The following is a 288,358-nucleotide window of genomic DNA, read 5'->3' as shown; positions in this document are numbered from 1 at the left end:
CCTGCATTAGCACTACTAATGTATAAAATACTTCTGTCCCAAACCCTGCATTTCGGCAGAGAGGCTATCAGTACTGGGTCTGCATTTCTCTGCCAGCGAATCATGAAGGGTACAGAAGGATATCTACAGTGACAGCAGAATCTCAAGCCTTTTGTACTTGTGCTGCTTCTGTATGTCCACTGCTCTGCCTACCTCTCAGCACCCCATATTTTTAACTTGTCCTCACTGCTATGTTGGTCTGACTACACTAAGGACTGGTGGCTTTTTGCAGTTACCAAAATAGTGACATTCTCATTAAGTATACCTGTTACATAAATAGTTCTCTGATGTCCTTTGCATCTGATGCTACTGCCACTGTGTTTATAGTTCACACTTCGATGATGTTTTTCAGAATTCAAGTATTTCCACAGTATTAGAATGTCCAAACACAAATGCCATCTCAATCTCATCTCTCATTTTTATTCAAGTTTTCCTCAAGACTATTCAAAACCAATCACAAGCACTTCAGAAAGGACTGTCTCATCTAAGTGAGCAGCAGGTCATCTGCACACTAACAGCAGCTACCACAGTGGAAGCAAACCAAAATCACAGAATGCTCTGCTCAACCCAAAATGTGAACTAGACCGGAACCAAATAACAGCTGACATGACCACCCAGAAATAAAATGAGAACAGACTCACCGCCAGACCTTCATCTGTACAGTCTCTGAATACTAAAAGAATGTTTGCATTTGGGTTCTAGTGGAGGATTTTTTAAATGTATCAACAGGGCTATGTACTTTTTCAGTCAGCCATGTGACAGGATCACAAAAATGATATAACATCAGAGATCGTTCTCTTTACCCCAGAAAAGCTATACAGCCTTCCTTAGAAAAAAAAGGCAGGTGGGTAGGGAAAAAAGCCTGTGTTTGCAGCAGAAGGAAGCAAAGAATGCAGCATTCTCAATTCTTCCCTGTAAATTAATTTTATTGCACCTAAACCAAAATGTCAGCATGGACTTTATTTTCAGTTACATTTATATACTGTATATTATACAGCTGTGATTTCATGTTGCATTTCAAAAATACATTCCCACAAAGTGTATTTCTAAATAGCAGAAAATGTCACAATTCTTACACCTGAAGACACAGGCAACATCTATGGCCTAATATCTTTCTGAACCATTCTAGGATACAAATTGCAGCAATTGTACTTGCTGTAATGGTGTAATTCCCCTGGATTTTGTCCATAACAGCAAGCAGTAACAGAAATTTCAGAAAAAGATCCAAGAAAGCCTGAAATTCTTTCTGGTAGACTAAGAAGAGTTTCTTCCTTCTCATCAGGTACATATGTCCTAAAATATGAAAAGAACCTTTTTTTGATATATCCTATTTATATAAATGTTACTTTTAAAAACAGCTCTTGCCTGTTGCATTGTTGCTGCTGTTTTTTTAGAAAGGTCTTGGAGGCCTTGATCTCTTGTGGCTATGAATTTCCATGAGTCTACCATGCTTTATCATATACCAGACATCACACATGCACATGGCGTTTTTGTGAAAGAAGTGATAGGTGTGAGATGCTATGGGATTTCATTGGCATTGTATTTTAAAAACCCACATAACTTAATCTATTTCCTCAATAGTTACAAGTATATGAGGGCATTAAGCCTATATATCATACTATTAGAATAAGCAATCATATTAGTTTTACATTTTTGCAGTATAAAACATGAAAACAGTGTATATACATGCAATTATAGGCATATAGAGGCTTGCTATTTACATCTGAAGTTCAGTAGCTTGTAGATACACAGTATTTTTATTATTGAAGTACCAGAGAATGTTGGTCTATGTGACTGACTGACAGGTCACTAAATTTATATTTACACTACAGAATGTAGCATGTTTGGGTAATTACGGTATCACATCAGATACCACTCTTTTTAAAAGTACTATAATATGTATTTTCATGGCAAGGTCATCGATTTGCATTTAGAGAGCTTCTAAGTTAGGCATTACTGAGGTTTTCCTTTTAACTGCTTGGGTGCTGCTGGACACTGCAGGTGCTTTACAACCCGATCTCACCCTTCCACGGAACTACCAAGCATTGCAGGGCAGAATGACATTCCACTGGCTCCAGAGGAATCATTCAGAGAACAAAGGCAGATGCAATGTGGGAAGCACTAAAGGAGCTTATACAGTGCCTACTTTAAAACCTCCATTGAGGTAAGAGATTATGACGTGAGGGCACAAAGGTATTTAAAAACCTGGCTGACTTTGTGTTTAAAAAAAAAAGTAAATAATACATAGCTAACTGAGAAAATGGACCTTAACAATTCAGACAAATTCTGAAACGATCACTACCTGCAGATCAACATGCACCATTACATCTGAAAGCAGAAAAAGGCTCTCCATCCTAAACTCATTCCCTAATCCTGTAAAAATGTGTTTCTGTAACATCTCAGCACAAAATGGGCAGTATTTAAGTTCTGTAGCCAGTTTCAAAGATTCTTACTTTTACCTATGCCAAAGGTAACATTTCTAGAAGTCAAAAGTTGTGACAGAGATATATCTAATGTAATGTTTATATTATGCAATGGCTAGATAAAGTTTATTGAAACTACCTCTCATGCTCCAAAAGAATGCCACTGCATTATGTAGCTACCTTAATGTTCATCCTGTTATATCTCTGGTTGCCATGGCAATATCCTCCTAGGTATTTGTAAGGTCACAAAAAGAAGAGCTAACCCTCTTACTCCCAGAATAACTAATGCAGCTCTGTTACTGGCTTGATGTAAATAGTCTCAGGTGACAGCAAACTGTACATATAGTCAATTACAACTGCTCAAAGGAAATGATTTGTTGTAAGAGCCACTGTTCAACCTCGGTGACATCAATGTTTCTATGGCAACAGTTGCCTCTTGCACTGCTTAGAATTGAGTATTGATCAAACTAGGGCCAGCACTATTTCAGAGACTTGCTACTTTTCTGTGTGGCAATTTACAATAGGAACTCATAACATCACTGTATATTTCAAGCCCCAAGGAACCAATTTAGCAGACAGTTACAGTAGAATATTAGCAGAGGTCAATAATGGAAGTCTGATTATAGTCCTAGGACAATTATTCAATGCTTTTGTTGTCTGCCCTTTCAGCATTCCACCAGCTATTAAAATTTTCAAATAATAATATTCATCCCTGAAGGAAGTGCTGAATTCATTCATCTTCTATTTTAAACTTTATTTTTCATTGTTATGTTATCTATCAATAAAATTATTCAGCTATATTAGCCAAGCTCTGACCTCTCAGAAGTAAATAACTATTGATCAAGAAGTGGAGCTCTGATGGCATACTACAGGGTTTCCATTAATGGTCTCATTGGTCCAGCAGATAAGGTGATTCTTGCAGGAGAGCAGACAGTGTAGAAGCAGCAAACAGTATGGGGCCATTCCTGGTGGTGAGCAGGAAGACACACCACTGTTCTGTGAAGCGGCACGATGGACTCCTCTCCCAGCTTTGTCAGCAGTGAAACAGAAAAGCCTCCGTAAAATGGGTGTGTTCCAGAAGTGGCACTAAGAGCTGTTTTACACACCTTACATGCAATCCCTGCATCAGGGCACTCTCTCATTTCAGAGAGGATGAGGAAAGTTTTTATGTCACCCTGCTTCCTTTATGAAAACAGATAAGGCATGATTTTTTTTGTGTGTTAAATGGCAAAAATGGCCAATCTCAGGATTCATTAAGAATTTGTGACGAGTAATAGTGCTGAGAATGTCAAGAAAATGATGTTACTTTAAGAATGTTTCTTCATTTCTTTTGAAGGATTGCAGACTGAAGAGATTACTTGCTTCTTAATTTTAAAAACTTCACATACAATAGCCTGTGATTTGTCACTACTTTTGCTCCTACAGTAATTTTCCTTTATGCTTGAAATCAGGAAATGAAAGAAAACTCTTTGTGTTGTTTACAATAATGAAGAATTTACTCTATTATTTGACTTGTCTAACTGCACCAGTTCATGGGTATTCGCAGAATTAGTCTATCTGTTACCATGATGCACTTTAAAAAATACTTACTTTCCTGTACTTCGCAGCTATTTGCAAAACAAGATCTTTATGGGAAGCAAAGTTTGTCTCCTGTTCTTCCACCTAATTTAGTAGGTCAACCCAGAGATTTTAGTTCAGGGCCTTCTCTTTGTAAATTGTGCCTCAGATGCACATACATTTTCATTCAAATCAATAGGAGTCAGACATATCAAAGGAGGAAATTATCCCCTTATTGAGTCGTCTTCTCCCAAGTAGATTTATGTAACTCCTACACAGAGATAATGCAGTTAATTACATTCCTCTTCTAGTGCATCAGTGGGAAAATAGGATCCAACCATCAGGGATGTTAAGTAGACAAATTCACCAGGAATAGAGAAAATTCCTTTTGTCACCTCCAAAAAGACAGCAAGAAAATTCCAAGCTCAGCAAGACCTAAATGAAAAAGCTAGAGTGAATGAAAAGAAAATGAACAGACCGTTTAGGAGGATAATAAGATTCTTAGTTTGTCACCGTTCTCATTTAACTTGTTTGTCATTGTTTTCCCAAAGAGGGTCAAAAAGATCAGGGTGTGATGTCACCAGGATATCCCTGGCAGCATCCCCATCTTTTTTTCATTATGTTCAGGCTGCACTGTTTCCTGTCTATCTCAATGTCTAGCCAAGATTAGGGCCTGAATGAAACTGGTTGGCTGATATACAATCCAGAGCAGGCAGATGTTATACTGGAACCGGAAAACTGAAAGGAGGAGGACCACATGCAACTATCTTCTCAGTGGAGGACCAGTTGTAGCAACCTAAAAGCTTTTAGGGAATCCTCTCTTTTTTCTTCTCAAAGAGAAGAGGAGAATAAAAAAAGAAGTCATAAGTGCCTTTCAAGTCTAGTATTGATCAAGGGTAATGGGAACTTTCCATTGCAGCTGCAGAAGTCATTCAGGTTCCTGTTTGATGGAACAGTTGTTTGAGTTGTATGAAAGTGTCTACAGAGAGTCTTGAAAAAATGTGGTTGATAAAATGCAGAAATGGTTTGTTACTGAACGTACTGCAGAAAGTGTAGTGCAGTGACTGCCCCACTGTTTTCTACAAAAGCAGTGTAAATCAAAACTTTGTGTTTGATTTGTAAAACAGTTAGCTTTCCTATAGTTTGGGGGTTTTTTTGTTTGGTTTGTTTTGGGGTTTTTTTGTATGAATGGCCTATGGCAGCTAAAAACTGCCACGGTGTTCAAGTATGTTGACCATTACATGGTGGAAACAAAGTGCATTAAGCAGACACATCAACACAGCACAGTTGCTATTTATTATTTTTGAGGCCTTCTGTGGGGTTACACTTTCTACAATATTTTCTACTGCAAATTTGAAGTGTGTAGGTTATACCATTCACTACATGGTGTTAAAGTGGCTAAAATTACAATGGCTCCATACTTTAAATAGAAAATGGGATAGTGTGAAAGAATCAAGAAAAAAAAAATCACAAATTCTAACACTATTATAGGGTTAACGCCAGCTGTTTCCTACTGGAAGTAACAACTATATCAAAGCTGAGCTTTTAGGTTATTATTCCATTTAGGCACAGTCCTTTTTGATGTCCTGAATTGGACCTTGAAATGATCAAGGAAGAAATTGACTTCAGTGAATGCAGGGACAGACTTTTAAAGGAGTTCTGTATGGTTCTGATCAATAAGTACATGGTTTATGCTCTTGACTACAGCATCTTGATTTAGAGAGCTCCCTTGTAGCCTAAGACATAGTATTGCTATATTGGGATGAGCTACAGTGAAACAACATGGAGACCATGAGCTCACCTATCTATCATTTCTCACCACAGTCTGCAGGTAAAAATATAACACCTGATCCTTTTTATCTTTCTGTATATCACTGTAAAATCAGCAGTACTTTCTTTTCACCAAAACCTACCTGACAAAAACTGTAAAATGTAAAAAAGTGGTAAGTCTTTCATGTTGCAGAAATAAAATCCATGTCAAGCCCAGCCCTTAAGTGAGCCAATCATCCAACTGGAAGATACAAGCTGTCAGAAGTGCTTTAGACAGACTGCTTTTCAATGTCTTTGAATTTCATTGTGAGCTGACATTACACAATAGCCATCAGTATCAGCGTCAGAAACTGGCACCAGAGGTGCACCAAGGGATACCACTTCTGGATAAGTTAAACTACCCACATGCTAGCAGTTTTATATTTGCTGTATTCAGTCCTGTTCACCAACTAGAAAGAAATGGTTATACACTGAAAATGAATTCTGAATTCATATTAGAAAGAGAGAAACCCTGACAACTCACAGTAGTTACAGTTGAGGAAGGATACACTTTCCACTTGAACAGCCATGCAAGGAGACCAGTCAATCCTCTACTGTTTTACAGTAAAGATTATTCTTTACTCTGCATTTCAAACCAGCATAACAGAGATGGACTTTTACACTTTCAGTCTGTGCAACACCAGTGCTATTCTTCTCACCTCTGAGTAGTTTAGAGAAAAAGCAGTTAAAAGCCTGAGAAAGAAACAAGGATGTGAATGGCTCTCTTATACCTTTGCTTGATGAGGTATCAGAAAGGCAATATCCTCAAAACCAATAAATCACAACAGCCAACAGAATCAGAAGTTACCTTTGAAACATATCCCTAAACTTCAGCTTACAGAAAACAAATAAACAACATAACAAGGGAGCTTACATATGCAACTATCAAGAAATATGAAATGGGATCTTACATGCATAGTTGTCAATATCAGACTTGATATATAGCTATATCTTGAATTTCTATTGGAAGCTCAACAGATGTCAATTCCCTTGCAGTTAAATGCTTATCACAATAAAAGGGAGCAAAAGAAACTGTTGTACCAGATGTTTATTTTTAAGCATTGTGCTCTAAAATGCTTGTGTATCAAAAATAAAAATTGAAAACCACATTTTGCCACTGCATCTCAGGAAAATGGAGAGAATCCTGTTGAAGCCTGCCCAGCGAGCACTCCAGAATAAGCCTTCTCATAGCAAAAGCAATATAAAACCTCTCCTTTGAAATAACACTATTACAGAATTGTTTTAACAGAAAAAAAGAGCTCAGTTTCTCCATCTATAACTAGAAACAGTAATAAACTAAAGATGGAAAATCCTAGGGATATTCCACATGTTTGATTTCAAACATACCGTGTTTGTTACAACAAGCCCTTCAGAAGTAAGACCATGCAGGTTCTGTAACATTAGGAGCCCCTAAAGGATTGGCAATATGGAGACTTGGAGAAAATCTCAGAAAGGCAGTTAGAAAAATCCCCCTGATTAACTGATACTTTTTTTTTCTTAACACTGAACAGGGCAAGTGATTAAGTACTGTCAAGTAGGTTTTTAGGGCTTCCAGACAACTTGTTTCTTTCAATTAGGGGATCTGTTGAAAGTAAAATTAAAAACTGAACAAGCTTTCATATCCTAAACCCCCACATTCCTGTGTTCCTCACTCTGGCTTTGCTAACATAGGTTAACACCCAATCCACATATTTCAAGGTCAGAAGGGACCACTGTGATCATCTAGTCTGAAGTGCTGCAAAACACAGACCATAGAATTTCACCCAGCAATTCCAGTGTCTAGCCAAGTAATTTGTGGCTGAACTAGAGCATATCTTTCAAAAAGTTATCCAGCAAGCTCTCAAGCATTTGTGGAACCTCATGGCTTGGATAAGTGTACTCTTCGCTGGGTGAAAAACTGGCTGGATGGACGAGCCCAGAGGGTTGTGGTGAATGGGGTGAAATCCAGTTGGCAGCGGGTCACAAGTGGTGTTCCCCAGGGCTCGGTGTTGGGCCCTGTTCTGTTTAATATCTTTATTGATTATTTGGATGAGGGGATTGAGGGCACCCTCCGCAAGTTTGCAGATGACACCAAGTTGGGAGGCAGGGTCAATCTGCTCGAGGGTAGGGAGGCTCTACAGAGAGATCTGGACAGGCTGGATCGATGGGCTTGAGTATGTTTGTTTAGCTCACTTGAGTAGATGTAAGAGTGTTCAGAGTCAAAACGTCAAGCAAACAAACCTCAGCTGCCAAAGCCCCAAAAGTTTTCCATTATTAGTGAGAGAAGGCATTGTTTTGATTCACAAAGCTCTGGGTCATTCTTGCAAGATATAAGTTTTCTTGAATTTGATAGGATGTGGAATATTTAGAGCTCAAAAAAATCCGTCTCAGCAATGGCAAAATCCTTTGGCTGACCTCACAGGCAAAGGCACGCACACAGATCATAATTTCCACAGATTTTGGAAAGAGCAAACACTTGACAGCCTCTAAAAAGTAATCCTGAAAGTGAAAAAAAAAGAAAAGGGGCAGGGGGAGGAATACTCAACACATGTTTTATCTTTGGATATACACATACAGCTTCTCCACAAATGAAGGGAAATCTCATCTACCTGTTTAAATCATCATCCAACCCATTTGCACAGACTGAAACAACTTTATTTTATTCTGATTGTTTAACTGTGTTCTCAAACTCCTACTAAAGAGGAAGGATCAAGCTACAAAATAGGTTACATTTCAGACAAACACTTCATAATTTGAGTACAGTCCCAACTAGGTCTTTGGTATAGGCTCAGCTCTGAGTTTAATGGAGCTTCATTTCAGTAAGTCAAACCCTTGCTTTTGTAGAAGAGGTTTCACAATAAACATGTCATCTTTTCCTGAAAGGCAAAATGAGGCCAATTTCTTTATGGAAAGAATAGAAGCAAAAGAAGTACCAGTAGAATGACAAAGTACTGTAATAAGTCAAAAAATATAGGTAGGTTCTATTTCCAACCCTACTACCAATGTGGAAAATCTCTTCCTTTTCTCCCTGTCCATTTCCAAGGTTTGTTCTGGAAATCTAATTAAAATTGCAAGCCTAATTAAAGCTGTAAGCTTTCCAGAGCAAAGCCTATACTTGCTGTGGTTGTGCTTGTATGACATACTAGTAAGTAGTAGCACAAATATTTTAATTTTGCTTGCTGTTATGTGTTATAGAACCAAGTCAGATGAGAACAAAAGTGAGGAGGAAGGTGATGAAACTTTCTGAAATAAGGTAATTTGGAATACCTGAGGGAGTAGAAAGCTAAGATGCTAAGAACAACAGAAAAGTGTGAAGGTGAAAAAGATGGGGAAAATGGGAATGGTGTTGAAGAGACAATTACTGAGTCGAGATTTTTAAAAAATCAAAGAAATCTCAGCTAGAACTAAATCTGGCCACTATTGTAAGGGACAACAAAAAATGTTTTTACAAATATGTTAACAGTAAAAAGAATCCCAAGGAGAATATCTATCCTTTAATGGATACAGAAGGGAATGTAGCAACCAGAGATGAGGAAAAGGCTGAGGTACTTAATGCCTTCTTTGCCTTAGTCTTTAATAGTGAGTCCAATTATCCTCAGGGTACTCCACCCCTTGAGCTGGAAGGTAAGGATGAAGAGCAGAACATACCCCCCTTAATCCAGGAGGAAATAGTTAGGGACCTACTACGCCATCTGGACACTCACAAATCTATGGGACCTGATGGGATCCATCCAAGAGTACTGAGGGAGCTGGTGGAGGTCCTTGCCAAGCCACTCTCTATCATCTATCAGCGATCCTGGTCAACAGGGGAGGTCCCAGAGGACTGGAGGCTTGCCGGTGTGACTTCCATTTATAAGAAGGGTCAGAGGGAGGATCTGGGGAACTACAGGCCTGTCAGCCTGACCTCGGTACTGGGGAAGATTATGGAATGGTTTGTCTTGAGAGCACTCACATTGGCAAGTCCAGGATAAGAAGGGGATCAGGCCCAGTCAGCATGGGTTTACGAAAGGCAGGTCCTGCCTGACCAACCTGATCTCCTTCTATGACCAGGTGACCCGCCCAGTGGATGAGGGAAAGGCTGTGGATGTTATCTACCTTGACTTCAGCAAGGCCTTTGACACTGTCTCTCATGGCATACTCCTTGAGAAACTCATGTCTCATGGCTTGGATAAGTGTACTCTTCGCTGGGTGAAAAACTGGCTGGATGGACGAGCCCAGAGGGTTGTGGTGAATGGGGTGAAATCCAGTTGGCAGCGGGTCACAAGTGGTGTTCCCCAGGGCTCGGTGTTGGGCCCTGTTCTGTTTAATATCTTTATTGATTATTTGGATGAGGGGATTGAGGGCACCCTCCGCAAGTTTGCAGATGACACCAAGTTGGGAGGCAGGGTCAATCTGCTCGAGGGTAGGGAGGCTCTACAGAGAGATCTGGACAGGCTGGATCGATGGGCTGAGACCAATCGTATGAGGTTCAACAAGGCCAAGTGTGGGCTCCTGCACTTCGGTCACGGCAACCCCATGCAGCGCTCCAGGCTTGGGGAAGAGTGGCTGGAAAGCTGCCTGGCAGAGAAGGACCTGGGGGTGCTGGTTGACAGCCGGCTGGATATGAGCCAGCAGTGTGCCCAGGTGGCCAAGAAGGCCAACGGCATCCTGGCCTGTGTCAGAAATAGTGTGGCCAGCAGGAGCAGGGAGGTGATTGTTCCCCTGTACTCGGCACTGGTGAGGCTGCACCTTGAGTGTTGTGTTCAGTTTTGGGCCCCTTGCTATAGGAAAGACACTGAGGTGCTGGAGCGTGTCCAGAGAAGGGCAACCAAGTTGGTGAGGGGCCTGGAGCGCAAGTCTTATGAGGAGCAGCTGAGGGAACTGGGGTTGTTTAGTCTGGAGAAGAGGAGGCTGAGGGGAGACCTTATCGCTCTCTACAACTACCTGAAGGGGGGTTGTAGTGAGGTGGGTGCTGGTCTCTTCTGTCAGGTGGCTGGAGATAGGACAAGAGGAAATGGCCTCAAGTTGAGGCAAGGGAGATTTAGGTTGGATATTAGGAAATTTTTTTTTACTGAGAGGGTTGTCAGACATTGGAATAGGCTGCCCAGGGAAGTGGTTGAGTCACCATCCCTGGAGGTATTCAAAAAGCGAGCAGACGGGGTACTTCAGGACATGGTTTAGTGGGCATGGTTGATGGTTGGAGTAATGATCTTGAAGGTCTTTTCCAACCTAAATGATTCTATGATTCTAAATCTAAGCTTTAAGTCAAATACTAGAATGGTATTTTTTGACAGGGGTCATTTGCAATGCTTTGCATCACTTTGCCACAGTAGTAAGACGGATGTTGCATAGCTAAAGCTTTGAAGACAGTGCTTGGCTTGCCAGTATGGAGCCTGCCTTCACCTTTATTACTGAAGGAGGATGTTTTTATTTGCCTAGTGCAATGGATTATACCCATAAATTCCATCCACTCAGCAAGTCAAATTAATGCTAACCTACAAGATACATTAGGTATGGGTTTATATCAGTCACTTTTTAAGATATACTGCAACCTAGTTTCTATCCAGGTTTGCAATATATTCACCATTCAAAATACCCTGCAAACATTCTTCAAGATGCATTGTTTGTTGAGGTGTCTCACCATTGCCAGCAATGTAAAGAATACAAGATCTAATTTGTGTTGTTCCATGATCACTGCTAATGAAACTGCAGGCTGCCAAAATGTTCCAGTGCCATGGGAAAATGCACCCAGCTGAAACACATTAGTTAGTCACATAATAGTAAAATCTACTACTTTCCATCATGAGTAGTTTGCACTAGGATTATGTGACAATGTGAAATCTTTTCAGGTGATAGCAGAAAGAGAAAAGCTGATTAATTATGCGCGAATCTTTAATGGTGTATGGCAAAATTAAGGTCTACAATGGTGATGCGCAAATTTTCTCCACTTATCAAACTGTCCTATTTTACATAATATTAAGCATTTGTGTGCTTAATCAATTATGCGCTATAATGTGTATGTATCAGTTACCAAAAATAATTTCAAAGCTAACAAACTGATTCATGTAGTTGCAGAGCTACACCTACTGCAATCATTTTAGATGAGAAAGGGGTAGGAAAGACAAAAGGAAAAAAAAAAGTAGTAGGGAAAATTCAGAATACAGAATTTTCCCTAGAGGAAAAGCAGGATGTAGATACATTTCTACAGCACGTACCACTCCTTTGTCAATATTTACCCAGCAAGTGAAATGATAATGTGCAGTCATTATTAAACTCAGCCATCTAAAAGAATAGTTTCTGGCTCTTGATACAGTTGCTCTGTGTAAATTATGCCAGGGATTATGCTTGGATTGTGCCACTGGCATATTTATTTCAGATCTATGTCTTGTTTCCAGATGGTTCATCTGTTTGTTTCTTTAATATATTCAAGATTCGTTGTGTTTGCCACAAATTTACACATTTTTAATGTTGGTTAGTCAGATAAATCAGATCTTAGACAAAGGATAAAGAGCTAACATCTGTAGGTTTTCATGCTAATGCTAACTTAAAAATTTCCCTAAACATTGAAAGCACAACAAAGTTTTTGAAAGATTAGCCAAACATTAGAGGTTTTCTTGCTCATCAAATATTGTAGGAAGCAAAACAGATCTGCTCATTTTTACCAAATGATTTCTTTTAGTGCGGGAAGCCAAGACATGCATGAAGTTAGACATGCCCATATTTTTCCTGCCAAGTTTCAGACTTTTGTTCCTACTCTTGAAACAAACATTATTCATACAACAAGGCAGATTCATATAGTCATCCCTTCTAAGCACATCATGGCATTTATTACTCCTTTTCTGCAAAAACAGCTACTGCTTTCATGGATAGGGTAAAAGGTAAAAAAATCAGTAGGTCTCAACTCCAAGCTGTGTTTTCAAGCTTTCATAGTGGAACTCCATAGTACCACCATATTTTCCCCTTGTATCTTCCATACATTTCTTATGAGACTCTTCGCAAAGACAGAAGAGGATCCATCATTTCCACAAGAGCTTTACATTTTTATTACAAATTTTTAGGTACAGGAGATGTTAAAAGTGTCTACTAAAATAAGGATACTATTGTACTGGCTACTGTCTACATACAGCTTAGATTCCCAAGGCTCATGGTCTAGTTAGGCAATTGAGGCAAATAATTACTAACCGCAACTTAGAGGTAAGAAGTAGGCATAGGAGAGTGACTTTCCCAGGACAAAAAAGACTGTGGGAGACATTCAAACGGAGCAAAAGTCTCCTGAGTTCCAGTCCAATGCATCTTAGTTTTTTTCCTAGATTATACTTGCAAAGGAAGGGGGAGAAGTGTGAAATGTTAAGAGTTTTCTCTGACAGACAGGAATATGCTTAGTAAAAATGTAGAGGAAACAACATACTCTGAATGCTAACTTTTGTGTTTCACAAACAAATCCTGTTGTATTGCTGAAACTCAAGAAACAGATCTGCATGGCATAGCTTTTTGTAGAAAATACTGATTATCAAGTCCCCCAAGTTTTGTCAGCAGTGTGAAATGACATTTATCCCCAAGCTGTAGCATTCCCACTCCTGTTTCATTACTAACTAGCACTAAATGCTGATAGAGAAGCAGAAACCAAGCTCAATGTCCTGCCCCACAAGTCAGAGAAAGGATTATATTGCAGCACAGACCACAGGTTAATAAGAGGTCATTTCAGAGGGAACTCCTTACGTACTTCTGCATTTTCATATTCAGCTCCAATGCAGCCTTTGCTTATCAAGGCAGTGTCTCCAAATTTTAGCAATCTTCATGTCTTTGTGCAATATATATTACTTTATGGAACATACACTAGCTATGGACTTCTACTCCTCAGCTACCTAGTAGTTTTGCCTTCCAAATACCAGGTCTCATAGTTCCCTCTCCAACCCCTGTCACCTTCACAGGCCTCACATCTACCTGACTACCTCTTTCCCCCTAGAGAAATGCTACTCAGCAAACTATTCTGACAGACGTATTCTCTCATAACTTTCCTAAACTCATTACTAACTAGTTAGCTGGTATTGAACAACTCAACCTCCTGTTTGAAAGCAACTGCCACTCTTCATCACCAGCTATGTACCTTAGCAGCAACCCCCAATGGAGAAAATCTAGACTTCTCCTTATTGCTTTTAGCAGCATTTGAATGCACTTCCACAGTTGGAAAGTCCGGTCAGGTGTGGGAGCAATCGAAGAGGCTGGATGATTGCTCAGCCATTATCCAAGAGTTTATATGCAAGTTGCAAAATGATTATAGTAAAAGTTACAAAACCTGCTAGGAAAAGTTTCCTGGAGTAAACATTCTCTGGAAGATAAGCCTTGCTCGTCTGGTTAGAATCCACTAGTTTTAGAGGTCTATTTTAATTGTTTGGGGAGGGGCTTGCTGTTTTTTGTGCTTATATGCAAAATAAGAGGATTTTGAAGTGGAGCTTCAGAATGATATAGTTCTCAACTATTCTTTTCAGGTCAAATGTTAAAGCCTACCCCCAACTGAAGAACAACTGGAAAACAATGCATAGGACAAATTCTGCTATTAATCCAAAAGTATAAACAACTTCGTCCAGCTGATCAAGAACCTATGGTTAGATAGCATATAAAGCCAGGTAGCTTTTCCTGTAATTCCTATATTTTCCCAAGTTATTACATTTCAACCCTTCTGTTGAAAACACTTTAGAAAATAAGAAATAACTTCGCTTCTAGGAATCTCCATCTCCCAAGTCATACAAATAGTAGCAAATGTTGGACAGAGTTGTCAAAATTTCTTTCATACTCCTATAAACCCCTTATGTTTAATTGGCAGAACCATGTCTTCAATCTTTTGATGTGGAGTGGTCCTGGAATTTCATAATCCTGACAGGTTTGTCAGATGTAATGAAGTCAAAAGCCACAGCCCAGCTGCAGAGGAGTGAACAGCTATACAAACAAGATTGAGCAAAGCTGTTCCTCCCTGCTTTAGTACTAGAAACACTGTATTAAGCAAGGAGGCCATACCCTTGGGGTTCTGTCATCTACAAAGCTTCGATCACCCATACTGAAAATAAAATGCCACACATTTGCAGAATACTTGTAGAATCTGTGCAAACATCAGTGAACATACTTTTTTTTCCCAAGAGTATTTTCAGGTCTATTTTTGAGATAAAGAAAAGAGGCAGAAAACTTTCTTCAGCCTTTTAAAACTGCTAAATTTCCTAGAGCTTATTTGTACATGCATATTATTAATCAGTGACATCATTAAAGGTTGCATATAAAGTTACACTTGCAATTATATTGATAAAGTTTTGGGTCAGTGAATGGGAGGTTAAGTCAAGTGCTTAGTAAAATAATTCAAGTCACAAAGAAAGCTTTGGAACCAAAACAATGAAAATGAAGCTCTCCCATTCCCCTGTCCTGGGCCTCAACCCCAGGTATCTTTGCTCTGTACTTGACAGGGTTTTTTTTAGAGCTTAAAAAAAGAACAAGAACAATTTTTGCAGCCACAGAAGCATGTCCACTCTTCTCTAAACAGTACATTTGCAATTCATCATTTAACATTCTGTGTTAGATAATGAACCATTAACACTGTTCACCTGCACTGTGTTGAAAATTATATCTCCACTTGCCATTTGAATAAGGCAACAAAAGAAACAGAGCCCACGTATGGTTTTAAATATCTATCTATCAGCTCACAGTGGCATGTCACAGCAAGAAGGCTGAACAAATATGCAAAAAAATGTTGCTTAATGGGGAGAAATACAGTAAAATTGTTTACAGTGGGGCAGTAAGTTCTTACATGCAAAGTAAATTACAAACAGATTTTTCAATGACATTTTAAGACTTCATATTAGATTCTTATATACTGTTCAAGAATCAATTTTGCATGGAATTTCTGTGAGCATTCCATTATTAATAAAGCGGCAGTAGGCAACCCTGGTTGCACTCTCACAGCAGCAACACCTGACAGGGAAGAATGCTGCCACACATAATCCTTGCTTTAAAGGACTCAGCCCTGCATTCCTTGCACAGAGAATTTCAACCTGGGACTGGGCCCTTATGCCATCTGTAATCAAAAGAATGTAAAAGGCGGGGGGGTGGGGTGGGGTGTGAATTATTAGTACATCTCTGCAGGTCTTCACTTTACCTGACTCAAAATAATTTAACTTCTATGGGCATTAAATTCATCCACAACCTTGTACAATTAAATTCAAATTGACATTCTCATAGAAACCAATTAGAAAAATGTATGAGAATTTTTAAAAAAATGTTTACATAGATACAGAATGCATCAAAATTATTTCCTATTGTTTATATCATGCAAGGAGACGGTCACTTTTTTTTACTGAACAAGTCACCTTTTTATATAACTCACTCTGGCTGCTGCACCTTTCCATATCATTTATGTAGATGGCATAGTTTTGATTTCATGAGTAATGGTCAGAACTGGAATATTTTTATACTAGTAATGTTAACTAATCCACATCTATCTTGAATTACAATTCCCACTATACATCTCATCTTCAATTTCTATATACCCGAAAGTAGTGCAGATCTCACTTTAATTTAGGACACACTGAAGCATATGTTTGACTTTAAGCACATGTTTAAGTGCTTTCACAAACAGACCTGGAATGAGGCTTTCACAATGAGGAGATGAATTGCAGAGCTAGATCTAAAATACAGAAGATTAAAGTGCTTCAGGGAAGTTAGCAGACACTGCTGTTGCCCTCAAAACCAACACTGCTTAATTGCCCAAGGTTTATGTGACCTGAGGTTTACTTACCTTCTAAATGAAGAGTTAAATGCTCTTTCCTACATTTGGTGAATTAACATCTGTAAAAGGAAACAGTATTTCCATACCGACCCTTATGTTTACAAATTAAGAATGAAAATTTTCTGATAAAGTCCATCTGAATAAGAAATTCCACATACTAAAGAGAAATCTCATAGCCCAACATTATTATATAGTATATTAAATAATAGAGAAGTCTGTGTACCTTGATTGCTTAACAGATGAAATCTGAATAGTGCCTAATACAACCTAATTCATTGTTCAGAATTTATGAGACTCATCATCATTTAATTAACAATATAAATATTAAAAAACATTTTCTAATAAAATTTTATAATTGTAATAAGACACTCCACTATATGAATTATGGAGCATTAATTCACACCCAGTTGTGTTGAAACTGGGTATGAATGAATAGATTATAATTCACAACTTGTCATGTCCTAGTGCTGAAAATAAAAATGCAGACAAAATAAAATGGAATAATACCTTACAGAGACAAATTATCTAAAATTCAAGTTATTAATATAATTTATTGTTCCAGCTCTTTATTAACCAGCTTCTCACATATTACATGATGCCTAATCTTGTAGTCCTTACACATGGAAAACATCTGCTTCAGCAGTGATGTGATGGTGATGACTTCAGAGATCTTGCCAGGAACACTAGTAGAGATGCTCAGATTTGCACCAGCCAAGAACTTGGCTGATTAGCTTAATGAGCAATTTTTTCTAGTGAAAGGACTTCAAAACAATGGATCTTAACAAGTAATTAGGCTGAGTGACATGTTTTCATAAATTGAAATCATAAATTGATCTGTCAAAACTACAATTTAACCAGAAGGCTTCAAGAATCTTAGTTGAACCAGACTAATACCTATGGTCAAAAAAAAAGAGCAAAAAGAACAGAAAACTCAAAACATCATTACAGTCTCTAACTGGAATTTTTTGATTTTTCATTTCAAACAGATGTTTATTTTTAATTTGTGAACACTTTTTAAAGTGTGTACATGTTAAATAAAATATTTTCATTTGTTCGGTGAGCCAGAATGTCAGTTATTTCTTAGCTCTACTAAGAAAAGGGAAGTTTTGCTTATACATGTTTAAAACACTCACTATGGAAAAAGCTTCCAGAGGCTCAACTTGTGTGAATTTTGGGGTGCTTGAATTTGAATCAAGGTCAGTCTTGGAAATCAGCTATCCACTTCTGGAATGGCTGATACTAAGCTCCATCTAACTCAAGATGAAATACAGTGATCCAGCCAGTTTCACTAAAGTTCCTCTCAAAGTGCATGGCTTGTCTATGTGCAAGACGGAGTGTTGGAGTACTGTAAATCCAACACAGAAATTAAGAAGAATTCGAGCTTTATTCTGGTTCTCTCTGAGTGCAACCACAGTACAAGGATTCTATTGCTGCTCCATATGGACCACAAGAGATATATTCTTTCAAATAACATAGACTGTTTGCACAATGCTCATCATGTGACCCAAGCATTTGTACTGATGACAAACGACTGGACACGCATTCATCCCACAGTGGACTGCATTTTAGCCACATGAGGAGGGCATTTCCTGTCACATTATAGAGAAGTGTGTTAGGGCCCCTGGGAATGAAATCAGATTGCAAGAACAATTCAGCTGCCTGTAATCCACTTTCTACACATCTGAATAGTTCCAGAAAGGGCCACATAGAACAAGCAATGGGTCAAACAGAATTTTCTGTTGGGCCAGATCCAGTCATGACCCATAGATTGTGACAAAGGATGCCACAGACCCAGCTTCCCTAAGACATGCTTCTTCCTGCTGGAAAGCTCCATATTGCCCTTCTTCTCCAGTGCACACTAGTCCTTATGTCAATTCCCTGTGATCTCCTCCACGTCATTCTGCAAAGTCTCTGAAGTAGCTGGCACTGATTACATTTACAGGCAACTGTGTGGCTACTATAACTGTTAATCTGTATCCTTCTCAGCCCAAGCAAAGAACTTGATGCAAGCAAGAATAATCAGAGGAATGGATTACATTAATTCAGCAATAACTCAGTTCTTGCTCAAACTTACCTGATGTATGAGAAGAGAGAACAAGAGGACAGGATGCTATTTCTCAACATTGGCTCTTTGTATTATTAGGGTGGCTGAACATCAAGGGTGAAATCTGGGCCCTTGCAAAATTAGTGGGAAATTTGCCATTGACTTCAATGCAGCCAGGATTTTACCCTGGGTGAGCACAGTTCCCATATGTGCTTCCATAATGAAAATTAGGAATGATTTGTCTGGTAGCATATGGAATCCATTTATGCATTATGAATAAGATTATTATTTAAAATGGAAGATAAATGTAAATTAACTACTATATTCATGCATGCCTTGCACATAACAAATACAGAATGTGGGAAGGACAATCCATCACGTTCTCTTCTTTTTTCCCGTATTAGGTAAGAGTTTAAAAAGTTTGTTGGGGAAGAGACTTACAGGACAGGGGAAAGGTAACCATCAACCTATCAAAATCTTTGTGAAGTTTTATAATGATACAAGCCAGGTTGCCTGGGTTCTGGATTTCCTGCTGCCTGTCAGTTTACATGGATCTTGAACATTGCTTTAATGGCAGGGTTTCTGTTTGTGAATTAAATTTTACTGTTAAAAGAAATATATTTGAAGGAATGAGAATGGAGAAAAAGCTGAAAAAGGGAATCTCACCCCTCATGGCTCTGTACTGCCTGACCTTTCCCACCAGAAAAATTATTCTGCTTCTTTGGAAACATGGCTCAGTGCCATCCCCACTGCAGACATGGTTTCAAACTGCCTTGGAGTTGTGCCACGAGGAACCTCTGGCTTATTGTACAGGACGAATGCCAGACAAACTGGCTGAGGTGTGGTTGGGTTTTATGGACTTCCAATTTGAAAGTTATGCTATACATAATGTGATTAGATCTGACTGGAATGTTACTCCTTATTTGCTTTTATTGAAGTTTAATTGTTTCCTTATTCCACTGTCATCTCTCCATTTGACTAACACTTGTGTATCAATGGTAAGATGTAATACTCAGCCTTGCTTTGTCTTTATATACCACTGCTCTGTGGACCCTTTTATGTTCACTCAAAGAAAGAAAGAGAGAAAGAAATTATTCAAAAAGAAAATTCTTTTTTAAGGCTCAGTCCTGAAGTTTTTGCAGAAATTCTGCCTGCAGCAAATGTTTTACTTGAAGGAGGATAACAAACATAAGCCATCAATCATACAAACATACCTCATCCTCACTAAAAGTCATAAGTAGTTTACATGGCCATCGCATTCATTTTTTAGTCCCCAGTTGTGCATTCTGATCTGCACAAGCAGATTGCTGCACACATCTCATAGAGCTCTGTTTCCTCTGAATAGGTACAGTGACCACACACTTTGATCAAAATAAAAGATAAGGACCTTCATTCACACAGTTTTTATGTTGGGATCATAATTACTATCATTTAAATACTTTATATTTGCCATATTCCAATCTAGCAAATTAGTTTGGCTAAACAAGTTTCTGAGGTGAATTAATTATTTCTGTGCGGTTTGGTGCCAGGAACATGTTATGAAAACAAAATATATAAGGTTTACAGATATTCACAATTTCTAAGGCCAGAATGAGTGACTAATTATAATGTCTTTGCCTAACTCAAGTGCCAAATTACCTCATGTGCTCTTTCTACTAGTAGTGATCAGTTGGACACGCCATCACATGGCATGGTTTCTTTTAAGGTGCACCAGAGCCCTCTGCCTCTCGTAAGCTCAGGCCTGCATCTGCCATTAATATTTTACCTTTATATATGTCCTGTTCCATTCCACCATAAGATAATAGCTTGCAAGGATTATTGATAGATGATAGTCAATGGAAAACTTTATGGTTTGGTCTAGTACATACTGTCCACACTTCCAAAACCTTCAAATAATGAGAGAATCCCACAGGCTTTGTGGTTACACAACTAATCCTCAGCTCTAAAGTTTATTCAAGTACATCTAAACTTGGAAGCTTTTTTCCCAAGGAAACTAGAGAAACTCATAATGATGATGTACACTTTTATGCCTCCCAGCCCATTGTGTCTCATAGGGCATACATGTACTTCTTGATTATTTTTTGGTAGCGGTAGGAGCTAACTGGCTCAATAGCTGTAAATAAGGCAGACTGTCCTTAAGTGGAGAAAAAGAAAGTTGATCAGATGCTATAGCAGTAGTATTTAGCATTAATAAAAAAATCTCAAAGATGCAATTTTCTTTTATAAGAAGACAATAACTTTAAAAAGGCAATATATGACTAAACAGCTTCATACAAATGCCAGGTTACAGTGGCACTGGCAGAAGTCATAGAATTAAGTTGGGCTGTCCTGAACTATGTTTCCTCAGGAAGCTAGTGCTGAGTTGGGGGTGGGGGCAGAGATGACACAATTTTAGTTCTATTCATTTTTTTGTTTGTGTCAACTCAAAGATTTTCCTCTTCTGTAGCACTATAGAGGAAAAATGTAGGTATTTTAAATTCAAGTTGTATGCTTATGTCATAATTTAACCTACTTAGTTACGTATCATATAGAAAAAACACTGTATTAGAGGTTTTTTTACAGAAGACTGCAAAGCCTTGTTTTGAACACCCAGTGTCAGCACTAGCAAAACATGGGCTAATATGCAGTCCTTGCCATTGTTCAGTTCAATTCCTAATAATATTGTTCCTTGCCTATAATGTCCATGATTCTCATATCACTGCTTTTCTTTTTTCCCTAGTGCTCTGTGACCTTGCTTTACTATCCAACAAAGTAAGAGAGCCAGCAGGATGCTTTATCAGCAACAATCATTTCAAATGTTAACATACCTATTTCCTGCCTGTCCTGCCCTCTTCCCCCCCTCCCTTTGGCTATGATTTATTAAAATGATTTTGATTGAGTGCACATGAACCCCTGCCTTCTGCTGGAAAGTATCAGATGGGTTCAGCCGTGTGTCGTAAACCTCATTCCTTCAGCAAACACAAGAAATACTCTAGTCTTTCTTGAGGAACCAGTTATGGTTAGGAAGTAGAAATGTCTTTGCTGGGGCTATGAAGTTCCAAGTAGCCATGGTATGCAGCAGAACGCCAACAGCAAAATTGCTACGAGGTCATGGATTTGTTAAAATAAATGTTGTTTTCTATCCAAACCTCAAGTGACATTATAACAAGGTTTTATTGTTCTTGCTGTCACTTTGTATTAAAAGTCTTAGACCAGTGAAGAAAGGCAGAGCTGAGGACTACAGGACAAGTAGGGAGGTGCAGAGACACTGTGTAAGTTCATTTTTGGTGGCAGAGAAAAAAAAGATTTCAATGGCTGGACAAAGCAGGAGAAATGCAGACTGAACTGTAAACTATGAAGTTCTGTCTCAGCCTTGAGTTCACTGATAGACCTTAATTGCCCCACCTGGGGCCTCCACACACCCCTGCCCGCGGGCTCAGGAGCCTCATTTAAGCTCAGGCCTCGGCACCCACTCCTTGCCTGACGTACACTCTAGGTGTACTTTTTCCCAGACCTGCATCTGAATTGTTGCTTGACTTTCCCAGACTGACTTTCAACTTGACCTGTTACTTTGCTTTTGCCTTGGTCATCACTGGTCTATCAATAGGACCTGTTACTGTCACCACCCTGCTGTGCTTTCCTGGCTCAGGTGCTGTATGACTTTGCCCTGTCGGTGAAGTCATTGCCTGGCCTCTGTTCCAACCATCCTTGGCTTCCTCCTCCCTGAGGGAGCAGCTCACCCTTGCTGCTTAATAGAGAAGGGGGAGTTCTCGGGGAATGCATCCTGGAGGAGAACCAATAAAGAAGAGCTACATATCTGAGAAGAGGAAGGAAGGGGACTGTGCTTCCCCCTCTATTTCACCTCCTCCAATCCCCGTTTAGAGACAGAAAGATCTTCCCTGCAAGGATGTGAAATGTGTTTAATGAATTTCTGAAAGGAAGGCAAAGGCGATTGTAGACTTTTGCAGTCTCCATATTGCTGGCAGTCATGCAAAAAAGTTGCTGACAAATTGCATGGGAAAGCAAGCAGTAAATACATGCCAAGAAGTAAAAATGAAAATAATGACAGTTCAGACTTATTCAGTTTCCATAGTATCAGATATTTTAGCTAAAAATACATCATTACTTACCTGATGTAGGATCTCCAGTAGCATATCAGCCTTTTTACCAAGCCCCTGTCAGATATTACCATAAAATAATTACCTACATCTAAAAAAATCCCCCCCAAAAACCCCTCCAACCCACAATAAAAAAAACACACACACCATGATTTGAGGCTCATTACTCTTGTAGAGGGAAGTGAATAGTCAGGAAAATGTCAGAAACTGAAGCTGTATAAAGAACATATTCTTAACTAAAATCTATATAGGACACCACATACAAACTGGGAAGGAGTCTTGAACTTGGCGGTACTGATAGTTCTGCAGTTATATTGTTATGCTGACCACAAGTGAGCATAAGGAGATCCTCATAGCTTATTACAGTTGAGTAAAAATAAGACCCAGAGGATGGAAGTGATGAGAGAGCTCCACTTCTTTCAGCTCAAGCAAAGAGGCTTTGCTTTTCTAACTGATGGTGGAATAGAAACAGAAAAACATTCAGAACACCTCTTAAGACAAAAAAAAAAAAAAAAGTATTGCTTGTGTCTTTTGGCACAGGTTGGGTCAGTAGAATTCTCTTCCCATGAGATGTGAAACTGCTGCACGACTACTCTGAAATAGTTTTTATAGCACCTGGGAGCTGTTCTGAGGCTTACTCGCCTGAGGGTTGATGTTTGGTCTGTGGATCTCCACTGGCATGGAAATAGTGGTCATGTCTCTCCTGGCCTGTCCTCATTCCAAACATTTGATTCTATACATTCAAGTGACAGTTTGTTCCATTTCATTTATTTTGTAAAAGCCAAAAGCTTTGACCAGGATGTGGGAGGACTCTGTATTTTTATCCTTCTCAGATCTTAGCACACAGCCCACAGGAAAGAAAAAGCTGAAATTACTTGTTTGCTTCTTTTATTAAAAATAAAAAAAATTCACAGCTGTTGATCTGTCAGTCATTTTCCCTGTTAAATGTCAACATACATCTGATGTTACTAAAAATGCAATATCCAAGTAAGATTCAAAACAAAAAATAAAAATATGTGAGTGTTTAACAGACAGTCCTGATTTATTTCCAGCCTCCTTAAAGTAGCCTTTTTCCCGTCTCCTCAGATTATTTTCCTCTGTTGTTGTTCTCACTATCACCTGTCACTACAAACACAAACCCCGTTTCCTTTTTCACAGAAACTAAAGAAGCTTGGTTAAAAAGATAGAGTTTCTAAAAATAGTATTTCCAAGGTGTATGTAGTCTCTGTGTTAAGAGTACATGTATCCAAAGCAAGGACTAATGTAAATGGCAGTGACAGGGAGACCCTTCTGCTCCTGGCTAGGGCCTGCTTCTCCTACAAGGATAAATAATCCAAAATTTATTTGCCTCTTTATAAATGTTCTGATTGATATTTATTGCAAGAGAATGTTGTACTGAGCATACACTGTTTAACAATACAGCTTAGACTGTAAAATAGAAAATAAACAATTAAATAGCTGAGATGCTCACCTTTCAAACAAGCATACTGGAAAGATGTTCTAGAACATTTTGTCCTCTGCAGCCAAATTAACTGGTGTTTTGAAATAACGAAGATGCCTGGTAATTCTTGTGTAAATTCTTAACTTATTCTACAAAACTTCTAAAATATATATCAACTATAAAGGTGTTGCACTGAGGTGTCCATTCATGTTCACATACTGGGAATATAAACAGCTCTGCATACCTTTTTTCTTAGACTCACAGTAGATTTGTCACTCTGTTCGGTTTGCCTCAAACCAAGAAACCTTGTCCAAGCAGTTTCTTATGAGCTGAGGTCATTGTGAGGTTTAGGACAGCCACGTAATATGTTTGGGTTTGTGCTTTCAATTTACTTTATAGTGATTTTAGTACTTAAATACCAGACTTTCTCAATATAGTTGTATGCATTCCTACTCTAATAATTTAAATCAATCAGCATATATTACTGTTTCTATTTCTCCTAAAATGACTACATTTACATGCTACCAGTTCATTAACAGAACTCACAATAGCAAGAGATTAGGGGGAGAAATTGATACAACTAATGAAATAAAGAAAAATGAAATCATTCCCTCAAAGCACTGCATTTTTAGCAAAGTTTTGTTCTATGGTGAAACAAAACTACAGCTGTCAAGAATATGGCATCCTGACCCCTTAACAAATTTTAAAAATACCATCTGCAGGCAATGCAGTCCAGATAAACAGATGTTGCAGAAGTACAAAGCCCAAAGAAGAGAAAATAGTTTGACAGTTCTAAGGTTAAGATGTCTGAAAAAAGATAACATATGTTTCTCTGATGAAGAGAAAGAGAGACTGCGAAATGTAACAATTGCTAATGTTTATAAATAGCTATTGAATGACTAACACACAGTTAATACCTGCATTCATTGTTGTTTTGAGTTTCCTTAAGAACAGTAAGTAGATCAATTAGAGAGGACTACAAGTTCAGCATCTTTCTGTGTAGCATTAGTTGTTTAGTTTAACTGGAGAAGGTCCCTACACTATCTTTAATCTGCTTGTGGGGTTTTTCTTCCCCTGTCCAAGAACTCCTCTCATTAAAGCAAACTCTTTTGAAATATGCAAGACTGGCTAGCTTAGTCCCATTTACTAATGGTCCTGAATTGATTCTTAATTAGTTGCAGTTTTGGTCAGAATCCCATTAAAATAGCTGAGTGCTCCAACAGGAAAAAAGGAACTGGCTCGTGTTCTGCTGTGAGCTGCAGAGACTGGGGGTGAGCTCGCACCCACAATGGCAACTATGCAAAATGCAGTGAGATTCAAATCATGCTCTGTGTCCTGGTTTGAACACAAACCTTCGTATGGTAATTTATCCTCCACCTATAAAATATGATGAAGAAAGGCATCCAGATGCTGTTAGAAAAATTGCATTCTTCCAATACTCTTCCAGTCTCTTCTTAAGGAAAAGAAAGGATACTAATTCAGAAGAGTATGAAACCTTTTCAATAAATCACTGATTTTTTTCTGTAAAATTTTATTTGCTATATATTTTCTAACCTTCTGTTTATATTCTAGAAAGCCTCTGGGAAGCTAAAGATTACATTTTTGTGTTTTTCTTCCAAATGACTGAGTATTTGCTATGAACTGAAGCATATTTTTGTTTATGAAGGGAATCAGTGGTCATTGTACAGCTATTGCTTTATGATTTGAGTTTAATTATAGAAAACTGAGGTATCAAGAAAACATGCTCCTCTAAAGCGCTGTCTGGAGCAAGTGTCCCTGTTGTTAGGGGACAGTGATATCACGTGAGCAGCTTTTGTATTCAGCAGTAATAATTCACTGCCTACATGGGGGGGATTGATCCCAGCTATGGTATCCCCAAAGGAGCCTCCACTAGGAATGGGCTCACATACTTTGATCTGTAGATTAACATGAGCAGGATCACAAGCCTTTGTCTCTTGTAAACATCATATGTCCCTAAATTTGTATCCAGCAAAAGGCTGAGTCTTGTGTTTATTTGGGTAATGAATTGCAGTAATTAATGCATGCATTGATTCTTCTACTGACTCTCCCCTAAAGGCCATTTCCATTTTTAATTTATAGAAAACGCATACGATTCCTTTAATCAGGGCACAGTCTTGGAATCTAAAAGAAACACACAAAAAAATATACTAAATAGAAGTGAGATTACTGAGCAGAATTAAGGTATGAATTTAGATAGACAGAAGTCATATTTAACATTGTATTAAGAGACAGCTACATAGCAATGAGTATAAGAACATGCATTTGGAATTTTCAGGGGCAGATCCAACCCTATTATCAGAGAAGCACAAATCCTACTATTTCATTGAACAGATTTCCACTTACTTCAGGGCTCAATTTGGTCCCTAACATATGAATGCATATTTATGTCACATATTTCTATTACAAGGATGTTTTGATGCTGTCTTTCTTTCAGTCTTTTATGGCTTTTGCATTAAAAAAGACCCTACCATTTACTAAATATTCTTGAGGGGGGAAGATTCAAAGGAGCAACGTGTGCTTCCTTTATTAATTATGAATATTTCTTATTTGCTAAGTGCCAAAACTGTATTCAGCATTGTACAAGATGCAAAATACAGACAACCTTTCCCTCACAGTCCTTCAGCCCAAAAGCAGTTTCTAGCGTTCCAAACATTACCCTGATCTTAAACTGGACCATTCACAAACAACATGGCTGCAGAACAAAGCAAAAATCAAGTGCAAACCAAAAAACACAGTTTAGAAAACACAAATTATATCAGAATTTTTTTTAATTCCTGCAGTATTTTCAGACACAAAGATTATCTTTTTCCTTACTTGGGAAATGCCTGCCTCATATCATACAGTTCTTTGTATATACAAAATTTCCATATACGTATTGAAATGTAGGTAAAATACGCCTGTGGAAGCATGAAAATACAGCATTATAAATACACAGCAAGGCAGATGATGCTGTGCTGAGGAATGCAATCTAATATTTTTCTGAAAGTACAGGTAATATAAATTACAAAATAGCCCATGGTATGTATGCAGCATAAAGGACACAAAAAAGAAAGACTGATTTGGAAGCACACACAAACTAAAGGAATACCTGATTAACCTTTCACTGACTCCTGGGCCACGTGATGCAAAGCTTGCCTTCCTCCTAGAGTGATGGGTTTAGAAGAAGATGTTAAATTTAACCTCTGGCGCAATGATAAATTGACAATAAAAAATTCAATGGCTTGGTAATTACCAATCACTTTGGACATCGGCAACATTTTTCAGTTCTGTCAGTGCTCATTGGCACAAAAGCTTCAGCTGAAATTCTCTCGATCTCCCTCTTTTTAACTTTGTTTTCATGATGCAGATTAAATCTGCCACCCTATTACTGATTCATTTTCCTAATTTTTCATGTCTGCACCATGCCCCAGCTGCACTAGGCTGATAATTGTGGAGCCCAGCCCTGATGATTAACATCAGAAGAATTAATTATGCCTGCCATTAAAATTCCAGGTTGCACATGGTGATCAAGAAAAATTAAGTTTCTCTAGGCCTCTAAATCATTTCACCTTTGAGGAGAATGATAGTGCCTCGACAGCTAAACTGCAGCCTGCGTTCCAGAAAAGGTCTAAACCACACACCCTTTGTGTAATTCACTAAATGCCTTCCTAGTTATTCTCACTGGTTTATTCCACTTGCTAAAAGGATTTACTGCTCTCCAAATAAAGACAACTGAAGTATCTAGCTGACTGCTTGATTCCAATAAAAACCACCTTATTTTCCTCCTTTCTGAGACTCTTTGAGAAGTATCTGTTACAATAATTTCCAGATTAAAGCATCACACAGAGAATGAAAGATCCAGGCACAGAAGTAGTTTCACAGAATTGGTAGATAATTTACTTTTGTCCCAGTTGCAAACTGAAGGGAAATTATGATTTTAGTACTAGGTAAAGACAATGATATTTCTCAGAAATAAATTGATAATGAAACAAAAACAGATTCCTAAGATCTTTAGGCTAAGTAGTAATGAGTAAGGAAAAGCCTGTTGACTGACTCATTTTGAAAATGATTTTTGCATGGGAAACTCAAAATGTATTCTGTCTAGCCTAAGGTATGACATTTACTAGAGCCATAAAGAGTAAGATGATATGCATTTATCATGTTCTTTTTCTACACTATGTTTCATTTTTAAATTACCATAATCATGTATATTACTGGCTTAGCTTTAGAAGACTGTGGTGAGGAGTCATATTTTGATGAACAGATGTAAATATCTTATGTCAAATGGTAAAGGTCACAAAGAGTATGCATAAACTATGCATCGTATCTGCTTCCCTTGTTATGTTTAGGCAGTACCACCATAACAAAACTATTTAGATGTGGATATTCTTGTTAGCTTTTATAGATGACAGATTTCTAGAATAAACTTAACAGAATCAGACCAAAGAGCAGCACAAGAGCAATTATCTTCTCCTATAAAATATGTTATAAAATAGGAGGACTCAGTGCATTTAGAGATTAACTTCTACGGGAAGTCATGTGCACAGTGAAATAAGAGAAAGACCCTTCAATTTAAAACTTAAATCCTTGAGTTTAACGTGAACATCACTGCTATAGCTCAAGGATATTGTATTCTATATAAAATAGGCCATTTAGAACTTGTGAGGACTTTATTGCACTGTCTCACGAATGACAACTAGCATAGTATTCGTGATTAAACGAACATTTATTGTATTTGTAACAGTATTCCAGGAATGCCATAAAGTGAAGCATGAAGTCATCCATTTAAACATTTTTAAAACATGTCTTAACTGAAAGCATTGAAAGTATCTCCTTACAAGGCTTTCAGCTAAATCCAAAACCTTCTTTCTCCCCCAGGACACAAGGGATAACTCAAAGGTACCAAGATTTTCAGCAAATCACAGATGTCTCCCCAGAGAGTCAAGAAAACAGTCAAACACATTGTCAAAAGCCTATGCAATAAGGTGAGAGAAGTCTGAATAAACCTACTGGTCTTGTCCATTTCTAACATCTGTGAAGAGAGAGCAAATGAAGTCCTAAAAGGGGAAGACATGACAATCAACACAATGAAATGGGATTAAAACACTGGTGTAAGATTATGTCAAACATTTTCTGAATTAGACCAGTATTCAAAACCATAAATTCCATTTTTAGCAACCATGGCTATCAGTCAAAATACTTAGGTGATAAAAGGTTAATCACAGATTTAACTTTAAGACTTCAAAAAACCCAAATCTCACAGTAACAGGATGAAAATTAACTGTACTGATTTTTGATACATTTAAAACTTAATGCAAATAGATTTACTATGTAAATACACAAATGCTGTATCAGAATCACAATCACCACAGTATGAGCTTTAGGAGAAGATTATCTTCACTGACTCCAGTCTTGAGAATGCCAAAAAAGAATTCATCTTGAAAGTAGCTTGAAAGATTATTCTGGGATTGAGCTTTAGGCCAGGGAAGACAGGGATTAATATGTTCCGTTTCCCCTAAAACAACCAACAGCCTTTTACTAGTTGTCCTGGTTTCAGCTTGGGATAGAGTTAATTGTCTTCCTAGTAGCTGGTACAGTGCTATGTTTTGAGTTCAGTATCTGAAGAATGTTGATAACACACTGATGTTTTCAGTTGTTGCTAAGTAATGTTTAGTCTAAAGTCAAGGATTTTTCAGCTTCTCATGCCCAGCCAGCGAGAAAGCTGGAGGGGCACAAGAAGTTGGCACAGGACCCAGCCAGGGCACCTGACCCAAACTGGCCAACAGAGTATTCCATACCATGTGATATCCCATCCAGTATAGGAACTGGGGGGAGTGGGGGCGGGGAATCGCCGCTCAGGGACTAGCTGGGTGTCGGTCGGCGGGTGGTGAGCAATTGCCCTGCACATCATTTGTACATTCCAATCCTTTTATTATTGCTGTTGTCATTTTATTAGTGTTATCATTATCATTATTAGTTTCTTCTTTTCTGTTCTATTAAATCGTTCTTATCTCAACCCAAGGGTTTTGCTTCTTTTCCCAATTTTCTCCCTCATCCCACTGGGTGGGTGGGGGAGTGAGTGAGCGGCTGTGTGGTGCTTAGTTGCTGGCTGGGGTTAAACCACGACACTAGTTCACAGATTACTCTTGCTCTTACATATGTGTATGTAGCACTTTATCTATCAGTCAACTGAAATACAACAGATATTAAAGAGTACAACAGCACTAGCATAATCTCAAGTCACAGAGTTAATACCCAGTCCAAATCCAGGCTTCCTCATTTATGGGAACTTGAATATAATATTTGACTAATTATTGTAGTGAACAGACAGAAAACTTCAATCGGGATCTTACATAAACTATTTTGGTTGCAAGAGATTTCAGTTCTGAATCTCTAAGTTTTGGCTAATGCTCATTTCTACTCAAAACTTGACACATTAGCACAAGGAGGTTAAAAGTACTGTGGGAAGGGAAGGGAAGGGAAGGGAAGGGAAGGGAAGGGAAGGGAAGGGAAGGGAAGGGAAGGGAAGGGAAGGGAAGGGAAGGGAAGGGAAGGGAAGGGAAGGGAAGGGAAGGGAAGGGAAGGGAAGGGAAGGGAAGGGAAGGGAAGAATAGCAGAAAATCCGCTTGCAGAAAGAATTTTACGTAAGTACAGAACCATTTATGTTGTCATCTGAAATCAGAGAAAACTCTGTCAGAGCATTGTCAGGATTTGAATTCTTTCAGCCTACCGGAGGGCAGCTACAAGAAGTGGCACTGCTTCTTGTCAAAGGTGATATTCACAACCTGGCTTGCAAAACCCCTGTAATACTTTGATGGTTGGGGTGATCAGCTCTAAATAACAGAAATAAGCCATACCCCATTTCCAGATGACTTTAGGCAAATTTAAATTGACATTTAGTTACCAAAGATCAGTGGCTCTGTATGAAATGTATTAGATAAAGAGGTCTCTGCTGGTTTAAGTGATACAATTCCAGTTTTTAGCTGCTCAGCATTTTTTTTTCCTAAATAAATTATCCCATCCCTCCTAGGTAAACACCATCTACCATCAAAAAAAACATTTTCCATTGTCATGGATGGTCACCTGCCTTTCTTTATCCTGATTTACTTTGCCTGTTCATTCCAATTGCATGGTTGGTGAAATAAGTTACTACTGGACATGAGTAGAATTTGGCCTTTAATCTTTTTCTTGGTACTTCCCAGCACCACAGCTGATTGAAAGCCTCTGCATCTGCCATCCAAATTTTTGCTAATGTGGTTTTCTACAATATCATATTACAAACTTGTATTAGATATTCAATGTGCTCACCTTTGGCATGAAAATAATTCCAACAGCTATCATGTGTACAACATCTGCCTGAAGGACAATGAGGCCTTCAGCCTAATCTCTTGTGCACTTTCTTTTTGTGCTCTTTTTTGGCATGGCTACTATTCATTGGTTTGAGTATCCACTTGAATATTGTCTTTTAACAGATTTTAAATTTATTTATTATATATTTGCACTAATGTGACCACAAACTTGAACCCACTGTGACAAGTGCTGTAAAACACAGGGGGTCTTTACTTAAAGAGTTCAGTTTCCAAGACAAGATGACTGACAATGACAGACCAACAGAGGAATGCAAGTAAGGAAATGAGACTGAATTTTTTGGCATGTTGTTATAAAGTTTTTGTAGACATTACAAAAAAAAAAAAAAAAAGAAGAAAGTTTTGAGGAGAATAATGTATAAGCATTCCTTTCAAGCAGAATGAGAATCACATCTGTTATTTTTTGTTATACAAACGTGGATACAGCAAGAGGTGGTTTTAGTGGTGATATTTCTTCTGTGATATATTCCTCCCTTCCACGTTATTTAGGTATTTCTTAATCTCCCAAATCTATACCTATTCTTCTCATGCTGTCAATGTGAGACTCGTGTCATCTCCTACTCTTTAGAAACAGTGCTAACAACACATGAAGGTGTGAGAACACATACAGCACAGCAAATAGTTAATTTTGAGTTGGTGCCTGGTGCATGAATTCCTGAAGCCAAGCACAGGCTGCCATGTTTCGCTGCAACTGGTACTGTGCCTACCAGTTAGGCCATACTAGCCAAAGAGTTCCAGAGGAAAGCACATATCATCATCAGCTTTGCCCCACAGCTTCACCTGTCAAACAGACTGGAAGCAAACTGGTAATGCTAGACATGTCTGCATCAGTCATTTATCTCAAGGAAGTTGATGTCCCTCTGTCCCCACACACAAATCAGGTGTACCTCTCATGCACTAAAGTGAAGTAGATTAGCAGGTCTGATTTCAGTTTTTTTCCTGTCATTTGCCATACTTTCAGAGCTGTATCAACTCACTAAAGATCACAGACAACATTCCAGTGTCATGTGAGTATCATGGAGGGAAAAAAAGGAGAAATAATACACTTTGAAGTGTAACAGGCTTACAATTATATAGAGATGTTGCACCAATGCAGCTTGACCTATCGGTCTTCTATATGAAATAAAAATCGCTTCATAAATACAGGCAAAGGAGAGAAAAGTCCTTTTTCCTTAATTGTTGTTGAATAAGATATCAGTTCAAGAACTCTAGTCTTGCTCACATGAGTAACCGCTGACTCCAAGAAGATAACTTGTGTTTTTAAGGAGAAGTTGTATGAGCAAGATTTGTAGAATCAGCCTCCAAATTTGCAGACTATCACAGTAAAAGCAATTACCAGTGAGGAATGTGAGAATCCAGGAAGCATTATACAGCTTAAAGTCATAAGTGATAAAATGTTCCTGTACTGTAACACTGTTTTCTGTGTTGCTGGGCTGGGACACTGCAACAGACTGTTTTGCTTCCTTCTTTCTCTACCCGCTACTGGCAAAGGAACCGCTGGCAAGCCCTCATGCTGTGATCTGCATGTTGCTTCATCACAGGCTGTAGCATCTCTGTCTCTAAGCTGATACAGATGGTACTATATCCGCTGTCTTCTGTGCATGCTATTTCTCTCTGAGTAGCCATGCACTGGACTACTGTTCTGTAATGTACATATAAGCAAAGACACAGCCAAATGCAGTGTATGCAGTTGTGTTTATTCTACTTAACACTATTGTATATTGTCTCTTTTTCTAATGAATTAATAGTCCTGACTTTTGAACACTTAATTGTTATTAAAGTTACTAATAGTGCTATGGAGACCCATTTAATATTGGAAAGCTAAAAAGAACAACTAATATTTTATGCACAAGAATTCTGGACTTATTTACCCTACTGATTTCAATGAAGTGTACCAGTTTAAATAATTCCAGACTTGTTTCCAGGTAACTCTTAAACAAAGAAAATAGGATGATTTATGTATACACCTTCAGTTCTACACTAATCAGACCTGGGCTCAATCTCCCTTTCTCTCTGTCACTGTAATGTGCCTTGCACCCTATCTGCCTAAAATATAATACAATGCATTCAGCATATATTTATCTATATGTAAATCCAGAAGCACATACATACTCAAACACATATCAACAAAGTTTTGCCACATGTTTATGGGGCATTTCCTATTACAATTCCCTGAGCATGCTCAGGTTTCAGGTCCTTTCCCAATTACGCTGCGGCAGGCCAGGGAGCTTGCCTGTCTGATGTTAGTCACTAGAAGACACTTCTTCCACACCAGTCTTGTGGTGTGGAAACTGGCCCATGCAGTTTATGGTGCAGCAGCCTGTTACCATTCGAGTATCATGGGCTAGTCACTGCAAGAATGTTCTAGCTCTACAGCTGTCATCCTACACATTCCAGCTGTTAAACTGTCAGATACATGTAGGCTTTCATATTACACATCTCTTCCCAACTCTGTGTTCAGAGAAGAGCATCTAAATTTGGAACATACATATTCTTTCATTACTCAAATCCATACTTATAACCTATTCAAATTCAACCCTTTCTCAAGGATTTGTCTGTCCTGAAACAGAAAGAAGTTTAAGTCTTCCTGCTGTCAGGTCCTTGTCTGTTTCCACCATCTTTCACCTTGCATGTCCAGGAGAACTCCTAACTGACTCAGGTGGCAACCAGAGCTAGCTTATACCACTCCAATGTTTGCTAAAGTCCAAGCAGACTGTTAATTCTTTGGAAGGCAGATGCTCGTCTCTGCAAGGCAGGGCAATGTTCACGTCCCAGAATAAAGGTTTTACCACACAGAGTTAATCTGGTATTCCAGATGATACACATATAACTTGCTAATCACATTTTGTACAATCATATTCAGGTTCATGAAATTGCATATAATTGGTCAGAGGCTGGGTCCTGGTGCTCTAGGTTTGACAGCTATAAATTCTATTTAAGAATATGATTTTTCTTCCAGCAATAAGTTTTACTAATTTACTGCCACCACCTGCATAAGGGTCTCATTCAAAATATAAAAAGTAAAATGGTGTTTATTTAGGTCAGCCCATTTTGTCAGCACGATCTGGTGGGATGATTCACACAAATAAAGATTGGGCAAAGTATTCCCATGACAGTTTCAGTTTCAGATCTCCAGGGAAGATTTTGGAAATAGCAAAATACAATGAATTTTTTTTTTTTTTAGCAATAATCAGAATAAGGATACTGAATTGGCAAAAAATTCACAATCATTTTTACAGAACTATACTTACAATATTACATTTCCCAATTAATGATATTGCTCAGGCAAGAAAAAAAAAATAAATCAAAGCACACATGAGAAGTAGTGATTAATAACATTCTAGTTTGTTACACTTTCATTTGATGAGGACCTGCTAGCTTGGTCAATATTTCATCCCTGGTGACTTCCCTTTTCACATGCTACTAATCCATGCTCCAGGTTTGCAGAACAGACCACTAGTTTTAAACAGTCTCTAATTCCTTCCATTTTACATGGTCAGCTATGTTTCATTTTAAAATATCTCAATATTGAAAAATTAGTAACCATCCTCCATATGCTGTAAAATAACTAGCAAACTGATGGCAATTTAATATTTTCTGGTTTAAAACAGTAATTTACAAAAAGCTGACATTCACTGTCAATGCGTTTTTCTGCTGTGAAGAAATCTGCATGACTTCTGTACTAATATACCCTTACCTGACCTTCCAGAAAATACAATGACAATAACTTTTTCCTAATAATAGTTTTTAATATTCTTTGCAGTGACAGTAATTGTTAAAAACATAATTTTGAATGCAAATAAATCTAGAAACTTACATAACATCCTCACATTTTCTGCAGTGACTAGGCTGAATTCCTCAAGGGATTGATGGAGAAAAAAAGACACCTTTCTCATGGCAGCTTCCCCTCCTTATTCTATACTCAACATAACCAGTAGCAGTCAAAGGTCAGGGGACAAATGAGAGCTACTCAGCTAAGTGAGGCTCTGCAAGAGACAAAGATAAATTGATATGGATGTGGGAAACTGGAATGAATGAAGAATTAAAAAGATGTTCCCATTGGTCTGGCACCTGTAACAGAAGACAGAAAACACCACATACTCTACTATCTATGTCAAAACTGTTTACAACATTTCAGCTAAGACTGGATGGGAAAAATAGTGTGATATCTCTTCAAAATCAGAGTCAAACATTTAGGTGTTTACACAGGTTGTACTCAGACACATAAATTCCAGAATGTAGGATACAAATTGAAAAATAGGTAATATACTTGAAATATCACTCTCACATCAGGTTGTCTGTTGAAGAACTGGATCTTTACATGCAGGCATGCTTTAGCAATCTTTCTGCAAGCAAACTCAACTGAAGACCAAAATTAGAAATCTCATCTAGTCAATCATTTGACGAAATTCGCAGCACTTCATGATTTTAATAAGGTCAAAATTTCCACAATTTCTTTGAAACTCAAAAAAGTTTGCCTGAGAGACAAAACCTTGTGGGTTCAACAGTGTTCAAGTTTTGATTCTGTTTTGATTTAATTCAAATAGCTCTGCTCGTCACTAAGCTGATGTCTTATTGGAGCAAAGCTTTATACTCCTTTTTAAGAATTGCCTCTTCCTGTGAGAGGATTTGGCTTCAGTAACATGGGGAGGACTCCAAATGATAAATAACCTGAATACTGAACAAATGGCAATGTTTCATTCATGCAGAGCGGGAAAATTTAGCCCCCATGGGTTATGTTACCGGGAACTCCTTAAATCAAACTGTGGAAACTCAATATTGAGGTACATAAACTATAAACCTTATTGATCATGTCTCTTGTGACTGGGCATTCCTACCATGCTGGAGACATAGTTCTGCATGGGGCTGATTTCCTTCAACTCTGACTTAAGGGTGCTCAGCATCTAAAAAAAAAATCATAAAATCTTGTTTCTGCACACATGTACCTCAGAATAGAACATGGAGGAATTCTCGAGGGTATTCTTTTTCTTCAGCTTTTCTGAAATTCTGGTCAGGCACCTAAGAATCCTGAAGGAAATTAATGTATCTGCTTTTCCAACCAGTGGAGGAGGTTGCCTCTTTGGCATAAACTGCAGTAACAGTATGAAATGCCTTCTGATAAGAGGACAATGTAATTTTGTTTTCTGATCTAGTGCAACGCTAGTAATCTATTCTTACATATTTGCATAACTTTGCTTTATATCAATTTGAGTGACTATTTACCTGTCATGTATGGTGTGATACGGAGTAGATGCAGAAAAGGACAGCCAGCAGAGGGTGAAGGAAGATGCCAAGGTTATAAACCAGTGCTCATATTTACAATCAAGCTTTATTTTCATGAGAAGCTTCTCCAGCACAGACATAGGTGCAAGTGGAGAATATCAGAGCTCTCTATCAGGCAACACCCTCCCTGGCCCATTCCTGTAAATTCTCCTCAGTGGCATGTTTTACTGCCCTGGAGACACCACATGATGGCTATTTATTTAATTGCTTGGAAAGCCCAGCCAAAGAAGGGTGTCTCAAGTTTGGCATGTTAGTTTCCTGCTTGCAGATTTACAATTTAGCACCGTTTGGCTTTTCAGAGTCTCCTTGTTAAAAGTGCGAGGGGCCCATTTCACCAGAATAAGTACAACTGCTTTGTCCACCTCCAAACAGTCGAAATCCCCCAAAAGGCACAGAGCAGAAGTGCAGTCTGCTTGAAAACTGGTGTGTGCCGCCCCTCCAACCACTGATTAATATTCAACATATTCTCCAAGCAGAGCTCTATATCAAGTTCAGTGTTTTCTCTGTCCTGTCCTTTCCTTCCCTCCTCCCGCCTAATTTTGTAGACAGACAGCCATAATACGCAATAGAAGCATAACTCTTTAAACTGAAAATGTCATCACTTAAGAATACAAGAGAGTGGTATGTGTCATGTATGTCTGCAAAATGCAGTTGCTGTCTGTTACAGTCTGTAGCAACTTTTAAATCTGTCATCACGGCATGAATTTCATATTAAGCTCCTTCCCAGTGCTTTAGCCAGGAAGTAAAGGGGGGAACATACTGTATCATTTATGGGCATGCTGGTGCTGGGTCAACCATGACATCACTCTCCACTCCGCTGAGCTGTAATGAGGTGAAAAGGCAGCTTTAGAACAACATAGCACTTTATTTATTAGGAAAATTTAAGTGTGCGTGTATTTCAATTTATGATAAAACTGAAAACAAAGGTTACGGACTATAGCTCTCCTGCAACACAAAGTAAGGGGGGAGAGAAGGCATTTTGTAGATGGCGAGATATTTAACGCACATAAAGCACAGAAGATTGAAAGTTCTCGGCAGGCTAAAATCCTGTACTGACAGCTCAACCAATTAGAGATGGTACACAGCGCATTTTGCTGAGTTAAATTGTACTATATACTTTGATCAGAGCGTGTCACTGAAGCAAGAGTCTAGTTGAGGCTAGCTAAAATCTTCAAATTTGAAAGGACATAGGCATATAAATTGAGCACAGAAGAAAAAAATTTGTTGAGGGTTGGAGGCTATAAGAGCCCTTGATTGCAGAAGTTTCCCTAGAAACCTGCAGTGCTTTATTAATAACATTGAGAAGCTGGGCAGTTCATAGCATCTCTCCAAATTAATGCTTAAATATAAGATGGACTTTACAGTAAGGATTTTATTTGCTCACAGCTGGAGATGGGACAAAAGAGGTACAAAAAAAGTAGAAAAGGACAATGCAGAACAGGTCCAATCAGACTTGCAATTAACTGCTCTTGTTCCTTTTTTCTCAACTACTTCTTCTAGTGTTCTGTTTTGGTTTTTAGGTTGGCAGAATTATTTTTCATGCTTAAGTGAAACAGTAAGGAACCTATTTTTACTGCAGGCACAGTACCAGCAGTTGACTTTTTCTGGAAAGCACTGCAAAAGCATCACTGCTGCTTACTTCTCTATTTTGAATCTTGCCTTGCTTCTAAAAAGGGCATCCCACTGCCAGCTGATCACTAGCCTGGTAATCCCGTCTTCCTTGGCATGCACAGTAAACCCCACACCCACAGTGTTAAAAAAAAATTTTTGAAAAACTACATGCAAGCTGGAGCTTTTCTGTCTGTAAGATCTGAACACAGTAAGTACCAAGTCTATGACATGAATTTCTAGGTATTACTGTCATACAAATAATAAATAATAATTTACATAAATACACTGCTACATATTAGATACAGAATTATATCTAGGTTTAACTAAGAAATGTAAAGTTTGATATTAAGATTTTTTCCCTATTACAAGATGTTACTTTAACAGCTCTGGTCCCAAGAAACAGATAGCCTGAAATTGGTCTGTAGCCAGAATATCTAGGGTTCTAACCTTCCTAAATCTCACAAACTTCTAATACCTAGCAAATGCCTTAACAGTATTCGGCAGAAAATACCCCACGAAAAACCCATCTGGAAGAGTCAGTGTCAGGCCCTGAAAAGGGGGTATTCTTTTTTTCAAATTAGTGGTAAGCCGATGTCTCAGCATGGTGCTAACACACAATGTACTGCTGGAGTTGTACTTTTTCAGATGAAATGTAAAGCTACATTCCTCAGTGTTCACAGAGGTTTAAGAAGCCATTATAAGCTTCTCAAAGCAACTGTATAATTACTGGCCAAAGTCTCACATGGGGGAATTAATTCTGCATAGTATATTTATCCCAAGAAGGCAAAATTGTTTCTTTTTTTATTTCATACATGTGTCAGGCAAATATCTCAAACATTTTTAAGATTGTGTTTCAAAAGCTAGTATCAGCCTTCCAGAAAAAAAAAGGATGAAGTAGGCAGAACAGATAATTTTGTATATGCTCTTATTTCTGCCAAAAATATCCACTAGACAGCACCAAAGATTTCATAAGTTGCAAAGGCTACATTTCCAATTATGTTCTGCAATGTATATGTAAAAGAAAAAGCTGAGTACATGGGGGAACTCATGCATTAGGCTACTCCTTAATCCAAATGCAAGCAAAACCTAGACATCTTTCACTCTTTCTCCCTTTCTTGATTTTTTGAGTGAGGTTACCCCCTATATTGTCTTTTTCTGTTTTCTCCCCATTCTAATTAGGTTTGATCTATCTACAGATTTCCTTGCTTGGAAGAAAGGTCTAAAGAAATGCCATGAATATAAAGTCTTTTAGTCCACCACTCACTCTTAAAATACCTTTGTCTGCCTTCTCAGTGGACATTTTAAAAACAGTTCTGGAAAACTATCCGAGGAACCTATTAGTTAAAATATTTTTATTTAAATTTGACTTGTAAAACATTCGCTCTACTTCCCCTCACATGTGTTACTTGTTTCAAGTACAGCATGAACCAACAGTAAACATTGTTTTCCATCTCTAGCTATGATGGAAAGCACCTGGAAGACAAAAGATGACTGAGAGAATCAAAACCAAGATTATACAGCATGAACCAAATTCATTCTTCATATGTTTCCTCAAATGTTGACCTAAATTGAATTATACTGTGCGTGAGTCTGGCTCTCTATCCGTATTTCTTATTAAATTGCTCACTGTTAGCATCTGCCTTTTCATTATACCTTGTGGCCTTTTCTTTCCCGTTAATAACCTCACCATATGCCCCAAGTTCAGTACTTCCTCCACTGAATTTATTTTATCATCTACAGATTCTTTAAACTGTTTCCTTTTTCAGTGTGTGAAACATCTTAGTAGAAGACAAGAAGCATAGTCTCTAAACTATCCACTACTTGCATGATGCTCTTTTCAACCCGTAGCCCTCCGTACCTTTGTATATTTAGTAGTCCTGTTTCTGTCGCCCCCAGTCATACTGAATAGCATGGTACTCCCTATGAATCTACAGTCTTCAGAAAGGAACAGAGAAAAAAGCAGAAAACTTCATTATGTCACTGTATGAATCCAGAACGAGCTACTCTTGAGTACTCAATTCAGCTTTGGTTTCTCTAGCTCAAAAAATTGTAGCAGATTTTGAAAACAGAAAGAAAAGGCCAGCAAAGACAATTGGGACTTGGAGTGAATTCTACACAGAAATTATTAAATAGAATGGGACTCTTTAGTTTAAAGGCCTGCCTCAAAGAAGACATGATCCTAACTAAAAATCAGAAGTTGCATGAAGAAGCTGAAAGGTCTTCTCTAATACAAGAATTAGACAGTATCAAAATAAAATAGTTCAACCAATGAACAATTATACTAACGAAATGAGGCAAGGATGCCGGGAATGCTGAAGATTCAGCATTCAAATTCAGTGTGATTTTTAAAAGCTGTCAGATATCATCATGAAAGAAAAATCCACCCAGGGCTATTATACACAAAGATGTCACGTTTGCTTCATGAAATCCTAGAGCCATGTATCAATGAGGACTAGAAGAACAGAGAGGGGATTATCACTATATATTTGACCTAATCTCATGCCCTTCCATAGGCAGCTATTAGTGGCCACTGTTGGAGGAAGAAATCTTGGCTAGCTAGGTTGATAGAGGAACTCCAGTAATGCTAGCTGAAAAATTTTAAAATCTCATTGTCTGACACAGCTTACTGCCTATGCAACAAGAGTTAGTATGAAAGAGTGTGTACTCCTGCCCCAGCTGCTCCAGTTCACGGTTTCAGTTAAAGCACTAAACTGAGGTCTGGAATGTAACACAGATCTTGGTCAACTTTCTCCTGTGACAGCAGTAACATTCAGTTAGTGAGGAAGCAGCAGAGAGCTACTCAGCAGTGCCTTATGCTGCTGAAGTAAGATTCACAAATGCTCTTCTGATAATGTCTGTATCATCTGCATGTTATACTGCATACAATTTGGCTCTAAAATATGATGTTCGCCTTGCTTTCAGCCTGCTTGCTAGCTGACACTACAGACCTTCTATAAATACTTCACCTACATTTTTCTATGTTCACAAATCAGAGGTTTTTTTCCATTTTAATTCTCTAATATTTCTCCTAGTACCTTATAATCTGTACAGAAAAAGCTGAACGGGAAGAAACAGACAATGAAACACAACACAGGAAGATGCCAAATCAGCCAGAAACCCCCACCCTATCCACACACAATCAGTGCCAGCTGTAGTCCAATTAAACTTAATCTAGTCACATGCTCATGTGTTCCTCAGAAATTAGAGGAAATCAATTCAAATGCTAATGAGAAAACCCATAATTTATTATCTGCTGAGGAATGCATGTTACATTAATTTTAACTGTAAACAATTATTTTTATTGCAAGATTAATTACACCATCTTACACAACTTCCTTTTTTCATATTTTTTGAAGGAATTAGTTTTCTGCTACTGTTTTGTTGATCTGTCACAGTATTTTAAGCCTGGAAAAGTATAATTAATTTAGGAATACTACAAACATGGTTTTCTATTCTTCTGTCAAAGGAAAGTGGGACAAATGCCTGGGGCAAAATACAGAAAGATCTGGCTGAAGCTCTTGGCCTAAACAAAAGTACAACAGCCAGAAAACAGAGCATTCCTTATTGGGAGTTTGGAGCTAAAAACGTAAGGTGAGAAAAGAGAGAAAGTCCAGGTAAAAGCAAAAGGAAATTTTCATGGGTATTGGCCAAAAAAGAATGAAAAATAGAATTTTGAGTTTACACAGCTAGCTGAATGATGTTTTGGATTGTTTGCTTTATTTTTAGTTGATCCCTTTTTATGTGATGCTTTCTTTTCCTCTGTACATCAATTTTAAAAAAAAAAAATCAGCTTCATTACACAGTCAGGAAGTTGCAAAATACTTTATCAATAAAACACAAGGAAGCATTGGAAAAGGAGAAGCATTTCAGGAAAGCTTATCTTGTTTGCTGACCAGAAGTCTTACCATTTTTCTATGAAGTATGTGTACAGAATGAAACATCTACATTACAGCTGAAGTTTATTGCAATGATACAGAGGCAGAGAACAACAGAAATAATCCAAACTGTATTTATTTTTTCAGTTTCTAGACTTTCTTTTTGTTTGAAAAGCCTGTTCTAACCTTAGAAAATGTCAGTGATAAAATGCCTTATCCTAAGCAGCCCATTATTCTTTTTATGTGTTTGATTTTCAACACCAATAAGAATTCAGACATCCTTACCAAAACAAAAATCAAAACCAGAAATGCATTTAAAGAGTTAATTTAATGGCTGGACAAGCAAGAAAGACCATCCAATGTAGTAGTTTCATTTCACAGTAATTATTAGGAGTTTCCTCAATACAACTAAATCTGGGCCTTGGGATTTTGGGATGACGGTGGGGCTCAGGTTTCGGGGCTACAACTAAATAGATTTTTCTTGACAAGTGTTTTAATGTTACCATTGGTCACATTACTGTATAGGAAACATGACAAATGTAACTCTTTTCCTCCTTGCAAATCCTTTGCAAAACTTTTTTTCACTTTCTGATTTCACCAACTGATTTATTAACTACTCATGATGTATTCAAAGAAGATTTTAAACATATCTGACTGTATCATTTAAAAAAAAATTTGTGCTACTTTTTATTTTTGTCATGTGTCTAGTAAATGCAATCACATGTTTCTGTTTATAATAAATGGTTAGCACACTTTTTAGCTGAGAAAAAGTGTAACATTGCAAATAACAAAACTCAAAGAATAACATAACACTGTTCTGCACAAATATGTTTACATGCATATAGTGAAGAAGATGAGATTATATTCAATGTACAAACTGTAGTGCAAACAGAATACATTACAGTAAATATTCACCAAAAGCATCTGAAGATGAGTTTCAGAAGGTTAGGCAGAATGAACTGTTTGTCCCCAAACTGTGTTTTTAGTATTAAATCAGATCAGTATATGATAGAGAAACAAGAAACCAGTTTATAACAGCTGGCCAATTTCATACCTGAAGGTAATAGCTTAGCGAAAAATGGCTGAATTTCTTAGTGTTTCTTTCACTGTCTTTACCTTTCTAACAAACACGGAAACTGTACTGCACACAATGCTAACTCTTTTCCTCCATCTTTGTGTTACAAAAAAAGCATCTGTTTTAAAAATCTGTCACAGAGGTTTACCATTAGCTGTTGTGAAGTCTTGTTCATAATGCGAAGTTGAAAGGAACCAAAGGGTAAGGGAACTTCAAATGTCATCTGTGTTTGAATATTGCTGGACCCTATACTTCAGCAGACCAAATGGTTCAGCAATCACCAGAATTACACTTTGTCTGCTCTAAAACATCTTTGGTTTTCTAAGGTAAGCAGAATGTGACCATGTCATTTGTTGCATTTGTTAAAGGAACTCAATGCATTGTAGTTCCAGGTTCATCACTAATACTGGTTAAACTGTAAACCTCTCTACAAAGTAATAAAGTAAATGGAGCATACTAGCATATATCACATGTATTAGGAACCAGTGCTGCCATGAAGCTCTCATTAAGCAGTACAATCTTCATTCAGTCTTCATGCTTCAAACCCATACATTTTGACCTCCTTCCCAATAAAACTAAAGAATGTGATGAAGCTACTCTGGACCCCTTTGTACTTCACATACTGATGACATACAATGACGAAAGGAATTTTTCCTTGGCACAGGGTATTATGTTGCCATCTTGTGTGTGTACTAACACCCCTTCCTCCCAGTTTGCTTGAGCACAATCTGCATTTCATTCTGACTAGCAGAAGCTTTGACATCTGTCTTTACTGACACTTCTCACCAAGTAAAAACAGTGCTGACAGTTTCCAGGGGGAGGATGAAGGATTTTTCAGAGGTATTTAGTGGAACAATAATAATCACTAGAGTTATAAGCGTGTCTTTAAAGACAACTTAAGAAGAAAATGGAACCACAACTCTAATCCTGTTAAGCAAAGAGCCCTCAACAAAAGTCATTAAATAGTATATTTCAAAATTTTATAGTTCAAGGTCAGAAAGAATTATTAGATGCTTCCAGCCGGCCATCTGTTAATCAGAAACCATTAAGTTTCATTCAGATGGCCCACATCAATTCCCAAAATTTCTAGTTAAACCAAAATATTTGTCCCCCTTGGGGTATTAAACTACTTGGTGAGGCAGAAGGTAGAGGAGCACAAATAAGCGTCCAACAGGCAAAACTTCAACACAAGCAGGAAAATGATGAGGTGAGATATGCCCAAGTGATCTCAGCAAATGAACTCTAGCCTCCACTACTGAGGGCCTTCCCCATCTGGGTTGCAGGTGTATTCCCTCCCAGACAGCAGTCAGTCTAACACAAGTACACGAGCAAGACAAGTCAGCTGCATCTAAGAGGTTTTCCTGTACAACTCAGAATACTGGCTCACATTACCTGGTATCCCACGTCTAGTTATGGTCAGCCTCTCCTCCTTTAGAGGAAGCTGCAAACAAACAAAATCCTTGGATCTATATACTTAATTGGATGTCTGGGGAAATTCCTTCTTGACTAGCTGAAGGTCTGAAGCTTGAGAAATCTTTATAACCATGGTTTTAATGCAGAGCTGGCTGTGTCAGAAAACAATGCAAAAGCATTTCAGAGAGAGAAATGCAAGCATTTCAGTTCTTCCTACAACCCACAAAAGAAAGGAGGAACTCAGATTTACAAACTCCAAAGGCAGAAAAGATAACTGGAAACCTCCAGCAATCCACTTTCACTGCCATCCCCACATTCCTGTCCCTATAAACACATAGGTATTAGAATTTCTGACTGAAGCTGGATTACTTTTTTTTTTTTTTAAGAAGCTCTAATCTCCCTTTCTTAAAAATCTGAGTAATTTTGAGTCCTCCACCTCACCTGGCAAGCAGTTCCTGCATCTAATTACTCTCACAGCTTCCAGCCATTCGATCTCGTTATGCTTTGTCAGCAGGACAGAAAAGCCCAATTATCACATCTTTTTTTCCATGGAAGGGTATCTGTGTGCTGCTTGACTTTATCTTTAGGAAGCTGTATAAGTAGAACTCCTTGCTTCTTTTTTGGAAGAATAAGGCTTGTTTTCTAGTATGTGCATAATTTTCATGACTTGAATTTGAAGTGTCTTACTTCCACACCTACCTCTTGAAGGGTAGTCTCCAGAAAACAACACAATCTTATTAGTGATCTTGCCATCATTGTTTGTACTTCTTTACTTCTACAGATACTTTTCTTCTCATACAGCCAAGGAACCCTTTGCCTCTTCTAGCTACAACATTGACAGCTCATATTGAACTGAATATTCATAAGGCACTACATTCTTCTAAGACAGAATTACTGCTTACATTCTTAACTTTTAGGTATAGCATATCTTGCTATATTACAGCAAGTATCTATAGTATCTATAGTGATTCTAACACACAATTGGAAATAACGTGGTAATTGTTCTGTGACCATGACACTAGGTCACTGAGATCCATTTAACAATTGTGCTTTTTCTTTATTGTTACGAACTTGCTAATGTTTGTCTCATCTACAGACTTCAGCAACTAATGCTTTTCAGCATTGTCTAGTTTTTTTGACAAAAATATTAGTATCGAAACAAGCCTAGACCCCTGGGGAGCTCCACTGGAAATAAATCTACCAAATTAATCTCTCCCTATACACAAATATATTTTGATATCTGTCATTAGCCTATTTTTAATCTTTTTAATAAGTGTTCTGTTAACATAATACATTTTTTTTCTAATCAAAATGGTTTAAGATGAAAGATATGTGCAGACAACTGCAAATAATAGAGTCAGCTTATCACTTGTTTATAAACTGGACACATATATGCTACTTGCCTGTTCCACTTGAGAAGTAAACCAGGTTAACTAAAGCAAAAGTGGTTTAGCCAGGATATTACAGCATAATTAAGAGTCACTTAATGCAACACACCTGACATGTATCTCAACTCAGATTGCTGCTGCACTTTACCAACCACATATAGCTGCACTGAAGACTGCAAGATTCTGTACGGCTTAGATGGTGCTGGTGATGGAAACATCATGTAGAGCTACATGGTACGCTTGTACAAGCTACTGATGAACCTCCCCACTAATGAACTGCAGCCTCCAACTTTTCAGAATCTCCTTCCTCAGTCAAATTTCAGTGGGCTGGCATAACTTCTTGTGTACAATGCTGTGCTTTCTAAATATTGTACAGACCAGTTTTCACAGTAAACTGATACATACCTAATAAAAAAAGTGTTCTTTTTGGAAGCTGTTTTAATTGCACATGATGAGTCTGGTAGATTTAGTCTTGTTCCTGGTCTACATGTCTCAATTGCAAAACTTCTGTCAAAATCTCAGCTGACAAATTTTTATATACTTATTGAATGGCCTTCAAATATGAAAGTTGCAGGTAAACCTAAAAGATAGTAGCTGATAACACACCGAGATTTCATTGCTCTCTTTCCTGTAAAAGACTTCCTAGTTTGGAATCTCACCTTTTGGGTAAATGTGTGAACAGAAAGCCTGAATCTTTGAGGGTCATTTACTGCTTATCAGAAGCCATGATGAATATTTGAGTAGCTGCAGAGCCTTAGATGTGACAGTTACCTGTGTACTGCCGTTGCTTCATCACAGATAATGTTGTAAGCATTCCCAATACAAACTCAAACGTTATCCTATGTCCAGGCTGATATCAGACCATCTGTGAGTATAAACATTTGTGCAGATGAATTCCTGCTGCATGAACATATCAGCTGATGAACATATAGATGAGTTTCCTCTCTGTAAAACAAACACTTTCTGACTAATCAACCTTTGCATCTTGACAGTTCAGTGGTATAGTATATACATCCTTTCAGCTCTGCCATCAGAATGTAATAAATCTTCCTGCTAGTGTCATAATACTCTTCTCAATATTTATAGTTACAAAAATTTAACTCTTGACTGCATGTTAAAAAACGCAGAGGATTGATTGTTAAAGTAAAAATCAATCTGAGGGTTTTGATGATTTAACAAGCTGCAAAAGCATATAAATTTATCACAAAAACTTTGATTGATTTATAAGTTTGTAATCCATCCCTCCTCATCTATTATCCTGTATGTACTATATTAGCACTCATAAGTAGCAAGACGAGATAGTACACTGACATCTTCCTGACACAATATGACCATAACTGGAATCTTCTGATACACAAATGCTTCTACCTGGCTATTAATAGTGCCCTTCACTAAAGATGGACCAGTATTGCCAGTGATATTGAACGACTGAAGTTTGCTATCAATCCTGGAAGTGTCTGCTCCGGATGGTTGTACCTACTGGAACAATAGTGGAATGCCAGCTGGACTACTGTATTACTGTTCTTACCAGTACTTTCATTTATCTCTGTAGAAAGACAATAATTTAAAACTAAATCCATAGTAGTAAGGGAGAGGTGGATCTTTTTCAAGATCTTAGAATCAGAATCTGACTCTGATCTCCATGAAAAAATGTTTTCATTTTTCCACAAGCTTACAATTCTCCCATGTGCATGAGACTTCAAGATTATGGGCACAGGCTAGGACCAGCAGTGATGGCAAATAAAGATCAAGAGCTTACTACGTATACCGTCACTACGATAGCACTTTTTCTAAGGTTTTATATTGTCTCTAAAGAATTTTATACAGGATGAAAGACCACAAAGTCTCCACCAAAAATGAATACCAAGGAAGATTGCCATTAACTTAATTTTAAACAAATTATAAGCAAAAAGAACTCTTTGTCACTTGTACACTAAAAAGACAATTTTTTTTCTACAGATTCTATAGATTATATACACCATAGATTGATGTTAGTGGTTTAAGCAATATAGTGGACAGCTTGGGCTGCTATACATTTTGTTTCTTCCTCCCCTTGGCAAATTGTTGATAGGTGACACTTGTGTTTGAGATTTTAAAATTCTTTACAGAAACAGGTGTTGTGAAAGCCAGCCTAGACAGCAAACTCTCCCAGGTCGATTCGTGGCCCTGCCAGATGGAATCCCCCTAGCTTACTCATATCTCTTACTGCTGTACATTTTCACCCCATAAATGGATGCATTTTATTGCTAAAGTGCCTACCCTGGGCCAGTTTCTTAACTTCTTTATGCTACTGTAAATCTAGCACAATTCCTTTAATGATAGCGGGGTCATTTTGCATTTATGCTTGTGTAAATCAAATGAAACTTTGTCATTTCTGACTGCACTTTTAACACAAAATATTCCCATTAACTTCAGTCTTGTTTTCAGCTGTGTAAGAAATTCATAACAATGGCAATAGCCTGTCTCATGTTTAAGATATTTAGAAATACATGGCATTATATATTTAACCCCAGCCAGCAACTAAGCACCACGCAACTGCATGCTCACTCCCCCCCACCCTGTGGGATGGGGGACAGAATTAGAACAAAAAAAAAAGTAAAACTCGTGGGTTGAGATAAGAACAGTTTAGTAGAACAGAAAGGAAGAAACTAATAATGATAATAATAACAATAATAAAATGACAATAATAATAAAAAGGATTGGAATATACAAAACAAGTGATGCATGATGCAATTGCTCACCACTTGCCAACCAATGCCCAGTTAGTTCCCGAGCAGCAATCCCTCCCAGGCCAACTCCCCCAAGTTTATATACTGGGCATGACATCACATAGTATGGAATATGCCTTTGGCCAGTTTGGCTCAGCTGTCCTGGCTGTGTCCCCTCCCAACTTCTTGTGCCCCTCCAGCTTTCTTGCTGGCTGGGCATGAGAAGCTGAAAAATCCTTGATTTAGTCTAAACACTACTTAGCAACAACTGAAAACATCAGTGTGTTATCAACATTCTTCTCATACTGAATCCAAGACATAACACTATACCAGCTATTAGGAAGAAAATTAACTCTATCCCAGCTGAAACCAGGACATGTGGTCAATTTCATAATACTGCATTTATTGTTTTTATGTAAGTAATTCCTAAAGAAATTCCTGCTGTACCCTGTTGAGAGCCCAGCTGTGGATAATTTTATGTCAAATGACAAGCTCCAAAATTTCTCCAGCAGGATTTTGCCTACAGGAGCAGGATTGCGAACTGGATCTTCATGCAGGTGTCTAGGCCAACTTTTTGGTGACAATGAGCCATTCCAGGTTCAAATCTTTTGTTAAACAGTTGTCTTACGCTTTCATATATGGCCTTGGGGCACACCTGGTACACTGCAACACATTTAAAACATAATTGTATTGGGTTTGCATGGCAAGGTTTTGGTAGTGGGGGGGGCTGGAGGGGTGGCTTCTGTGAGAAGCTGCTAGAAGCTTTCCCCATGTACTATAGAGCCAGTGCCAGCCGGCTCCAGGATGGACCCGCCACTGGCTCAAGGCAGAGCCCATCAGCGACAGTGGTAGCACCTCTGGGATAACAGATTTAAGACGGGAAACCTCCTCCCCCGCCCGCACAGAACAATAGCAGCAGAGAGAGGGGAGTGAGAATGTGCAAGACAAACAACCCTGCAGACCCCCAGGGCAGTGAAGAAGGAGGGGGAGGAGGTGCTCCAGGCACCAGGGCAGAGATTCCCCTGCAGCCCATGGAGGCCCACAGTGGAGCAGGTGGATGCCCAAAGGAGGCTGTGACCCCATGGGCAGCCCGAGCTGGAGCAGGCTTCTGGCAGGACTGGTGGCCCCATGGAGAGAGGAGCCCACACTGGAGCAGGTTTTCTGGCAGGATTTGTGACCCCATGGGGGACCCATGCTGGAGCAGTCTGTGCCTGAAGGACTGTAGCCCGTGGAAGGGACCCACACTGGAGCAGTTCGTGAAGAACTGCAGCCTGTCGGAAGGACTCATGTTGGAGAAGTCTGTGGAGAACTGTCTCCCGTGGGAGGGACCCCACGGTGGAGCAGGGGAAGAGTGCGGAGTGTGATGGACTGACTGCAACCCCCATTCCCCGTCCCCCTGTGCCACTTGGGGAGAGGAGGTAGAGAAAATTGGGAGTGGAGTTGAACCTGGGAAGAAGGGAGGGGTGGGGGGAAGGTATTTTAAGATTTGGGTTTTATTTCTTGTTACCCTACTCTGATTTGATTGGTAATAAATTAAATTAATTTCCCCAAGTTGAGTCTGTTTTGCCCATGACAGTAATTGGTGAGTGATCTTTCCCTGTCCTTATCTCAACCCATGAGCCTTTCATTATATTTTCTCCCCGCTGTCCAGATGAGGAGGAGGGGGTTGATAGAGTGGCTTTGGTGGGCACCTGGCATCCAGCCAGGGTCAACCCACCACAATAATATTCAAATACTAGTAATTAAGTGTTCGTATTAATCCCAATCATGAGACAGTCTTTCTGCATTAGAGTGATTCCCCTTGAACCCTGCATGCAGTCACCTTCCATGGGCATATCATATCCTTCACTCACAGAAGAAAAAAAAGATCTCTGGGAACTCTAAAATACTGACTTTTCCGCTTGCTTCCAGTGGGCCAAGGAATTCTTATGGGGAAATGAAAACTGGAAATGGCTGATGGGAACAAATAGTAGCTCCTGTTGTATGTATACTCATTTTCTGAAGATCAAAACAGCTTCAGGCTAGATTATAATTTTTAAGATCATCCTTCATTTCCCTAATAATATAGGGGAAGTTGGAAATGTCACTGCAGAAAACTAGTATGCAGCTTGTCAGTGCCACCCTACCAGGCAGTAAGAGGGGGAGTATAGACGCCTATAATCCCATTGAAACTGGCAGTAGAGCTTCCATAGATGCCTGGGGTTAATTAAAAGAATGACAGAAAATAAATCAAATAGGAATTTGGGACAAGAAAGAACAAATAGATGGATGAGACCTCCTTGGATATTTGCAAGAAGCTCATACACCTTCCAGTGTGAATACATGACAGAACAGGATTGGTCAAGAAAACAGCAAATACATATAAAATTACATAAGTACTTTGCCCTGCAAAGGAAGAGGGTGTAAATCTCCTCAGTGAGTCAACATGCCTCAAAGGTTGCCATTTTTAAATCCAGCATCTCCATATACCTCTTGTTCTCATGTCCTCCTCATTCAGGCCCAGTCAAGGAACATTTCTGGATTTGGCCCAATCTGACTATTTATTTTTTATTTCAGAGAAATCAAAATCAGACAAGCAAAATAGCATAAGGCACACAGTCATGCTGAGCACCAATTTCAAATGTGTCATATTCATACTTGCATGTCAGCACACATTGTCTACTGGGTGACAATATAAATACAATATAAAGGGTCTTAAGACGACTCTGGGTCTGTAACATTTTCACCAATGAGCAGTTCATAGATTTCACATTAGCCCTTTAGCAATCAAACCAGCAGCTGAAAACTGCACACTTGAATATTTATGCAAGATCTTACTAAGTCGCTTCTATAGATGTGTTTTCCTTCCATTGTGCTTGCTTTCTCCCAAAGAGCACAATGAAATAAACACTTATAAGAGTACTTTTTAAACATTGATTGGTTTAAACATTAACCTGTCACAAGCCTAAAATAAAATTTTATTAAATTACCACTATATTGAAGACCATGGCCCAAACCTGAATGAAGACAACTAAGTATGTCAGTAGCATTACTGCATGATTAGTGCTAGCAGATTTACGAGACTGTCTTAAGCATCTGCAGGAGCATTTCACCATTCACAAGTGCACATTAATTAGTTAATAGCTCATATTATACATTAATATCTATGCAAGAATTCCTTAAAAATTATTCAAACTCTTGTCTTACTCATGTAAGTAGCCCCATTAACATCCATAAAGCTACTCCTATGAACAAAATACAGTTCATGGGTGTTTCTAGGATCAAAGGTTTGGGCATCTGTGGAAATTTTTGAATTAATGGCCATAGAAAGAATCAGTGAGCTGCCGGTATGTTCACAGTTCTTTACTCCTGCAAGTGCTTGCAGAATCACGAGCCTTTATACATAATAGTATAACACATTTCCATTTCATTCTTAGTCCAGATGTTCTTTGCATTTTGAAATTCCTTAGAAAATATTACTTTTGTAAACATTATCAAGTTTTAATTTATATAGTGGGTGAACCGTACTAATATTTTAGTACTCAATTTCCACTCCACAATAAATGATTTTTGGTTAAAATCCCATTTGCATTATGTTATGAAGTTGAAGATATATACATACAGATAGATACATAGTCCGTTCTTGGCAGTTATTTCTGGTTTTCTTTCTCGCTTTCGGATGGCTATTAAGTGCTTATCTATCTAACACACCAAGAATAATTTTGGAGGGAAAGAGTTCACTGTTTCCAAATGGGCTATTTTATGTGCAGCAGATTCTGTCACCCTCAAACAAGCAGTACATAAATGCTCTTATTTAGCCGACGGAGACACTGTATAGATTGAAGAATCTTTAATTAGCACAAGGACAGTGCATTCCACTCCTTTGTTTATGATACTCACAAGGAAAAGACTCTGTAAAATTTAAATTTACTAAAAATATTTTACACATAGTTAAATAAAAGCAGTACTCTTACTGTAGTCATTATAGACCTGATCTTGTAATCATGCAAGTGCCAAAAATTCTTTCCTTCTGACTTCAAATCTTTCCAGAAACTGCCTCTATGTGAGCACACTTTCTGGATCTTCCACTAATTATGGACCTGATCTGCAAATACCAACTCACCAAAGACTTGTTATAACAACTTATCACCACTTATGAGTCATCCTACAATAACTTACAAGGTTGGATTGCAATTTTACAGACATAATTACCACAAGTACAGTAATGCACTCTTCAGTGTTATTTCCCATCATGCTGCAAAACTTTTCATTCTTTAACACCACACTACAACAGACAGGAATAGTGAGAACAGTATCAACAGACAACTACAAGTACTTAGGAATACAAACCAAAATATTTTGTGTATTTATGTATAAAATTCTCTCCTCTTCTGGCCATGAAAATTGTCCCTTCTGTGTGACTGTTAGGCCAAGAGCTGGCCAGGAATGAAGCATCACATTCTGACTGTGATACTTTCAAGCTTTGTGCGTGCATATGGCTATCTGCAGGCCCAGATACCACATAGCCAAAGGTCACAAAGGAAGTCTGTAACAGAATTCCCTCAGCTTAATTTAAGTACAAGCATACCAAAGATGTTTTCTGTTTTAAACTGAATTTCAAATCATGTTCAGAAGTTCTCTTTGTTCCAAAGGCTCCAAGGTAGCTCATTCAGAGCCATCTCAAGCATGACCACACACTGTATTTTAACATGTACTCATTTCCTCAACACTCGGGACCCAGACAGTATAAGAAAAACACCTCAAGCTCTAAGTGGAAGGCTGTTAACTGTTACACTCCTCTAAAACAGCAGAACTCTCAACAACATATGATTGTTTGCCTACAGAACACAGACCTTCCTCAGCTCATCCAAATGCATGGAGCGAACTCCCACAAAGAATAAGGATGGCCACAAAGCTTATGTCACTCCATTCTCAGTGCAAGGCACATTTCTTTGACATTGCTGTCCCTAAAATAAGCCCATACCAACTTGTGAATTTTAAAATAAAAACTTAAATCTCTAGCAAACCAAGACATTCCATTGCACATGCTTCTTCCCTGGGGAGAGGATGAGAGAATGACCAACATGTGACAGATATTAGTCGCATTCCTTCATGAGCTGCTGAGCCCAGAACCACGATGACAAACATCATTTAAGACCCTAAATATAATAGAATCTTGGAAATAAACCTATGTTTCCTGAGGAACCCAAATGCAGAGCTTTAATAACAAGACAGCGTCTCAATATGAAAATGTATAGAGGCAGAAAACACTCAGCTGTGTGATGTCTGTTGCATGTAACTGCAATTCACCAAACAAAATACATTTTAGATATTTTTATACATGCAAACCAGTGGTCTGCATTTCCTACTAAAATTAATAGAATGTAAATGGGTATTTCCTGGCTTCATATTCATAACCATCTCTCTAGAACCATTTGTTCTGATCACATGTTGTTTAGACCTATATGCAGGAAGATTTATGCCTAACAACAGTAAAGATGGAGATCTAACTTATTAGTCTGAAGCAATTTATTTTTCCTTGATCTGCACATGTTTTATGCAGTCATGTTTAAGGAATGCACCCAGTGAATCTTTCCTGGAATATAATACCCAGAAGAGAACAGGCCACTCCACAAAGAAAAGGTACTTTAGTCTATTCAGAATCACTTTCAAACTGACAAAACGTAGGAAGAAGTCAAAATATCAATTCTTCCTTAAACTAACAACTACCCATACTCTCTCTGTCTTGTTATGAAAGACTGACATATTGTGGTCTCTTAAATCTAACAATTCCTGTCCCTGGAGTTATGCTACATCCAAATAAAATTAAATCTCATATTTAAAATAAAAGGTATTGAAGTACTACAGTATGATTTTTATTAGTAGCAGTGCCACTGGCCTCCAGAAAACACTTTCCCCCTTTTATTTCCACGTCCTTACACTTTTTTCCAATGTTCTCCATTTAGTCGCCCTATCTTTGAGCATAGTCTCCCTATGAAGACACACCACACTTTGTGGTATGCATACCTGATGAGACATATGCTTATAATAACTGTCACTGCATGGGTGATATATGTTAAAATACATTACAGGTATTATTCTTTTTTTTAAAACACAAATATATAAAAGAGAATATCACCTGAAAAAGACAATTTTATGACATCTAAGCAGAGGGTGTAATTCTTTCACCAACTCTAAACAAACTGAATTCATGGATCTGGGTAAAGTTTCAGTCTATTGCCATTAAAATTAATCTTACAATTGAAATAAGTGATACTTGCTTTAGTCCGTTCTTGCCATACTAAGAAGTTAAGAGTAAGGTTGATGGTATCATGGACAACAGAAATCATGGCATCAGAAACACATTTGTTACAGTAGCAATAATAAACAAAGTAAATTTAAGAATAGCAGTGGACCAGAATTAAACTTCTAGTTCCAAATATCACAGAGCTTTAAACACCAGTGAAGTCCACATTTAAATTCTGTGGATAACTCTCCTCTCTGGCCAAGCCAAAATCCCAAGGATAAACACCAGTGAATTTTAACTGAATGTGACTCCAGATACAGTGGAAAACAAGGAATGTGTGGCTTGCTACCATGCAACATATTTAAATACAAATTTAAACAAGCAATAGACCAACAAATGCCAACAATAATACTAAGAATAATACTAAGGACATGCTTATCATAAGGTACCCATCCAGTTGATAAATGAAAAATGGTGCTTTTAATTGTATGCCTCAGTTTTTCTGAAAAAAAAAAAAAATGAAAAAAAGGAAAAAAAAAGAAAAATGCAAACAAAGCTGAAACCAACTTTATTAAGTAGAATTTCTAGGCTAAGAAGGAATCACAAGCATTTGGGGAAAATAAACACAAGAACCAGCAAAAGGCAGCCCTAATATTTGTTTAGGGGAAGGGAGGAAAGAAGGAGTTCTACCATTTTGTCATTTTCTGTTTTGAGTTATTTCACAAATGCTGGGATTACTGCAAAGAAATCAGCTGGATGCAATTATATAAGGACACCATGCCAGCCTCAGTAATGTTAGAGCTCTAAAATAAGTTCAGAGCTCCCTCTCAGCCTAAACAGTGTTATTACATGCTGTTAAAAATATTTTCCCACAAACTTCATGACTTAATATTGATGTTACCTAACTGTTGAAAGGTCCCAAAGGTATTTCTATCTATTCACATCTTCTGATCATTATAGTAAGGCTTTTAGACTTCTTCCATTTGGTTGTTTATACATACTTTGCATTTTTTTCAAGTCACTATTTCACTATTGTCATGTCTTCATTTCAATATCTTTGGAGCAGTATCTGGATTCTTATATGAACAGAACAGATTTTTATCTGTGGCCTATTCAGAATACATTAATGAGATTTTATGACACTTATGAAACATAATTCAGATTATGAAAGTTGACATAAAGCTGCCACTATGAACTCAGCATCTATGTGTGCTAGTAGAGTGCACAAGAAGAGCTAACAGAACAAGTGTTCCAGATAAACAGTTAAAATAACTTACTGACATTCAGAAAATTCCCTTTACCCATATTTCTTATGCAGCTAATAAAATGTGCAAATATATATGTATATTTGTACAATGTCTGCTATCTAAGAAGACTCACTTAGAAGTACTCGTGTTCATAGTGCATAGGAGATCAGACTATGTTTGGATATGACAGCATATGGAAGAGAGAATAAAAGAGAAATGCAACTTAGGACATTATGCACGTAGTAAATAGTACTATAATTGTTTAATGGAGATTTTCCAAATATTGTATTGCTTGTAATAGAATAAAACTAAAATATATCACATAGGGAAAAATGCTTTTGACTTCAATGCAAGCAGAAATGAGGCTGATACATGAGATACAAATAATGTTTCTGGAGGTTGTTCATTCCCAAAAGGGGTCTTTTTGCTTGCAAGAATGCTGTGTATTACCGCCATCTCAGCTAATGAAAGAAAGACTATGATTTACTCAAATTTGACAGAGAAACAAGCATACTAATGGATAAGCTCATAATTGCCTTGTTTCAGACTGGTTTTGATACTAAATGGAATGTGCATTCAATGAAGAACAGACTACAAAAAATTCCCCCAAATCTCAAGGAATAATCAGCTAGCAGCTATAAAATAAAAAGAAAGTACTTTTTTTTATGGAGTGCATAATTAAACTGTAGAATTCACAAATACCTATGCATCCAACATTAATTCAATAAATTAATGGCAGATAGTTGCACTGATGGCTAATAAACAGTGCTGTACAACAGTACTAAAAGGGTTCAGGTTTATTAGTTTGGACTTCACATCAGCTCACTAAGGAGGGGGGTGGACAGCAAAAAGAAGGACTCGGCAGAAGGCCGGAATATAGATAAGGGAGATGCTAGGATACAGAAGGACAGCTCAAGTGGATTGGCAATAAGGAATCAGCAGAAGTCTTGTGGCAGAAGGTGTTAAAACAACGACTCACATTCATGAGAATGCAGAATTTTTTAAAAGCTGTCCCTTCACTAAGTATTTTACATAAAGATAGCAGTTGAAGCATGGAACAATGAGAAGACAGAAAGTAAGGGTCTTTGAGAGCAGATCTTTAATGTCAAGCTCAATGAAAGTTAGATTGAGTTTTGTATGGCATTTGTTAATTCTTTTCTTACCCCTTTAGTTCATATTTGCACTCACCCCTTTACCCTCTTTCATTATGAAAGCAGTTGAGAATGAGGGATAACTGTGGATTAAGGTACCTTTAACAAATAAAGAAACAGTCAAAACATAGAAAACTCTAAATTACAAAGCACGTATTTCTTAATATCTCTCTCATTCATTCTAAAAATCAAAAAGTGCTTCTGTGGAGATCTTTTAATCCAGTCAGGCATTACTTCATTTGTTGGTGTGACTTACCTGAGCATGTTCAGGGGCCAGATAAGCCAGTTAAATCTGTAGCTCTCTAAACTGCCGCTATACAAAGACCTTTAAGGAAGTGACTGGCTCTTTTGCAGCATTCTGGGAAGCAGCTGATGGATGATATTATATCACGGTGCTGATGTTCAAATTATGATTTGCCTCTGTGGTGATGAAAAATTTTGTAAAAGTTCCCTCTCATTATGTTGGGTTATGCTATCTAAATATATTAATTCCTGTGAAATAGTACAAAAATAGTGTATCATAATTTAATCATAATTTTGCTTGTTGTTAAAATGAATAATAAATAGGTAGTCAGGTGTTATTTTTATTCTTAAGAGATAAGCACACTGTGATTCAGAATGCAGAGGAATAAGTCACTTAACATTTCTCAAAGAAATTACTGAAAGTACGTACACAAGCCTATGGAAATGTAAGAAAATGAACTAATTAAGGCCTTCACCTTCATTCCTTCAGATATGTGTGAAGAAAGGCATGACCTTACCTGTGAAACAAGTAATGAGATGAAACCTGCACATCTCAAACCCAACCAAACAAAACCCCAACTGTATAGTAAAAAAATACATCTCCTTGTGCAGCTACAGTTATCAATCATTCTTCACTCTCTAGCTTTCTTTCTCCCTTACTGTGGACTCAAGTGTCCATTCGTCCTCTAGGGAATATTTGCTGGCTTGGGGTAAAGTCCTGCTGGAATTCCTCTCAGAAACTGGCATGTGAAACAATAGAAAGGACTCTAGTGTCCAGAATCAGGAGCTGAGGCAGTATGGGGAGCTCTTGCAACCAGCAGCTGCAGCTCATATTAGCAACTCATCTTTGGTTTTTACTTACTATTAAAAGTATAATCCTATTTCTTTCCCTCCTTGCAAAGGCGTAAAATAATTGCTAGACTTGAAAACCCATGAGCTTCCCTAGGTATCTGAGGGACAAACAGAGTTGCAGACAACATACTCCCTGGCGTGCCCAGTGGTTAGGCCTGGGCCAATCATTGTAATAGAATGGATGTAAGCATGCACATTTCTTCTGCTGCTATCTGTATCAATCAAGGAAGGAGGGGGGAGGCAAGAGGCAAATACTGGAGAGTTCATCACACAGCCATGCTGCAGACCACAACCTTCAGCCATCTTATTTCACAGAGATAAGGCGGTTAGGATCCCTCTGCTAGGCTGGCTAGCATGTCTTTCTCCCACCAGCTGACATTTGCCCAGAGTCTGTGTTTATAAAAAGGCACTGGACATGCAAAACCTATTGTGCACCTTTAAATATAACATGCTTTGTCAGTCACAAAGCATTGCTGCTACCTCTTTTGCAGCAGCCCAACCTTTCTACTCAAAACCATAATGAAAAAAACATAAAAAGAATGATCTCACTTTAAATGCATGATCTAATTAGCTGGTACCTGAGCATAAGATTTGAACATTAACAGAAAACTCTGACTCAGTGAATCCTTACAGCTGTGTGAAGGACTGTCATTTTCAGGTGTGAAAAGCACCAGGGAAATTTGATTACAATGTAATTAATACTAGCAACTAATATCATGATAAAAACACATCTATTTATACAACAAAACATCCATTCAGACAAAGAAATTCCCACTGGTAACCTTTTCCCAACTGTGTCAGCCGTTCATTTTCATTTTGCTGATGTTTCTCTTCTCTCTTTGGTTAACACATTCCTGGTTATGCACTTTATCTCATTTTCCAAGAAGGCCTCTATTTATGAAGAGTCACAGCCATTTTCTTCTGGATGGAAATGCTGCCCTCAAGCTGCCATTGTAACCTGAAACAAGGATGCTTCATTGCTTCAGAAAAGACCCCGGGGATTCTTCTTCATACATATATTTATCTTCTTCATGATGTACACACAGATTTCCATTGTGAAGAAAAGCTGTGTGATTCCAAAAGGCTGTGCCTTTCATGAAACAAAGGTTTGTTCAGGATTAAGATTAAACTGCAGCATTTGGGGGAAGAGAGAAGGAATCTTACCAGAAAAGCACTTCAGCTACCGTAAGGAACTGGACAGAATCAGTTCACGATTTTTGCTGTATACCTTTCTCCTCATTTCATTTCCTTTCAGGTGTCTGTTCCCTCCCAGTCCCCCGCCTCTGTCCTCTAAAATCTGTTGGTTTTCAGATTGATTCTTGACCTTCAGTCATCATACTATTATTTTCCTGCACGCTACCCAGAATGTTCATCTACATCCACGTTTTTAATAGCATTGTTAATGATTTGAGGGGAGTAAATCACAGTCAAGATAATGGCTGCAAAAAATTAATAGACATGATTTTTATGATATAATATACTAGTATACTAATCGTCCGAACAGTTAATTGAAAAGCACTAAATATTTTATTACTCATTTGGTATTCCTTCTCCTTTTACCATTCATGCCTCTATTTATTTTTCTTTCTTTAGAACTTTTTAACCTACAGTTCCATCCTAATTTATCTTTAATAGAAATTGTACCCTACTGGCATCTAATCGTAGTACTTTGAAAAAATATTTAAGAAATTGAGAATTTTTTTGGACACTGCTGCAGATGAGATGGGGAACACAGATTCCATTTCAGTATCTAGAAATATTGCTGTAGAGGGAATTCCTATTTTTTCAATCATTTTTTAAAAATCAGACTTAAACTATTGTCACTCTGAAGCATGCAGACTACCATGACAATCAAGCTTAGACTCTTAAAGAGACAGAACACTTGCCAGTCCAGCGGTATCTCAAGGCCTCTATTTGTCTCCAACACTGTGCAACAGCTCAGAGAACAATTAAAAAAAAAAACAAAAAAAACCTGCAATGGGATCTGTCATAAGTCAAGGGTTTCTTCCAAAAAGGTCATCATAGTTAAAGGTTGTCTTATGTGTGAAATTATGAAAATGAGCTTTTTTTTTTTTTTTTTCTGGCAGAGGGTTTTGGGGTTTGTTTGTTAGAGATTTTGCCTCTAATGTTTCTCTTATAGCATTCAAAAAATGCAGGGCATATCCTTTACACAGCCAATGGCTAGCAGTGTAATACACCAAAAATGATTAATTGTGTTGTTTGGTATTTGTAAACACACCCAGGGGCTTGCTTAAGTAACAGACTTGCTTCTTTCATAAATAAATGCATTGACTGAAACAAAATCTGTGTTAATTCTGTTTAGGTTTGGGGAGGGAAGGGTTGTTTTTAAATTTTGAGTGAGCTTAGCACTTATGAAAATATTGCATATATGATTTAGAAGGCAAAGAAAGGGCTGTTACTATATTAAGCAACATTGTCTATAATACCACAACCCTGTGGTATCCATGCTGTTACAGTCTTCCTGCAAGGACAGTCCCACTAAGCTCTGTGATGATCCTGTGATGGTTAATATAGTTACACACTTACACAGCTACATAAAACTGATGCTAAATTAGCAAACCAGATACTCAAAGTTTAGTAGAAAGCTCCACATAGTCTGTGATGAAGCTTTTAATGAGATGACTGCATGCAGTATTTTTCCACAGATCCCTGCCTCATTTGGCAAATGAATACTTAATGCAGTTTTTTCTCTCTATGCTCCACAGAACATGTGACCTCAAATACAGAATTTTTCAGTTCTACATGGGCCTCTCTCTAGAGTTCCTCAGTAGAATATAAATGCATTTTTCTTAAAAGGCAAAAACAAAGCCCAAATCTATGAAATAAGGCAGTATTATTCTTTTGTGCGGTACTATTTTCTCATTTTCCTGAAAGGAGAATAAAGAAATGGGAAATAGCTACCAGTTACCAAAAATATCACCAGTAATTTTGGATGCTCATAAAAAGCTAACACCTGACTCACATCACCATCCATAGCACTTTATAAATTTTTACATTCAAAACACAATTCCCTTTGATGTCCTTTGCAAGTGCTGAAATCTCAGACCCGTATGTCTCTATTGTCAGTATAAACTTCACTCCCTCAAGGAGGACTACGTCAACCAGTGCCTGAGCACACAATGAGGCTCTCCACATTGCAGGGATCTGTCCCCAGGACACGAGCTACAGGTTTACATGGGCTAGCTCTCTGTAAACCTCCAGATCTATTCTGATTCATGTTCAATATATTGGAAGTAACTGCAAATGATATGAAGGATTTTATTTTCACTCTGACATTCTAAAAGATTTATCTCAAGTGTACATATGAAAACATAATGAAAACATTATTGTTCTTCATTTGCATGTGAGTGCATGCTTTGGCTTTTTTAATACCTTTCCCCAAGTACACATACAGCCACACTTAAGACAGATCTCTGATAAAAAACTGAGCCCTGAATTTTCAATGTGCAGAGCACCTGCAATTCGTGTTGACATCAGCTGGAGCTGCTAGGCTCTCAGCACTTCTAAAACTCTGGCCTAAGTTTATAGACTGCCACAGGCATACTCATTCTTTAATGAGCAGCTAGCATTTTGATACACTTCTTTAATGTGATAAAGGCGCAGATGAGGGAAGCAGAAAAGAGGTGGAGAGAGTTAAAGTAAAACTATTCAGAAAACCTATTAATTCTGCTGTTGCCATATGCCTAATCAACCCTGTGTTTGACATTGCTCAGCTTAGCTGATACATTTCAAGGGTAGGTATACACTGCCCATAAAATGTATCCATAACCACCTCTTCCTTTCACATAAAACACCTTGTTTGCCTGTGCGGAAGTGCAGCTTCTTGTAGAGCAAGTCCATATGTTCAATGTCACAGTATGACTCTTGTGCTCAATGTAAGCATAACAAAGGCTGGAAGTCACTGAAAAAGCAGGTCTCCTGGGGAGCTGTGGGACCTACACATGACCTGCAGATACAGAGACAAATGCATTCCTGGAAACAGCTAACTAGATGATTCCATCACTGTAGCCCCTGCTCTCTGCTCTGGAAGAAGCTGATGGCCAGTGGATTACAAAGGAAGAGCAATCCTACCCTCTCTGGGAAGATTTCTCTGTGCTCAGCTGTATGACTGTGCTCATTTTCCAACCCATCAGTTAAATCCTTCTTTTTTGATATGCATCTTGGGATATTTTATGACCTTATGACCACACAAAATGGCCTTCCATTTGCCCAAAGCTATTGTGTACATTCAACGCTACCATAGCCAGCCAATCCTCACCTTTCATTGTCAATACATCCATTTGTATTCATTTGTATTCACTTGACTCTCACAAAACAAAAAATGTTGAACTACATTGTCTTATAATATTAATTTACTAATATTTAGTAACAAAAGGCAATCAGTTCTGTTTCAGACTGTATTATATGTTCTGTGTGAAAAGGATGGTCTTCTGCTTTTCTGAGGAAAAGAGCCTGTCTCATTATTATTATTACAGCACAGGTTGTGCACTTCTCTGAAGCTGTTGTAGCAGTGTTTCACAGAAAAGGCAAGAAATAGAAATCTCAGCAGTTCCTCCAGAAACAGCACCAAAGGTGTCACATAGGACTACTCCCAAGGTGAAATTCACTCTAGTTCTAAAGACAAAACCATTCTGATGGTATTCTTGAATATTTTGGCATTTTAGGAAAGACCTGGAAGGACTGGGTGCTACATCTACTATCTTATGGAAGAGCAGGCCAAGAGATGAGTTAACAATTCCATTGTGGTGGAACAGAACAAAGCAAATATTAACAGAAAGGGTAGGATAGTTGGTTTTGTGCACTGAGTTTGGAAAGCACTTGTATAGTGAACTGATTTTTGTTGATTTGTATCTGGATAATGCAAACCTATATTTGATAGATTCAATTTTGAACCTACGTTAAAGCTTAAGAAAATCATGTCAAGTTGTGCTGATGATATCAGCTAATTGGTTTAATTAGTTACAACTGCTGAATGTAATCCTTACAAGGGGAAGAGCTCCCATTCCTTCTCAAGAACGAACCTCCCAGACACACTCGTTTCAGCAGTCCAGACAGCAACCTGATAGACATAATGCAAGCCTTGGATGTACCTAGTCAATGTTATGACTTGAATGTCTCTTTCCAATGACTACATTCTCACCATGTTCTCCCAGTATTAAGACTAAGCTCTTACCCATTTACACTGGGTAGAAGGGCTGCTTTGCATCTTTTGAAGCCACAGAGCTCTCATGACAACAACTCTACCAGCACAAGAACTGAAAGCCCATAGGGAAGGACTAATAGGACTCACAGGGCTATCATACAGGCCTGTCTCCTGTCTCTAGATCTGGATTGGGCCAGAGTGCAATACTAGCACTGTATGCTTTCTACCCATAGGTCTGTAAGCTGGGATCATTTCAGAGTCACAGCTTAGATTTCTCTTTCAAACAGCAATCCATTTAGATTTCTTTCTGGCTTCTGTGTATCTAACAATGTTTTTATTTTTGTCATGTTCTGAGGATGACTGTGTTCCAGCATACACACAAAGACAGCAGACTTACTTGTTTTAGGAAAGTTACCACTGCTACAGATAAAGTCTTACGTATGATAACTATTTAAAGAACAGAAGGCTCCCATTCAACTAGGTACTGAAAAGATACCATGCATGCACAATTAGGCTGCTCAAACTGCTTCACCAATGAGTTCAAAACAAAGACTGCCTGAAATAAAAGGGCTGTGAGTGTTGTCACCACCTTTCAGAGCTTCTAATGCAGCAATATCCATCTTGTCAGATGTCCACAGGTATACTCTTCTCTTGAGAAGAACCCAAAAATACAAGAAACTTCATATTTTGATTCATGATTGCCCTGAAGAAAGACAATGTCATCTGCTGAGATGACTAAAAGTCATGAAGATTTGATAAATAATTTATGTATCACTGTCTTGATTCCATATGATTAAGGGCATGTCAACATAATTCTATAATGCATAATGATAGTTAGGTTAATGCCATACAACTGTTTTTGCTTGAAAGGCTTTTCAGATGCTAATTATACTTTCCTCACATTTACAGCTTATAACTGAAGTTTCCCTTGCAAACATGCTTTTTTTTCCCTCCAGATAGATGTTTTGCCAGTATGTATCACTCTTCTTCATCATTGTTTTTGCACAACACTTACACTTCGTGAAATAAATGCAAATGTGAAAATTAAAATTAAGGAGCACAATGATAAATAAAAATCATTAAGTAGAGCAGTTTCAGTATAAATTGACTTATTTTAATCTCACCAAGAATCTTAACACTCAGCTAATGAAAACTCAAAAATAGTTTCTTAAGTTAGGTAAACAGAGGCACACAAGCTGAAGAATTCCCTCAAGTCACATAAGAAGGCAATAACAGAAATAAGAGTAATGCCCATAAATACTGACTATTGTGATTCTTAGCTTTAACTGCGAAGACTGATGTCCTTGATATTAGCGCAAAGAGACTAACAACTGTAAGAAGAATTACTCTGTGACAAAGGACTAGTGCTGTCAAAGTAATGATATTACAGCAGTGCATCAACAGAAGAACAGCCATACCAAAATCTACCTAATCCCCCACCCTATCTTTTGTCATGGCCAATAAAGATGCTTCAGAAGAATTATATATCATATATGGGTATTTCTCCAGAATAGTCTTTCACCTCCTAGCAATCTATACTTTCTGAGCCAAAGCAGTAAATTGTATTTAATATGTTTCTCTCAGAAATTTGTCTAATAGTTTTTTGAATCATAATTAACTTTTTTGCATGTTCAACACTAAACCTAAACATTAAGGTCAGAAATTCCACTGCTTACTTTTTTTGTGTGTGAAAAAGGATCCCTTCTGTTTGTTTCAAACTGAACCAGTACCTTTTTTTAGATTCCTGTTCATCTTAGAATAATACTATTTGTAATCTAATTAGTATATAAGTTCCTGGTACTTTAGAACATATTAGCATAAGGGTAGGTGGTATGTTTGTTTGTAGTGAAGAATTTATTTTGGCTTTTACAAAAATTTAATGCTTCAAATAGATTTAGTGGGTGGAGCTGAATGGGCTCAGGACTCTGTTTTTTCATAGTTTTAGCCACGAATTCTTATCCTGAAATTAAAACCTTTTTTTATTCTGGGAAATCTCTGTGCATTTACCAGAGCTGAGAGCTTTTTGCTGAACTTAAAGCTTAACACTGAACACTTAAAACTCTTTTCAGTGGCTTCAGAGTGAATGTCCTATGATAACTTTCTATCTCAGACTGACTTAGGAGGAAAAAAAATTAGAAAACACAACAAAATAATTCAAAGTTCTTTCAAAGCATGAAGTTGTTTACATTCATCTTCTAGTATTGAAAGCTGTTACACTGGAGTAATGCTTTCAGATTTGAAAACTGGGTCATGTGAAATCAGAAAGGCTTTATAGAAGTGGGACCAGAATCATAGAATCATAAAATCATTTAGGTTGGAAAAGACCTTCAAGATCATCAAGTCCAACCATCAACCATGCCCACTAAACCATGTCCTGAAGTACCCCGTCTGCTCGCTTTTTGAATACCTCCAGGGATGGTGACTCAACCACTTCCCTGGGCAGCCTATTCCAATGTCTGACAACCCTCTCAGTAAAAAAAAATTTCCTAATATCCAACCTAAATCTCCCTTGCCTCAACTTGAGGCCATTTCCTCTTGTCCTATCTCCAGCCACCTGACAGAAGAGACCAGCACCCACCTCACTACAACCCCCCTTCAGGTAGTTGTAGAGAGCGATAAGGTCTCCCCTCAGCCTCCTCTTCTCCAGACTAACAACCCCAGTTCCCTCAGCTGCTCCTCATAAGACTTGTGCTCCAGGCCCCTCACCAACTTGGTTGCCCTTCTCTGGACACGCTCCAGCACCTCAGTGTCTTTCCTATAGCAAGGGGCCCAAAACTGAACACAGCACTCAAGGTGCAGCCTCACCAGTGCCGAGTACAGGGGAACAATCACCTCCCTGCTCCTGCTGGCCACGCTATTTCTGACACAGGCCAGGATGCCGTTGGCCTTCTTGGCCACCTGGGCACACTGCTGGCTCATATCCAGCCGGCTGTCAACCAGCACCCCCAGGTCCTTCTCTGCCAGGCAGCTTTCCAGCCACTCTTCCCCAAGCCTGGAGCGCTGCATGGGGTTGTTGTGACCCAAGTGCAGGACCCGGCACTTGGCCTTGTTGAACTTCATACGATTGGCCTCGGCCCATCGATCCAGCCTGTCCAGATCTCTCTGTAGAGCCTCCCTACCCTCGAGCAGATCGACCTGCCTCCCAACTTGGTGTCATCTGCAAACTTGCGGAGGGTGCCCTCAATCCCCTCATCCAAATAATCAATAAAGATATTAAACAGAACAGGGCCCAACACCGAGCCCTGGGGAACACCACTTGTGACCCGCTGCCAACTGGATTTCACCCCATTCACCACAACCCTCTGGGCTCGTCCATCCAGCCAGTTTTTCACCCAGCGAAGAGTACACTTGGATCCCACATCTCCAGAACAGAGAATAAAACATTGCATTCCTTTGCCGTAATACACATTAACAAAATGCTTTTCTCCCCCCAAGTTATGGCAGGGTCTCTGAGAAAATAGTAACCTCTAATGGTTACTTCTAGTTTCTCAATTAACTTAAGCTACAGAGATCTGTGCTGCAGAGTCGCCATCCTATCAGAAAGATTTCTGGAGACAGTCTATGCAATGGAATTTCCATTTTTATCACTGTGCTTTTTAAAAGCTTTCTGGCAAATTAAGCACCTGTAAAGCCCGTGTGTCATTTTATAATTAAATATTTTTCCAGTATTCATTTACACAACCAGGTAGTGCTTTTTTCATAGACTCTCCACCTTAACACAATTGTACATGGTATTTTAGAAATAAATCAGAGTGCATGTCTATATTACAGTTTAAAAGTAGGTTTTCAATTCACATAGGTATATCTGAGCTTGCTTTGAACTATCTAACAAGACTACTGATAGTCCCACAGCAACACAGCAGCCACAGCAACATGGGAGTTACCACAGGCAAACTACCACGTATTTACTTATGTCCTAGGAAGGTTTCGTAACCCAGATTGAACTTTTTTCCCATGTAACTACACAAAGATTGTCTTCCAAGGAATGCTACAGGGATTAAAACTGAATCAACCCTATGGTACTACAGATAACCAGATTAGGAAATAAATGAAATATCTTCAGGCATTTTGCGAAAATGACAATAGACTCCATCGCTGAGAACTTAACAATCTCTAGAAGCTATCAGTTTCTTTCTAAATAAAATATTTAATAAAAGGTAATGTTTTGGGGAAAAAGAAGCTGTTTGCCAGAGACAAGTAATGGTTTTAGATTAGGTTTTCCTTTTCAATCTTTACTTTTAACAGTGTGACATTTGCACCAAAGACAGTGCTCTAGTTTGTGTTACTATCCCTGGGAACTATGTGCCCCAGAGAGCAGTTGTTTAATGAAAAAGTTTTTATAATATAGTCATGGTAGTTAATGTGAACAAATGTTATGTCCTAATAAAATATATCCTTATCATTGCCACACAAGCCATTCATCACTCCGCTATAAGGGAGTTTCCCAAGAAGTCACTCCAGCAACATCAGTAGAAAATAAATACGCACAAACGTCCATAAGAAGTTTGGGGGTTTTTAAAGCCTTATCACTGAATGTGGTTTTTAATGGAACTTGCTGCTAAATTAAAGTCTACTCCCTCAAGGACTCTTATGTCTCTTTCAAAATGTTTTGAAAGCATTTTACTCTTCAGTAGATCACTACAACGCCATGTAAATAAAACTGATTAATAAGAATTCAGTGAGGAGAGAGAGACATTTACCATAAAACCAGGAATGCTTTGAGCTCTGCAGAGATTCCTTTCTGCCACACACAGCTCGGCTGGAAACATTCCACTGGTCCCACAATGCACATGTTTTCAATTACAAACTACAGATTTTATCAGAGTTTAAGTTAATTATTTTATACCTCTGAGATGAAAGTAATTAATGTTTAAAAACAAAAGTACATATCTTCCTATTTTAAAGCAAAAATATTTGTGCTTCCCAAGAATGGGCTGTGAACCTTTTGGAATGATTTTTTACTTTTAACATCATCGTGATAGGGAATCTATTCCTCTCTGGTGGTTTACCTCTCTTGAGTTATCAAGCCTCCACAGAATAATGAGATCAAAATTACATCTCGTGGCAGTCTATTATGCTCTTGTTATTTACAGGCTTTTTAGGAAAAAAACAGCCCCTGCACTAGTTTTTGGAAAAAAAGGTCCAGTATGCATTTTCTACCCAATTCTGTTTTCAATGTCCAAACTGTATCAAAGTAAAACAACCCAAAGGAAATGAAGCAGTTTCTGTCAACATCCCCAGTGTGCCATATGAAGTATACACCCAGTATAATACTTGAGATTTATATGTTAATAATATCAGCTTGTATTTAATAAGTAAATCATATATATTGTTTTATAAAATGAAAAGAATCATCAGTTAGCACAGATAAATCTCTAAAATATATTACTAAACTTTATGCCCAAACCAAAATTATAACAGCGTGGAATTGTTGTTTTTTTGAAATTCAGTATTAATACAAATAATACCCTGTCCAACAAATCAATATTTTTTGGTCTCTCTTCTCTGAGAGGGGAGTACACACACCATGATATCACACTGTTTAAAACAAGTCAAGGGAAAATTTGTCCAGCATTGTTTTTAGAAACTGCACAAATGCCAGAAAAGAAGGTGAGTAAGAATTAATGAGGACTCCATTTCCATTGCCGAAAGCTTATGTTCTTTAAGGGCATTTGGAAAATAAAATCTTCATGTTTTTGAAGTAGAAGATACTTGAGCTCTGTAAGACAGGGAAAAAACCCAGAGACTGGGGTTCTCTTTTCCTCTCTTGTCATGGAATTGCCACACAGCTGCAGGCAAGTCCACACTGCACACCACCACCTATCAGTTTATCAGTCTTTGAAATAGGAAGAATAATGTTTGCTGATCTAATTTAGTAAGGCACTGTGAGATTTACCCCCAAAAAGTGTTATGTATGAGTGTAAAACAGACAGTAAATATCCTAAAGCAAAGGAATGACTCATCAGCAATGAGATAATTTGAGGCAAACACTCATTACTTTAGCTAATTTGTTGCAGAAAAGAATAAAACCATAACAAATATTTTCTGGCCGAAATAAAACTGAACACAAAGGACATCCTGGAAATAATTTCTGCCCTTCCAGTTTCATGCTAATTGTCATGTAAATTAGGAGAGCTAAAATTACACCAGCTGGGAAAGCAAAAGGTTTCTTTTGTTTCTTGAGTGACCCTCAGAAAAGTCTTCCCCACCTGATTAACTAACATTGTGTTTGTTTTGTGGACAATAAAATGTAAAAAGTTTTCCTTTTCCTGTCAGCAAATGATGAATACATGTGGAACAGATTATTTAATACCACTAGACCACCAGGGAAGAAGATTTAGGTGAGCAGCAGCAGAGCTGTACCATTTATTTTTATTACCATGCATTAAAAATTACGTTTACAGATAATTGTTTTTCTCCCTCCAATAAACCAAGATAAAAAAAATCAAGGAGAATATTTAATAATACCAGACCACCAGGGAGGAATTTTAAAAGTTGATTTTTTTTATTGACAAATTAGATTCTCTTTTTCTTTCTTTCTTTTCTTCTAAATTTCCAATTATTTTTAACTGCAATTTGTGGAGAGAAAATTTGAAAATAGAATGACGAAATGAGTTTTCAGCTGGGGGAGTTTCACACAGATTAAGTTGTCCCTTTATAAGGGTAATTAGCTAATCAAATAGTCCCTCAACACCAGCAGTTTTATAACACCTGTGTAACTGCCCACATGCTATATAATGTTTTGCAGATGTAAGTCCCCAAAGGTCTGGTCACACAGTCCTGTATCCTAGTAATTTTTGTCATTCCTGCTCCTACTGCTGTCTGTTTTTGTGGGAGCATTACTGGGTATAAATTTGTTGAACCTACTTCACTTTCCTGCCAGGAAAATTGATTTTTTAATATAAATTTCTATTTTAAATTTCCAATCCCAATTTGAAAGTGAAGGATTGTGGGAAAGGTCATTCACTTCTGTGATGCTCCTGATGCTAGGAAACCCCTAAAATACTGAAAACATAAGTAGTCAGTTTGCTTATGTGAGAGCTCCAGATGATTTATCTATAAAAGGAACTTGGGGCCAAATTCTCAAGTCAATGCTCATTAGCTAAACAAAGCTGATATGGGCTTCAAAGTCAGTAGTGATTTTGCCTAAGTAAAAACAGCAAGCCCGTCAGGATCTGATAAGCATCTGAATGCCTCAGATTTACAAAAAGAAAAAGAAATCAAGCCACTGAATGTTTAGCTGTTTGTCTATTACAGTATGAAAGGAACCAGATGTTAGAAGAGGAGTCTATGCTATTATGTAGCACTGGTCAGGTTCACACTATTTTCTATTTGAAGAAAACAAACAATTCTGCATGCACAGCAGGGCCATAAAAACATGCAGTGACACATGAATGTGCAGTGAACTTTTTCGAATGTGCACTGACTTTTTGAAATATAAATGTTGGCTACTCAGCAACCAACTACAGCTCCTACGGCCACTGCTTGGATCTGTGTTTGCTAGTTCACAAAGGGCTACAGAGGGTTTTTTCACATATACAACTGTAAAAAGAAATATATATGCCTGGAAGTCAACATTTTCTACATACATTTTCAATTCTATCCTGATTGCTTTACCATCAATACACATACCAACCAACCACTAGCTTCAATGAAAACTACACGTTCTCTAGGAAGAGCTTACAAACTTTCCTATGTTGCTCACACATGACCAGAAGACTCAAGCAACAAAGAAGGAACAGCCTGCAGTGACTTATTCTTACCTTATTTGTGTCTAACGAGACAAGAGACCTAGTCTGAACTGCTTCTGCCAGTGCTGTCCAGGAGAGTGTATGGCATAGTGTTTATCACTGCCTGTTCCTCTCAGTACCAGTAAGTGTTCCCAGAATTAGAAGAAAGCCCTGCTCTAATGAGTACAGTTCATTTCTCAATTCTTACAGCATTCTTTCCCAGACCTGGTTCTGGTCTTCACCTCCCCCACACAGGAAAGTCTTCGGACCTGGCTTTCTTCCTCTGCCCCTTCGTTCCCCTTCCAGGAGACTCCAAAAGTTGGATAGCAGCTTCTGCTTGGAAGTAAAAAAAGGGTCCCCAGAAAGGCTGAAAGGGACAAACAGAACCATATACCTACCCAAACACCAACCACAGACTCAGCAAAGATGCATACTCTGAAACCTATTGAGTATTTCTAGTCCCTTTTCCCTAACTCCTTCAGAGCACTCATTGCTCTTACATGACTAAGCTCTCCCCGAAAGCTCACCTTCATACCATGGAGGTGATTTCCTATGATTTCTCAGACTCCAAATTCTCCAGAGCTCTACTGACTCCATAAATCTTCATCCTCACCTACAAGTTTCTAAAATTCTCCCTCTGAAGACCTCCCTACTGACCAATCTGAACATTGGTCAGAATCTTGCAGAACCCAGCAACTTCCCCTTCTAACATCCTTAGCCTCCTCAAATCCCAGCCTTCATTCTGTTCCTCCCCCAGAAGCCTGTACCACATTAAAATTGAATTTTGCTTTCATTGAGGAGTCAATCTAAAGCTCACTGAAATCACTTGAAACTCACCCAGAAAGTTTAGGGGGGGTATTTTTTTATTAGGCCTTTAGTTTGGATTCTAACCTACCTGTACTGGGGAAAGGTCAGTAATTTTGTGCATTTTTTCTGTGCTGTTTTCAAAACCTAGAAGATGAATTTGTTGGGAAAATATCTAAATCTAAAAGGGATTAATAAATTTTGATAAGATTCATGAAACTTCACAGATTTAATTTGCAGGCACATCAGAATACTACTTCTAAAAATGTATGCTTTCTCTTAATTTTTTTTCAGCTGTAGCTAAGAGGACAAAGCAGCAAAACCACGCATGTTCACAAGCCATTCAGTATTATTCTATGTGTTTGTCAATAAATATGTTTAGTAACTAAGTAATGGAGTTAAGTAACAAACAATAGGAGAGAGAAAATATGTTTCAAATGAGGTTTGAAATGAGAGGGAGTCAATGAAGCAGAGAAATGGGAGTTACATATGCATATCAATCACAGAAAATGCTTAGTTATGAACATGACCAAGGAGGAAAATATGAATTTCTCTTCCCTCTCTGGATATGATTTGATCACAAGCAGCATTCAAAAATTATTCAAGTTCTCTAACAGCAGCAACAAACTGATTTTTAAAGGGATAAATGCTTTTGCAAAATCAGGTTCAGGTACTACAGCCACTGGAAGTTGTTGTCACCTACAATGTTAAAAATTAAAAATCAGCCGAATCAAAAGCCTGTGCTCCTCCCAAACAACTACAAATCCTAGGGCACAGAGTCATGAGGCTTTCTGGCTCTTCAGGTGTTGTGAGGGCTGTTTCAGATTCCTCACAGAGCAGCAGTCTCCTTTTCCTTACTGCTCACAGCAAGTACAAGAAACAAACAAAAGAAATGCAAATCTTTCTGGCCAAAAAACAAACTAAAACCAGGAAAGGCAAATAGCATACCAGTTGCCCAGAGCTATTTCTAGCTGATGAATGAAATAACAATGATGGACAACAAACTCATCCCTATTCCCAAGGTAAATCCTCATTCACTAAGTAAGTTAGTAAAATCATCAATATTGTTATTACATTTACCTTACACAGCAGCTGCACTGTCCCTGCTGTTATATTTTATTTTTACTACTTTAGTAAACAGTAGTTATTCAGAAGTGTAGGCATAAATATAAAGGGAGAAAAAGCAAGGTGAGATATGGCAAGTGGGCTTAAAAGATAATTTTATCCAGCAGTTGTACAAAGTGGATAGTGAAAATGTTTACAATGTTGACTCTACTTCCTTTGCCCCTTGCCTTGAAATGCAGTGTCTTTCTTCGCACAGGAATGGTGTTGCTAGTACTTTAATTTTGCCTGTTGAGTGACTGAACATAAGAATAAGTTCTGGCACTGGAAATAATTTGTTTCTGAATTTTTAATGTTAATGAACATACATTTATATAATATTCATGATGCCTTGCACTTAGCACTTAAAATTCCTTAAGATTCCTTAAGCACTTTACAAACAAACATAAAAATTATACATAAGGGTCACTCACATCATTCTCCTTAGAATATCTGCTTCCTGTATCACATCACAGAAGACTTTTTGAACAAGCAAAAATAACGTGAGTGAAGCATTATTGTTCGAACTGGATTTGGACATAAGACACCCAGATGAATGTATCTTTCCTTACAGAAAATGTTGTCGGTGGTCAAAGCCTTATGTTAAATATTTCCCAGAATAACAACACATACTGACTTGTTCCTGAGCAGCACAGTTCAATACTAGGGAATAGTACCAATGACTCACAACTTGCTTCACATATTTCCTTCAGTATTGTCCCATTTTCCTCCTTTGGCAATATTTGTACCCTGACAGACTTAATTAATGCACAAGCACAAGACCTCTTTTCATAGTTTTGAACTTAGTTAGATACAGGTAGATGAAGTTCAAGGCAACTTTTAATTACATGAATAAGCAGCATCTCTCTGCCAGTTTTTGACTATATTCCAGCTGAAATTAAAAGTATTTCTTTTCCTGTTAAGGCAAAAAAGTATAGCTTAAATCTCAATCGCCAGTGTTTTCTTTACCTGCTACTGTGTTCCATGCAGTTTAGAAGCATCTATTGCATTGCTTTCTCTGGGAAGATATTAAGTTTCATCTGTAATTTCTGTAATGCAGTATGTGTAGAGGAGTTTGATTTATGCATGCTGCATGAAGAATTCCAGCCAGTCCAATGATTTGTTTTCACTGACATAGAAAGGAAACCATATTTGGTAAATTCAGCCTCTTTCCCTTGTTTCGCTGTTTTAACTTTATAATTGTCAGGAACAGCTGTGTACATTGCCAATCACCTTCCTAAAAACTAACAGGCCTCCAACGGACAAAACTTCTATTCTCCTGCTAAATTTGTTTTTAATTATATTACAAGTAAGAAAAAAAAAGATGCCCCAGCTGTTAACACTGACTCAGAAAGTCCAACAGGAGATGTAGAGCAGACATTAGGAAATACTTAAAAAAATTCTTGTAGTTCATCGTGCTTTAGTAACAGATATTTCTGGCTTTGAATGAATTCTGAAATATTCTGAGATGACAGATTAAACAATAGACTCTGACTATTATTTTCAGATTTTAATGCCTCAAATTCTGCTTCAAAACCACAGTGTATTGACTCTGTATTTGCAGGTAAATACTAAGTTATTTGTCATAATAACTTTACAACTTTGTGTTTCACCTTGTCTTGCCTTGATTGCTGAAGGTAATAGGGCCTGCTTTATTATGCCCATAAATTGAGTCAATTGACTTATCCTTATATCCTGTTTCCTGAACTTAATGAGAGATTCTGCATCATTAGGAAAACACATCATCCTACAACAGGATCAAAAGCAAAGGAAGCCTGATAATAAGTCATGTGGATTTCAGAGAATGTTCACAGGCAAACTTTCAGTGTTTTGACCTGAGCTAGGACAAACAAGTGGCTTTGTAAGTAAGTTTGCCGATTCCTGTGCTTACTTTACAGATGGCCCAGAAAACACAAGCAAAAAAGATTTTTCTGAAGGTAAGTTGCATTCAGCTGAGTATAAACTCCATGTGCTTTGTATGAAAAGATAAGAAAGTTCAGAAGTTCAAACAATCAAAAGAAGAAATCAAAGCAACAAATTAAACGAGCTGCTTCCAATAAAGTCATAGAAATTATTTTTCAACTTTAATATATTTTCACTACCAACACAAAATGTCTATAATGTATTACATTACTATCATGACATTTGAATGTAAAGGCTCCCATTTTGTAATCAAAATAGGAGGACAAATGTCTTAAATCCCAGAAGACTGAGTTCGTTGGGCATCTGGGCACATGAATAGAGCACCAGTACTACACGTGGGTAAAAGGATTCACCGGCACTGAGCAGGTCACAGGAGAATGCAGTCCCCCTGCTAGATTCATCACTGATGTGTCACATGGCATGTGCCACTGTTTTGCCCATGTTAGTACACAGTACATTCTGCATTCCTAGCACCATTACAGGTTTTCTGTGGTTTAAATACAAAACACTACCGTCCTTATCATCTTGCCCCTGCTCAGAAAATACAAGAAAATAAGGACTGAACTACAGTTTTGCAACCAATGCTCAGACATTCTCCATGTACAGGAATGCATAGGAAGTTGCTCAAAAGAACTTTCAGTTGCTGATTTTCCACTTGTTGCCATAAAGAAGTTTTTATTCACACACAAATAAAGTCAAAACTTAAAATGGGAGTAAGACCTAGAAAGAGAGAAGACTGTGTTTAACAGACAATGTTTTCATCAAAGGTGAAAAGCAAACAGAAGTATTACAAATAAAGCTGTTTTCATGCCCTTTTTCAGCTCATGTCTGTTTTTTCTGAATGGGAAATTTTTGAAATTTCTAGTGCAGACATTAAACTAAACCAAACTGCAGTCTTGTTTCTGCAATACATTTTGAATATGCATCTGTTGTCCCTTGAATCCCTGTCCTTGGGAGTTCATACATTACTAACAGGTATTTTTCATTTACTGTTATCTTTAAAAGATAAGGAATAATTTCCAGACAAAATCATATACAATTCACATAATACCTTAATTAAAATTATAAATTATCTATAAATTTAAGGTTCTGACAAACGCATTGAACTAGAGAGCTTGAAGTTAACAATAAATGCCATTTTGTCAAAGTAGTAAGGAGTGACTGCAACATACTGTATGGTACACCATACCTGAAAATCCAGTAATACTTTTGCCTGTTAATGATAAATTTTCAACATTAATTCTGTCTTTGCACTTGTGGATATATATGAACCCATTATTACAACTTATCTTTTCTTGAAAGGTGATTATTTCTTTTGAAAAAGATTATTTCTATTTTGATTTAATTCAGTTATGAAATAAAATGCTTTGTATATTGTCTTGAATTAATCTAAAATCATGAGTAGGAAGGTGTTCCTGCAGTATGGAGTTTTATTGTCAAATGGAAGTTCCAAGAGAATACTTCTGAGACTCAGTGATCCATATTATTTTTCCACTGCAAAGCACTTACTTACAGAAGAATTTTATATGCATGTTATCAATATGTGGTAGCAACAGAGAATGTAGAGTTGGATGTGTCACAGAGTGGTGCAGGAGACTCCAATCTGCAGACTAATGGCTTCTCTTCTGTATGCATATTATTGACAGAGTAGACCACAATGGTCAATTGTGTCAAGGTCTACTTAGTCTCTCTTTAGTGCACAGATACTTCACACTAAAGCTCATAAAACCTCCTGTAGAGTTGTGTTGTTGCAGTCTCTCAATAAAGACTTTGTTTCAGATCAGCCACTGTCCTGCAAAGTTAGCATGTTCCAGTGGTCCAGACATATTTAGCATCTATTTAGGTGTTCTATAACACCGCTCAACTGTGACAATCTCTATTCTCTAAGGATTATGCATTAAAAATAGATCCCTGCAAGTATATTTTTGCTGTTGTTCTTTTAGGCACTACATAAGAGAGACAGAAGATCCAAACCAGTGTAAGTGCTCCCTTGGCCACAAATACCTTCAGTAAAAGATAACAGCTGAGAGATATGTTGTTCCTAGGTAAATAAAGATTAGTAAATATATTAATTTTATGCCCAAATGTTTTTGGTTTTGTGACCAGTTTAATGGTGCTGTGGTTAAGGCTAATGACAATTTTACATCATGCAGCACATCCATCACACAGATGGCTTCGTTTCACTATACAGTTTTATAATAGCAAAGAATACGTCCCCTTTTAGGAATGGCCTCAGATCCTGACTGAATCCACACAGATCATTCAGATAAAAGGTGAATTCTTTTTTTTAAGTGTTTAGTCTCAAATTAAATAAATACAAATGCCAACAAGCAGGTAAAAGTTAATCTTTCTTTGGAGAGGCTAAGAGCTTCATATGTATTGGCTGCATCAATGAAACATTGAAATTAATACTGAGAAAAATAGCTGTAAAACTCTGTTGCAGTAATTTACACACAACAAAATCTGAAAGTTAGGCTCAGAAATTTACTCATGGCCCTTACAAAATAGTTGTGCAGAAGTACTCTCTGCTAAACTGCAGAAACAAACTTTTACCTAGAAACTCCAAAGACCTGTCTGGGATGTCACATATGCCCCATCGCTCTTCTGATTAATTTCACTAACTGCAAGACAGGGGAACCTCAGCTCCAGCCTCATGCTGCTTCCAGGATCTATTAAGAGGATGCAAACCCTGGCATCCTCTGGAAAAATGGAGAGCATCAGCTTTCCCTAGGGGTGGTTAGTGTACCTCTTCTGTGCTTACATATTTGTATGTGGATTGAACGCAAGCCAGTTCTTTCTGCAATCATCATGCCAGGAACCTTCAAGGAAAATAAATGTGCCCTCTGTTTGTCATGATAGAATACTATGTAAGTTGTGTAAGCCAAATTCACCTGTCTTCATGAACCCTACTCTTTGTTTATGAGAAGGAAAATGCATGTGCAAGGAAAAAAGGGGGTTAAGCCTATGAACTGTGAACATGAGTGGTGTGGTGGTGTGCAAAAGGTTCATAAGTCAGGCCTTGCTTTATCAGAAATGCCAAACATACTGTGTTATCTTTACATTTGTCTCTTTTCTTGGAAATACTTTACGGATGTTTAAAGGGTGCGGAAAGGAAGAAACTCTTTCGCTAAAACACTAACATTGGCAGGCATTCAAATTGCTATGTAAACTTACTGTAACCAGTTCTGAAAGTCTCTTAGTTAATATTATGTAGCATTTTATATAATACCTCCCAAAGGGTTCAGAGGGGAAATTTTGAAGTAGAAAAACTAAATGACAGGTTTGATTTTTGTACTGAACTCTGAAATAATAAAGTCTGGGATAATTCCTCCTCAAATAGAACTGTTTTATCAAATCAATATCCAGCTTTTGTGAAATTCTTTTTCATGTGCTAACATATTTCTAAGTCGTCCCACATTGCCTGACACTTTCTTTGGCTTTATAAATGGCCATGGATGAGGTAGTGCTGGTGAAGATGTAACTTTTTCAGACTGCTATGGTCAGGCCTAGAGACAGCCTGAATATTGGAACTGAGCTCAAATCCATAGGGAGCTAAAACACAGAATAACTGGGTTAAGTGTTGACAGTGTTACTAGCCAGACTAACTGTTAGAGTTGAATTAGATGAAGCTTTTTTCAGGGTCTGTCATTTCACTGCTAGGTATAGTATGTAATAATACTTGCCTGATACCATAAAAATCTGATGATTTATTAATGAATAATAAACCTCATGAACAGTGTATATTTACATAATGACAAATATTACTAGCTAAATTAGCAAGAACCACTCAGCTGAGGAGAACTTCCAGGTCTGTTTGATAAATGCATGATTCTTTCTCTTCTTCTAGAAGCAGGAAACATTTCCCCCTATACTATTTGCAAATTACATCCTCTTCTCTCTTCCTATATTGTATATATAAAAGCATATAACTTTCAACTATTTCCTAGAATATAAAGGTTGCTATAAGCATCACAGTTCACAGAGATACTCCAAAAAACTACTAATTGTAGTACTCCTTTCAGAAAAACTAGTCCTTATTCACAGTCAGATCCAGAACTTTCAGCAAAGCCAATCTAATTGCTTTGTTTTTATAGATTACTTCTAGCCATTTGCACAGCTCTGTTTTCACCTTTTTTTCCAATCTAAATGATGCCAAAGAACAGGTTGAGAGTTTCTAATCACACAGTACGAAGATTTCACATTAATTACAAGGTACACAAATGTTGCTTTGGCTTGACTTAGGTGTTTTTCTTAGCCAGAGACATATTTAAATCTCTGCAATAAATTATGGATACCTTCCTTTGGCCTGACTGCCTCCAGGAAGTAGCTCTTAAATACCAAGAGTGCACTGTAGCTGTCCAAGCTTCAAACAAGGATATGAGATTTGTAACAGTTTTTATCATCTTCTAACATGTGCCAAAGAGGAACACATTGAATAGCTTGAAGCATTGGGAAAGGAAAGAGAATGTGAATCAGTGCCTGCATTAGGTCCTGAAGCTATGGGTGAATACTGGCTTTGAAGAACGGTCATTTACTGAAGATTTATATCTTGTTAAATAAACATTCAAAACAACTGTACAAAGGACTTCTCTCTCATCACCTTAAACTGTATCCTCTTAGTTACGCAGAGGTATATCTTTCTGTGTCAATTTCCTCTGCTTCATTCAGTACTCCTTCTTCTTATGGAAAGACCATGTACGTATCTATAGCAGCAGTGCAAACAAAACAGCTTTCCACTCAACAGGAAACAGACAGAAAGGGAGCTGGCTCAGGAGGTCACTAGAAGTCCATTCCTGATGCTCTGTTACTATTTCATCTCTCATTAGAGGACGGAACTAATACTCCAGAATACTGAAGTATTGACAGAAGATTGGTTGCAGATATTTTATTGCTTCAATGGATAGAATGAAGTCTCACCATCATCATTATCATAAATACTGCAGTAGTATTAAGTATGACCAGCACATCTTTTATCTCCCCTAATGGAAACTACAAAAGAATATTACCTCATTTTTCAAACTGTTGAGAGCATTTGAGAAAAGCAAGTTACCTGCTCTTTAAGATCCTTACCAATTGTGTGAGGTTACCTTTTTTCATAAATTTTTTCATGTGTTTCCAATTTCTGTGGGTTACTGAAACTTCAGATTGTGAAAAGAATAAAGCACCATCTGTCAGCAGAAGAGATGATCAGAATGCCTAGCTGTGGCCAGAATAAAGTACCACCTACTCCATGCAGCAAGGACACCTACTAGGACATTATCAGTGGTATTAATTTCAGACAGTAGGGTGTTGAACCAAGTAACTGGAAAAGAATGGTAGTTTCTTTTTTTCCTTTTTTTTTTTTTTAAAGAAAGCTTACCATTTTAAATAATCCAATCAGAAACTTGCAGTCTTGATTTTGGTGGCTGACTTGTGCATCAGATGCTCAAGTTTGCCATACTTGGGAGGTGGCGTAAGAAAAGTAAGAGCAAGCAAAATATAAGAAAAAGACAGGAATAAAGAATAGCCTCTGAACCAGAAAGGACTTCAAGGAATAGAAAATAGGGGAAATTCAAAATCAAAACTTTCTAAATAGTGATGTCCTAAGGGGGCCTTATGATGTTCCTAAGTAATAGTTTTGCCTCTGCCTCCACAGGCCAGACATAGTGAGATAACATTTTTTTAAATGTTGCTAAATAATATTCTTAGTTGTAAGACATATTAAGAGAAATTCCATTATCTTAAATATCATTTTGAAGTATTTACATTGCTTTTATTTTTAGCACATTTTTTGATAAAACTTATAAATAACAGAAGAGCATTTTTTCAAGGTAAACATTTGTTTAATTGGTATATAGCGTGTTATTCCTGAAAAGTTAGTCACCTTCTCTGATTCATGTGTCTTTCTAGAAACTCATAGGAGGACAAAAGAGGACAAAACACATCAGTTAGCAAAAAAGGAGAGATGCAATATCTTTTTTTTTTTTTTTTTAGTTTTTTAAATTTACAATGTTCCTTTAAAAAACTTCCTGCTCACTGAAGAACATAGGTAGCCAAAGTGTTAGGATTTTTCTGTGAAAACTGTGCAAGTATTTATTTAAAGAATTATAATATTTAATCATTATATAAAGTTAAAAAAACCTGCCTGTTTTGTGGTAGGAAAATCCCCCAAAAGTCCAGAGAACACCATGACCAGACCATCAGCAGAAACCAACTGCCTGCAATAGCAAGCCTTACAGAGAATCCATACAGCAGCTAAACAGACAACCAGCTAGGAAGCAACTTCTGGACAGCAAGCCAGCTGGATTTCTGATGCTTAACCATCCACCAGGGAGCCAGCTAGACGGACAATAAGCCAGTCACAGTAACCGCACCTCAAAAGCCAAGGAGATGGGGAATGAGGCAGTCTGTGGAAATGGCATATGAGGACCTAAATAGAAGAAGGGAAGAAAGCCAGTTAGCAAGACACTTAGAAGCTTAGGTGAGCCAGGAGCAAGCCACTCTCTGATCCATACAAGCAGCCAGAGAAAGAGCTGGCTGCTCATCAAGTGATGAACTGGAATACTGAGGAGCTTGAGCGCTTGCCAGGTCAAGAGTCTAGAGACCCCAGAAAAGAGGTCACACAGCTGTTGACAAGCTGGTTGATTGGTACAAAACCTGGCAAGAAAATAAAAGCTCACCTTCCCACCCATTTTCTGTTGATAGCTGTGACAGAATAAACATTCCTGTGGAACATTTGTGTTCCATCAAACAGGCATCATTCTATTGGAAAAATTTCTGCAAGCTCTATTGAAGGAACATTCTGTCTTCTAAAAATACCTATTGGTCATAGAAGATGTTACCCTCCTGGGTAACTAACCAGTCTGTAGGACTACTTCCCAATAATGGAAGAAATGCCTCAGCCAAAATTGAGGCATTGACACAAAAATGAAGTTCTGGATTTCAGCTCTATTGACCCTAAAAACTGAGGGACTTTTAAGTCATAGATATATGAGAGCAGATAACAAAATGATGCATTACTACTGGAAAAATAGCCAAGAACAAATGAGAAAGAGCCAAGATACAGGAGTTCGCTACAAACATGTAAGTCTCTACAGCTTGTATTTTCTCATTTCTAGAATATTATCTGTAAAGAGGCCTAGATTGCATTTTGTTGCAGAGCAGTGAAGATTGAGTTAAAATAAAAAGCTGTTTTCTGCCAACTCTTCACTTCAGCAAAAACAATAGGAACTTTCTGGCCAAAGTCCAAGGTTTTCATGCTTTCCTGAACCAAACAAGTATACAATGTTAGCAAGGGTGAGAAAACTATTATTATTATTTCACTAGAAACAGCTTTTTAAGTTGCAGAGAGTAGCTCAATTAGGTGGTAATACTTCAATACCATATAGGCTTCATTGAACTCAGCATCACAACCTGCAATAGGTGAGAAAGGAGTCTGGTGAATAAAGACAGCATTATCAAAGATTGCTGAACAGATCGACCGTTACAAAGACACTCCTGTATTCTTAAGGTAGATATATTTTCCATGCCCTTAGCCAAAAAAATCAGTGGCACTGGGGAGGAGAAAGAAAGAAATATGCTTATCCTTACCTTGGCAAGAGAGGGTGAGCTGTGTTCCAAGCTCATATTTTTTATTCTCATTCTGACAATCACAAACACTTACTTAAGCTGAAATATTGGACCATAGTGCAGATTTTAAAATATGATTTTTGAAACTTGAACTCTTGACTCATATTTACATGAGAATTATGACATTCTATCCCTTAATGCTAAGGCTTGCCCATTACACTAATACTATACTTGTGTTTTTCAGCTGACCAATCCCAGCATAGAAAGTCCCACCACACAATGTAAAATGAGTAATAAATTACTTACTTACCTCTCAACACCATTATAAGCCATAGCAACAAATAACAGATCTCAAGCTATCCAGTTCCTTATTTTCATGAAGCTATATCAACCTTATAATTCTTAATATGAATTTATTTTACAGTTCATCAGTTTAATTCGTGTTTTGTCCATCAGTCACTGAGCCCAAATTCTCTTCTTTTTCTTTTTTTTTTTTCCCTCAGCTTCTTGCAGTCTTGAGCCAAAACTTTTAAACTTTCTATCCACAGCAACCATTGCAGCCTGGATTACATCCAGCCTTTTACTAACATCTGTCAAGTTCATATTTGTGGTTGCAATGGAGTGGAATAGAAAATAAAGATGGATGGCAATGGATTAACCCTAACACTTCTTTATTACACTGTAGCTATTTTATATGTCTCTACTGCACTGAGTCTTACTAAAGTTTCCATACGTTATCTTCCCTTACATTCTTTACTACCTAGTAACAGAAGATAAAAATAATTCTTTTCATTTAATGAGGCAAGTGTTAGATCAACATTATCAGTGACAAAACTAAGATTCTTAAGTCTGAAACACAACCTTTTGTCTATTCCACATTATTGTGCATGATCTGTTTCAAACACGTTGAAGCTCATAAAAGTACCTGAGGAAAATATTTTTGTGAAGAGTAAGAATAAAATCTATATATAAAGATTTTATTTTCAAGATTCCAAAAGGTAGTACTGATAATTTTCACTTCTACTATGAATTCCACCCAAAAATCTCACTTACTTTTATAAAAATTAATTAACCCCTATGAGGCAATTATTATAGACAGAAACTAAAGAAGATGATACTAAACAACCCACGCAAGCCAAGTGGAAGGCAGATCTCCTGACATTTTGCTTGTTTGTCAAACTCAAAGCAAGGAAAGAAAAGTGTAGTTCTTTGATGGGCTAATGAAAACTATTTATTGCAACAGCCTGGTTTTTATTATTATTTTAATGTCTGTGTCTGTAGAGTTCCAAGTGCAGCTTTTCTTCAGGGAAACTCAGTGGTCGCTGAATTCAATAGGTGTTTGTATGCAGCCCTTTTACTTAATAAGAAAGAAACCCTTCTTTGAGCACGTGATGTATATAACGGGTTTTTACCTGAAGGAGTCATAAATGTGGAATGTTTGAAAACTTGAAAATTCATTAGCCCCTATTAATTTCCAGTAGAGTCTCTAAGCTTTACTTTTCACAAAAGCTTTGTAAGAGGAGAGCATTTGCTAAACTTGTGCACGTATGGCATGTAAGATGGATATGACAATGAATTACGGCTGAGCTGTTTACTGACACTGGAAAGAAATGAGCTTAGAATTAAGGGGTTTTTATTGATTATACTCCATTCTGAGCATAAAGGTAGGAAGTAAGATAACAACCCAGATCACAGAGTATAACACATGATAAAAAAGTCCCAAGAGGATTGTTAAAAAGTACTTTGGTGTTTAAAATTGTTGGGTTTCTTCCAAGCTCAGTAAGACACTCTGTCTATTACCTTCATGAAGCAGTTACAGAAATGCAGCTTGGCCTAATGCTCTAAGTCAATGTATGTGAAAGATAGAAATTTTACAAGTACTCAAAGTTGTTTTCTTATATAAGTGCCTAGAGGACACGAAGAACCTGATTAGTCAACATGCATGCTAGATTTTTCATCTAGAACCAGCTGATAGGAAGGCAAATTCCTCCTTGAATTTGTTCTTATTTTGTGATTACTGTGTTTGAAACACGAGCTGCAACGGTGTCCAAAATCTGCCGACATACAATGGCAAAAGAAGACACTGAAGATTGTCTAATTATCATTCGAAAAAAATAGGATAGTAACCAAACACTATGAAGCCAATAAGGAAGAAAAAGAACATAAAAGAACATGAAAAAGCTGAACTGTTTTAATTTAATTAATTCTGATAGAAAGATAAAGCAGCCCTGCATCTCTAGGTTAAAAGCCACGGAAGTAGTTAATAAATTCTGTTCTGATTTGGGCCACATGCTACTTCCCTCATTTCTTGCCAGGAAGTAAATGTCATGGACTTAAAGGACTCCGTAAATGAAATGTAGATCCTAGTGAAGTCATTGACTTTTTTTTTCAAGCATTTGTCCCTGTGATAAATATACCAAATGGAGAGCTGTTTTTCCTAGTGTGGGTCAAGCTGATCTTGTTGATGTATTTTTGAAAATACCAGATAGACAGGCACATCAGTAGAATTTGCAAGATTAGTAGGAAGCTACAAGTAGGACTCTCCAGGTAGGACAAGAGATCTGAAGCCTACATTGACAGTCTGCCTTCACAGAAAACTAAGTAGAATGCTCCCCCCAACCCAGCAAGTCATGAACACATTAAAGCAGTTTGTGGTCTCTCAGCTTACCCACAACACTTCAGACGAGTGCCTCCCCATTGCATTGATGGCCCTCTGCAGGAGTAAAAAGTGAAAAATTTCAGTCACTGGCTACGCCAGCTAGCCACCATTGCCCGTGCAACTCCTACTGCCATCAGTATCTAATGAAGCTGTTCTTTGCCTGAATTTTAGGAACAACAAACATGAGAGAGCAAAGTTCCTGAAGAAAACAATGCAGAAGAACTGGCAACACATTTTAAAAAAAAAATGATTGCTTATTTTGTGAGATGGAAGCATTCTTCCCCTATCAGCATCTGAATGTACACATAGACTGTGTATGCACGCATATGCTTGAGGGAACAATATCATGGCTCCCAAAGCTGTACCTTCTGACAAGTTTAAAAGATTCTATTTTAAGTTGCAAAAATCAAAGCTTCTCAGCAGTCTGTTCTACCTAAGCCTTTGTGAGTTCTGTGTGAGGCTATGTTAAGGAAGGGAGCAAGGAAAATAATTGCCAATGCAACAGCAGTGAGATTTGGAGAAACTCAAGTTGTGGGCCATAAAGAAAACTATATAGCCTCTGCACTTCTCAGAAACTTTACTAGATTGATTTTACCACATATACTAAGTGATCTATCTTTGTAAATTATATCAGAGCAGAACTGATAGTTGTGTCCTTCACCAGTTACATAAGGACCACTGTTATAACACTAAGTAACTTTTTAGGGTCTTAGATTAAAGGGAGTAAGTTGCTCCTTCAAAGTTCTGACATGGGACTAAAAAAGAAAACAACTTTTTCTTGCATCAATTTCATCATTTGTTTTGACATCTTCTATACTAATTTGAAGGTTAGAAGATTTATTCATAGCTAGTTATGAGTTCAGTTTGATTACTGAATTATTCATTATAATATGTTTGCCTGTTTGCCTAGTATTATTTTAATAACATCCATGTAAAAGTGTGATAAACTAGATTTTTCTTGCAAATTTTCATCCTGGCGATAAATGTGAAAGAAAAGATATCTGAGAATGATGTGCAATAGTTGTAAAATCATAAATTTTTCCTGGCAAATGCCTCAAAATAATGAAACTATTCCATCTATTTTTGTGCTTATATAAATTGATGCTTTCTACATTTTCATTTAATTTAAAAGCTCTTCAGTTTATTTCATGTGCCATAGCTAAACTGGTTTTTTTTCCCCTGAAAGCTTAAGGTAGTAGTGACAAAAATGGAGAGATTTAGTCACATCTAACCATCAGAACTAGTATATTTCCACCTCTACCACCTCTCAAGAGTGTAGTACCAGTTCTAGTGACCTCTTGTCCTCAGAAGCATGACTCACTCTAATGGAATGATAGATCTTCATAATTATAAAGCAAGACAAGTTATTAAAGAGGACCCCTTACTGGCTTTCATATCAATGAGTCAGCTAATATCTAGCAGCACCTAACTCCCTACATGTTCCTCCTTCAAACTGCAGACTTGTTATTCTTTCGGTTATTCGCTATTTAGAATAAGAATATCTCAGCTGCCCATTATAATCTATTTCATTTGCTATAATAGATGTATATGATAACTACCACTGGTCGTGCTTTGGTTGTAAATTGATGAAATTATTCCAAACTTTGGAAAGCCAGCTCTTCATCATTCTCTGCAGCGCATCTTTCTTTTTTACAAAGTTGGATTATTGCCAGGAAGTCTATCCTCCCTGCAGCATCTGGCCTCCAGGTTCTCTAAACCCAGAACCAGCCAGGCAGATTTAAAATAAGGCGGCTGATATTTATGAAGTTCTCTGCATGTAAGTATAACTTCTTCAGTACATCTCTGCCAGTTTCCAAATATGACAGAAAAGAGAACACAGAAATGTTGGAAATACTTTTCTTCACTGTATTTTTTTTAACCAGAATGGGTGTGGCTGGCTGTCTTCAAGCAGTTCAAACAGCAGTAGACAGAAGTTTAACCACGGTCATGAGCCAGACCAAGGGTACACATGGGTTTAGGCTGGTATTATTCATAGTTTGCAGTAATGCTCTGTAAATATTTATCTTGCTAAAAATGCTTCCTGATGCTCTTAGCACCAAATCCTCAGCTGAGGGAGACTGCTATCACAGTGATGAAACCCTACCAACTGAGGTGTAATTTCTAGCTCTGTTGTCTGTAATTCCTCTGCTGACTTTCCTATTGCTGCTAGGCAGTGTCATGCCAGTAAGAAAAAAAAAAACCAGGCACAGGATGAGAAATTAAAGTCAATGAATATTCAGAACACATCCTTCCATTCCCCACTATTCTGCAAAAACACTTGGTGAAGCAACATGATAATTATTCATCAGTTACACCGTATTTTTGGCAGTGAGGGTTTTTATTTTATTTAGTTATTTTAATTGAATAATTTTAACTTTAAGACATACTTAACTTCATACACAGAATGATTGAAGTTGGAAGGGACCTCTGGAGATCATCTTGTCCAATCCCCCTGCTCAAGCAGGGTCACCTACAGCAGGTTGCCTAGGACCATGTCCAGACAGCTTTTGAGTATCTCTAAGGAGGGAGACTCCACAACCTCCCTGAGCATCCTATGCCAGTGCTCAATCACCTACACATTCAAACAAAACCTGGGCTCCTGTTTGTGCCCATTGTTTCTCTCAGCTAAACAGTCCCTGTTTTCTCAGCCTTTAGTCCAGTCCCATAATCATCTTAGTGGCCCTCTGCTAGACTTTCCAGTATATCCACATCTCTCTTGTACTGGGGACCCTAGAACTGTACAAAGTACTCCAGGTGTGACCTCATCAGTGCTGATTAGAGGAGAAGGATCAACTCCTTTGACCTGCGGTTAACACACCTTCTAATGCAGCCCAGGATACCCTTAGCCTTCTCTGCTGCAAGGGCATGTTGCTGGCTCATGTTCAACCTGGTGTCCACCAGATCCCCAGGACCTTTTCTGCAAAGCTGTTTTCCAGCTGGTCGGTCTCCAGCATGTACTGGTGTGGGGGGTTATTCCTACCCAGGTGCAGGACTTCGCACTTCCCTATCTTGAACTTCATGAAGTTCCTGTTAGCCCATTTCTCTCCGGCCTGTTGAGGTCCCTCTGGATAGCACACAACTCTTTGCTGTATCAGACATTTCTCTCAGTTTGGTGTCATCAGCAAACTTGCCAAGGGCATACTCTGCCTCAGTCCAAACCATTAATGACAACATTCAACACTATTGGGTCCACTATTGACCCCTGGGATACATTGCTAGTTATTGGCCTCCAGCTAGACTTAGTACTGCTGATCAACACCCTCTGAGCTCAGCCTTAAGTTCCTGTTTACATATGAACTAGTTCCTGTTGCTAAAGACATGATCTAAATAACATTGGAGGTAGGCAGGATCTTTCTTCTGCAGAATCATGCAAAAAATAGCAACAGTCATAAATCACTGAAAAATAAAATTTACTAAACCCTCTGAGTAGTGCACAAGTTTGCCTATTAGCGTTATGCGATATGATGACGAAGGTATAAAAGACAATGATGCATCACCAGTGATGCATTTTTAGTCTGAGAAAGTGATTTGTCTTTCTTGCATGAATTTTTAAATTTGCTACAGATCATTTCACTAAAATGCAAATAGCACTTTGGGAATAAATCTAATAGACACTTTTTTGCAACCATAAACACTGGTTAAAATCTATTTTCAGTGACAAGCAAGTAACCTGGGGGCTTTTGAATTTCAAACTAACACTTAAAAAGCATGTTATTAGGAGTCACAAATTCTTAAAGTTTCTTATTAAAGAGAAATTATTATTATTATTATTATTTATTAAAATAAAATTATTGATATTATTAAAATTTTAAAAATATATATTAAAATTAAACTGATCTCAATTTAGTTGCTTAAATACTTCCCAAAATGGTATTTGTATCTTGTCAGTAGAAGAGGACTTTTACGTTCATTGAGATTCTACCTCCACAAATGACATCTGGTAATCAGTTCTTCAGTACCGAAAGAATGAGTTAGCATGCAGTGGTAATGTAACATGTAAACTACTTCATTCTGCAGTGTAATTGAACTTAAACTGACCCAGTGGTGCTGAAATGAAAATTTACGGCTTCCAATCAGAGTGGGATTAGCACACACTGTGTGCTAAGCTCTGTTGCTGAGTTTACAGTTAAGACCTGAAGCATTCACAGTTTTAAGATTTAACTTTGGATTGAGTTGAATTTCACATATAACTGACATGCCAATAAATATTTATAGAAAGTTTAGTTAATTAGCTGCCTGGTCAAAAGAAAGCAAATGGCAATCATTATGAGCAGCCAAACCACCAGAAAGTAATCTGGTGATAAACAATTAAACCATGCATCTCCTTCCCTTTCATACCAGTAGAAAATGTGCCAGGATTTCTGCATTCATTAACTTAAAATTACTACAGAAGGAAATACAATCTGCAGTACGCTCTGCTTCAAGCAATAAATAACAGAAACATTTCACAGCTCAGTATACATCTACAGCACTAAGATCAGGAGGCTATACAAAAAGCATTACTTAGTGAAATTTCTCTTTTCACTGCTTGTGGTGGAAGGGAAGGGAATTACTTCTGTTGCATCACAACAGTTAATGATTCCTTAGTGAAGCAGAAATGGTAAATTCATTTTTGAAGATGCAAGTAACATTCTCCCTCCTCAGTGTTGTGGCTTACTGTCTAACTAGTAATGGTCATTTTGTATAGGGCTTTCCCTACTAAATTAATGTAACTTATTTTTTGCAGATGTATTGTTCTGTAAATCTTTTACACCCAAACACATGGACACACACCTGAAAAACATCTGAGACTGCAATCATTATCTTTCAGGTCAAGGAATACAGGCCTGAACTTAGGAAAGCAGACTTTTACTGTCCCTTGTAGAGGCAGGTTCCTTATCTTTAAGCCAGACATCAAAGGACAATGTGACTCCAACATATATGTTAATATTCTCCTCCTGAGTTGAACAGAACTTATCTTTGACTTCTGACCTTCCTAAGAGTCCAAAAGCAATGTCAAAACCAAAAATGAGCACAAAATTGTTTGTCACGACGGTTGCTTTCAAGTATCTCCATAGTACTAGGAACTTCATTCATAAAACTGAATGTATTCATTCATGTTGCATGTTAATAGACAGTTACATATGAAACTGATGGCATTAGATATTACTAGTAATACTAATAAGTTTTTTGTGGGTTGATACATATACAAAACAACAACACCCCCACCCCCACCCCCAATTATCAGTGACTCGAGTATAAAATCAAATTCATGCATGACATGGTACTGTCAATTATTAGTTTTGATGCCACATGAAATTTTACTTCTTCTTAGTTACATAAAGAGCAATAACAGGTTCTCATGACTGTGATTCTTTCTTAAAACTCCATCCTTAAAGAGAATACCACTTTCCACAACTGTTATATCTTCTCTTCACTGTAAGTAGTATTTCATTAATTTGAGCAGTAAAATTTTAATTAAATGCTTTCCCACCAAAATCTTGCCAAATGGAATTCCATTTTTGTCATTTCCTGTATCTTTGACAAAGAAAACTGTACTCATTTCTAAGGCCTCTTAATTGATATCTTCAGCACAAAACCACCAAAAGTGTAAGACACTGTACTTGGTTTCAAACACTGCTGGATAAATTGCTGCTACACAATTATCAACACAAGTAAGTTCAGTTTATGTTTGGCTATGACATTCATTCCTTTTCTTGCTATCCCTAAAAGCCCACAGGTGTCTATATCATATCCTCTTTAATATGAGTAAGGTATGTTTATTTTTCATATTATGCTATTTTAACAGAGATTTCCTTTCAGGTAGTTTGTTGATTCCTTCAAATCTCATAAAAGGTGTTGGAAAACACACCACCCATCTAAATACTTTAATGGAGGCAGTATTTTGAGGACAGTGAATGGGTGGGACCAGAATCAACATACATGAAGGGGTTTTGTTACCAATTTTGTCATAGATCTGTTTCTGTTTGAGCATGTAATTTACTACTCTGTGCAAAGAACTGCAACATCTGTAAACAAAACAATGAATTATGAAGGAAGCCTTGAACCCACATGTGTATTCAAATATTGAGCAGTAGACACAATGGAAATATTCAGGCATGTGAAAACCATACAAGGTGCTTAAAAATTATCATATGAAATATAAAATGTGCAAATTAATCATATTCTGTTACGACTATCTTTCTATAAAATTTACTGTAGTTCAGCCACAGGTCATCAGAGTCAATGAGGAATCACCAGGGGAAATGGTCTATGGTCAAACTAGATAATCATAACCATTTCTTTTAGCCTTAAAACTCTATGAATCCATTTTAAAGCTATTATAAATCTGGAGAGTTACATTAAAACCTCATGACTAATAAACACATATACATCCATTTAATTCTCTTTTAATACACTGTAAGTTGTTATGTACTAAAGAAACCCAAAATGAATAGTGAAATAAACAGAGCTAGAAATATAAGATTTAGATATTTTACCATGTTTTCAAAGCAATTTCTTCCCATATGAAATGTATCTCGCATAGCAATACTCAGCACTCTTAAACTGTATGTGCATTTTCTTCTGTTCTCAAAGTTTTTTGCTTTACTTTTATGTCGTGATCATTTTACAGAGTGGAATGAACAGGGTTCAATTACTGACTCCTATGGGAAGTGGCTTCTATTCAACTGTGAACAAGTAATAACTCTGGTGAGCCTCATTTCTGCTGAGTGTCTCTGCCTTTTCTTTTTTAACCAATTATTTATGCACAGCATTTACATAGTGGGCCCTTACCAGACCTGTACAGATACTTTAACATGGGTACCTTGAATTCTTGTTGTTGCAAGTTTAATCGACACCTTGTCATGTGAAATGCAATTCATTTTAAAAGGATCTAAATAAACATCACCATTTAATTGTTCATATTATCAGACAAGCAACTCTGCTCATCTAATAAGAAGTGTATATCTGTGTTCCTACCCTCTTCATTGGGTTAATGGTGATTCAATATATTTAGAGCTGGAAGCTACTTCTCTAAGCTTGAACATTTGAATGAAAAATGGGCAATTCAGATACATTTCCCTTGGCAAAACAATCCATTTAATCAGTGTTATAGTTTGTATCTAGACAGTAGGTTTTAATCGGAGTATCTATCTACTAATTCTAAATAGGAGGAAGTAGCAGGAGTAGAGAAAGGAATGAGATTCATTGTATCATTGCTGAGCCAGTTTATTTCCTGTAACTATCCATCATAGCAGGAGAAGCAGCAGGCAGATGCACACTTACTTCAGAGGAGATTACTTTTTTTCCCTGGGGATTCTACTGTTGGATCCAGACAACATCTGTTCCACCACTCCAAAAAAGGTTTAGTACCTTCTTTTGTTTCTCTCTGCATAAATGTCCAACTATTTTAGTCTATCATGTGGCTATATCCTCTAAAAGATGTTATGGGCTTGGCACTGAAATTATGGGTTTCAGTGACAGGTGGAATAAAAGTTGCATGACTTACACAGGCAGTTTAGTTAAATGAATATGATGGTTATCTTCTTGTTTAACTATAGAGTAGGCTTGTGAATAAGGGCTTTCAGGATTGGTATTTTCTTTTGGAAGTCTTTCTACTATATCCACCATCTCTGATCCACCATTGGATCAGAGTATGCTATGCAATGACACAAATATCAGCAAATATACAGCTGCACACACATACATTCATGCATCACATTATTACCCAACTGTCTGATATTGTAAAAAAAAATGTAAGGAAACCTAAAAGCAACAATTTTAAAGTGACTTGCTTCATCCAGACAGCTTTAGATCTAAAGCTTAGTTTCATTCAGTAATCAACCCATGGAAGTGCTTGTCTCTTCCCATTATGTCTGAAGGGATAGTATAAGTATTATACTTTTACAAAAGTGCCTAAAGTGAGACACTATGAATCCTGTCCAAACAGAACAAAAAGGCTAAGATTTGGCCTTCTAGCTGTTAACTAAAGAAATGCAAATCTATTACTTAATAAAACATTTCTAGGACAATAAACTGTTGTTAAGTGGAAGAATTCAGCTGAATTTAATGGAAGATGCTTCCTAAAGCTTTGTATTCTAAGATGTTTTAAAATAAAGTTTCTTAAAATACATTCCTGACTTCGCATATTTCATATGTTTTTTCTGTTGCGTGTTGCAGTGAAGCTGATGTTATAAATTCAGAATAATTTTTTGGTCTGCAACGTGTGAAATTCAACAAATAAACAGGAGCAACAAAAAAGTACAAAAGAACAAAAGGCAGTAGTTTTGTGTGGTTTTCCTCTTTGTTTTCATACTGCCATTTTGTCCCAGAGATAGCAAATAATTTAACTTAATTTAAAAATGCTGAAACTATATTTTGAAATGATCCTTTCAAACAGATTCTACTCATTGCAGAACACTCCTCTAAATACTCCTTGACAGCTTTTCTTCAATGTCAGGACCATTGTTACCAGAAGTCCTCATCTGTATGTGATCTCACAGCAGCAACATATGCAGTCTATACCTGCACATGAATGATTGGATTTTATCGAAGAAGTGGTTAGTCAGCTGTGACACAGGGACACTTAGGGCCTTGTTCTCCAAACTTTCACTGAATGAGCAGCTAAGTCAATGAAGAACATTAAAAGAGTAAGAGTTTGCTGTATCAGATTATAAAATTGGCCTTGGAGCTAAAGAAAACCACAGAGACTATATAGGCCAAAAATCATGGTTATTCAGAAATGTTTGAAAAATTCCAACTGAAAATTAATTTGATACCTTTTTTCTTCTAAGAAAAAGAATTAAGCATAGTAAGAAGATATGGAAACAGTGACTAAGAGTGGGTCACTTTACCTTTAGTAATACTAATGCCCAATGTACACACTCATACCCTACTTCAGCAAAATATGAAAGCTTATTTGAAGTCAATGGAACTATTCAAGTTGAAATTTTAAGCACATCTTTGTGAATGCTGTTAAAGAAGCACAAATGTTTAAGATCATATCATCATAGATGAAATGACAACAATGTTATATATGTAAGTATGTTTGTATGTATACGCACATACGTGTGTGTAAACACACCCATATATTTTTATATGTAAGCATACACAAACTTTTAATTATAGGACATAAAAGCACTTGGCAGATAGTATTTAGAACTATGATATCTCTGTGGACTAAGTGGTATCCCCATTGGGAATATGTTGATTTTTAAGTTTCGCTGGAAACAACTCGGTAGGAATGCTTGCTATTTTCAGGGCAGATCATAAGAATAGCCACGGCAGGTCAAAACAAAGGTAGCCTGGTATCCTGTTTCCAGCAAAAGGCAATAGTAAGTGCCTAGGGAAGAGTATTAAAACAGAGCAATTATATAGCAATACTTTCCCTGGACATTCTTCCAGATCCTAGCAATTTGTGGGAGAGACTTCCTGAACTAGAGGTAATATCTGTGTTTAATAGCCCTTGATGGTTTTTTCTTCCACATATTTATCTAATTGCTGTCTAAACCAAGGTAAAATTTAGCTTCCACAACATCCAGTGACAAAAAATTTCACAGCCAAATTAAACACAGCCAATTGAAAATGTATTGGCTTTGATTTAAGCCTGTCACCTTGTACCTTAATTTCATGCCCCCTTATTTTTGCATTAGAAGAAACAATCAACACTTATTCCTCTTCTCTCTGCCTCTCAGGATTTTACAGGCATCTATCATATTTCCCTTCATTACCTGTTTTCCTAGCTGGAGAACCCTAATCTATTTAGTTATTTCTTTTATTGTCATTGTTGTCTTATTTTACTATTTTTCTGGTTCTACTGTGTGAATTTTAGCTGAAGGGGTCAGAAGTGCAAACAAATATTGAAGGTATAACTGCATGATGGTTTTAACAATGGTTGATTCTTGTTCCTTTCCTAATAATTCCTAATATTTTATTCAATTTTACCATTACCCAGCACTCAACAGATGTCCTCACAGAGCTAGCAATCATCAGTCTAGTATGATGGAGTTATCTCTCTCTTGAATGGTAATGATCAATTCAGAGATCATCCCTGCATCTATAAAGCTGGAAATGCTTTTTACCCATGTTAGCTGCTTCACTTCTATCAGCATTTAACTTCATCTGCCATTGTATGGCCCAGTCTTTCAATATCATGTAACCTTTTACTCAGAGATTTCATTTTTAGTAACATGAATAGCAAACTTCTAATTATATATACCACCACAGATAAGCAGGGGCAATAGATGAAGAATTTTCATGTTCTTGGAGAGATCAGGCATATGAAAATGAATAACCAAGTCTAAGTTAGATACAGGTATCAAGATTTGAGTATGCCAATTCTGGAATCTCAGATTATTCTCAAAAAAACCTTGATTATATTTCTCAAGACCAAGCCCTTTATTGATTTTTGACAGCCAAGGAAACTGCTTCAGTCAGTGCCTGCTTTAGCTGATCAGCATAATGTAACATAAGCCTTTGTAAAACCTAATTGATTTATTTTAGCAGAAAGACATCCTGATACAGACAGGGCTCCCAAATTCTCTTTTCCTCATGAACACATAACATTCAGTATTAAAACAATTCACAGTTTTAAATATTTATAGCCAATTTCTAACTAAGTTATCAAAATGTTTAATCAGTGTCTGAGGATCTGTTACACAGTCCACATCTCATTTGAGATCAGACAAGTATTTTTTAATAAATGGATATAATATAGTTCTGGACTTTCTTCCACAGAATTTATTTTAAATTTTCTAGAGACTATAGCCTCAAATGGGGTAAAGAAAATCCTGATGTTTACTTGTTCCTTGTTGTTAAGTTGTTTCCTGGTTTGGGTTTTTTTTGTGTTTGGTTTGTTTTGTTTTGTTTTTCAGAAAAAAAGGAAACATTCAATATTTTAAGGCAATATTCAGGAAGGGTACATTTCAGATTCACAGTTATATATCTGATACAAACACTCATATCATAAATCTGACCTTATAAGCACAACGGGGAAAAAAAAATCAGATGAAACTTCAGTAGTATTTTCCTTGTTTTCTTAGATTTCCTAAAGAAAGATAAATTACTTTTGCTTAACAGTATTTAAATCAAAGCCTATTATTGTCAGACTTCCCCCAGCCAAAGGCTGCTGAGCCTATTGTTTTCAATATCCTATGACTATTTTCTTTTTCCCGTAAAATTAAAAATGTTCAGGAAGTAGTCTCACTGATTCAGTAAGTGGTTTCTTTCTCCTACAAATCAGTGTTGAAACAATGTTTCAGCAATGCTAGGAAAGCATTTGGCTGATGATGATACAGTGATTTGAATGAGACTTAAAACTGAAGTTGCTACTGATCTGAAGCACTTCAAAATCAAAGAAAAGAAACTATTGATTTCAAAGGCTTTCTATCAGGTTCCAAAATAATTCCAACTTTCATAACACTTTAGTGTCCATACTGCAACACAAATAACTTATTGTTCTGTATATTGCTGGTTTTACATCTGCTTAAAATGTGTCCCTAGGCCTTTACTATTGGCTTTTGCTGGTCACGAGGTGTACCTACGGACTGCTCTACACTACTCTGTCAATCTAAAGACTTCAAAGGTGAATACAAATGTAAGCTGTTCTCTGCTTAAGTTTTCTATATACTGTCCAGCACTATTTAAACAGGTATAAAAATAAAATGAGAATCTGACCTACTGTGTTGGTGTCCAGACGTGCTCCTTTTTTTCTCAAACATATGTTCCTGAGAATCTGAGAACAGTTAATTAAGGGTTCTGATTCTCCATTGTTATTTTTCTCAGAAAAGCAATAGAAATGTAAAATAAATATTACCTCTTCACATAACATGAAATTTATCATTTATGTTACAGGAAAAAAAAAAAGGACTACTTTGCTTTTTAGTAAATGCTGTACTATAACCATTAAAAAAGAAAGTGGGGGGAGGGGAAGACTGCTAGAGCACTGGTGTTAGAAACATGCCATTAAGGCAAATGAATGCATTTTGCAACTATATGCTATTGGCTCTCCCTTTAAAAAAAAAAATCAATACAGCAATCCAGATGAATATTTCCTAACATAACTACATTTTGACCTTGTATTTTTCATTTTATAAAGGTTAAGTCAGAGTGTAAAGCGCCGCATTCATAACACGAAGTGTTTATTTTTCTCCTTTGCTTCCTGAAAGGAATAAGTGTGCACAGCATTTATAGAAAAGGTACCATTTAAGTGACAATACAAAAGGACTTTTACTGTACTTTGACAATAGCATTATAAGTGAACAGGAGGAAAAAATGAACCTTGCCACTTGATGACGTCCAATGTCCAATAATTGTATGTTTAATCACTTAAGTTTGCTTTGATATCATCAGAATCAGATGATGTGGTCAAAGGGGAAATAATTAGCATCTTAACTGATAAGGGTACAATACTCGGACAGTAGAAAGCTATGAAATTGGATTGGATTCAAGCTGAGAATTGTTTTACTGTGGAATTGTAGTGATCTCTAGAGACTACTCTTCAATTGAAAATGATTTTCCTGTTTATAAATATACATCACTTGAGATTGGGTTGTTGGGGTTTTTTTGTTCAAAGTTATTATCTTTTGAAAATTATCTTGGCTCCCAGGAGTTATTTGACTTATTTAAGATGACAGCTTTCTCTTTAAATTTAAATCCAAACCCATTTGCAATTATGTAGTTTTATTCCCTTTCTGACTTCAACAATTAAAAATGGAAAGAGGCATTTCATTGAGATGATTTAGAATTTTAATCCTACAGTACCAAGGCATCAGTTTGCTAGGAAAACAAATCTTATTATGGGAAACTTGAGTGTTAACTGCCAGGAAATAACCAATTCTACATCACAGCTGTCAAAAAATTGCTTTAAAAATACAACAAAAGAAAAACCATTATTACTTATCTGTAAAGATGTTCTCTGTCCTTTCATTAAAAATAGTGCAGTAATCATTGAAAAAAAAAATTCTTGGATACTATTAGACAGATTCTGAACCTAGTTAGAGAGTACTGACTGTATAGGCATACACTTAAATACAACATAGTAGTTTTGCTCAAATAAAAGCAAGAATAAAAGTTGTGCAGTCATTTGCTCCCAACATTTCTACCATTTCCCCCAAAATACTCCATCTTAGGGAATTATCAATCCAATTAACTACAAGTGCATAAGCTTGTAGACAGAATAAATGAAAGACTGTTCTGTGATTTAGACAGAATGAAGAAGTGGGGCTTCTGATCTTAAACTTGTATATATAAATACATTTGCTGCACATATACCTTGTGCCTGACAAAAATGTTCTCTTATAAATTATAATAAGGTGCTGAAGTAGTATAATCTGGATCCACAATGTGTATCAGAGGCAGGGCTGGTCCAAGTCATCTGTATACTCAGCAAACTTAGAAGTCTACCCTCATTCAAACTCCCAGGAGGAGAACACGAGCCTTAAAGTCAGACAGAATTTTTAGTGTCTTATAAAGAGCTGAAAGGATTCTGTTTTCACAAACATTCAAAACCCTGACAAAAAAGAGTGCACGTGCTGCATTCAGAGAATTAATTGCATATTATTAACGCTTCATAGAACACCTACTGGAGAAATGCCCAATGGAAATACTGCTTTTGATTTTTAGCTGTTAATATTTTTTCCACAAGACTCTATTTTCTTCATATTCACACACCTAATAACCGCAGTGAATCAAATTCAACACCAATTTACATCCTGCACTAATCTACTGAATTGAATGGCCCAGTTCCAGGCCTGTTATAACTGAATGTGGCCAGCAGAGTTGCATATATTTCCATCAGGACTGGATTCAGCCATTAGTCTATAAACAGCTCCTGCAAGACACATTCACATAACATTTAGTCACTATAAATAGCCAGATAAAAATAACTGTTTGACCCAAGTGTCCTTTGTGGATTAAGTTTTGGATAGAAACATTTCCTCCTATTCTGTTTGTGATTGCTTGAAATAAATAGATTTTTATAGTTTGTGTATGCATGCAGAAAACCAATTAAACAGAAGCCAAATAGAAATAAAATCTACAGGCTGTTCCAAGCCACCACCATCATCAATTTCATCAACAATGAACCGTTCTCATGAGGGAGTCTACAGGTAGCAGTCAAGTTGATAAAACTTGGTACACAAAGAACAGATCCAGCTGACTGTTATTCACTGAAAAATATCATTCTTCAACAGCCAAACAAGACTTTGGACTTGCAAGTTCTCCATAAACCTAACTAAAGCAAAGACCATTGTAATACCTAGATGCATCCTGATATGCAGACAGAATGAGAATTTCAAGTGGGAACAAGAGAGGACAATGAGGACTGAAAGTAAAAGAACTTCAGATAAATCGTTCCACAGGTTCCCTATCTGACTGCACAGTTTGGAGCTGTTCTGTGCTGGAGTTTTTATAGAAGACTTTTTAGACTCCACTGCTTCATATGCTGCAGAAGGCAGAAGGGTGCATGTGTATTCTTAATGTGGAGTTACAGTGAAAATTCATGTGCAGTGCAACTTTGGCACTTAGGACTCCAGCCACTATGATTGTCACTATCCTTCATTTTAGTGAGTCAGGCTGAATGTGACAGAATTCAGTCTGATATTTCCAGAAATACCTTCAGGATCTCACAAGTCTCCTCAAATCAGAGTCTCTACTTAGTATGCTTGCAGTCAGCCATGAAACAAATAACCACTTTAATGATGCCTGGGTTGTGGTTTCATAAAGCTTTCCTATAATGTTTGGCATCTCTCACTTCAGATCTTTTTATCTTCTTTGCCACAACCAGAAATATTTGTTACATTATGTGAGCTAAGCTATGTAATTAAAAGAATTAAAAGTTAGTAGAAACTGAATGGATGATTTCTTGAATAAGGCAGTTGAAACCTGCCCTAAAGAATTAGATGCTATCACTGATTTACACAGTCCTTATATGCTGGGCAAGTCACTCAAAGCAAATTTTTTGTAAGCGATCACCAAATGTGTGTTCTTCATGCATGACAGGAGTAATTGAAATCAATGGAAACTGTGCTTTTAATGTGCGACTATATTACTAGTGCTATTATATAATACAGTGCTATTACAATACCAGATACTCAGAAAAAACAAGCCAGTATTGTCAAGCTGTGCTCATAGAATTAGTAGATTCTTTTGATTCTTGTTTCTACGTGCCTCAGTTTTGCATCTGTAAAATTGAGATAATGGTGCTTTATCTCCCAAAAGTTTGGTTAAAATAAATTAATTATTATGAAGAACACCAGTGTGATAGCAAAGAGCACTGTGTAAAGCTCAGGAGGGAATCGATGTTCATATAAAAAACTCTAGTAATGTGCTGCAAATAAGTGTGCCTACTGAACAACAAGAAGAAATTAAAATTGCTTATCAGCTGAGTGTAAATGAACTGTAACTTAGAGTAGGCTGTTAAAAGGGCAATAAAAGGTCCAGGAGCTGGCATGATAGTACAAAACCACCCTGTGAGGATAAAAGGACATACCTCAGGAATGTAAGGATCACAGACTGCAGCCTTTCTGCTTTTCTTTTCAAAGGCAGCCACTTAAAACTCAGGTGAAAACTGAAAGATGTATACACATGTAAAGTTTTCATATTTCCAAAGAAACCACCATATACAAGACCACTTTGCCTGTCAGCAGAGGAACTTTTTAGAGATGCAACTTCCAGCTGTGCCTTTTTCAAGCTAGTCTCTTTTCCCTATTTTCTACACATGTATTTCTATAAAATATTGGCTACTGACCAAATCTGACACTTGGATAAGATTTCTACTTATTCTTGAAAACTTGCCAGAAAAACTGAAACTAGGGGAAAATTTACTTCAGAACTGAATATGGCCTGTACAATTTGGTGTTAGGCAACTAAGGATTTTCTCATGCATAACTCCAACAGTTTTAAGTACCTTTTGCATCAACTTGCTAAAAAAATAATTAACTTCTATATAACCTCTTATGTGACAGTGAAATTGAGGTTTTATATAGGAAAATCTAGAACGTTGTACTATATCTAGTACAAAAAAGGGAAATGTTGTCCCCCCTCTCCTCCCTTCAACCTTGCACATCTCCCCGCTTCCTTCCCTCAGCTCTTGCATCTGGCCGCATGGTCCTGCCTCCTCCTGCCTATCAGCTCTGGCGCTTGCTTACTTGATGCCTCAGCAAGGCCATCTAACTCAGTATCAGCAATACACAATTCCTCACCCCAAACTATCCTTAGTTATAAAGAGACGTGGAATGAGCATTTCAACTGCCACAAAGTAAGCGGTAGAAAAGCACATTGAAGCAGGGAGAGAAGAAGCTGACATGGGGCACAGGAGAACCTCTTTTGACAGTGGTGAACTGCTACATCAGGCCTGCTCCACCTCACTTTGTTTCACTGGTATTAATAGCAGGGTAGGCTGATAATATCAGTCTCCCCTACTGTTAGGGATGTGGTCATCCCTTACCATTTTGTCTGCACAGGTGAAATTTAATAATATGTGTATGCAAATTTAATTAAATGTATTAATAATTCCAATAAAAACTAAAGGAAGCTTAAAACTAAGCTCCAAGAGAAAGAAAACATTATGGAGCAATGTTTGGCTTTCGGTTTTTGTGGTGGGTTTTTTTCGAGGAAAGTCCATGGCAAAAATCCTGTTTCTTGGAAAGGGTTATGGCTTTGTTTGTACCAGCAGCTGTGTTACAGTCTTTACTAATAAGCAGATAAAAGTCCTCCCACAACTCTAGGATAAGCCATTTCCTGTTCACCTGCAGCAGAGGACCCAGTAAGAAAGCGGGGGGGGTGGGGGGGGGTGGGTGCAAAGTGCTTTAACATCAGTATTAACCCTGTTGCTCATCTCATCCAAAAGTGTTCTCTCTAAGACATCATAGCAATGGGTATTTTGCTTTTTTTTGTATCTGAATTTCTAGAAATCATTCTATTTTGTATAAAGATTGTATCCAACTTCCATTAGCCTACGCACCTTTCAAAAACTATCATAATGGTTTACAAACTATTTGTACCTATATATTTATATATTAAAAAGTTAATATTTTATGCATATATTTTTATATATTATATACATATATACACAAACCTAAGCCAACAAATACTTAAGATTATTTCTCAAATCTAAACACTCATTTAGGACAATAATGAGCTGCATTGCTTACAAAGGCTCCTACAATACAACAGACAACAGTTTCATTAAATCTTGCCTCCAGTGACTAAACAATCTGTGGACAAGTCTAGCCATTTCATAGCTCTTGATTTTGGAGCTATGAGCAGACCTTCCTTGTCATGCAGAGCCTTATGGGTTTTTTTACCAAATACAGTGTGAAAATGGATGTTGCAAAACATTACTGAATGAATCAGCAAATTCCTGTACTCCAGTAACAGAGTTAGAATGGTAAAACAGGCAGCATAAATACAAAAATGTGTTGCTGTCTACATGATCAGTGGGAGAAAGCACAGAAAAATAATTTAGCTTAATATAACTCTTTTGAAAACCACAGGAAATTGCACATTGCAAATTACTAATGGATTTAAATTCTTAGGGTTTTCTCCTCACTGCTAAAAAGACATTCTGCCATTGTTTGAATGGGGGCTGCTTTGGGCAATTAATACATGTTAACTATACTAAATATATATATTACGTAGGTAAAGTGCTTCATTTTTTTTTTTTAATCAAGAAAACTAGGTACAGACAGCAAAAAACATCTGACATCACTTAATTTACATGGTGCCTTGTTTGCTTCGTGTGTCTCAGGGTCTTTCACACCTTTTCTAAGCAGCAGATACAAGACAAAACGTGTATGATGTTCAATGAACAAATCAGATGTGTTTCAGTTGCTAAAGCTCCTGAGTGAATGAGTCAACACACAAAATGGAAAACAAATGCCAAACGGCATAGAGAAGCATACAAGCAAAATGTCATCTGCACCTGAAGCAGCTGGTGCACTTGCCATACTGCATGATTCAAATGCTGCTGGAAAAAAATTACTAGAAATGACCATGTCGCAAACAGAAGTAAGCACAAGGGACTGAATGGAGCTGGATCATCATTGTATCAAGGGGACTTTTGAATATTCTTCAGTTATGTTTTCCTGTCTTTCAATATGTAGTGATAGGACAAGGGCTAATGGCTTTAAATTGAAAAAGGATAGATTTAGAACAGATGTAAGGGAGCAGTTCTTTACTGTGAAGATGGTGAGGCAGTGGAACAGGCTGCCCAGAGAGGCTGTGGATGCCCCATCCCTGGAAGTGTTCAAGGCCAGGTTGGATGGGGCTTTGAGCAGCCTGGTCTAGTGGAAGGTGTCCCTGCCCATGGCAGGGGGGTTGGAACTAGATGATCTTTAAGGTCCCCTCCAACCCAAACCGTTCTATGATTCTATGCTGGTTACTCAATGTGATACATCGTAAAGCCACAGGGCATAATGGCTACAACAGCAACTAGTCATTTTGAAAGTCTATTCACAAATTCTTTAAGAGGAAGATCTCTGTGTCAGTGCTACTGTTTGCATAATAACATGTAGCATAAGAACATAGTGCTGTGGAACCCTGACTAATTAAGCAAAATAACAAGTAAAATGAAATCTTTTAACCTGGCTAAAAATGTAAGAAATATTTTCTTTTAAAATGTACTCTTTATCTCAAGGTGCAGATTCTAAACTATATAAATGCCAAGTAAAAAAAACTGCTTTACAAAGGTAACCGTGATAAACTAGAGAACATGGACACTGGACTAAATGCACTGTAGAGCAAAGATGAAAAGAATTATAAATAACAGATACTTATGGTTAGATGAGAGTCACATTCTTAGGTTTGCCAGTTTCAGAACCTCACAAGAATTTTTCAGAATTTTAAATTCTATATAACTAGAGATTCAGATAATTTAAATGCTCTTGAACACCACCGTTGCTAATTTGCTATTGCATTGTTTGTGATCACTATTTAAATCAAATTCTCTCTATATAAGAGCAATAGGAGATATTAGGATAGGTGATCCTCATTGTAAAACTTTTTGTTTTCTGCTTGGGAGCTTTTAACCAACAGTGGTTCATTCTTAGTATTTATTGCACAGATGATTGTTCTCTTTTTTGTCAGCTTTTTATTGTTTTATCAAATATTCCTCAACCACAAGAATTTTTAGGGCTACTGCTACTAAAATTCTGAACTTCTCTAGAAGCAAAGGCTTTTCTTAAAACATCTTGTGTTGGAAGTAAAACTAAATTATCTTTTATAATGAATAAAACAAGATTAAAAAGGTATATCTTCAAAATATGAGGGGACAAAACACTAAAAGGAGACATAAAAATTTTATTCTCTCTTGACAATAGTATTTATTGAAACGGTAGTCACTAACAGTTGTCAATGATAACTTCTGCTGAATATTGTTAACTTCTCTTACCTGAAAATTGCATTCATTAAAACTGCTGTATTTCTTGAAATCTGTAACTATCATTTACTAAAATATTATAGCTTCCATTAATATCTCATATTATTTACACATAAATAAATTTATTTCTAAAATAAAAGGTTGGGTTCTTCTTCAGAAGTCCTAAGTCACATTATATTCACATACCTAATAACAAGGCTACTTACAGCAAATAGGATATACTGAAGGCGTGTTGATTCCATATTGATCTTTGAAATTTTCTTAAAATATCACAACTTTAATAAATGGGTAATATGTTATTTTTAATGTTTGATGTTCAAGTATAAATTCAGAACTCTTATGGTTGATAACTTCCTTGCAACTATATGTGTCTTCCAGATTAAGAACTCACAGTACTTTAATTAAATTTAACTAGAGCCCTTCAAGGCAAAGTGTCATTACTTCAGCCTTCACTGATGACATGGAAATTATGTACAGATCAATGGGGCACCTAAAATATTTCATACATACAAACTCAAGTCTTCCAGTTGGAGTCTCTGGGCTGGACCAGAGTTCATTCAACATAGGCCCGTTCACTTCAAAAGAAGGGCAGTGATTAACACTGCCAAAGGGTTTGGCCATCGTGTTCTACAACAATGACATTGATGCATTCATTAAAATATGTGAGCAGGATAAATCTCCCATTTAGGCATCAAATTTGGCTGGTTATTCTGTGGGACATCCTAATTATCCATGCTTGTGATTTTAATAACAATTTGTTTAGAAGTGAATGTAATCTGACACATCCAATTTGAACAGAGATGAAAGCTGAGCTAGATACAGATCTACTGCAAAAGTACTGCAAAATACAGTACTTCATTTGTTTTGAGCTAGTGTTCTGATTCTATTTTTACTCACTGTGATTTACCACCAGTATCCTCTGGGTGATAGTTAAGGAAACAGATGCTGGGAATCTCTGTCCCTTCAGTTCCTGAGAGGAGAGCTCTGACTCACATTTGTGCCTAGTCTCTCTTTTGTACTCACACATGCAAAGGGTGGTTGTGTGAAACTTAAATTACTGCTTGATTTCCAGTTTCTCATTGCCAGTTTCCTCAAAGTTTCCACTTACGTATTTTACAGCTTTACCAGTTTCATTTAAGCAGCGTTTTATTACATGTTTCTCCTTCCAAAACGTGAACTGCATGTTCCCAGGATAAAGTTAAATTCTTTTATTTTGAAGTGCTCTATTTATTTGGGATTTTCCAATGAAACTAGATAGAAAAAATGTACAAATCTGGGTCAAAGTTGAAATTAATTTTTAACAGATGATTTAGTCTGAGTTTTTCCTCTACTACTTTGAACAAATGCATATATAGAACACATATAGAACTATTGAACAGAAATAAATAGAGCCCATGCCTGTTTATAAGGCTATCATGGAACTTTCCATTGCCTGTGTGCAGGTATGAAAAGGCTTACTGCCTTTCATTGACAGACTGCGGTACTTAGCACGGTGCAGGAAGAACACTTCTAGATTGAAGGTATGTGCAAGACAGCAGCAGTGCTCCTCCCTGGGTGAGAAAAGGTACATATCACTATGACCTAAAATGCAATTGTTATTTTGAAAATGTTGCCCAAAACACAGCCTTATAGTAATGAAGGAGTTAAATGACACACTTGATTTCATTCATAGAAGATTTCCATTTGACTAGAATTAAAATCCTAGTACAGTTCAGAGAAGAGGTCTAGTGTTTTAGACTCATTTAGCAATGAGTTGCCCTGGCTGAGTTTCTAGGAGAAAGTCACAATATAATTAATCTGGTGGAACAGCTGGATACACAGACTGCAATTAATTTTGCCCTGAATATTAACAGTTCCACAGCAGCTGAAAAGAAATTATATCAGTCAATAGATTTTTGAATTAAGTAGGTTGTGGGCAATAAAGCAAATTATTGTTGATATTGTAAAACTTTTTTAAATCAACTGAATGATTACAGTAAATCCGGGTACTTAATAAATCTGTACTAGTACTCATTTATACAGGAAAAAAAAAAAGATTTGCATTTCAACTTCTAACTAAAGAGGCAAGAAAAGTTTTAAATAAACCATCAGACTACTTCACTCATTAAACTGAACAAATGTGGACTGTTTACTGTTTCCTTTTTCAGTATGTAATTATCATATCAGCACAATGCATAACTAATATCCATACATCAGAAACTTGTTTCTTGATTATCCAGAGATATAGGCAGTATCTCTTTAACAGTTTCTTTCAGGGAATATTTCTCCAATAAGAGCTGGACTTCTAAGCAGATGGTCACTGCACAAGAAACAGTTGAACAGTGGCACCCAGAGGTGAAAAGTGTACTGCTCCTAAAGAGTTCCATTTGTTGTAACATATTTCTCATTTTTTCCTTCTGTCATTCCCATCTTCTTTTCCAAGTAACATATGCCAGAAAAAAAATGCTGAAATTTGAAGAACATACTCTAGAGTTTAAAAAAGAAAGCCCCTGCTTTGTAACAACTATTATAGTTGGGAACACATTTTAGAAACACATTTTTCCTACATATTTTCTGTAACAAAGAACAGGATAAAAATAACCATGGAAAAGAGAATATTTTCAGATGCATCTCCTCAGATGGAATTCTGAAGCCACAAAGCCTTGTATTCTCCCTAAATTCACTAGCTGAATTTATTTTGCAGGATTATAACAGGAACTTGAAGATCCAAACCCAAAAGTTGGTGGATTTTAGGAAGAAGGTTTGGGATCATAGTACAAATAGAATTATAGTTGAAAAACCATCCATACTGTCTCAGATGCCTTGACTTCAGACATTTGGTAAGACCTATTGTATCATTGTCCTAAAAGCACCAGGCTGAGAGCACCCACCCCTCTGTGATAACCTACCTAGGCTCCTTGGCCAATATCTATTTTTGTATATGCATAAATGCATATATACTTTATATGCATGCCAGTTATTTATTTCACAAAAAGTTTAATTAAATACAAAGAAATGGTGTGGCTACCCAGCATCAATCTCAGGAAGGCCCAATAAAATGAGGCCCATTGATTTTTAATTAAAAAGGCCATACTTTCGCAATTTGCAATGAATGCCTGCATCTTTCAGTTACAGTGGGATCCTGTACCTGGGCTGACCTGTAGCAAACCACACACACACTCTCTAAGGATCCTCCAAACAACCTTCCACTTAAGGGACCATAATAGGAAGGGCTTTTGGCAAGCATCTGCTCAAAAGAGAAGTGAAAAAACCCCAGGCATTTGCTTTGCTAGAATTTTAAAGAAAAAATTTATTTCTGTGGGTTAAATGGATTGGGTGAGGTGTCCAGAATGTTCCTGATGACTTTCCCCAGTAGCAAGTCCTTTTGTCTGCTCTGGTCTTCACGCTGGTTGTTATTAGTATTGTTATTATTATCATCATCATTGTTATTATAACTATCATTATTTATTATCATCTAAGGAGCAGTGGTAATGTGGTGCGCAAAAAAGTGAATTTCACCTTTTTATATCTGCATCTCCAGCTGAAGCATGAGGAAGGACTTTCCATAAACTTCAGACAGAGGCAAATGTTCCTAAACTCATCTCTATATCCAGCGTGTTCAGGATTGCACTTAAACTACCGTCCATACAAAACCCATCAGCTGAGGTCAATTTCCAGCAGTTTATAGGGTAGGACATTTCTCCGCATCTGCCTTTCAATTGGGATTTTAAACAAATATGTGAAAGCAAATGAGGAAAGGAATTATGGCTATATGCAAATCTATATGCTTCCTCCCTCCCATCACACCTTTATTTTCCTACCTCTTTATTAAGATCGCAACTATTTGCAGAAAAGTGTTGTTGCAAAGGCTGCAAGGCAGTGACACGCTGCAAGGATCTAACATGACTAGCATGTGGCCATTGCACTGAGAATGCGGGTGCTGTGCGGAACTGGACAGACAGCAATACCGCTTTCAGCACAGCGATCCCATAATGATGGCCAGCAAATGATCACAGTATAAGAACCGTACCGAGTAACGTTAAGTTTGTTGCACATTTTATCTTAGCGTGAAGACGACCCATCAGTCACACCAGTCGGCGCAGCTTCCCCCAGTACAGAGGGGCGGGGCGGGGCGGGGGCGGCGGCGCCCCCTTGCGGCTGTGGCGGAGCGCGGCTGTGGCGCGGAGGGAAGGGCCCGGGCCCGCCCACCCCTGGCCGCCGCCGCCGGCCCGCGCCCTTCCCTGCGGCCACGGCAGCGCGCAGGGACGGGTTTTTTTCGCGAGTGATAGCTCTAAAGCTGGCAGGTATCGCCAGACAAGTTCAGTTTCCGCGTATAATTTGCCGCTTGCAAGAAGGCCAAAATAAAGGCACCCTTCGAATTCCTAACGAACATTAGCCACAGAACAGCTCAACTCTTTCAAACGCTTCATACAGAATGTATTATACTTATTGTTATGTGTTATTGCACCTATTTTTGCCTCAGATGTCCAGCAAATATTTTAATGATCCCAATTACGGTCATGTTTGACTGTTTCTTGTGTTCAATTTACACTCTTCTCGTACATGCGGGCAGGGATTTGGCTACGTTGGTTTTGAATTTTTGGTTCTAGTTCCCAGAAAATGTCACCTTAAAAGTGATCTATTCCTTTTGAAACAAAAGTTACTTAAATGCATGGCTGGAAATATAAAATTTAACAACAATGTTTAGACCACAGTTCCTCTTCCAGGATTGTGCTGTAAAGAAGGCAGCATAAAAATAAATAATATTTATCGCCAGGCAATAAATAAAGGCAACACCTTTTAATTCCATAAAAATACATTGAAAGAGGAGAAGCATTTTGTGGAGGGGCAGAATAGAAAATCGGTACATATTTCCTTCTACAAAAAGTAGAGAATTTTCTGTGTTATTTAAAAGCACAAGTGTGCTATATGGGTGGGAAAAAACCCAAAACAAAACAAAACAAAAAGACCAAAAGAAATCAAAATATCAGTCCTAGCCCTACCAATAAAAGACACTTGGAGAAAAGTTGAAACAGCAGCAAATATTCTTGTTTCAACATCTGCATGGAGGTAAGTACAGTGCAAGAGATGGGGAGGGGGATTCAGCCTTCCCCCATTTAATCTTTTAATTTATAGACATCCCTTTAAAAGGGACTGCTTTTTCAAAATCTCTCAAAGGAAAAGACCTTGCCTTAACCCTTCGTGCCTTACTTGCAGCACCCAGGCGGATGAGGCATTCTCACTCATTCCTCCCCCTGGCCCTCACACTGTTAACTAAAGAGATCTCCTCATATTTAATTGCACATGTTATGCCTCACAGCCCAAACATACATTTTTCTGTTTTGCAAGCACTGCAGCTTACTCTGCTTGGCTGTGAAGATACAAGGAGAAAACAGATATATGGCTTTGCATTGGGGGGTTAAACACTAAAAATTACTCTTGCGAATTTTCCTTTATAATCGTATCTGCTGCTTACGTGTGCAGCTAGAAATAAAACATTCTGCGTATCTTTTACATACACCCCAAATGCCTTATCCAGAGAGCTAGTGAGCAGCCCAAACTTCTACCATTGTCTGTGAAAGATGGAAAGCATTAACTGTCTGCATATATCACTGATATTAATACATGGTACAGATTTTCAGCATTTCTGGCAAACTAAACTACCAAACAATCTGATCGATGGTCTATTTATCTAACCTAATCTTCCACTGCTCTGGGAGCATATAGAGGAGCTTTCCATGAAGTACAATTCTAGAATAAGATACCCAGTGTGATGCAGCAGTTGGCAAATTTCCCCCAAAGTATGATGGATTATATCCCCATTTAAAACACCAGATCTAACGTGAATGTCATTATTCCTATTGTTGGCTAATACCTTGTTTAAAGCTTGATACAGGAAGACATTTAGTTTTCCATTAGAAACTAAATACTCTTCTGAGAAAACAGTTGATAAAATGGAATTCTGCAAGAGGACTAGCCCAGATAAAATATCTCACATTGCATATGTAGGGTACAGACCTGAGCTGCCTGTGCCCTGCACATGAGAGGAGATAATTTCCATTTCTAACTTCAGTGACTCTGTGATTAAAAGGTTACAGAATACTTGAACAAAGTTATTTGACATAATTAAACTATGCCAGCAACATATAAGCAAATTAAATAGTATGTCTGGACATATATGAGTTTTATAGTAAATAAGACAATTTTACAGGTTTTGTTACTAATTTAAAAACATATTAAGTAAAGATCATTATATAAAGCCTAAAATTTGAATTTGAATCTACATTGGTAGATCCTCAGCCTATGCATTATGTAAATGTATACAAGTGAATTTATTTAGTAAAATCAAATGATAGTAGATAGTCTGCTGACCATCTGATTTTAACTAACCAATACACTTATCAAAATGACAGTATTATTTTCATAGCTGCCTGAATGTAAAAATAAGTTCCTTTTGATATATAATGTTTATATTAATCCTTTTAAACATTTGCTGCCTTTCACCCCATAGGTGATCCCCGCAAAATGTGTCGAGTGATTTATTAAGGTCTGACCCAGCAAAGTGCAGAGAAGGCTCACATCCCAGTGGCTTCAGGAGCAATTAAGGGCTTCTCCATGCACCTTCCAGGATCAAGCTCTGAGGATTTGGCAATCCTTCTGGGCTATGGTTTTGTTCAGATTTTTATATGCTAACTTTCTTTATCATGCTTTCATATTGTACTGAGGACAAATAACAGCTGTATCCAAAACCCTCTTACTGAGCAAAATCTTCAGTTAAGTCAATATGAGTTTGAGCAAGAAAGGAATGCAGGCACAAGTAAAAAGTTTGTCACAGCTAGCTGTTACATGGCAAAGATTACTTAAGAATTTCATACTACAAAGATTTCACAATCTAGACCTGAAAAACATATAGCTATCATAGTTAATAAATAAAATATAGCAAAAATATTTCCACTATAATGAATAGTTCATAGACTTAAAACTAACATTCACCAATCCTATCTGTGTTTTTCTTAAGAATTTCACTCTACTACAAAACAACATGTAAATCAATGGAAAATATTGGAAAATGTAAATCAATAGTAGTTATTTTACTACTAAAAAGAAAATCCATTATTCTAATACATCTTGTTCACTGTTTGCCGTTATACTCCAGAATTTTCTCTTTTTTCTTTGATATTTTAAAACCTGGTTTTAGGCAGTCTGTTAAGTAACAGTGTTCATGAAAATCCACAAGGCATTTGGAAGGATCCAAAGGATTTATCTGCATCTGACTGACCAAGTAAAATAATAACTCTTTTTGAAAAATCTATTCTGCTTTTTAGAACACAATGTAGGAGCATTCAGTATTATAACAGGTAGTCTAATTTGAACACTAGTAAAAAGACAGCACAGCATTCTTAAATTCCGGAAAAAAATGTGTTGTTCTTTCAGTTGTGTCTTTGCTAACAATTTGGAAGCATCCATTGTATTACTACTGCAGTGTTATTGAGCCAGTTTTATTAAGGCAAATTTATAGCAATGTTAGAAATTAATACCACTCTTATTTCCTCCACTGCCTGGCTTTATTGAATGCCATGGGGCATATTAATCAGTAAAGCCAAGTAGTGCATGAAATAAAAGTATAAATTAACCTGTAACATGAATGTAAAAAGGGGCTTAATAAAATAGAAATAAATAACACTTTAATGATAATCAACCCCGCCTGGCTTAACCAAGCACATAGTGTAATAATGCTAAATACAAAAAAAAAAAAGTATTTAAATAAAGTTTAAATCATGATGCAAACAACATAATTTACAAAGTAATACTTAATTCACTGTATTGTTTAAACACACATAAGATTGTACAAAAAAACCACCCTTCTGGCCTGACGCTTCTTTATGTAAAATTCCTGTCAACTTTGGGAGCAGGCCCAGGGCACAATGGCTATAACTGTGAGAATTATTTCAAAGCAGTTTCACATTCTAAGAGTCTATGCATATAGATGTAACCAAAAAAGAAGTCTTTGTATAGTATATTTTGCATACACCAAAAATGTATCTCAAAATATCAGCTGACACCAGACCAGTCTCCTCAAGCCTATTTCACACAGGTGAACTGCACACAATGCATATAGTGATTTATTAAGGGCTTGACCTTGCAAGTGTGTGAAGTCATTTTAACCTGTCCTTAAATTTATATTGTGGTTTTTCTAAAGACAGCGTATTCTGTGGTATAATAGAAGGGGTTTTGGGGGAGAAAGTCTCTTCTCCCCAGGGTCAAAAAAACCTCCATCCAGAGAATTACTCCCAGTACACGAATTGATACATGCAAGTCTTTGCAAAATCAAAGCTAATTTTGTAATCATAAAACAACAGACAGCTCAGCTTTTCTCCACAGTTGTTGCACTTCCAGAGCACAAACATTTGGCTACATTGTCATATATAATAACCACATATATGAAAATACATGTATTTGCAAAAACAGGAAAAACAATTGGCCAAATTCTGTATCATAAAACACCAATGTGTATGCTCCCTCTGCTGGCTCTGCTGCAGAAGTTAACTATGAAACACACCTGCAGTAATTGCTCCTGCTACTAACACCACTGACATAAACAAGTAACAACTTTGCTAGAAACACCAAGTAACAAGGAGAAAGGTAAGATGAGAAATTCTGCATGAGTGACTGCACACATAACAATATAAACATGATACTAAACCAAAGGTTTTACAAATTCAAATGTATAATATATTAGAAATGCATGAGAGTTCATTGCATCACAGTTGTGATATCATTATGGAGACATACTAATATCAGATATAGCCAAAATTTGAAAGATACTGTGAGCTATGCTTGAGACACTATTTGGGTGGACCTGTAATGTTGCAACCAGTATTAATTTAATTTTTTTATTTTTGCAAACTGTATAAAGCAAGGTTCCAGACTGGTTACACTCAAGTGTATCCAGGGTCTAATAGAAATGGTTAAGGATCTTATTTTGCAGAAAACATAATGGCACTGAACAGGAGGCAAGCTTAACATTTAGTCCAACTGAGGTCCCCATACTCTTGGATGATGTTTGCTAGGAGTTCTGTCAGCTAATGAGTTGAACCATCTGTAGCAGTTTCCTGACAGATGTGGCCAACTCCCGTACTGGGCCGCTACATCTTCTGGCACAGAAATCTGTGGAGGGCTCCAGTGACAGTATTCCAAGGGAAGGGCAGAAAACGCTGCCACCAGGTACTCAAATGTGGTAGCTCTTTGTAAATAATAAAGCAGCAGTGGTTTTTTTTGCCAAACAGCCTTCCAAACACATTCCTTTTGAGTTCAAAACTATTGTGAATCTTTTTTTCCCCTTCATCAGCCATGGTATCAAATTCAGCCCCAACACAATATCAGTGGATGTAAAGAGATTACATGACAACTCAATCTAGGTAGGTTTTTTTCTTTTTTTAAAGTCAAGGTTTATGCTTAAAATCTGGATTCTTCTAAGTCCACTGAGCTTAATCTATTATACAGATTTTTGAACACATGAATTTCAGAGAGTTTTATGAGATGCACAAGGGTATCCAGTTTAGAATACACTAAGTGTATATTATCTCAGTGCTATTATAAGACATGTTCTACAGTAGTAAAGAAAGCAAACTTAAATCTATACCTTATCCAGTAAACATATGAAAAATAAACTTTAAAATACCTTTAAAAATGGTTTTTTAAAGAATCTTTTTGCATCACTTCTGTCTTTTGCATGAAGCATTCATTTTGAACAAGAAATACATTTGGAGTATAATACCATGATAGATAAAGGACTGCCAATCCAAATGGATATTTCAACATAATAAATATTGGTCACTGTGTTTAAATTGTTGAACTCCACAGTATTTTTTTGGAAGTCAAATACTTTGGGAATTTAACCTCAGTGCTGACAGCATTATAGTCATTAATCTGACAGCATTATAGTCATTAATCTGAATAAGTGACTTTTTTTTAATGACTGTGGAGTTCCAATAAAATAAAATAAAATAAAATAAAACAAGACATTATAGCATGAATATGGTGGTTTAGTTACATATTGATACAACATTTATGGACAGTTGTTTAATTTTAAGCACAAAAAGAGAAAACTGAAGCTGGAGAATGCCATTTGTTGGTCTCAAATTCGAAGCATGCACCTAATTTTCTACAACTGTCATGACTCGGCAACACATGACAAGTTCTTTGAAAAACTAAAACCTTATTGAATCAACAGTTATGTAAATGTCAAGAGACTACCAATTTGCAGAATATCCCAAATCATTTAAGTAATAAATTAGGAAAGAGCATGAAAGACATATTATAAAACTCACAGTTAAAAGAAATCAGTTAAGATTCATACTTGCATTTTAAGAGATATGGGGGTTTTAATTTAAATATTCCCTGTAGTATTAAAGTAACGGTGTTGTAACAGCATGTGAAAAAAACCAGAAAGTGCACATCTTTCACAAATACACTGTCTATGGAAAGTGGACCAAAGGGAAGTGTATAATGAAAATATGACAGTATATTTCAAGTAGTTACATGCAAAGAAACAAACATGCACCATGGGCTCCTGACATTCTTTCACACCTACTAGAATACAATTTATTCTAATAACAGAAGACTATTTCTTGCATAGGTTAATATTTCAAGCATCTTTTTAAAATAAATTGCTCATGTATCTAAATCAGTTGATTAAATCTTATAAAAAAATAATTCCATTTTCTTTATTCCCTTGGATTAGAAGCATCCCCGTATTTTTCCACCAGTCTAGTCATATGCATTAGACTGGAAGTAAGACTGTGACAGCTCTGCTTACTGCCTGCAGCTGTCACTAACACTAGATCTATCTTCACAAATATTATTACAAGTGTGTTCATCTGAGGTGTCCTTATTCACAATAGCTGACCTTCATGGCTATGTCTGACATTTAAAAAGAAAAGTTCTGCTTTACAACCTTCAGTGTGCATTCAGTTATAAATTACTTGTAGAGTATTAGTAATAATAATTGATTTTACCAGTAAGTAATAGAGTTATAAACAGCTCCTACTATTTAATGAAAGAAATGCTTCATCTTCTGGTTTTATTTATTAGTATTCAAGAGCCTTCCACAACCTCACTGAGATCAGTTATTGCTTAATTAAACTAGAAAAGATGGCCTGTCAATGACTCTTCGTTCAAAAAAACCACATTAAAAAAATTTAATTATTTTTTACATTTCTTTACAAGTGTTCTTAAGGTTTGCTTGTTTTTCTTTTCTGTTGTGAGCTTATTTGAATACAGATAGGGCATACGAATAATGAATTGTTTGAATTTTCCTTACATGTTAATAAAATACAGGATTCTCATCTTAGTGTGGTGCATCAGTTACAAGTAAATATAATCAATTAAGAGTTTTACCCTGTATTGTCCACACTAGAGCTCTCCTCAGTGTTTACTTCACATGTGAATCAATTGCAGAAACCATCTAAGCATTTTTTGCTGCTCACAACTAAACTCTACTGCATTTTTCAAGAAATTGAGTTTTCTAGCAAAGTAAAAGAGCACCTACAGGTTCATAACGCATAAGAACTGATGTTCACACATGCGAAACTAAGGCCTAAAAGACTTCACTGGCAAATGGCCTGATGAATGATAGAATTGCTCCATCAATAATGGCAGGAAGGTTTCAAATAAACAATAACCAATTAAAATCCGACTGGAAAATTATAGCAGCTGCTGATTTTATTTTGCCTTTTTTGTCACAAGGTAGTGATAACTGACAAATAAAACTTAATATCACCTTATCATGATGCAAATAAAAGTATACTGTACACTTACAGAAATGTCAAGCTTGAGACGCTGTCTATCATCTCTCACCACTAGCTGGCACCATAGCTTTAAAAATGTAGTGATGTAGCTCGTTTGTATCTTACTAATTAACAAGCCAGCTTCCTAATTTTTAACAGAAAACAATTATTCAAAGCAAATGAGAAATATTTGGGGCTATAAACTAAAATGAGGCTGAAAGCAATATTCTCAATGATGACTGGTAAGACACATCCTGCAAAGGGAAATGGATAATAGTTAACAGTCTCTGGGGTTGTTTTTATTAGACAAAAATAAATAGTACTGTGCACAGATGGGAGAGTCTGGTATTTTTGCTACTGGCTGGGAGATAGTAGAGGTCAAAATCTTGGATTATGAAGAGGATGAACCCCAATAAACTGCCTCCCTTACTGGGCTTTTTATCCCAAATAAACTCAGAGGCCACTTCAGGTTCACTCCCAAAGAAGCAGCTTTATTGCACCAGCTAATAAATTTCACAGAGTCTGTCCCCTTCACTGGTTTCCCTTTTCTCATTAGAGCCTGCTGATTTCATTGCCTTCTGGCTGGATGCAGATGCCCTAAGAGGCAGGGACTTGGTTTCTATTCTCTGACTGCAGTGGTTCTGACATTGCAGTAGACTTCACTGCCATGTTCTGCTCTAATTCTCTCAGGTTAGTCACTACGGGCTAACCTGACACATGTATTGGTACACACACACACACACATCCAGACACACACAAAGTTCAAAGCAGGGGAGTTACAAGCTAGTCATCTACTGCTCAGCCTCAGAAGAGACCAAATAAAAATTCAAGCAACTGTTGCCAACTGTCTGTTTTTACAGGTTGGGCAAAGAAACCCATAAATGTTCACATAATACCAATAACAGAGCATTATTAATTTACAAATACATCATATTTGTGGCCAATCTGTCAGCTGTGGTCTGAATAGAAGAAATACTTCTATAACGTAAGAAAATCCTCCCTAAAAAGAAATTAAAGCTTTCTCCTGTTATAGGGCAGGTTCTCTGCAGCTGTCCAACTAAAGTCACTCTGAAAGCTGGGACATACAGACAAGATTTTTGTATCAGTAATGGCAGTCACCTCAAGAGAACCCTGCCATTCTGGCCTTGGCACCGTTAAACAGTATAGCTCATAAAGTTACATATATTCTTTTTTACAACCTTCCGTAGGACCAGAGAGAAGATAATGTACACTTTGAACAACACTGCTATACATGTTACAAATTCTGCAGCTGGTTCACTAAAATATGTAGCTGATAGCTCTCTCCCTACCAAAAAAAAAAAAAAAAAAAAAAAAGTATCACAGAATAACATATACTGTCAGCTGTGTAGGAAAATAAGCATTCTAATTCTTAGTCTGAAAAAGGTCACCACCTGTATAATTTTATAGTGACATTTTTGTCCTACCTAACAGGGAAATGGTGAACCTCATCTACACCTTCACTATTACCTAGACAGGTAAGATTCTGCCATTTGCATACTACAGTACCACTGCCAGGCTAGTCTTCAGCCAGCTCTAACTACTGCCCTTCCATCCAGCTGAACAGCACAGCGAAAAGCAGCTCCCACACACCAGTACCAAGGAGATTATGCATACAGACTGCACCTATGTTTCCAGGATAATCATTGACATCATGAAAGTGCTGTTGTCTAAAATGACACAACCAGTTCTAACTAACAGACTGATTTGGAAGACTATGCATGGAAGGACTTGGGTTAATGAACACAGTTATAACACTGGTATGGCACAAATTCTTATCTTCCAAAAGAATAAGAAAAACAAACAAAAGACCGGAAAGTAATGGAAGGAACCCACCTAGATCAAATTCTCTGGATGTTTTAAATCTCTTGGAGTAGCTTCATATTTGCTAGTGAATTTTATCCTTCACTGATACCGATATTTTGTGTTTTGTAAAGCCTTATTTCAATCCCATATTGGCCAGTACATATACAAACATTTCTTTGCTAATTTTACCTTGGAATAGAAAAGAACACTTAAGAGAGCATACTAGTTTCTCTTCTGCTTCAAAAAATGCCGTCTAAGGAACACAGATTAGGATCACATTTGTTCATTCACAAGAGCAAAGCTTACATGGCAACATTTCTTCATCGTATCTGGACTTCTCAGATCCCTGCCATTGGCAGGTTACACTTGCAAAGTTCACTCTGTAGCCAAAGGTTTTGAGCCTTTGTTTTGTGCAACAAAAACTGTCAATAAACAACAAATTAATTGCCCCTAGCGTTTTAACAAAGCCATGGGAGCTGACACCTTTATGCTGTACATGCTCCACAGGATAAACATGCTGCCAACAACAACTAATCATAGTGTTAAGAATGTGGTGGGTTTGCCTTGTTCCAAAGTTATTTTGAGGTCATTTTGGTAGTCCTGCAAATAGTCAACAAGGCAGGCCCTTGTAACTGAGTCAATTCCACAGAATTCAGGACAGACGGCAATGTAAGACGAAGGAACATAAACTGGAGAAAACCTAGTCTTAGTGAATGCAGCAGAGAAGCTTGTAACGGCTGCAGTATAATAAAGAAGTGTTAGAGTTAATCCACTGCTATCTGTCTTTATTTTGCTAACCCACTCGAGTGGACACCACAGCATTGAGACTACATTAATCAAAATTTGGAATGACCTGCTTTTCATTGCAAACTGCAGTTATCTTTCTTTACTGATTGGCCTTGACCTGTCAGCTGCATTTGGTACTGCTGACCCTGGGGGTTCTTTTGAAGAGCTTGGAGTACTATGAAAGGTTGTCTGACTGTTCTTGCTTGGTTTAATTCATATTCTACTCAACATACCCATTTTATTTCCAGTAGAAATTGCTCATTTAATTGCATTGTAAGTTTTATGGGGTATGCCCCAGGCTGCGTTCTTTATGCCAAGCTTCTCAGTATTTATATGTGGAATGGTGGAAAAGAAAAAAAAAAAAAGTCACTCAGTCACAAAGCTAGACCAGGCTTCATATTACCAGTGACATTCCCTGCCTTAAATTGTATACAAGCTGTTTTGGGAATAAAACAAATATGTATATCACCATTTGAGTTTACTTGACAAACGCATTGTTTTTAACTTAATACTTTCAAGACAGGTTCATCCTCTTTTTAGGAATTTAGCAACCCTTTCTTCAATGCTAGTACATGTTAGGTCTAGTAAGAGACCTATATTACAACTTCATATCTAACCAACCCCAAAGTTAGTTGGATGAGAGTCTTAGTACTACAAACCCAAACAATTCATACTCAAGAAACCAATATTCTTTCAGATAATACTATTGTAGTGGCATCAAAAGTATTTAATATCTTCCTTTGCAAAATGGAATCAGGTTTGACATCCCCAATCCAATCCTGATTCTTCCTAAAGAAATAAAGAAATGCTGTAGTAAAGCATAAACCTACCTTACTTGCAGTGTTTGCCAAAACATAGAGGATTTTAAATCTGACACTGCTTTATCTATTTAATTAGTTAATCTATGTATGAGGAGACGGTTTCAAATATTATGCCACACACAAACCACCACCTTTATTAGTAAAAGACAATTGTACTCTTACAACTAGCATTTAAGTTTGCCAGTCCACTTGGACACTGTCAAAATTAAGAGAAATGTTACATGATTTAGAAATGTAATATCAAAAGAAACACACAAGGTAAACTTTAATTTTTGTTCATATCTTGAATGAATCGATTATTTCAACAAATAGGACTGAATTTATGGCTCAAAATATTTTACTTTGCAATAGAACTGATATATTAAATCAGTATCATCATTATTATGAAACTGAAAAATTTAGATCCATCATTCAGGAATAATCTGGATCCTGGTCATCCAATCAGTTTGTAAAGAACAACTTCTTTACCAAGAACCAACTGCAGTGGAATGCTCTGCAAGAATTAGAAATCTGTGTACAATGATAAAAGTCCCAGATTCAGACTTCAGAGCAAAATACTAATGTGGCATTGCAAGTAAAATGTAGTTATTATAATCATTACTTACTGACATGTAATTAAATTTACTTTGTACTATATCAGCTATCTTATTTTAAAATAAAAAGTAGAGACTGAAGGAAGATACAAATTATAAATATAAAAACCCCCTATGATTAACTTAAAAATTTTTACAATATTTTTTAAAACAGATGATAGTAATAAAAATGGAAGATACAATCAAAATTTGAAAATAAAGGGATGCTACAAAAAGAGCAAAGCTGCAGTTCACTCATGAGTAAAAACAAAAAGACAATGCCTATCAAGAGATCAGAAAGCAAACCTGGAAACAAAACACCTCCAGACTGTGGAAAAATGCAGCTCAGGATCTGAATTTTGTGAGCTAGGACATATCACAAGTATAATGGATTCAAGCTTTGGTGGAAATCTTTTAGCCTATTACATAAATATATTTCAGTAAACTCTATATGGACTCAAGTGTATATTCTGCTGTTGTATGCTCTAATTTGATACTAATTCCAGCTGAATTAGTACCAATTACCTTATCTGTAAATACAACCACCGCGAAGTCCTGAGTCTGAAATTCACCAAGCATTTGTATAGAAAGAAAACAAAGGCGCTTATTTGTTTCCATAACCTCCCCCCATTAAGTTCACCAAGCCCCTTCTTTCTTGTATCATTTTCCTTTGCTATATATATTTTTTAAGAACAGAAAAAAAAAAAAAAGACCAAGACAAAACACATTATTCTTTTTGATTAGCTAGGAGCTAATGACTGTTTTTTCCTTGCTATGCCTCACCTTGACTTTTTTTCCTGAACAAAGTCTGTTGAGCAGTAATTGCTAGGGCCGTATTGCCAAAGTAGTAAAACAAATTGCATTAATACTTTAACATTCAGCTTAACTGCAATGGCAGCACATACATTACAAAAAAGGAAAAACATACACATTCTCCACTTTTGATAAATGTCACAAATTACTGATAACAACATGTGGCACCAGGATAGAAATGAGCCAACAGCTGCAGAGATTTAAGTCATTTGCACACTGCCTGTCGTCTGGTACCTCCCCTGCTGGAAGTTACCAACTTCAGAAAATAGTAAGGAGAGGGGAATGTGGGCCTACACTTCAGCTGCTTCAATTCACAATCCAAAATGTTAAATTATGGGATGTAGGAAAACATCCTCAAATACCGTAGCTGAAGTCATAACCAATTTGCCTGTAGTTAAAAAAAAAAAAAAAAGTATTCAAATTCAGCATTATGAAAGCAGCATTTTGCCAGATTTTATTAGAAACACACAGATTTCCGCCCCCCCCCCCCCCCCGGAAAACAAAAATGAGCAATTATGTATTATTTGAATTTTTCAAACTCATAATTCTGTGTATTTATAACCCAGTTTCTCCCGGAATGGTTAAAGCACAGCTGATTGTCACAACAAAGATAGAACTCTAGTCTACTCCTCTTCCCAAATCATCCTACCTAGACTGTGACCTTACAAGACTGAATTGTAATTTAGAAGTAACAAGGTGGCAGTCCTACAGTGTTAGGTAGCAATCTCCTATACAGTCCTCAGCAGAAGCAGGAACACTCTTCTAGGAAGACCAGCAGTGTCCAGGAGAGTCTCAGGAAGGCCTGAGACAGTTTTGGCAAGGTCTGAGGAGACTTTCTGCACTGATGGTATTCACGCAGTGGTAAATAATGTGGGTTCTGGCATACTAATGTCATTTACGTAAGGCAGACAACAAAGGAACATGGCACCTGCTGTGAGGAACTGAAGGTCTGTGGGACAGTTATCAAGCCGAGATAATATCTAGCAGCATGTAGTACGGACATGCGCATTCCAAAAGAAACTGTATTTAATACCAAAATATTCCCTTCTCCTTATTACCCTTCACAGAGAAGTAATTCAGCAACAGCTGTTTTGGTCCAGTAATCAGCTTTCGTTAGAGTAAAGCAGCTTGCCACTGCAGACATATAGAAGTCATGCTAGAATGGAGTAAAGTTTATGCTCCATTCTTACTGGAATGCCACTAAAGTAAAACCCTAATAACAGAGTGAAACATGTACAGACATTTTTCAGCTTACATACTGCCAATTCCCTCAGCATCCTAAGACCAAAATGCACATGCTGGTGTTTTAGTGTAAATAAGATCTCAGTTATGGGTTTCACCAAAAAAAAAAAAAAGGCTTGGGTTCAAAAGATGGACTGTAGGCAGGTTTTAAAATCAATATTGACAGATTTAATCCAAAGGTCAAAACAGGAAAATCCGCCTCTTGTCATTGAAATGAACAAAACAGAAAAAAGGAAGAGCTTTAGGCTGGTGGCTGATGTTTCAGCAGTGCTGCAGTCATGTATAATTTAATACTCCATGACCGGCTAATAATACTTTTCTCTGTGTTCCTATCACAAGTTTTGCAATAATGGTCAAGATTTGTGGTTTCCAGCAGTCAGCTTGGAATATTGCCTTACTGCTCCAGGCCTGACATAGTAGTCCTAGTTTTCCACTGGGATGTGCTACATAATTGCACCAGTCTGCTTTCTGAAACTCTTGGGAGGGTGTTAAGCTAAAAGAATAGGCAAGGCAGAGGCTTTGTTTGGGCACAGGACTACAGAATAGAAGAAAAAATAACTAATTCAGTTAATCCCATAGCTAACTTCATGAGAGGGAGGGAATAAAAGCAACAGGTGTACTGGAGGGTTAGCACATGTCCATATGAGGACATAAAAAGCAGTTAATTCTGCTTAGATAAAATGGCAACTTTAACTTACAGAAATAGGCAGCTGTGTGTTTTCTGTATTTACATGTTACAAGCACCTTTCTTGATTTTTAAATAAAATATTGTAAACTGATAGATACAAAAATATAGGAAATTATTTTTATTATTGGAAATTCTGTGGTACAACTACAGCTAGTATTCAATATGGTACAGCCCTCTTGGGTGACTAAACTTAGAAAGTCACAGAGTCCCGGGTGATACTTCTTTGAGTTGGCCCCACTGAAGTGAAGCAGACTCGTTTATCTGCATGTTTTGAGTAACAAGTCTCTGAAATGGCACCCAGAAAGAATATGAAAATGGATAATATCTGCAAATTACTTAGGCCTGCTTAGATTGTAGGCCTCATCCTCAACCAACCTAAAGTCCAAGGAATGTACACCAGACAAGAATCTGATTTCATAACTCTAAAGCCTTTATCCAGAATTTTTTTGTATGCTTTGGGGACATTGTTAGACAGTTTATTAAATCCCTTAAACACCACAAAAACAAACTACATTTTAACTATATCTGGTACAAGACATTGTAACCAAGTCCTCTGATATCTGGATAATGTAGATTGATGAAATATATGTCAAATGCAGATGATACAACCACAACAGTGTTATGGTTACAAACATTAAAAAGGTACTTGTTTTTATATTACATTTCACCAAGAGTGGTAGATTTCAGGGGAAACTCCACAAAAAATAGTTGTCTGTCATTTTTCCAAAAGCAAAATAGCAACATTTTAAATCTGAATTGTTCCCATTTACACTACGTTACTTGTTTGAAAGTTACAGCCTTAAACATTAATACATTTTTATGAATTAGATAGTTGACCTTATGTTAGATTTCTCTTGCATAATCTATCTGCTTATATTACCATCCTCTTATTAACACATAGAAAATGATTAATTATATGGCCAATGAATTCAAACCATGTGTGTCCTGAAGGCAGAAATGTCATCAGGTTATATATTGCCATAAATATTTCCACTACTCAGCATTTTCCAACTGTGTTTATTGCACATCACCTACAATATTTGGTAAACAAGCATGTACAGCCATTTCTGTGGCAAAAATTCCAGCATTACAGGGCATTTTTTTAAACTCATAACACAGTTTTCCATGGAATACATCAGTTCATACACTTGAGGTCTCTGAATGTACAAATAACTAACTACCAGCTGCAGTTTCCTCACCTTTGGCTATATTCTCCCAGCAGTTTCAATGTATTTCTTTTAATTAAGTGATTTAATCAGCCACAATGAGTGGATTGGTTCTTGACATTCTCTAGAGTTTTATTCTACTTGCCCAGCATCTCCACTGAACTCCTGGTATTGGTCAGTACAATCATTTTAAGTGTAGTGAGAAAGAATTATAAGATACTTGGCAGAGACTCTTATAATGTTTATGATATCAGTTTAAATTACAACCACTCATATTTTAGGGCATAATATTTTGTATTTAGCAATATCTATTTTTAACTAAATACAAAATTTCTATGCTAGGAAAGAAAAAAGAAAAACTTGTATGGAATTCATTATGAAGACTTGATTTTTTAAAAACAGATACACCTTAGTGCTCCAAATGCAAACATTAACTCATGTGGTATTATACTCTGGAATTTGAATTTATTTTGGCAGCTTTTGAAAGACATAACCTTATTCACACGTTTCATGCTATATATAAAGAACTGTACATATGTCCTTGCATCATGTTAATTTAAAAATCTCAAACACATGTTATAAAATGAATAAAATGTTTCTCAGCAGCAACAGACCAGGAAATAATTAAGAAAAAAAATCAATTCAATGTATTTTGAAATATCTGACTTGCCAGAGGGGTGTAATACTTAAAAGTGGCTTACAACTTGCTAACAGATTAAAATGTAGCGTGCCATCAAAAAGCATGATCCTGCCAGGTTAAGCACAGCTGGGAGAGTAAGTACAGGAAAGGAATCATCTATGTAGCTGTGTTTTTGAAAAAAACCTGTCTGTGACAGTTGTTGGCAAAGTAGTTGTTAGGGTAGCTACAGTGTATACCAGATAAACAGTTAAAATTATGTTTTATATAATTCACAGTTTGAAGAGTGTGTGCAAATTCAATTTAGAAAAAAAAAAAAGTGAGAGGTTTTCACGTTCAGCAGTCAGAAAAGGCATTTTGAGCCACACAAATCCAGTGCCAGATGTAAGGCTAACTATTGGCTGAACACTGACCATGTGTTTGAGCCGTGCGGATATTGAAAACCCCTCCCAAAGCCAGATCTGCATTGCAGTCAAGGAAAGAACAAGATTTATTCCCCCTGCCCTACTCTCTTGCACAGATACGTAGGCAAGCAGGAAATCCTCCTGCAGTTCCTTGCCTTAATAAAATGTACCAAATAATACTTACCATTTAGCTAGTTGTACAATTACTGCTTACTAGTGTTTTCCAATCTTAGTAACAAAGACTGAACACTAAGATCAAGTATAATCATACACTACTTTTTATAGTTTCGATTTCAAGAACAGCAGATATTACCTGCTACATCCTCCATTTTTCTTCTTTCTTCTACATTTCAAGTTATTTTCTTCCTCTGTAAACAACATGAATCCCAATTAAAAATTATTCTAGAAATCTTGTATTTCTTACATCTTTTCCAGTTGTGATGATTTTATTACACAAATTTTAGCATGGCTGACTCCTCATGCACTGGCATCTCAAACACAACATATTAAATTTAATTTTACCTGGATTTTTCAACTGTAACTGGCTATCACATTCTTTTTTCCTCTAGCAATACATATACTCCTTTCTATTTGATCTACATTTAAAGAAGACATATGTTTGCTAACAACAACAACAAAAAATCTAAAATAAACAAAGTATATTGCTTTTAAGAAAGCCCTAAATTTACCCTACAGCCTTGTGTAAATCAAGCAGCATAGAATGTTAGGCATACAATACTTTACCTCTAGTAAGCTCCTTAAATAGGATTGCTGACGCTTTAACATGACACCTTTACACTCTGTCTAGGGCATACTTTTGCCAGTAACAGAATTCCCCCTATCCTAAGATCTAGACAATGCAAAATTCTTGTGCATAAAGTTACAGAGCCAGCTATGTTATAACAGCATCTCAGCCAGCTATCTTTCCTTCACTGCTAGAGGTTTTATTGTTTGGTTAGTCCTAATAGCATTCCCAATGCACACTTCTTCCTTTAATTTTTGTCAGAGGGGTTCAAGCAAATAAAATTTTAAGAAGAAAATTCAGATAAAACATAGAGAAAGCAGGTTATGGAATAAAATAGAGTCTGATATGTTCAGATTTAATTAGCATCCAAAGAAGAGCAGAACAAATGGGAAAAAAACGTCTAGGAAACTATTCATTTTTATTTTATATAATCCAAAATGCAGGATTACTTTTCATATCACCTATCTGGTACAAATATAAAATATTCTAAAGAATAAACATTTTATGTAGAGATACAATTCGTAGAAAGAATTAATCCTGTGTCCCTGAATGAAACCAAAATATACAAAGGGAAAGCAATTTAAAAGTATTTTTAATTGAGCTGGTTGCTAATTGTTTGATCTCTCTCATTTCCTGGATCACAGCTCTGAGATATAGCTCTTGAGGAATACAAGTCATGCAAAATTGATCTAAAGTCTCTGACAGATGGAATCTAACGGACATAGTTGCAAGAGTTTGGTGTTATTTCACCAAATGTTTGCTGGAGATTACTAAACCTGTACAAGGCTGGTGGACAAGTATGTGTGTTTTTGCTTCAAACTAGCTCATAGACTGACATACTACATCAAATGCACCTTTATCAATTATTAAAGTTTATAAAGGAGATTATAAATTGAAGCAGCTGACTATCTACATGCATTCAGTGATCTCCACAGGAAAAAAGCAGACAGAAAGGGGAAATACTATCTCAAACCACTGCAAATAAGACCTCCAGAGACTGCCAGACTTCTGGGGCACCAAACACTTGAATTGGCACAATCTTAAGTGAAAAGGATCTCTAGGATTTGTTGTTTCTACAGTATGTATGTATACAAATGTATGTATGTATACATAGAAAGAGTACTATTAACAATTTCTGAAATAAAGCAAATATTGTAGCATAATCATACTACTAATTCTGCTCAAGAATCAGGTTATTGGTTCTATGCATTTTTAAATTAATTAAGTATAAGGTTTTCATGCACCGTGCACTGCATACAAGAATTGCCAAAATGTTACCAGACTTTACACTAATATATTATCCTGTCTTTGTTCAGCAAAGCTCAGCAACTTAAATCAAATTCAGAGAGGAAAACAATTGTTTCTAAACGAAGAAGATAGCAAAAGCTGCAGTTGCTTGCACAAGTCAAGTGCCTGCAGTAACACTTGCCCATGTTTAAATAGACCATATCTCTACAACCCAGAAAAAAGAACTAAGTGTCAAACAATCTTTCGTCCTGAAGCTCACATGAATGTTTTACTATACAGCACTCAGGCCTTCTTGTCAAAATTGTAGTTTGTGTCCTTTTCAAAGTATGAAACTTAAATATATTCAAACCAACTACATTTGCAAAACTATCATCACAACACTAACACTTAATTAGTAATGAGTCCATTTGTTTCTGCAATCTAAGAGGCTTATGGAAAATATATTTAGTTCAGTGAACTGGCTCCATTAACATGACTATTCTGGAGACTAGAATTCAAAATCAATTTCATGTTAGCATCTTAATCTCTGTGTAACACTAAAAAAAAAACTTTGGACAATTTCACCAACAATATTTACATATCCAAAGATTTACTTCACAAACAAATGCCATGTAAGAAATCAAGCAATAAAAACCTCCAACAAATTCACAACAAAAAAGGACATTTCAGCTGCAGAAATATATAAAAGTTAAAAGACTTTCCCACTTTTTTTTGAACCAGGTACAAACTACTGTTCCCTTGGCTTACGAAGAGGAGAGTACATGTTTGCAAACACTGCTAGGAAAAAAAGAAAAGCATGTTAGCCATCTGCGTAATCACCAATACTGCACTATGAAACTACATCAGCCAGAATAGATACAGGTGTACTAAATGCTATATTTTCTCTTAAGGAAATGGGTGATCCAAATGGGAAGCAATATTCTACTAGATAACAATCAACCAGAAAATTGTTTGCCTGAAATAAAAATTATATTTTTTCATCTAAGACCTCAAACTTGTGGATAATTTTCATCGGCAACTCTGAATCTTTGTAAAATGTGCATCTCCATTTACTGCCTTGTCTTTTATGTCAGTGCAGTAAGCACAATATTATAAAATTATTACACTCTGTACAATTGATTACACATAGGGGAGGACAATCATGAACTGAAACTATAGAATTCAAAGTGATCTGCCTATGGCTGTGCAAGCAAATGCGACTGCAAGACAATCAGCCTCCATGATTGACACTTAACTGTGAAATGAATGACAATCAATCTAATAAAGGCATAGTATTCTTCAAACTCGGTGAGGCAGCTCCTGTGTAAATACAAGAACCTTTGAAACTAACAGACATATTTAGCGAGTACTGTTGTCTGTCTCACAGTATTCTCACCCTGTGGGTAACAGGGGCAAGACAAGAAGAAACATAAATGACACATATATGAAGAATTTTATCTGAAATAAGTTAAATTGGGTAGTTTACTTGGTTGGGAGAAGGAAGATGAGAAATTGTTGGTTTTGGCCTCAGTGCAAAGAATATCTGGAGGCTGCTGAGATTTGCATCGAGTTTTACTTTCTAGGAAGTCACCTACCTTCTCACAGAGATCAAAGTATAGGAAAAATCTAAGAACTTCTTTCAACTCCTGTACACAATAGTAGTAAGAACATTTCTAAACCTATTGGGAATTTCTCCACGTATTAGGAAAATTCTCTTTAGTTAGAGAAATCAAATGGATTTTGACACTTTTGCATAAATGAAAGATGTTCAAAGATTATATTTTCCCCTTTTTTTTTTTTTTTTTTAGAAACTGCAGGGTAAAGATATAAAGAAATGAAACTAGCAGCTAATACTAAACTTCCAGTGATTCATAAACCTTTCAGTCAAGGATTTCATATTGGGGGGGGGGGGGGGGTACCCACCTACAAACCTTTCAGTCAAACCACATCAACTGGTTTACTCTTTTATATAGCATAAAGTTATTTTTAAATGAGGTAAGCGCCAACACCTCCTGCCTAGGTTAGGTCATCATACTGAAATAGCCACTGGTATTGTTAAGAGGACAGAGATAACCAAGACTGAAGAAACTTTAAGAGTAGGTTTTTATAATGCTGTTTTTCCTGATGTCATTTTCCAGATAGGGAAAAAACTGTCACGTACGTGCTTAACTATGCATTGATACAAAATCCTTGCAAAAGACCCTTTCTTTTAAACTCTCTATGCTAGTTTGATGACAGACACTATTAAAAGATACAGGCAATGCCTCTCCTTGAGTGGATATGGAGAAGTTTGCAAAACTTACTGCTTGGATTTGTTTTGGTATTCACCCAGAAACACACTAAGCTGCCCTGACTTTCAAGGGGTGAGTGCTGAGCAGTCTCTAGAGAGCACGTCTTTTCGTTACCTCTCACCCAGCTTCTCCAGGATAAAAACGGTACATGGAGGCAAAAAACTTCTTCTTAGAGAGTCCTGGGCGCCTCAGGCATACCCTGATACTCCTGCAGAAGCCCTCTCTAAACACCACGTTCACTCCTTTCCTTTCCTACGAAGTCTTTTAACCCGCCTGACTAAACAACGGGCTTCCCTTTCACACAGCAGCCCCCGTGGCCGCAGGCAGACGAGACACGGACCTGCGCCCAGCGGGCTAGCGCTCGTGACTGCCGGTCCACACCAGGCAGGAGGCGGGGGCGGGCAACGGCGGCGGGGGGAGGCGGCAAGGCCGGCGGGCGGCCTTACGTGCGGAGGAGAGGCGGTGCCCGCCTGTGCGCACCAGTCACGGCTGCGCGCCGGCGTCGCCACCCCCACAGCGGGCGGCCGTTAGTGCGCAAGGCCAGCTGCCGGCGTGGGACCGAGGAGGGCGGGAAGGCGCTTAACTGAACGCTGGCACGGTTATACCTTATCTTTTCTCACCTCTCCTACCCTGTCCCCCTCCTTCCCTCGCTCCCGTCCTTTTCCACTCTCTCGGTGGGGAAGGGGCGGCTCTGCCGAGCGCGGCCCAGGGCTCGCGGGGGGAGGGGCGGCGGGCGCTGAGAAGAAAATGGTAACGGCTGCTGCGCGCGCGCGCGCGCGAGGCTGCCAGCCCTCCCCTCCCCCCCCCGTCCTCCTCCTCCCGGCCTGTCGCGCGGTGCCCGGAGCCCGCCTTCCCACCACGTGACCCCTCCTCCGCCCCTCCCCCTCCTCTTCCTCTCGGCTCCATATTGGTACTGAAGGAGGCGAGTCTGGTCACAAAATGGAGGTAACTGCCCGCCGCGTGGAGGGAGCGGGACTCGCTAGGCTAAGCTGAGGCAAGGGTGGAAGGGGAGGTGAGGCGGCCTCCCCCTCCCCCCCCGCGGAGGTAGAGCTGCTTTAACTCCGCCAGAGCCCCCGGGGGGGAAGGGGGAGCCCTGGGCGCGGCGGGCTGGAGGGCGGCACGTAATGGTGCCCCTCGCGGTTCCCGCTGCCGCCCTGGAGCGGCCGCCGCTTCTTTGTAGCGTTTCTGCCGCGTTCCAGACCCGTTTTTCACTGCGACATGGCGCATTAGTCCGCAATGGCGGCCGCTGGCAGGAAGAGGGAGAATGCGGGAGAGGCTGCGCTTCCGCCGAGCGGCCCCTCGGGCACAGCGACTGCGGCCGCCATTTCGCTGCGCTCCAGAGTGTGGGTGGGAGAGGCCTGGCTCTCGGATTGGGACAGGGCTGTGGGTAGGAGAGTCCCCTTCAGCTGTCCCGGGGGACACAGAAACACTTAGGTGCGTATTCGGGCGAGAGTGGGGAGAAGCGAGTCCCATACGTGGGTGTGTCATTGTTCTGTCTTCCCTGTGTGGCTCCCCACGTAAGCTACCCGGAGTAGTGTGCTAGGGATATTTTTTTTCTCCATTCATTGTCCTGGGAACAGACTTTTAAAGCATTAAGGTCGCTTAGTGCGGTACGCTGCTTCTCGCTGAGGAATGCTTGTACACATTGCAGCACCCCCCTAATATCCCTTCCCCCTCACCCCCTTCCCGAGGGGAGTTAGCACGTGTAGCAAGCTTTTGCTGCCTGGCGAGGTGGGGGAAGGCGTTGTGCAAAGTTCTCTCCATTTCCCTTCCCTTTATCTACTCCCCCAACCGCACATGCACAAGAGCCACGATATTTGGTGGCATCCCACCACGATCCTGGTGGGCAACACGAAGAAGCAGTCCTGCACAAACCTTGGTTCCAGTTTTCCTCAACTTGAATGAAGTAGAGATCAAATGCAGACTAGGGCAATAATCCACACCCTACCTGGAAGGAAATACTGTCATGATATCCCCCCTTGGTTTTCTTTCCTCTCTTCTCAAAACATAGGGGTTTTTTGCTCAAGTATTCCAAGTAAAGTATGGTGAGCAAAAATGATGTAGGTTTTTTGTGTGTTTGGGTTTTTTTCTTTTATGCTGACCCCCTTCATTGCAAGCTGAAACCTTATAAAATTGAGAACTGAGAAACCAACAGGTCATGCTAGTTTCTGTTCCTACATTAAAAGCAGAGAAGAAACTGGATCCCTTAGCAAAACAGCTAAAAATAACTTTTCCATGTAAGCAATTGTTTTAGCTGCTTCGGGGTTGTTGAATAGTTTGACAACTGGGAAGGCTGATGAGTTCAAAGCATTTGAACATGCTTCAGTAAAGCTTGGAAACCCATCACGTAAGTTATCAAGCTGATATCTTGGGGTTTTCCCAGCAGACGTTCCTGTTGGCATTGGGAATAAACTGCCAACGCACTTAGAGCTGAAAATCTATTGTTTTGCTGCTTTAACAAGGTTTGGCACGATATACTGTATGCATGTTAGGTCCAACTTTAGCTGTTTACAGAAAAGACCAATACATGTCTGTAGTATACTCTGAATGGACAGGTAAACTTCCATCTTGGGAATGTCTGTTTTGCCTCTATTATCTTCTTGTCTCTGTAAGAGATGCAGTAGCATTATAAGTTCTTTGAGTAATGAGGCATCTCCTAGTGACTTTCTTCTCATTATAACCAACAGATTTGTTCTGAGACTCCTTTCAGTTCTGTAGTTAAGTTGCAGTATACAGCTGTTTCAATGCTAGTTTAACTCAGCTGATAAGAATATTCTGAATATTTAGAGTTGAATAGAGTTATTTTGATGATGTTAAGTATAAAAAAAGCTAATATTGACTTTTGATCACTTTCTATGAGGCAAAGTAGTAATAGGGCTGAACAGGATTGTGTTCCACTTCAGCTAATGGTGTGCATTAGCAAGGAGACAACTCTTTTAACCGTCATGGCCTTCAGAGGCCATTGTGGCAAAGACCATGCCTGTGAGTTTTATGTTGGCCAGCATGGAGCCTCACTGGGGAAAGCAGCAGGTGACAAAATCAAAGAGGGATTGCATACTTTTAATTACTTAGGAAAAGTATTTAAATAGGCTTATCCCTTTCCTCCCTAACAATTCCCAAAGTTTTATTTTCCCATACAGCTACTTTTTAAAAAGCCCTTGAATTGTTAACATACTGTTTCATACCTCCCCTCTATGACTTCAGGAATTGAACAGCTCAGTTGAAATACTTGGTATCCTAATACTCCTAAGTCAAACTGATGTTTGATTTAAAGGATTTCAAGAGCAGGTTTTAACATTGTGTAGAGAGGAACTGAAGATGGTACAAACACTTTGATGTTACTTTGTAAAACCTTTAAATTTTTTAATGCATTAAATCATGGTACTCGTGATTTCACAGTTGAGTTTAATTTGAAGCTGGATTTTTAACATGGATTTATATTAAATAATAATTTCCACTCTGAATAACAGTACATATAGGTCATTAATAGAGGCCTGCCTGCCTTTCCCTATGCAGTATTTGCTGGGATAAAACTTTAAAAAAAACCAACAACACAACCCAAATAAACAAAAACCCCACCAAAATATACCTAATCTTGTAAATATCAATGATTTTAATGCAGCACAAGTGTAGTTTTACAGAAGCGTGTTATTTAGTTGACAGTATTTTGTTTTGGCTCCTGTAATAAAGTTTCAAGAAACATCCAAAGTAGTAATGAATTGTAGCCAAAGGTACTAATATAGTATAGTAAGACAAGTAACTTAATGATCTCAGAAAACTTGAAATAATAAAGGCTAAAGGGAATGTTTTTTGTTTGAATGCTTAGATATGGATTAATTCACTGTGCTTGTGAAATAATTGATTTTTTTTAATGATACGTAGATAACACTGTGAAAAGTTAGGCATGTAAGTAGAGGGTACAGGGTAGTAATCAAATACATCACTTGGAAGCAAAAGTAATGCAGATGACTAGTGCTACAGATTGCTGAGGATCAACTGGTAAAATTTCTTATGTTGCAAGAATAGAATCGGTAAAAGATTCTTGCACTGGTGTCAGCGGAAAATATTTTTCAATACAGAAAACATTTAACACATCCTCTAGTGTTCCAGTTCCAGGCTGCTGGATCACTGATTACAATAGGTTACATGTAAGATAATTCTAATAAGCCATATTTGCAAAATGTTAAATATTTTGGGGGTTAAAATTTGGAGAAGTAGAATTTGATTTATGTAGCAGGTTTGGGTATCAAAGGTGGAATTTGCTTGCCCTGTATGAGTTGTATTCATGATAGTTATGTAAGACAGTAATGGACATAGGTTGTTTTCTACAGATTTTAGCATTAGTTTGTACCTTGTTATTCCAACAGTTGTACAAAGACCTTTACTAGGATAGCAGATATTCCTTCTGCAGCATTTCTTAATTGTGGGCAAAATAGTCTGAGGATTTTTACTCTACCCTTTTAAATACTTACATTTTTTTCTACTTTCACCCCTCTCCCCGTTCCTCCTATAAAGCCACACCCATGTGTTGCAGCCAGAGAAGGCCCTGCTTCACAGGAATTGGGGTAAGTACTGACTTATCCAACCTGTTTTCTAGGTTTCCTAGATCTAAAAGAAAGGCTGAGTTAGAGTACCCTTCCAAAATGGCTGCTCTGAAGGAAGAGAGAGATGTGGAAGACTACAAGAGGAAAGGAAGACGATCCTCACAGGTGAGAGGATTGCTTTTTTTATTAAAAAAAAGTAGCTTTAAGGGGAAAAGATTGAAAAAACCCAACTTAACCATTTCTATCTGATGTATTAATTCTTAGCTTGCTTTTTTTTTTCCTACCTTCTTCATCCCCATACTAGCGGAGTAACTTTAAATTGCAGTGTATTACTTGAAATTTTAAGGGGTGGGGTGTTAAGCATAGTGGGAAAATTTTGCTTTTCTAGTTTTCTGTTACAACAAAACTGATTAAATGTTATGTTTGTGATTAAAGCAACGTGTAATTATTTTTATTAAGAAATTTATGCATCCTCAGAGTATCAGCAGGAGCTTGATTCCTTCCTATCTTCAAAATCCTGTTTTTAGTGGGAATGAAGACAGGTTCTTGTTTGGTTTTTTTGTTTGGTTTTTTTTGGTGGTTTTTTTTGTTGTATTTTTTAAAATAAAAAATGGTTGCCTAATAGTCACTGCGAATGAAAGCGAGGCTGTACTAAGTAAAAATAACTGTTTTCTTTTGCTTCTAGCAGAAATACCGTAGACTGAATAAGGTGCGTAGTATAGAGAAGATGTTGGGGCTGTTCTGGGAGGATGGGAGCTAGATACTTTTGGGGCAGGGTGTGGAAATGGGAGGGGGGGAAAAAAAGTCTTGCTACCCTTCAGAAAATAAACTCAATTTTAAGATTAGCCAAGAGGGTATTATACATGCTTACATAGCTTATAACTGAGATGTTTTCTGATTGTTTATTTTGATTTGTTTGCTTTCTAACTTTACTTTTCCAGGGTGCCTGAGTATTTTAGCTAGTTCCAACTTTTGGGGAAATGATACACTACTGCAATGTGGGAGGGCCTGTACGCTCCAATTAAGAACAAACCTTGTCGGAGTTGCATGTATCTGGTAGCGTATGGTTATTTTGTATTGAAGTATGGTGTGTGAAGTCCTTCTGGAAGGAATGTTGCAACTGTCTCACTGCTTTGGACTTTGGATAGAATGTAGCTGGGGTCACTCAGCTGCCTACTAAATCAGCTCTTGTAAGTTTACAAAGGTAGCTCGCCCTGGAATGTACTTAGAAGCTATTAAGTTTCTAGAGAAAATGTTTCACAGAGAAAGTGGACGAGGCCCAGTTGTCTGTAAGCTTTCCTGTTTCAGAAGGCAGTCTAGGATTGGACTGCCTGGGGGACGGAGCAGTCTCATCTTACAGGTTTAGCCGCAGAGCAGCCTAGGTGTGGTGCCAGGCGTTTTGCGGACGCTTGCTGGTGTTCACAGAGGTACGATGCATGGGAGGACTCCACCTGAAAACGGTGCCTTTAGAGGGAAATACTGCAACTCCAGAAGGCTGATTGTTCAAAACCCCTGCCATATGAAAGTTAAGTTTACAGCGAACTCAGAATAAAGGCAGTGCGCATCTGCAGCAGCGTTGTCAAAAGGTCTTGGGATTTCTGCAAAGATTAGGATCTTCACAGGAATCCCGGGGTGTGTGGGGGGGTTGCTAGTTGCCGTTTTTTCTTCCTCTCTTCTGAGAGAGGTACAGTTAGACTGCGCTGAGTGTTTGGGGTTTTAGGTAGGACGTAGGAACCAGTCGTTCGATTTTGATCGGGAGGAAGGGTGAGCAGAGGGAACCACGTGCTCCCCCGCAATGCCGGCCTCTCCCTGCCCTCCTCCAGCGCTGGGGCGGGGGCGGCGGGACGCTCCCGTGGCGCCACTGCGGCGGCGCTGGGACGTGGCCGGCGGGGCGGGGGCTGCTGCGCGCGCGCGTTCCCGCTCCCCCGTGGCTCCGCCCCTGCGGCTCCATATTGAGGGTGAAGGAGAAGAGAGAGCTCACAAAATGGAGGCGTGCGCTGCTGCGTAGGGCTGTGGCTTGAGGGAGGAAGTTGCTAGTCAAGGCTGGGAAGAAAGTTCCCCGTCTCCTCTGAGCCTCTTAATGTATTTGGGAAGTCCCTTAAACTGCTTAGGGGGAGAAGCTGAAGCTTCTTGCCAGCTTGCTGGCTGGAGGCAGGCTGGGCATTCTTACCGCTGCTTCCCCGCCTTCCCCTCTGACCGAAGGAGCACTGCAAAATGGCGTGCTGGCCCTCAGTATTGACTGAGTGGGAGGGACCCTTCTGATCCTGTTGAAGCAGTGTGGTAGGGAGGAAGGGAGAGATGTATTGTGCAAGGTTTGCTGCCCAGGAGAGACTGCTGTTATAACTTGCAGTAGGAGGACTGAGAAACAACATCTTGTGTGATAGAGGACAGCACTCTGAAAACCCTGGAGATGCTTATCCCCAGTGAGAACAAAATGCCTGAAAAAACCAATTAATTCCCTGAGAAAATGTTGCCCTTTACTTCTGTGGAGAGTTCCTATAACATAGGTGTGTCCCGAGGATAATTTCTCTCTGATAGAGGAGATAGGCTGTAACAGCAGGTGTTATTCTTCCCGTATGAGAACAGTGGTTCATGTGCACATAATAAAAATAAGTAGAAAAGGACTTCACTTTTACTTTCAGGAGTGACCTGAAGAGTTCTGTGGTCATTCTTCTAAGGTAAAAGCAGTCCGAGTTGCTAACTGAAAACCTTGTAGCTTTGATGGGTGTCAGAGAACTGTAAAAAGTCTGTCTAGTTTTTCCTTATATAGGTTTTTTGTTTTGGAGAAGTCTAAACTTTACAGTTTCATGTAATACATTTCCTTTTAATCTGTGTAGGAGAGTTTGAAACACTTAAATGTTCGCAGCTCTATAACATAACCCAGCTAAAAATTAAGTAGTGTTAGTAGCCTAAAAAAACCCCAATGCAATTAGCAACAGAAAACAATATTTAACTTAACCTAAAGCAGTTTCTATATACAGTAGGTGTGTTACCCTCTAAGATTTAAGTTTACATATAGTTAGAAGGGGAATATTTTTATTATACTTATGTAGTCCAGACCACTTGGAAGACCGTAGAAAAGCAGCTTTACTTTGTAGTCACGGCACCATTGACTGTCAATCATTTATAGAATAATGTTTCTGTAGTAATGAAGTTAGTGCCTTAAATAGAAAGCTGTTACCAAGAATGCTGGGGCTCTTTCTTGCTAAGTTTAGCAGGTGTAAGAGCAAGGATCTGCTTCCCAGTCAGCTTTTCATAATCTTAGGTATTTTTTCCTGTAGTACAACCTGAACATTATAAGCCAGTGGTTTCCTAAAGCAGTATATAATTCAGAAATTCTTTCTTGCCATGTATTGCTTCACAATATTCATTGCTCTTTAGGGTGGTTGTGTTGCACTCAAAGGGATGTATGCTTTTCTGACCAACCCTAGCACCACCACCCGGTTTATTTAAACTGCAGAGGCTAAAGCACTTCACCTTCAGGTTTGAAGCAAGACATCTACATGTAGAAGTCTGTGGCTGGTTTTATGTAGTTCAGCTCTCAGGCTAATGCTGAATGTAGTCTAGGTTAACCCACTGCATTCATGCTGTGGAATTGAAGTCGTATGCAGCATAGCTGGCCAGCACCTTGTTTTGGATTGTTTTATATGCACAAAATACCAGCTTGCTAAATAAGATTATAATCTGATTGCTTTTTATAAGACTTCTCTGTCTTGGGGATGGGAGAAAGTTGTAAAATAATTTTTCGTAAACTCCTGTCAAATATATGGGGATATTCCCCGCCTAACTAAAAAAAAACATGCAGCGCTGAAAGAGCAGGAACACTAATGCACCTGTAAACCCACTTTAATTGCTCTATAGAAAACTGAGCTCTGAAAATCAGCACATTTTAAAATGTGGCTGGTCATACGTAGGTGATAATGACAAGAGCTTCAGTTAAACTTAAGTTTGTTTTACAGTGCTTGTTAAATACCAGTCTTACTCCAGTAGTTGTACCTATTACAGGTCATTGAGTAGTCATTATTCAAGACGTTTTTTTATCTGTAAGATGTAAGTCCATCTTGAATCACATTTAAGAGGTATTTCCCATAACACTGAAAACCACACATGTACTTCTACTTTCTTGCTTGCATGCACTCGACTTACAAAATTATCCAAGTACAAAATTTAGAATTTTAAGACATTAAGAATTGATGAATTTCTTCAAAGTGCATAAAAGTAACCTTTCAGAATGGATATCCTAAAAGACTAGATGCTCAGTTTGGACAATAAACTTTTCTTCTTGTACACTGTGTTCTTAAATTTTTTATAGTTTCTCATGATGATGCTTCATAAAGTGTTAGAACTTCCCTTTATCTAGCAGTGCTTCACTGCTAATCCCTACAGAGCAATATGCAACTCGAACATAAGATAGACATAAAATGAATGCACTTCCGGGGGGGCTGGGGAGCAACCAGATTATTTAGTATATTGAAGTCTCTTTACAGTTGTTTGCATTTGAGCACTCTTTAAGTTGTTAGTTAGTTAGTGGTTTAATTAAAATCACACCTCATTAAGTGTTTACTATGCTGCTGTCTTAAACCCATTAGAAGTCATTGTTTTTATGTAAATGTATGCCACCTATTTGTAGTTATAATGTGCACAGATAATTTTTAGTAATTCTGTGAAATTTTAACTCTGTGGCTTGTATTCAAAATAGGTTTTTAATTTTGCTTTTGTAGGGCCATGAGCCAAAGGAGCCGGAGCAATTGAGAAAGCTGTTCATTGGAGGTCTGAGCTTTGAAACAACAGATGATAGCTTGAGAGAGCACTTTGAAAAATGGGGCACACTCACGGACTGTGTGGTAAGTGTCAAATGTTAGTCTGGTTTTGGAAGGATATAGGTATAGGTACTTAATCTAGAACAGAAATGCAGAGTATCCTGTATGTTTTTGCAGGTGATGAGAGACCCGCAAACAAAACGTTCCAGAGGCTTTGGCTTTGTGACTTACTCTTGTGTGGAGGAGGTGGATGCTGCCATGAGTGCTCGACCGCATAAGGTTGATGGACGCGTGGTTGAACCAAAGAGAGCAGTTTCGAGGGAGGTAAGTTAGTGTTTCAGTTAACCTTACTTCGTAATCTTTACCTAATAATATAAACCACTGAAATGTCGTTTTTGGCGTTGTAGGATTCTGTAAAGCCTGGGGCACATCTCACAGTAAAGAAAATATTTGTTGGTGGAATTAAAGAAGATACAGAAGAATATAATTTAAGGGAGTACTTTGAAAAATATGGCAAGATTGAAACCATAGAAGTCATGGAAGACAGGCAAAGCGGAAAGAAAAGAGGCTTTGCTTTTGTAACTTTTGATGATCATGATACAGTTGATAAAATTGTTGGTATGTAACTCTTCAGTGAGAAATGACGTGTGGGATAAAAGTGTAATGTTAGATTTCAGAACAGCAGTGTGTGGAATGTGAGATGTTGGCATAATCAACTACTTTACTATTGTAAGAGATGGGGTAGGTTTAATGTTCCTTTCAGAAGTGTGGTCATGTCTTACAGTAGCTTTCTATGAGAGTTTTACAGCATATTGCTTTCAATGGCCTGATTTTCTAACTGATTTCACAATTTTCTCTAGTTCAGAAATACCATACTATAAACGGACATAACTGTGAAGTGAAAAAAGCACTCTCAAAACAAGAGATGCAGACTGCTAGCTCTCAGAGAGGTGAGTTTGGAATTGTGCATGGTTACTTTATGTAACTGGTGTTCAACTAATGTAATTTAAGTAAAATATTTTGTAGGTCGTGGGGGTGGCTCCGGCAACTTCATGGGTCGTGGAAACTTTGGAGGCGGTGGAGGGAACTTTGGCCGAGGAGGAAACTTTGGTGGAAGAGGTAAATGACTGGAATGTTTATATAAGAATGTGATTTCTGGTTTTTTATTTCCTGTGTCAGTTGGATTAAACACTTAACACTTGTGTTCAGGAAAACACTCTCATCTGTTTTGTGTTCCAGGAGGCTATGGGGGTGGTGGTGGCGGTGGTGGGAGCAGAGGAAGCTTTGGGGGTGGTGACGGATACAATGGATTTGGTGATGGTAAGTGTATTGTTCACTCCTCCCCCCCCCCCAATGTTACAACCAACTGTAAGTCTTGCCTTCACATTGGAAACAAAGTCTACTTGGTGATAATACTTTCTACATTGTAGAGCTGTGAAGAGTTAAAGGTTTTTTGTTTTCACCACAAAATGATGGGTGAAAAAAACATACTCCTCTATATTTACCTTTAAATAACCTCATGTTGCAAGGTCATGCAGGAGCTGCTTATGATTATTGAGAACTAAATGAAGATTTTGGTGTCAGTTGAGATGACTAAAACTGAATAAAGCAGTGACTAACGTAATGAAGAACTTTTCAATCAACTGTAAGACTTTTCATGGCTCAGTAGTATCTTTTCTATGGTGGAAGTTTGGATGAGTATCCAAAATGCATCTGAAGAGAACTGTGGAAATTACCAAATGGCTGTGGAGGTAGCATTTGGCGGGGGAGGGGGGGCAGAATGAGGGAAGTAGCACTTATGTCCTGATTTTATAAGCAGATACATGTAGTGATGTTGAGTTCTTTGAACTATTTCCCAGTTTGGAACTACTCCATCAAAATGTTGGAGACCAGATCAGCATCTGGAATACTAAGTCTTTCAGATAAGCTTTATGTGATTAGAAAAAAAAAAATGTCCAGTAGCTTTGACACACATGTAAATAAAGCTGTACATCTAGATAAAAACTAAACAAGAATTCTTTTGTGGGCTTTGCCTACTTGAGTCATTTCAGTTCAGAGGAATAAAGAGGGTGATACACAGTACTGACAAAGCCATTTGTGTAAAGAGACAGTTATTACACGTAATGGGTGGTGGTGGTGGTAGTAGCAGCATGTTTATGTATTTTCTGTGAGCCAGAATGAACTTCTAAGTATCATGCTTCAAAGATATATATAAACTAATGGAGGTTTTTTGTTTGAATTAAATAGTTCAGATAAATGATGCAACCACAATGCATATAATACAGGGAAAACATTGTGGGATATTTTTGTGTGTTTTTGTTGTTTGGTTTGGGAGTTTTTTGGGGTTTTTTTGGTTTGTTTGTTTGTTAAATGGACCTTTCCTTACCAATATTAAGCTTTGGTGTGTTTAGTTTGACTGTCCTTTTATTTAAAGGTGGCAACTATGGAGGCGGTCCTGGCTATGGCAGCAGAGGAGGTTATGGTGGTGGTGGCGGACCAGGATATGGAAACCCAGGTGGTGGATATGGAGGTGGAGGAGGAGGATATGATGGCTACAATGAAGGAGGAAACTTCGGTGGTGGTAAGATGCCAGCTTTAATTAAACATCGATGGTTTTCAGGCAGGTCTGACTTGTACAATGCCTGAAGTATGATACTGCATAAAATGAGTTGTACAGTTAGGTCTGAATGTAGAATGCTGTGCTACATAAGTAAAGTTCTTTTCTGTCTGGATCAGCTTTGATATGCTGTACAACATTGTTTTGCCTGGAACTTGTTTTTCGAAAAGCAGCAGCTATAAACCTGTTTGTGGAGGTAGAGTAGGGAAATTTTTAAACTTTTGACCATTTGAAGTATGCTGTTACCATCAGATACCAGCTTACATCATGTAGATCACGTCCTCCTTTGTGAGGACTCTAAATCTAAGTTTAAATAAGTGTTTTAATTGTTTGCCACAAGTTTGGGGAGTTAAGCTGCAAAATCTGCTGCACACTTTATTATACCCTCTGATGTGTACGTGCAGCATGCCCATTACAATTCTATCACTTTTTGGAGCAAATAAATTGTATGTAGTTTACATTCTTGCCATACATGCAAACCATTGGGCAGTGGAAGAATGACAGTGAAACTCATGTGCTTTTCTGAGTTTGGAGGCCTTAAATTTGGCCTATTGTGTTAACTTCAAATTGCCTACTCATATCAATATAAATTGTCTGATGTTGTGTGATGTTTTTCATCTTCAATGAAGTAACAGTTTCTAATTCTCAAAATGCTAAGGGTCTTCTGTCATTTGTGCATTGTGAGTAGAGGTAGCATGCAAAATGTTTGCAATTCTATTTTAAATTGTTTAAACGATTACAACTTACATTTACATTGGATGTCATAATTTGGCAAGCTTCACGTCCTAAGTGTTGAACAGAAGTGGCTTTATAAATCTGTATTTTTTTTCAGGTAATTATGGTGGAAGTGGAAACTACAATGATTTTGGCAATTACAGTGGACAACAGCAGTCTAACTATGGTCCCATGAAAGGTGGTGGCAGCTTTGGTGGCAGAAGTTCAGGCAGTCCCTATGGTGGTGAATAAGATTTTGTACAGAAAATATTTTGGGGGTTACAAGTTTCTTGTTATTGTATTTAATACGCACCTTGTTTTTTGTAGGTGGCTATGGATCTGGAAGTGGAAGTGGGGGCTATGGTGGTAGAAGATTCTAAAAATGCTACCAGAAAAAGGGTAGGTGTAATGCATATTTATAATGATGATTAATAATGTACAACTGTTCACTGAGAGTAATAATTTTCTTATCCTGTATTCAACAGGCTACAGTTCTTAGCAGGAGAGAGAGCGAGGAGTTGTCAGGAAAGCTGCAGGTTACTTTGAGACAGTCGTCCCAAATGCATTAGAGGAACTGTAAAATCTGCCACAGAAGGAACGATGATCCATAGTCAGAAAAGTTACTGCAGCTTAAACAGGAAACCCTTCTTGTTCAGGACTGTCATAGCCACAGTTTGCAAAAAGTGCAGCTATTGATTAATGCAATGTAGTGTCGATTAGATGTACATTCCTGAGGTCTTTATCTGTTGTAGCTTTGTCTTTCTTTTTTCTTTTTATTTTCCCATTACATCAGGTATATTGCCCTGTAAATTGTGGTAGTGGTACCAGGAATAAACAAATTAAGGAATTTTTAACTTTTCAATATTTGTGTAGTTCAGTTTTTCCACATTTAGTACAGAGAACTCTATAACAGAAATAAAATGTAGTTTAGGGTGTTTCCTTGTTAGTTAATAGAGAGGATTAATGCATTTCTCAATTACTATTTTGTATTAATTTAAAGTTAACAATAGAAACACCTATTGATTTGCAGTCTTAAGGGGTCTAGTCTCAGTGTATATATGTAACTGTCATTGACATGAGTTACATAGGCATACAGAGGGAAAACATCTGTATGTTGCATTATAGTTTGTTTAGATGTATAACTAGGATTGAGTTACTCAAATTAGTGTTTGTGAATTATAGAACTAAGCTTTACCTTAATGAAAATTTCAAATTACTTTTTGGTTTGTGCATATTTTTTTAATTTGTAGTTCTGTATTAGTACTAGCGCTTCAAGAAAATAAGGCATGATAAATATTTTAACAAGACCAACTTTAGACACATTAAAGCTGTCTCCCGTCTCATTTGAGATGTATAAGGGATAACTGCAGTTGCTTAAGTCTTGGGTGAAGAGAAAAAGAAACTTGCTTTTTACCTTTATATTTATTGTAATTCCCGAGAAGTTAAGGTGGGGGGAATCAAGTGCCTGTTTCCTTGGGATATACAATGATTCTGTTTCAATAAAACTATACTTCGGGGAGGGTGGCTTGGAATTTTCATCCCCTTCCTTTGTCCCCATTTCCCTCTCCCTCACACCAGACTGCACTGTTTCAATTGAATGAGGCGTCATAGTGAGAGTAATAGGTATGTTCCTCAATAATTTAATGGCTATATACTTTCTTGCATGCACCCTAGGCAATTTTCTGGACACATTCTTCTGACTGGAAGCCAAGGGTAGCACAGGTGTAATCACTGACAGTCCCAGGTAATGCGTTCCAAAAGCCCATTCACAATGGGCTCTAAATAGTATAGTTTTCAAGCTTTTTCCCTTGCGAATGTCTGCGCTCGGCTAAGAGCTCAAAGATAAAACAAAACATGATCTAGTTGTATTTTACTGACTAGAAACACTTCCTACAACGTAGAACGGTACAGTTGAGTTTCCACAGGTAGAGTGATAGCGTGTTACAATTTGATTTGATGCACTGGAGTAGCAAATCTTATCAGCACATATGGCTAGAAATTGTACTTCATTCTCACTTCTGACCTCCCAATTAAGGCACTACAGTCTGTCCTTTTCTCATCTGATGTGAATTCTCTCGACTATTGCCAGGACAGTGCTTTCTGTCAATTCAGACTCAGAAGAGTAGGGACCCAGTCAATAGAAGAAATACTCAGACACTTGACAATATGGTATTGGAATTATTCACACCTGTTACACTTCTGGGTCAATGTGCAGCATAAGGTAAATGTGATTCCAGTGTAGGAATGAATCTGCAAAGATGTATGAAATGGCTCAAGGCATAATCAGTCATATTAATAATGAATTACAATTTTTAAGAAGTAGTAGAAAAATGAGTGTGTTGTTTGAAAAAAAAATTAAACTATGTTATTTAAACACTGTTATTGGAGTGTATTTAGACTGCAGTACACTAAAACAAGGAACCGGTGTCAAGATGGTAGCCTCCAAACTGGATTTCAAAGTCTGCTTATTCTTTTCTCTGTGGAGTTTTAAAATATCTCTAAAGTTAAAGCAAGAATTGGTGATTTAGTGAACGCTTCTGTTGTTGTACATATTAATTTGGGTTTGGGGTGGGGGTGGGGGGAGGCTGTATTTCAATAAAGGCATTTTTTAAACAACCCATTTGGAGTTTGAAAACATTGGAAACCAAAACACAACTCACTAGGGAGTGGGCCACCTAACTACCGACTTGCTTTGTACGTTACTACGCTTAGAAGATGTGTAGACTTGTACCTGGGGCCTGCATCTGATTGCAGGGACAACTGGAGGATGGGGTTGATGTCCCTTCTGACAATTGATCTGGTATTTCTAAATTTTTTTAGAATGTATTGACAGTGTTCTTTTTAACAGGGCCTCTTGTAGCTGTACTGTGACAACAATGTTAACTTTGAAAAATAGTGTCATAATAAACTTTATGAACAAGATCTGTATGCAACCTTTTAAGAGATGGATGTAAGTGACCGTTTTGTAGGTGGGTGGGGTAGCTTAGCTGTTGTTTGTGACGTGGAAAAGTGTAAGCCGAGAGGACAGTGATTAACCAGCTTTAAAGAACCTAGGATGTACTTCTTTGATCCATACTTTGCTAAGGAGACTCATAAGACAGGACTTCAGCAGCCTATTGAGTATGGAGAAGTCAGCATAATTAAAGAATGACAAGGCAGCAGGAGCAACAGCTTCAACTTCCAGAAAAGTGAAGGCATAAGATACTGTGCTGATAGTGAGCAGCTTTCCAAAGGCTAGTTAAATCTGCTTATCACAGCTGAAATATCGAAGAAAGTCTAGCAAGAGTTCTTCACCTTTTGGAACCTCCTTGAGTGATAGCTACTTGAGTTGACTCAAAATCAATAGGTCTAGCATTTAGACCTGAAAGGAAGGGCAATGAGCATAGGTAAGGTTTGCCTTTAAAATTTTTCATGAATTATAAAGAGTAGTGGGAGGTTTTTAAACAAGGTAAGAGTAATTTCTTTAATTTTCAGGTTGAATGAGAAGCTGCTGCTTGACAAAATGGGGAATGTCTTGCACATCCTCTTCAATTGAAGGTTTCTGACTGGGTAAGATTTGTAGTGTATAGTAAAACACTTGTTTAACCCTTATTTCCTTCCAGGCTTTCCTTTGCCAGCCTTTTAATATCAAGGAAAGCCTTAAGTATTAAGGAGCAAGTATTCCAGCACATGACATCCAGAGCTTCCTGTTCTGGGTGAGGGTTGCTTGCTGGCATAATTGCTATTCGAGAATCGTCTGTTCCTGGCAGGTATAAAATTGCTGTGTGTCTTGAGATCAACGAGACAGAAATGATAAATGTTTTGAAGTGTCTGCTCTGGTTGCCGTGGGGAGTGTACTGAGGGGGGCGGAGGGAGTGAGAAATTGTTCGTTGCCTTGAAAGAGACGCCTTGCAGAAAGGTGAAGACGCTGAAGCAGTTTATCACAATTCTCAGTAGTGTGCGGTACACTGCTGCTGCTGCAGTAATTCTGTAAAGGTGCTTCGCATTGGTTAGAGCAGTGATTTCCCTCCTAATAAATGAATCTTGGCTTACCAGGTGGGTTTGTATTGACCTGTACAAATTGAAGAGTTCCCTTTCAGATTTTTGGTGCTTTCAGGCAGGGTAGTTTAGTGGAGGCTAATACTGTCACGTGATACTGAAAGCACAACTGCATTTATAGATATGAAGGGCAATAAAAGAACTTTTCATGGAATCTGTCTGCTTTTATGCACATTGGTTCTTAACTCTTGGAACATATATTTCCTTTTCTGCATCTTTGCTTGTTACAGGTCTGGGATATTTAAAACTTTTATATAGTAGTCTAGTCCCTATTTAAAGTTCCCATACATTTTTGAGTCTGTGCATTATTTTTGTGAAGTCAGTTTCTATTTTGGTGTTGGTTATGCTTCAGTTACTCCGAAAATAAAAGTCATATGGAACGTGTGCATTTCAGTTTAACCTGGGGCTTAGGTGTGTTCACAGACTGATTCAGGTATTTAAACTTGTTACCTGCTGTCTGTAAACATCCAGAAAGCAAACTCTTGACATTGTAGCATACAGCTAAAAGTTAACTTGGAAGTAATTTACAGTGGTAATGTTGAGATTTTCATATAATCAGGAGCAACTTAATGGAAATCTCACGAGGACTGTATATATTTTTAAAAAACGGTGACAAACGTTCGGTTGAGCCAAAATTTGGAACTGCTGCAATAAGGTCACAGTCTCTCCTTAGCGCGTACTATGCCAGACGGCTTGTTGCTACGCTGACAAGCTTGCTTGCTTGCACCTAGAGGTGGCAAACCTTTGCGTTTCCTCCGCTAGGCAGAGTTGCCTTGTTAGCTCCCCTAGGCATCTGGGTGTAGCAGCAGGTAATGGGGAACAGCATTAGAATGTCTCATGGTTACTCAGCTGAGGGCAAATGCTTTAGTACTTGAGGGGAGGGGGAAGGTTACAATTTTTTAACAGTAAAATCCTGAAAAATGTTTTAACAAAAGCAAGTTTTAACAAAAACTCTTTCTAGTTTGCATCCCGTTACTAAGCCCATGTATAGAACAAAGCTCTACCTTTCCTTAACATGGAGAGGATTCTACCTTGCTGCAGACTTGTTCTGTGCTCTGGAGGGGTCTTTTTGCACCACGTCTAGAACTAGATACTCACTGTTGGAATTATTTTCACACTTGGATTTATAACATTCTTGTTAGACTAATTTGCTTAATTTCAATTACTCATTCCCCAATTTGTTCAGAAATAAACCTTGTCAAAGATAAACACATCCTTAAGGAGTACTTGGTCAAGTGTGTCTTTGTCCAAGAGGCACTTCCAAGAGTTAAGAATATTGTTTCATGGCTAGGCTTTTCTGTAGTGGCTGCTACTGAAAATAGCAGCTGTAAATGTAGATGGAGATGTAAAGTTAATGAAGCATTGGTCCCTAAGCTGCAGTTCTACAGAAGTTTCTTCGATACCTAAACCTGTGTGTTAACCTAAAAGCAAATGGTACTTCCAGGTAGTAAAAATATATTTCCCCAAAAGGAGCTCGGGTTGATGCAGATGTGATAAGTGTTTTGTTGTTACAGAACGCTGGAATTAAACACAGCATCTTGACTTTGATATCCTTTAAATATTTAAGGCGGGAAGGGGAATGCTCCTACTCTTTCAAGCATTGATTGTGTGATGTACTGACTTGCTGTATTTGGTTCCTGTGTTTAAGACATTAATGTGTTTTCATATACTGTCTACACTGCGGTGGAATATTCACTTGCGTATCAGTCCGTGGTCTCTGACAAGTGTTTGTATCTTAAATTGCGTGGAGCATGAAAGATCTTGAGCATCACTAAAATTCAGATATCTGATGGATGGTTCTTTTTCTGCTGTGGGTGCTACAGGTTGACATCTAAGATTAGCTTTTTCCTGAACTAGAGTAATCCAAGTATCTCCGTAGAAGAAAAATGGCCTTCATGTAGAAGATAATATCGCAAGATTGGAAACAGAATAATGTTATAATAACTGGCAAAGACTTCAAGAGCAATGGTGCTAGTGTGCTGAAATCTTAGAACTTGTGGTTAAACAAGTTTAAAAATAGCATGGAAATTAAAAATTTCAGTATAGTCCATAATGGATTGAAATTTGTTAAAATATTTCAATTTTGTATCAGAATAAAGTGTATATTGTCAAATGACTTACAATCTCAAATGCGTTGCCATCACCCTTTTTTTAGTGCTGTGAGGAACACAAAGCAGTCTTAAATAACTGCAACACGTTGAGTTACAGGATCATCTTTCCGACTCAGGACTGCAAGTCAGAAAACCTTGATTCAGCCCAGCTCCTCAGCTTTACTTTTAATAGTTCTAAAACTGAATGTTTTGATCAAGAAATAAATGGTCTCCACACGGAGACTCGTCAGCATATGAGGTCAGCATTGTGATGCATTAGACTTGGCACTGTGTCACTAGTCACTCTCAGGTTTGGGAACATACTCTGTACCTCAGTAATGTAATAATAATAATAATAAAATGAATGATATAGTTTGCAATCTGATGTTTTCACATATACCAGGATAGTCTAATGTGGAATGTTTTTTTTCCTTGATGATGCTGGGTGTTTTGATGCAAGTACAACATTCACTGTGTTCATGATATGAAAAATACTGGTTTAAAGTGAGTGCAAGTTGTCGTGGTCCAAGTTCCTTCAGACTGATTCTTTGCCTGGTGGAATTCAAACAAGGCTTCTGCATGAACTGCAGGGGGGTTTTTTTGTTTTTCTTTTCATGTTGGTAATGGATTAAGTATCCCTGTATTAGTTTTTAGACATGTGGGTAGTACAAATACAACAGCCCCTGCAAAGGCTGTAAGGATGCTGTTTGCCTTTGGCTTTTGCATTAGTGCTAAAATCTCTTTTATAGCCAATTTGTAATTCAGGTGTTTATATTACAGCTAGAGAGAACATTTTCTCTGTAAGTCAGATGTTTGATAGCCTAGTTAATGGCAGGGCAGAACCCAGGAGCTCTTCCTCTTCAGGTTCTCTGTGCTTTGCCATCAGACCTACCTGTGGATTAGAGCCACTGTATATCAGTGAAAGTGTACAGACAGAAAGACTGTCCAGGGCCACAGCTTGGTGTGCTTCCTCCTTAATGCCTATGCTCTAAAATTGGCCATCCTTAAATACAGATTAGATCCTCTTGCTTTAAATGGCAGCAGTGTCTCCCATTCCCCTAGCGTTCACCCAGGCTGGGAGAAGGTGAGGGGTGCTTTCCTTCCTGTGCAGTGCTGGTGGCAAAGTTGACAGAGGCACGTCCTGAACAACAGCAGCAAGAAAAATATCCCTTACTGCTGCAATATCTTTGATTCAGTTTGGCTGGTGCTTGGCTGCCCTCTCTAGAGCAAATAAATCTGCTTTGTCCATCAAATCCGGCCTCTAGGTTTTCAACCATTGGTAATGAACATTTGCTCCAAAAGGAGCGCTCTTGCATTCAGAGTATGTCAAGGAAGGACTGTGCAGTGGGATGGACTGACATGCTGTTAACAAGGTCAGCATAAACAAGGTAAGCAGCCTCAAAGTGCAGGTTAGGTCACCTGGATTTACATTTCCCAATGTCTTCTGCAAAACCACTAATGTTACTACTTGATGCAATGGGCTGGGTTCCCAGCACTTCCAGGGATGCGGGAAATCTGAGGCTACAGTTTTTTTCATGACTGCTGTATCCTCCTTTGTGGGGCAGGACCTCACTTGAAAGTTGGCAGCAAGTAACACAGTATGAGAAGTTGTATGAAACTGCAACTTTTCTCTTAAGGTAGGCAGGGCTGGAACATCTGATAGTCCCAGGTTTAGGTACCAAAGACTTTCTTCTGGTACTGGTACTTGGCCATTGCACCTGCCTTTTAAAGAGGAGACAGTAGGATCATGGTTGCTGGCACTACACTACCCTGGAGCAAAACTACCTTCTTTCTTACTGAAGCTGTGGTTGCTGCTCTGCTTTCCTACCCCTGCTCTACCCTGGTTAGCTAAGGTTGTGCTGCGGACAAAGTGTGCGTGTGTGCATGCAAGAGCGAGAAAGAGAGAGCGAGCGTGTGTGTGTAAGTAAGTTAACGGGTAATAAAACCCAAAAGCTGATTGTGAAGAGTTACACTGATATTGCTGTGACCAGCTGGACAATAAAATATTATCTGAAATTCTGTGCATACAGGGAAAAAACAAAAGTGGTACCTACATAATCTGTATGCTCCAAACTCATTAATGCTATTCAGGTGAGAGGGCTTGGAGTCACTAGAGAGTTGTATGAAAGCAGCAAACAGCACAGAACAGTCAAAAATGAGACCTTCCGCAGCATCCTGTGACAGAGTATTCATCAGAACTACAGCTTGCTTTACTACTTCTGTGCTGCTTTTTTTTTTTTTTTCAGGATGCTAACAAGGTCGATAAAACAGGATATAGTATGGAATTGGGATTATGATAATCTAAAATTGTTCCTTTGGCTATCATGGCCAGCCATGATATGCAACTCCATCACAGTTAAGTTCAGGAAATAAAAATCTCAAGACTGAATTCACCAACAACTATCATTTTATTTAGCATCACTCTAACTTTGTGAATGATGAACTAATAGATGGCTGTATTCCTAATCTGATTCCTTTAAACCCTTCTTCCTACAACATTATTAAACAATCTTTGTGGCTCCTACTCTACCCTTTTTCAGTATCTCCTGTTCCTTCTTTAAAAAAAATGTACCATAAGGTCTTGCAAAACAACCTGGTGTTTATTATACTAAATTAAGTTATGCATAATATTGTAATGGACAAAATACTCCTAAAATGATATAGAGCATCAGTGGCAGAAAAACCATTTTAGATTAAATGTGCATTTCGGAAGTTTCATAGGGAAGATGAAGGAAGATGATACGGTTTTTAATGTTCAGATCAATGTGTCTATTTCAAATTACAAATTATGTATTTTCTGTATTCAAAAAAATCCACAATGATCAAGTACAAGTCCATTTGAAGAGTAAACAAAACAATGCTATTTATTTGCCCAATTTTTATTCTCTCATAAATCATAATTTAAACTCCACAATGCTTTTCAATTAATTGAGCACAGGTTCCAAACAGTACAGCTGATTGGCAGTTAGTACACCTTTTTCCATAAGCTCCAATGTAACAGCAGTGACAAACGATGTTCGCTGATTGGAGTCAGACACATAGTGTATTTCTAGAACAATTGCTCAAAAATGTACAGAATTTTTAGTTGGAAAAATGCATAATGCTGACAATGTCTTAATAAATTTTAAATGCCTTTGGAGGAAAGATCACAAATTTAAGTAGTGTTCAAAGAGCAAAACAAAAATTATGTAAACTTAGCATAGACTTGAAACTTAACTTCATGTTACACAATCATTCCAAATGGCAGTTAAAATTATGCTGAATGAAACATTAGTAATGCTGCATGATACATCTCTAGTTCTTAAGCATATTTGTTACATGAAGACTTAGCCTTGGAAAACTAGTGAGCATTTTCCTTCTTTAGGGAAATAGATGTGTATGAAGTAGAGTTAGAAAAAAAGGCTAATGAACTGATAAATCAAAATCAAACACTTAAGTATCAACTTTTATACCAAATTAAAATAATGTATTAAATATAAAGCAAGTAGAAATGTGTAAGAAAAATGGGAAACAAACACTATTGCATATTTATAAAAAAGTATCAGAAGCCACACTGTTTGTCTTGCAAGAAATTATATTTAGAAGGCTAAAATCATTTATATATATCTCTCTTTCTCAAATAAATCTATGAATATAACAAGAGATAGGAACAGTATATAAATATGGTATCTTTTAATATTTACATGTATATGGAAACTAGCCAAAGTGGTGCTATAAGAAGGAAATGTCTGTTATAAAAGTGAGATTACAAATTTTGCATACATCCATCTGCATTACACTATTAGTTTTAAACTTGCATCTTCCATAAACTAATTATTAACTTAAAAATTATCATTGCATAGAATTACTTGAAAAATATTACCTAATTCTGCATTCCACCTCACAGTAAAAACTATCAGGATAATGATACAAAAATAGTCACTCGAAGAACAGTAGCCAGCTGTGCTGCCCTTCAAAGTTTAGTCTCTGACTTCTTGCTTTTAGGAACAAGGAAGACATTGCCATCTCTAGTTTGCTGCAGTGAATATTCACTAGGAGAGTAAGACTTTCCATCTTCATCACGTAGCATGCTGAAGACCTCAAGGTATAAGGTGGTTAGCTGCTTTTTCATTTGACGAAGGCTTTTGTCATGCTCTCCTTTTTCCTTAAGCAATTTTTCTTTCTCATCTTTTAGGTTACTCAAGTCTTGCTCCAGTTCCACTATATTTTCCAGTTTTCTTTTACGGCAATTTTGAGCAGCCACTTTGTTCTTGCCTCGCCTGCGTATATCTCGAATAAGCGCAAGCTGGGCTTCATTGAACTGCTCCTTAGACATCATTTCATTGAAGTCATCAACAGGGAGATTGATGATTTTTTCAACAGGAAAAGGGATTTGCAGAGCTTTTGCTCTTTGCTCATCTCTTGTGAGATGAGCTTCAAGGCGGCTTGAAGGTTTATCTTTTGTGAACGGAGCTTTGGGGTGGCCTGGACTGGCAGGGGGCTCCTTCTTTGGTGTATTTGTACACTGCAAACTAGGAGTTTGAGTGCTTGGCCCCACAGAGGAGAACACTTGATCCTGGAACTGCAAAGAGTACATGCTAGCATTGCTCTGCGGCACACTTCCAGAAGCACTATCCACGTCTTCCATTTCAGAATCGCTACAACCAAAAGTCTTATCCCCATAGGCAGATGATTCAACAGAGTGTTCAGGCGATGCTACACTAGAACTTGCATTCAATGAAATACCAGAGTCAGAATCATTGCATTCTGGTACAGTTCCTGAGTGGTTGCCATTAAAAGCTTTACACAGTGAGAAATCAGAAAGATCAATAGGTTCACTCAGAATTTCCGTGAGTGATTGACTGATAGTGTTCGTCGTTGCTGTGTCACTGTTCACCTTTGTATCAATAAAGGTGGTGTAGAAATCCTCACAAAAATCAGAGTTTGAAGGGGATGTGTCGTTTAAAGAGTTCACACTCAGCTGGCTGGTGTCTTCTGGTGGCAAAATGCTGGAAAAGGGGCCCTCAATACCATCCAGGAAATCTGGGCCGCAGTTAACATCTTTTCTCATAATGGGTAATGAGCTGTAGTAATTATAGCTGTTGTGCATCTCTGTTGGCTTGGTTTCAGGGCTTGTGATTGTGCTTACCTCAGCCAGGTTATCATTTTCAATGTTAAGACACTACATGGGAAATGCAAGAGAGAAGTTGAGCAACACATTTCCAATTGATAAAACCTTTTTCTATAACCCACAAACATTAAATATTTTAGCAATCAACATGCACATAAAATGGGTATTACAACGTTGCTGTACCTTAGATGACTACAACACACTTTTACTACAGAGAGGCAATCTAGGAAGAAGACTAGATACCTAAGCAAGAGCATGAAGCAACTTGTTCCGGACAAAGCTATTGATATTAAGAGAGCAGAGCCTCTCAAACTCGTAGCAAGATGCTGAAGAGACCCATTCCAATGCTATATGGAAGCTGCACAGACCCCTCCTGTTCTGGTAAACTGCTAGTGGAGATCCTGGAGCTGACATGTCTGAACTTCTCACAAGTGCCACTGCTAGGAATGGCATGAGTACAGTAAATGTAAAATTACTGAATGAGACTTAATGAGCATTACTAGCAAACATTTACTTTTTAGCACTCTTAATTTCATGTTACGTGATAGATTTCTTTTCCTCAAAAACCAAGATTCTTTTAGGATTTACTGAATGAAGCAGCTGTTCAATGCTGAGAAATGTAATTCTCGGTGAAGTGAAAAGAGTACCAACATGAAGCCTTGCAAACATTAACTCACCCCACATACTTTTAGTTAAGCTGGCTAACACCACTGTGAGCATTGAAGACTATTACATTGATGGGCTTTCATTGGCTACAAGACCAATGTTCTTTCCAACAGGGTGGCAGTTTCTTAACTGAAGCTGAAATAAGTGTGCCTGCTGTCCCCAAAGAATTAGGCAATTACCAAAATGATTCTGTTCCTCTTAAGAAGGGACCACACACTGATTATTTAACCAGAGATGGTTCAAGGCTTAAGCTAAGGTTTTGAATGTGAGCTCTTTTTTTTTTTCTTCAAACATATTCGCAAAAGGCAATGCCCTCAATTTAATTATCTCACTTCTTTCAGAAGATTATTCAATTACTATTCAGAATTACTGCAACAGATAATTCTGGTTTGGTTTCTTAATGTATTTTCAGTATCACTGCTGCCTCTTCACAGTCCATTGCCCTTGTTACTTATGTGGGGTTTTTAAGCCTACCACAGCAGTAAAGATTGTGAAACTAGGAAAATTTTGAAAAATATAAAAAGACAAAGGGAAAATGTAGAGTGGCAGGAAAAAAACAAGTTCCTGCAAACTTTTTTTTTTTTAAATATGATTTGGATTTACAGGCTTTCCACCGAGCATTTATCTCTTGTGTTAACAGCATGAAGTAGAGCAGCATCATGCTGAAGCATGATGATATTCTACAGCAAAATATTTGAAAATAAATTTACTCAACTTTCTAGTCAACTCTAAGGAAAAAATATAAATAGAAACATAAGGATAGGAGAAAAAAAACCCTAGATGTCCTCTGTAATGCACTATTTAGAAATATACCAAAGTTATTTTTTTGTTCCTTTGAAATATTCAGTTCATGTACATCACATAATTAGTTCTTACTGAACATATCTAAACAGTAGTTATATAACTATACCTGACTCTTCTACGTACCTAAATATACGTTCTATTATCATCTTTACAAAACCTTTTCCTTCGATAAAAGTTGAATGCAAAAGTAACCATAAATGATTCACACAATCAGACACTGCAAAAAAAACCCAAAACATTTACAATAATGCTTGTGGAAACAGTTCCTGTTGTAGATCCATAATTTAGAAGTGTCCATTTTCAAGCAGCTGAAATTTCGGCCATGATCATGGTGTAACAAGCTGCATACAGAGGCAAACAATGATTTGCTAAACGTGGGGAAGTTCTGATTGGGAAGACAGATTGTGTTTTATTAAGGCCTTCTGATAAACAACTAATTTCCTTCGTCCTACGTGTTTTTCAATATATCATTTTTAAAAAATTAAATCTTATGTTAAGTTATAGAAATCCTACAGGTGTAGAATCCAACACAATAGTCATAATCACCATCTGTTAAGATCCTATTGTACTGCATTCTCTGAAATACCATACTCTTCCAAAATATTATGCTATTTTTTTCAGGTGCTTATCATACTAAACCTTTACCTGTAACTCTGGAAGGGACAATAATTCTTCCCAAACTTGCTCTATGTTCTGCATATTCTCTGCATCAGTAAGTGGAACTAGAACAGGTGATTCAGGTGGCTGAGTTTCATCAGAGGAAATGAAGACTGGGTGGCTATCGATCTGAGCAGGAACCAGTGACTGAAATGCAGCTGAAGAAGCCTGGAGTGTTTAAAACAAAACAAAACAAAACCCCCACCACATTAAAAAAACCAAACAAACAAAACAACAACAAAACCACACACACACACACACACACACACACACACACACACACAAAAACCCACTCAAAAAAAAAATTTCCAAAGCAAAAATCTGGTTTTTGGTGTTCTACCATTTCTGCAGAATAAACAGACAGGTACGTCTTAAGTAAAGCATTTTTTGTAAACAAAGGGATAATATAAAATTATTCCCATGAAAGGTGTCTTCATATTAAGGAAAGAAATAGAAAAAAAAATATCTAGAAACTGGCTGGTGAAGACCTTATCCTTACACATCAAATAGTCTGGGTCAGCACATAGAAATAAAGCAACTCAAATGCACTAACTCCAGAGAGCTGCACTAAGCTCACTGCAACAAACTGACGAAGTCCGCTACTGTTATTTGCAGTAACTGGAATGGTTGCCATCAGCTGGCATTATACACTGAATCCTGGCTGTAGAATTCAGTAAGCAGAAGGAACCCAAGAGTACCACCCCACTGCCTCTGGACACAGCCCTAGTTCAAGCCTACTATACTGCTTTATTCCAGTTGGAGTCAGCTTGAGGACAAAACTCAAATCATATCACAAATTAATATTTTGCTGAAGACAAATCTTAGTAAGAGAAGACATGAAACTGATCCCCTAGAAGACCACCTGTGAAACTGCTGTATTGAGTATTTTTACCTCATTGTCGTCTATAAATGGGAATGCTTCTGCCAAAAGCTGCATGCAGTCATCAAAGGACAAAGCCTCTGCTTCTGGTTTTGAAGTCTGTGTGGTCTAAATAGGAAAGTTGTGAAAAAGTGTTACTGCATCTTCGAATAACTGAAGAATCTTCCATTACAGCAACAAATGCAAATTCATTTAGGTAACCACTAACATGATATCTTCCCGTGAATGGAAAAAGGTTTAAACTCACAAACACATATTAGAGTTTACCTGTGAAAAAACAATTGCTGGATCAGTATTTTCTGATTGAATGCGCTGAGCCGGCTGAACAGGAACAAATTCACCTGTCTCTTCGTCTAACTCCAGCTGAGCCAGCAAGGCTTTCTCCTGCTCTTTTTGGAGCTGCTCTTGTCTTTCCTTTTCAAGTTTCTTCTGTTTCTCGAGTTCATACTCCTTCTGCCTTTGACTAAAATCAAAAACTTCACGCCTTGCCCCAAGGTCTATATCTTGCCTCCAAAGGATGTCAATCAAGTTCATGTCCTGTAATAGAAATGCTTTTTATAAGCAAGCGTCCTCCCCAGCAAAACTGCTTTAGAACAATAGCAAAGCTTTTAATTTCTGTATTAAATAGGTAGACTCATGTAACTGAGGCTTATTCTCTTAATCCTACAAAATTATCTAAATAAAATACAGCTCTATACGACCTTTCTGAAGTGTGTGAGCTGATGGTTTGGTTGCTGTGGCCCGCACACAGGGTCATGGAAACTAAGCAATGCATTACAATTGATAAGGTAATACATGACCTAGGCCAGAGGATAAATATATTCTTCTTTCCCAAGTTAGCTCATAGAAAACATGAAGCTATGGAATGAATTACGTCACATTAAGAAAGTAATTTTTAGCAGAAAAGAACAGAAATTGAAAAGTAACTTTTTTCAGATGATCTTATAAAACTGTAAAAGCTGACTAAAAACATGACGGAGGCTGTCTGAAGTAACTATAATAGCCATATTGCAAAATGTATTTTAAAGTATTTATGTTCCATCCTGGAATTAAGTATTAATCTTAAAGATCAGCAGAACAGGGCTTCAGAGTGGGAGAATAACCTGGTTTCAAAGTCACCAAGTGACATAAGAACACTGTAGTACTAAACACAGTTATTAAGACTATTACTAAAAAATTGTAATTTAAAGCTTAGTCCAAGTTGATGTTCTAAACGCAGTTGGTTTGGAGCAGCTGAGTATAAACTAGAGGTCAATAGATTCCAAATATTGTTAATCACTTGGCCTCTGGCTCATCACAGAGTCAATCATTATCAGACAGCTAACAATGACCTAAATTTCTTGGAAATCAGCTACCCCTTGCACCTGTAGTGTTCCAGAAGACAAATTAAACTCCGCTATTTAGGGAAAACCAACCAGTTAATATTACTTGATTTGGCTACAGTTTATTTTAATCTATTGCATAAGGTGGGTTTTTTGGGGGGAAAAGGGCTTAGTGGATTTTACTTTTCAAATAGTCAATATTTTTAAGGGCTGAATTTTTGAATATTTTCTCCAGAGAAGAAAACCTAACACTCAAAAATCATCAGTTTGGATGTCAGCTGATACAGTATTTTAATACTTAGTAGCCACATTTGTCAGATGGGCACATGTCAACAATTTCTAGCTGGTGCCTGGGAGTCTTGATTTTATGGCATGTTTTATTATTCTTAAAATTACCCTTTAGCAGCAGCTCACAAAAATAATATTCAGTGTTGGGCATTTTCATCAGGCTAGCACACTACAAATAACTTACCAAACACTATGTTTCATTTAAACAGAACTTTACCGATTCAGTTAGCAGTTCTACAACCAAGATACATTTATTTTGCCATCATATCAAATTGAAACATTCCCTTATCTCTAAAGACTATTTTCAAATAGAGAAGCAAAGTAACCTGAACACCAAGTCATGTTGCCATTCAGAACAATCACTTCCGTACAACAGTTATGGCAAAAAGCTTTAGGGCCAGACCACATTTGAATAAACCAATTCAGTATTCTCATTTCTTTGTTAAAAATTCTATACCATTAGCACTCATATTTACACATGGCATGAACTACTTCTACCCGTTACTAAAAAAATTACTTTTCTCTAAAATCGGGCAGTTACATAAAATATCTGCGTGTAACACAATGCAGGCCAGGCATTCCTAAATCTAAGACATATTTAATATACCTTGCTGGGAGAGACCAAACTCAGCTTTAATGGCCAGCAATGAAGAAGCTAAAATAATTACAGTGTCTGCCCAAGACAACGTTTGGTCTCTCCAGATTGGCAGGGTAAAATGAACTAATTAAGTTCTGCAGTAATTGGAGATACTGCAATATGGTATAGCTTCATTAAGGGCCAGTAGTTTACCAGCTGCTCACTGTCTCCTTCTGCAGCAGATTCAAAACTGTTTCCTAGTCTCAGAGCATTTGCAATATGTTCTGGATAAAACTGCAGGATCTGGATTTTAGGGCTCACTTCTGAATTATTCATTTACAAGGCACCATTAAAAATGTGACTGAAAAGATTTTTTGTGTGTGTGTATAATGCACGAGGCTGCGAATTAAACAGAGCTGTTTTCCTCCTTGAGTTGCAACAGACTACAGCACAAAAATAGCAGAACTGGTGCTCAGTTTCAGTTTAAATAATGAAAACCAAAAGTGATCAAAAAGAGAGGTACAGAAGGCGTAACTTTTTCCTTAAGAAGAATACCCACGTAGCCTTAGTGCAAAAACTTAAGGCACAGTTATTAAATCTTTCAGCCATACTACTGGCTATATTTGTTATCAAAATAACTAGCTTTGGGTGCTGCTTCATTTGTGATACTAGAGACCTCCAAGATGCCAGCTGGCCCCCAAAAAAAGGCTGTGGCTGTACACCACCACCTGTGTGTGCATGCAGCAATTGATTCAGCAAGCAGGATTATTTTTTTAATGAATATGCTTGCACAGTTTTCAGGATCTTGGGCTGTTGTTTTGAGAAATATGACAGCTTTGATTGGCTCCCATCACCATTTTTCAAGGGCCCATATTTAGCCCAGTATCTTATCTCTGGCAGAGGGCTGAGCTTTGCTAAACAGTACTGTGCTCTACCCTGGAGAGAGATGCTTGTCAGGAGCACCTTTTTTTTTTATTTTGTTTAGCTGTTGTGTTTGTGGCATTTAAAACCAAAAAGGTGGGGTTTTTTTAATTATCACCATATAATTGGAAAAGAGCCCTCCCACTTCCAATTTGAAAAGTTCTATATAAATAGAGCAATATTAGCCTTAACTTCAAATGACAATTCAAGTAATTACTCTTCACATGAATGGGCTGCATGGAGGAAGTGTTCTTCTGTTCAATATGCTAATATGTAATATCATCAAACAGCACACTGATTTAAATTTTAACCAGCCATTTAACACTTATCTATAATTTCAGCCAATGCTTTTAGTAGTACTGCCCTTTTCAAGAAAAAAAAAAAATTCTGGGCATTAGTCCAAAGCCTCAGGTCAAAGTTAATGGAGTCAACATTGACCAGTGATTCACTAAGGAGTGAATCATAGACCTCAGCATGAGGTGATGGCAAAGAACTAAAAAAAAAAAAAAAATTTAGAAATTGCAGTCTAAAGCAAATATTTTGCAATTTTGCTCCTCCCCATAGCCTTCCTCTTTAAATTATTTCTCTGCCTTGTTGAACACTATCATCCACAGACACAGGCAGGCACTCTATTTTAGGTTTATCACTGAAGCATTCTTCCCTTTCCACTGTGAAAGCATCAGAATAATAACTGTGTATTTGATGCCAGGAGTGTTTAATTAAAGCTATTAAAAGGTATTTTACTTCTTGCCTGTGCAACAGCTACCCTCTGACATTTAGATGCCTCAACATGATATGCTGGTCTCCGAAAGATTCATTTGGAGGGACGAGCAAGCACAGATTCGCATCCGGACTGGAGCACACGCGCTGAGAGTCCTGTGAAAGATTCATCTGATCCAGGGCTGGCTGCTGCCCTTTGGAGCCACGCTAACCACTTCCCTTAATATCAGATGCATTTACTGTAAAGGCGCCAGCGGTCCCTCATGTGACGGAGTCCACAAGCGCCTGTTTGTTCTTTCCTCCGTTGTGCAATTTCTTGAATTGCATCAGAGGAAACGATGGTTTTGGCAGAGCCAAGAGGCGGCGCAGGAAAAGCCAGGCCTCCCCTGCAGTAGGAAGGACCTGCGCCCCGGAGGGATTGCAGCTGCCATCCCCCGTCTAGAGATCAGCTCTTTCCCACTGAACGCCAACGCCTATTTTGAGGGGAAATACATTATGGTATTTAATGTGTGTATTACCACTGTCCAACATTTCTAACTTCTGGGAAAGTAATGTGGTTTTAATATTTTTCCCAAGCAGACAAACAGTGATTTGATTTTGTTTATAATATTTTCTTCACAATTTTGTAAACAGAGAAAGAACTTCTTTCAACAGAGGACATGCTTTGCTTTCCCATGATCCATGTAAGCAGGAGGTGCCTTGTACTCATGATTTGACATTTTTGTTCATTTAGTGATATGCTCTTCCAACCACATTGATAGCTTAGTTTGGACATATAAAGGCACTTTTAATAAGATAAACATAAATGTTAAACAATTCACATTAAGCCACCATCTGGCCCCCAATGGAAATTTTCATGTTTTAGATTTACATATCAGCATTTGCCATCTGGGCAGAGTCTGTTATACATTTTATGAGAAAATCTCTGACTACATTGTAAAGTTTGACAATTAACTCTTATTGCTCCTAAACAAACATATTTGCAGTAGGGTAAACAAAGGAACGAGACCCTGTTTTCATGTTATTTTCATAGACTGACTCTTGTGCTTTAAACAAAATGCTAATCTTTCATTTCATCCCTGTTTGGTTTATCTGACTGGTTTTGGTATTGTTTGGAATATAAGCCATTTACACGCAGCATTGGTAAAGTGGAAACACCCAGTGGCCCAAGTGTCAGCAGAGAAACAATGTGCTATCTCAGACAGGGCTTTCAACCCATTATTAGCTATCCCCTTAATACAGAACACATCGTGAGTTTTGCGCATTTAATTCTTAAAGTCAGGCATTTTGCAACATAAATTGGGATAACACTAGCAGAATCTCTCACCAGACAAGGATTTGTTTTTCTTTCCTATGTTCCATTAGCACCTAACTCCAAGAAGAGAGATTTCACATACCAGCATAAATAAATGACAGAGCAACAGCAATCAATGGCCATTGCATCCAGCAGTGAGCTCAGACCAGGACCCCACAAGAAGCAGGAAAACACTCCTATAGCTTATGCACAGAAAGATGCCAAAGGATCTCCCAATTCCTATTTGTTTTCCAGAAAGTTAAAGGAATGAACAAAAAGCACCTTACATTTTTGCTTTATTCAAAAAAATGTGGGAAGTGAGGATCATGGACCTGACATACTCCAAGGCAAGAATGAAAGGGAGGGGATCAAGTAATGAAGCAAGTGCAAGAGGAGGAGGTGGAAGCATCTTACCACTTAAGAAAAGCACAGGCTGTGGAAGCAACAGCTGAATGTCTTGCCTTCTTTATCCTCAGGAGGAACTGGTTTTGTTCAGGTAGGTTTTAAGAATGATTTATAAATCATTTGATGGTTTAGATGATCTCTGACATCACCACAACTAGTGGTTTCTTTTCTAAATCTTTTTCAAGGTAAGTTACTTACTCAATTACAACTCATAATTACAGAAAAGAATCCTGGACACAGAAGCCTCATGCTTCAGAGAAAGCACAGAAAGCAGATAAAGTTAGCCCAACACCATAACCTTTTAAAAACAATTGAGTTCTGAAAGCTGACTCGTAATTTTCAATCCCTTACAACTGGATATTGAAGAACAAAAGTTAACTCAAGAATGTGGAAGGGACAGTGAGGGCATGAAAAATTTAAAAGAGCAGCAGCCCTTATGAGAAGAATGGGGAAAAGGGAATGGCAGAAGCTATTTATGCTGGAGGGCAGCAGGGTACAATAGCAATTTTAGATGTCTGGATTTAGGATTTGGAAATGTGACAGAACAGACAACTGTCAAACAAAGCCACGTGACAGCAACTTGTGATTTGTGAATGCACAAGGTCAAACTGCTGTCTGCCCTGTGGAGCTGCCTGCTGTCCCACATTCTTCACTAAGACCCTCCAGGCAATCTAGGAGGAAACAGGGTGCTTGGGTGGGTGTGAGGGGGTGTCTTTTTTTCTATCTTTCCTACCTGCACCACTTACTACTGGTGTGACTGGACTGACACTAAACAGCCTGCTTCTTGATGCCTATTTGCTCTTCCTGGCCCTAAAGAGTCTTTGGATGCCTGATATCTTGGTCACCAAACTCTCTTTAAGACCTGGCAGGCTAGCTTACCTGAAAATGGACTCTAAAAAGGTTGGGAAGCCATAGCTTTAAAGAACTGACTTTGTAAGAGAATTTCTACTCCATGTCTATATAAATAAGCCTGTTGAAAAATGCTGACCATGTGTCTTGGGACATTCTTCTGCCCCAACAGAGACATACGAGATAAGCTCAGTCCCTGAAATGTAAGTGTTTGTACGCAAATTTAATTTTCTTACTGAGGAAAGAAACCTCTAGAATGCTTTGCCAGGCCAGGAACAGAGTAGTTTTGATATTTCATTAGTTAGAAATGTTTAGCCTCTGTTTTCTCCTAACATATATCTCATATTTCAGACTGTACGTCCCACTGTATTCCAGCAGGCTCTCCTAATAAATGCCAGATTGTCAGGATCTACTCTTATAAATTAGATTAGTTGAAAAACCCCTTGGCTGGATTGTCCAGCATTCTTAAAGTTTCACTACAAGCCTTGTCTGGGCATTATTTTGACAAAGACGGGGAGACGCTCTGGCCGGCTGGAAGGACAATCTTCCCCTACAAGTGCAATTCTGGACACTATCCACCCACTCTCCCAACCCTCACTCCAGAAATAACTCCTCTGAGAGGTGGATGATTTATGTATTTCACCTGAAGTGTCATCTTCCAGGAATGGTATCAACAAAGGCTACGACTAAGATCTGTACAACTCTTAACATGATGGTTTTCCCATACGATAACCCTATGGCAAGCAAGCTTTCGAAACTGCTAGGGGGAACATATACCTCATATATTCTCCAGTAGTAGTGAAAAGATAGGTTTCTTTAAGCCTGAAGAATGTAAAATGAGAAAGACTGTAACTGCAGTGAAGAATATCTGTTGTAGGCTGTTTATGGTCATGAATGTATTAACTTCAATTCCAAAAGCTGCAAAATCCTAATGCTAACAGCAGAGTAAGACCACAGCAGGTAAAGAAAAATACCCTTATCAGAAAGACAGCAAAGAAAAGGAAAAGGAGGGACATAAAGAGCAGTTTACTTCTTCAATTTGACAACAGTTTTCTCTTTTTCTGCAAAATCAATCAATCCTCACCTCCCTGCCACTCCTTAAAACACTGAACATGTGCGAGAGCCTCACAGCACTCACTCCCTTCCAGCCTGGGGCACAGCAGCAGGAGTGACATTCTCCTCTCTGGCTCATTAATCTCTGGGGTCAGAAATACATACATACATATATATATCTCCTTTTCCCACCACATTCAATGTGCCTTGAGGTGACCGTTTCTGGTACAACAGATCAGGGGATTTTTGCTCAGGGCTGCAGATCTTTTTGCAGAAGATTGTTTTGTGCTCTATCTCAGTCACTCCCGAAGTAGCTGTGTTTTTCTAAATTGGTTAATCAATATGTATTTTAGAAGGTAGCTTTAAAATAATAGAGTTTAATATAGAGTATGTGGTTTCCAGGGGCTGAATGGTCCCAAGACTGATCCTGCCTCAACATCTTAGGAAAAAAAAAAATCAGGGGAAAAAAAAGAGCCGAAACCCATCTCATTTGCATGGCTTACAGAAAGCAAAGTCTTAAACCTGACATTGGTGCTTATTTTTTGTACAATATCTGATTTTTCAGAAGTTATTCTCTAGTGTTCATGGCCAAATCTGTCATGCATTGTATCTGCTCCAAATTCCCCTATTTCTGCCTCAGCCTAAAGGAAGAGGCAGAGTGAGGACTAATGTTGTGAGCTAATGACGATGAACTTCTCGTGAATAAATTTAACTATGCCCATATTTACAAGTGCTACCCTGGCTGCTTAAGCAAAAGCCAAAAAGGGTCATGGGTGTCATCCCACTTCTTCAAACTTAGTCCTAAATCTCTTGACACCCCAGACTGCTTTCTGGAACATCGGTATCTAAAGCAACAAATCTTACATGTCTTCAGAGCTTTCCTGTTTCATTTAGATGGGTTCCATCCCTCCCTTTTCCCTTTTAGGTCTTAATTATTATCATGTTAATCTAAATGTCACTTTTCCACAGTGTATTTGGCTGGTATAAAAGCCTTGTGGTTCCTTCTACTCACATTCTGAATCCCTCTTTCAGCTTAACAAAGCCATTTACTTCCTACTTCTTTACCCTATCTTGCATCAGCTGCATTACAAAATCATTAAGTCAATAAGCACACAAAGTTAATATGTATTCAAGTTACAATCTATTATACAAGTTGTATAATGAAATTGGGAGGCTGGCAAAAATGTGGGATTGTTTTATAAAAGAGTGGGTTAGGCTGTCTATTTGTTTTTATATGCTTGATGCATCAACAAAACTCTGCTGTGTTGCCCCAGTAAGTAAACTGAGTGATTCTGTTGTGGCTGACTTTCTAGCTGTTGTCTAATCACCACATACTGTACCACGTAACTCCATTTTGAAAGGTATTCAATAGCAGCCATCCCAGACAGAAGTCTACTTCATTTCAGAAAAAGCTGATGTTAATAGCTTTATTTGTTTTTGGGTTTGTTTTCCTTCCAAGTCAAAACTGCATCCTAAAAAACCTGGCATTTATTGAATTGTCACTTAAACAACAAAAAAATCCTTACCCTACATGTAAACAAATAATATAACAAATATGCAGCATCTCAAAATACTGCTGATCTTTTAACCATAGGAACACAAAAGCCTTTGTGTCCCAATTCATTTTATACATTGAACCCACAGTAGTTGGAAAACAATTACCTGTTAAATGATTCTCTTCAAGCTATCCTGCTGTACCCAGTCAGGCATGTTCCTGTGTGCGGACATTGCCACAGGCTACTCATTAGTTTATCTACAAGAGGATTTGTTTATAATAATGGTTCAGTCATCTGGGAAACACGATCCAGTCAAATTATAGCACCCTCTTACGTCCAATAAAACAAATCAGGAAGGAAGGAAAAGATCAACATAGAAACAGAGAAAAGAACCTAACAAAACCACAAATAACGTATTTATTAGGTTGTATTAACCTTGGGTTATAACCTATTAGCCACTATTTTGATTTCATCAAGATTGCACACTTTTTGGAAAAGTGTGTTTCAAACCAAACATGAAAACAGTGTGTGTGTTTGTGAGTCAAAATATTCTCTGCAATTATTTAGAATGTTTCTTGTACTACACATTTCCACTGCACTGGGATCTTCCTGTAAAGCCCCCATTTTGCTGATGGCTGGGCAATTTATGGGGGCAGGCACCAGACAGGTCATTACAGCTGCACTACAGCCTGGATGTGGAAACAGCATGCTCTAGTATTGCAAGAAGCAGGTCTCACCAAGTTTCACTTCACTGATCCCACAAGCAACTTTGTTGTTGTTGTTCGTGGGCCAAACTACGATTGCAAACAACAGAAATACCTGTGTGGGTTAGAAAGCAATGAGGTTCACTAAATGTACTACCAGCACACATTCACCAGCCCTCCTTCAGTAACAGAGACATCCACTCCATAAGGCTGCATCAAGGAAATTCTTCCACGCTTCCAAGCTGAGCAGACAAAGAAAGAGTAAGGATGCTTTCAACCTCAGAGAACATGCCACACAAACACCTCATCAGCCTAGAAGTACTATCTTAAGACTAAAAGCTTAAGAATATGGTTACATTGCAGGGAATGAATAAAGCTTGCTCCAGAAGTGGTCAGCTGTGACGTGTTCTGCATAAGTCAGCCCACATCTGGCAGAGCATGCAGGTGCCTACCTTCCACTGCAGTCTGTGGGGCACAAGTGTTAAATAACTTTGTGGATCAGAGTCTTGCAATTAATGTGCACTTTTCACACATATAATTTATATAGATAATGCTGTGAATTCAGTGTCAGTGCACAGTTTTGAATAAATAAGCAGGGTTGATTTTTGTGTGTGTGTGTGTGTTCAACTTCAAATAGGCTTGGAAAGGTTATTTAGTTTCTACAAGGGGTAAGAAAAAAAAACCCAGAAAAAAGGCCCAAATTACATTTCTATGCAACTGCTCACCACTGGACAGTACAGGATGATAATAAATTTAAGGAAGAGAAGCCCAGCATGGCAGATTTTTGCTGTGGTGACACTATCTTTCCAAACAAGTAATTAATGGTTAAACGGTTTATTTGGCACGGAGCACAGCCTTTATTAGTGACATACTACAGAAAAGCTTCAGTAAATAACAATACCATTCAACTGTATACTGATGACCAAAAATGCTCTCCCTAAATTTACATGAAACATCATAGAAATCGGTATTTAATTTCCATGAAAGGAGTTTGTATAGCTTTTCCCCTTCCTCCAGCCACACCAAGTTACACGATGAGAATTGTTTTTCCACAGAATCAGGCAAAGACAGATTTTACTCATTTTCTTAAGCACTTGTAATTAACATATTTCTCAGAAAAAAGAAATCCTTTAAAAGCCATCAACCCCCACAAAGGTTTCAGGAAGCTCTTCCACTTGAATGTCCTGCAAAGTTAAACAACTAAACAAGAAAGCTCAAGAAGGGCCAACATGTCAGGTGTCTGCATGCCAATTTATCATTTTTTTTGTACACAATGACAGCTTTTGCTTAAAAAGGTAAACCCACTGAGGAACTGAAGACCACTGTGTACAAAACTAAAGCTTTGTGTGGAGCAATCCAGCCCTCACTTTTTGAAGTCCTGCATAGTACTTAATTTATAAATTCTAAAAGCAAAAGGAGATAATTAATCTTTCAAGGCATGAACCAGAGTAGGTAAATGTTTTTATACCTCTTACCAAATTATATAAAAGCAGTAATTCTCAATATCCTCAAAAGAGCAGCAAAACCCCCAAAACTCAATCATCAGTAATTGTGTCCTTCCACCCAAATCAAGAGCTTCCACTGCCCACCACTGTCCTTGGGGCTTCCACGTGTGTCCTCTTTGAGTACACAGGAGGCTCACAGCCTGTACAGCTGATTATCATGGGGATGCCTCTTTCAGCCTTCTGATTAGAAGGGCAGATATACCTAAGAAATCAAGGTAGTGGCCAATTCCTGATGTGTGTCCCCTCACGCCCTCTACGATCACCTATGACGGCCAAAACAAGATTGTTTGCCACAAATAAACATGTCAATATACCTCTTCCATCCATAAGCAGCAAACACACTCTAGGCACGTTAATATGGTTAACAAACATTAAAAGTTGCAGGGGCAGGGGGAGGCTATCCAGTTTGCAAGTATATTACAGGACAGTATATTTAGCAGACTGTTTCTAAAATGAGCATTTACAGCTGATTTTTCTAGCAGAAGACATTACAGAAGATTTGAATGCTTTCCACATGTAATTAGAATCAATTTGTTGAGCAAAAAGGTTAAGATGATCACTTGTAAAGTAAGAAATTACAGAATGCAAAGAAAATGTCAGGTTTGGATCTTAAACAGTTTTCTGCCTTTGGCCAAAACACTTTACTTCCTTATGCCTCAGTAAATACTTGAGGAAAAAAAAAATCAGATTATAGTAAATTATCAGTAAAAATTGCAAGATTCGAAAATTTCTCTATAGCACAGTTAATTTAGACAATGAGAGACAGAGATCTTGTTAGGGTAAATGACTACTCACAGTCAGCTATGAACTGTTAATTTTCATTACTACTTGCATTTTCTAAGACTTTGTTCATGATCTCTGCCGCATACATGCACAATTTATCAAAAACTCTCATCCCAAGCTTCATTTTGAATTTAAAATAATTCTATGGCTCTGACCTTAGTAACAAAGTTTTTCAGAGTCATTTAAAGCACTCCATTAACAGTTTCATTATTTAAGTGGCTTCCATTCTTCATTTTACCAGCAAAAAGGAACTTTGAGAGATGAGAGATGTCTAGAGATGTTCGCACTGGTTATCAGCTAAGCAAGGATTCCTGAGAGTGGTAGGTACACACTAGATTCCTGAAGTGGCAGATGATAAAAGGATCACAAATCAAGCTGGAAAACATTCCATGGAACTACAACATTCCACTGAGTCACAAAAATTATACCAGTTGAAGAATTGGAAAGCACAGTATCAGAAGTCACTGTGCTGTAGTTCTCTCTGTTACAGCATACACAGGTATGAGACACCTAAACATAACGTGCATTTCCATAGCCAGCTGTCAGAAGTTATGACTTAGTTTCAAACACAAGTCCTGTTTTTTCATATTACACTATTTTAACAGTACCATTTTTGTTACTGAAGTACTTCCATTTTCATCCTTAGGTATCTTAAATCCTACTTGTTTCAAAAGTTTACTCAGTCTTCCAGAAATTCCTCAGCTGCCACAGGTCTGTTCAAGACCCATCTACAGTAGAAAGAAGTGCAAATATAATTCAGTGTTATAAAACAGAAAATATGTCTGTGCATCTCATGACAAATAACACAGAAGACTGCTCCAGGGTCTATGGTACGCTTGTTCCAAGGACACTTAATGACTATATTATCTGCACCAGTGCATATGTATCAGCCACTACTTCTGCGATACTTGTGAAGACAAGTGTTAGTGTAACAAGCCAGGGTGGAATACTCCCATTGGCACGTCTCAGATGACCTCTACTGCTAAAGTCTCCGTGTTCTCCTTCCAGCCATGAAGCTTCTGAAAAATCTGTTACCCATCTGAGCTGAGCTACACCAACCTTCAGAGCCACCGACCCACCCCTGCCACCCTCTTTTACCCATTCTTTTATTACCCAGTTGATTGTGGAACATGTTATCTGGTCACATAACTGCAGCAATCCAACTGGAAATACCCTGTCTTAGGACAAAATTCAGCCTTCTTACCGAACAGCACATAACTCAAGCAAACAGTTCCTGAAGACAGAAGGAAGAAATGACCAAGTACCCAGGCCCAGGCAGCACAAGACACAAATGCCAGCTGCAGAGCAGACAGAAAGACTGGCCCTCTCACATGGGGGCAGGCAGCATTCAGCATGGCAGACCTGCATTGACTGCATGATGCCTGGGAACCCTGAATGGTGATATTCCAACAGCCCAAGCAGCACAGGAATTGCTCCACTCGAATTATAGCAATAAGTAGGGAGGTACTAATTTTACCACAAGGGTTCAAGCCAACAAAATCCCCCAGGATCGTTCTAATGTAGCTCCTTATGGCTAAGCAGCAGTGATGATCTGAGCAGGAAGCAAATGAAAGTCACAGCAGCTTTGCACATAACTCGGCTGTACAGAAGTCACAGCTTCAATATTTAGTGGGCATTAATTTTAAACACAGCAAATAGGCACACCCTTAATCATAAAACAAATCTCTTCTTAAAGGCAGGCTATCAACCAAGCTCCTTCTGAGTCAATTTCTCAAGTATGCAAACTTTGTTTTGCAAGCAGTTTCCAAGAGTGGATTTTTTTAATACTTACAAGAAACACCATGTAAAACCAATACAGCAAACAGCAATAAAACTTTGAAACTGCAAGACAGAGGTGGGGACAAGGAGGGAAAAGTTTATATCTTTATGTTTCATAGTCATACAGAAGATACTTCCTTAAAAGGTTTGAAAGAGATGGTTTCAAACTGGTCTTACATAACTTGTTGCTGCAACATCAAACTTAAAGGAACTTTCTTCTCCTTTCTCTTCTCTTTTTTAATTGCATTGCTCATACTACTACTGCAGAAGTTGGACTAAAAGTCTTAAGACTCTGCAAGACAAGTACAAGGTTGGGTGGTCTCAACTCCCTCAGTACTGCAATATCATCAACAACAAAGACATATTTCTTGAAATGGTTTAGTTTAACTATAAAGATAGGAAACATTAACAGTCATTTACAGCATCTTCAAAATAACTTAGCTAAAAATAAACACTATTTTCTATTCCTTCTTCCCAGTATAAAAACTGCAGCTAATTGGGCCGAAATCAGAAATCTAAACTGACATAATGAAAAGCTTCAACCAAATCTGTAGTATATAAATTGCATCCACATAAGTATTATTTCTAAGCTAGCTACACCCATTCTACTACGGCCTTGCCAATTAGTACTTGTGCTAGGGATTATTAATATACCACCAAGCAGCAGTTATGCTCTGCTGGTAAAACAACGCTAACTTAACTTAGAGTTAGTAATACTCTTATTAACTGCTATTACCTTTCCAACACCTCCATAATCAACATATCAAAACACTTAAATTAATTCTTTTAAAGTGAATATTAAAGTAGAAATTAAGAGCCAAAACACAAAGCCCATTTATCAACACATAACATTAAAAAATGTGTCAGGTAAAGAAAACTGAGCAAATATTTCACCGAGACTTCAAAATGGCTGAAGACAGAAAACAGATGCTTCAGAAGATGAAGACAAATCCTCTTCTCCAAAGCAGTCAAATAATTAGACATTTTTATCCTTACTTGATGTTGTTACTGCTTGGTTATCCAAATTAATATTTAATTTAAATGTATGGTGCCAAATTAATATTTAATTTAAATGTATGGTTCTGAGAGACTTTGCTTCTATTTGAAACAGGCACTGTTGGACTATGTACGTCAAGGTAAAACTGAACTAATATTAAGTCAAGATAGTCTGCTGGGGAATGTAATTTTTATTTCCTTATTTTAAAGGTGGTAAAGAAAAATTAAGAAATATGTATCTAAAAATCACTGAAACAAAGAAATCCTCAGAGCTGTCCCTGTGCTTGCTTCAGTACTGCACTGCACGGAGTAGTAATACTAATACTGTTCCTATACTTTAGAAAAACTTAAGCACTATACGATCAATTAATTGGCAGTAGCAAGAAGTTAATATGTGACTGTCACTAGCTTTGCTTTTCTTGTATGGAAAGCAGTTACTGGGTAAGAAAGATAACGTACATAATGCCTATCTTTACTTGAAATGCATTTCCGGTATCTGTTTCAGATAAGCCTTCCATGGTTTAAAGGAGTTTTTATACACCACAGATAGCATTGCTGACTTCATTTCTTACTGGTTGGTTTAATTGTTTACCTTAATATAACAAATATGCCATGAAAGTATTACTGTTGAGCAATCCTGAGCAGGATTTTAGTTCACTGTATATCAGTCATCTCTGGATAACACAAATTCAAAGTCATAACTTCCAACTTCTCCTACCTGACTTTTCATTGGTCTACGTAAAAAGACTTGCATATGTAGCAGATGAACTGTTTCCAAACCCAGATAAACAAGATTATTACCAAAAAAGAACAAATCTGGCCAACACGTTGTATTCTTTTCCCTTCACCTAAAGCTGTATTCTGCGGCACAAAGTCCAACTTTGGTATAATACACTGTATCAGAAAACTGGACAGACTTCAAACCCTTTCAAGTTCTCTAGGAATGTGCTATATTAAAATAATAGGTTACTTAGGGTTGGAATGAGATGGAGGCCAAAACAAACTTTAACTAGATGATTAACCTGGAGACTTCGGAGGACTTTTTGCTGGCTGCAACTCAAGCACAGCAGCAGGGGATTAATATTTAATTCATGCCGACAGGTTACTGCCTGGACTTGTACTGCACTAGCCTCAGCCAACGCAATCATTGCAAATACATCACACTTGCACAAATTGGCCTAATTCTAGTGAACGGTTTAGTCATTTTAAAGCTTACCTTCATAATTTCAAAGGGGGCAGGGGGGAAAGGAAAGAAGTTCCAAATACAAAAATCAAACAAATTCCTTCTTTCCAATGAAGCAAACATATGGTGTTACAGGCATGGGCACACTTGGCACCATTTACTGTCATCATCTGAACTTTCTATATTTTATCCTTCTCCCTTAAACTCACCCTTTCCTGGGCCTGCAATTGACTCTTTTTCACTATCCTTTAAAAGTCTAATGCACTCCAAAAATTTTCAATTACAAACTCTGACAACTTTTGCTGTTTGAGGATTTGTTAGTTCTGTTGAAGGACCAAATATAACACAATTTTACAACCATATAGGAAAAATCATAGTAAACAATAGTATGAATTGATTTTACTGAGAACATAAATGAACAAATATTCACTTAGCTCCTGCCACTTCTAGTGTTCCTCAACACCATCTCACAAAGCGCAGTGTATTCCACAAAGGTATCTGAGATTTCTTTAACAAAATAAGTACGTTCAATATGCTATTGCTACATTCATTTCAGTCAGGATCACAAAAGTAGCAATACCTATCAAACAGGTATTTTTCTGCTTTGCAAATTTAAGATATAGAACTTGAGGAAAAAAACAACCAAAAGAAATCAAAAGGGTATTCAGGTGCAACAATAGATACAATAATCTGACACATTTTTAACAGTATCCTTGTCCTTCAGGATTACATACAACTTGCTGCATTCTTACTCAGGATAAGTATTATATCGTCTCTAGTTTTTCAACTGAAGAAAAAGAAAAAAGTAAGGGACAGAGATCCAGAATTTATTCTTGCCCACAAACGTTAGTGGGAAGCGTACACAAACCTTCCTAGCCACCCACACAGTCCTATAAAAATGTCTTAAGTTCTTTAAAGCATACAAGATCATCCAGCTGCCCTCTGCTTATACTGAATGTTCTTTTTTGTTCTGGATTTGTCTCTTTCAAACATTTCCCAGCAAACTTTCAAAGTTAAACTCTTCTCCAACTTTGAGTGCTAACCACAAACTTCTTCAAGTCAGATTTTCAAAGACAATTAACTTCTTGCACTTCCATCAACTTCCAATAGAACAGTAAACTTTTAGTACTTTTCAAAGACAAACTACAGAACAGTGTTCATATGATGGATATTTACTACAGTAACAATAATATCTAATTAGCTGTTCTCCTGAAGGGATTGACATAGTCAGCTCCTATTAGTCCACATTCATTTCAGTCAAACATACTACATTGCATTACATCGACCACTGGCTTAACTGAAAGATATTCTTTTGTGAGTTTTGAAAGAAAGAAAGCTCTATCAGTGCAGCTTGGTATCAAGGTGAGCACAGAAGAACTGAGAGGGTAAAAAAAAATATATATGCATTTTTACTTAAGATAGAGCTTGTGATACTCCTTCATCTACTTCCTCCAAACTTGTCCATAATTTTAGTAGGTAACATTATATTCAGAAATGAGGATGTTTTCTTATATTGAAATTTACCTACATACATAGATAGATAAACAGATATTTCTACAGATATCTTGATCAGATATTCCTATTCAACAGGGTTATTAAACCTCATTATCAAGTAACAAAACAAAACAAAACCCACCCCAATGAACCCAAAATACAAAGACTTTTTGCCAGGCCTGAGCAGTGCACTTGTTTGTCTTTGCCTGCAGAATCTACCTCATGTGGAAATGATAGGCCATTAGGGAATAAAAAAATAAACCCATTCACTTGACAATTTAATGCAGCATGTCATAAAAAAAGTATGTGTAATTCCTTGCTAAAGCCCTTTTGACTGAAGAGATCACACTAATTAGCTGGAGACTCTTCAGTAGTTCTCTAGGTAGAAAAACCCTAACAGATACACTTACACAGGCACTCACTTATTTGCCTACTTGGTTTTGTTACAGTTGGTGTCACTTCAGCCTAAGTGCAACCCACAGCTTCATTCTTTGTGTTGGAAAGTGAATTCTTTTTGCTCTCTTCTTGTTGTGAGGCTCAAAATTTAGTAACTGATGAGCTTGTTACGCTGTTTTACAAGGTTCCAAGCAACCGTTTCAGTAACAAATAGATTTACTGAACAGAACAGCTACTATGAGAATACCATGCTTTTGCAACTGTGATTTGAAACATCTTGACACTTGTTCCATTGCACTCTTTTTTCTTAGATGTTTTGATATCTGTGTTGTTAGTGTGTAACAGGCAACAGCCCTCTGCATACAGAGGTGCATTCTGTTTCCAGGCAGAGGTACAACAAAGGCATACTTTTTTCAAGAATACTGCAGGCAATAGCACTTCTAACTCCCACAGAAGTACATAGCAGAAAGCGGTGATTTTACATTCTGGTTAAGGGGCTAGATCAATCCCAGCCCTTCACAATCACCTTTACTGCTATGACAATTGCTACCAGGCACATAAAAGACTAAGAGCTTGTACTGTATTTGCACAAGTGCACACCCTTCCCATCTGCTGGCTTACAAAATCTGAGGGGCTAAATGAAGACTGTGTTCCCCTTTTCTCATCTTGAGCTAAGGTTTTATGGGAAAGGGTATTTGAATTTTCCATTCAATAAATACAGTTAAAACTACATGTCAAAGACAGTAATCATTTACTATCTAAAAAATGCAGCGCCTTTTCAGGCTAGGTCTGCAAGAGAAGAAACCAGCAGCTGTTGAGCTCAGATAGGAAAACTGCAACAGGTGGCTTGATAGAAAGGGTTTGACAAAGTAGGCAAACAAGTAAGAGAAGCTAGGTTTCCTGGCAAAGCAGTCACAGTGGATTGGGCAAGAAGGTACAAAAGCAGGTACACAGGAATCAGTCTGTCAAGATTCTCTCAGAAATGAGAGCAAAAATGCCATAGCTAGATGCTATGGGCAAAATGAAATTCATGGGGTGTTTACGTAGCACAGGCCAAGAGCCTGATTTTTCTTGCAGTATTTTCCAAGAAACCGAGGAGGCATGTTGGAGGTCATGGCTGCGCTATCCAGGGCTAGAAAAACAGGTAGGCCAGGCAGAGCTTTGAGGGGCCTAAGACAGAAAAGCAACAGCATTCAGTGAACAGAATAAGGTATATCCAACACTGCTAAAGAGACATTGCCCATAGGGTGTAGCCACTTATATATCCTAAAGGATGGACAGACAATGTTAAGAGAAGCTCTGTTGTGTAGCATATACTGTACTGACATACACTGAAGGAGCCTCAGAACTCTTGAGTCTTAAATTCGTAGTATTAAAAGAATTAAACCAGCTCCAGATGAGGTTTCAAGTATTACTTCTTTAAACTTAATACCTAGTTGATAAGGGTACACTTCCCATTTAAAAGCCCAAGAACAACACGTAACGATTACATAAATTTGGAGTTCAGCTATGTTTTCTGTTATTCACCCCACTCTCGGGCAACCAGTCTGCAACACAAAAGTACGGACCTTCCCCAGGCTTTTAGCGAAGAGGCTCTGCCGCACAAAACGCAAATGTATCCAAATACCCCTAAGCCTCCGGAAGACTTGCCTTGGAGGAGGCCGCCAAGACCTCATCTCCTCCAGTGTCCGAGCCCCAGAGAAGCGCGCTGGCTCAGACCCCCCGGGAGGCGCTCCCCGCAGGCGGGGGGCGCGAGGGGAGCGCCCCGGTCGCAGCCCCTCACCAGCGGCCCAGGCCGAGGCCAGGGTCATCCCGCTCCGGGCTCCTCAGGCTGCGTGGTGAGAGGCTGCACCAGACCCGGAGCCGCCCCAGGGGAGTGCGTGATTGTGCAACGGCTCCTGCTGGCCCGGCTCGGGCCGCAGGCTTAGCGGGGACAGGGTCCCGGCGGGCCAACCGCGACAGGCAGCCGCGCTACGACAGAAGGAAACCTGCGGTAACTCACCCGAGAAAGGAGCGAGAGGCCCACGGGCACGCCGGGGGCAGCGACGCGAGGCTGCGCCCGGCGCGGGCAGCCCCTCCGCCGGCGGGCGCCTCCCCAGCCGCTCCCTCAGGGGCAGGGGCCGGCCCCGGCCCTCTCGGCCCGCCCCGGCTCCTCCGAGCTCCCGGCCCCGCCCGAGGCTGCCCTCAGCGGGGCAGCTGCCGCAGAGGCGGCTTCTGCGGGCCCTGACTGACCTTTCCGCGACCGCCGCGGGCGGGGAGGGAGGGGAGGGGAGGGGAGGGGAGGGGAGGGGAGACCGCACCAAGCCCGGCCCGGCCCCCCCCAACCCCTACAGGGGGGGAGGGGGGCGCGAAGGGGGAGCCTCCGCGGCTCCGCCCCCGCCGTGACTCAGCGCGTTCGCAGGGGCGGGGGCGGTGCCACGTGCTCCGCCGGCCTCGTGACCGCCCGCCCCGCCCCTCGCCCGGACACCCGACCGGGCCGGGCCGGGCGCCGCGGGGGGGGGTGGGGAAGGCGGCGGGTGGCCGCCGCCCCCGCCCGCCGGCCGCGCTCTCACCTGGGCGGCGGGGGGCAGCTCGATCTCCATCGCGCGGGGCCGGGGGGCGCGGGGAGGCCGGTACGACGCGGAGGTGGCTGGCCCGGCGCCGGCCCGCCCGCTCGCTCGCTCCGGCGCTGTTTTGGGACGGAGGCGGCCCGGGCCGGCCCGGGCCGGGCCAGCGGCCGCCCCCGCGCTCCGCCCCGCCGCGGCCCAGCCACTCAGCGGCTGCGGGAGCCCGCGGAGGCGGCTCCTTTCCCGGCAGCGGCGGCGGCGGCCGTGCCGGGAACCTCGCCCGCCCCCGGCGGTTGCGCGGCCCCGCCGCCCGAGCCCCTCTGCCCCGGCGCCTCCCGCCCCGCGGGGCCGGCCCCCCCGCCTTGCCCCCGGTAACGGCCAGCGGCACCTCGGTCCGGCCGCAGCGGGCAGGCGTCGGTGTTGCCGGCGCGACCCCCCCGGAACCGGGGGCGGCTCGGTGTGTTCTTTCTCGTGCCTTGGCGCAGCTGCCCATCTGCGTGTGTGTCGGCCTGCTTCGCCTTCGCAGCGCCCTTGTCGTCTCTGTGCAGCCGGCGGGTTCCGCGCTGGTGCGGGAAAGATGGAAGCGACGGCAAAACCGCGGCGGACAGCGCGGGTGGGTGGGCAGCCCGGGGCGGGGAGGGGGGGTGGTACGGGGGAGCGGAGCGGCGACCCCGCCGAGCGCCCTGCGTACCGGCTGCCCTCTGCCAAGCAGAGGAACGCCAAACGAGTGACCGGGCTTGCAAACCAGCCAAAACGGAGCGAAGGAGGCGGGGGGGCGCTTCGATACGCACGAGCTGTTGGGAATGTCTGCCTTCAGACGAGGTCCCGCACAGAGCGGTAATGTCACCGGTCCTGATAACGTTTTGCCAGCCTTTTGACTTCTCCAGCTCTTTAATATGCATCCAACAACAGACCGTATTCCTCGGGCGTTGCAGAAAGTGCGAGCCACGGCACGCCCAAAAGTAGGAGCGGGTGGGCCGCAGGCCTGGATGCCTACCCCTCTGTTCTAGTTACCAAATTACTGGAGCGTCTTACCCTAAATCACTTGTCACTATCCGGTAAATGACATTAGTCAGAGAGCGAGCTGAATTCCACTTGGAAATACAAGTAGCAGTCAAATAGTTAAACTATGCCGTGCACTACATAACAGCCTTGAAAAGGGTATGGCCACTGCCATTATATACCTTTCAAATGATCCTTTGGTGACTCCCGGAGCCCATTTTTGAGGCTACTTTCAGTGCTCTGATATAGCCAAATAGCGTGGAATTAGGACACTCTTATTAGCCGTAATAGAAGATCTACCTGTTCCTTTGCAGGTGCTTCTGTGGCTTGCAGCTGGAGTGCTCCTGTGGGCTCTCTCAGACTGGTGCACTATGCCTGCTTTGGGTTTTCACAACCCTTGAGCTGTGCTTGTGCAACCTGACGATGTAAAACAGGGCTAGTGTGACGATCTCATTTTCACAGTTGCCCTTCAAGGTACAAGAGTGTGACTTTATAAATTAAAAAATAGCATGAGTGTATAAACTGAATAAATCTGTAATAAAAAAATTCTTTGCACCATCCCATTGCAGGTGGGTGTCTACCCAAAGATAGATACTGCTTGCTGTAATTATGTGAAATTGATACATCCCTCTGAAGGAAGAACAACTTGTAATCATAAGTAGATTTATTATATGCATGTTTGATAACTGTACTAGATATAGTGGGAGCACTTGCCTTACAAATGAAAGTTTAGTTAAAACACATCCATAGAGCCACTAAACATATTATGGAGGTCTAAGCAGAACATGTGCTGCATCCCTGAATGAACTGGGTATATTGAAGGAGCTCTCACAAAGCTAGGGCTTTGATTCCGTGGAGGGAGAATGCATAGTGACGGTGACAATAAATCATTTGCAATGGAGAACCAGCAGCAAAATTTTAAGTATATTCCTGTGTATTATTTTTGTCGTACCACTTTATTCTGTGGTCTGAAAGTGAACCCAGCTGAATCCAACTGAAAGGACTCTGTTGGAGACTCTGGAGAAACAGAAGTGGGCTGTCACAAGTTAAAGATCCTTTAAGTACAGCTGCTGCCAGCTCCTTGCAAATGATGTTTTTATTAAGTACCAGCTTTGGACTTTTTCAGTATTACAGAAGAAACAGCAAGCAGGCCACGTTAGTACAAAATGAGTAATATGCGATGTCAGTTCATGAAAAATTGCCCTGAAGCTATAAAGGTGTCTTTTCTACATGCTTTATTTAATAGAAAGCAAAATAAAAGCAAACATGAATCTTGGGCGTTGGCATAGATTGTATCACAGTGCTGAAATAGTATGCAAAGCTAAGCAGCTTGCTTGGAGCCTGGGGTGAAAAAAAAAGGCAAGGACGCTTTCTGTCCAGGCCAGATAAAAGAACATTGGCTATATATTTCATTTGTGTTCCTTGCTTAATTTCTTTTCTCCTTTCCTTATCTTCACACCTTGGGCTCAGGCAGACCAGCGCTTCTTTTCAGATGAGAAGGCAGCCATCCAAAAATCAGCCTAATGAAAGTGCTGTATCTCACTGCACTGTTCCCACAGCATGCCACTGACGAACGAGGGGTATGGCATCAGCAGCTTTCTGAAACAAAGTATGAGCAATAGTTTTGCCATATTGTTATTTTCATTTGATTAGACAACCTGAAATACCTGGAAACACAGGCTTGTTTGTTAGTTGCCCTTTATAGCTTTTTGTATAGTAAAGTTTCGAAGAAAATGTTTTCTGTTACCGTTGCATCTTTCTAATCCTGGAGTTTATTTGGGACACAGTAACGTCTCCATATGGTATACGTAGAGGGATATGGGCCCACAGGTAATGCTTTGGTCTCCACTTGTAAATATGAACTTTTGGCCAAGCACAGAAAAATCCAAATGCTTTTCAAGTTGCTGTATTCCTGTTAGTATACATTCATTTACCTTATAAAACTTACATGCCTAGTCTATATGTATGGATTCCCATTATTGCAACATTACAGCTTATATGCAAACAAGGTAGATATAATTTCCAGGAAATTTGAAGTAGCTGAAGTAGTATATTCAAGAACAACCCATGGTGGTACTGTACTGAAGGGTAACAAAGAGTATAGAGAGCTTTTTATGACACATATAATATTTTACATTTTCTTAGTTGCCTATTTTTATATTAGACAGTCTCATTATTCCTATTCTTGCGTTAGAATTTTTGTCAATCATAATATTTAGAAAAACATTTATTTTATTATCAGAATTCATTCTAAAATATTTTCATGCTCTTTTAAAAATGGTAGGAAAATGGAGAGATCTGGCCATGTTTTCAGATAATGGACTATTAACAACATTTTGATGAAGTTCTTTCTAATGTATCTGCATAACATTTTATATTATTTTGTATTAGAATAATTATGAAGATAGAAACTTTATAGTGCCACCTACTGCTGAAAATACAATTTTAAAAACCTTGCTAGTTTGGGTACCTTCAAATAAAAGGGCAATGGAGGAAAATATCTGTTGGAATAAAATCTTTCAAACCTCTGAAAAAAGCTGGAGACAAGTCTTGACTTGCCGAGTGAATTTCAGTCACACTGAATTTCTGAAGTTTGAACCAGTGGCTATTTTGTCTGAGACTGTAATGAGAAGTGACTCTGAGGATCTGGGATTTTGACTAGAAGTTTTTTTTTATGTTAGATTTTTAATAAGAACTTTCATTTTAAAATTAGCCCCTGTGATGTCACTAGAAAAACACTGATGAAAGGATTCAGTGAAACAAAATTTATTTTTCACTCAGTGATAAGGAGGCATCCTCTATTTTACAGAGAGCTCTGCACAAGATGTAAACCAAGGACCCTGGAATCAGCATCACACGCGGCACAAGCTCTGTTCCCTTCTTACATCGCAAAGTCATAAGATGGACCATGGATCCTTGCTTGGTTGTTGGCATGAGATGATATGTTCTCAGACACGATGGTTGGAATTCATCTTCCCTAACCCTTACCATCTAAAAGTTAGATGAGGTTAACGTACAGTCTAAAGTACAGTACCTGGTTCTTTCTTCACTTCATGAGAAGACCCTGTCTCTAGTGCTAGTGAAAGAGTAACCATATGCCTACAACATTTTTCCTGTGTCCCAGATGTTAAGTATTGGTTATGATTTCATTCCCGGGAACCATGGAAGTACAAGAAGTGGTAGGACTTTGTACATGAGTATGAACAAGTAGAATACAGACCCTTATTCTTCCTGAGGAAAGTTCAACTTTAAATTTGGCTCCGAGGCATCAGGAATGGTTTATCTGCTGCTGGTACTTGTCTCATCCTGTAGAATAAACTGACGTTGAAATGCTTCGAGCGCGTGATTGTCAGCATATCTCTCTTGTTATGGCTCGATGACTTAACCTTAGAAATTAATTTCCTTTCAAGTTGAAAGATTCTTGAGAACAATGCGTTTAAAGCAGAGAAAAGAGCTTGTAAGGATGATTTAGCCACTTTGTGGCAGTATTTTAGAAGACTTTGGAAGCACTTTGCACGACCCCCCCTTTTCATTCACAGAGGAGAAAGACTGCTGTCGTGACAGTATCACTCTGCGGTCCTTCATTTTGCAACAGCAGCCTGACCTACTCAACAGATAACAATTTTCAGAAGAGCTTTTTGTAATTTTCAGATGCTTATGCACAGGTAATTCTGGGTGCACATTTTACCAGCCCTACACATTAAGAATTCACCTCCTATTAAGTTAGCTTGATAAAAACTAGATAAAGTACCTTTCTTAGTTGTTGAGCTTATTGTGTCTTTCACACGGTGAAAATTCATGCTGACTTTTTGGTCAATTAAATAATTTTTTTTATCATTTACTGAACTGGTTTTGGCTGGCATAGAGTTAATTTTCTTCATAGCAGCTTGTATGGTGCTATGTTTTGGGTTTGTGATGAAAACTGTTGATAACACAGGGATATGTTAGCTATTGCTGAGCAGCGTTTGCACAGTGTCAAGGCCTTCTCTGTTTCTCAGGCTGCCCTGCCAGCGAGTGGGCTGGGGGTGCACAAGGAGTTGGGAGGGGGACACAGCCAAGACAGCTGACCCCAACTGACCAAAGGAATATTCCATACCATGTGATGTTGTGCTCAGCAAAAAAAAGCTGGGGGAAGAAGGAGGAAGGGGGGGACTTTCAATGGTGTTTCTCTTCCCAAGTCACCATTACGTTTAATGGAGCCCTGCTTCCCTGGAGATGGCTGAATACGTGTCTGCCGATGGGAAGTAGTGCATGAATTCCTCATTTTGCTTTGCTTGCATGTGCAGCTTTTGCTTTACCTCCTGAACTGTCTTTATCTCAACCCACAAGTTTTCTCCCTTTTTGCCTTCCGATTATCTCCCCTGTCCCACTGGGGGGAAGTGAGTGCGTGGCTGTGTGGGGCTGAACTGCCCACTGGGGTTAAACCACAACAGTCCTTTTTGGTGCCCAGCGTTGGGCTCAAAGGGTTCGAGGTAATGACAGATTTGATTGGAGTTTGCTCGACTGAATTTATAGCTGTTAATAGCTGCTTAGCTATTAACTGGTGGGGTCCTGTGCTTGCCATGGGGCTTGCTTGCCTTGCTGTACGTTAAAGTCTGGTGCTTGTTAGTGGCTGCTTTTTGCTCCTGCTTGTTTGCTGTAGGGCTTATCATCTCACCCTGCTGTGCCTGGGAGCATTTTGATAACAGCAATGGCCATGTGCCTGGGCTGGCCAAAGGCCAGGGCATCACTGCTGTCCCTGTGCTGCTGTGCTGGACAGGCTGGAGCTCCACTGTCAACTTGAGTCAAAGAGGCTGTGACCTGTGGATAAGTCCATGGGGGAGCAGGACATCCTGAGGTATGTGTGACTGTGGATAAGTCCATGCCAGAGCAGGTACACCTCAAAGCATCTCTGGCCCCACGCTGGAGCAGGTGGGGCTGTGGTCTGTGGATAGGTCCACGCTGGAGCAGAGGTAAGGGGAGGAGTACACTGCGGTGCCCAAAGGGACCAGAGGCAGAGATTGTAACGGATATACCTTTAAATTGTTGTTACCTATGGGTCGAGTTGCAGGAACCACCACCAGTGGAGGATAAGCCTTACAAGAAGCAGTGCAAGTGCAGCAGTGACCCAACCTGAGCTGGCTTTGGTGCCCAATAACTCCACACAACACACCATCTCTCCTGTCCTGAGTGACCACCATAACAGGTAGAATCCAGGTCATGGACTAATGAAGTCAATGGACATTTCATGGACATTTTATGGGCATTTTACAGGCATGGTCCATAGACTAAGGGAATGATATCTGTGTATATATCAAAGGATGGGAAGGGGGAAAGCGGCTAATGAGGATCTATTGGATAGTGTGGGACCTAAGCATGATGGAAATGGTAGGGAATAAGGTGTGGAGATTGTACTGGTTTTGGCTGGGATAGAGTTAATTTTCTTCATAGTGGCTTGTATGGTGCTATGTTTTGGATTTGTGATTAAAACAGTGTTGATAAAACACTGATGTTCTGCTTCCCAGTGTGATACAGGGGACACCTGCACCTTGATGGAGGAGGAAGGATGAGCACTCTCACTGTTGACTGGGTAATTATTTTGCTTATAGGTCCACGAGTTACAAGTTATGAATTAATGAATTAGAGAACTTGTGAGTTAGAAACCTCATGACAAGTGATGAATTAGTGAATTCACGTGCTAGACTAGCCTGTACAAAGGTGACTTGTTTGTTTGCTTTCCTAATGAGCTCATAAAATAAAGTTTAATTTACAGAGTATGTTGTTCTGTAATTTTGAGAGATCCAAACAGACCGTGACACAGAGTGAGTAGTCTGTGGCCCTTCCCCCTATTACCTGTCCAAATACTTTAAAACTGCTTCTTTCCAAAAGAGCAAAGAGGCAGTGACTAAGGACACTCCTCTGAAAGGAACAGGGGAAATCCTTCACAACACTCAAGTTCTATGTTGGTTGTCTACCCCAAATTCCTGTTGTCCTGTAAGGGCCTTGCCAAAGACCTCTGGTGCCTGCTCTTCTTCCCAGGACAATTATAATCCACCTGATCCTTCCCTGTTGTTTCACTCACTATGGACTATGGACTTTTAGTGTTAATGTGTGTCAGCCTAAATAATTAAAAGAAATGCACACTGTATCCCAGAAAACTAGAAAGGTTGAAAATGCGCTTCTTCCTTCTCAAAGAAAGGCGCAAACTCAAATCACAGTCAGCAGGAAAATGAATAAGCTATTTGGTGATACCATGTACAAAAAAATAGCATCATAAAAATGAAATTATTTAAAGTAATATTCAAAGCACACAGTCATTGTTGATTTAGTTTCCAATTATACAGAGGTAATTGTATTAACGAACTGCCTCATTCAGTTTGGTGGGAAAACAATTGAAAGTTTTAATGTCCTGGCATCTGCAGATAATAAATGATATGATCTGTACTCCTAACTCAACTAGAATCTTAATTCTTGTTTTACCCAGGGCATACTACAATATCAGTATGTCTGATGAAAGATTCTTCTATGACCTTCTGGAGCCAAGACAATTCTGGAGTAATTCTAGAATAGAGTAAATGTTTTAGAATTAAATATTGTAATAAGCTAGAATAGATGAAGGAACTTATTCCAGAATTAATGACCCCATATATATAGCGATTTAAAATCCAAGTTGAATTCCATGAATACAGATGTTTGCAGCCTGCATTGCACTGAACATACTGGGAATAGTTTTACAAGACGTAGTTTTGTGACTTCAACTGCTGAAGCCACACTAACTATAAATAAGCATATTACAAAGAGTCTAAAGTGCATCATGTGCTTTAAAGTCAGAACTCCATGTCTGACATGTTGTTGAACTCCCCACCATTCTCCAAGTGTTGGAATACATTTATGCCATAGGTGAGCTGACCCAGCTCCTGCCTGCCTGTCCTTTGCTTTAAATTCTCATGTGTTCCCAGGAGCTGAGAGAGCCTAGACACTTCTCAAATGCACACTATAATTGCTCATGGATTTTTTGTTGCCTCTCCCACCCCCAAAAAAATCCAGAAAGTGTGAAAGCAAGAATAACACTGAGGTGTCTTTGACTTTCATCTTCTGATGCAAGAGATAACACAAACATTGGGTAGAATATCTGTTCTATCAAAGTATTTTAGTATACTATCAGTATCTATACAAATAGAATTAATAACTCCAATAGTGTTTAATCTATGACACATTCATAATCTCTTCTAGGACATACCTTTCTTATCCTCTAACTCATCATTCTGTACGTCCTCTGCTATAACAACAGCATTTGCTAAATAGGGGAAACCCTAAGTTATTTCCTGTTCTGACTTTCAAAGAGAAAGGGAGAAGCTGGCTGCTTTATTGCCACTTTTTTTCTTGCCTTTTCTTTTTTTTTGAGATTTTCCTCCTGATAGTCATATGACATGGGAATATAATATGTTGTTTACTTCTTCAGCCTCTTGTCATGCCCCATATATTCTGCTAACCCAGCAAGCAGTCCTTACTTACCATGTTTAAAATATAAGCAACCTGCTGACTCTATACACGCTGTTCTGCAAGAGCTGCTCTTGGAGCAGCCGCACGCACAGGATGTTCTGCTTCTCGTCCGCAGGGCTGTTATGCAGGCAGCCTGTTAGCTATCAGCAGCTGCCAGTGCTGAGCCTGTCCTGATGTATCTGGTGGGGTGCTAACTTCCAAATGTGCTCAGGGTGGTGAAGATGGGCATGGGCAGGAGGGCAGACGCCCGTGCTGCATAGGAATGGTTGTGCAGCCTCACTGCTACCTAGGCAGCAGAGGTAATACCTTGAGGAAGTTGCATAGACCGGCTTCCAGCGTCAACACGTTCTCTGTGCCTCAGTATGAATGCAGCAGTCAGAAATGCAAAAACGCTGGTCTCATGATGTTTCTGTTGGTATTTTGCCTGGTTCTTCCTTTTTTTCTTTCTAGCTTAACTTGCATCTCTTTCTCCTCTCCTAAATATGTCATTATGTACATGGTGTTGCCACCCATTAGCCTCACTCCTAATCTCATCTCCATTAGTGTGCTATAGGGAGAGGGTAACACATAGGCCTGAAGATGAATGAAGGCTGTGTTTGAATAGGAAGCAGTATCAAGCAATCAGTGTGATCCTCAGCACTATACTGGACTGTGTGCCCAGTTTTTATTTAAATACATGGTAGAAACAGGGAGGTTTGTCTCTGGAAGTGAATTTCTGAGGAAACAAAAACTAAGCTTGATTCTCAGAATGTATTTTTATGGACTCTTTTGGGATCTGCTACTAGAGTAATTCGGCAGCTGCTCAGCAGCAGCAGCAGCTAACAAAGCAGCATTGGCATCGCTGGCAGCCCATGATGTGCTGACCCTTTTTTTCTACTTTGTATTTCTAAGTACTCTGTTCCAGAAGAAGTCATCCATTATGGGTTCCCCTTAATCACCCTTAAAGGTTTGGACAACTTAAACATATACACGTATTTCCAAATAAATCTGGCCTCCAGCCTTTGATTGTTTTTCTGGCTTTTTTCAGAACTCTTTCTCATTTATCTTTTGTCTTTTTGATAGTGCTGTGGATAGAACTGAATATTTTAGGCCAAAATCATAAAGAAAATGACTTAACCTGATGCTGTTACAGCTCTTCATGTGAGGTCCAAAATGACATTTCTCTTTTGCCTTGCCATATCCTGTGCAAACTCGCATCTAGTTGCCAGGGCAGAAGAAGGAGAGTTTCCCATCATTCTCTTTTCTAGTTCATGCTTTTCAGGCTATTTCTTCCATTGAAAAATTATTTGGATTATTTGTACAGTATTTATCAATTTGCCTTATTCTAGATCAAAACTATTATTTTTTGAGCGCATCATTTCTTGACACCCCATCTATAATTCTCTCTTCATTGGTATTTGCAGCTTTTTGCGATGTACAGTTGTAAATGTCAGCAGCGTGCTGAAGTTTACTATATTTTCCTGATGAAAATATAAAAAAAAAAAATCAGCCCTCACACTGGTATCTATCCAACCCCAAACATCTCCTCACAGTTCAATATATCATATGTTTGTCTTTGCAACACTGTATTGAGGTTGCCAGTATATACTGGGGTTTCCAGTGTACTGTAAGCCACGTTTGAGAGGGAGAAGCCTACGTGGGAGCTGGAGCAGCAGTTTGGTAGCTGGCAGAAGGAGGCAGCTGGGCTGTAAGCAGCCTGAGAGCTTCCCAGGGAAATAGCTTGCTGCTGGCAGGGTGTCAGTAGTAGCAGCAGGAGGACATAAGGAAGCAGGAGACACGACAAAACTGCATATGTGACTGGCAGAAGACTGGTGTCAAACGGTCCCAACAAGGCCCACCCCGTACAATCATAACCCTGATTTGAGTTTCAGCTGCAGGGCTGATAACGTTGCCACTGTTAAGAGTTAATTGTGCTTCAGGGAGTTGCCCTATTTGTTCCAAGAAAGCCATAAAGCAGTCGCATTACTTCTGCAGACCCAGTGTGTTAAAGGAGGACAGCCTGGTAAGGAGAGCCTGCAGACCCTCCTGCCTCCAACACCTCCAGCACTTGGCACTGAGCTGGGGGAGCCCCGGCTGGGAGGGGACGTCCTCGCCCACCGTCAGGGGACAGGTGCTCCGCAGCAAACTCACACCTTTCCTAGCAAAGGCAGCTTGAACTCATTTTTTCAAGTAAGATTTTTATGGAGTATGATTCGAAACCTTTAACAAAATCTACATTACATCTGCTGCCTTCTCTTCAGCCATTCCTTTTATAAATCTGTCCAAACAGATCACTCAGGTTTGCACAGCAAGATTTTTTTTCGTAAGACCATAGTGGTTGTTGCTTGTGGCCCTTGAACCTTCCAGATGTTGAGAGATCGCTGTGCAATGTTTCTAGTATTGCTCACTAGGAACAGAAATTATGCTTAAGAGAGACTGATGCTAAGTACCACTTTTTTTCTTGTGAAAATTGGTGAGTTGTTTGGTTAATAGATGTTCCTCAGTTTCCCACATCTATTGTGATGATAATTTATGCTGTAATTACAATAAGTATATCACACACATTCCAGAAACTATAGCAGAATGCAGCTAGTATCCCTTGACCCCTCCAGTGAATGTAAATGATTTTCCTGCATTCACTTACAGTTTCTTAATTGATGAAGAATTTGATTTTCAATCAAGCTATCTGTTTGCAAGGTCAAAAAGGCTGTTTTTATTAGCGTGTGGTGTGTGTTACATTAGCTTGCAGACTGTTTGCAAGTGCAACAAGAGAGCTGGAAGTATGCTGCTTGATGAAAACAAGTCCGCTGAACATGTATGTTTTGATTAGGTGAGCTGACAATACCAAGCAGAAAAAGCAGGCCTGGAGTAGCCCACGTGCTATAATTTGTGGTGTTCAGGAGCTCTGCAAGTCTTTTTAGGTTATTATGCAAACTTGAAAAGAATCAGAACTTTTCAGAATATGAGATTTTTACTGCAGTTCATGCACGCAGTTTTTTCTCTGCTAATACAGACAGTAAGTTGGCTATATTAGTTGGCTAGCTCTTCAACAAACTAAATTCCTGGGACTCTGCCTGACTTCCTTGAAAAATTTGAAGCTGTTTTTAAGGAGGTTCTGTGAGAAAACGCAGCATAGTGAATTTCACTAACTTTGGCTGGCTTATAAGGGAAAGGCTTGCAGTTACCCTCAGGCATGAACTTGATTACATGAAGAGTAAGAAATACAAAATAAATCATATGCTTTAATTCTAAATTACATTATTTGATGTAATAAGAACTTCCATATCAGATCAAATCTAAATTAGTTGTCTGCCAATAGTAATTCCCAGATGTCTTTGAGGAAATTGCCCTATTCTTCAATCTCCTTTTCCCTCCTCTGCAAGTATAACAGATAATTACGTAACAACCTGACTATAGGGGAAGTTATTTTCTAACCTCAGGCTGGTGGCTGATTTATGCCCTGAACTGTGAACATTTATATCCATTATGAATTTTTATCAGGTCCAATCTAATTCCCCACATAAATGTATGAATATGTATGTATAACCTTTTACTGAATCCTGCTAAGCACTTGTCCTCAATGATACCATTTGCCAGCATGTTTCACAGGTGTATTACTTTTGCCAATTTTAAATATAATGCCTTTTACTTTCATTATTACAATCAGTGCTTACCTGGGAAATATATCAGTGGTAGCAATAACCCCCAATATCCTTTTCCCCAGTTGCTCCCTGCCCTGAACAGCTCTGAAGCCCCAGCTGGAGCCTCGGTGCCTGTGCTGGACCAGAAGGTAGCAGCCTCCGGCCTGCTGACATTTCCTGCTCCATCCCCTCATAGACCAGACCTCACCTTTTACATTATGGGTTGATGAAAGGCAGAGGGATGATGCTTGCAGTAAATGAAAAGGTTACAGTGTCTCTAGGACTATTATCATTCTGCTGTACCATGACTTCCTGAATTTGCAAGTATCATTACAATTTAATGTCAAGAGAAGAGTTTGTTTTGGGGAGAAGAAGTTGTTCTGGACTATGGGAAAGAAATTAATTTTGGTTTGTGTTGGGTCGGGTCAAAGAGGTGCTTTTATGAAATACTGGGGAGGGAGGGCTTAATCTTGGGGTGGGCTATTACAGCTACATTTTATTGTGGAAGGAGTGTAGATTATCTTTGATTATGGGGAATTGTTTATACCTGGTAAAAGAAGGTTGGATTAGGAATGATTCTGAATAGAAAAGTAAGAACTATTTTACCTAAAGAAGAAATTTCACTGTATGTCTATGTGGGCTGACTACTGCCATAAAAAAGTGGTCAGGTTTTGACTAGAAGCAAAAGAAGATGGGACAGACTGTAGACTTGCAGAAGCAGCAAGCAAGAAAATACGATGTTTTCCTTTCTCCTTTCAAACCTGGACATTACTGGTGGTATCTGCATTCATAGAAATTTGAAAGGCAGGCGATTCCCAGGGTTGCCAAAGGGACGAGGCACCCTTGCAAATCAAACCTTGAATAAGCACCTGTAATGAAAAGAAGGCCATATATGAAAAATCTTGAATTTGTGAATCCTCATAATACAATCTCAGTGAGGAAATATTATTGGGCTGAAAAAACTCATTTACAGAGAATGGGGATACATGCAAAGCCAACAGAGACATGTGGAGTGGTTACAATAGACAGCAGAAGTCAAGAGGCAATAAGTACATACAGACAACTTGGTGATCAGGGTCAGTATAGGGCATCTGTGGAGTTAGCCACAAAGTTCCAATTTTGGTGTAAATTCTTTAGTCTGGGAATGCTGAGACATGGTCTCTTGTTGGTTCACTTAATTATATAATGAACAGCTGTGAAGTTTTTATTTGGATTAAAATTTCCCTGGGACTCAAGGTAATTTAGATCTGATGTTTTGGCTCTGGTCCCTTCCCAGCTTGTACTCAATATAAATTACTGCCCTAGAACCATGACATGTTCAATTTATCCTCCATTTTAGGTGGCTTAAAAGTGCATGCATAATTCTGTGCATGCCACACTTTCTGTAATCTACTGTGACAAATAGACCAAATGACTGAAACTGCTAGGTAAGACACTTTATTTAAGTCACGAACCCATACCCAGCCTTAGTTTAAATACCAGGCAAAAATGACATTTGAATTATTTGATTTGAATCAATGCCGAATTCAATCTTACGCAAACTCAGAAAGAGAGAGGGGAAAAAAGTCTTGGAATAAACCCAGTGATTTATGCATGGGAACATAAGGCAATAACAAGCAGCAATCGATTCAATTGTAATGACAGGAGTGGACCACCATGAAAAATCTGGCAACTTTTCATTGGAGCTACTGTGACTGAGGGATTGGGAACAGGGCGATATTTTTACACACGGATAATGACTACAAGAAAAGTAGACTCGGGGACCAGCATTCCCAATTCCACCTTCTATCAAAAATGCTGGTCAAGCTCTGTATGCCACGGTCCACTCACACTGCTGTGAGGTGTGCCATTGCTCAGTACAATAGAGGATGACAAATATTCCCATTCTAGAGAGAAAAATAGAAAACAGTTATATCACACCTGTCTGACAAATATATGTATTTTCATGATCTAATTCCAAAAAACTGTGTTAAATTAAGAGCTGTATCCAGAAATGATGAACCTTGGTGTTGAGTTTTGATCACCTGGGTCAGACTGACTTGCCCATTAGTGCCATGACTTCAGGTGCAGGGAGGCAATGTCACCTGAACATCCCCCAGGGAGAAAGCAGGACTGCCTAGAATTTTGTCAGTATTACACATCCCACAGGGATAATGTCTTCCAGGATTATTTTATACTCTGAAATATTACTATTTTTCTTAGGGCTTTTTTTACTACATAGTAAGCCTTTCTAATAAGGCCATGTTTGCATAACCAAATGCTAGGAGTTGAGCTCAGCAAGGCAGCCAAGACAGCTTTTTAGCTATACCTACTAATTCCAATATGCAGCTCAACCCAAGAAAAGAGACTGGGGGGTAGTTGCCTAGAAAGTTTTTTACTGTGGTTCCCTTTTCCCACCGGTACCCAGAGAGACTCTGAATGAGCTTTCTCGGAAGTTACGCACAGAAAGGTCTGACTCCTTGTAGCTCTTTAAGCAATTTTGTCCTCAGCCAGAGACCTATCGTCTAATTTGATGCCTCTCAGTGGAAATTTTTTTTCTCTGAATTGTCGTGCCAAACAGTTGTCCGCTTTGTTGTTTTTTTCATAGAAAGGCACCTGTTCAATTTTAGATACTGTTCAGCCTGTTCCACTTCAGTGGTCTGCACTACCCCTCCGAGAGTCCTGAGCTTTTCACATTTCAGGCTGCCAGCTCTCTTATGTGCTTTTCCCCAGCAGCCAATTTTGCTCTGAAACTCTTATTGGAGCCAACTTCCATTCCTTCATAAAGGGATACCCTCTTGTTATTGCAATTGAGGAGTTCCATAAGAGGCTTTTAATGTCTCCAGAGTGTTGTTATGTACGATAAAATCTTGAATTAAGCTTTACCTAACACTTGTTCATGCAATATTCATTTATTGGCAAATTGCATTTGTTTCTGCTGTTGACAAATACTTTTATGTTTATTTCTAATACCGCAAGTACATGATCAGATTCATATAGGACTGAATAAAATGTTCTATGGTCTGTTTGATTAGCAGGAGCAGCTCAAAGCCTGAAATCACTAAAATGTACACTGCCATCTTGTGTTCTGAAATTCTAGATAATATAAAAATGCACACTATACACACAGCTTTTCACAAAATAGAAATTGGCTATATGAGTAGAATATGCAAAGTTATCAAAAGATGTTTGCTGTCATTTTTCTTTTCTTTCCTGTAAAATGTAAAATAGTCCTTAAAAAAGCAAGTCTCACTGGTAACTCTGAATTCACCTGTTCTAAGGATCTATTCCTTTTAATTAGTGATTTGTGGGTAACCCAGTAAAAAAAAAAAAAAGACTACAGAGAAAATTCTGCTAAAGCCAAGCTGTTCTCTTTTTCCAGCAATAAGGTCGAATATGGACTCCAAGAATAGCTCTGTTGCAAGGCAGCCTCTGAGCTGGTGTGGAGTTGCCAGAGGAGTTGTATGCCAAGTGCTTCTCTTCTGCAAAAAAGGGGTATGATAGAAAAGAGGGAAGACTTGTATTTTTAGCTGGAATCTCTCTCCCTTTGGAACAGCCGTAGTGCAAACATAACTAGATCACCCCTGAGGCTGTTCCAGTATGTACTAGAGTACTGGTCACTTGGTTGAAAAAGGACCTAAAGTTACTTTTACTTACAAAATGAAGAAAGCGCATCTAACATCTCTGCTCTGTGGTCTTTATTCAAAACTGGATTCAAAACACAAAACCAATGACACATCTTGGTGGATGAAATAAGTACTGCATACTCTTCTTCTAAAAATGATCATTCCTTCATAAAGTGCTAATCAAAGAAGTCTTTTTGTACATGCATACTTCCAGTTGCTTTCACTGTATAGCAGTATTTCGCTCTGCCTTTTTATTATGTTTTTATTAATTCCAGCTTCTTTCTACAGTTGTTTACTATTGCAAACGTGTAGGAGCACTCTTAAACATGACTTTGAACAATAGCTCTATAAAACCCAAAGGATTTATTCCATGCAGCTGCTGTTGCCTGAAACAAGCATAAGCAAGATAGGGAAAAGGGTGCCAAAAATCAAATCCTAAGCTTAGAAACACCTGGGGCAGTGCAGGAAATAGTAAAAGCATATCAAGGTAACAGATGCCAAGGTAGAAGGGCAGAATGGCAGAGAACATTAGCAGGGGAGAGGAGCACACTTGGCCTTACTTGCTCAGAAGTTCCCCTCAGGTTAGTTGCTTTCCATGCCAGAAACTTTTCATTCCACCTGTTTGGCATTTCTTAGCCCATTTGCACATACTTTTGTATGTGAACTTACAGTATTATTTGCCACCTCTGAAAGGCAAACGCTTGTGGCACCCATTATTGACTGGTGTAGGCAGTGCTTCTGTCTCCCAAGGTTACTTTTTATGGCTTACATGCGTAATACACCATGTCACAGAGTTTAAACAACCTCCCCCTCTTGTGAAATGAGCAAGTTAAAATGATTCGAAAGAGCTTTTGCTCCTGTAACGACACTTTTATGATACTTTACTGCTTTTTAAACTTGTCTTCAAACGGCAATGTGTGTATTGTGGTCTGGTTGCATAACCTCCTGTTTCAGGAAGAGGAGACCATTAAAACTGTTTGCACAACACAATGCAGTCAGTGTTTAAGTAATGTGAAAAGTTTATTGAAAAGGACTTTGTCATTTCAAAATCTGGAATGCTTTGCTAAGATTGTTAATGCTATTTTATTTACTTTATCTCCCTGTCAGATTCCTGCCAGTTTTCTTAGTTTTCCACCATAGAGTCATACTTCCTTAATTTACATTCATTGCGGTGTTGCCATCTGAGAGATCTTCAGACAGAAAAAGCTAATTGGCTACATACGAGGAATAATAAAACAGTAACTCAAATTGTGCTAGAAATTATATCAAATAAAGCAGGAAACTGTTTTCTGTAATCTCTGTACTACAGTAATCTCTGACAGGGCATACGTATACCTCCCGGATGATTGAATAGCGCTGGCCGTAACAGTTACGGGAAAAGCAGAAGACGGAAAACTACTGCAAACAGAACAGGTCTGGGAGGAGAATTGACATCTACCGTGCCCACAGTTCCCAGAGATGTGGGTTGACAAAGCCTGTGACTGGTCAGTCTAAGCCTCTTAAACACCCCATGCTCCAGCTTTTGAGTGTCTGCCAATGGTTGCCATACTGCGTTAGGCCACATAATGTCCTAGCAATGCAAGAAAGTTTGTTGTTTCCATTCCTACTTTGTTTTACATTAGATAGTTCATTTTGTCACTGTGAGACCTTCACTGGTGCTAGAAGATGCCTGTCCATCAGCTTGCCCATGCTGGTAACTACCTACTGTCTAAAAGTTAATGGTGGGAGACAAAACATTAGGGATAATTCTAAGCATGTGAGTTGAACCTGTCCCCTCTGGATGAGAAATTGTAGGTTGCAGTACCATATTTGAGCTGCTGGGTTAATCCTGAATGTGAACTTCGGAGAAAATACTAGCTCAAGGTTAGACTTTCACGTTCCCATCTAGGAGTGCCCTCCAACCACCTGAAGCCACAGGCATTAGGCAGAAGTGCAACCACTGGGTCCAGCTAAACCTGCAGTGCTCTTGGGAACAGCAATGAACTTTCAGAGAAAGAACAAGATCAGGGAATGGCAGATAGTTTCATTGAACAAAACTTCAAAGCACTTATTTATATTTTCTCCTATAATTAAGCTTAATATTTCTGAGCTTTTCCAGAGATAGAAAGCCTACCGTTTCTGTTATTGCAGGCTTTTGCACTCCTGGTAAACCCCTCCACATCCCTGGAGCACATGCTACACTTCCCAGAGGCCTTGCATGTATTTTACTATTCAGGGAGAGTTGTCTGAAGAAAAAGGAGATCCACCACAGAGTACAAAATAATCAGACCTTGAATTTAAAGTTATCATAGGTTTTTGTTTTATGTTTTAACAAAGCTGCCGTTCCTTTAAAGTGTCCATCTGCAGGGCTATAAAAGTTAGCGAGAAACCCTCTGCTTAGGTTTATTTTCTGTTACCAAGAGCAGTTGGCCATCTGCTGGGTAAAAGGAAAGCCATCCTTTGGTGCATTTGGAAGCAAAGGTCAGAAATATCACAAACCCAGTCCTTTGCCAATGACACATTTAGGCTGTGTCTGATCAGAAAATGTCTTGTTAACCCACCCTGCTCAGCTTACCAGGTCTCAGATCAGAACTCAGTATTGTGCAATTTTAAATGGCTTTAACATAGAGATGTCATCTATGTAAATTCTTGCTGTCCCTAGATGTGGTAGGACAAATGAAAAGATGTCACCAGATTTTGGGGTACAGCTTCAGCCTCTGTGTTCCAGCACGTGAGGCGGGGATGTCTGTGTTAGCCAGGCATTCCAGGACATGCTGCCTGCTCTGTCTGGCCTGTGCTGGAACTACCTGCAGGGATTTGCAGGGCTGAGGACACTGCATCAAAAGCTCACCACAGAGGCACTGATTCAAATCAGCTCGTCACAGTTCAGCACTCCAGAAGTCTGGGAGATGCTTGTGCGCAGGGGCTGCTGACTCCGGAGTCCTGCTCCAACATTTAATACATTTTAAAGAGTCCTGGGGGCAGTGTACAAGGGAAGATGGAGTGAAAAATGAAGGGTTGATGAGGAAAAAAAAGAATTTGTAAGCTTTTCTGTTAAATCCAGTCAAAACACAACTGACTGAAATCTCAGTTAAGATTGACAAGGCATAAGGATCAAGTCTGTCTGTTTTAACACAGCCAACAATGCCGTATAAGTCAAGTGAGAGCTATGGAAGGCAGGAATGCTTTACAATTCTGGGTTACATGGTATCACCAGGAAAATAAATCTGAGGTAAATAATTTTTCAATTTTTTAATGGTGTTTAGAAACTGGTTAGAAGCTGCAATAAAATATATTTAGACACTACAAATACATGCTTCAGCTGACTACAAAATAATTGCTAAAAAGCTTTCTGTAGAAGGAATGTGCTATGTCTCTGCATTCCTGCTCCAAGAGCAGAGAACTCTCCGCTAAAGAGCCAAAAGCAGTGCTTTCTGCTCTGAGAGTTGGAGAGTTTGAATGATGTACTGAGCAGTAAATGGGGAATTTAAACATCTTATTGGAGGAATAAGACAGAAATTATCTCTAACCATTTAAGGAAAAATTCAAACACAGAAGAAAAACTCAAATTAGGGACTCAAGAACAGGCATTTCAGCTCTGTCTTTTTTTCTATGTACCAGGAGTCTCACCCTCTCGATTCCAGCTGAAATTTGGCATTTAAATAGGGGTAAGGCAGTTTTAATGCTCTTGGCCCAAGTTGCTTTGTACCAAGATGTCCAGGGTAAGTACTACTACTGTCACAGCAAGACAATTGTCCTGATAAATGTCTCAATTTTCTAACTCTCTCTCTCTGCTGAATTTATTATCATGGTTTTATTCTTCCTTCAGTCACAAGGTTGTACTATTATCCTTAACTGCCCTCTTAATACTAATCCATACATTGGCCAGGAGGGAGTGCTCTAGCAGGGGAGCCAACACTATTATCCTACAGTCTTGCTGTTCCAGCAAGCTTGGGAATGATTGCCCAGAGGTTTCTCACCAAGCTGCTTTCAGTTCACAAGAGCATGAGGAATCACTCAGTACTTCTTTTTATGCCTAGTCATTAGGTATATTTACAGTAGTACTTTCTCCCTCAAAGTTTGGCACTGCTTTCTTTGCCCCCACTTTCTGTTTTACAGCTGTTCCTTTGCCCCTAAACTTCCAGCGCTGCAGCGCTGAGGAGCCGTGAACACAAGGACAGTTTGTTTTTTAACTTCTCAACGCACAAAGAATGTTGTGTTAAAGAGAAAATAAATTCTGTTTTTCTCTCATTTCAAAATGCCTACCTTCTTCAGCGATATCATTGCATGTAATGGAGCAGTAAGCTGGTCCCCTATCAAACAAAGAAAGCAGTAGAGATTAATTATCTCACAAATATTTTGGAGAATCAAGCAGTTCACCCATTTGTGCTGCTCCATTTCCCATGTTTTCAGCTGAAAGAGCAGGCTGCTGTCTAAATTGATGGCATCCTTTTCAGCTGAGACCAGCTTAATCTATTTTGTGTTCTTCAAAAAAGGAGCTGCCTTTGTTATCCCTTGTATGCACCACATTTCTCTATCGAAACAAAGCACTGGTGAACAGCATTGGCTTGACAGTGCCTAAGACTGGAGTCCTCAGGTCTGGCAAGGCAGCAGCAGTAGGAGCATTTAAGATGTCCTGCTGGTGCAAATTCCGCAGGATAAGCTGAAGCTATTCTTTAATTTTATAAACTTAATTAAACTTCTACAGTACAATAATCAAATATGCAGATGAATTCAAATCACATCATCATTGGGAAGGAAACAAAATTTTTAAAAGTTAAAATCAACAAATAACCAATAATTCCAAAAGTGAAAGGGAGACATTGCCAGGCTGCCTGCTAGTGACTCACAATTGCTTGCTTACTTATAGGTAATGATGCTTTTTAATGGTTCCTACCCATGACTGTCCACTGTACCCTTCTCCAGGAGGCTCTTGCTCTCATTGCAAAGACAGTTTAGCTGCCTCTGGGGCAGCTGCTGAACTGCTCCGGTTTATAGCCTTGCATATTCAGATAAATTGCCACTCATTCCTCTTAATATACTGTGCTGTAATTTGCAAAATCCTGAAAATCATCCCTTTTTACTAGCATCTCTGATGTTAAAACTATATTTTAAAAACTGCAACATATTTGCATCTGAGCAGAAATGTTGCTTTTACTCATACAAATATTCTGTTCAGCTGCCTTTGACTCTTCAGCCTAAATTATAGTTGAATCAACATTTGTTTTGTTTCACAGAATGACAGAATTAGCTACATTTGTTCAAGCTTCCTTGATTTACTACTTGATCTCATTATTATTACTTCAGCCTGTCTCCTCCTTCTGGTTTTTGTTTCACAGGTGGGGCAAAACTGAAGAGCTTAGATCCAGGTCCAGAAAAAGGAGAATGAAAATGAGGTGTAGGAGCTGCACGTTTCTGCCCCAAACCAAATGCAAATGGTATAGTACTGGCATAACAACAATTTAGCTGAATGTAAACCAGGAAATCACTCCCTGCTGTGGTTAGCCATGAGTGCAACAGCACATGGTGGATGGCACTCACCAGCCTGTGGTTAAGTTCCCTGTTCACAGCTCTGTGCCTCTGGTTCCTCTTTCACTGACCGCAATTCCTCCTTCCCATTACTCCATTCTTTGAGGAACCACAGAGGTACAAAAGAAACATGGTACAAGGACACAGAAGATCTTGTGTTCATGGCATTGGCAGTCTCCTGCTGAAGCTTTCTGTGGCACAAGCACATAAAAAGCCATTGCTGGATGTTCAGTTTGCCTCCGTTATCTTGCCATGTAATTGCTTAGGGTACTTGATCCCCTCTTGGCACAGCACATGAAGAGACGATTAAATGCCTAATACCACCACCTGTTCTGTCTACACTCTGCCTGACTCTTATCTAATCATTCTCATCATCTTTGCCTGTGTTCTTGAATGTCTTCCTAAACTTACGATCTTGAAGCGTGTCTCTAAAAATGAAGGTGAGTTGTATTAGTCCCCTATATCCACTTAGTACATACAGGGAAAGTACCTTTGATTTGTCAGAAGGCACCTCTGATTTGGCAATGCAAAGGGAAGCTGGGCCAAACTAGAAGGAATGATACAGCATTGAAGGAAAATTTGGGGGAACAGACTAAGAGGGAAGTGAATATCACCGAGGGCTGAACAGAGGTACAAGTACAGTGGATCGGGAGACCACTGGCTGTTTGGCTAAGAGTGCATGTAGCTTAGTGCATAAACTGCAAATATGCTGCAGGACATCAGGACACAGCTTAAACCATGCCCCCAGTAGACCTTAATGGCAGGGATAGTGTTTACTTTTAGCTGTGTGTTGAAAGACTATGGATCTCAGTTATAAAAGGATATGTGTGCCTACATATATCAGAACAAATGCAGAGGCTTCAGAGTAGTTGTATTCTGTCTACCATTTTCACAAAGCACCTATCATGGGCTGGGAAATTCAGATGTTTAATAAAATTTCTCTCTTATTAGTTATAAAATCTTAACTTTCCATTAGTAGTTACCTTTACAGGACAATTGTACTATTGTATAGGAGATAATTATGGAGTAATATAAGATCATATGAGGATAATCTAAGTATTATTGAAACAGAATTAATGATTTTAATCTAAGCTGTAGCTGTTTCATTCTGCTTTGACATCTAGTTCCCTCCAGGTCATGGAAAACCCTATTGTTTTAAGCAAAGGAAAAAAAATATCAATTGTTTTGCGTGAAAAGTAAATAGAACAATGGTGCTATGTGAAGGGAACCCTAAAAGTAAAATCAAACACTTCAGTCAAATACAACTCACATTTAAAGAATGTTTTGTTCGTTTTAAAGTGTCCCATGATTATTTGTCAGCTTCCATTTGGGAACAGTTCTTGCACGGTCTATTCAAACATCCTGCCTGTCCCAAATACGGTGTTTACACAATTACATTGCTTAATTGTGTGTCTGATGTTGCATACCTTGGTATTCCCTAGAGCACACTCAGGTAATTGTCTTAAAATGTAATAGACACTAGAAGAAATTGTTCCTTCTCATTAAACTCTGAGGAAGGATTTGCAATAGCTGATTTGTTTGTTAAGCTGCCTTGCTATCTGATCTAGGAAAGGGGTTTTTCACAACAGTTAAGTGTTACAGCTTTAATTGAAATATGTCAAACATTTCTGCTAAGTTAGCTGATTAACGTCCATTTTCACAAGTAAAGAATTCTGTAATAAGATTCAGTCAAGAACCACACAAATACACTAGGCTTTTCATCAGCACTTTTTTCATATTTTAATTAAGCAAGTAAAAAGTCCAACAGGCTTAAACTGCATTCAAGCACAATCGGCCCTCTCCATACCCTTGTATGTCTCCTCCTCCTGAGATGCTATTTCTCACCCAGAAGTTGTACAGCTCTTGTCATACATATAATCTTCTCAAAAGGATACACAGGGATTGAGTTTCTAATTAAAACCCAAGCAACATTCTCTTCCACAATACATTTTATACGTTATATACCCTTAGGAGTAAAATAATGGTTATTAGAACCAATGATATGTCTAGGGACATAAGCAAGGGAAATACAGAATTAAGCAAATGCTGTTATTAGGTCATTTCTTCCTTCTCTAAAATCTGAGAAATTGTGGCAGATTGGAAGAATTTTAGTGCAAGAATTTTAGTGCATTGAACTACATACTTAGAATAGATTATTTAATAAAATGCTATAATACAATCTAGCACCCAGTATCTCCCTGGAGGATTGGATATACATAAGAGATTCTAGCAGTATCCTGAGCTGACCTCACACTCCATACAGATTGGAGCACAGGGGACAGGAGAATGCCAGTATATAGGATTATCAGGACAAATTGTTGAACTTGATTAGTGTTTACTATAGCCAGCTTCTCCTGCCTCAATTCCCCATGGAACACTTCTCTACTGTCTGCTGGCTATCAAAGCAATATATTTTGGGAAAATATAAAACAGCATCTTTCCTTTCCAAACATACATAACTATCCAAATGAGGAGAGTATCATAATTATATGAATTAAATGTCTCAAAAGGAAACTACCTACTCTCTTCAGGAGAAATTCATAAACTGGGCTGAGAAAGGCAATGCTCCTTCTCAAAAGGGGATTTTCAGTGTTGCAGCACTTCCTGCCAGACTCTTACACAGAAGGGCATAAAGCTGGAATGAAAAATGGAGGTTCTGAAAGTAAATAAAGAGAACTGAGAATAGTTATGAGATGAAGTCAAGACAAAATGCAGGTGTACAGGAGTTGCAACAGCCAGGAAAGTGTAGGGGCAAATAGTTTCTACAGAAGCTCCCTTGTCATGCTGGGCAGTTACATTTCCCTTTACTTGACAGCTCTCTTAAAAAAGGGGAAGGAGAGAAAGTCTTGGGGCAGTAAAAAAGAATGTGCAAACCATACCTGAGCTCCTTTGGGATATGCACCTTGAAAGCTAACTGTCTGTAAATGTCAAATTATGGCTACTTTCACTGACAAAGCCGCAGGAAGCCATATGTGGTAACTCTAGTTGGTTTTACTGAATTGCCTCAATAAGTAAGTATGAAAGCTTTTTCTCTTGACAGGCTTTTGACATACGTTGCAGAAGAGTTGGAACTGGGCAGGGCTATACATCTCTATGCATGTTGTCCCTCAAACGGGGTTCATTTACCCGGTGTGCAAGCCAATAACACACAGAGTCGAGGTATTTTCACATTAATTTCATTGATGCACATGAATGGGTGCCTGTCTCAAGACAGCACACCTTTGTCTCAAAAATTCCCACATTTATATACTTAAGTAATACATATTCATTATTATTTCCCTTAATGATTGGTTTGTTCTTCTTTGCCTCTCATGTGAATTAGTGCGCAGACTCTGTCTTCTTCCTTCATTGTCTTCTTTTGAGTAGGTGGTATCATTTGAGTAGGTGGTCAATGAGTCAGTGGTCCCGATTTCCCCATGTAGGAATTACCTTTTACCTACTTCTTCCCTAACCTTGGCAGTTCCAAGCAGTTCTTCAAGGTTTATTGACCAGATCACATTCCATTACCTCTTCTGACATAAAGACCCATTTTCTAATAGTTAGTTCCTAAACCCTAAATTATGTCTAGTTATTGTTTCCCTATTTTAAATATTAACTGATGAGGGCTGTACACAGGATGTTAGCAGCTCCCTGGTTATTTCAGTCATATTATACATATTAATTGATAACACACAGAGTTTTCTAGGAAGCTTGCCTTTCTTCCCTTCAGTTATTTGGATGCAGCAGGACTGTCATTACAGTAGAATGAAGAAGGTGAAATAAGTTCACCGGGAACCTGTGAAGCATGTATATTGATAAACATATCTGCTACTATTACTAGCAGTGATAGTGTTTAACTGATTTTACTATGAGAAGTAATCAGAAGAAACAAATAGAAATGTGTCTTACCTAGTTTGCAAAGGCCAGCCTTGAACTGATCGATGCACAAACTCATCCATGCATACAGCAAACAATTTAGCAAGTATTTTTCTTTCATGCAAAATGTGATATACAGAAAAGTCAGATCTGGAGTTATTACTAGTACACAGATAATAATAATGTATTTCTAATAACTCTGCCTTGGGGCAACAGTGGAAGGCTTAGTGAAGTCACAGCAGTTTCACAGAGAAGTTGGATACACATTTCTTAATATATTATGGACAAGGATTTAGGACTTGCTTCTCGGTGATCAGCTGTTGTTCAGATACAGACTTACTTCTAAGCTCTAGCATTTCCAAGCTGTTCAAATCATCTTGTCAACTGAAAGCTGAGTTGATTATCTTTGATACTTTCTCTCTTTACCAGGAGAGAGTTGACCACCATGTACAAAAACATTTGTATTTTTTGTATGTTTAAAGAGAGAACATGATGCCCACTAACCTTTTCCATATAAAAAAAGTCAGCAGATCCCTAGGTAGGACGTTGCATTCATGGCCCATGCTCTGCAGGCTTTTATCACCTTTTTCCTAGTTTCAGTTCCTCTGATCCTTGTGCAACCTTTCCAATCCAGGCTGATCCTTGCCAGTGGCTTCAGGTCCTGCAGACTGCTCCCTAGCTGTAAGCTCTTGAGACCTGGGCCTTTCTCCTTCTGTGGCACTAAGGCCTGCAAGTCGAGCCCCATATTGCCATAAGCTGGTAGTGGATGGATGGATGGATGCGGTGCCTTTCGCCCAGGGTCTCTGCTGACTCCATAAAAATGGCACAAAGCCTAAGTAGGTCTTAGACGAATTGGCTCCTTTCAGGAAAACTTCTTGGCCCATTCAAATATCAACAAAACTCCTCCCAGAGCATGAATTACTTGGTGTTGAATGACAGGTTAATGAATGGGTGTAAGCTTTTTTTTTTTTTTCCCCTGGTGAAAAAATGACTAATCCAGAGGTGATCTCAAGGGCTTATGCTCTTTTCCCCCTTTTATTGCCTCATCAGCTTCTTCTGAGCCCATGATTCAGCTGTGAATGTCCCACACCCATCTTGTACCTAAGGCAGCCAAAACCCCACCTCATCTGTAGGTGGTGGCTTTTTGTACAGGGGTACAGAACAAAAAGGTGTTCTACTAGATTAGTGTCAATCATATCTGAATAGTAGTCGAACTGGAGAAATCAAGAACATCTAAACCACACCTTATTCAAGTAGGCGTTTCCTTCTGTTTTAACCTTGCAAGTAGTGCCATGAAATGAAGATTCTTGAAAAAATTAGTTTCTAATTTCCCACCTTTCTAGAAAGCAAAGGATTCTTTATGTTCATTTTCTCATTGGCTAATATTACGATAATGTTCTTCTGTTGTCCTCAGAAGCAGTGAGGTGAATTAAGAATTATAACGCACAGCTGTGCTACTTTAAAAGTGAAAAATAAATACAAAATACCATAACATTTTTCCACTATTTAGTCAGTTAAGGAACAGCACAGGCATGTACTATAGCACTGGAAATTCCTGCTAGTTTCATCTGGGACCAGGAACTTTCTCAGGTTTCAATAAAACTTCTTTGAAAATTTTCAAAATTCTTTTTACAGTTTAAGTTGAATATAGTGCTCTACCTTCTTTTCTAGATATGTGTACAGTTGCTATTTCAGCAACTTGTAAGTTGCTGAAGCTTCTAAGAGTGGATGTGTATCCCATCAATTAATTTTCCACATCTGATAGCTACATCTCAAGGGCTCTCATGCTACATTAGGTGATTTTCAACAATCTGTTGAAGGACTTCATTCAAGGCAAGAAAATTTATCAGAAGAGTCTTTTCTTTTCACAGCTTGCATATGGGTTACCCAAGAGTGCAGCGTTCGTCCAGAGCAGCATGTTCCTTCCCTCTGTGCTCTCCCACCGGACTACTACATAATAGAGCTGTGAGACACCTTGTTATGATGACCTCTCTGAAAGTTTAAAGTATTTTGGCTACTTTATTTTGTATTACACTGTAAACTCTCTTTAAAACTATGCTTCCTGAAAATGTCAGTGTCCAGAATTCTGGACATGCAGGTCCTTGGTGACATGACGAGTGTCACATTGAGCTGGCATCTCACTCATGCTTGCAGGTGCATTCAGGTATATGGGAAGGACAGCTCATGGAACGGCGAATGTTGCCGCTCTGGCTCAGCAATGATTAGCTTACTTCAAACTACCACGTCGCAGATCTGCTGGTATTTTTACTGAAATCAGTTCTCTTTGTTGTCACAACCATATTACTTCCAAAATTGTTGTTTCCTAAGTTTTCTTTTCAGCACTTCTACTTATCAGATAGACTTTATATGAATCAATTAGACATATTTTTTGAAAATATGCCAGTGGTTCACTTCAGGCAAATGATGAGAAACGACAACCTCACAATCCACCAGTACATTATATTACTGTTTCTTTTTATAAAGATTGCCATCCTTCCAAGGGAACTGAGGATTGCATGCAGAGCACTGGCAGGAACTCAGCTTTCTTACTGTAAGCAAAGACCCCTCTTGCACAAAAACAAGGTGTCGCTTAGCTGTACCTTTGCTCTGTGTGAGACAAGGGTTCTCACTGGTTTCCAAACCATACCACCATGCCTCTAATACCCCCAGTTAAATCTCCAGCCACACACGCACTTGAGAATTAATCGGGAACTTCTTTGAGAATTAAGTTCTGAGGTGGTGACAAATATTGCTTATCAGAAACTAGTTGAATTCAATTTTTTACTGGGAACCTCTATGATTAGGATCAAATAAATGACCAACGGGCTCATTATTGTTCCTTACAAGTGACTGTGATACAAAGAAATATTCTAGGAGAATCTGAAGCCTACTACAATGAATCTAGTATCTCTTTGCCAGCGTTCAGCAACCTGAAAAGACTTAGATAACTGTGACTTAAAGTCCCCCCAGCTATAACCAGAACTTCAGTAAACAATGTGAATGGAAACTCAGTCAAGAGACCTGTGTTTGTTCCCTACAGACTGCCTCCACAGTGGCAGACAGTTAAATGTGGATATGCATGAGTTAATCCAGAAAGTAGTATACAAATTATTCACATGGGGGAAATTTAACTCCATAACCAAACTATCAAACTGCCGGAACAGCTGTTTATGTTGCAGTAATACCAGAAACCTAACTTAAAGCTGAGACCCCATTGCAACTAGTGCAATTCCTGCCCCAGGAAAATTACAAACTATTTTCTAGTCAAAGTACACAAAGGGCATAAAATCAATTAACAACAGTGAGAATAAAAGCAAAACAAATAGTAATAATACCTGGGTGGCTTTTATGTACTGCTTTCCATCAGTAGGTCTTATAGGGGTTGATCCTATATTGTCACACAGTCCTTAGTGTACTTATCTTCAAATCAGTCTCTCTAGGGAGATACTGTTTTCCCTGGTTTATATATGGGGAGCTATGACTCAAAGAGGCAAAAATATTGCATGTGAAGTAGGGAACTGAACCAAAGTCTCACTGCTTGTGCACTACGTATTGCTCCCTGGAGAACTTTCGGCTAGATGCTGCTCCCTGGAGAACTTTCTGGTAGTTGCTTAGCTAATGGAAAGGTATCAAGCTGAAGTATCATGGGAGAAATAGGTCCCTGAAAGAGATTCAAAAGAGGGCAAGGTAAGAGTTTTACGAATTTTCACATGATTTTATTTCATATACATGACATAACAAGCATAGGGGTGTATGAGGAAGGAATAAACAAATAAATCAACAATAGGCAAAACATCATTACAAAAGTATTAGTAATCGTATAGATATTAGTATTCTACTTCAAGACTTCAAAAAAGCTGGTCAGTGCCATCCAGCTCCAAAAGCTGATCATGAAAACAGGTCGTGTGTGACAACTGAGTAGGCTTCAACAGTGTGAGGTATTTGACATCACAGGGAAGAAGTTGGAATTAATCTGAGTAGGTCATGTAGCCCATCACCTTGACCCAAGCAGAACTGCTTATAACGATGTATTCTCTGAAAGATGTATGTTGTCTGTTCTTAACGCTGTCTAATGAAGGTGACTTTATTCTCTACTTAGGCAGACTACAACAGTTTTTAATTTTCACTGCCATTAGAAAGTGGTCTGATGTTATGCTGGTATACTGAAGTTGTATCTTGCAGTTTGAGCTCATTACTTCTCACCAACGTAGCTGGGACATGAAGTGCAGATTGGTTGCTCCCTTTCACTTCCTAGTAGTCTTTTACATATTTGAAGACTGATAACCTATCTTCCTTAGTCTTCTTTAAGGGACTCAGTTTGTTCAGCCTTTTTTCATTCTCTGATGAAAAAAAACCCTCTTCTCATCTGTTCTCCTTTAAAATCTTTCCAGTTTCCACGTCTTTTCCTGAGTGGAAATTCAAAGGTGATCAAAGCACTCCAGTGCATGAAAGTAAATTCCTAGTACCAGACAGCACCTGGGGTTGGCATCACATCTGTATCTCCCCTTAAATCCCAATTCTTCTCCCTCTTCACAGTGATGCTACAGGGTGAATCCCAGCTATTCCCACAGGGCTCAAACACTGTCAGGACTGACAGTTCCGTAACCAGCGATGGCTGTCCCCAGTACAAAAGGGGATATATTCCCTCCAGCCAGTCAGCATTCATTTTGTGGTGTGGGTTTACTGGCGGGGGGGGGGAAGCAGCTCACCGGGAGCCTCTCTTCTAGCAACACATGGTGTGGGAAGAACAGCCAGGTTACACAGGCAGAGGCACTTGGCTCAGCAGCCCTCCACTCACCAGGGCCTTGTGTCCCTGTCAACAGTCATGGTAAAATCTGTAACTCCTGTAGGATGATCTGTCACCTCACCAACCTATTTCTTAAGTAACCCACCTATGTGATTGCCATTAATTAGCATTTCATCAGTAACTTAGGCAATCCTCACCTGTAACGAACACGCACCTGTGTTCCCTCATGTTTAAGAGATTAAAGGGGTGATAACTATAGCACAAGATGTGAGAAATCTCTAATAAAGCCTTTTTTCTCTCACGTTTTGTCACGTAAGTCCTGAGCTGCTGAGGCAGGCAGCTATTCTGGCAAGCTGCACGGCTGCTTATGGAAGCAGGCCCCGGCTTCGAAGCCCCAGCCATAAGCGCGCCCTCCCCCTCTGCCGTCTGAGGAAAGGCGAGCCGAGCGGGGTCGGGTCACCGCACGGGGGGGGGGGGTGTAACGCCTCAGCTCCCGCGGCGGCGGGAACCCCCCTCCTCACGGGGCCGCGCGCACCACCGCTCCCCCGGGGCGGGGCGGGGCGGGGCGGGGCGGCAGGCGCGCGGGCGGCGGTGCATGCCGGGACGGCCCATATGAGGGGAGCGCCGGGAGCCGTCTTCCGCCCGCCCGACCTCTCACCCGGTGGCGATCGGCGGCACAACACGGAAGTGCGATGGCGGCCGCGGCGGAGGAGGCGGCGGAAAGCGGCGGCGGCGGCTCCCCGTCCTCCGCCCGGCGGCGGCTGCGCATCATCTCCGGCCACCTGCGGGGCTCGCCGCGGGCTCCGGAGCGGGAAGCGCTCTCCCTGAGCCCCTGCAAGGCGCAGGGGGGCTCTGCCGGGCCGGCCTCCGGCTCTATCCCGAAGAAGCGGTGGGTGCGGGCGGGGGTCCCCGCGGGGCAGCGGGCCCCGGGCCGCGCCGGGGGGCGGGTCGCGCCAGGCTGGGCGGGCTCCCGGGGCGGCCGGCTGCCGCTGCCGGTGAGGGCTAGGGCAGCCGGTGCTGCGGAGAGCGGTCTCGCTCCCGGCCGGGGACGGGCGTGGGCTGATGGGGCCCGGGGGAGGCCCCGCGTGGGCTGTGCGGGGAGCTGCGGGGTCAGCTGGGCTGGGAGATGTCGGGAAGGCAGCGGCGGGGAGGAGGATGGGGCTAAGCCCAAACGCGGGGGAAGCGCTGAAGCGATTCACCGCTGCGGGGGCTGGATGAACCTGAAAGAAGGTGGTCTTCAGCCTCTCGCTTGTTTTTGTAGTGGGTGGGGTTGTATTAAAATGGAAAGTCGTTCATAGTCACCTTAATAACTGGAGAAGAGATTCAATGTTTGTAAGATACTTTGTGGCTGTTACAACGAAGAATGCAGCATGTGTGAAAAGCAAAGTTTGCGTATGGGCTTTCAGTCCTCCTTTGTTAACAGATATGTGAAACCTTCACTTTATGCGAATGCTGCCAAAAACATACTTGTACATTAGGGTCTAACTCAAGTTTCTTAGAAAATGAATAGATTTAAGTGTATTAACTACCTTTTCTGTTTCTTACCATATTTAGTAGTAAGGAATCTCAGGTCACGTCAGACCAAGGGAAGACGAATAGTGAAATTGTCTAGTTCAAAATTGTTTCACTGGGTCTTGGATTTATTTTTCTAGCAGATTCTTTCAAATGCTACAATTATAATACCATGATACAGTTTCATGTAATTTATCATCATGAGGCCCATGTTTCTGTCGGGGAGGACTTGTATTTGTTTTGTGATTTCCCCCTTTTCAGATGTGGATTTTCTATACGTGTGTTGGCTTGCTAGTCTGTAAGAGCATTTTAAGGTTTAGGTTATAGCCAACAGCTCTCCATTGAGCTGTGTACAGGGACCAGTATGGTAGTGTATGGAGGCAGTAAAGAGGCAGGTAGGGCAAGTAGTGGATAAGAGAGTTGTTGCTTCCTTTGAGGAAAATCCATTCACCCCATGGTTTGCGCTCAACTTTTTTTCAAGAAGAGAGCAGGGGACAGTCTGAATTATTCTAACATGCCATTTGTGGCCCAGGGCCACAAGCTGAGCTTGCCTGGTTTGGGAGGACTGAGATGTCATGGGCATGTAGTCAAATGTTAACAAGCTTGAAAGCCTTTAGCTCTCACTGAGAGGGATTTGATGCTCTTGCAGGAGATGTGTCAAACAGTGCTGCTCACTGGAAGAAATGGGTCATTCCAGAATTGTTGCCTTCTGTATTGAGTTTTTCTTTGGTTTGAGTTTAGGAAGTAATCACTGTTTCAGAAAAAATACCAGTTTAGCTAGGGAAGAAATCACTGTTTCAGAAAAAATACCAGTTTAGCGCGTTTTCAGGGATATAGTTTAAATGGATTATTGCATAATTTCTACAGCCAGTTATTGCATCCTTGAAGACCGGGAGAAACAGGCTTTTGTGAAGAGGCGTGTGACCTGAAGGATAGCTTCTTCCTCCATAGAAACACGGGCATAGTGAACTTAACACCTGTACTTCTACAAGTTACCGACATTGCTCTCCCGTATTAGGATTTGCTATAGGATCATAATGGATTGCTATTTTTACTCTAAATAGCTTGTTCTGTATTAAGAATAAAAATTATGTTGTTTCAAGGAGCTTATGATCAAAATGGTGCAACTGCTGGATACTTTGCTGTGGGAGTGTAAGGGAGCTGCTGGAAAGCTTGGTCTGCACCATAGGTACAACTGTCTTGATATACTTGGAGCCCAGCCTTTTTGTATGTGTAGGAACAAAAAAATCTTAAAGGGAGCTGTATTTCTGTCTTAAGGTTCCCTCTGAACACTTGAGAAGTGGTTGAAACATGTTTGAGATGTTGCAGGTGACAATTTTGATACTTAAATTTATCTTGGATATGAGGATCTAGGTAGAGTTTGTGTTTGGGGATAATTCCCAGGTTTTGAAGTGAGTGATGGGGCAATAAAGACAGTTTTGTTGCCTATACGGATTTGGAGGTGGCAAGTGAAGAACATCTGGAGTCCTGTTCTAGTGACTTCCAGTTAATCTGGAGCTGGTTGATCTATTTGTGAGGCCTAAAAGGTTAACTGAAAAATCTGGTAAAAATAACTGACCTATAGATGGGTACTGTGATATTGCAAGGCTTTTATCAACAACATTAGGACAATCCAAACCCAGATGCTTTTTTTCTTGCAGTCCTCTGTATGATGATTCAGCTTTTCTGTCACTTTTGAACTACTGCTTTAAGTTTTCCTAGCAAAGCTGCAGCCAGAAGTACTTTAAGCAAAATTTTTGTTCGTTATGCTTGTTGCATCTTCCCTGTAGTGTTTGAAATGGTGTCAGAGCTACAGACGCTATTGTACTGGATTTAGGTGCACTCTTCTCATCTTGCATTTCTTCTGCAAAGTAGTAGGCTTCCTGTGACACCCCCACCCCGTTGTAGTACTTTAGGAGTATGTCTCTGATCACAGGAAACTTTTTCTGGCTGCTTATCCAATAGTCACTAGACAGTGATATGCAGAAACATGGCTTTCTTGTTGATAGTTCAAAGACCAAACTGTTAAGGATCTTATCCAGACATTGTACACCACCAGTAGAGGGGAGGAAGGAGAGTATGTGGAATTGACTGAGAGCCTGTGGGTGCTCATCTAACTGTTCCTGTTTCCAAATAAAAATGTTTGTGAAGGCTAAACAATATGTTTGCAGATTGATGTGTTTAAAGATTGTAATACACTTCCTACTTCTTAAAATGATGATTATTGAGATGGGAAAGGTCCTCTAAAAAGACAAGCAATCCTATATTCATCTGAGTATCCTCTTGAGGGAAATCTTAAGTACTAGAAGAGTGGAGAGATGTTATTTCTTGGTGGCATTCCTGGCTTGAGTTTCATATTTTAATTCAATGTTGCAGTGGAAGATGGGGATCATAGACAGTGTTAGACAATGTGTGTTGAAGCATTAACAGGATGATAAGCATGCTGAAAAACTTACTAAAAAAATTGAGTTGGAAAAGAACTCTTCCTTGAAATTACTTTTCTGAGCTTTTATGTTATGCTGTTGACTTTTGTTGACTTGTTACGAATAAACTTGCTTTGCTGGTGAGACATGAATTAAAAACTTACACACAGTTATTTTGAAGATGATGAAGAAGTGTTCAACCAGTACTGCTTTGAAAACAGTAAGGTGTCACAACTCCCTAGAACACAGCTGTACCAGAGTAACTGTTATGTATGCTAGAAAATGAGTGCCTCAGAGGTGGAGCATGCACTGATGTTAATCTTGCCATAATAGCTTGTATTATAAATTATTCAAATAAAACTTTAAACAATTTGGCCCTTGTTAAAAGGGAGTATTAATTGATTATAACTAAATGTTGACTCAGTAGCTCATAGGCTTAAAATTTTTCTGTCCTGGAGCAAGAGAAAGCAGGGCAGGATTTCCTGATTTTCCTATCTCTTTGTAGAGAAGCTTCTTTCCTGTGGGAGGAAGAGAGGCTTGTGGATCTCTCTTAATTATTATGGGCATACCGTTGTCCAGGGTAAACTAAGGGATGAGTGTATAGCCAGCCACTTGCTCTATCAAGTTCACACCCAGGTTGCTCAGGGTAATGTGTTAATATTGCCATACCTTCATACAAACTCTTGCAATTCTTGCTGTAGTTGCTGGTAATGATTATGACTTCAAGCAGCAACATGAATTAACTCCTAAAGAGTTGGTGCTACTTGAATTTAACAAGTAATGTCAAAGAGGCTTCATATCTTACCACCAATATTGAGAGCAATCTTTATTTTATTACAAACACTTGACTCTTTAGACAGCAGTGTTTAAGCAACACTTGACAATAAACTGAATCCTGGTATAGCTGATTTCTGAGCTTAAGGTGGTGGAAACTTACGTCAAGGAGGAAAGGGCTGGTGCCACTAGAGAGTCTTAACAAATCAGAAGAGTAGGAGCCTGTTGCATTGAGGAAGGTGTGGCAGTTCACAGGAGGCTCTGTGATTGCATCAGAGCAGTTAATAGCTAGTGAAAGTTAATGCTTGAAGTAGAGGAATAGTTAAAGAAAGAAGATTCTAATATGGAAACATTAGCCTAAAAAAAGGAAGTGTCATAATCTGAAGGCAAATGTGACTTCATATTCAAATTGCTTCAACAGGAATTCATGTCTGTCTTCTAGCTCCAAGTTGTTGAATGTCAGGCAGATGAAATGTAAGAAATCTGTAAGAATTCAAGTAATATAAGAAGTATTATCAGATCATTTGATACTAAGTAAACCAAACTGGATATATTCATTGGTTAAATTTTATTAGAAAAAATGAAGATAGAAGATAGAAGTGTAAAGTATGTTTAATATGTAAAGTACAATATGGATTGTTATATGAAAGCAAATAGCAGTTTACAGCAAAAACTGAAAGAATTTTGTAGATAGACTTCTTGGTATCTACTGAGATCTGAACTGTGATGTACAGGAAAATGAATGTGTGTATATGTAGCTATTTATTCAAACTTCATTTGTTTTTTTAAAACTGAATAGAATGATCTGTTAATGCAATAGACTAGAGTAATTACTTGAACTTCCTAGAAGCTACTTTGAGCTGGGGTGAAGTAAGGACATCTGTAGTGTAACAGGTTGCAGCCAACTAGACTTTCCTGAAATGTTACTATACCTCTTAGTAGAGAACAAGTCATGTGAAGTATTAAAAAAATCAATTGTAGGCTGAATGTGATGGACAAGCATAATGCCTCTGTAGTGTTGTTATATCCAAAATTGGGCTGTTGTGTGCAAGTCTTCAGGGTTGATGGTATAGGCCAAAAAGTTTTCTTCAGCACTTGTGCTCTGTAGCAAATACATCAGATGCTAAAAATTCTCTATGCAATAGGTAAAACAGTGTTGTTCAGGAACTGAGCTTATTTTGCTAGAGCAAATAAATGGCAGACAATCGAGTGCTTCATTAACTCATTTTTTTAAGATAGTGAAGCAGCTTTCCTGGTTTTGCAAGCTTTCAAAAAATACTTCTTAAAAGACTGATCTCTAGTGTTTGAAAAAATCTTTAAGTGCTTGTTCATTTGCTGCCTGGAAGTAGCCATGTGCATGCAGTTTTTGTAGTAGAGCAGTCTCTTTGAAGATAAAAATGAAACCAGTGTCAACTAAAGTAGTAGGTGGAATAGAGGTAGCTTCTAGTAAAGTATTCTGTTGCATAAGAATAATCATTTGGCTAAGTGTATACTGAGAAGCTTAGTTATAATGTCTTGGCTTTCCTGGATCTTTAATTCACCCTAATTGACTTAAGCTTTCTATGAAAGAACAGTAGAGAAACACTGATTTCCTTATTCCTTGGGGCTTTTTTTATTCAGTGTGGTGAAATCAAGAGTAATGAAATATTTGAGGATAGGAACATGTGTAAGGAGAGTTAACCAGAACAGTTTTTTTTTTAAAAAAAAAAGCACACTGCTTTTGAGTACCTAAATCCTTGAAGTCTTATGCCTAAAATCTTGTGTCTGCATTTGTTGCTTACTGTAGATTTAAGCTGTAACTATGAACCCAGGTTTGTGTTGCCATATCTGATATTCAGTCAACAGAATAGCAACTGAATCAGGTGTATGTGCAGCTGCAGGGGTTTAGCTGAAACCTGAATGTATCTAAGGTTAGAGAACAGATGTTATTTGACTTCAGGCTTGAGAGTGATTACATTTGGTTTGCTGCAGGGAAGATCCTCTGAGAGGGAAGAGATGTAAGAATGAAACACAGCAGATAGTCCCTGCCTGCAGCATGGCTTTCTTCTCCAGATAAATGATGCTTTCACAAAGCAGTTCTTGAAGGGATTCCTTGGGCTGCATTCCTAATTTCCAGGCATCTCATAGTGATTACCTACTGGCTTTAAAAACACTCTGGAGTGTCTTGCTTACTTGGTTGAGAAGTGTGACTGTATAACCCAAATGGAGAGACTGCGCCAGAGGAGAGGGAGAGTGACCTTCTGGTGTCACCTGTGGAAAAGGTTCTGAATTTCCAGCTGGTGGTCTGAGTTGGTAACCAAAAGTCCAGCTGAGGTAGGCTTTGAGGAGTTACTGTCTGGGTAATTTTGTCTTGTTGTAGCCTCTTAGCACCACAGTACTGCCTCAGTCTTACTGCACCCATGCACTAAGTTTTGCAAGAACTATACAACCTGCAAGACTTCTTTGCATTGTTAGATTAGGCAAATATTGGTGCTTTAGCCCATGTGGTAGCCCTAAAACTACCACTTTAAACTAATTTCCAAGAATGTGCTGGTTTTTGGATCATGAACAGGAGTGTCTGAGTGTTTTATGTATATGTTGTTTTAATGCTGAGCATCAGCTGGTGATTGGATTGAAAATGCTGGTGGTTATTGTAAGGAAATTGATGTGAGCATCTTGGCTTTGTTCCACCTGAGTCACATTGATTGAGCTGGGTTGAACTGCACTTTCATCTTCTCTGAAGAAAATACATGTAACTGTCACTTGTCCTTTGAGTAAATTAGCCTGTTTGTCTCAGTTTTGTTTATAAAGTACCAGATATTCAGATTATTTTGGAGAAGGGGGGAGTTTTGTTGATATTTATGTGCTTAGATGGTATGTCTGTGTAATGAGGCAATTCCATTCTTTGTTAAATCATATGATGCTAAAGTTTGGAGTTCATTCATTACTTTATCTTGGTTCTGATATTTCATTGAACATAATCTCATAACTTTATCATAGGTGAAAAAACTTCTGTGTTTTACTTCTGTTATAATATGAATGTGTTTTAGACCTTGGAAGATGAAATGCTCTGTAACTGTTGGTGATGCTTTTATTTTGCAGTATAAAACTGTCCTGGTTTGAGCTGGGATAGAGTTAATTGTCTTCCTAGTAGCTGGTATAGTGCTATGTTTTTTGAGTTAGGTATGAGAAGAATGTTGATAACACACTGATGTTTTCAGTTGTTGCTAAGTAGTGTTTAGACTAAGTCAAGGATTTTTCAGCTTCTGATGCCCAGCCATCAAGAAGGCTGGAGGGGCACAAGAAGCTGGAGGGGGGACACAGCCAGGACAGCTGAGCCAAAGTGGCCAAAGGTGTATTCAATACCATATGACATCACATCTAGTATATAAACTGGGGGGAGTAGGGGTGGGGGGGGTCGCTGCTCAGGGACTAACTGGGTGTTGATTGGTGGGTGGTAAGCAAATGCACTGTGCATCATTTGTATATTCCAGTCCTTTTATTATTACTGTTGTCATTTTATTAGTGTTATCATTATCATTATTAGTTTCTTCTTTTCTGTTCTATTAAACTGTTCTTATCTCAACCCACAAGTTTTACTACTTTTCCCGATTTTTCTCCCCCATCCCATTGGGTGGCGGGGGGAAGTGAGTGAGTGGCTGCATGGTGCTTAGTTGCTGGCTGGGTTTAAACCACAATAAAAACTCATCTCAACTGGCAGTTGTAAGTATTGTGTATGTAGATGTTTGCATACTTGTGATGTGAATTTGAAGCTACTGAAAAATGATATCCATGGTTTAATTACCATGTGGGTTGAACTTTGGATGCTGAGCTTGGAAACTTGTGGTAGATCCTGTACTTGTTCTTCAGTTTCCTAGGGAGACACAAGAACTTTTTCAGCCAGTCACTGTGCCTCTCACTAAAACACAAGATTTGGAGAGTGCTGGGAGGTACAGTTTTGCTGAAATAGTGTAGGTCTGGAGGCCTCTGTCTGCCCAGCTGAGTGACGGGATGCCTCAGGAGCACTAGTTCAGCTGGTGGATCAGGAACCACCCTTCTGCACCCTGGGACTGGGCATGCTGCCACCTCATGAGCTTCTGCCCAGTTTGTAGGCACCTTAATGGTCATTTGGGGGCTTAATATAGTGCCTTGTGCTGTGACCTCAACAGCATCCTGCCCAGTGTCTCCTTGATTATTCCATAGCCAGTTTTCCAGAAAAATGCAGACAACACTCGACTCTTTTTATTTTGCTGTAAAAATCCTTATTGCATTGAGTCAAACTAATATTTCAGTGTTGGGCACTGTAATGAAAGTGAAATATTTAAATTCACTTAACCTAGTCACACTGTTTTCATCTCCTATTGTTACTGTTTCCATGGTAACTTGTTTTCTTTCAGGTTTTTTCCCTTCAGGCAATATAATTTTGTGCATGTATATAAAAATATATATTAAAAATTAAGCAAGCTTTGCTTTATAGTACTTCATACGTTTCAGTAGTGAATTTCTGGCTTTTAAGTTAGAAGGCAAGAAAGAACTGGTCATTTCCTACTGTTTTTGGCTAAAATATTCCATATTTCTGTCAAAGATGAAAGAGTCAGTGAGCTTGCTATTTTGTTGAAGCCAATGTACAGAATAGGAAAGGTGTTGTCTCTAAATGAGACAGTTCAGGTACAGTACAGAGCTGAGTAACACTGAGCTTAAAGCAAGAATAATACCAAATGTTGATGAGTCTGTCTATGTTTGTTTTTGGAAAGTGGTTTTTTAACATATATTGAGGTATTCAGATATTATTCAGAGTATTTAGATATTATACAGAGTATTCAGGTTATTTTTGTTTTACCATTTAGCAATCAAATTCTTGAATTTTTGAAGAATGAGGCTAGAAACTTTTACTACAAGGGAAACTTTCGGATGGTACAAAATACTGAAGTGTTAAAGGATACATAATTTTTAAAAGTCTAGGTAGGTGTAATGGTGGTACATATTAGTTACAGATCAATGTGTACTTTGAGTCCCTTGGTCTCAGAGCCAGGATTGGATAAGTTGAGTACTCATACATAGAGGGAGCTTTTAATGTCTGCTTAGGTCTGCAGATGCTCAGCAATTCTTTCTGCCCTTTATATTCTTCTGGAATGAGTTTAACACTGAGATTTTGGGAATGAAAACCTACATTTCCTGAGAAGGCTGCATCGATTGCTCAGTCACAGCTTGGATCATTCTTGAGAGGCAAGGTAAACATGATGCTAATCTGGCAGGCAGCTCTAATTGCTACACTGGGGCATTACAGAGGGCAGTGGGGGTGCTGCACTGGAGCTGGGGTATGAAAAGCTTTTTCTGAGGAATGGTGACTGTATAAATAATGCTGCAAAAGGGCAGTATGAAAATGAAGAAGAGGGAGGAATGCTGTTATGACACTTAGGATTAGAAAAAGACTTTCTTCCTTGTTTGCCTTCTGTTTCTTATTATGCTGTCAAATTATGGTTTTAATTTCCAAATGTAAGCTGGAAAGACAAGGAAATGCAGAGCAGGTGTGTGTGTGTTATAGTGCATTTCCCTTACTTGAGGGATCTGGGGTAGTGAGGCACACCTGGGGAAGAAAAGCATACTGGCCTGGCCTCTGTCTTGCAGACCTGCTTGTGCCTCTTCTGAATAATGTGTCAATTAGTATGTAACACTCTTTGAAAAAATTCTGCTACAGTCTTTGAATTCTATCAGTATGACACTGACATTGCCTCAGTAGTCAAGGAGGCTTGCAGATCTCATCTGATGCCTCCCTCTTTCCTTGGCGCTGAAGGCAATTCCTTTGAGTCTTGAGGTTCACCAGCTCTTGTTCATGAAGAGTATACCTTTCAAATGGTATGTGAGAAGATCTTCCTTGGTGGTCTTGGTCTTCCTGCAGGTCATGTCAGTTACAAATAAATCAGAGCTGACTAATCATTCCTTCTTTTAAAATTTGGTTGGTCTTTTTAGGCTTCTCTTTTAGGGAGCTGCATGCAGTGCTTCCTTTAACTTGTTCTTGGTGTGTAGGCATGAAGTGCTAGGAATGACAATAAGTAAATCAAACAGCAGTTCTTAAACTGGTAGTACTCTGGTATGGTGGAACAAAAGAAAGGTTAAATGTAAGGTGACTGGTTTCAAAAACAGCCTTTCCTGTCTCCAGACAGAAACCTCAGACTTGCTCAGTATAGCTTTGAATATAAAAATTAAATGCTTAACTTTAGTGGCATTTACCTGTCAAGATGTAATACTGCCTATTATGCAGGGCAGGGGGGAAATCTGACTTTGTGTTATGAGGTAGCTGAGATGTTTCAGAACCAGCTCTTCTACAACATGCTAACTGTTATATTAGATTTTAATTTAATTATTCTCATCACACCAATAACAAGAGCTATGTTCTCTGGCAGAGTAAACTTTATTCAGGAGTAATTCAACCTGAAAATAAACTCTTAAGTAAAAACTCTTTAACATCTGTTCTGTATTTTTAAAGCCTGATGAAAGCATCAGGTAGTTTAACACCAACCTAGGAAAGTAGGCCTTTAGAAAAGGCAAACAACTGGGAATGCAGTCAGCTTGGCAAAAACACTTTGTATCTGGGTCTTTGTTCAGTGCCTTAATAGTACCTTCTCTGGATTTTGTGGGACATATCTATATGCGCTGACATCAGGACTAATGATAGTTTCAAAGCTGTGCTTTATCAGCTTATCTCATGTCACCAGTTCCTTTAGGGCCTGTTCTTGTGTGTCTTGGTTGATCTGATTGTCTCCAGCTTTGCAGCTAGTTTCTCTAGCCTGTTTCATGCATCATACTTGGCACACTTATTGTGGCACTGCCTTGCAAGAGGACTTACCTCCTAAGTTAGGGGTGAAGCTGCTCGAGCCTTCCTCAAATTTTGCTTATTAATATCAAGTCAGTTCTGACTTTACAGGGTTTGACAGAGATCAGGTGTACAGAAATACTATGTTTAGTCAGCAGAGGGAGAAATCTTGCTTTGAGGAGGACTGCAATGATGGGGATTTGAGGGGAACGCTTAGTTTAAAAAAATAAATGCCACTTGAGTTGGCCAATTTTGTGTCAGCTTGTTCTCAGCTGGGAACAGCTCAACTGTGTATGACATGGTGTCTTTGTGGAATTTCTTATAAAGATACACAATATTTATAAATATATATAGAATATAGGAATACGTGTAAACATAGGCAAGACTGCATAACATGCATTAAGAACACATTTTCATAATATGTCATGTTAATACAATAGCACAAGGCATTCCTGTGCTATCAAACATAAGTGGATCCTTGCCCTTTTCTGAGTGAACACTACATGTGTAAAGATCAATTCTGTTGACAGAGGAAGCAGCCAGAGGGGCTTCCCTATCTGCACAGCTGTCTGCTCAAGTAGTTTAATTTTTTCTGAAATTTTAGAATCAATTCCTCTATGTGGAAGAACAACATAGATGGGCTATTTCACAAAACTGTTATCAGTTACCGAGTACTGAAACTGCTCTATAAAGTTTGCTTAAAGTCCTAGATTTGTCAAAGGCTTGTTAAAATGTCTGATTCAAACAATTGTAATGAAATACTGTCGTGGTTTAACCCCAGCCAGCAACTAAGCACCATGCAGCCGCTCACTCACTCCCCCCCATCCAGTGGGATGGGGGAGAAAATCAGGAAAAGAAGTAAAACTCCTGGGTTGAGATAAGAACAGTTTAATAGAACAGAAAAGAAGAAACTAATAATGATAATGATAACACTAATAAAATGACAACAGTAAGTAATAAAAGGATTGAAATGTACAAATGATGCACAGGGCAATTGCTCACCACCTGCCGACCGACACCCAGCCAGTGTCCGAGCGGCCAAATCACTGCCCCCCCCCTTCCCAGTTCCTAAACTAGATGGGACGTCACATGGTATGGAATACACCGTTGGCCAGTTTGGGTCAGGTGCCCTGGCTGGGCATGAGAAGCTGAAAAATCCCCGACCATAGTCTAAACACTACTGAGCAACAACTGAAAACATCAGTGTTATCAACATTCTTCACATACTGAACTCAAAACATAGCACTGTACCAGCTACTAGGAAGACAGTTAACTCCATCCCGGCTGAAACCAGGACAAATACATATCTATGGCCTTTTTTATTTGATTAAAGCCTTTTGTACAGGCAGTTTGAAGAAAACAAATTTTGATTAAGCCAAGTCTATTTAATTACAACACTGACAGTATGTCAGCAGCCTATGTTAATATTATCTTTCTAATGAAGGCCTTTGGTAATCAATCATCAGCCAGTTATCTTGTACGTAATGCTGGAGTTAAAAATGACTTAGGCAGTACTTTCTCTGAATTGTGAGGTCTTTCTGAAATGGTCACCCTGATCATCTTACTCTCTTACATTATACAGTCTGAGAATAAGAGCTACATTCACTGTATATAGTGGAGTGAGGTAAATAAGTTGTTTTCAGACTTCTTTAAGATGCCTTTTAACTAAAATTCAGGTTTTAGGTTAGTACTTCATTTCTAATGTAAATAAATGGAAAACTTTTAAAGCAAAGTTACATTAATGTGTAATTACTCTGTGTATCTCTAAGTTTTAAATATGCTTACATTGATGTACTTCAGATGATTTTATAATTAAGAGCTCCTCTGTTTTGGTATGGTTGTGCTTAAGGTATTTCAATATTGTGGTTGTATTTTGGCAGTTGTGGTTTTGGGTTTTTTATATTCCCTTATGGTGGCACATTTGGGTTGTATTTGGTATGTTATTCCTGCAGTTCTTGGGGTTTGGGTTTTTTGACTTTCCAAAATATATTCTCAATCCAAATGCGTCTGAGTGCCTCATTGAGTGAATGTTATTAAGAATGCAGTGGGATTACAGTAATGTCAAACAACTAAAATTTAAAATTTTCTTGACAGAATAATAATAATGCTAAAACTTTTTATTCTGAAAATATTCAAATATTACCTATTTGTGTAAGTATGTATGTATAGATTTAAAACCAAGCATCTTTCAAACATTACTCTTCTCAATGTGAGAATATCACCATACAGTGTGCATTGACTTAAACTGGTGGTTGTTTTTATAAAGCATCATGTCTTTCAAGTTTTAGGATGCAATCTGGAGGAGTAACAGTTGTGGCTGCAGAATTACTTTTAATTCTATTAAGCTATGTACTTTTGGTATGTACTTGTTTTCTTGAATTGCTATCTGATAAGACTTTTTTCCAAAGCCATATAACTGCAAATCATTTTGGGTTTACAATATGCTAACATTCTCACTTAAATTTTTTTATCCCTTTAAGGCAAGAACTTCTGAAGTGGAATGGATGGGGATATAATGACTCCAAATTCATCTTCAATAAGAAGGGTCAAGCAGAATTCACAGGAAAAAGGTAAGTTGAAAATTTATATAACTGAAGTACCTTATTTAGTAATTTTTTTGAGAAGAGCTTTAAAACTGCACTGTTCAGTTAATCCAAAGGAGGCAAAATACTTCCTTTATCTCATAGGTTATTAGTTGTTCTGCAATTAAAAAGTTTACTAAATTCTATACACAGTAGTCTAACGTGTAGTAAAATACTGTGTAGCTTATTGGAAGGTTTATTAAAAGTATTAGACAAATTAATAGGAGTCTTCTCTGTAACTTGATAAATTCTGTGTATGAAAATTACCTTGGAGAAGGGAATCAGATTAAGAATCTGCACCATGTTCTAAAGCTTTAGATAACATGCAGTTTTGAGAATCTCTTGAGCATCAACAAGTTGCTTTATTAAACTTCTAATTTGTGGTTTAGGTTTCTTAACCATTGTGCATGGAGCTACTTTATCCTCTGAGCTTAAGAATAAAATCTGCTCTTCAGTTGTATGTTCTGTAGTGGCAACACTTCTGATTTATTACCTACTAGCCCTTTGTATAGCAAGCTTGTTTTTCTCAGAAATATTTTTTTTTGAGGAAATGATATTAAGTCTAGTTGGGGATCTTTTAATGTTCTTGCAGTGGGATTTAAGCCTGTCACTTGACATCGTACTGGTTTTTTTCTGCTTCAGTGGAAAGTAGTCTTGCAGTCTCTTCCCTGGTTTAAAAAGTATGCTTTTTGTAAGAGTAAAGAAGAATAATGGGGAAGAGAAATAAGTTTGAAATAAGTACTGTCTTTCAGAAAAATTCCTTCCTGGTCTTTGAGTTGGTGTAAACTAGCACTAGCTAATATGAGTCAAAGCTGCAAAAAACTAACTGGGATGTTGAGCACTTCAGTCCTTTAATTTCTTAATTTTCAGGCCCAGATTAAAATGCAAAGCCTTGTCTTAAGCACTTGAGTTTCCTGTATAATATTTACAGAGATCTTGGTGATCTCTCTCCTTTTGCCAGGATTCTGATTCTTGTTGCTTTGTCATTCATTCTTTCATCTGATATTTTTAGTTGTGGTGGGTTGACCCTGGCTGGATGCCAGGTGTCCACCAAAGCCATTCTATCACCCCCCCCCCCCCTCAGTTGGACAGGGGAGAGAAAATATAACAAAGGGCTCGTGGGTCGAGATAAGGGCAGGAGAGATCACTCACCAGTTACCGTCACAGGCAAAACAGACTCAACTTGGGGAAAACTAACTCAATTTATTACCAATCAACCAGAGCAGGGTAATGAGAAATAAAATCAAATCTCAGAACATCTTCCCTCCACCCCTCCCTTCTTCCCGGGCAAAATTTCCCTCCTGGATTCTCTACCTACCCCCCCAGTGGTGCAGGGGGATGGGGAATGGGGTTTATGGTCAGTTCATCACATGTTCTCTGCTGCTTCATCCTCCTCAGGGGCAGGACTCCTCACACTCTTCCCCTGCTCCAGTGTGAGGTCCCTCCCACAGGAGACAGTCTTCCACGAACTTCTCCAATGTAGGCCATTCCCACGGGCTGCAGTTCTTCATGAACTGCTCCAGCATGGGTCCCTTCCACGGCATGCAGTCCTTCAGGAGCACACTGCTCCAGTGTGGGTCCCCCATGGGGTCACAAGTCCTGCCAGAAAACTTGTTCTGTGGGCTCTTCTCTCCACAGACCCGCAGGTCCTGCCAGGAACCTGCTCGAGCATGGGCTTCCCACAGGGTCACAGCCTCCTTCGGGCACCCACCTGCTCTGGTGTGGGGTCCTCCATGGGCTGCAGGTGGAGATCTGCTCCACAGTGGACCTCCATGGGCTACAGGGGGACAGCCTGCCTCACCAGGGTCTTCACCAGGGGCTGCAGGGGAATCTCTGCTCCGGTGCCTGCAGCACCTCCTCCCCCTCCTTCTTTGCTGACCTTGGTGTCTGCAGGGTTGTTTCTCTTGCATGTTCTCACTCCTCTCTCCGGCTGCTGTTTCTGTCTGTCCCAGCAACATTTTTCTTTCTTTAATATGTTATCACAGAGGCACTAGCACTATTGCTGATTGGCTTGGCCTTGGCTGGCGGTGGGTCCATCTTTGAGCTGGCTGGTATTGGTTCTATCGGATATAGGGGAAACTTCCAGCAGCTTCTCACAGAAGCCACCACTGTAACCCCGCCGCCACACACACTAAAACCTTGCCACACAAAACCAATACATTAGTTTTTCTGGGTTAGGTTATGCTACCATAGAAAATCTTTGCAGTGTGCTTTGGAGGAAAAAAGGTAAAGGGCTGGACTTGGATTTTTTTCGGGACGAGCACTGAGGCTGTTATTTGAGTACCAGTCACTGTTCTGGAATGGGGGGAGAATGGTCTCTTTTTTTTTTCCCCCCATCTACATTCTCTTGAACTGATAGATAGTATTAGAAATGCCCTGTTGGGCCACACCAGTGTAGTTTCTATGGAATAGTTTGTCACAGTGGCAAAAGAGAGTGTTTTGAAGTGAAAATAGGAGAATAGGCATCTGCAAAGATGTAGATGCCTCGTCCTTTTAGTATCCACTTACAGATCTGTTGTCCATAAATTTGTCTAATAGCTTTTAAGTCTGCTGATATTGTCTGCCTCTACAGCATCCCATGGCAGTAAGTTCCAGGTTGCTGTTGTGTAAAGTACTAGTGTTTTAAACCAAGTACCCCTTACTGTGTTGCAGGATTAGAATGATGGTACTTCAGTCTATCTACTGCTTTATTGATTATATAAGACTCAATCTTATCCTCTCTTCCACTTTCTCTCCATGCTGAGGAGTTCTGGGCACTTTAGCCTCTGCTTGTAAGGCCCCTTGTTCTTCACAGTTGCTGTGCTCTGAACCCTTTCTAGCTTCACTACATCTTTTTGGAGATACAGGGACAAAACCTGCGTGCAGCACTCAAGGTGTAGATACACCAGGGTTCTACAGAGCAACAAAAAGAGATGAACTGTCTTCTTTCTTATACCTGCCTGGTTGATACATAGCACTGTTGGCTGCTGTTGTATTTTGTCAGTGAAGATGACGTGATTTTTCCTATACCGACTACCAGTCTGATTCTTCAAAATATGCAAGTAATGCTTTTTTTCTTTTGCTGTAACCTACATCTTATCTTCTGTCTTAATTTGACTGCTTAGATTTTTTTAAGGTCCTGATTCCTATTAGTGTGGTATCTGTCTCCCCAAAAGAGCTTAACATTATTCACCTGGTTGGAGAGTCCACTGATGAATCCAGATCACTGAAGACGTGTAAAACTGGTCCTAGTACCAGTGTGTGGCAAGCTGCTCTCCTGAGTCTGCCTTGGACAGTGATCAATAAACTCTGCCCTTTGCTGCTTATCTAAACCAAATCTTATCCTTCAGCCTGTAGAAGAACCTTTCCTTCAGTATTGTAGCAATGTATTTTCTTAAATAGCTTTTGGGGTGAACACCTGTGGAAGTAAAAAGGAGTGCGGAATTTTATATTCATTGTATCCCCTTTATTCACTTCTGGTTTTACACCCTGATAGAACTCCAAGGGTTAGTGAAACAGAATTTCCCTTTATGAAAGCCTGGTTGACTTTCCCAACAGACAATGCTTCTCCACGTGTCAAATGGTCTTTTAATATAGACTCTACCATCTCACCAGGGATAGATGATACTTGCTAGTCTGAGCAACTAAAGCTGTTTTTTGGGGGGGTGAGGGGATGAGGTCTTTTGGGGGGCTTCTTGCACCATCAACATACCTACAAAGCTTGCTTACTGAGCTATCATGTGCTGCATTCTGTGCAGTAAACTCACTAACTCCCTCTATGCTGTGACTTCTGTCTGTGTCGACTTAGTTGTTGGTTTTCTGATAGCTTTAGTTTGTCCTTTGAATAAGTGATTAAGATTACACTTGCGAGCTAGCTGTTAAGTAATAGGTTGGCAATACCAAAACGTATGTCCGGAGAAGAAAACACACCAAGCTGACTTGAGTCCCTCTGTACCTTTGTTGCAAATTCCTGATGCAAATGCATTAAACTTTCATTGCTTATTGCACTTTCCTTTTCATAGAATTCACTTACCTTTCATATGGGTATGATGAAACAATAACAGCTGTCACAGGAGGAATGACTGAATGCTGTCTTCCAAGCTGAAGAGTCCAGCTTGAGTTGAGAGATGGTTGTAGCCTTTTATCTCCAGGAATAGAGTAGGGTTTTTCTGCAATAGGAGATCTGGGAGGTAGTTGAGATGAGGAAACAAAAGGAATTAATCATCTTGTGTAATAGGTGACTTAGTTGTAGAGTTGGTTGCAACAGCTGTGAAGGACAGGGTCATAATTGGATTAACAGTGATTGAATAATCTTGGAAGGAAGACCCATTAGGCCTAATGCAGTGAGCTGGGTGCAAACTGTAGTAAGGATTCTCAGCTGCTGAAAGCTCTTAATACCAAAGAAAGGTCCTTTTTTCTCTTCTCTTCAGAGAATGCTTGTGCATACATAAACAGGCACAAGGTTTGTATATGTATACAATTAATAGCAGTAGTTTCTGCCTGTTTAAGTGTGTCCCCAGCCTTATTTGTTTTCACATGTGATACACATGGTCATAAACTCCTCTGTCCCTTTTCTGTAAGTCTTCATTTGTCACATGGCTAAGCTCTTGTCAAAGAACTTGCGACAGAAATAATTTTGCATTGCTTGATGGATTCTGAAGCATTCTGATGATGAGGGAGGAACCTTTAACACTTTTTCTTGAAAACATGTAAGGTGTACTGAGCTGGGTTTGTGTGTCTGAGACTGCTGTTTACATTGCAGTATGTCCATACACACATGTCCTCTACCTGTAACTGGCATGTAAACTGTGACGCTGCTTTCTATGCTACTAAAAGGGAGAGACCTTTCTTAAAAGTAAAGATGGGGGTGGGATGTTTGAAAAGCCTTATGCAACAATTCCCAAAGATCATGAAGAAAAGTAATACCTAAGATGATGACGATTGATTTGATTTTGTGTGAAGTACAGAACAGTTAAATACAATGAAATGTGCAGTTGCATGAAAACTAAATGTGCAGAAGGTTTGCAGGCTTGTAGGTAAAGAATTTGATTTAAAACTTTTGTTTGTGCATACGTAGAATTGAAAGAAGTGTATCTGACATACATTCATTTTAATTTAAAATGACCCTATGTAATATTGACTTTTCAGGTACAGATTAGGTGGTATGGTATTACCAACTTTTAAGGAATGGATAGAAAAAACCTTTGGAGCAAGTCTGGAGCACAAAACTACCTCTAGAGTAAGTAAATAGCTGAACCAGTTCCTTTGAACATTAGTCTTGGTGATAATCAAGACCATACTGTTAAAGATGATTCAGCTGTTGTCCTGAAGGTCATGTTGCACATAATTGATTTAAATATAGTGTATTAATACCTCAGAGTTTTTGGAAAAAGTATTTGATGCAGAACTACTACATGAAACCTTCAGTGACTTAGCATGACTTGTGGTTCCAGGTTAACTGGTAGTACTTTTATTGGAATGAAAGTTTCCAACACAGGGAGTTTTCATCCTTGTTTGTAGGTTGCTTTTCAATATCGTAGAAACCGTTAGCCTAGAGGGAATTGTTTATGCAACTTCAATGTTGCTCATAACAAAGATGCAGTGAAGTTAAATTGTGCTGTGTTATCAGTGTATTTTTAATGATATCAAAATTCTTATTTGACAGTAATTTTTTTTTTCATGGGTGCTGAAAACTGGCTACCAGAATACTCAAGATTGAGCTCAAGATTTTTTCAGAAAAACAACACATCTGGAATGTTCTGGGTTTTGTGAAGCATCCATATCCTGCTTTTCAAAAAGAGTAACTCGTATTATGAGTCAGGAGACCTGACTCCCTTCTAAGAAGAATTTCTTTGAGGCTGGAGGTTCCTGGCTAGATAGCTACTTAAATGCTGTTGGAAGCAGGCTGTGTTTATACAGTGACTGTAGCAACCCTGCCTTGGTAACAGTTTTACCCATTTCTTAAGTGACTTCAAGATTGCATCTTCTCTGAAGCAGGTAACTGCATAGGGCCTGAAAACTTGAATGTTTCTTCAGTCTTCTGTTAATCAAGACATCCTTTCATCTACTATGACTTGCAGGATCTCCATCTGCCAATACATTTTGAAAAAATTCATCTTGAGTGTTTTCCTTGACCAGGGTTGGACTTCACTGGCAGCTGCTTTAACTTGCTGTGATCAGAGGTCCTGAGAGCTGTTGTTCCCTTTCTACATGTAGAGGAAATATAGAACAAAGAGTTGGAGGATAAGGGCAGATTATTGAATAGTATCTTGATTCCACAGTATGTCTTGCAAAACATCTCTTCAGGATATCTGCCAGCAATGTTGAATGCTTTTCCATTATGTTGTGCCCCTCTGGTTCTGATGTTCTCATTGTGATCTGAAACAGGCTGACTAGCTTGATGTAGAATAGGACTCTTTGGAGTCTCCAGTATATATCTGGACTTCTCTTAGATATTCTCAACTGCTACTGCAGGTACCCCATTTTCATGTCTCTCTCACAGTTCCTAGTTTATATTTCAGGTTGTTATGCTATACTGGTTTTTCACTTTCTATTGTCATCAGAGCATGAAGAAACTTGGGTATAAAAACAGCAGTAGGAGAGGGATCTCTTGGTACATCTGTCTTCCTGTCTCATGTCTTCCTGCCTCTATTGTGTAAGACTGGAGGCTTCCCTGTTGCCTGCAACTTTTCTGTTATAATTAACAACAGTAAATGCACCTGCTTCTGTGATGCTCAAGGCCTGGTGATGTTTTTCCTTTTTCAGACTAGACTTACTACAGACAGCAGTTTAGGCCTAGTTCACAGAAGCTTCCTGTCTAGCCTTTCAGTGCACAAATCTTAAAATATTCCAGTCCTCTAAAAATAAATAAAGGTATATTTTTGTTTGGCATTGTGTGTAAGATTTTTATAGATGAATATTAACTTTTCAATCTTGAAGATGAAAACTAAAGGATTAAATTACTTGTGGAAGAGATAAAAATCAAGATACTTAAAACAATCTGCAAGGAATTGTTACAGCTTTATGTAGATTGTGTCCCTCTTACGGAGAAAAAGATCTTCAAGCACTTGGTGTTCAACTTGAAATGATATGAAATAGTTCTGTCTGTGGAAATCCGTGAAGGAAACAAAAGTTTAAAATAGAAAATGTAAGCCCAGGTAGCAAGGATTTTCTTTTAAGTGGTTTAAATATCTTTTTTTGGTACCTGTTTGTCTGTTTCTCATGTTTCCCAAGTTTCTGTCAGAGCTCTGATCTTTGGGTAAGCAAACAGCACTGTGTAAATGTGCATTAATAGCAGAATAGTAAGAGCTAAGAACAGCAATCAAAGACCTGACTTCCTCTGTGCTCATTGTGACTGGCCCCTAAAATCATGATCTCTTGGTAGTGGTGTGCCTCTCAGTTGAACAACACTTAATCTCAACTTCTGGTGACGAGTGAGTATGTTGGAGGGAAAAGCCTTTTTCTCAGATGTCTGATACCTTATTTCAAGAAGCATAATATTATCCTTGAAGCAGAATATTATCCTTAAAGCAAGTCAGAACAGCTCTTCCAGAACTCAAATCATTGTTAAAACTATATTTTCATTAGGTCATGTGCCCCATATAAAAACTCTAAAACAAATATTTGGCTATCCTTCTGAACCTCTAAATGTTGTTAGCTATCAGTCGTGAATATATCTCATGCAGGTATTGCTTTCTGAATTATCCCTGTAAGTACTCTTAATTTCTACATAACCTTATGTAGTTTCTTGTGTGGTGGACACTGGTAGGCAAGTTCCATCACCATGGATCTTCCAAGTACCTGAAAACTTTACTGTTGAAATTTAAGTCTTCCCTTCTTCAGCTCTCATGACTTTGAGAGTCAACCCATTCAGAATAGGCTGCTGCTGTGATGGCAGATGGGAGACTATTAATCTCTATTTTCCTTGCTGTTAGCTTGGTAATTGGTGCTATCCTCTAAGCTTTTATCTTAAGACACATATTGGCAAAAAGCATCAGCTGTTCTGGAGGTTATGTAGAGCAAAGAGAGGCAAAACTCCATTCCAGGAAAGAAAACTTAGATGGGTGAGTATACTTTATTGTAGAAGGCTGAAACTTCAGAAGGTGAAAGAAAAGTTAATTCAGTTTTGCTGTTTGCTCTTGGTACTTATCACGAAGCATAGGCTAAACTCAAAGAAATGTCTCTGACTACGTGGAACACTTAGTACAAAATACTTTTTGGTGGTAGGGCTGTATGCGAGCTCACTCTGTCATCATTAGGCAGCCCACAGTCTTTCCTGATAGCTTTATAAAAAAAATTGCAAGCATGTTCTTCTGTTTGAGTTGAAGGTGATGTCAGTTAATTTGCCAGCAAGCTTTTCATGACAGAAGTTTGAAAGTACTGCACTATGTTTTAACTATTATTTTGTGCAACTCCTAATTTTTAAGAATATTTAAAGTAAGATGTGGTAGTAAAAAATTTTCAGTTCTGCTCTCAAACTTGAGGGACTTCAACTAGAAAAAAGATTCTTGAACAACATTTTCTTTCAAAGTAGGAGCTGAAGTTGAGAAGTTAGTTTTTAGTCATAAGACAAGCTTTATATATAATTAAAGAACTCCTTAATTAGAGGCCATTTGTAATAGAAGACATTCCTTTAGAGAGTTTACCTATAGAAAAGTATAAATGAATTTATTGGCTCCATTTTTAAGGGGGGAAAAAGCATGTTTTTTTGAAACCTTCAAAGCACTTAAAGGCATTAGACTTAATGTCTATAAAGATCTTTATTTTGGGGGGGACCGGATCCTGTAAAGAATCCTCATTCTCTAAGTAGGTTTAAAAAGTTGACACATGAGCTATGTTTTTATGTGTCTGATATCTAAAGTGGACTTTAGAAAAGCGAATTAAATGGCTAGGTCTGTACTTTGAGAAACCATAGGAATACTATACAAGACATCTGTCCTGAGGACCTGGGAGAATGGGTTGTTAGAAAACCTGAAGCAGGGTGTCTCCCTCTGGACTTACGGAACCTTGATTCAAGGCCTGTTGGTAAGCCAAAATGTCCAGTGTAGCTTCTTCTGAAAGAAAAACTTTTTTCCAAGGTGTTGATGAGGACTTCTAGCTAGAGGCTTTCTAGAAACACCTGTATGTTTGTGGCTGAACATGGATTTTCTAAAGTATTTCTGATATGTGAGGTCTACTTAAATCATGCCAGTTATGTTATATCAGTCAAACTTAGTTTTGCCTTGCTTTGGACTTCTGATTAGGCTTTGGTCTGAGATGGATTTAACTTCCAGTATGTGACAGCAAGAGGTGAAGTGGGTTGGTAGAAACAGAATTGTAAGTAGAAGAATTTGCAGAGTGGGTAGTGGCTTTAGTATGTATTTCTCTATTGGAGGAGGAATTTGTAGTCAAAAAGGAATTTTGACCTTCAATCTCTACCCCTTTATCAACAGGAGAGTCTCTAGTTCTGTTCAGGCAGCTGTTTTTCTTGGATCTTGGGAAGTTTTTAAAAAGGTATTTTGTTCAGCATGTATTAATAAGCTGGTGCATTTCTCCAAATTTATCAGAAGGAAAAACCGATAAGAGTGTGCTACTGAAATAAAACTTCCTGTGTGCATCTAGTCAGCTGAGTACCAGGTAGGACAAGTGGGATCAGTGACTGAAGATGAGGAAGAGGACTTCTGTGTTTCTGATCTTGAATAGTTGTGTTTGGGTTATCAGTTAGGTTAACTTGTTTTTATTATTTCTGTTGTACAGAAATGCTATAAGAGTGAACATACCTTTAATGAACTTGTCTTCTTGTATTGTAGGCATCCTTAAATGTTAATGATGTACCTCCATCCATTGTAAATGAAGAATTTCTTCAGGATCTTAGAGCCACTAAAATATCATATTCACAGGATGCAGAAGATAGGGTATTCAGAGCTCATGGTAAGAGAGCTTCATTTATGTAACTGTGCTGCTATTGATGCTTCCTTGTTTGAACTTATTAACTTATTGTTTGTGTTTCAGGTCACTGCCTACATGAGATATTTGTACTCAGGGAAGGAATGTTTAAGCGAATTCCTGATATAGTTGTATGGCCTGGTAAGCTTTAATTGTCTTATTCTCCTTTCTGTTTGGGAGGCCATTGTTTACTAAACTCCTGTGTTTTCTTGTCTTGGGGAAGATGTCTCTTGGTTCACTGACTTCACTTGTCTTTACAGAAACTGAAGGAATTTTCTCATGAATGGTAATGGTGATTGTTTAGCATCTGGATTGCAGGTTATATCTGTGAAATCCCATCATTTTGTGGGAAAGCCAAATTTATTATTAAATATAGCTGAAGTTTCTGTTGACAGCTGAATTCATGACCTAAGTAACCACAGTGTAATTTGAACTTGTATGTTCACCAGGAATAGTTGTCTAAATGGCAGTGTAAATCTTGTTTTTTAAAGGAGTACATGATGGTAAAAGGGTAGTGAAATGCTTGTATTAAAGAGCTGTTTTAGGACATGCTGTACTTAGGAGTTACATGTGTTACACTTTATCAGAACAATTTACAAAGGATCATTGACTTGAAGAGCAGTGCAATCTGAGTACAGGCTAGGTCCACTTTAGAGTAATAACTAATGCTGTTGTAGATAATATGTAGCAGAAAATATGCTTGCTTCTATCTTGTAGAAGGATACAAATACTTAAACTGATACAACTATTTGCACACTTGTGTGATTTTTCTACTCTAGTCATGTTTCTTCGGTCACTAGGAACTACTTTCCATGTGCTGTTCTTCAGTAGCTAACCAAAAAATCATTTGATCCAAGTGCCTGTCAATTTCTGTTCAGCTGTATGAATCCAACTCTTTCTTTACCTCTTATAACTCTCTCTGTTTTTGATAGCTGCACTGCATTAGAAATCCCAAGATTTCTGATAAGAACTTAGTCTTAGCTCAGTTTTGCTTCCTTTACTTAGGTGAGAAAGATCACATATGGAAAGCATAAAAAAGAGGCACTATAAGATGCATCTTGTTACTTGAGGACAGGTACTGACATGACAGCTCTGGTGACTACGAACAACACTTGCCACAGCTTTATTTTGTGCAGCTCCAAAAGCAACTGAAATAAAATGATTGACTACCTTTGTTTAAAGCTGCTCTGTATGCCAAGAGCAAAGTAGCCTGAGTTCGTAAGCCTGTTTATTCAGTCCTGCTCATTCTCTGCTGTTTGCACGAACTCATGTTTGTACTGTATTTGATCTTTTTTTTTTGATCCTTTTCCTTGCCTGTGCACAAACATTTCTGCTTCCCTCTTTGACCAGATACAGAATGTATTCTAACAAAGTAAACTTCACCAGCAACTCTACTTTTGAAACTGAATGTCAGTCAGGAAGAAAAAGATGTGGTGTTCAGCAATCAGGATAGACTCATTTCTCACTGAAATTGGGCAGCTTATTTTCAATAAAAGTCTTAAACTTGATTTGTTCTCCAAGATACCTGGATTAATTAACTGTTTGGTAGCCCATCTTGCCCTGAAAATTTGCAGGAGGCCTCAATCCATGAGTAGAGCAGGAGACTAAGGCCGTAGTTAGTCCTTCAAATGTAGAATTGTTTCAGGTCTAAACTTTACTCTGGAACTCTGATACTTCTGAGCCCAGCTTTTATTTAGTGCCTAACTCTTTGAAATGTCTTCCTTGCTGGTGTCAGAAAAGGAGCTGCTGCTTATTCAGACTGCAATATTTAGCACTAAGCACAAATCCTGTTTTTTAACTGTTTGTACTTTTCTAGTTTGCCATGAAGACGTAGTTAAAATTGTGGAATTAGCCTGCAAACACAATCTCTGCATAATACCATTTGGTGGTAAGTGTTATGAAATCTCAAAACTGTTTAACATTACTCGTGAAAATGTATTCTACTTGAATTAAATATGTGATCTTAGTAATATATTGTACCAATAATTCAATAGTTAGATTTTTTAGTAGTATTTTAAGTGTGGTCTTAATTTTTTTTATAACCTTGCAGTATTAAAAGCTGCTATATTAAATTTAGTGCAAGTCATTAAAAGTATGTCAACACCTTGAATATTGAATGTGCAAGAGGAGTGATTACATGAAGCTGAAATCTATCTCTGCCTTGGAAGTCTTCTAGGAAATAAGTAGAGAGATTCAAATATCTATGTTAGAGGTATCATGGTTTTGGATGCATTACTTGTGCTCTGTTCCCACAAACATGTATAAATTAGTGGTTTTTGTTGTACTGTTGAAGCTCGTAGGTCTGGGGAGGATTGTGATCAGATGCTGTACTGCAAAATTGTTAACCATAATTCTAATTTCCTTTTAGACATTGTTCAGTTTGAAAGTTAGAGTAGAGACTCCTGTGGCAAGGGTTTTCAGGAAACGTTCCAGGTACAGAGTACAGGTAAAGGCCTGTATAATCTGTCCTTCTCAGCCTAAAGAATTTCTAAAGGACTTCAGGTTTTTAATCGTGGATGCTTTTTCCTCTAAGCCTGCTGAAGTAGAGCAGTGAGCTACCTTGTTTTGACTTAGTGCTCAGGGAACATGGGATGTTGGCTTTCATGAGTTCATTCTGTGAGAAGCTTTTTGTCAAGAACTCTTAGTTCTGTGGGTTAAATCTGTGTTTTACTTGGTACTTGCTTATGCTGTAGGATTGTAGCCCCTGTAGGAAGGACACTTACTATTTGAGAAGATGAGCATGTCACTGGAAGACAATACCAAACTAATGGAGTGGGTTTCTCCCTAAACCACTCTCACCTTTGCAAGATACGTCTGGAGAGCTGTAAGACTGCTACATGTCACCTTTGGTACTAATAAATTGGTATAGCTGAAAGCAGCAATATTGACCCTCTCTTGTTCACTGACCAGGGTAAAGAAAGATCTTCAGATTGTTTTCCAAGTCTGTTTATACTGAACTACAGTCAAATTCTGGAGTTATTACTATGGGGTTGGTATTTAGGGAAAATGCCACCTTTCCTGTCATTGGAAATAAAGGTGATGGGCTCTACTGCTCTTGGAGAATTTTATTAGTTGGCACTGTCTCTGTCCTTGCCACTGGTTGTTCTTCTGGTAGCTTGCTGTGGATCTCTTTAGCATCCTAGTCTCTCTTTTCCTATGGCTTTTGTAGTCTTTGAGAAGCCAAAGGCTTCTTGGAGGCTGTTCTGTGACATCCTATAAAGATACATTAGAAACCTCCAGAGAAGTTTTTTTGGTTTTGTCCTTTTTTTTTTTTTTATAGTTATACCCTTTCAGTTTCTTTCTTGCTTTCAGATAAGTATTGCATTCCTGTATTAGGTAGACTTCTTAAGCCAACTTTCTAGGTAGAAGTGTGGTGGCTTCCATAGTGATCTCCAAAGAATATATAGAAACCATAGCTATCTCTGTTTCTTGGATGGCTTTGTTATTTCTTATCCTTCCTTGTTTTAAAACTCTATTCTGGACTTAACAGAAGCAGCTGAGATGCTCACAGAATTTCATGGTTTGTTAGAGTGCTGTTAAAGCATTGTCAGCTCCATTGCTGCCTTGACTTTGTGAAACCCAGTTTGGGAGAAGGGACAGCCTTAAAAGGCTAATCACTAGCCTCCAACAGTTAACTTCAGTGATCTTACTTCATTAAGTTCAATATCAGAAAGGAGGAAGAGGGGGATGGTATGTGAAGAAAAGCTACCTGAGAGTTTTATGATCACAATGTCACTCCCATATTTGCAGGAGGGACGAGTGTCTCTAGTGCCCTTGAATGTCCTGAAGAAGAAAAAAGAACAATTGTCTCGCTGGATACATCACAAATGGTATGTCTCTCAATTTTTAAATTTTTAATTATCCTAAGGTTACTTTGAATGGTGATCACTAGAGAATATTTCTCTCTTTGCAAGAATAAAGTAAGTATGGAAGTATTAATCTGTACCATGCATGATTAAATTGGTACTCCTTCAGTTTAAGTGGTATTTGGCTGATGTTAGCCCTGTATTACTTCATGTGACCTGTATGTATTTGATAAGAAAAAAAATCACTGTTAAGCTGCCTTATAGCAGCTTTAAGTGAAAATTGGAGGACCCTACTATTCTTCTATATTGGAACTTGTATCTGAGGTTAAATGAAAGGCTAGGAGGAAGTTATTTGTTATTGCAAACTTCACTAGTTCTTGCAGACTTAAAAATACTTAAAGCAAAGGTTGGTAAGGTGACCCAATGTCTATAAATCAACTTGAAGGATTGACTTTAAACAAAAAAAAAACCCTAGAATTTTGTGTAGATAGCATCTTGAGAATGTGAAGTTCATAGCTTTGTGGCAGTCTAGAAATGGAATTCTGTAAAACTTAGTGCTAGTTTTTCTTTCCATTATGAAGGAGCTTTATACTTTCAAAACGATAGTTTTATGACTATGTGGTAATAAGATGCTTCAGAAACAGCTCTGATGTAAGATTCTACTGCCTCTGAGTGCCTGCTGAGCTTATTAACTCCTTTAGCCTTGAACATAAAACCTGGGTTTTGGCTCCCATTTTCTCTACTCAGTGGTGCTTCAGTTAAACTTATTTCTCAGTGTGTCTGGCTACAAAATGATCTTTTCTGCAAAGGTGTAAATTGTGTATTGAAGGAAGCTTTTCAGGTGTCTATATGGAGTGAACTCCAAAGAGTACAATACTGACTCAGGCCTTAATTTGAACTTATTGATTCATAGCCTGCAGCTTTGACTTCTCTCTGGTTTGGAGGTGGGAAAGGAATGTGGTTAACTTATAATCATGCTTTTGTGTCAGCTAGCTATTTAAGTATACAGCAAATCAGAAAATAGACCACTTTTCCTGTGTCTTGGATGACTCTGCCAGCCAATTCTTGTAATCCTTAATGAGGAGGGAAAATAAGGAAATTAAAGTGAAAAGAAGCATTGTCAGAGTTAAAACCTGGGAGTCTCAGAGTAGTTATGATTGGCTAAGCTTTACTATTTTAATAGATACTTAATGGGTATCTTAATTTTGTATGTAGGGTATATTGCATAAAAACTGATTTACATAAGCATCTTAGATCAATTAAGCAGTTTATTTTGAAACTGAAGGTGTCTGAAAGGAGCTGAAATAGCTGACTTTGAATAATTAATTAGCCCAGGTATTGTGAAGGGAGACCATTACTTTAAAGCATAGTTTAAGTTGGACTACAAGATGTCCACATTTGTCATTTGAAAAAAATCAAGGAAAAAGGAAGTTAGAGCTGTTCTCCTTCTATAATTTTGTGTATTACTGTTGTATAGAAGTACACCAGAAGTATACTTAAGAATGAAAAGTGGAAGGTGAAAGCTTCTGTGGTGTCCTTACTATAAACAAAGCTAACCCCATATTTGTTAAGTTTCTCCTTCATGTGGATTGTCCTTATTGATAAAAGTGCTTAGCGTACCATGTAACTTGTAGTGTTTACTACTTTTTCTGTTTAGTAGAATATACTGATGGGACAGCGAGTATCTCATTAGATAAAATGATACAATCCTTCCAAGTATCTTAAATTTCTGAAGTACATACATACTCTGAAATCCTGTAGTATATCTTGCTTCTAGCTTACTGTGTCAAAATCCAAGAGCTGAACTGGAATAACTGAGTGCAGTCTATTTAACCCATGGAGCATGTTTAAGAATACTTTTCTTGGTGGATACTTAATATCCAGATAGTCAGATTCACGCACCTTGAATTATGTTAATTTTGAAAATCACTGTTACTGCTTAACTTCTCTAAGAGTTTTTACTTAATTCTTTCTGACTCTTCTGCATTTTCTTCTGTAAACATTCCTAGTATAAATTGACTAACAATATGTATTCTTTTATAGTGGTTGACTTCATAAATTGTAACCTGTTGTGTAGCTGTTTGAGGGAGTAAGGGGGCTCAGCTTCCACTGCTGTAATAACTGGAGTTGTATTAATAGTAAACTGTATGACCAAGCATGTTGATCCTATAACATTAGGGAAGGAAATAAATGAAAATCTTTAACACTGATTCTTAGTTTTGATTGGCTTTTCAACAGAATCGGATTCTCTGGATAGATGAGAAAAACTTAACAGCTTGTGTGGAAGCTGGCATTGTTGGACAAGATCTGGAAAAACAGGTATGTTTAACTTGTCAAGCATCTAATATTGCTCCATATTTTTCTTAGCTGTTCCTCATGTCTTGTCTAAATAATTGAATTCTAACTTAATTCTTGTGTGTTTTCATGCAGACTGGTGTGGTAAGCATTATATGCATGGCTATGAACCATATCACATTGAATGCTGTATTTGATTAACGTTTTAAAATCTTTTCTTTTTAGCTCTAGCCATAAAATTTGATTACAGTAATAAGTTGACAATTCATAGGATGTAATGCTATACTTTGTTTCAGACCTTAGATGCGCCCTTGTGGTTGCAAGGTGTGACACTTGTTACCAAAACTCAGGGAAAGTTGAAATTGTCATTTTGTGATGCATGTTTTAGTCATTTTGGCCAGAGGTAGTCTTCTCAAGTTAGAGTATGTAACAGATTTGCTGCTGTTGCTGCTTCTTAAGGTTAGCTACAGGAGAGTAGCAGAAAGGATGGAGAGTTGCCCAAACCAAGAGTCCAGTGGAAGATTAGATCACCTTCATGTCTAAGTGACCTCTAGTGGCTCTTAATTGCAGTTTATCAGATGAGCCACAGCACTCTCAGGGTCTTTCTCAGTGCTCCTCTATAATCAAGCAAGTTGTGGATGTTTTTTACTATTCTTCAGGATGTGCAGTTCTGCTTATTTAAAAAAAATATTCTAGCACTTGACTTGTTTGATAGCTAAATATTGTCTAAACTTTTCTTAGTGCCTAAATGCACTTTACAAATATGCAGAGATTTGAAGGGGTTTTTGAACTTTTTTTTTCTGGACCACTTTTTAGAAGAAAACTTGTCATACTTGACTAATAGAGCTGTTTGTGATGGGGAAAGATAGCCTTTCCTGCCTCTTATTTTCCCTTTTATAATTTGATGTAATATTTTAACCTTTCCAGTCTGTTTCTTTCAAGCTTGGAAAATTAAAATGCAAGAAGAATATGCTCTGCATTTAAATAACATTTTTCTAGGGTAGTAGCTTATTTCACTACTATTTATCCTTTAAATGCCACAACTTTTCCTTTCATCTAGAGTAAGGGACTGTATTCCCTCTCTGCTTATAGCTCTTAGGAGCTGAAATACTACTGTTGCAGTTATTTTTCAATATTTTTGATGAAAAAAGTTTTTTTCAGTCAGGTTTTTCTCTATGAAAAGAGGACTAGTAGTCAATTTGTTCAATATTGAATATAAACTAGTATTTGTACAAAGGTTTTAATATATGGAGTGACTCTGAGCATGTGAGGACTTCTGTGCCATTCGTTCAATGTGTAAAGAATACAAAATTAGATTGTCTACTTAAAGTGTGTGTGTATATATATTTTAAACTCTTATTACATATACTGGAATTCCAGTATTACTAGCAAATGGGACGTGATTAAAGCTAGAACTCCAAGTTGTGCTTGTTTTGTGTAGTACAATCTGAGCATAACTATAATTTATTATTATAGTTAATGCCAATGCAGACTTCCACTGAAGTGCAGGTAGAATGCAGATGTACATCTGGACTGTACAAAGAAGAAACTGTTTGAAAGGCTTTTTCATTTGGTTTGCAGCTTGCTAGTATTAAATAAGCCTTGGATTGGAGGCTAATCCAACTTCTGTTGCCTTAAGAGACTTTACCAGTGTTATCTAGCAGTTACTCTGCGGTGAAGGGGTTTGGTGCCTCTTACTGTGTTTCTTCATTTACAGATACTGTGAACCTTATAACAGTAACTAAAATCAAGAGCTGAATTCTAAACAAATAACAGATTTGGAAAACCTGGTATTTGACAAAAGTTAGGCTGTAAGTGCTATAATGGGGCATTCAAAGCCAATGTACACTTCACACATTTGTCTATCTTGGCTAGTGACTCTACTGTGATTAAGACACTTTTTTCTGTGGGGTGAGAACTCCAGATATTAGTGGGCTCTGTAGGAAAGCCTCAGGTTACTTGTTTTTTTTCACAATAGAATATGGAATAATAGCTGACAGATGAGGACTAAAGGTGACAAAAGGATAATGAAGATAGAACAATATTTGATATTGTTTTTTGTAATAAGTATTATCAATCAGATTGTGATTCTATAGGAAAAGCTAATACATATTCATATTTTCTGGATGAGGCTGTCTCTTGCATCTGCAAAGTCCATAGCATAATCTCTCACCTGTCCTGTAAGTGCTCTTAGCACATGCTGTTCATACAACAGGATTCAAGGAGTTCAAGTGCTTTGTACATGCACAGTCAGTTACAAATTTTCAGAAGCATGGTCTTCTGCTGTGCTTGTGTTTATACAACTTGTAGAACTTGGTAAGTTGTGACTGAAGCAAATTTCTTGTCCTCTTGGGGAATGAGGAAGGTGCAGGCTCCAACTCTTCCTAATATATGACCAGTAAGCATATGAAGCCACAAGCTCCTCTGGTATGAGAGAGGACAGTGAGCTAGATGTATCACCATAGACATTATATAGAAGTGACTTTCAATCATTTAAGTTAGAACCACTTTGTACAACAGAAACATAGTTAATGATCCACATTATGTGGCATACTTAAATACCTATGTCCAACTGGATTTTTATCAGTTGGTCAGTGCAAATTGATCATCTCAAATGCACTTACACAGTTATCACTTAATGTGAGACTGTTGGGTCCTTAATTCTTCCTGTCCAACAGCTTTGGTGTTGCAATTCTGAGGGCATACAATCAACCTCAGGTGCTGTGCAGATGGCAAAGCCAAGCTAATACAGAAAAATGAGAAACAAGTGACTACTTAATGTACAGGAATGTGTGATCTGCATCACAAATAGTTGACAGTGTTGCATACAGGAAGCTCAACCAGATGGCTGTATATTAAAACACATCACTCCTTGAGAGAATTAAGTACAGGCAATTTGCTCACATTTTCTGCAGACCTGCTACATATCACATTAGAATAGAAAGAACAAGAGATTAAGTGCCTTATTTATTGGCAGCATTTGTGCAAAGTTGGCAGTTACTTAGTTATTTTTTCTTCATGTGTATTTGAATTTGTGCTTTCTTATGAACAATAGAGGTCTTAGTTTTAAAATAGGGGGGGAGGAGTATTATAGGTTGATATGTAGCACAGCATATGCGCAGTAGAAACAGAATCAATTTGCATTTTATTTATATACCAAAGACAAAAGTTGTGCCTCAATAAATGGGTGTGGTCAGGGCACTTATATTTAAAAAAAAACCCACCACCTAGATATTGAGGTTTGGAGTACTAAGCAAATGCAGGCTCTGTAGAATGTATATTGTTCTTCCTTTAGCTTGCTGAAAGTGGCTTCTGTACAGGCCATGAACCAGACTCCATGGAGTTCAGTTCACTAGGAGGATGGGTAGCAACGCGAGCATCAGGCATGAAAAAGAACATCTATGGAAACATTGAAGATCTGGTAAATAGTTCTAATACTTTTTCTAATGAATTATTCTGTTTGGAGGTTTATCTTTTATAATGACTCACAATGAGAGGGAAAAGGGATAGTAAATTGCAGTTCTCAAGTGATACAGTTTTGGCATCAAATCTTGACTGAAATGCTTGTTTGCTTGCTTTTGGTATTAGTACTGATAATCCTTATGACTGATCTAAAAGTCAATTTCATTTTGGTACTCACTGGCTAGCTTAAGGAATTGTTACCCTGTCCTGACTCTGGTGCTTTCTCACACTGTTTTGTGCTCTCTATTAATCCAGTGTAATAATCCTGTCAAACTTTTAGGGTGATTCCAGAAGGTCCATGTTCTCTCCTACCTGTTGTGTGTTCCTGAAGTTCTCTAGTTGGATCATCTAGCTCTGACAGCAAGCTAGCTCTTTCCACCTTCCTTTCCACCTTCCTACCTCCCCCTAGGCTAGTAGTTTTTTTCAAATCAGTAGGCTGATCTAATTGACCATGTGGGTGCACAGTGGTGAAATCTAATGCCACCACAAGGTCTGTAGGAACCGTGAGGAAGGAAGCAATGGACTGGGAATGGCAGTATTCTACTCTTGCATCTGTTTTAAGCATTAAAATGGTTCATTTTTATATTAACCCAAGTAATCTGTTTTCTAAAGCATATTTTTTGATTTGGAAATCTATCTTTTCTCTTATAACAAATACATTGATATAGTGAAGTTAAATCATCACTGTTCAGATTTTGCCTGCCTTTTTGCTTCAAACATCCAGCTTTCTGTCATAGTTTGTAGAATAGCCCTACCACACATGTGGGTGTTTTACTTCTTTCCTGCAGCACACTTTAGGTAATGTATCCCCATCACCTCAGGCTTTTTTGTCAGCTCATAGTTCAGATATGTTTGTTCTGTGTACAGATGAGACACTTTACTGTCAGTGACTGAGCTTGGCAGGAACTACACAGTTTTTATTTGGTAGGCCTGGCTGAACTAAAACTACCAGCACTTCCAAAGTGTCGTCTCTCCTACTGCCTGAAGTGTTGCTGAACAGTATAGATTTGCTTGTACTGGGAGATGTGAAGCAGAACACCTTTCTATCAGGGAAGCATAACTTCAGGCTAAAACAGCTTCTGAAACTTTCATTAGGAGGAAATAGGATTAAAAATTGATTCGGAACAGTTCATGAGTTTCAAAATAGCCCAGTGAGAAAGCTTCAGGAAACCATTTACCTTCTGAGGAAATGTTATATCTAGAAATGGTGTGTTATATAAGCCGCCTAAAATCCACTTATGCAGAATCAACAGTTTGTAAAATGCATATAATGAAGTTCTTGAACAACTCAGAGCAGGGTGAAAATTACTTAGCTACCTGTGCTTGAAAGTTTTAAAGCCATCAGTTGAAATTCAGTAATTTTGCTTCACTTAAAGGCTTCACTAAAAAAACCCACCCCCAAAACCCTGACAAAACAAAACCTACCCTTCCTTAGTGTAAAATAATTGAATAAAGGATTAAAAAAAACCCAAAACTGGTCTCTGTATTGCATGTACATGAATAAAGCTGGAAGCAATAACATTGAAAAAAATTTTTAAAAACCAACCTTCTAGCCTTACATATGTATTAGTCTTATGGCAGATTTAATACTAATAATCTATTTCACAAAGCTTACTTCTGTCTTTCCTCTTAAGAGAAACATTTCTGTAGCAACCAATGACTGAATTATATTAGCTTTGTCAAGCAGCAGTTCTAAAGCAAAATTTAAACCCTCACTTTTTTCCTATGAAGTACTATGTATGATCTGGATTAAAATCCTAGTATTCATAAAGTACTGTCTACACTGAGAGAACAGTTTTAACTGGTATTGCATGCGTGTAGCCAACAGCTGATTAGATTTAGCATAAAACTGGAAACAATCTGTTGTGTGGGCAAACTACGCTGTGTTAGAAATAATTATTGGTAACAGTCTTCAGATTATCCCAAATGTTCTTGGGGCTGCCTACAGAATGTCTAAAGTCTACAAAGCTGAACTGTATCAAGCTTAATATACATTTTGTAGAAAATAAATATCATACAAAAACATCTGTGCTTAATGCTAGTATTTATAGTCATTGCATATTGTTTAAACAGGTGATTCATATAAAAATGGTAACTCCAAGAGGAATAGTAGAAAAAAACTGTCAAGTACCTCGCATGTCAACAGGACCTGATATCCATCACTTCATTATGGGATCTGAAGGTATAAACACAGTAATTTCACATAACTGCATCTTAATGCAGCTTCTGTAATGGCTTGATTTGAGCATCTTTAAGGCTGTGGCTCACAGTGTGTCTGAGTGGCATTATGCAGGCATGAATTTCTTGTGTTAGGATAATACATTGAGACCTTAATTAGGACTGTGAAGTTCAGCAACTCTGAACAGTGCTTAAAACAGATCTATGGAGTTAGCCTACAAGTCTAGTAACAAACATCATGATTTAGAGGATATCTTGTAAGAATTCACCGTGTAAATAGTAAGGAATAAATCACCTACTACTGCAATACTGAATTTTTGGGACTTCTGACTTATGTTAACTTACTATATCCTGGTAAACAGTTAAGCTGAGTAACTTGCAAGAAGTATATCTTGCAACACTACTCAGTTTCTCTTTTTTCCTGAAGGAACTCTTGGAGTGGTTACTGAAGTTACGATAAAGATTCGCCCAGTCCCTGAATACCAGAAGTATGGCTCTGTGGTCTTCCCCAATTTTGAGCGAGGGGTGGCCTGCTTAAGGGAAGTGGCAAAGCAGGTAAAGAAAAGTTGGATGTTGACTTCCTTCAAGAACACAGATTCTAGCACTAGGGATGCTCTAGTATTTCTGGCAATTGATAAAAGGATTTGAGATAATATGAACCTCGTAAGTATATATATTCCATGAGGCTTCTGGAAATTACGCAATTGAGGGTTGAGCATGTTCTGAATTTGCTTGATATTCTGAGCCAAATTGTGGATGTGTTTTTTAATGGCTTTTTTTCAGTGGGAATTATTTGCATATCTCAGCACAGAAAATTCAGCTTTGCATCTCCTTCAACAGAGAGCTTTATCCTCAGATTAATTCAGGACTATGTAAAAGGGACTAGTATTTAAAGGAATTAATTTGTAGCATGCAAGTAAAAGGCAGTTAAATTTATGGTTCTGAAGTGACAAAGGAACAAAAGTCATGCAATGGGAGGATATGGCCTGTGTTTAGAAAACACTTCCTGAAGCACAGTGACATGTTCAGGTGAGCTGGATATTTTGAGGTGGAATTGTGTTTACACTGTAGTATTTAAACAGCCTTCTGAATAGTGTGGTCAGATGGTTTCAGGTAGCAAAACTCAGATGTGGGTATCCAAATTGTGTAATGCTTTTCCTCGTGGCTGTGCTTCCAAGCAAATCTTACACTGGCTAGCCACTTTTGTCACTGTCTTAGACTAACTTTTCTTTGCTCTGTGCAAAACATATCAAGTCATTTCTACGAATGGTGGGATATACCCTGAGTTGGGGAAGTAATTTCAGAAACGTTTTAATTAATGCCAAACTAAACACAGCTTTACATTTTTTCAAGTGATTGGTCTAATTAATGACTTAATGTTCCAAGCCAGATGTTCAAACTGGTGTGTGTGAATGACATGTATATGCTAGTCAGCAGCACTTGCCAGTCCTGCTGCCAGTGCTTCTACTGCTAGTGCTTGTTCTTCCTGTTAAAGGTACCTAAACAAACTGTTTGGGAATGCTTAATCATATGGCTGATCAACATTTTAAGTCAATTAAGGAACTAGTGTCTTTTCCCTAGCTATGGCCTTAGTTAGAAAAGGAAAAAAAAGGGACTATTAGCCATTTACTGTGGCTCCATTTCTAAGCTTTTGTTGCTGCTGCTGTTTCACTGCTTACTTGAGCCTGAACTACTTATTCCTCTCTTCTTTTGCCCCTTGCATCAATCTTGGTAGTAATTACAATGATTGCTACCTGAAAAGCTGTTTCTTGTCTGTATTGGTCTACTTTAATGTAAGAATAACCAGCCTGCAGGTTGTGGATGGATTGGTCTCATTTAAAACCACTCATCCAGCTTTCTTCTGTCAACCTGCCTGGTGAGCTATTGTAGTTCATGTTCGTTCTTCCTATTGTTCACCCTCCATCATATCATTAATATACATTTGGTCGCACATGTCCAACCAAGTGATAGAGGAGTACTTCTGTATCCATATGATGAAGACTAGCCTAAAATTCAGGCTTTGTCATATTCCTCTGGCCATATGTTTCAGTATGACTGGACATGGCCATCACAGATTGCACAGTGTAGGCATGTGTATGACCAGAAGCTTTCCTAATTGAAGGCAGCTGTTCTTACTGGTTTTCAAACTTCTGTACAGTGCAGAATCAAGATTGGATGCAGATACGGATTTTAATTGCAGTCTGATGGCAGAATACTAGTGTACTGGGTCTGGCTGGGATGTTTATTTTCTTCATAGCAGCCCATGTGGTGTGGTGTTATGTTTTGTATTTGTGACAAAACAATGTTAACACACCAGTGTTATAGCTATTGCTGAACCGTGTGTACACAGTGTCAAGGCTTTGTTTCTTGCTCTCCTCCAACCAGCAAGTAGATTGGGAGCAGATGAGAGGCTAGGAGGGAATGCAGTTGGGACAGCTGACGCAAATTGACCAAAGAGATATTCCATACCATATAACATCATAGTGAGAAATAAAACTGGAGGGGGGGCGTTTTTCAGGGGTTGTCATTGCCTGAGGCCTACCTGGATATTGATCAGTTGGTGGTAATTGATTGCTTTTTGCATCGCTTTTTGGTGTTGGTTTTTTTTCCCCCATTTTGCTTATCAAGCTGTCTTTATCTCAACCCATGAGTTTTCCCACTTTTGCCCTTCTGACTTTTCTCCCCTGTCCCACTGTGGGGGAGTGAGTGAGCAGCTGTGTAGTGCTTAGTTGCCTGCCAGGGTTAACCCACAACAATTAGATTTTCAATAGATTTGTAATATATGTTTATACTTGATTACATAGCAACCTAAGCTTGATATTCTAATAGAGTATGGTATCTTTAGTGCATATGACAATTTAGAAAAACAGTCAATACTTGGAGGTCAAAGATGTTTGGACTTAATCCTATGTTGGCTTGAGGTTAAACTGAAAATTCTCGATGCATTATACCTAGATATACCTATAGATGTTGCTATTCAAGTGAAAACAAGCTTATTGTCACCCCTTTTCAATGATTATGATGATGGCCATAGGTCTCTGGTATCAAAGTGTGCTTTCTTGTGTGCTATTTTTCAATGAAAATTTGATTGTCATGAATTTCAGCAAAACTGTGTACGTAATATTTTTATTTTTCCTCTCTCATTCCCCTAACTTTGCCCTCAAGAGATGTGCTCCTGCGTCAATTCGCCTTGTTGACAATGCGCAGTTTCAGTTTGGTAAGTATGTAGATCTTCTTGGACTAATATCTGTTTCCAAGGATTTTGATTTTTAGTAGCTTAAGTCTGGTTTGGGTGGTAATTCTTTTGCTCAAAACTAGACGAAGAGGGCAATGAACTCCATTCAAGTTCAAACTCCAGCTAGTGCCATAATGTGTACTTTCAGAAACAGAAGCCTGTCTTTGTCTCTGGGGAAACAGTATTAACTACAACAGTCAGTAAAGAGCCATGCTCTGCATATAAATACATGTGATTTTTTTTACTACCTTTTCATTCTTGGCATGTAGTCTACTGGAGTGTTTGAAATTCTGGAGGCACTTCCTCTATTGTGCTGTAAAGGAGCGGAGATGATAGTTTTACAATATAGTACTTGAAACATTTTCTTGCTAAGAGTACTAATGAGAAGTCAATTGTGAAAAAAAATCAGAACGCAGGCACCTTACTTTGAAGGGAAGTTGGTTGCTTCCTTTAAATTTCATAAAAGCATCACAAGTGGTATATAAATTCCTTAGAAGTAGGAGGTTTTTTGAAAATATTCTGATGTGGCAATTATTGTTTGGGTGGGAGAGGGGCAATGATGTCAAAAGTGAGCTGTCTATTTTTAAAAGAAGCTCAGGTGTAGTAAATGTCATAAGTGTATGCAGTTAGAACTAAGCTGTAGGCTTTAACTATAGAAAGTCAATGAAGCTACTAGAAGGTTACTGAACACAAATTTTGTGAAATTTTGACTAGTTCAAACACCTAAATAGGACAATGTCAGACATGCAGAGCAATCATTTTTGAGCAATTCTTAAGGAAAGCTGTAATTTTAAACTGTAGGAAATTTGGCAAAAGATGTCTTCTGGCTCAAGACACTCTCGAGGAGAACCTAAAGTTCCACTACCCAAAAGCTAATAGTTTACAGAACTTGAAGGTCTTGCTGAGACCATGCTGTTTTGATTGTAACCAGAAGATGAAAATGTACAGTGTGACTGACCTTGAAAACCTCTATTTTAATATCCCTTGAACAAGTCAGAATTTCTGAAACTTCTTTTGGACAGAAGCCTCACTGATGAATCTTGACTTCAAATGACATTAATATGATGGTGTTGACAAAGTTGAACTTTGTTTTTCAAACCAAGGAAATCAGAGTTTGTGAGACCCGAGAGCCCAGCAAGCCTTGCTGCTTGCTTTGGTCACTATTGTGTTATACTGTTTCTCTAACATGTACAACAGAAAGCGGATGCATTTTTCTTTCTTTTTAATTGGGAAGAAGTTTGACCACTTACAAACTTTAAACCCAACACTGAATAAATCATTCTTCTACTTTTTAGCTTTGATCTGAGGTTGCAGCTTATATGGTCACCCACAAAACATAGTTTCAGCTGTGTCAATACAGATTTTTCTTGTAGTCATTATTAAGTGGGCTTAAATTCAGTAGTTTTTACGGATTATAGTTTAATAAATTCATGTTCTTCTGCTATCTGGTTCTTTTTTTGTGTGCTTGCTTAAGTGTGCTTGGAGGTGTACTCCTTGGGGTTTGCTCATATCTGCAGGGAGAGTAATCAATTGCAGAAGCTCATGCTTTATTCAGGAGGAAATACTTTGTGAAGTATTTTAGAAGGAAGTATCATGTAAATGGTGCATAACTTTTTTATGAATTGGGCTCACAGCATGTAGGCCAGATGCAAGACTGTTAAAGTGAAGCAGTAATGGGAATTCAGAAGTTGCTTGTGACTAAAAACAATGGAACAAACAGTAAAAGGCTTTCATCTCAATTAAACCCAGTCCTGAGGCAGAGATGTTAATTTAACAGACTCCAAGACACCATTTATATATCCTGGTAATTTTAGTTCCCCATATGTGATTAAGGAAGCAATTATAGCTTTATGTAGAAAATTTTGCACAAGTGACACAACCGTTACAGAAAAAATTGCTTAACTCCTAACTTGTACCATTTTGGGCTATTGGTTTCAGTGGTTTTGGCATAACTTTAAAAAAGGTCACTGATTTTGCTTAGGTTTTGTAGTGTTAAAAACTAATGAAGTGCTCTTAAATTTTCCATATGCCACATACTTGTGAAGATCTAAACTAGGGCAGCCTTAATTAAGTGTCAAATGAAGTATTTGTGCACAGTTGTATGTATGCCTTTAAAAAAAAATTAATGAAAACCTTTTCTTAAATCATCTTCTAAATGAGTAGAGTGAAGTCTCTTTATGATAATCAAAGTGCTCCAAGTGATTCTTGCAACTTTGACTACTAAGCTATATTTTATTTGCCCATTGAAGTAGGAATTTTAAGAGTACTTTTTGCCTAACATACCCTTTTCCACTTTTTGCCAAAGGTCATGCTCTTAAACCACAAGTTGCTTCCATTTTTACATCATTTTTGGATGGACTGAAAAAATTCTACATCACAAAGGTAACTTTGGGGGTTTAATACTGTTTGGAACTTGGCATGCTATTCATAAAATTTGAGATTTTTTGGTATACTGTCTCTAATGCAGCTGAGTTTGAGTGTAACAGATCCTACTTGCAGTATCACTTAACTCAAGATTGTCAAGGTGGTTTAATTCAAAATGAGATTATCTGTTTGAGGAGTTATTCCATGAGAGCTGTTCTCACTGGTCATATCTGTAGATGAGATTAGTGTGCCTTATCTAATAGTGAGTTGGTGACAGAGTAAGGCTGGAACCAATTTATCTAGCTTGCAGACCACACTGATCATCAGTTAATCCTGATGGAGAGAAGCTAACACTTTACTATATTTTCCTCTTCACAGATTTTGTCAAGACATGATTCACCTTGTTTTTACAATGAACTAGAATTTTGGGAGAACCTCAAGATATGTCTTGAATTGCCCATATAAAGTAGTTTTTTGTCTTTTGAGAATTCATCCCAATGAATACCCTTTTTAATCCAGAATTATCTGGTACTAAAATTATTTCACCTAGGCTTTTGTATCAAATAATTTGTCTTGTTATTGATTTCTTTTTTTTCCTCTAAATTAGCTGACTAGAGCGTTCCTGCAAATATGGGTATTCAAATGTAGAAAATGGCATCATCCTGGATTTAGGTAACTTAGGTAGGAGGAGGTAAACATTCCATTCTGATCTGATAATATTGATTGACTTCAAGGAGTGGACCTACTTGAGAGACAGTGGCTAGTGTTGATTCTGCTGCATTTTCTTGTGCTACTGAAGTAGAAAATGCCACGTGTCTAGGGACTTTTTCTAGGGAATACCTATTAGGTTTAGAGATAGCACAAACCACCCCCCCCCAAAAAAACAAAAAAAACCCCCAAAACCCCAACAAACAAACCCAAAACCAAACAAAAAATAAACAAACAAAACCCCCAAACATCAGCATACAGAACACACCAGACTAACACTTCATTCTTTTATTGAACAGAGTAGTTGTTTAACTGATACCACTTCAGAGAATAGGGACAAAGTTTTTGTGGTTTACAGTCCTCCGTGTAATTTGGGACTGTTCACTTATAGATGAATGCTCTAGGTATTGTTTGTCTAGTAGTTCATGCTGTAGCTAGTTCTTCCAATGCCTCTTAAAGAGAACTGTAAGGTGTTACCTGAGCATTACAGCCAAAAGATGGCAGAATAGATGAAATGATTCATACTAGATGAAATACAAGTGGTTCTAGAACAATAAGGGACTGTAAATAGCATCTTAATAGACCTTTTTTATTCCTGTCCTTGGAGTTTATCAGTGTAGTAACAATATTTATTTCTGTTATGCTAGCTATGCTGTTTTTGTAGGACTAATGGCTAAGACAGATCCTTTGCCTGGGGAGGTATAGTCTGCTTCGCAGTCATTTTCATAGTGTTCCCTTGTTGGGAGTGGTAGGATGCAATAACCTTTTCAGAAATACTAATTTGGATGTTTCTGGGGATCACTGTACAGATATGAGCTCATTGGCTGGAGGACTGAGCCACCCTAAGATACCTGGTCTCCTTGCTGTTTTTTGGATCATCCTGGTACCCTTGGTTAACTTCTAGTACAGATAATCTATTCAGTTAAGGGAATAATAAAAGGAATAGCAACTAACTGGGATTTTTTTCAGCATAGCTGTTGCACATAAAGGATGAATTTGAATCTCTTGACTATTAATGTAACTTCATATAACCATGCTTGGTGCTTAAGTAACAAGTTACGACAAGCAGAGTGGAGACTGGAAGAGATGAATCCCACTGGAAAGGGAAATGCTTCAAAAAATAATTGTTGGTCAGTATACATATTAAGAATATGTTCTAAATCATAAAATTTTACCCTTTCTAACTGTGGAAAAAGTTAATAAACTTTATGCAACTTTATATTCATCTCCATTCTGTCTGAAACCTGCGTAGTAGTGGTAGTTCACTGGAGCTAAATAATAAAGGTATGCAGAAAATAAATAAGGCTCTTACTTTTTGGACCCATCGTGAAGATATCACTCTTGACTGTTACTCCTGAAACAAAGCCATATCTTCCCATTTCCACTGGGATATGCTCCCTGCCACAAGTTTAGAAGTTATTTTCCTTCCATAGTGTTTTTCCCAGCATAGAGATTTTCTGTGGCACACTGCTGATACGACTGATTTTTGAGAGCAGTGACATGTATGGTCATTACAGTCATCTTCCTGCTTTAATACAGGAATAGTTGATAAAATACAAATGTCTCCCTACTGCTCAAAGCATTTAGAACTTGTTCTTTCTTCAGAATAGGTAGACAGCTGTTATGTCTATCCTGCTTTTTAACAGGAGAAAAAGGTGATAGATAATCTGTTATTTCAGTGGGCTTGTGAATGTGTGTCCTGTCTAGGAAAAACTTGATTGTTTTGGGAGTAAATTTTTGAAAGATGTTTTTTCCTAATCCTTCCTCTTAGTTGCAACAACACTTATTAACCAGAGCACATGCTGTGTATTTGAAAAGTAAAAACTCATTGCTTGTATTCTATCACATAGGCTGTGACATAATGCAAAGTTTTCTCTCTTTGCAGTTTAAAGGATTTGATCCCAACATACTGTGTGTGGCTACCTTGCTCTTTGAGGGTGATAGAGAGAAGGTTCTTCAGCATGAAAAGCAAGTCTATGATATTGCCACCAAGTTTGGGTATGCTTTTCAAAGAACTTCTTCATATGAAGATGGGAGTTAACTGTTCAAGAAAAAATAGGATTACCGTATTTTTTATAGTCATTACTGTATGGATATGTTCTCAATTTACTAGTTTGAAATAGCAATAATTAATTAGCTACTGAATGTTCCCTTTGATAAATACAGCTTGTACTAACTCTTAATATGTAACTTTACTGAAAAACTTCAGCTGTCTGTGTATTGCAGAAAAATAAGTACTTGACTAAATATAGAATTGATGTTATTAAAATGGGAACTAGCCTTTGTAATTGCTTATAGACATAGAAGTTGCTTGTTTTGCAATACTAGACCCTATGTTTTAACTCCAGAATGGAAAGGCAATCATAAGGGTAATATTAAATCTTTGCAGAATTAGTGTGAGCATATGAATAGAAGAAGCTTGTTTAAAAGAGGAGCTTGTGTTTAGTTAAAGGAATGCAGTGAATTTTTGTCCCACAGACTGTTTTCTATTCTTACAAAGGAACAGAAAACATTCATTGGAGTGGCAGGCTGAGTAATATCAGGTAGTTTCTGTCCTTCTGCTTTGATTAACTGTGATAGAAAACCAGCATTAAAAGTATGATTTGTCAAGAATATACTTTCTTCTTAAGAAAGTTATTGCTAGTATTAGTCTCACCTATTCAAATATACGTAAGTATTGTTTTATCCATTTCAAGGCTATCTGTTCTGAAATTTGTTTTCATTGTGTTTTCATTCTACCACTTATAATAGCTTATAAAAGTGATATTTCTTGTGAGCAGCTTGCTAACATTCATTGATAAGAATAGCATTGCTCTTGATCTTAAAGAGTATTTTAGTTATTTTAATGGTGTATGCAAGAAAAGACTTCAACTGTGAATCCTTTTGTATTTTGGTGTTTCAAGATGGTGTATTGATAAGGGGGGGGAACTTGTCTGTTAGAAGATGGTGCTGTCTGTGCTGCTCAGTTAAGGCTATTAGTTAAGGGTTTAATAGTTTAACCTGGTCTAAAATGCTTAACTGTTCAATAGTCTAAAATGCTTTAATTCTATTCTTCAGGATGTCTGATTTCCACCCCCTGCCCCCCACTCAGATTTAGGGGAGCTTCTAGGAAGACTGATTACAGATACATAGCACTTTGTTGTTCTCAGAAACCAATAGTTAAAACAGACTTTCATAATGCTCCTTACTTGACTGGCGAGCGAAAGCAAGCCTGCCTTTTGCTTTAGTGTTGTCTCTGGTTTTTATCCATTCACATCACTTACGCTTTTGGGATCTTAAGTCAGTAGTCTCGCTCTCATGACCTGTGAGCATACAAGTGCACAAATCCAACATGCTTAAAAAGTGTTACATATGTTCCTGTAAATGAACATCAAGGATATACTATGTCTAGTTCCGTTTTCCCTGCTCTTTTTTGTTGTTTGAAGACTGTTATTTTGAAGACTGATGTTTGAAGACTGTTATTTTAAGATGACATCAAATGTTTTGTTATTACTCATCTTCAGATTATGGAATGAAAAGAGAAATGCAAAGAGTTAACGGTCTGGTCTGAAGTAACTTCTCATCTCTAGTGAAGAAGAGACCCTACTATTTGCAACTCTTGTAACACAGCTTAGAGACAGCTAAACTTGCACCTATGTTTAATAATCAAAGTATTAATTTTCTAATTCTTTTTACAAACTGACTACTTTGCTGTAAAGTTAATTAAATTCTTGTTAATTGCAGTGGCTTGGCAGCAGGAGAAGATAATGGACAGAGAGGATATATGCTGACATTTGTCATCGCTTACATTCGGGTGGGTCACCTTTTGTCTGCCTGCTGAAATTCTGTTAATAGAACAAAACCTAGAAATGTCTTTTTGAAGATGCTTTCTCTGAAATCTAAACGCAGGTTGCCTTGGGTGATATCTCAAACTTCTCCCAGAGGTTGTATCTCTTCCATTTTTGATTAGTGTTTACTTATGGAACTTCATCTGCAAAACACCATAAAAACATTAATTTATGTTTTTGTTAAGAAAGTAGTTTCTAATAAAGGATAGAGAAAATTAGACTGAAGAATCCACTAGCAGTTGCTAAATAAACCAGATCAGACTTATAAATACAGGTTGAATGTAATTGGAGGCTGGGAGAGTACTTTACTCATGTTCACTCGGCTCTTGTTCTTTGTTGGACATCTGCTTATGGCTGTGGTTCAAATCAGAATTCCAGGACAAATGGACCTTTAGTCTGAACTGCCACAGCTGTTCTTATGAATCTCACTGTTTAAGAGGTTGTTTTTCAGAATAGTATGCATATCCTGAGTGCTAGATTTTATCTGGCTTTTATAATCAGGGGCGAATCACTGAATTTCCTTTTATTTCAGCAGGGTATGTGGAAAATGGGCAAAATGTTTGTCTCTATTCTACTTAGGAATTACATTCCAAGTAAATATTTCTACGAGGTATTGTATTGTATTGTAGCAGTGGAGCTCTTGGCTTGATGTTAGTGATACAAATATTTGATTAGTGTAGGCATGCTGACAGTCTGACAAGTTGTCTTGCTATAGCCATGACATCAAAGACACAGATGATAAACATTTTGAAGAGCTACTCTATTTCCATAAATATAAACTAATGTCACTGGGATAGATGGGTGTTTTTGCTAAATAGACTTTCTGTTTTTCTTGTACAAACTAACTAAAGTTGCTCAACTGTTAGCTATGTAGCATACACTGAAATCCCAGATGTTGATGCTGAATGTTACTGATAATTTCCTTTCTCTATTTATTAGGACCTGGGCCTGGATTACTATGTAATAGGAGAATCATTTGAGACATCTGTTCCTTGGGATAGGTAAACTGTGATTATTCTTTAGAACTGCTTAAAACTTGTACTTGATTTCATTGAAATTATTCCTAACTCATGTGTGCTCATGGGGAAACTTAATTTGATTTAGGCCTTATGTGTATTAGAGGCTCCCTGATGTGCCTCAAGTGTTGCACCTGTGTGTTTTTGCTAAAGCTGCTAGTAAATTACATACCAGGGTTTTGTAAATGTGATGTATGCAAGCATTCAGCAATATTTCTACTTGGGTTAGCTTACTGTAACAAATTCAGGACTTGAAATTGCCCAGTTTAGGAAGCTGGACAATGGTGACAGTAACTGTATTGTGTGATGAGCAGCCATATGTGTGGGATCAGCAGTGTATTTCAAACTGAAAAGTTTGTAATGAATATAAAAAAAATTATTTTAATATATTTAAGGTTTTTTTCCCCCAGTGATGTAGGGAAACAAAAACTGAAAAGATAACTTTTGCCCAAGATTAAGATCTTTTTCCTAGGCTTATTTTATCTGTTAACTATGGTTGAGAAACACTTGACCACAACAGAGTTTAATATATGAAATCACTTTGGATTTCTGTCCATTTGGTAAGCCAGAAACCTCTTAAGCAGGATCTAAGGTGATTTGCAGCATTTAATGCAAACTGGAAGGTGTGCAAAGTGTGGTGACTTAAGCTGGCAAGCCTGTATCCTTGCTAATGAATTTAGTGGCAGTGGTAAGTTCCAGCCTCTGCTTTGAAAGTTGGTATAGTATCTTAAATGGGTGGCAGAAATTTGAGGACAATTTTAAAGCAAAATTACCCTTTATTTTACTTTACCTTTATAGATTTTTGAAGTATGCTAACTGCTTAGTCACCAATTTTTGACTCTCCCTCATTTCAGGAGAGAATGAATTTTTGTCTAAGAATTTAAGAAAATATTTTAAATTGTCCTCAACAAAGCAAATGCTTTCAAAACCTTTTTCTAGTTTGACTCATAAGAACTATGTAATTTTCCATAAATCATTCAGTTACCTTGTTCCTGACAGGTTGCAGATAATTGAATAAAATATTTAGCTGTACTTGCTTATTCACTAAATGGATAAATTTCTCTTGTTTATTACTTCTGTCAATCTACAAAGTAGTTTTAAATCTGTGTAAAATGTTTTAATCTGAGTTTTACAGTATAGCATTACAGACTTCTGTGGGAGAACATATAACTGAAGAAATGGTCATTTGAAAAACAGTGATTTCTTTCCATTGTTCTAGCACTTTGGATGCACCTGGGTCTGCCCTAGAAGAAAAAAAAAGCAAACCAAGTATGGCTTATGACGAAGTTTAATGGCTCATTGCCATATTAAACTGTAACATTTCAAGCTGGCAAACTAGCGCACAGCTTGAGTATCTCCAGTTTTGGCCTTGCAACATGCCAAAGGTGTATGGTATTAGTGGAGTATACAAGGCCTTAGAATTCTGAAGTTTTCTACTGTGAACTGTATTTGTCAACTACTTTGCAAAAAATTTGAGGCTGTTTTGCTGAGAAAGTCAAAACATACAGAAGTAGGTAACCTCCATTTTCTGTTGAACACTTTTGACTCCAACACTTTTGACTTCCATTCCTTATGGAAAAGAGCTTTCATTATGTCCTCTGCTTCAGAGTAAACTTGCTATTCAGAAGTAGTACAGTAAAAGCAATACTAGTGAAGTCTTCATGAGGACTAGTCTTAGAACAAAATCTAAGCTAGTTAAAACTGGTTCTAGAAGACAATCTTCTGTTCTTAAATTATACTGCTTTAAAAAGATTACCAAAGCTGAAGTTGTGGTTTTTAGGAAGTTGTATAAAATCATATACTAAGATTTTGTGTATTAACATGTTGTCTGTTACAGGGTTTTGGACCTTTGTAGGAATGTAAAGGAAAGGATAGTAAGAGAATGCAAAGAAAAGGGTGTTCAGTTTGCTCCTCTTTCCACTTGCAGGTAAGCCATGCAACAACCTAAATAATAATATTTCTGGAATCTTTGATTAGTAAGAGAACTAAGGAAGAGGTAATTAAACTTCCTAGCTAGTAGGTAAAGTGTATCTGATAATGATATTACAAACACTAGTAATCTTGACCTTCCTCTTTAACCTGCAAGCAGATTACGTGTAAGAGTGGGTAATTCAGGGGATTAGTAGCACTTGATTAGTCTTGACATTTACTCTTGCTCATATGCATGAGAGTCAAGTGTAATGACTTGAGCTTCAATTCTCAAAATCATAGCATTGAGTAACTCATGAAGTAGGAGCAAGAAGGGTACAAAACTGTTTAAAAAAAAAAAATTCTACCCTTTTAAATAAGGTAAGTAACCTTATAAATTGTGTAATGTCACATAGTGGCTAGCTTAATACCATAAAGCTTTGTTTGTAATGCAGTTCTCTTCAACAGGGTGACACAGACTTATGATGCAGGTGCATGCGTCTACTTCTATTTTGCCTTTAACTACAGAGGAATTAGTGATCCTATTCATGTCTATGAACAAATTGAGGTAATGTATATAAGAGCAACAGTTGAGGGGGAGAAGCTGATGTCCCATAATATATGCTAAACCCGTTGGCCAAGCTAAGTGAATTTTGCAGGGAAGATCTCAAAAGTCTGTTCATAAAGCTTTGATCATTAGCAGTTAGGGAAAGAGGTGTGTGCTAATAGTGCACCAAGTAGATAAAAGACTACCAGGTGACTATTTCAGACATCAGTAAATGAATACTTATGACTAAAGTATAGGAAAGCTTGAACTGGAGTTTTTTCTTGGTTGGCAGAAACTATCAACCATAAAACCCAAATCCATAGGAAGCAAGACTTCCTTAGTTCCATTTTTTACAAAGCTACTTCTTTCACTTAATTAGTCTTTAAAATACATGGTAAAACTATCAAGTTCATACTTTATTAGTAGTGCTGCATAATGAATGTGAGGATGTCTTTCGTCCTATTTCAGAGAATTAACTGCTGTGATTATTTCTGTTTAGGCCTAGATAAGCGCTGGTCTAAGTCTGCTGTGTTAGACCAGTTTTAAGCTGCTTCAATGGTTACCAAAAAGCTCTGGAATAACTCTGCTTTAACACTTTGGCTGGTGAAACAATATACTTACCTAGTTAGGGGAAGCCAAAATCCTTGTTACCTTAAACATGTAATACTTAAGACATAGAAGGACTATGGCCAAACTCCTTTTCATTCTACCTTTTGATTCATATGCTCAAACTTCAGCACTAGAAAATTGCTAATAGGACTGTGGAGAAATTGTCTGTATTTGTAACTAGGGTGTCATTCTTCTCATGCTTATTCTTTAGAAATTTCTCCTGAACTTGTCAAGTGGATGCAAAGTTTTACCTACAAGTTCTGAGGCTTCTGGGCTGTTGAATCTAGGGCATTGTAGAATGTAATACTTGAGTGCTTATTTAATGAAACTTTAATAATACTTAAATATTACCATTTATTGGAATTAGTAGTGTGATCACCTGGATGCATATCTTCTGTTGTAGGTGACTAAAATTAACCTAACAAAGTGAGTTTGCCAACCAGGTATATGGACTCTGTGGTAGACTGAAAAAAATACCTAACTGCATAGGTCTGGTTATATACATTATTCCTAAAAAAGTACACTTTTCTGAAAAAACATTTAGTGCTTGTGCTTAGGAAAGCTTTCTTTGTTATGCCTTCTAAGCTGTCTGACTATTTGTAATCAGAGCTGGATGAGAAAGAAGATTCTAGAGTTGAAAGTGTTCATATATTTCTTAACATAAAAATCTAAATTTTGTTTTCTGCCACAAACTGTACCTGTGAAAGGGTTGTCAGTTTTAAAGTACCTCACTTCCTTGACCAGGATCTTGGAGATCTGGGTCTAAACTCTGGTCTGAATAAGGATCTTGAATTGCTCTGGGGAGCCTGTTTTCAAACTTTTTTATTGCAATTTCCTTTTCAGTAGGCACTTAACGATCTTCCAGATGAGCATCCCAGCCACTAGACTACTTTAGTTTCAGCAAGGGTGAAGTGATCCAGAATATTCCATTCTGGAATAATAGATTTGTTGTAGCAGATGCCATTTGAAATGTCTTGGCTTTAATAATGTTTGTTTGGAAAATCCCCACTTATATTTATCTGTAGACTTGAACTAAAATGTTTACCTGTATTGTGAACCATAATTACTTCTGAAACTTTGTACACCTGTGTAAATGAGTATGATAGCAAAACATTTCACTAAAACCAAAAATCTTGTGTATTTGCTGTTGAGTAAATACCTTATCTTTCCAATTTAGAGGGCTGCTAGAGAAGAAATACTTGCCAATGGAGGAAGTCTGTCACATCACCATGGAGGTAATGTTCTCAGTCTAATATTAATCTCTTTGATACTGCTAAATATTCATGAGTACATAAAATAGTTTGTAATAGAACTTTGAAAAATATTTCACAGGCATTAATGGAAATTGCTGGGGGGAGGATCTCCTGGCATTCTTTCTAAAAACTTCTCACCCCTTTGCTAGACTTTCAGGGGAAGTGTCCCTAGACCTGGTTTGCTTGATGTCAAGTCATACAATGTGGTGTATTTGAGCACCAGCTTCAAATCTTTGATAGGAAGTTTACAGGCTGTCTGAGAACCTGAAGATGTAGTTGTTCAGTTTGTCTTAAGCAACTTCCACTGAACCTTGTGCAGAGGTACATTCAGTTACATAGACCTCAAATGGGAGTTTAACAGTTTTAAGACAGTTTACTGTCCCTTGTGGCTAAGTGAATGCTGTTAGCACTAATTCCAGAGCACTTAGTGAAGGTATCTGCGTAAGAACTAGTGACTTTAAGCTGGGCTGTGTTGCAGTCTATCATTTGTTGCATAATTGATGTTACATAAGTATTGATATTACTGGCTTGATGTCTGTCAACTTCTGATCATTCAGTTTCCTCTCTTGGAGTTTGGGAATTACTTGTCCTGAGTTACTAGCTTCTTTGCAAGTTATTTTGTGCTTTAATATTAAGAACAAATGTCATGTATAAATGATAGTTCATATACCTGATGCTTTACATATGCTTTTCCCACATATTCAGATAGTCTAACTTGATTGCATGTGTCCCATATAATGCTGTAAACTCAGATGTCAGGAAGACTTGTTGTGAAGTCAGTTTGATTTGTGCAGCTAGGTTCTTGAAACTGGTTAACTTAATGTGTTTCTTCTCTGTACTCTCTTGGGGCATTGTCTGGCCACAAAAATAAGAGCAAAGAGGAAGTCTAATGGTTTAAAACTAGATAAAAAATTTTGTAGTTCTAAAAGCTCTGTGTGGGAAAAATGGCAGGGCAGGACCTGTGCTTTAAAATGTTGCTGACTTCCTGGACTTGAAACTTTTATCTAGGGCTATTTTCAGGCATCTAGGTTTGTGATAGAAACTGAAATGGACTCTGCTTTAGCAATATCAGGATATTGAAAGATGTGTAGGTGATGATAACATGAGTGAAAACAGTTCTAGTATTTTTTGTATAATATGCTCTTATTGTCCTCTGATTAAATCTTTAATATAGCAGTATAGTGGACCAGTCAATTCTTGCACATGGGATGTGGAATTACCCCCTTGATGTACTATTGTGCTCTCCCCTGCTGTGGCAGCTGTATTTTACTGTGACTAGCATTTCATCCATTAACTTGCATGCAGCTGGAGCTTGTCACATGTTTGGATGTATTTGTCCTCACCATATGAAACCTTGCTTACAGCATATGTTGAACAAGAAAAGAAAAATTGTGTAGTATTTTCAATCCCTTGCGCACTTGAACTTTCTGACTCCACAGATATGGAAAACTTGGTTTCTGTTAGACTTCTTATGCTCCTGTTGTATGCATGATTGCCTCTTACACTGATAAATATTTTCTGCTTTGAGTGTTTTTGTCTGGCAGTTCATTGTGTACAATATTCAAGACTCATTTTTTCCAGTGCTTAGTAGATGTGCTGCTGAGAATTAGCCTAATAGTATCAGTTTTATTTACTGACCTTCAGGCCCTGTCACTCTTAGCACTGCTAAGACTGGTCTATCGTGTGGGGTGGAAGAAAATACTGGTGCAATTTCTTTTAGTATTTGTCTTGTAATTGTGATTAATAACAGTTGTTTTCACTATCTGGAAACAGACAGGCTGGTTTGTCTGCCTACAATCACACTTTGATAAATGGAGCTATTTTAACTCTGGTTTTGTGTATCAAAGAAAACAGATGTAGTCTGGGACTTGAGGCTATAGGAAATACAAAGCCTGCTTAAGTCAATCTTCATACACTCCTTGAGTGAAGGAGTGGTCATATATGATACTTTGAGATGTGGAAAGCTCTAAATTACTCTGTATCTGGGGAAGTATTAACTGCAGGTAGACATATAGCTACAATCTACAGTGAGACCTGAAATCATGACACTTTTAATTTTATGAAGAGTAACTTCAGAAAGACATCAATTTGGAATCTATTTTAATCTCAATATGTCTTCTCTCCTCCCCTCTCTTCAGGCTAACGAAAAATATTGTAACTTTTAGGCAGACTCAATAAAGGTAGCAATACTGTGAGAAGATCTCCCCCGATGACTTTTGAGACTTAAAACTTGTAAGAAGCATAACTTAATTTGTTAATGGATTACATAAAAGATGACACCTTGCAATATGTCAGAACAACATTCCAAGAGAGAAATTGCAGAAGTGTATCAATACCAGCCTTGTACAGCAAGCATCTCATGGACACAAGAAGCTGTAGCAAAGGCAGAGATAAACATCTGTGTAATTAATTTATCCTTTCAATGTCACAGTTACTTGTATTTTGGGGTACATTATCTGGATTTTTTTGTTTTTATAAATCTGGATATAATTTCTATGATACTGCAACTTAAATGACTTTGTCCTTTTAATCAAATTCTCTTCTTGAAGTCTTTCTCACTCTTGACTTTCAAACATTTAAATCTAATTGGTAAGTGTCAGGAACAGTTTTCCTACTTCAATGTTAGTGTTTAACACTTGATAATGTTTCTGGATTACGTGAATCTTCTGAATCTACATTTAGGAAGAATCTGAGGCATATGTGTTGCTATAAAAATACACCTAAAATACATAGCTGATCAAATAGGCACTTCTTAATCAAGGGGAATTCAGCCATTCTCCAGTGCATCAGAAATTGATTCTTATAGAGGAGTTTATCAAAATTTTTTTAATGATCCTGGCAGTCTTGTCTAAATGTGATAGCTCTCTTTCTCACTAAGTTTGTTGCGAACAAACTGCTGAAAAGCTGCTTAGTGATTTTAAAGTAGTTTTTAATGTGTGACTTTGAAGTGGTTTCTTATGCCTTCTTTGTCCTTTTTAACTAATGCTATGTCATAATCTCTGATTTAGTAAAAGTTTTTGAAAGGTATTCAGGAATTGGATATCCTAGTTGTAGGAAATGAAGACAAGGAATGCTATGTGAGATTTTACAGTCTTGATTATAGTTTTTACCTTGCCTTGACTATGTCCTACACTTAAAAAGGGATAGTGCCCATCTTTGAACCCAGCTTTGAACCCAGCTTTGATCCTTCAGCTTTTCAGGCCACTGAGTATCTTTTAGATTTGAGTCATGTAAGTAAGGGTTGCTAGAGCCACAGTTAGCTTCTAGACACTTAGCATTTAAAAAGCAGCATTAGCAATGACAATTTTTTGTAGATACAAGTTTAAGTTTAGATAAATATTCTTCTAATCATTTAGGGCAAGCCCTAAAACCACCTGTATGATGCCACACCTTGCATTCTTGAATTCCTGTTTCATAAAATACATGCTTTTTTGTATACATAAAATAACATGTGCTGAGGAAGTATCAGTAGGTATGACTGCTGTATAAATACAATTATAACCCCTTGGGGTAAGCATCAGAAGGGAGCTGGCTGGATTTGGGCCTGATTCCTTTTGTATTAGCAAGCTAAGCACCCATGTAAAACTAAGGAACAGTGTAAAAATTAATAATAGATTGTCTCACTTGCAGGGAATGTTCTAACTAAAACTGGTTACTTAAGGAAACAATTATCAGCTTGTGGGTTTGAGGAAAATATCCCCATTTAGCCACTTAACATAGTAGAACTAATTTTCTTCTACTTCTTAGATTGACTAGAATAAAGGTTAACCAGGTAGCCCAGGCTCCACAGGTTTAGATATAGTATCAATTCCCTGGCAGTTTATGCAGGAAAACTAAAAAAAGGAAGAAAAACCCCAACCCTAAAAAAAACAACAAAAAAACCAAAAACCACAAAAAAAACCCCAACCCCCCACCCCCTAAACAAAAAAAAAAAAAAAAACCAACAAACCCCCCATACCTTATTTGCATTCAGTTGCATGTTTGACACTGCAATTCACTGCAATTCTTCGGCATCATTAAGAGGCTGTGGCTTAAGCTATACACTGCAGTAATTAACCCATACAACTACAAAATCGGTAATTATAAAATTACCTTATGGGGGGAGTTGAACACATTCTTTTCTCCTATACACAGGAAAACTATCTTACCTGTAAGTTAAGCACTGGAGGCTGATCATACTTTTCTCTTAAAACTAGAGGTTGCTCTACTGATTAGAATGAGTTTAAACTGTGACATTTGTCAGACAGAGTACCCTTATGTGAAATAATATATTAATGTAGTTGTATTTTCCTCTTTGGTCTGTTGAAAGTCTTAATAGACTGGAAGATTAATAACCTGTTAAGCAATTTCTAAGAGCAGAGAGATGCTTTCTATAGAGACAACCAGCTTCAGGAAGAGCATGCAACAGCTGAAGAGCCCCATCCTTCTTATGACCTGTTACTACTTTTCCAAAGCTGTTGTTCTGTAATAACTATCTCTTGAAGTTGAAAGAGCTGGAGCAGAGGAAGTCTAGAGCCATATGCAGTGCCACTAAAGCCTGTTTCCACTGGGACCACACACTGCTATAAATCTGTTCTGCATGGGTGTAGAGTTATTACTGGGATCCATCAGCTACATTAACTTTCCTTATAAGACTGTTCATGTGTGCCCAAGTACTTCATATTCCAAAAGTGAGAAAACCAATTGCTGCCTGCTGTTTGGTAGCTCCATCCTTAGCAGCCAGATTTTCTGCAGCCATCCAGATGCATTTTCAAAGATGAGCAAGTGTAGGCTTTATGAGCCAGGAGAACTGTACTCCCATTTTATCATCTTTGTGGCCAGCAGCTATGTGCTGTCCATTTAATGCACTTCACTTTGAAAAACAATACACATGGGAAACTGTTGTCACTTTTGCCAGAGAATGTAATGTCAATGCATGTTTGCTTGGTTGTTTTTTTTCAAAGGGTGGGTTCTACAGGAGCAGCATTAGAGTATGGTTGCACTTCACTAAAGTGTATTTTATTTCATAATAGATTAAAAGGGCACTGGAAGCATGAAGAACTTTTCTAATGAAACCAGCTAAGGGCTGGACTAGCATGCATCAGAACTGGGAAAAAGTTACTTATCCAGCTCACATGTTTTTTTCATACATGGACTATAATGATGATAAAAATTGAAAATACTGAAAAAAAAAAAATTGGTGTTGGACTGTCTTTGAGAGTTGCTACTGAACAAGCTTCTTGGCTTTCTGGTCTGAAGTAATTTGTGTGAAGTAGACTCTTTGCCATGCTAGAGTGTTTGTACTCCATATAATAGGCCGGGCTTCAGATTGAAGACTTTTGGCTTCCTAGCAGTGAATGTTTTAAGGCATTAGACTGCTTGGCACACCTCAGGAACGGGGCACTTGCCACCTGTAAAACTTGAAAACTAATTTTGTCACACTTATCTTGGATAATCAAGATGCAAGATTAGGTTATCTTCAGAGGAAAAGATGTAAGAAGGAAGGGCTGTATTTGTTTCCAGTTGGGGCAAGAATGATTGTGTGTGTAATGGAGTGTATAGGTGAGTTGACAAGTAGTGACTTGTTAAGCTACTACAAATTGATTGTACAACATTATGCTGATTTGAGAACCTTATTAATAATGTAGCATATAGAATCAGGTGAATTTGATCTCATTTTTTGATTGAGAAAAGTATACTGGGCTGAGAGCCTGTAAGTGGTTGATGCTTGGATAAAATCTGGTTCTGTGTACTCTCATGTCAATTCTACATAAATGGCATCATCTAGGCCTAAAACTAAAAGGTCTGCTTTGTCTAGGCTAGAAATGGAAAGGCAGTTTTCTCTAGTCTGTGGTAAGATCAGGCTTAACTGAGACCTCTTATTGTTGAGGAAGTTAAGGCTTCCTTGAGCCCAAAGCTGTTCTTTGGCTAGGCTTGGAGTGGAGTTAAGCAAGTTTGCCACTTGAAATTATTTTTACATTCATGATGACATCTTTTTACTATTATGTAATTTTCTTCCTCCTTTTCCCTTCTCATCCTTGAAGCTAATTGGATTGTCCTATGGAGGAGGAACAGAATACTCACAGGGCAGCACTAACCTGAAGTGAAACAAACATAAACATTGCTTTTTCTAAGTGGTTCTCATCTGCACAGAGCCTTTTCTTCACTTGGTCTATTTTCCATTTAATCAGATGGACCAGCTTAGAATTCTGAGAGAGATTGCTTCAATGCTTTTTAACTCTAATACAAAAATTTGAGTAGCTGAAAAATCCATGTGTGTCTTATTGACATGAACAGTAGGAGCAGGGGCTCAACCTACTGTTATCAAGGGGTTAAAATCCTTTCATTGGACATGTTTGTGAAGGACTACTGGTAACTGTAGTACAGCTTTTTTTCTTTCCAGTTCACTAATCAAATGTATGTTAGATTTATTATTGCAAAAGTATAAACCATAGAAAATTTGACAAGATAGATGTGTAAATTATCACTTTGACAGAACTAATGATGCACTCCAAGCACCTTCTGTTTTCCAGCACTTGGTGAGTGACTTCATTAAATATGCAACGACTGTTTGGTGCTGCTCAGACAGTAGTTCAGTTCCTTGTGGAATTGGATTATTACTGGAGGTGTAAAAGAGGCAGGCATGCTAGCTGTTGGGCATCCTGCTGTGATTCTAATGTGCTCCATCTTGTTGGAGCAGTTGTTTGCAGTCTTTTCAGGACAATTACATCCATAACCACAGGACACATTCACTGAAACTATATTACAGATAACAGTTGAGAATGGTAATGACTGTTCTTCAGCTGCTTGTGTAAGAGCCAGTGTGAGTGACTTGAGGTGATGGTCAAGCCACATCCATGATTCTTTTTTTGCAGCAGTAGTATTAAATTTTCCCCAGGTAAAATTCAACTTACATCAACTTGCTCAGTCAAATTGTAGTGATGGTATATTTACAGATAGGGATTTTTTTTTCTTGAGCTGGGCTGCAAAATACAACCACAGTTCCTACCACATGACATTCTTTTGTCCTTCAGTTATGATCTTTGCTTTTGACATACACGCTGCTAATAGTTGTTTTCTAGCAAACTGCAAATTTCATTCTTTCTCACATTATTTGCTTTTTCAGTTGGCATTGTGACTAGCTTATATTCCTTAAGGTATAAACAAATATACTCTGTTCTCCAGAGGTGTCCCTGTAATTTATTATTCTGATGACAGTTTGATGGTTACCCTGAGAAAAGGGCACAAAAGATGGCTTAAATTTAGTTTCAGATACTCTTAAAGCATCTGTCTCTCAAACCTTTACTATATTGCATCATACTGACAAATGGATTGTGTTTCTGGCTGACAAGTTAAATGCTATAGTGTGTTTAATGAAAAAATGTCCTTTATTTTGAATGATTTGTTAAATCAGAGTTGATGACTTGGTTAATTAGTATGTGAACACTTGGCCATTTAACAGGACTATTGTGAGACTTTAGTGAAATGAGTTCTTAAATGGCTGGTGTTTTAGCTTTGCTTTGTATTTGGTGTATGTTGTGAATATCCATTTTTACACAGGAAACTAAGTTCTTGTGTAATCGTATGAGCAATTACCAGCCTGTGTAAAAGTTTTTGAATGAAATAAGATATCTTGTTGATTTAAAACTAGGCTTTAAGCCTTCTCCTTAGAAAAGAATGTTTTGCTATTTAAACCAATACTGTTTTAAGTTTGTTTGATTATTGAGTTATGTCTTCACTTTAAAGCAGTCAAGAGGTGTGGGGTTCTGCTTTTTTAGTAATCTCCTCTACAATTTCCTACTTAAAATTAGTTTGGTGGCTTTTAAAAACTTATTACTGATTCCCTATTTTAATAGAACATGTGATTTCAGCCTAGGCTTCATCTAAATTTCATAGTTTCTAAAGAAAGTAGACAGAGTGGAACACAGTCTTCCTCTGGGAGTATGCTGAGCTTAATGAGCTTGATAGTCTGGTGGGCTCAATAAATCAAATAAAGCAAAACATTTCTCATTTTTGAATAAAAGCATTTATCACACAGTGTTTATTCATTCATGGTCACAAGATTGATTGGCTCCTAGAATCCTGCCATATATTGAAACAGTTTGTTTTTGTTTTTCCAGTAGGCAAATTGCGGAAGCGCTGGATGAAGGAGAGCATCTCTGATGTTGGCCTGGGAATGCTGAGATCTGTTAAAGAATATGTGGACCCCAATAACATCTTTGGAAACAAAAATCTTTTATAAAGCCCTGCACAACATGATGTACTAAAACTTCTTCAAAATTACTGTTGAAACTCCTCCACTTTCATTGTATTGATATCCCAGTAATCAAATATAACATAGACTAAACTTTTAAAAACTAGTAACTTACATTGGTTTTTGCCACCCCCTTCCTCATCCCCCAAATAAAGCGTAAACATCACTGTTAATGTTTATGGATTCTTACTTACAATTCTCTTAAACTCTTAAACAACCCACTGGGCACAAAGTGTATTACCAACTGGGAAATGCAAATTTGGGTTTCCAGGTTTGGTTAGGCAACACAGCTGACAGTATTTTCAATGCTGGATACTGCCAGATGTTTTTTACTAAAGCATTCCCTGCAAGGAGAACAAAGACTGACAACAATGTTTTCTACAGAAGCAGCTGCTCAACCCAGCCTCTTGCTAAAGGAAAGCTGTGAAGAGGCAGATGAGAACACCAAGGAGTGCTTCACTGTACTGAAGGATTAAGTATGTAACAGACTCACAACCAGTAAATACTTAAAGTACAAATGTAGGCTTTGGTCAGGAGGCAATGGAAGTCAAACTACTTCTGAGAACTCAGTAGTCTCCCACTGTAGTACTATCGGAAAATCTTACACAATTGAGCTGTTCTGAGTTGTATTTGCATTGCTGGGATAATCTTAAATTAATTGTAGGTCAGTCACTATAAGTTTTGTACAATGGACATTTCTCACTGTATGTTGAAAACAAGTTTGTAACAAAACTTTGTGTTCATCTGTACTTCAGTCCCAGTGTGTATGGGTTTTGCTCCTGTTTTGCAGAGATGCAAAGTATCTTTTTCAGTAAAAAAAAAAGTTTTGGCTATTCAAATGAAACTGCCCAGCACTGTCTTTTGAAACAGTCTCAACAGTTTAATAAAACATTTAAGTGGACAACATACTGTGTCATCCTGAAAGTGAGATTTCCCATTTTAGTTTTGTACAGTTTCCTATGGCCTTTATGAATCATTTACTTCACTAGCAGCCACAATTTTAATTGTCCATTGAACTTTAAGAAAATATTTTCTTGATCAGTATCATATGAGAGTAAGCATTTTTACATTGAAACTTGAATTGTAGTCAGTAAACCAAACTAAAAGTATTTGTCAATATTCATGATCCATTTTTAAGGTGGGTTCTTTTCTTAAAGCAAATTATCCAACTTTTTGATAATTAATGTATATGATTGCATAGGATAGAAAAAATACAGACTATCCTTTGAGGACACTCTCTAGCCAACTGCTTCACAGCTCTGTAGTGTCAGTTTGGACACCTTTTGTATTGGTAGTCCCCTTAATGAGGAGAAAAAGATAAAATTACTTTGTTATTAAACTATTTTAGAATACTAATTAGCTCTCAGTTTTGGTAATATACCAAAAAGAGTATAAAATGTTTGAAAAATATTGCATATCAGGCAACTTTGAACTCATTTAAAGATTAATTTCAATTCAATAATTGATCAAAAAATATGAACACTCAAAACATCACTTTAAAATGCATGCTGTCAAGGTACTTAAGGAAAACTTTTTATGATCTGCAGGTCATAAAACAGAATGTTAATGTGATACTTGCAATGCAGCTAGATTTATTTTGAATGGTGTTTGTTTCACAAAATTTCAACATAAAAATCTACTCTCTTGTATTTTTGTTTTTGGCCTCCAGAGTTCATATTTCAGCAGCAACCAAAACAATAGGTGTAGTCTGTTTTAGGAAACTTGAGTCTTCACACTGTGGTTAAGTGTTCCTTAAGTACACAATGGTCTCTCAGTAAAGTGAATCTGTACATGTTTATGCAGGGGACTTCCTCATCTCACATGCTGCGTGATGGTGACTACATGGCCACAGCTGGCATCTTGCTGATGATTTGTATCACTCTGAAATAGAGACCTTTCTAGGAGTTAGTAAATATGAAGGGTGTTCACGTGCCTCAGTGAAAGTATGTCTAACTGTGAAGAATCAATTTTGAAGGAAGGTATGTGCAGCCTTTTTGTAGAATGACAGCACAAACAGAACTAAAACAAGTAGTCATTACAGCTCAGTAATACCTGTCTCCTAAGGTGGTGACTTAAAGTACAAACAGCTCTGCAACATCCCTCCCAATTCTTAGTTTTCTGACTATGGTTTCCTTGTCCCTTTTTTTTTGTATTGGAATTACACAGGTAAGAACTCCTTATACTCTCTATTTCTAGCCTTTAAATAGCCACTGGCTTCTGAAGTGATTTAAAATGCAGTAAAGATTTTTACTGCATGTCAGTTGTCCTATGGGAAGGTGAAATAACAGGCTATAAGGGTCCCAAAGCAATGTCACTGGATAGCTCTGAGGAAAAGATTAACTACAACTGTAATGGATATTTTTTCCTAATGGCCACCCTGTTGCTGTCTTCCTAAATATTTTTCTATCTTACAGACTGGTCAGAGCTTGGTGAAACTGCCATTGAAACACATGTATTACTGACTGTCTTTAATTTCACATTTAATTTCCTAATGAAAATAGAGAAAAGTGTAATGCAAGTTCAGGAGACCTAGATACATGCAGGTCATTACCCATTTAGAGGAAATCTTCCCTTCTCTGATTCTAAAGTCTTCTACTGCTCTTCCTCTGTATTCTCTACTTTCTTTTGAAAGACTTCACTTCCCATAGCTGCAGCCTGTTCAGAGATGGAGTTTGATCCATGCAGATCAGAAGCGTATCTTGGCATAACACATTACTCTTTCATTTGATTGACTGTTTTGGCCATATGTAAGTTACAAGCAGTTTTAATTAAGCTTGTTGTGACTTCCAGTTACACAGCTTCTGCTCTTTTTGAAGGAGGAAAGGTGCAGAGTGAGTATGGCTTGACTGTGAAATATATTTACACTAAAGAGCCTTCTATAAAAGTTTTGAGGGGAAAGAAGAAAATCTGTTAGAAATTGATCCAGGGTCTAAATCTTACAGTCAAAGAAAAACATGTCTCTTCTTGACTTACAGTATATGGGTTGAGTTAGAGATGTCATCTTTGCCTTACAGCTGTGAACAAAGGCCAGGCCAAATAGTTCTTCCGTAGCAATGTTAATTAACTGAAACCAATTTCAAAGGCAGGGATACATTAGCACTGAAATCCAGAAAACACAAATTGCTTCTCAGTCTTGGAAATGTGTGTTTATCAAGGTTGTAATTTAACTTCCTGCAAATAAAGCCAAACAGTGTTTGTCATTTTAGTGTGAGATTAACTGTAAAACTTCAGTTGTAATGTTAAGAGATTATAGAACATTATATTATTAATAAAAAGAAAATGGGCCTAAACCATTATGCGTTTTTGTGCTGAAACTAAACAAATATATTCTACTAACTTGTCATCTTTGGTTCATTTTAATTTGGTGGTGAATTCTTACCTAAGGAAAACCATTAGGAAGGTGTTGACACTTGCAGAGAGAAGTGAGATTGAATTTGTAAATGTATGCTAATAGAAGCTCAGGTTTTGTGTTCCATGTAAAGCAAAATAGGAAAATGAGAGAATTTCAGGGAAGGAATGGCAAAACAACACCTGAACACCAGTCTACTCGGTTCAGGAATTTCACCACCTCACTATTCCCTGTTTGGGCAGCGAGGGGGCCATGTTCAACTGCTCTTGGAAAGTTCTCTCAGTATAATACAGGAGCATACCTTGTCTTACTTAGCTTCCCCATGCTTCAAAGGCCTGTTGTATTAAGCTATTGCAACAGGTATATAGTTTCCTGCTGCTGTGCGCATGTCTCACTTAAAACCTCCTCGTTACAGGTTCTGAAATCTGTTTGAAAGTTCTATGTGCACGAATGTTCTGTGTGTGAGCAGAAGAGGTATTTCTCAGTTATCTGCATTGTGGCTATAAAGCCTTTATGCCCTTTAAGATAAAATGGCTGACATCACACTTCTCATGAAAGAGCTGTTGAATTGTCTTATGTTAACACAGTTTCTTCAATGCGTATTATTCACAAACTGCAAAAGTCATAGTATGCAGGGGACAGAAGAACTAATGACATGGTTCAATCTGTAGAACTATAACAATTTCTCAGTAGGATCCAAATTTTTTTGGGTGCTTGTTCACAGGAAGGAGAAAACTACCTGACAGTCAAGCATTTTATTTATGTTTCCCTTCTACTAACAGCATAAAAATGGAGTATTTTTATTTAGATCCAGATAGTCTCAATTTGAAGGAGATCTTAGATGATGATATACTTGTCTCAGGATGACAGCCAGATCCCATCAGGGTTCTCTTTGTTTAAACAAGTAAGTTTTATAAAAAGTTGGACTTGAACTTGCAGCTGTGTAAATACTATAGGCTCACAGTTTATGGTTTTGTAGTCCCAACACTGACTCTGAATTCCACATTACCTTTAACAGGAATTGATGTCTTTCCCTGGGCTCTTTATGGAGCAGAATTGGTGGGTAGTTGCTTTGTTCATGTTCAGCTGTGGTGCTCAAAAGCAGAGGTGGTCAAAGATATTTTTCAAAAATGTTTGCCATACCATATTTGAAAAATACTAGTGCTGTCAGTTTGAAATTAAAAATTCGGTTTCAAAGATATGTGGATTATAATATTTTAAATCATGTTGTTACTTGCAATATTTACCAATATAAGTTGCAATAATATGTACCTCTACTGAAATGCTGTGAAATGTTTCATTTATTAATTTGTTTTTGCATTTCAGAAAAACAAAGCATTGAACTTTTTATGGGAAACTTTACGAATGTTTCACTTTGATTCAGAATAAAGCTGAATTTGTTTCAATTAACTGTTCAGAAATTCCAGTATAACATTCCTGTTTGAGGAGCATTCAGCCTGTTTTGGTCTTCATGGTAGCATGTAGTAGTCCACCCCCCACAAATGGGGACATAACAGCTTTTAAATTAATGTATTTATTGTAGTACTATAAAGTATCGTAGCAGCCTTCTAAAGGATAAAATGGAAGTGTTGATTATAGCAATGAAGTTGTGTGTATGCAAAAAGATGATGGACAAAACCCGACTGTTATCTGTGACTGTTACCATGTAAAGTTTAAGCTCATGCTCCTACAACTTCAGATCAAATTAGGAAATAAGTGAAAAATGTTTTTGTTTAAAAACCACATTTTAAAATTAAACTATATTTTCGAATGATGAAGAAAGTCAAATGATTGTCACAACTTTGCAGTTCACTATCATGTGGCTTGTCCTAGTGTGGCTGACCTCCCAAGATGCTTCTACAAAGCAAACCATAAAGTGGATGGTGTCAAGACAGGGCCTTGATAAAGCTACTCCTGTCTCAGGCTGCGGGAAGGGCTTGGCTCTGTTCCCACGAGTGACACAGACACACTGAGCATGCGGATATCTGGCGTTGCTATTGCATCAGACAGCGCTAGCTCAGCAACATAATACTCAAAGCGGTTTGAAGACAATGAATGGCATTGATGTTACGTACTCGGATGAAGTTCAGCAAATACTGAAAAGATAAAAGGGCAATTTGATGAGTTCATTTGCTCATAAATTGGTTATCGATAGTGGCATTGATAAATGCAATCTGGACTAGACACAAGCCTGAGGCTGTGGGAGTAATGAGAAGGTACACACACAGCCCTTGACCTTTCTCCCTCCCAGCCCGCGGCAGCAGCCAGCAGTGTTTCCTGTCTCGCTCTGTTCCTGCTGCTGCAGAGCAGGAAATCCTGGCTGCCCAGAGGCGAGAGTTAAAAGCCCTTCTGAAACATGAAGTGACACACATGCTCACCTAGCAAATACATAGCAGCTGGGTAAATACATGTAGAGATGAGGCCATAAAAGCCGGTCATTAAGGAAAGTAAATCTGGCTAATGTTAGAAAGCAAATGTAAGGAAGATGTGGGTGAGCTGAATGCTGCAGGAAAATCTCAGGTTTAGAATGACACTTGTTGACAAGACTTAGGTATGATACGACCACACTATGGGCTTAGAGCATGTCCCAGGCATAACTGAAGTTTGCTCCTTGACTTGCTTAGGACAGAATTCTGGGTTTAGCCTAATTTGCTAGGAAAACAAAGCAAATGCAATCTCTCTGCTGCTTAGTTTGCTCCTCGTTCTCCTTTTGTCCCCACCAAAGCTGTTGAGCTTTGTGGACGGCTTCATCCAAACTTGAATAAGATAGAGGTCTCAATGTATTAAATTCTTGCAGGTTTCTGTGGAAAATACCAACCCTAATTTGGGCTGGCAAGAAAGATAAAAGCTGAAAAGTCAGCTCAACCCTTGTTAATACCAGAGAATCCATACGGTAAAAACCAAAATGTTAGTTGGTGTACATCCACTTCAGATGGTCAGTGTGCTCTGCCTTGTGGTTCCTCTTGGACCCTTAAAATACTTCGAGTAGGTCAGCCACAAGGCAAACCGGCCTTTTTAGTACTGCTGCTTTCAGAAACACAGGGCAACACTGTTCTTCCAGTCAGTTGTTTCTTGTTTTTTTTTTTCATTAAGACATTCTTAATAAATGAAGATTTTGTCTTTGTTCATGCTTATAACTATGTTATACCTGAGTTCTCAGCTGTGCTCATCTTCACAGGTTAGCATATTCTAGCACAGGAACATGAAGAACAGAAGCTGCTGGCTTCCTTGAGTTGGTATTGGAGCTCAGTTTATACGTGCAGAAGTGCCTCAAATGGATTGTAGTTGGTAGACTTCTTAAGAGGTGAGATCCCTTTGAAGTGTAGCATTAAAAACAATCTTCAGGGAACAAGTTGTGGAAAGGGGTTGGGGAAAGAGAAAAGATGTTGGAAAAAGACAGCAATAACCTGGGTCTGTATGTGTGTTAACAAAGTCCTGGCCATTCTCCTGCTGAAGAATTTCTCTAGCTTTACAAGTGTGGACTCCTTCCACGTTGTTGCCCAGTGTGTGGTTGAGGAAGCAGGGTTTACTGTTTTAGATGGAGGAGATGAGTGACTGCTGCCCAAGGAGAAAGGCTTTCAAGAGGGCTTTTACTCCGGTGCAGCGTGAAGGTTAGCATCGCAACCTGGAACACAGAGGCTGTCCATCTGCAAAGCGTCAACAGGCAGCACAGCCCATCAGCACACTTAATAAAAACTTCTTTGTACAACTTCACCTGTCTGTTACATGACTTATTGCTAGTGAAATAGTGACCAGGAAGCAAAGTGAATTGCTAACGGGGAAAACAGAGCAAGGGCAGCACAAGCCAGTGTCTTGCGTGTATGGCTAAATTACACTGAAATGAACATCTGGCAGCAACAGCCAGGCAGAAGGGACCTGGTTGCTATAGAGAAATGATAAATTTAGGATGGTAACAAATCTGCTGCCTTGGTTACAATTTAGTACTTTTTTAAGGCTGATGAGAGGAAATCACTGTCTCTTCATTTGTAGAGCTGTGTGCCGCTCTGCAGACATGAATAAAACATAACATTATTTCCTGTTCTTTTCAGTAGCTCCTGTAAGACTCCCCTACGTATCTGGGCTTGAGTAGTCAGCATTCAGGTGTTTAAAGCTGAGCATTTGTGGGCTGGCCTGCTCAGCCATGCTACAGTGCTTTGGGTCCTTCCACCTGACCTCTATCACAGTGTGATTTACATTACTAAGACCAAAATTATCCTCATTGCTGTTGCAGAAAGGATAGGCTAATTATTATCCGCACCTTCAAAAAAAATGGTAGAAGAGCAAAAGTGTTGCTTTAGTTTTCTTTTCTTTTGTTTATTTTAAAACCACATGCTGATACGCTGCAGCTGCAGACTAGTCAGCACACAACAAAGTTAAAACAGCTGTGAGTGGTAGGGTAGGGAACCTTGTGATGAATGATGCATTTGTAATGAGTTACACAATTGCAGAGACACCATAGCAATCAGCAAGACCTTCAGCAGCCAGAGCACAAATACTTACCACTGAAGTTAAATACAAATTCCCTGAACAGCGAGCTGAGCAGGTTGTATAAACACAGGGACTAGTGTCTAGGAGTAATTGTGCTTGCATCCATTAGCCTCTGCGTGCAGAGCCGCGTGTTTGGTGCTGATGCTTAACATCTTGAATTGTAACTGTGACGTTACGCTTCTACTGTGAGTCTGAAGGATGGGATTTGCTCACTGCTTGCAAATAAGCTCTTCAGAAACAAAATGGTTGTGTGCGCTGGCTTCCCGGGAAGCTGGCCGAGGAGTCACACAGCAAGACAGCAGAGGTTTGCTGATCTCCCGCCAGGCGGGACTGCGTGGGTGTTTAACACACGGAGAGCTTAGCCGCCTCACAAGGGCTGTTTTCGTTCTCTGCGTTTGCAAACGCCTGCCATTTTATTCCAGACAGACTTTTCTTGTTCTGGCTGTGTATGTTCTGGTCCTGAGAGAGGCAGCCTTGTCCTTCACGCGGTTTCCAGCCCTGCCCGAACAAATCTCACCTGCCTTCATCACTTCACACGTGGGCACACCCCCCCCACCTGCCCTAGCAGCCACCGAGGAAAAGCTCTTGCTTCTGGGGAGGGAATATTTAAGCAAAGGAGAAAGAAGGCTGAGGGCTGCCCATTTGAAAGAGGATTGTTGGCCCTTTCCCTGCTGCAGATGACCCAACCGATTTCTCCCCCCTCCCCAATGATGATAATAGGTCTCAGCTGTATTTTTATGGCAGATGAGGAGGAGATTGGTGGGAGGCAGGGGTCAGCCCTCCCCCAGCCCCGGCAAGTCTGCCTGGGGGCATGGCTACCCCTGCCCCAGGTGTGTGGCGTGGTGTGGTGTGGCGTGGCGTGGCGTGGCGTGGCGTGGCGTGGCGTGGCCACAGCCCCTGGAGCGGGTGCTCTCCACAGAGCAGCACGGCTGACCAGAGCGGGCAGAGGCTGGCAGGATGCTCCCTGTTGAGGTAAGAGGATGTGCTGTGAGGACACTGGTGACTTTATTGCCTCCCTGGCTGCTTGCTGATTGTAATGTGAGGGCTTAGAGCAGATAGCCAGTATGGGTCATGGAGGCAGAAGTCGGCAGGGGGGCTGCCCTTGGCTAGACAGGGTGCCCTGAAGAGGCCCTGGGGTCAAGAGGGCTTGGAGGCGACAGCAGAGCAGCAAAAGCTCCCCTCCCTGGGCCAAAATGAAGCTGCATGAAGTGCCCCCTTGGAGACAGGCCCTAGGAGAGGGGCCTGGGGGGAGCCCTTGCCCTGAGGCTGGGAGAGCCAGCTCCTCCCAGGAAAACGGGGAGCTCAGGAGAAAACCTGAGCGTAGCTATGCGGAGTCTGGCTTCCCATCTGTGCATCCATGAGTACATCTTGGCTTTTGCTTATGTTTCAGGTGTGTTGAGGCAGGGTTTGAGTGTGAGACCTGTGAGTCCCAAATGACTTAAAGAGGCTATTTAATTTATGTGCAGTTGTATCAGTTGCTTACGATAACCATTCTGCAGATCATGTTCTGCCCTTGTTTATAAGCAGCCAACACGCATGTATCCAACCAGACTTTGCTAATGGATCCATTTTTTGTATGTTGAATGAGCTTGAGGTTAGCAACTGCTTAAACTGCGGGGCAAGGACAGTAATTGTTATTTGTGCTCTGAAATCACTTGGTGAATCTTAGAAGAAAGAAGTAAAAAGAAGTATAATCCAAACTTGCTTGGTATGCTGGGGCTTACGAAAGCAGGAGGCTTCTGTGGTGCCGCTGTGGGTCACTTGTGTATTACATAGTCTGGGGCTGGCCTTTAAAACACCCCTCTTTTGTATGCCATTTGCGTTGACTTTGAAACATGTGACTGTGAAATGTTGACACATGTGCTTACATTTCTGGATGTTAAGAATGGCTCAATTTCAATCTTTGCTGCTTTTTCAAAACAATACATATGAAAAAAATATAAAAATAAAACATTTCTATACAGTGGAAGCTACAATTGAATTTGCTCTTAACCACTGTACTACAGTAACTTGGGTATAACCTGCCTGTAAAACTCCCCAGCTGCTCTAGCTCTTTTCCTGTCGGAAGGCTGGCCATAGAATAAATTAAGAGTACAGAACTGAAACCAAGATGTGAAATTAAACTTTTATTAAAGTAAATCAGGTCCTGGATTTATTTTAAAGAGTGAGGCAATAAAAGTGAACATATAAAAAATTGCAATTTAAAATAATGTACATTCTTTTTATGTCATTTCTCTGCTTTCAATTTTATTGGTACAACTGAGTTATATTTACTTAAGTTGCATACCTGTGTATTTTCCAATTGCAACGGTGGCTTGCGTGTTTGATGTCCTTTGCTTTCAGGATGCCATGGAGAAAGAAGGGGGAATATAGTGGAAAAAGGAAACCACAGAGAACTCGTTACAGCTCCCCGGTTTGCTGCCATCTGGCACCAGAGCAACATAGGGTTGTGCGGAGGTCTCCTTGTTTCGCCATGGGGGAGGAAGCCTCGAGCCTCTGCCCCACCATGGGTTGTTCTGCAGCTCCCAGGGCTCCCCAGCCCTCATGAGGAGGCAGCTGCCTGCGCTGCAGAGCCCCCACTGCTGTCCTGCAGATTGGGGGAGACCCGGCCCCCTCCAGGTGCTCTGCACCTGGCGCAGGGGCAAGAGGGCGAAGGGATGGCTGTGAGGGCAAGGATGCTGTCTGCAGGCATTGGGGCTGTTTAACTATTAATTAGTTATTATTATTTAACTAGCAAGGCTCAGTGTCCAGAGCGTCATTTCTCTGTACTTCAACAGCAATTGTAGCAGGAGTGAGATGTTTGGATTATATCGAATTGCATTACCTGTTGATATCATCGATGTGTATTGCTTTACTTTGCTGAAGGCAATATAGAGGGTCTTCCCTCTTGCTTCAGGATCTGCTGGGATAAGGAGGGAGAACCCTTGTTTCCTTTCTGGATCTTCTGAATGAATTATCTTTGCATCAAAGAAACTGTAATTCCTGTAAAAGAGCTTTTTCCAGTGTGATCTGTGAGGAAGGGTGGAGGACAGCGAGGAGCAGGTGTGTAAGTGGTCAAGGTGCATCTTGTACCCAAAAGGGCTGTTGTGTTTGCCGTGGATGCAAAAGAATCACCTGAGTGAAACAGAAAAATGACTTTAGAAAAAGTATTTAGCTCTGCTTGCATGGTTTGGTCATTCTCTCTCTCACTCCCATTTGTTTGCAGAACTGTGGTCTTGCAACTACCAAGCCCCTTCAATTACCATTGTCTTTGAAGACACACTAATTGTAATGGATCAAGCCCACATGCCACAATCAGTCCCAAATGCTGCTCTGCATCTATATATAGTGGTGCCATCCACAGGTGGCTGGCAAGGTTAGTCACCTCTTTCATAGGTACTATAGTTGCTTTCAAGCACAAAGATCAATTTTTCACCTGTTTGCAACTGAAAATTTCCCCATTTCTATGAAGTGTTGGCTAGTAAAGACTGCAGGGGCAATACGTTTTGAGGTATTGGGACAGGTTTGCTCAGTGTGGATACAATACTGCATTCTTCTTCCAAGTTTGTTGTGCAGGTTACATCAGAAGAAACAATTTCTGTGCTGCTGGTGGTGGCTTTCTTTTTTTGAATGATAGGGACATTAACTGGGTCTACACTGGCAAAGCTGTGCAGATGTTTTCATGCAGGACAACATTTTCCTCTACCATTGGTTTTCCTGGCATTTGATAAATTCAAAGAAAACAGTTTATCTGTTTCACCCAGTTTATAAAGCTGGAGGGAAATGGTTTAGGTTACTTCATCTGAACAAAAGATGAGATTTATACTCAAGCTTCCTGAGTCAGGACTGTCCACTCTGGACCACTCAAGATTCATCAGCTGGAAAATGAACCTACAGCAGATCTGTGCTTGTGCCTCCTGATGCTCCCAGTGTAGACTCTTCTCTCCTCAAATCTGGGGGAAGCTGCATACTTAGTGGTGGTCTTAATTCACATCAAGGTAGTCTACATGGAGAATTAATACAGATTAGCAACCATTAGCAATGGTAATGCAACTATTGTGTTGCTACTTCATTCTCTAGTTTACTAGACACAGTTAATGTCTCTACGTGGATAAAATGCTAAATTATCTCTCCTGGAGCTAGCGTTTCACAAAAATTGCACAGTTGAGCACTATCCTGCAAAGCTGATGTTACCCTCTGACATTTGGGAATGGGCAAGGTTATTATTTTGACAACAGGATCCCATTCTTGCCTGCCCTATCGCTGTTGTCCTCTAGCCCTTCAACTTTTGGATGGGAGAGATGTAAAGGATGCATCTGCTGCAATGCTGGGGCAGAACAGAGTGGACTAAAGCTCTTGTGGTTTCTCTGCTGTTACCAGCTTATTGCCACCTGGAAATCACTGAGGGAGCCTGTTAATTCAATTTTATTACTGTGTATTTTAAAGACTGTCAGGAAAGCCCAGGGCTTTGGGACAGGTCTTCATTTTAGTTTAGTCTAAATCAAAATAAATAATAAAATCCTCATGAAGATGTACAGGCACTGTGAGGTACTTATCCAACCTGACATGATGAAAAAATAAACTAATGATGTTTTATAGGCTCATGAAAAAAATATTTACTCACCTCATACAACTGTGCCAATAAAGTTTTAAACAGATCAAAAGCGAAGACAGATGCCAGTATTCATACCAATCACTTTACGTATGAAAAAAACAAAGAAGGAAACACAATTATCCCAAATTTAAGCTCACCAAATCTCATTTAAATGCATTTAATGTCTTGTGAAACATGTTCTTCTTTCTCTTCTAATGCCAAGTAATTTTTGCTATAGATTTGGCAAGCCCCTTGAGACAATTAAAGAAAAATGGTACAAACTTATATTGGGTAAGATTTTGGATCAGAATATGCAGTTTAGGAATGCAACTAAGCTTGAAATTGGGCTATTTCAGTCTGTGCAATTATGTTTTTAAAGATACATCTAATATACCAGTGGCTGTTACAATAAGGTTTTGTTCACCAAAAAGTCAGGGCACTTGCAAAGCAAGCATGTGAACCCAGCTGAATGGAGACAAAGGCTACAGTGAGTACAGGTACATTTAAGTGTTCAAGTTTTTTAAATGTTTGCCCAGGAAGTATAAACACCTAGGAAAACCAGTGGACATGAGCAAATCCTGCACCTATCACAGTGTTCACAAATCCCACTCTGCATGCCAGAAACAACTAGTTTTGGTTGCATACGTGTTTCTTAGGAATTACTTTTGGCATAGAGCTGCACTTCTGCTGTGATTTGCATCCTCTGCTAAAAAAAAAAGCCAGATTGGTAGTTCTAACATTAGGAAACTTTGGAATTAAAATTTACCACATTGCTGGCTCCATAATGAAAACACCCAAGTTTTGTCTATACAGCAGCTGCCAGCCCAGCCCCAGTGAATGCAGTGATGAGGCTAGTGAGGGCTCAGGAAGCAGGGAAGAGTTCAGGCATGTGTGCAAACATACACATGTGAGCATAAAATGGAGCATTTGGTAGATGGTACCAAGGAGGGTAAGTTTGGTTTCGAGGATGGAACAATTCACAAGAAAGATGGAGATATCTAAAAACGACCAATTCAGCACATTTGTGGTAGTTTCTGCCATACAAGCAGGTATCTTGTCTCACAGTGTATCAGCACTATTAGCCTTTCTTCCATAGCCTGCACCAAATAACTAATGAATTTTCATATGGCAACAACTCTCAATGGCTCTGAGAAAGGACCCCTGGCACTCCTCCACATCCTTGCTGAGGACTTGCAAAGTCCTGCAGTCATGTAGCCTTGGCTTTCCTCTTTTTTTTTTTCTGGATGACAAACTGATGGTGCATTAAAAGACTCTTTAAAAATGTTTACTTTTTTCCGTGATCTTGGTCTCCCACAGAAGTGAATACATGATGTGCAAATATCAAAAATGTACAAATAAAAAATGGGAGAGAATGTGGTCCAGGCATCATGAATGAGCCCAGACAACTGCCTTGGGAGGAGGGACTGGGATTCCTGGTAAGACAGTGGTGATCTTAAGACCACTGAGAAACATAGGACATACTGACCTAGAGCTAAACTTGAACTTCGAATGAGCTAAGCTTCTCTTAGCTGTGTACTCAGGAGCAAGCATATCTCAGCTCTCCATATCTCTTCTGGATCTTAGTTCTGGCTGGGAAAGACTCCTATATCTGATTTATATCTGGGATGAGTTTTTCATAAGTCAACACACTTCTTAGAAGGATAACTTTTCCCCCCCCTAACTTGTTTATTTTAATTCAGACCTGCAAACTAGCTTGTAAAACAATGTGCAAAAATTGCCTAACATATTCCTGCCAATGGGAGATCTGTAGTTGGCTTTTATTTTTTTAAATCGGATTTGAAAATATCTGAGCAGCCATGAGTGGCATCAAGATAAACTGCTATGCAAAATGACTGCTTTCAGAGAAAAGTGCTAACCAGAGTTCAGCAAGAATAAAAGGTATGAGCTCTCTTAGGTGATACAAATCTATTGTGAAAACAGTGGCAATGCTTATGGTCTTACCTCTCTTTTTTTTTTTAACTTCTTTTCTTTCCTTTCCTTAAAAAAACCAAAAAACCCAAACCCAAACACAAAAGCCCCAAACCAACAAAACAAACACCACCACCCGCCCCAACCCCAACCAACCAAAAAAAGTTGTAAACCAGAAGCGCAACAAGATACATAGGCACATGTCAAATCAATGCAGTAAGCCGTGACTGGAGCAGGGCTCTGGGTCAGGCCTGTAAATCAATACAATGGGCATTCAGGGTGGCATATGAGCCTCTTGGTCCCTCCCCTCCTTCATATGCATGTGTTGTTATTTTCTAGCTGGCCACCCTGGACTGAAGTGGGTGTTTCTGCCCCTTTTCCAGGCATGCCCATTACAGTTAAGTGCTATGTGACTGTGCAGTTTGGTTTGTTTCCTTCCTGAGCCGTTTTCAGAAAGGCTCCAACCTTTTTATCGTTTGGATCTACAGTAAAAGCTGTCTCCACGCTCACTGGCAGAGGGAGCAACCCCATTCCCTAGCCCTTGAGCTAAGCGCTCACTGACCGATAAAGCTGCTGCTGCCTCCTACCAGCCGCGCTGGAACCACGTACTGGATGGGCAAGGGAATGTCTGTGTCTGCCAGTCTTCTCCAGCACTAGCCAAAGCAGTCTGAAAATACAGTAAATCTTCATTTAACTCTAGATCAAAGATCACCTTATGACTGCAAAGAAAGTTAACTCTCACTTTAAAGCCAGGTGGTGCAGGTTTGAATGCTAAGAAGAAATATGTTGAAAAACAAATGGGTGATGGAGTATTTCCTTAGACTTGCTGGACTTCTGCTCTGTTCTTAAAAAACATTTGCTATTGCCACCACTCAGCAGCCAAAGATCAGTCAGGTGTGATTATTTCAGTTTTCTGGAATAAGTTTAAGGTGTTTAAGATTAACACAAAAGTTTTAATCACAATTAGCAAGCTGCTGCTTTTTTTTTAGTTGAGAAGCCCTTGTCTGCATTTTCCCATTGCTTGCATACTATACAGCAATCATAACATCTCATAGGAAAAACTGAGCCACCTGATCACTACTTATGTCAGTGTACTCTAGAAAAGTACCAGCTGGGATTGGCAAGCTTCTTCCATCAGGTCTTTTAAAGTGTCCGTCATGATCTGGAGGAACCTTGGTCAGAGAAGGAGGAAGAAGATTCCCAGTTGGTTTAACCTTCGGGCTTTCTGGAGGCATAACAACAGTATTTATTACTGCTGTTTGTTTTTAATGGCCTTACTAAAGGCCACCGACTCCTCAAATGTTTGGTGGGCCCCTAGCCCAACCGTGAGTAATGAACTGCCTGTGACAAACTCTGATGTGAATTCAGCCCACACGGGGCAGTTCGCTATAAACATGAATTCACTGGCTTCCCTTTTGACAGTTATTTTTATCGCTCTTGTGGATTGAGCCAAAGAATCTGCTCCAAAGATCCCAAACTCTAAGACATTCAAAGTCTCTGTACAAACACTGCAGTTCTTCAGAGCCATCTCTTAATCACTGCTGGCCTAGGCAAGAATTAGAGGTGCAACAACGAGATGCAAGGCTGCAACATCAGAAAGGATTGTTCTCTTAGAAAACCTGGTAAAAAGCTTCAGTTGAAAAGAAGAACTAGCCCATTGTGTCTCTCTGCCCTCCCTGTCCCAGGTGACAGAGGATGTCACCTCTATTGATGAGTCCTTCAGTTTCACTGTAGTCACTTCTGGGTTTGTTCTCCCAGTCTGTCCCCATACTGCAGTCCCACTGCCAACAAGGCACACAGACCCCAAGAGAAGATTTCCTCTCATGGGAAATTGCCCTTCCCATACAAAAGCACAGGTCCAAGTTGAGCAGCTATGCGAATTCCAGACTGACCCTTCCAAAGTTTCAGGATGCCTTCTTCTCTTCATGTTACACCTTTTTTTTTTCTTTTTTTTTTTTAAATAATTGAGTCTGACTTCTATTAGCTACTCTGATTTACCTTTTGGTGGTTTGTTGAGATTAGCTTGGTTTTTGTGTTGTTTTATATGAAAATATAATTCTTTCTGTGGGTGCTGGGTTACAGTTATGAGGTGTTAATGGGCCCTGGCAGAGCAATCATGCAACCTGGAGCATGTTAGGGTTTGCTTTGGGCCTTTATTTCATTCTCTCTATGCTACAGCTTGAATATGCGTTCGTTTGCTGTTTGGCTTTACCTTTGTCGCATTGCTTTCACTGGCTTTTGTTTCTGTTCTGCCAGGCTGAGAAGTTTAGCGGGATTTCTGCCATGCAGAAATACAGCCATGTGGAGTCCTGAAGCAGTGTTGCTGGTAGTTTGCTGATAAATGTTGTGTTTCACCAGGGAATGGGCAGAATCACTCTGGTCCTTTGTTGTGTATTTGGATTTGTAATGCCAATAGATTTTACTGTTTCTTTGTTCCTTCTTGGGCTTCTTCTGTTTCTGTTCATTATGAAGATTTGCTCAAAAATTAGCATGCTTGGGCTATCCATACATTCACACTTTGTTCTGATCTGTATTGTAACTTTCTGTGATCTATGGCCCCAGGCACAAGGAACTGGCAAGGAAGTGCCTGAAATTGTGGTTTGGCTACAGATACCTGGTTTAGAGTCCTGTCCCTCTATTAATCTGCGTTTCGGACAATAGGCCAGATCAGTGCAACTCTACTGGGCTTTGACTCAGTGACCCCAAATTTATGCTAGCTGAGAATCTAGCCCAATGTCTTATTTATAACTGAGATAAAATTCACAGAGAGAGGTAGTATCTTTTATTAGATCCCCTTGATTTATTTGAGGGGGAAAAAAAACGTAGACTTTTTTGGGCATGCAAGTCCCTTTTCAGGGAGATATCTTTGTGAGGATGCCACAGAAATTGTTATTACAGTCTATCTGCAGGAAAAAGACTTTCAGAAAAGCTGTGGATGAAAAAAAAGTGTGAATAATGATGAAGCACTGAGCTTTTTCTCCTGCGTCTTGCACTCTTCCCTGCACTGAGTCCTTTTTCCTAGCTGTCTTACCTGGGGAAAAGATGACTTGTGGTCATCTATCCCCAGATCTGACAGTCTTCTGTGCAGCTGGCCCTAGTTCTTCCTAGAGCTGATCTGTTTGTTAGGGTTGGTGTAGGACCTGGCCATGCCTCCCTGGGAGTGCTGCTTCTCTCTTCCCTTGAATGAAGGGAGCACACAAAGCCATCTCGCTAGGTTTATGTAAGTGGGCTGGGACCTGGGACTTCATCCCCTCCACCAGGTCCTAGGAAGAGTCTCAGTTTGCTGTGCTGTCACACGTCCAGCAACGCTGTTCACGCCTTGCAAGTAATGGGATGCAATTAGAAAACGTGAATTTGGATTTACTCTCAAAACTGTTATGACCTCCTCAAACGGGACTTGAGAAGATGGCTGAGACAGTGAGTGGGCAGTGCTGGGTCCCCCTCTTTGGGCCTGGGTTCAGCTGTGGTGGCCACAGAGAGCTTTCCCTGAGGGCACGATGAGGTGAGGACTGCTGTCCGTCTTCTCCAGGCAGACATAACTGCCAGGTCAGTGTGTGTGAACACCAGGTGTAGGTGTGTGAATTCGGCTGCGAGTACAACCCGTGTGACAGACCCCCACGAAGCAGAGATGACAACACTGCGTTTCAATGCTTGTGTGTACTGGGTGCTCAGAGTCCCATGTATAAAGCAGGGCTTTCATAAACCTCCTTGAGCAAGGAAACCATTTCGTCAGATCCCCTAAGAGCAAGAGAAACCAATGCCTTGCCTGGGATCCTCATCAGCCGCTGCCGGCAGGTGTCCCAGCTGTGCCTGGGCCAGGGCCCGGCTCTACTGAAGATTTACTCCTTGGTCTGTCAGCCTGAACACATCCCACCTTCTTCTTCATTCTTTCTGACACCCTGGAGGGGTTTGCTGCAGAGACCACGCTTAGATGTCTTCTCTGAATTGGCTGAGCGTAATAGGTGAAATGATGGAGGGAGCTCAGACTTGAACACAAGGGGGTACAAGGTATAACAGAAGGAATAAATCTTCGTCCCCCCCTTCCCGGCCAGATGCACTATAAGCCTGACAGACTTATGATTTTATATGGAGAGCAACATATGCTACAGTTTTTATTTCTCTAACCATTAATCAAAAGGTATTTTGTATAAACAACGTAATTGCCAGCTCTGGCCAGCGTGGGTGGGCTGACAGAACGGCGTTGCAGTTCTCTACAGCACAGATAAGCTTTGCCAGACACTAGCCCTGGTAGCAAGCAGCAGCTGTAAGGACCATACGCCAGTGTGGGTGGGTGTGCATGGCTGCAGACTGGGCTCCAGCCTCAGTGCTGGCAGGGGTGGGCAAAGCTGCATTTCCAGCCAGACCAGCATAATGCTGCTAGGACTGAGAATATTAGTGTTTCGGTAGAGACAAACCCGCTTGCATCTGTCTGGACTTTTTGTCTTCTTCATGGGTTATAGCCTGGGTTATGTCTGCTCATTTTGTTGTGATACCAAACCTGTGATTTTTCTTTTCTTATTTGCACCAAAGAACGTAAAACTGCAGACAAAACAGCTTAGTGCACACTAGCAAGCGACTTCTTGCCCACAACCCAAAATATGGCTGGAAACTAGAAACGCTAAGAGGGTTTTCCCTTGGTGCAGGGGGCCAGGGAGCCAGGTGCTGGGTGTGGAGGTGGGTGTGATGTTCGGGCAGCAGGGTGCCTGCTGGCAGTGAGTCGGAAGGGAAGTGCTGGGCTGGAAGCCTTTTCATGGGTCTACTGAAAACCAAGCCACAGGTCCTTTCCACCTCATGTGAGTCTGTGGGAGAGGAATGGCCACACAGGGCCGTGCCGCTGCAAGGATGCTCAAGCACCTTTCTCTGGAGAGCAGGGAGCTTTCAGGCTCTGCAAGGGTGCCTGCTGTGAGAAGGTGGTGCATGGACAGCTCTGGGAAGCTGGTAGGAGAGGACAGCAAAGCTTCACAGCATCAGAGTTATTCCTTGAAAGGAAAACACTTTATTGTCCAGTTTTATGCTACTATTTGGCACTGTGGTCATTTATCTCAAAGGACTGTTTCCAGGCTAGTGATGCCAGGTGATGTGAAGCTGCAGCCAGGCCAGGACTCTGGTGCCAAGGTGATTTTGAATAGCAGCCAGCGTGAGCAAGAAGTGCCAGGGTGATAATAAAATGCTGCTTCTGAAGACACTTCCAGGAATTAGCAATCAATTTTAATTTTAAGAAATCTGACAGTTTTGTAAGGGTAATTTCTAGAGTGCTGGGATAGATCTACCAAAGAGCAAATGCTCTGATTCTCTTCTAGAAATATTCTTTGAGGAATTTAAAATACCAGACTTATGGTAGGATTAATGCACAGATGGCACCAGAAACTAACATCCATACTACAGCGACAAAAGTCATGCATCTTTGTTATTGCTATCTTCATCTATTGGGAAGGATCCCATCAACTACAGGTTATCTCTTGACTCCTATAGTTACCAAAAGCCCATCAGTGGCAAACAAGGCTAATGGGAGGTGTGAAATATGCCACTGGGTCAGCAGTCCCCCTGCCTAATTCCAGCTGTTATATGGTGTTAGTCTGTTTGGGGAGTGGCAGTTCTGCTACATTTAATTTCCCTAGAAATCATCATAAAAACAGGGGACAAAGGGAAATTAATTCAACTGTACAAATTGCTCCAACACAGTTGCCCTTGCATGTTTTCTGCTTGACTTGGGCAGCTTTAAAGGGTTACAGGAAACTTAGAGCACACAGAGAGAGATCGGCCCCAAGGAGCAAATTTCAGAGCCAAATCTTGATGCCCAAAAACTTGAGATTTTTTAGATCTGGAGTTTGGATTTAGCCAGTTCTAGAAGTAAATTCCTCTCTTCAAAACTTGCACTGGAGCCAGGCTTGCATTCCTCACCATCTCAAAATTTAGTGCTGGTTACTTCGTGGTGAAAGCAGATTTATATTTTGCTGGTCTTAAAGTGACTGGTTTGCTGAACATCAGATGATAGAATTTGCTATAACAAATTGTTGGATCAATGATCTAACAGGTAAGTATGCTGTTACTGACAACATGTGATGATTCAAAGGCAACAAACATATCTTGCTGTGCTGTCTCTTAGGGGAATAATTTCTTCCTGACATTTCTAGTGATCATCTTACACCATAAAGCATGAGATTTGATTACCGATACTTTAGCATGCATAACTACAAAGGTTGTTATTTTTAATGGAGTGGACAGTGTGTCTCACGAGAGTTGTAAAGACATCATGTGCATTTGAAATGTGGTTGTTGTGATTTGGCCGATTCCAATACAGAAGGCTTTGCACAATTAGATTAGCTGATGAAAACGCAGCATTGCTCAACAAATCAGCAGGATTCATAGTTAACATTTTTCATGAAGTCTCTATGTAAGCCAGTTATTTTTCCCCTCAGTAATATGTCTGTCTTGAGTAGCAGCATTTTCTGCTGAGGATGCCAAGCTTGGGAACAGCAGTGTGGAGTTGGATGTACCAGAAATACCACTTTTGTATGTCTTGAAGTGAGAATTGCAATGAGCGGGCACTATGATTTTGAGTGACCCATCAATTAGGTAATGCATTCTCCATCACCCTTTTGGCCCTCTCTTCCATGGTGATAATTTTGGCCAACTACCTTGCAAATCAGAAGGATTGGTCTTCCATGAACATCTTCTCATGCTATTTATAACCATTCCTTCAAAAGCCAATTTGAGCTGACTTCATTCTTTGATGCACAGGTGTTTCAGAAGTAGCAACATGTTAAATCTCACACACTGCCTCGGGAATTTTCTAGTTTGCATGTATCTATTGTACAAATGCTCTGTCTCAGATTAAACAACTAGACTACTGAGCCCAAAGGCTGCACAGTAAGTAACCTTCCTCTGGTTGTTTTTCATTCGATTCTGAAGTCTCACGAAATAAGAGAGCTAAAATAACTTCAAAATGGGCTATTAGCACAAGATAAGCCTATTTTTCTCATATTGTTTAGGAATTATTTCAGAGCACAGGCTGTGTAGGACTTACTGCTGAGCTGTACTCTCTATACAAGATGACAGTAAAGGTGAGGACTTTTGTCACCTTTGGTCCCATACCTGGTTCTGTAGTTTGACTCCCAAGAGTGATCAATTTGAGGCTATTTATAGCCCGAGTGCTGGATTTACATCCTATCTGGTGTGCCTTGCACATAAAGCACATATACTGCCTCAGAATATGCTTTTGTGATTAGACTTTGTATTTTCACAAAGGATTGTTTCTCTGAAACATCTGTTCCTGTTACTGGATGGATGCTTTTTCCTCTTGCATGATAACAGCATTGAAAATTTGGTACAGGGCTATATAGGGTGTCTGTGTGGGTGTTATATATATGGATATATAGGGTATACAGTCTTGGTATAGGGCTATGCTTTGATAGATTCATGACTAAGTTCTGCCCTCCCCTTATTTTGAGATACAAGCAACTTTTAAGTGATGCCAAACATTTGACTTACTCTGTGTAAGCTGATGAATGCATATTGCAGACAGAAAACAGGAAAATTAAGTTCTTGTTAACACTGATGTTTCAAAAACTGGGCGGGCTGCTTCTTGGAAATGCTTTCTGTTTAAAATGAGCTTTTGAGTTTCTAAGTGGCACTTTAAGCTAACAGACAAGTCCAAAGAATATAGGGAGACCTCAACCACTAAAAAAAATCCTCCTGCTAAAGATAATGTTCTCATCAATCTTCAACATAAG

General features: G+C 38.6%; 3 protein-coding genes across 20 annotated transcripts; 2 read left to right on the top strand and 1 right to left on the bottom strand.

Annotated features, from left to right (window-relative positions):
- Positions 1-130,310: 130,310 nt before the first annotated feature.
- On the top strand, positions 130,311-148,637 carry HNRNPA3 (heterogeneous nuclear ribonucleoprotein A3). Of its 14 annotated transcripts, none has more exons than XM_075028375.1 (13): positions 130,311-130,446; positions 134,446-134,557; positions 135,081-135,101; positions 139,114-139,236; positions 139,330-139,476; positions 139,560-139,770; positions 140,013-140,102; positions 140,164-140,271; positions 140,392-140,472; positions 141,587-141,733; positions 142,602-142,727; positions 142,811-142,882; positions 142,969-145,405. In XM_075028375.1, the coding sequence occupies exons 2-12, from the start codon at positions 134,492-134,494 to the stop codon at positions 142,861-142,863; spliced, it is 1,173 nt and encodes a 390-aa protein (XP_074884476.1). In that variant the 5' UTR covers positions 130,311-130,446; positions 134,446-134,491; the 3' UTR covers positions 142,864-142,882; positions 142,969-145,405. The 14 variants fall into 14 exon arrangements, 13 of the variants coding, with proteins under 13 accessions (XP_074884476.1, XP_074884474.1, XP_074884480.1 ...); XM_075028373.1 differs by having other exon boundaries at positions 135,078-135,101; XM_075028377.1 differs by having other exon boundaries at positions 130,424-130,441.
- A 2,807-nt stretch (positions 148,638-151,444) lies between these two features.
- Positions 151,445-177,201, bottom strand: NFE2L2 (NFE2 like bZIP transcription factor 2). Of its 2 annotated transcripts, none has more exons than XM_075028366.1 (5): positions 177,046-177,201; positions 156,996-157,265; positions 156,741-156,836; positions 155,837-156,016; positions 151,445-153,772 (listed from the first exon to the last, which is right to left on the bottom strand). In XM_075028366.1, the coding sequence occupies exons 1-5, from the start codon at positions 177,073-177,075 to the stop codon at positions 152,564-152,566; spliced, it is 1,785 nt and encodes a 594-aa protein (XP_074884467.1). In that variant the 5' UTR covers positions 177,076-177,201; the 3' UTR covers positions 151,445-152,563. The 2 variants fall into 2 exon arrangements, with proteins under 2 accessions (XP_074884467.1, XP_074884468.1); XM_075028367.1 differs by lacking the exon at positions 177,046-177,201 and adding an exon at positions 176,496-176,651.
- Positions 177,202-182,800: 5,599 nt separating this feature from the next.
- AGPS (alkylglycerone phosphate synthase) lies at positions 182,801-269,579 on the top strand. 4 transcript variants are annotated; one of them, XM_075028363.1, is made up of 24 exons: positions 182,801-182,993; positions 183,092-183,226; positions 183,546-183,610; positions 196,349-196,449; positions 198,067-198,165; positions 220,841-220,930; positions 226,070-226,160; positions 230,710-230,830; positions 230,912-230,986; positions 232,662-232,733; positions 234,596-234,675; positions 236,890-236,970; positions 240,242-240,367; positions 242,482-242,590; positions 243,014-243,141; positions 245,752-245,803; positions 248,127-248,203; positions 250,779-250,891; positions 252,617-252,686; positions 253,660-253,721; positions 255,574-255,663; positions 256,113-256,212; positions 257,978-258,035; positions 266,153-269,579. In XM_075028363.1, exons 5-24 carry the CDS (start codon positions 198,113-198,115, stop codon positions 266,272-266,274), a joined length of 1,770 nt encoding a protein of 589 aa, XP_074884464.1. In that variant the 5' UTR covers positions 182,801-182,993; positions 183,092-183,226; positions 183,546-183,610; positions 196,349-196,449; positions 198,067-198,112; the 3' UTR covers positions 266,275-269,579. The 4 variants fall into 4 exon arrangements, with proteins under 4 accessions (XP_074884464.1, XP_074884465.1, XP_074884466.1 ...); XM_075028364.1 differs by lacking the exon at positions 196,349-196,449; XM_075028365.1 differs by lacking the exons at positions 182,801-182,993; positions 183,092-183,226; positions 183,546-183,610 and adding an exon at positions 195,882-195,959.
- The last annotated feature ends 18,779 nt before the right edge of the window (positions 269,580-288,358 follow it).

This window comes from Buteo buteo, chromosome 5 (genome assembly GCF_964188355.1).
Source record: "Buteo buteo chromosome 5, bButBut1.hap1.1, whole genome shotgun sequence".
In the NCBI taxonomy this organism is placed as follows: Eukaryota; Metazoa; Chordata; class Aves; order Accipitriformes; family Accipitridae; genus Buteo; species Buteo buteo.
This window is presented reverse-complemented; position numbering and strand designations above follow the sequence as displayed.

What these genes read in the sequence shown, in the direction of transcription:
- AGPS (XM_075028362.1), top strand. Translation starts at nt 207,551, where the DNA reads ATGGCGGCCGCGGCGGAGGAGGCGGCGGAAAGCGGCGGCGGCGGCTCC. An exon ending in TAGGGTATTCAGAGCTCATG is followed by an intron (nt 230,831 to 230,911) that starts GTAAGAGAGCTT and finishes TTTGTGTTTCAG; the next exon opens with GTCACTGCCTACATGAGATA. An exon ending in GCTCCTCTTTCCACTTGCAG is followed by an intron (nt 255,664 to 256,112) that starts GTAAGCCATGCA and finishes TCTCTTCAACAG; the next exon opens with GGTGACACAGACTTATGATG.
- HNRNPA3 (XM_075028373.1), top strand. Translation starts at nt 134,492, where the DNA reads ATGGCTGCTCTGAAGGAAGAGAGAGATGTGGAAGACTACAAGAGGAAA. An exon ending in GACTGCTAGCTCTCAGAGAG is followed by an intron (nt 140,103 to 140,163) that starts GTGAGTTTGGAA and finishes ATGTAATTTAAG; the next exon opens with TAAAATATTTTGTAGGTCGT. An exon ending in AGGAGGAAACTTCGGTGGTG is followed by an intron (nt 141,734 to 142,601) that starts GTAAGATGCCAG and finishes ATTTTTTTTCAG; the next exon opens with GTAATTATGGTGGAAGTGGA.
- NFE2L2 (XM_075028366.1), bottom strand. Translation starts at nt 177,075, where the DNA reads ATGGAGATCGAGCTGCCCCCCGCCGCCCAG. An exon ending in CATTTATAGACGACAATGAG is followed by an intron (nt 156,017 to 156,740) that starts GTAAAAATACTC and finishes TAAACACTCCAG; the next exon opens with GCTTCTTCAGCTGCATTTCA. An exon ending in TGTCCCTTCCAGAGTTACAG is followed by an intron (nt 153,773 to 155,836) that starts GTAAAGGTTTAG and finishes TTTCCCATGTAG; the next exon opens with TGTCTTAACATTGAAAATGA.